Source organism: Chamaea fasciata, unplaced genomic scaffold (assembly GCF_029207755.1).
Source record: "Chamaea fasciata isolate MVZ Bird 193981 ecotype frontalis unplaced genomic scaffold, bChaFas1.0.hap1 SCAF_17, whole genome shotgun sequence".
NCBI classification, from domain to species: Eukaryota; Metazoa; Chordata; class Aves; order Passeriformes; family Sylviidae; genus Chamaea; species Chamaea fasciata.
This window is the reverse complement of record NW_027094102.1, coordinates 12454370-12686054: the sequence shown is the minus strand read 5'-3', so window position 1 is coordinate 12686054 and position 231685 is coordinate 12454370. Positions and strand designations below refer to the sequence as shown.

At 50.8% G+C, this 231685-nt stretch overlaps 2 protein-coding genes across 2 annotated transcripts; one reads left to right on the top strand and one right to left on the bottom strand.

Annotated features, from left to right (window-relative positions):
• Positions 1-21786: 21786 nt before the first annotated feature.
• Positions 21787-35041, top strand: SNTA1 (syntrophin alpha 1). The gene is made up of 8 exons (XM_066199022.1): positions 21787-22129; positions 24409-24594; positions 31596-31794; positions 31880-32087; positions 32156-32286; positions 33444-33640; positions 33724-33911; positions 34182-35041. Exons 1-8 carry the CDS (start codon positions 21865-21867, stop codon positions 34272-34274), a joined length of 1467 nt encoding a protein of 488 aa, XP_066055119.1. The 5' UTR covers positions 21787-21864; the 3' UTR covers positions 34275-35041.
• A 29355-nt stretch (positions 35042-64396) lies between these two features.
• TOX2 (TOX high mobility group box family member 2) lies at positions 64397-214950 on the bottom strand. The gene is made up of 9 exons (XM_066198853.1): positions 214776-214950; positions 153770-153835; positions 127750-127995; positions 89792-90031; positions 85314-85541; positions 75542-75622; positions 73359-73766; positions 71953-72083; positions 64397-65632 (listed from the first exon to the last, which is right to left on the bottom strand). The coding sequence occupies exons 1-9, from the start codon at positions 214875-214877 to the stop codon at positions 65596-65598; spliced, it is 1539 nt and encodes a 512-aa protein (XP_066054950.1). The 5' UTR covers positions 214878-214950; the 3' UTR covers positions 64397-65595.
• Positions 214951-231685: the final 16735 nt, after the last annotated feature.

Genomic DNA, 231685 nt, shown 5'->3' with positions numbered 1-231685 from the left:
TGTCCCAGGATGGAGCAGATCCAAATTTGCACTAAAAGGGCAAGACCATCCATCCAGTCCCATTGTCTTGGTTTTAACTTTGTGGCTTTGCCTCCTCCCCGGCCCCTGTCTGTCAGAGCCCTCATCCCCCACACCGCTCTTATCTCCTGCCTCGCTGCCTGCAGCCTGGCTCTGGCCTGTGTTTGCCACCACTTCATTTCTGTGTCATCTACAGTCTCGCTGGAGCCAACTTGACACCGGTGGAGCAGAAAGGGCCATTGTGTGGGGTGCTGATAAGGGCTTTGTTTTTATTTAGCTGGTTCCTGAAGCCTGTGAAGCTCCTCAGAGAGTGGCAGACTGGGCTCCATCAGAGCCCACCGTGATGGGAGCAGCTTCCCAGGACACCTGAATGTGCCAGTCACAGCCTGGCATCTCCCTGAGGCTCACCCAGGCTGGAGCCCTCTTTGTGCTGAGGGCACAGGAGATGGAGCTGCTGTGGTGACAGCGTGGGGCTGTTGCTGCCCTCCAGAGCACCACAACCTTGAGAGACGAGCCCTGGCGTGAAGTGTCACTCCTCAGATTGAGGAGAGGGTGGTGAAGGCTGGGAGAGCAAAGCAGAGCACTGGGATGTGCTGGGGAAAGCTTTGAAGGAGCAGCAAATGTATTTTCATCTTCCTTTCTCTTCCAGAGCTTTGATGGTGGCCAAGGTGAAGCCATGGTGGGCACAGGGTCTGCATTGCTGCTTGGTTTCTAAAGATGGAACAGCTGCTTTGGAAATCCCAAAGAGGAGAGGACTGTCTAAGTAACACCTCTGGAATACCAGGAAAAGGTGCACATGAAGCTTGGTCTGGCAGGCTTCAATGCTGATGAAGGGTGTAGCTGTTCATGACAGCAGTTTTGGGGACATTTTCATAGATTTATGTGACCTCCCCACAGAGGCAGCATCATGTTTGAAATGTGGCCATCCTGCTGCTCTCCAGTCTTCTAGGGAGAGGAAGTGGTGTGAGCAGGGAATGGGATCTCTGTGCTCTCTCTCAGATGTGAGATGAGTGGTGTCAGGGTCCTGGGTGAGATGTGGGCATGGTCTTGTAGGGAGGATGAGCTCCAGACCCTGATGTTCTGTGAGCAAGGGGAGCATGTCACGTGGAGATACCCTCTGCCACAGCCTGCCCCACAGGGAGCTCTCCTTCCCCACCTCCACCCCCCCAGATTCTAAACCACGCAGTGAGCCCAGCTTGTCTCGTGCTCCGTGGGACAACAACCATCAAATGAAGGTGTCAGATGCAATTTTTCCTCTGCTGGTACACTGATAGAGCAGGGTTTATTTGCTCCAAGAGAAAAAACCCACCCAGCCTTTATGAGTCTGGATTTCTGTGCTGCGTCCAACCGAGCAACACCTGTTCACTCAGCTGATGCTGCTGTATGTCCTTGAAATAGGCTGGTGGATGAGAGAGGAGGCTCTACAGGCATGTGGACTTCATTTGGAACCCTTTTCTTTTTTATCACTTGAACACATCATGTATTTGGGACAAGAAAAAGGTTTCTCAGCCCAGTGCAGTGTGTGGGGACACACATGCTGGAGAGGTAGATATATATGTCTCAGTATTTATATACATCTATCACACCCGAGTGAGCAGCCACAGTTTTGCAAACAGCATCTTTAGGACTACAATTACACAGCCACTACACAGGGTCTGTATCTATGGCCAGTAAACCACCAAAATATTCATACTTGCCCTCCAAAAGTCAAGAGATGCTCCCAGCATCTTTAGAACATTTAATTGGATCTCAGGCAGTCGGGTCGCAGACACTTTTTCCGTGGTGAATTCTCTATCAGGTGCACAATGGTGCTTGCTGTGTGAGCAGGTACTTGGCCTCTGCCCTGGTTATTTGCTGTCATCCCACAGCTCAGCTCGTGCCATGCTGAGTGAGCTGTGCTCTGAAGATGTTTTTATTCAGTTCTGTTTGCTGTCCTGTCACATCCTTACCCTGACCTGAGCACTGATGTGAAGCTCCATTCTGGCTTTGGGCCCCGTCCTGAAGGAACCGTGCTCCTTCAGCTCATGCAAAAGTTCTACCAAAGGGAACAGGATGGACAGGAGGCACATGGAGCTGTTGGAGCGAGTCCAGAGGAGACAGCCAAGGTGATCAGAGGGATGGAGCAGCTCTGCTGTGAGGAAAGGCTGAGAGAATTGGAATTGTTCAGCCTGGAGAAGAGATGCTTCAGAGTGAGCTAATTGTGTCCTTTCAGTAGCTGAAGGGGGCCTGCAAGAAAGATGAAGAGAGATTGTTTACAAGGGCTTGGAGGAACAGGACAATGAGGCATGGCTTCAAACGGAAAGAATGAAAGAGAATAGGTTTAGATTGGGATATTGGGGAAAATTTCTGCCCCGTAAGAGTGGGGAGGCCCTGGCACAGGGTGCCCAGAGAAGCTGTGGCTGCCCCTGGATCCCTGGAAGTGTCCCTGGCCAGGTTGGACAGGGCTTGGAGCAGCCTGGGAAAGGTGTCCCTGCCCATGATGAGGACGAGATGATCTTTAGGGTCCCTCAAACCCAAACCTTCTTTGATTCCGTCATTCTGTGAGACTTCATAGCCTGGAGTCCCCCTCTGAATAAAACCAACATGATAGAGCTGGCTGCAGGCTGTTGAGCTAGAGGGAGGGAAGGTCTCAGCAGAGGACTGTGGCCCTGGGTAGGACAAGTGCTCTCAGGCAAAGGTGTATGGCCAGCCTTGCTCCCCACAGCCTTGTCCTGCCTCTTCCTCACCCCTTTTCTGCCTCCTCCCAGTTCCCACACCAGCTCAGTCCTTCCATTTCCTCTACAGTAAGGGCAGATCTGGTGGCAAAGATTAATGGCTTTGATCAAAGAACAGTAAACGCAAAAGCAAGAGGGAACGTTGTTTGGAAATCTCTCCTCTCACAGGTATTTGCAGCTCTAAAAATGCTGAATGAAAGACATTACTGTCATAGAAATGAGTGGGAAATGAGATAAAGGATTTCTCTCACAGGGCAGGCCAGAGTACCCTGCCTGCTTCCTTCACTGGGAACTGATTTTCCGAACAAGGGAAATAGAAAGTTTAGTACAGGCATCGTTAACAAGGGTGAGAACTGAGTGAAAGGAGAGTGAGGCAGATGGTGCCAGGAGAGAGGTCTGGAGGTCAGTGGAGTTTCCCAAGGTCAGTCCTGGTGTCCAGTCAGTGTTTCTCCTGGCACAGGGTGAGTGGTCAGCATTGCCTGGAGAGGCAGGCAGTGTGTCCAGGGAGAGGGGATGGGATCTCATCGAGCAAAAACTTCTGGAGGAGGGGGTGGGTGGGATGAGACCTGTTCAGCAGGTGGGAGGCAGAGTGCTCAGCGGCTGTCAGCCCAAACAAGCAATAATTCTGTGATAAAATCTTGGGACATTATTTATCAGGTCCCTTTCTTCAAACACAAATGTTTGAGCATGAGGGTGTCCAGCCCAGCTTAGAAGCTGTAATCCTGTCCCTGAAACCATCTCGGATCTTCCTCGTTTGTATATTCAAGCTGATGGTGCTTGCTGCAGCCATAAAGAGGCTGATACTGTTTTGAATATCTTATTTGTTTTCCAGAGGCCATCTGGCTGCATTTCTTCATTGTATGAGAAAGCAGTGGCACTGTCAGTGCTGCATTACCCAAAAAATGCCCTGTGCTGAGAGAGTGAGTGACTGGAGAGGCAGAAAAGAGACGTGTGAGCACTCAGCAGTCGGAGCTGCGCATCAGGGCTGTGAGATCACTTTATGAGATCTCTCACAACTCACTGAGAGGAACAAACTCACTGTTCAGGACCCCAGGAGCCAGCGAGCAGCTCCTGTGCCATGTCATCAACTCCTGTGCCTTGTCACCAGCTCCTCTGCGATGTCATCAGCTCGTCCACATCACTGGCTGGCCAGGCACCCCCCAGCTTGTGCAGCTCAGGGTTTCAGCTCTGGGGGTCCCACCCAGTGCATGCAAACTGGGATGGCTGCTGGGATCCACAGATCTGCTTCCTAGGGAGCTCAGTGCCGGGCAGGATCAGGCCAAGGTGATCAGACTACAGCGCCTGGCAAGGGCTGAGGAGAGCCCAGCCCTCACACTGGTTTGGACTCGTCAGAGGATGATTCCCTCCTTGCCTTGCATTTGGCATCTGGGGGCAGAAGCACCACCCAGCCTTGGGGACACAAACCCACAGTGTGTTTTGGTGTCATTCAGGAACCTGTAGCCACAAAACTCAAACTTGTAATTTTGCAGCCTCAACCCAGCCCCTTGTCACGCTCAGAGCAGCCCGAGCCGAGCCCTGCCTGGCCGTGCAGGCTGCCTGCCATCTGGCACAAGCAGGGCCAAGGAGAGTTAAATAAATGTTAAATACACACTAATGCCATGTGACACCAGCAAAAGGCAGTGAGTTCAAGCTCCAAGAGTCTGCTTATGTAAACAGCATCCTGAAATTAATATTTACCTTTTAAAACAAACAGATATTTGGGGTGTTTCACAGCCTTTCTGCCTAGCAGATGCCAAGAACAACAGCTTGGTACTGCGGGGAATTGGCTTGACAGCTCAGGGGACAGAAAACTCCCCACCAGTCTCCAGACTGCGAGGTCAGAGCCAGTCCCTCTCTTTTCAAGCAGATAAATTCGCACAAGTGCCAGATTAATCTTTGCTCAGGGGCTGCGACCTCTAATGAGGAGCGGGAGCCACCCCAACGTCGCAGCCGGGGAGCGGGATTGGGGCGGCAGATGGGCTGGGGAGGAAGGATTTGGGGATGCTCGGAGCGGTCCCTTGTCCAGAGGGGCCCTGGAGAGGCAGAAGGGCTGTCCCGTGGTGGCTCCTTGTGTGGCAGTATCGCCACCAGCCTGGCTGCTGTGCTCCCCTTCCAGCCAGGCTGGCACCTGTGGGGTAAATCCTATCATTTCCCTACGGAGTGATCGTTTTGCAAATCACAACCACCTCCCCTGTCAGAGCATAGCCAGGCTTGGGGGTGTTGCTCACACACCCTGGCTTCTGCTGCCCCTCCATGAAGACATCGTGGCTGTCCCCATCCTCATGCGAGCACTCAGCACTTTTTGGGGTTTGCCATGTTATTTTAAAAAAAATTTTTTATCATTTTCCAGTAACGGGATGTGAGCGGGCACAGACACAAAGCAAAAGTCAGCTGCCACCGTGGAGGTGTTTGGCAGTAAACAGTGAATGAGCAGAGGCTGGGGTAGGAGCCTGATTTTGGGTTTAGCGGGATATTTTTTGCAGCTGTCTGAAGCAGAAGGAATTTTTGGTGCGTTTTGCAGCTCACGACTTCTACCATCACCCCCTGTTGGATTTGATTTCAGCCCTCTGTTCCCAACACACCTTCATCCCTGGCACTGTGCTTCCATCCTCACCCTCCCAGCTTGGGATGACTCTTCCCTCTTGGCTGTGGTGCTGATCCCCTCACCATCCTGGCTCTGGGTGCACTTTTCCCAGAGGATTTTGGGGTGGTGTGGCTGTGCAGCGTCCATGCCCACCGCCACCATGAGCCTGTCCTGGTGCTCAGCTGGCTCCTGCTTTGGATTTTCAACTCCCTCCAGCAGATTCTTGGTGGTTTTTCAACCTCCCACTGAAGGGGAGAAAGGAGACATGGGATGCTGATAGGCCAGGGATGCACCAGGGCTGGGGGCAGAGCTGGGAATCCTGAATCCATCCCTCCAGGAGCACACAGATCCCACAGACATTGCACCCTGCGTGGGGTGACAAAGTGACAGCGCTTTTGGGGGCCATTACCTGCCAGGAAGGGCAAAGCAAACCCATTGACAGTGTGTGGCGGCAGTGCGTGGGTGGGAGCCGGGCCGGGCGGGAGGATGTGGGCAGGTTCTCTTACCCCCGTAAAACAAAAACCAACGACACCAGCCTGGCTGCGATGGGGCCCCGCCACGGGCACGGGGGTGATGGGCACCGATCAAACAGGTGACGCCCCAAAAGTGACGGCAAGGCAAGCTGAGCTCACTAAACCACATGAGGCACAGGATGCTCGGGTGCCAGGAGAGGGCTGCACCCACCCTGGGGCGTGCAGCGTTTCCAGAGTGGCTGTGCCGGAAAAACGGAAAAACAAATGTGTTTGTGTACAAAACCGAGTGTGTTTGTGTACAGAAACGAGGGTGTTTGTGTACGGGTTCGTCTTGAATACCTCTTTCTTTTAAAATCTAATCCTCTTTGCATTGAAACTGCTGACAGTGCTTGTCAGGGCTTGCAGGCACGGTGATTTAAAAGGTGATAGCGAGCGGTAAGAAATCCATCTGCCCCGCCGAAGTCACACTGCGGCTCAGTGCTGGGGAGAGGGGCTGGGGATGCCACCACGACGCTGTGACAGCCGCCACCCCGGCAGGAAGGGCCCTGGGCAGTTCCCCGACTTCCCTTGCTACAATTAGTTCAGTTTGCTGATGAGGTCAGCCAAAGCTGAGCTGGAGAAAGAGGGGGAGATTTTCTACTGAGTGACAGCTTCAGGCTAGAGCTGGGAGGATGTGATCGGGTCGCTGGCAGGTCTGTGGGGACATGGCGACAGGACACCATGGGTGGGTCTGGGGAATGCCATCAGCCCTCCTGCTTCCCAGGCCCAGCTCCAGAGGGGGTGTGCAAAACACTCTTGTGTCTGCACCACACCTCAGCACCCCTTTACAAGTAAATTAAAACTTAATTATCACGTTTGGTGCATGGTAATGGGGTGCCAATTTTCCCTAAGTAGTCGCTGATATATATACGACAGACCTGTAATCTCTGCTATTAAAATGAATGGGTAAATTGCATATTACAATGAAAGCCTAAAAATCAAGGCTGCAAATAGGCAGATTCAAATAATCCTCTCTGAACTGAAAAAAAAGAAATACTGGAGTTTTGAGGAAGAGCCATGCCCCATATAAACAGGGATGTTTTCAGAACTGGCAGGGAGCAGGACTCCGTATTTCTTCAGGGAATTAACCACGGACCTTGGTTAGGGGTGATGGATTAGAGGAAGGTTTTCTGCCTGCTGATTTCCACCATGGACTTCAGTCACTTTGCCCTGCCCGTGTCTAGCTTCACCAAGGGTTTTCTGTGAGGATTTGTGCACCCTGGGGTTTCCAGGGAATATTTTTATATTAGAGAAGAATAGTATAAAAGAAATCTTTATATATAAGAATATAAAACATTTAAATATGAATATATAATTTATGTAGAATATATATATATATATATATATATATATATATATATATATATATATATATATATATATATATATATATATATATATATATATATATATATATATGAGAGAGATTTAATTTCTTATCCTAACCAAACCAGAGAGCAGCAATTCTGTCACAGGCAGCGAGGGCTGAAAATGAGGGAGCTGAGGGAGGGGTTTTGCTGAGGGTGGTGAGTTGGACATGATCCCCCCCAGGCCATTCCCTTGCATTTCCAGCACCTCTGCCCACCCTCCCCTGTGCCCCAGACACAGGAGGGCACGGGGCAGCTGCAGTCCTGGCTGGGGGCTCCCAGACCAGCAGCAGTAGCCGCAGTCTGTCTGTGCAGCCAGAAGGAGCAGTGGGAGCGTTTCCAGGCTGTGGAGATGCCCTGCAGAGGGGCATGGCAGCTCATGGATGCTCTGCCCGGCGCTTGGCACGTCCCATGGCCACAGCTCCAGGCCTGGCCTCCTTCCCACGGAGATGGCTTTCCTAGAAAGCTCTGCCTGCTGCCGGCTGGCCGCGCCCTGGCCCCCTCACCAGAGAGGCCATCAGCCTGCAGGAGAGCAGGAAGGAGGCCCAGCAGTGCCTTCCTCCCTGCCCAGGACTGGAATGACCCCATCCATCCCTGCCCAGGGGCTGATGATCCCGAAATAAGGCCTGCTGGAGCTCCCAGCTGTGTTTGGGTTTGAGTGTGAAAGGACACGCGGGTGTGCCCGTCCTGCCCTGCAACATCACCTGGCACTGCCAAAGGGCTTCAGGTGATGAGGGAATATGCACCACTCAGTTTGGTTACCACTTCTTTTTTAATAGCTTTTAGGGAAAAAAATTAATCCAGGATCACTAAAGAATTAACAGTAGTAATAGCTGAGTCTGGAAGGCAGCCTTCTCTCCCAGCCTTCTCCTGCCCTGAGTCCTCTGGGCTGGGGCTTGATCACCGCAGCCATGTGGCACAGGGTGGCTTCAGCTGGAGCAAGGGAACATTCCAGCTGGGCAATGCCCTGTGCTAATTTGGATGGAAGTTCATTTTGGAAAAGAGGAGTGAACAAGTGTGTGCCATTTTCGTTCCAAGCTCAGGCTTCGCTTTATGTGCTAAACCGTGGAGTTGGAGATCAGCAAAAACTGAAATAATGAATTTCACTGTTACTGACTTAAAAAAAAAAATCCATTAACTGGCAAATTCTGAAATGCCATGATTTTTCCGGCTGTTCAGCACAAAAACCAATCTGGAAGTGTCAGTATCCGAGCCCCCAGCAGCCCTGTGACCCTGCCTGGCTCCAGAGGCTCCAGTGGATCCTGGACGGGTCCCTGTTTGCTTTGGCTTCCTCAGGGAGGCCCCTTGGCTGCACCCCACATCTTTTGCAGAAGGACATCAGCCTTGCTGCCATCTCCCAGTGGCATCTGTGGCTCTCCCCATAACACCAGGAGGGTGAGGGGGTTTTTTTGGGAAGTTCTCCTGGCTGGACCACCCTTCCAGATCAGCAATACCTGCCCCGGGATTGCGCCTTTCCTGGCCGGAGCCGGACCCAAGGGCAGAGCAGGGTGCCCTGGGAGCAGCCAGCTCCACCCGGGAGTGGTGGGGAGCACAAAGCCCATATCAGCAATGATTTCCTGACAAACAGTGCGGCTCATTGTCTGTTCTCATTTATAAACTGCTCCACACCAGCCATCTGATATCCATTATTACAATTACAAACAACCCACAGTAACTCTCCAGCTGGTCAGCTCCATCCTAACAGCACTGCAGCCATTCAAGGATGCCATATGGTACCAGAGTTTCCAAAGCAGCATTGTCAATCAGCCTTATTAATTTCTGAGTTCATTTCTTTTCCTTTTAGGGATATATTTTTTCCTTTCTTTCTATATAAGACAGAGACACTTCTCTGGCCTCAATTTGGAATATGCAGCTTGACAGAATAATTGAAACATCTACATCTCTGAGGCAGCTGGCAGGGAAAGGAAGAGCCTGAACTCTGTGAGCAGCCCCCCGAGTACTGGTGCTCATGCAAGACCTCCAAGTGTCTCTTCCCATCTATACCCCAGTGCGTGCCACAAGAATATTAAAAACCCATTAGATCCGGAGTGCCGGACATGGCTGGCTCTTTACTGCAGATGGAGGGTTGCTAATGGCCATTTCCCTTCGATCTCTGAGTCTCCTTTGAGCTATATTTATTTTTTCCCCAACATTTTGGAGCCTAGGGGTGGTGTCATTGGAGTTGGTTGGAGATGCTGAGATGCTGCCGGCTCTGCTCGTGCCCGTCCTGTGGTGAGCAGGAGCTTGGGAGAATCCCAAGGTGCTTCCCAACTGGATGGACTCTTCCTTTGGGATTTCTGGGTGATTTCTGGTGATTTTGTGCCACTTCCATGTGGCACCGCTGTATGGTGTATCTGTGGATGGTACTGAGGGAAACGGCTGTGCTGGATATGCCATTCCCAGCCCTGCAAACACATCCAGGCACTGCACCACAGCCACTGGCTGCAGGGACTGCTGGGCCCTAATTTTTGCTTGGCTTTTGTATTTTTAGGCAAAATCAGCAATCACCCAGAGGTGGTTTCTTTCCTCGCTCGAGGTAGCAGGATTTTGTGGCTCTACAATGCTCGGCTTCAGCTATAGCTCAGCACCTGAGCTCCGGCAGGGTTTTTTTTCCCTGAGGGTGGGATAGAGGTGATGGGGAGTGGAGGTGGAGACCTTTCAGGATGAGCCTTGGGCACCCTGAAAGTGTCCCTGTGAAAATGTCTCCACACACTTCCATGTTTTTCTCTCCCCAGCTGACTGTGGTGTTCACAGCTGGAGCAAAAGCTCCCTGTCGGGATGTGGGTGCCTCCAGCAGCCCCCCAAACATGCTGGGCTGTGGGTGCCCACACCTGGGGGCCTGGCAGAGCTGCTCAGCACAGGATTTCACTGCTGGCCGTGATACATCACCAGGGAAGAGGAATCAGGCTGAGAAGAGAGAGGAACATCCAGTGGCTCCTTGCGCCGTGGCGGGTGAGAGCAGCAGGTTTTGGGGCCATGCATTATGCAGATCATATGAGATTATGTAAAACCTCTTTGTTCATCCTCCTTGTCAAGGGCAAAGAGCTCTGTGGGGCCAGGACAGTTTGGGGGGGAAATCTGCAGCCGCACAGACGGTGACACCAGGGCTCCAGCCACCAGAGGAGGATGACCCCTGACTCTGTCCCTACAGGCATTTCCTCATTGCTTTTAGCTCTGGGGAGCCCAGCAAGGATCCAGCAGCAGGCCAAAGCTTAGCCCAGCTCTGCCAGGGGCTTTGTTCCTTCCCAGAGCTATGGACAGTGCCCACCTGCAGAGGGAAGTGCTGGGAATTTGTCAGGCCTCTGGAGCAGCGTCCCTTCAAAGGCAGCTGTCACTGTGCAGTGTCACCACTGCAGCGCCTTCACCCACGGGAAGGGCAGGCGATGATGCTCCTGCCTGTGTTTGTCCTTGCTGTGGGTTGGGAGCCCCTTTGACACAGCTATTCTTTACTGCCATCATTTTTGTCTGGTGCAGTGCACACACTTTGAAGGGTACACCGAACAGAGTGGATTGTTTGATTTATCTGTGATACACTTGTGAACAACATTTTTTGTTGCTGTTTCCCACTTGTTTGGCTCTCAGCACAGAGTCCCTGTTCCCACCTGGGTCTCTTCAGTCATGGTTTGGTGCCCAGCTCGCAGTCCCATGGGGACACTGCCAGGCATGAGATTCTGTCCCAGAGGGCAGGGGAAGTTGTGTCTCCATGGATATATTCCCATCCCCAGCTGTGCCCTGATCTCACCTGACGTGGCTGGTGGTGGTGCTGTGATGGGGCAGAAGCCTGAGGCCCTGCTGGTGCCTGTGGTACCCACATGGGCTGGCTTTATGTTGACTTTCCATCTGGTTTTTCCCTACCCTCTGGCTCTCTCCAGTGTGCAGGGGAAGGTTTTACAGCCCTGTTTACATGGACACTCAGTCAAAGTTCACTCTGCTGCCACTTCTCTGCTGCCCGGAGTTTGGCTCTGTCATTTCCCTGCATTTTTACCAGGACTGTCCATCCCAGACTTTGATCCCAGCTGCCCTCCCTGGCCAGGTGTCTGGGCCTCTCCAGGAGAGCTGGAAGGCTGGGGTTGGTTTTGATTCCCAGCAGTGATGGGCAGGACTCCTGTCCCCAGTCCCACCATCCAGCACTGTCCCCCCGAGCTTCTCTTCCTCTCTCAGCATCTTCCCACAGGACACACAGACCTCCTTTTCCTTTGAGCTTCTGAATTTGTGACATTTTGCTTGATTTTCCCCCTCTTTCCCCTCTGGCTCTCAGTGAACCACCCATGCCTTCTGCAGAAGGCTCCTCACTTGCTCTGCATCTCTCCTGCCATGGCCACGGGGATGTTGGAGCCTCCTGGCACAGCCCCTGCCCTGCCCCTCCTGCTGAAGTGGCACAGATGATTCTGTCCCTTGCGATGTGACAGTGCGTGAGCCAGGCACTTACAGAGCCTGGCCTTGGGCAGCTCTATTGTTTCCCCAGATTCTCTGTGACACTTGTCCAGAGGAGTCCTCGTGCCTGTGACACTTCCCACGGGATGGTATGCATTGGGAGAGCCTCTGGGATCTCCTGTGTGTCCCTCCAGCCACTGCTGTGGGGCCATGTGGTGCCCTGGGACTGTCCCACAGCAGAGAGCCATGACCCAGGGTTGGTTTTCCCTTTTCCCCATCCCTGATGCAATCCTGCAGTTATCCCTTTGCTCCTTGAAATGTGTCCAGTTGCTGAACCCCTTCTCTTTCCTGACTGCCCAGCACTGAGGCTCTGGGATCCACACTTGCTTTTGCTTGGAGGTTTTTCGGGATGCTTTTCCCCCACATTTTTTCTTTTCTGTGGGATTTTGCTGTTTTCTCAGCCTTCTCCAGTTATGATTTCACATACCTCCAGGAGCTGACTCACTGCTGACACCATTTTTTCTGAGGATTCAAGGGAAAGTCAAGCCAACGTGACTTTCTGGTCTCATTCCTTGGTTCCTTCTTCTGCTCTAGCCCTCCCTGACAGGCATGGTTCCCTGAGTGCCAGTGTTTCCTTGGGAACACCTCACCATAGCACCGAGCACACCTTGGTTCATGCACCACGTGGCCATGGTGCTCTGGGGCAGTCCTGGCATCTCCTGTATCCATCTTTCTGAAGTGCTTGGAGCACAGGCTGGGCAGGGGAAGCTCCACACTATCACCCCTCCTGACTGTGATTGCAATTTATGCTCAGATCAACAGAGGAGAGAGTATTTCCTTTTTTTTTTTTTTCCCCCAAGCTCTTGAGGGTGTTAGAGAAAAAAGTCTGCTCTGCCAGCTGCTCTGCCTGGAGCTTCCTGCACCAGGGATGGGGAGACAAGTGGGCAAGGGCATGATGCCAAGGTCAGCGTTTGCTCCAGTGTCTGCCCCACACCAGCTTTCCAAGAAACTCTGCAGCAGGAAAGAAAAAAACAGAAACAAAACCCACAACCTAATTTTTTCATTTGCAGCTGGAGCGAGGCCAGATTTTGCAGCAGAACATTTTTTGGTGAAAATGGAGCTGTTGTCTTCTGGCCAGCACTTGTTGAATGGCCCCTGCCCGGACACCAGTAGGGAATGGCAGGGCCAGGGCCAGGACATTGAGCTGAGGATCAGCTGCCACTGCCTGCTGGGTTTTGGGGCTGAGCCTGGACCCCAGAGGGTCTCCTGTGAGGTGCCACCAGAAGGGACCAGCCGCTCCTGCTGCGGGCTGCGATCACAACTCCGCTTTGAAAACTCTCCAGTGCTTTGTTCTCCCCCTGATACAATCCATTTGGAGCAAATGCAGTCTCGGAGCATCTTGCCAAGCCCGCAAGCTTTGGGGAGGGAGGCTGCTGTGAAGCATTAGCGGCAGATAAGGCCTCCTCGGGGATGGCTGCCTGGGGAGGGAGGGAGGGAGGTGGGGGAGTCTCGCCTTGTCCTGGCCAGGGGACTTCGCTGATGGGGCAGCCAGGGAATTCCAGCCTCTGCCTCAGCTCCTTCACCAGATTCATACTGTCACTCTCCTGTTCCTTGACCTGTTGTGCTCCAGGGCCTGACCCTGCTGCTCCTCACATCCCATCCCTGATGCTCCTCTGCTTGCCAGGCACCCCCGGGTGCTGCAGCATCCCCCACTTCCCATGGGAGCTCAGTGCTGGAGCGAACAAGGGGCAGAGAGATGTGGTTCAGTGGCAGGGGTTGGGATGGAGCCCCTGTGCTGGTCCTGAGCCGCAGGGCTGGGCTCACCCCACCTGCAGTCACAGGTGTGCGGGAATTTTTTAATTCCCTGGAGGCAAATTCCTCGTCCTGCCTTGTCCTGCCCGATCCGTGCAGACCAGACGGAGGAGGTCGGAGGTGCAGGAAGGGATGCCCGGGATACCCTCAGGCAGGGTCAGAAGTGCAGCCAGGGATCCCCGGGTCCCGCTAGAGGTGCCAGGGGTGGGTGAGGGATGTGCTGAGTCCCTGTGGGAAGCAGTCTGTCCCCAGCCTGGGGACCTGGGGCGCTCGGTGACAGTTGAGGGGGTGGGAGCGGGGCAGGGCGAGGTTAATGCCGTTATCAGCCAGGGCAGGGGTCTCCAACAGACGAGGCCTCGCCGGCCAGATGGGGACACTCGTCTGCCGCTCGCCGGGGCCACAAAGGAGGGTCCCCTGACAGCAGCTGGTCCCAAGGAAGAGGTTAAGGTGACACGTGTCAGGGCAGAGCCCGAGGGGGGCAGACGCGGCCCAGGCCTTTGTGGGGGTCACCTCCCATCTGACGGCGAGCAGGTGGGGTGAGAGCCGCGGGACCCGGGGCCGGAGGGGCGGCGGGACGGCTCCGTCATGGCCCTGCCGGGCCGGGGCATCGCCTGCCACAGCCATTCGCCGTCTGCCTTTGTGCCTTTGCAGATAATGAACCTTTTCCCCCCCTTCTTTTCTCCCGGAAAGAATGTCAATGGCCCCGTGGCAGGAGATGCTGATGGGGGTTAGTGAGTGCCCTGGCCTGGAGATGAGGGACAGGACAGGGGATAACGACCAGTCAATGTCTTGAGGGCCGGGGCAGGGGCTGGCCGGGCATCCTCACAGTCTGACAGACCCCGGGATGGGTGTCCATCCTGCCGCCCAGTCTCGTACTGGATTGGACAGACCACAGGCAACTTCATCCCTGTGGGCACTGCTGGCCCCAGGACCTCTCTGCAGGCCAGGATCCAGCCAGGGGTCAGGGCTCAGCCCCTCACCCAGCTCAGCCCCCCCGGCCCCTCGGCTCCCCCTCACTGCGGGGCTAATTTCAATTATCTTCTCCAGGCCATATGAATTCTATTAATATCAAAGTAATGAGGTAGTTACTGCGATTTGGAGGAACGGCTGGGGAATTGCTCGGGATAAGGTTTCGCCAGCCAAGAGGGTAAATTAAAACCTCCCTTTGGAGAGGAGCAAAGGGCTGGAGCAGAGGTGAGCGGGGGCCAGCCTGGGCCGGGGGGGATGGTCACGGGTGTCCTTCCCCTGGGGGGCCACTGCTGCCATCCCACTCATGCTGGGGGGCTTTGTTGGAGATGCCATGAGCTGGATGGGGAGCTCACAGCAGGGATGATTGCCCACCATTCTCTTTCTGCAGCCCCTCCAGCCCCTGCAAAAGCCCCCGAAGGATTGCGGCTGGGGCGTCCACCCTGGAATACAGAGGGATGGATCCCCCTGCGCAGCCTTCCTGGAGCCTTGGGGGTTCAAGCTGCTGCCCTGGTGTTTGGTTTAGGGTGCCCCTCAAAGCAGCACTGAAACGGGAGTGTGTGTCCCGTGGGCAGCAGCACCCCAGGGCTTGGGACAGTGCTGGGCTCCCTCGAGGCACACGGGGTCCAGCAGCCCGGGAGAGGATGGGAAGTGATCACAGACCCTTCCTGGTACCCAAATCCAATGAACTGGGGCTTTTCCATGACCAGCACCCTTCCCTGACTATCAAAAAGACCTGGTAAAGCTCCCAGCACTGCTCCCCTGGGCAGCCCTGAGCTCACTTGAGAGACCTGAGAAGACCATGAGGAAAGGGAAATAGCAGGGAGGGAGGGGGAAATAGCAGGAACCATACATATATATACATATGTATATATGTGTGTGTGTGTACATCCTCCTATAAAACAAGTTCCAGCTACTTGTCAGGTTGGAAAAAGAGCTTTTTATGGGGCAGTGGATGGGCTCCTCCTGCATCCCCCCTGGCTGCAGGGTGCTTGGGGACGCAAGCAGAGCCTGATCCCAGCTGCAGCGGGGACCCAGCCAGGAGCTGGGGACACGGGGAGTGCACGAGGCTGAGCCGGGGGAGCATGAATATTTTAAGGGTAAAAATAGCTCTTGTTGTGCAGCAGGGGTGTCACACACGCCTGCCAAGCTGGGAAGGAGCAGGAGGGGCCTCCCAAGTCCTTAGCAGAGGAATAGGGTGAGGAAGGGGAGGGTGGGTTTGGAGGAGGGTGGGGTTTGTGCCCTGGGCGCTGAGCAGAAAGTCAGGGCACGTGGGAGGATCCTGTTGGACACCGCCCCCCCGAAACCGGCGCTGGGGTCAGCTCAGCGCCCAGAATAACCGAGCAGTGAGGAGAGGTGAGGATTCCTCCCAAGTGCCCTCTTAGCCCAGATAAAGAGGGAGTATTTTTCCAATGGCGGTGGTGAGACACACGACAGGGTTTCCCGGAGAAGATGTGGATGCTCCAGAGCTGGGACATTAAGGCCAGGTTGGATGGGGCTTCCAGCAGCCTGGTTTAGCAGAGGTGTCCCCAGGGAGGTTGGATTTAGATGGTTTTTAAGGTCCCTTCCAACACAAACCACTCTGTGACTCTCATAACCAGCAGGCTGAGTGGGCAGCGTGTCCCCTGCCCGCCGTGTGGCACCACGCCATGCGTGGTGACATGAGCCAGAGGGTCATCCCGTCCCCTTCGTCGGGCTGGTGCCACCAGTCCTGCAGCAGCCGCGGATGCTGCAATTCCTGAGCTGAGCCTGAGGGTTCTCAGCTGGTGGCAAAGCCCCCCCGGCTCCCCGCAAGGCTTCGTCCCTCGGCAGGCAGCGCCCAGGACGGTGGGCTGGGGGCAGAGGGTGCCCCAGCACCCAGGGTGGGGGTCCCCGGCCGCCCCCAGCCCGCGGCAGCGCCGGTGGCTGCAGAGCGGCTCTTTGCTGGCATCTGCTGACAGCGGGAGATCCTGCAGCTCTTCCCAGGGAGCGACACCGAAACTCGGCCCGGCGGTGGCCCTCGGCCCGCTCCTGGGATGGGAGCAGGTCCCTGGCAGCGTGGCTCTGTCAGCCAGGCTCCTGCCAGGAGCGCCCCGCTGGGATGTGGCTCTTGCAGGGAGGGTGAAGCCCCACAGAAGGGTGCACCTAACTCAAACCCCTGTTGCTGAAGGTGGCTTTCCAGCTAGAAGTGGGAAAACATCCCTCAAGCTTCAAACACAGCCTTTTCCTGGGATACAAGGCTCTTCCATCCCTCCTGTGCCTCTGTTATGAGCTTAGCACAGGAAGCTCTTCCTGCGATGTCCCCTGAATCAGGGAATGAAATCACATCCATCAAGGTCTCCTTGTGCTCCAGATAACCTCTTGGAGTCATAAATCACAGAATGGTTTGGGTTGGAAGGGACCTTAAAATTCACCCAGTTCCAACCCCTCTGCCATGAGCAGGGACACCTTCCACCAGACCAGATTGTTCCAAGCCCCATCCAAGCTGGCCTTGGACACTTCTGGGGATGGGTTGTCCACAGCCTTGGTGGTGTCACATTGACAGGCCATCAGAGAGAAGTGACATTTATCAAAGCTCTACCTGTAGAGTTACAAAAACCCCAGGAGAGCTGCAGAATCCAGAATCATGGGCAGTGTATCCCACCAACTCTGCAGTCCAGGAGATGCTTATTCCCAGTGCCAGGCAGGAAGGAAACAGCATTTTCATTTGCCAGCTGCTAATTAACTAAAAAATGGCCCAGTCGAACTGCAAACATGACTGCCTTTTTTTACAATCTGCAGGTCATGTGCTGATTTTATTATCAATTTATGTCCATTGATTGACACCCCTGCCACTGATACCACTTGGTCTTAGAGCATCAGAGAGCCAAAGCTGTAGGAGGTAGTGACTGGGCTTTAATGTGTGACAACTTTTGCCTTTCCAAAATTATTTTAGCTTCTGGGTGCTGCTTTTTCCAATCCAGTCACTTGTTCCTTGATTAAATGATCCTGCCCTGATAACACATGAACTGCCATGCAGTGGCGTAAGCATTTTCCCACTGTGATAGCCCAGCTGACTGTGGTTATCTTACAGGGATCTGTAAGGAAGACCCTGTATGGGATAGAAGAAACTTTGTAGGGACTAATTATGTCCCAAAGCAGATAGAAACACTCAAAAGGATTTGGAGATCCCAGTGATTCCAAAGTCAGATACGTTTTTTTTTTTTTTTCTGTGTTTCCTGCATAATGAAGGATGAATCCATCTGTTAAGTACATATTGCACATCTAAATCTGTTAATATCAAGACTAAAATCTACCTAGATAATAAAAGCTATTTCCCCTCCATCCCTTGCAGGGTTTCACGAGTCTCAGTCCTGCAGGGCAGGGTTGGTGTCATCCTCTTCCATGAATACCCAGGAACACTGAGCAGAGCAGCCCTTCCCTGGTGCTGAGGGCTAGGGATTGTCAGGGCATCCAGAGGCCTGAGATGCTGCCTGGATCCCCACAGTTTGGGAATGTTGTCCCAGGGACTGAACTTAAGCTCTTCAAGTCTTTTCTTCAGAAGGGATTAATTCAATTAACACAAGTAACAAAACAGCTCACAGCACTCTATAAATAGACTGGTGGGCTCTGACACAACTGGCTATGCCAAGGAATGGGACTAATAATAGTTGCTTAACAACAGGGTTCAGGGGGCTGGAGAGAATAGGCAGACAAAATGCCGGGGTGGCTTAAACCTGCCATGAAAATCAGCTGGGGAAGTGTGGAATCCCAGAATCCCAGAATGGTCTGGGTTGGAAGGAACCTTAAAGCTCAGCTCATCCCACCCCCTGCCATGGGCAGAGACACCTTCCACTGTCCCAGGCTGCGCCAAGCCCCATCCAACCTGGCCTTGGACACTTCCAGGGATCCAGGGGCAGCCACAGCTTCTCTGGGCACCCTGTGCCGGGGCCTCAGCACTCTGCAGTGTCCCAACAGCCACGGAGGAAGCTCTGCTGAAGGGGATGGTTCAGAGCGGGGGGCACAGAGCCCATCACTGCCACACTGCCAGGTCCTGCTTCTGGGGACCGTTTGGAGGATGATGGAGCCAAGAGATGCTTTTTCCAGCTAAAAAGCAGCAATTTCCCTCAGGGCCGAGGTCAGGGCCCTGGCAGCACCCCCAGTCCTGCACCTCAGCCTCCTGCACTCCCCAGCCCCTTTCCCCTCCCACTGCTCCTGCTGCCAGGAGAAATTCCCAGCTGGGCTTTTGTCACCGACGCACGCGTGTTTCTGCGGGAAGTTTCTATTTCTGTGAATAGCAATTTTTCAAGCAGCTCCTCCCCCGCCTGCTCGCTTTCACAGGAGCCCTGACGAACGCCGCTGGCATGCCTGGAAGCTGCGGCTCACTCCTGCGTGCCAGCCCCGGCCGGAGCCTCCGCCCGCCCAGCCCAGCGCCGGTCCTGCAGCTCCGCGGCACGGGAGTTACGCTCACGGCACCTTGTGAGGGTCAAATCGAGCTGGGACCACTCCGTGTGCTGGCCTCCCGGTGCTCACCGTGCGCCCTGGGACAGAAAAGGCTAAAAAGAAGGGGGGAAGCCTGGGGGGAGCTAAGCCTGCAGGAAAACCCCAGAACAGCACCAACTCTGCTTGGGGGACACTGAGACCTCCGAGAACATCCTGCCATGTCCCAATTTCTCAGGCCACAGCTCTTGCCAGCCCCAGCTGTGCAGAGGAGTCAGCAAATGATTTCTGTCTTTGATTAAACCTGGAGCCAAGCCCCCAGTACTTCACCAGTCTGTCAGTCCTATTTGTCCCCTCCTGATGGACCCCCTGCTCAGGGTGAGGCTCGCAGTTGGGGGCCAGGGTCTTAAGGGCACTTTGGAATCCTTGTTTCCATAAGTGGACACCACCTGCAGTACTTGCCTGAGGTCTCTATCCCACATTAGTTGTTACAGGAATATTAATTGCTGAAACAGGGGGTCCCACAGCTAGGCAGCAGTGGTGGCTGTGGGACGTGCTCTCTGCTTGGGGTCACTGAGCATCGGCCTCACTGCGCTCACAGGGTGAGGCAGTTTCCCCGAGGGATGTGAAGTCGGAGTGCTGTGACCTGGATCCAAGGACCATGGTGCTTTCTCCATCCCAGCAGCAGGACAGGGAAAGGCACTGGAACCATCTGGATGGCTTCCATGCATCCAGGCCATGCTTATCAGCATCCATGCCTCGGGGCACAGAGCTGAGGAATGAGAGGGAACAACCCAAACGGTGCCATTCTGCTGCACTGAGAGCAGTGTTTAGTGATCCCACTGCTGGCTCAGATGGGAATGGGCCCTTAGAGGCTGGAATTATCAAAAGCAGCTCTTGGGAATGAATAAAAGCTGGACAAATTGCTGATTGCAGCTGCCTGGCTGGAAAATAGAGTGAGTGCTCCCAGGGCACGTGGCACAGGGGGAATGAGCTCTGTGTCCACTTGAGGACCAAATCCCCCTTGCTGTTCCCAAACCAAGAGGCACTGGCAGCCAGAGCGGGGCTGGGCAGGGAATGGGATGAGAGGGGGATATCCTTGGGGTGGTGTAGAAGTGCTTGCCACAGTGAGCAGCACTGCACTGCAAATGCAAAGTGTCACTTAAACCCGACATTTTAGCAAAAAGAAAATCAGGAACATGTAAAGCGTCTGTTTCGTAAAGAAATAACCTCCAGGGTTTCCTCTGCTGCAACCTCAAGAAATTCCACAGCTGCTACTGCGTGGGAGGGAGCCCGGGGAGCATTTTTCTCCCCTGCGTGAGGCTGATGCTCAGGGCTGGCTGCAGCCCCTGGCTGGGAAGGGCTGTGCTGAGCAGCACATGCTGCAGCCCACCCTGCCTCAGGTGCCCAGAGCCACTTTCCATCCCCTTCCCAGCCAACCATAAATGTTACAGAATTCTTACAAATCCTTGTGCCTTCCAGAGGGGCTGAGACCTCAGTAGTCCTGTCCAAGAGCCTCCCGGAGCTGCTTGAAGCACTCGGCAAGGGGCAGAGGGGATGTGCCAAGAGTGATTTGCTACTCCTGGAGGTATTTTCTACTGCTAATTAATGCAGTAAAAATGGGTGTCTGCCAAGGAAGCAAAACCATTCCCATTTTCAAGATCCAGGGCAAGTCAGGAAAAAGCAATGCAGACTCTTCTGAAGGTCTGCAGACACCATCTCCCCCTGCCCGGCTCCTGTTGAACACCCATTGGTGTTCCTGTCCTGGCTGTGACTGCTGGGATGAGCCAGAGCTCAGTGCCCAGCTCCCACTGCTCCTCCTGTGACAGTCCAGCACAGGGACATCCAGAATGTCCAAGACCAGGCCTGGGACAAGCAGCAGAGTACTGGAGGCCTGGGTACCTCCTCATGCCGGTCCCAGGATGGAGTGGGAGCACTGGGAAGCAGCAGGTCCTCCTGGTGCCCTGTGTCAGGGCAGGGCAAGGAGCACTGGGGAGCTGTGTGCCTGCTATTGCCCCATCCTAGGATGGAGAGGGGAGAACCGGGCTCTTCCAGAGTCCCATCCCAGGATGGAGCGGTGGGGCCCTGGTGTCCCGGCCTCTCCCCATGTTCCATCCAGGCCAGAGCTGTGTCTCTCCTGTTGCCCCATCCCAGGCTGGAATGGCGAGAGCGAAGGACCGCTGGGCCCTCCAGGTGCCTGTGCTAGGATACACTGGGGAGCCGTGTCCCATCCCAGGATGGACAGGAGAGCTGTGTCTCTCGTGGGCAGGCATGGGGAGCACTGGAGAGCACCGTGTCCCTCTGGTGCCCCCCTATCCGGGCTGGAGAAGGGAGTACCGGGGAGCATCGTGTCCTCCCGGTGCCTGTCCTAGGATGGAGTGGGGAGCACCAGGGACTCGTTTTTCCCTGTGCCGCATTCCATGATGGGGAGCACCGGGGAGCCGTGTCCCTTCCAGGTGTCTCATCCAGGGTTGATGCTTGCGTCCCGGTGCCCCGTTCTGGGAGGGAATGGGCTGGGGCCGGGGTCCCGGTCCGGCGGGGCGGGGCGGTGCGTGGCGGGACAGGCCGCGGGGCGGTGCGGGGCGCTGAGAGGCGATACGGGGTGGTGCGCGGAGAAGCTGTGCCGGGTGTGCGACAGGCGGTGCGGGGCGGCGAGGGGCGGTGTGGGACAGGCGGTGCGGGGCGGTGAGGGGCGGTGTGGGACAGGCGGTGAGGGGCAGCGAGGGGCGGTGTGGGACAGGCGGTGAGGGGCAGCGAGGGGTGGCGCGGTGTGTGACAGGCGGTGTGGGACAGGCGGTGTGGGACAGGCGGTGAGGGGCGGTGAGGGACAGGCGGTGCGGGGCGGTGCGGAGCGGTGTGGGACGAGCGGCGCGGTGAGGGGCGGCGAGGGGCGGCGCGGTGTGGGACAGGCGGTGCGGGGCGGCGAGGGGCGGCGCGGTGTGGGACAGGCGGTGCGGGGCGGCGAGGGGCGGTGTGGGACAGGCGGTGCGGGGCGGCGAGGGGCGGCGCGGTGTGGGACAGGCGGTGCGGGGCGGCGAGGGGCGGCGCGGTGTGGGACAGGCGGTGCGCGGGGCGCTGAGGGGCGGCGCGGAGCCGTGTGGGACGCGGAGCGCGCGAAGATGGCGGCGGGCAGGCGCGCCCCGCGCACCGGGCTGCTGGAGCTGCGCGGCCCCGGCGGGCAGTGGCTCCGCGTCCTGCTCACCCTGGCCGAGGACGTGCTGGGGGTCAGCCCGGCAGACGGCCCCGGTCCCGGCCCCGAGGCGCCGGCGGCGCAGCTGAACGGCGGCGAGCCGGGCTCCGCCGCGCCCGAGGCGCTCGCCAACATCAGGCGCACCGTGCGCGTCGTCAAGCAGGACGTGGGGGGGCTCGGCATCAGCATCAAAGGTGAGGCCGGGTCCGGGGGTCCCGGGGCGGCGGCGGGAGAGGGGCACCGGCCCCGGGACCTGTTGCTGCTGCTGTCCCGCGGCTCGCTTGGAGCGAACCCCGCGGCTCGCGGGGCTGGGGTCGGGGTCCTCACATCCCCCAGCCCCAGCTCGGGACGGGGAGGGGGACACGTGGCAGTGACGGGAGCCGGACCATTCCCAGCCTACGGAAAGAACGATGATTTGGCGCGCGGAGTGACCGGGCAGTGCCTGCCCGCCGTGCCCCGGCCGGGGTGAGGGACCCCAGGGTTTGTGAGCCGGAGCGGGCTGCATGTCCCCCGCACCCACGGGTAGAGTGCTGTCTCACGGGCCGAGTGGGGTGCAGGAGGGCACCCCGTTACACGAAAATTGACCTTTGGCAGCCAAAGGGAGGGCTGGGCCGGCGTGTCTTTGTCCCACTGTGTTCCTGAGCTGGGAAATGCCCCTTTAAAACTGTCAGCGAAACGAAGGGAGCGATGTAAAGCCCCTGGAGATCTGCCGGCGCTGGGTGGGGTGTTAAACCAGCGCGCTCGGGCTTGGTGATGTGTGCTCGCGGGAAGCCTCCGTGTTTAATGTCTGTTTTCCCTCCCAAGTTGTCCCGCTCCTCGGTGACTCGCTGAACCTCAGGCTGGAAACTTCTTAGGGCAGGGGTGGTGTTCCTGCCTTTCTGCCTGCCTTTTGATTTTCACGCGGCTCCGAGTGTGTTGGAATCTGTGAAAGCAGGATGTAAAGGGCAGCGGGGAGACAGGGACAGGGCTGTCACGGAGCGTGGCTGTGAAAGGCAGCGGGCTCGGCAGCCCTGGGGGCAGTGACAGGGCAGCTCTCGCCTCCTGACGTGGCTTCTCCTCTCAGCTCAGAGGGGACACAGCCGCAGCCTCCGGCTCCCTCTGGAAGTGGGGAGGTTTTGCAATGTGGATATGTGGGTGCTGGAACTGGATCGACGCTGCTGGCCGTGTCTGCAGGGTGCCCCAGCCTGCCAGCCCTTTTTTTGGGAAGCACAAACCCCCTTTCGTAACCACCCCTTGGCTGCCAAGTAATTGCTTGCCCTGTGGCTCTCCCAGGAAAGGAGAAACTTCCCTTGGTTCAGTTAAAACTTAATTTTTGCAGTGACGTCTGTGGAAAAGAAGAAGTTGCCATCAAAACTGGGCAGTGGAAGCTGTTGTGGAGGGTGGGGCAGCCTTGGTAGGGCAGGACATCACTCCTCACCGGGCCGCTGGCATGTCACTGTTCATGCGCCAGCCGTGTTTCACGGAGGGACGCTGGGTGCCACCCGGGGCGTGAATATCCTGCCACGGGATGTGGCTTGGGGCTGGCAGGACAGCGGGGAACCGAGTGAGAGCCGGGCTGGCAGAAGTTTTGAGCCCTGGCAGGGCTCTCGGCGCTGGCAGCCGGGCCAGGAGCCGCTGCCGCAAGGCCAGAGCAGCCCCCGCCGGGGCCTCTGACAGCTGATAACCGGAGCCCTCGCAGGGCTTGGCAGGCGGCTGAGCGAGGAAATGCCTGTGGCACTGGCTGGGAGCAGTGACAGCGGGCTGGGCTCAGCATCTCCCTCTGGGATGAGGATCATCTCCGGAGACTCCTTGGGACAGGCTGTCCCAGGGCACATCGGGCACTGCTGATCCCTGGCTGCCACGGGCAGTGGCTGCTGCATCCCTGCGCCCTGGCACGGAGGCAGCTCGGATCTCCCTGCGGGTTCAAAAGTCGATGTGCAAATTGATCTCCTGAAGCTGCCGGGAGTTTGAATAACATTCTTTTAGTCGGAACAGTGAGGAGCAGCCGGTAAATAGGGCTGCTGTGTGGACAGGAACACACAGCCAGATTGGTTCACCTCTGCCTGGCTCTTTGGCCTCTCCAAAAACATTCAGCTGTCTTATCTGTTGAGATCATAAAGTCCTTGGAGCCAGGATAGTTGCTCAGCACACATGATTAATAATGCAAATAAAGATACACTTTCCTGCCAAAACCGATGGGGAGATGGCCAGGTTACATGTTCGCTCTGTGAATAATCTGTGACCAGTCTGAGTGGTTTTGGAGCAATCAGTCCATCAGCTGTAAAGCCTCATGGTACTTTGCCTGCAGTGGTTGGTACAGGTGTCCTGTGGGTATCTGGGGGAGTGGGCAATGGGCTGACCTGGCACAGTGCACTGAGAGCCAGCAGAAAGGCTCAGCCTTGCTGGGACCATCTGGTACCAGAGCATCCCCCTCCTGCCCACCCCTCCGGGCATTCCTACAGCTACAACCGCTCCCTGTCTCTTGTGTTTGAAGGTGGCCGAGAGAATAAAATGCCCATCTTGATCTCCAAGATCTTTAAGGGGCTGGCAGCGGACCAGACCGAGGCGCTGTACGTGGGGGACGCCATCCTCGCCGTCAACGGCACCGACCTGTCCGAGGCCACGCATGATGAGGCCGTGCAGGCCTTGAAGAAGACGGGCAAGGAAGTGATCTTGGAAGGTAGGAGACAAGGATGTGATGGGGGCAGAAGGGTCCTCCTCTACTGGGATGACACAGTGGGGGATGTATCATCTGCAGCTGCATTTGCATACTCTTTCAAATGGAAAACAACATATGCAGAGTAATTTGTCTGCTCATCCGGAGAGCTGGAGGTAACTGCTGGGATCTCCCTGTCTCCTTCCGGAGAGGGAGGGATGTGTGTGCCAGTGCTCCATGCCCAGAGGCACTGTCTCCCTGCTGTGGGACCTCAGACAGGCAGCAGTGGGAGGTGTGGGAAAAGTTTCTGGGATATGGGATTCTTTCACTGCACAGCATCACCCCCACGTCTGTAGTTCCTGGGGCAAGAGAAAATATTTTCTGCTTTTCTCGTGGTTTTAATTTAAACCCACATTCTTGGCTGCTGTAGGTTTATGCCAGTGGAGAGGGGGTGCACTCCTGCTGAGCACCTTGGGGTTTGCTGGGCGGGTTTTGGGCTGGTGGAGGGTGAGGCAGGGCCTGCTCAGGAACTACTCATCCAGGGGATGCTGCCTGCCTAGGGGATCCCTGGAAACTGAGGCTACAAACCTCCCAGGGATGCAGCCTTCACCACCCTGGAGCAGGCTGTTCCCTGGGAACAAGCTTCCCCTTGGTACCAGGCAGATGGTCCCTGGTGTCTCCCAGCCCTGAGGGGAGCCCTTCTTGGGGACTGTGTGAGGGTTGATGGGATGGGGCCGTGGGAGTCCTGAGGGAGAGACCCCATTCTTCTCTGGTTACCCTTCACATCACATGTGTCCAGGTTGTCCATGTTTGCTCACCCTCTGCCAGCTTGGCCAGGCTCGGATGAGCATCACAGATCTGTCCCTCAGGAAAGGAGCCGCCTTCCCCTCCCCTCACTTCCAACCAGTCTCTGGGGTCACCTGGTTTAACAGGGTGGGTGTTGGCACCAGAGACCCTTCCCAGATCCCAAAGGGAGGTTTGATTTGGGGACAGTGTTCAGGGCTGTCCCTGGACAAAGCAGTTCTGTGTGCTGTGCTGCCAGCCACCACTGTGGCTCCGGCTTTCCTGTGCCTTCCCCAGATTGTCTCAGCTCCAGATTTTCATTTTTAGCTTCGCTCAGCCCTTTCTGCTGTGGGTTCCTCCTCTCCTGGGAGCCTCAGGACCACGGTTCAGCCAGAGGAATGTGCTGCTCTGCACAGCTGCTGGGAGTAGATAGGGTTGGTGGTGGGGTGGTTTTGTTGTTTTTTTCTGACCAAAGAGAAATACAAGAGCTTCTTTCTTTGTGAGTCTGCAAAATTCCTGCCTGGAGCCTCTGCTCTCGGACCACCCTCCCTCCGTTATTTTCTGTTCATCCTTTGGCGTGGGTTTCCTTTCTGCCAGAGCTCCTGCCAGAGGTGGAGAGGAGCTGCCCTTTCTGGAGAGAGCAATTTCTCTCCCTGGACCCTTCCTTCTGCATCCCCTGGGATCCAGGTCCCCTTCCTGGGAGGCAGCTGCAGGCAGGGCCTTTGCTGTAGCTTGCTGAGCTCAGGTATGACCTACTGGGCTTCTTAATTAATTAAAACTCCCAGCAAGTACCCTTAGGAGGTGACTGGGGCTTGCTGGCTCCCACTACAGCAGTCTGGAGCTCTGGGATGAGTTTGCATCTGATGTTCCTGGGATCCAGCCAGAACAGGGAAGGAATCTCTGTTTCTCATCTGATCACTGATGTCACTGATAAATGTGGTACATCTCCATCCTCTCCCTGTTTTTGGGTTTGCTGGCACAGTCCAGCTCTGCCATGGGGGTAGTGGGGCTGGCCCTGTGCCATGGTCAGGCTGTCACTGCCCTGTGGAGGTGGTGGCCTGCCTTGTACCTGCCACCCCTGTGGCTCTCCAGGAGCTGCCTGGCCAAACACCCTGCCCCAGGGAGAGGTGGCAGGGGCTGGCCTTAAAGTGCCTGAAGGGTGTTAAACAGGGAAGATCCCTGTTGCCTTCTGCTTGGAGAAGGCAGAGCTTGAAAAAGAGCACCTTAACATTGTTTAAACACTTTCTGGTCTCTTCATGGTGCCAGGTGTGGCTCCAGCTTTCCTTATGGTGCTCTGAGTGCCAAACCAGAGTATTTGGGACAGCCAGTGTCTGTTCACTCCTTGCTGCTCCTGGCTGCAGTCATTCCTGGGATTCAGAGTTTTTAGAGTGGTTTGCAGGTGGCATTTCAGCAGGTTACAAAACTGGGAGAGCTGGCACCTCCTCACAGGGCAGTGAGCTGGGCTGAGCCTCCCCAGAGTGGCAGAGCTGGGAGTGATATGTTTTAATGTGAATATCAGCAGTAGCTCCACGTGCCAGATTTCACCCTGGGCTGCTCAGCTTGGCTTCAGGCTCCTGGGTGTCATTGCTGCCCAGGCGTGAGGACATGCAGATACCTCTCCATGTGTCCTGCCAAGATTTTTTTTGGATGTGCCAAACTACTCTCTTGGTATTTGCAGGAGGACTTGGACTGTATTTATATTACATTGTTATTTCGGGGAAAGTTGCTCTCCCTTGCCTTATTTTCCCCTTGTTTTTTTTTTTCCTTATTTTCATTGCTTGGAATCCAGAGACTCTCTGTGGCAGGGGGAAGGCTGATAAACATCCTTCCAGCTGCTCTGGGAAGGGTTTTCCTGGTGAGGCCCCTGTGCTGTATTGTCATGGGGGAGAATGGGGAGCAGTGGGGAGGAGGAGTTGGGGTAGCTGTGGGCATCTCACATCCGTGACTTATTTGCCATAGGGATGCTCCTGGGGCTGTCGCTGCTCTTTAGGATTTGCTTGGCCAAGTAATTGCTTGGAAGTTTGAAATTCAGAAAAATGGGTGCTGGGAGAGAGTGGGGCTGGGGATTCTCTGGAGTGCTGCTTGCCATAACCGTGGGAAGGAAGGCTTTGGATCTGCCCCGGGGATGATGCTGAGAAGAGATGGGGCACATCTGCCACCTCCACACCTCGCTGCTCTGAAGCTTTGCTTTCCCTAGGGAGTTTCCTGGGTTTGTTTCTCCTCCCTGGAAACAGAGGGTTGTCCCATGATCTGCCTGCTGACAGTGCAGCACAGGGGAATGTTTAGCAGAGAGCTGGGGCATGGAATGTGGCACTGAGTGCTGGGGCAGGATCCTGGGGCAGGAGGGACAGCAGTGGTGCCTCACCCTGCAGCATCCCATGGCAATTTCCTCCTGGGGTAGAAGGACTTGGGCTGAGGCCGCTGGGACGGGAGCTGCTGTCGTGTTCATGCCTGGAGCCGGGGCAGGGCGTGGGTGGGGTGCTGGGGACTGTGGTGACCCTTTGGAAGCACATCAGAGCATCGGGTTGGAGCTGGCAGGTCCTTTCAGGGTGTCTCTTTGGGATGTGTGTTTGCTTAGCCCCCAGTTTAACATGCCAATTTTGCGTCATTAATCCTGAGGCAGGGAGGGACCAGCTGGAGGTGGGATTAGCATTTCTGTAGGGCCAGCACTTGATCTCCAGAAACTCTCTGGAAGATTTCCTGATGTGGTGGCCTTGCTGAGCTGTGTAGATGCTGCTGGGAAGATTTTGGCAGGAGAAACAGCAGCACCATCCTACTCCTGACCAGAAATGGAGTCTGGAACCTCTTCTTTGAATGCACACTGTGATCTGCAGGCTGAAGCAGAGTGTGCTGGTGACCCAAGCAGTGGGAGAGTGTTCTTGAACCTGCTCTGGGTGTCCATGTCTGTTTTCCTGCCTGGAGGAAGCATTGTGGCTCCTCAGTGCAGCTCTGCAGGTCAGGCTTGGCTCTGAGCAGTGCTGAGCCGTGGGGATGTGTGGGGCAGGTTGTGCTGACTCAGGATCCAGGGTGCCAGGAGTGGTTGTTTTGTGATTGTCCTTGTGAGGGATGGGCTGATGGAGAGGGAGAATTTCTACTCAAGAAGTAAAACCAAGGAATTTTGATGGTTCTGTCCCTTTCTGGCATGCTGGGGAGAAAAAAAAAAACAAACCAGTTGCAACAGAGAGGCAGATGCAGGGCCTTTGGTTAAACATGTCCCTGGTGCAGCTCACTCCAGGGTTCAGGACACATGGGATGCTCCAGTGACTGGGAGCCCCTGTGCCTCCACCTGGGCCCTGGAGAGGCACTGTCCAGGGATGGGTGGCCACACACCCTGAGACTTTTGCTGTTCCACAGTTAGTGCAAAGCCCTGAGCAGTTAAAGGTCCTATTTGTCCCCTGTCCTCTGTTCTGGCGAGGATCAATGGGACAGGCTCTTTCCCTGGAGAGCCCACGAGCCTTTGGAGGCCCTGTGGATCAGCCCAGCAGCCACCGAGGGCTGTGTGCCTGCTGTAGGTGGCTTTGAGCCAACCGCAGCCAGGCAGTGTTGCTGCTGCCCAGTGGTTTTGGGAGGGTGCAGGCTGCCAGGGAGCAGGCAGGAGCCCCCCACTGCAAGGTGCTAATTAGAAAGAAAAGTTAGAGAATTACAATTACCACTAGCAGAGGTGATGCATGGTATGGTCTGAGTTGTCTGCTTTAATGTAATGGAGGTAAGTATTTAATCCATTCAATACCAACTGCAGTGAAGGGACTGGCAGAAGTGTAAGTTAGCCCGCTGTGAATCCAGTGCTGGGGTGACTGGAGGGGACAGCAGCTCCCATGGCATGGTGACCTGGCCTTGGCCGGGGAGCGCCGCAGCCTCCAGCACCTCCCAGCCCCCCGTGCTGGCTCAGGAGCCCCTGTGCTTCACAACCAGCCTGAAACGCTCCTTAAAGCCACGTACCGGAGACACACAGCCAGCCTGTTGCCTCATCCTCCGTGCCCTGTCCCGGACTGGGCACTGCTCCTGTCCTCCGCGGCTCCCTCGGGACGTGACCCCGCCACCGCCCAGCTAATGCCGGTGACGTCCCCCGCGTGCCCGGGGAGCCAGGGGCTGGCGCAGGGACACCGCTCGGGTTTCAGCGGCTCAATGGCATCTTTCTGAACTCCAATTAGTTCCCAGGCACCGGGATAATGGCAGGTCCCCGCTGCCAAGATTAATGGCTCGGATGCCTGCGGGAACGTGGCTATTTTTGTAACGGGAGGCGCAGGGCACGAGGCTGGTGGCCCCCCGCCGCCGCCTTGGCCCCGGGGCCGCCGCGGGTGACCCGGCCCACGTGGCACAGCAGCGCGGCCATTTATAGCCGTGTCCCGCAGAGCACCGCGGGGCTCTGGCTCCCCGCAGCTCCTGCCGGGCTGTCAGGATTTAGGGTTTTAGGGAGCTCACTGGGATAGCATTGAAAGGGGAGAGCACAGTTTAGTCTGAGTTGGAAGGGGCCCAACAGGATCATCCAGTCCCAGCCCCGGCCTTGCACAGACACCCCAACAGTCCCACTCTGTGCATCCCTGAGAGTGTCCAAACATTCCTGGAGCTCTGGCAGCCTCGGGGCTGTCACCTCGGGGGAAGATGGAAGATGGGTGGTGGTGGTGGCCAGGTGAAGTTTGGGAGTGGGTGGCTGTGTGCAGACTCCTTCCTGGTGGGAAAAGGGCTCCTTTTTGGCAGCACATCAGGCTGCTGGGGCTTGGCTGCAGCGATGGAGCTGGGCCCATCCAGCCACCTACAAGTGTTGGCTGCAAAGCCAAGCTCGTGTCCCCCATCCTGCCGCTCACTCTACTGGCTTGGACCTGGAGTGGAACCAGCCAGGATGGCTGGGGACATGGCTGCAGGCATGTGTGTGTCCTGTGGTGTTTTCCTAAGGGCCTCCAAAGGGAAACCCTTCCCTGGAGTCAGTAGCTGGTCCCTCACTGCCCCAGGGGAGGACCAGGACTGGCATCCCGCCTGGTCAGCTGGAGTTTTTCAGCCAGCATTGCCAAACTCATTTTCAGGATGTGGCTGTTGGGCCCCATCAATTTGTGGTGCCTTTCATCTCCTCCTTCCCCCAAACCTCTGGAGCCGGCTGCCATCCCAGCGTGGCTCTGAGGCCTCTGGCTCTGGAGCCAGGCCGCTGGGGACTGATTTCTTGTCCCTGGTTTGAGGCTCACAGGGTAGGGCTGTGCAAGAGGAGAGCACGCTCTCCAAGGCTTTTCCTGGGGCCAAGCCAGGGTATTTGAGAGCTGTTCCTCAGCTGGCAGCAGGACTGGCTGTACCAGCACAGTTTGGACTGTGTAATTTTGGCCTGGGACTCTTTCCCATTCCCCACCCCTGGCTGTGTGTGCTGCCCCAGGGAACTGCTCAGGCCTGGCTCTGTGAACTGATCTGGATTAAAGGGAAGGAAAAAGGGGGGAAAGGCCGTTTTAATCTCTCTTGCAGAGCTCCCAGGCTGGGATGGTGGGGCTGAGGTCCTGGGAGGGTTCAAGGTGTCATGTGAGGGTGGGGAGGCCCTGGCACAGGGTGCCCAGAGAAGCTGTGGCTGCCCCTGGATCTCTGGAAGTGTCCAAGGCCAGGTTGAATGTGCCTTGGAGCAGCCTGGGACAGTGGAAGGTGTCCCTGCCCATGGCAGGGGGTGGATTGAGATGGGCTTTAAGTTCCCTTCCAACCCAGACCGTTCTGTGATTCTGTGATAAGCAAAGTTCTTCCATTCCTAAGGCAATTGCTCTTATCACTGAGGCCACAGCCTCCCATAATTGTCCCTACCAGCAGGACCCTTTCCCATTCCTGGGGTTAGTGTACAAACCCTCAGTTCTCCCAATATCCACGCAGTGCTCCATCCCCCTGCACCATGCAGGAAACCCCACTGACATCTGCACAGATCTTCCCCTTATCCTCTACAAGCTCTGGCATGAATGTGCCAGCATGAAGGTCCCTTTAATGCTGCTTGAAGTCCCCAAAAAACGGAATGAGGGGATTGGATTGGGATGATCTTTAAGGTCCCTTCCAACCCAAACCATTGTGTGATTCTGTCACTCCCTGTGTGACCTCACCCAGCAGTGCCACCCCTGCACCCACAGGGGCAGGGGACCCACAGCACAGCAGCCACAGGTGGCAGCTCTGGGGAGCTAATGGAGGGGTCACCAGGTGATGCAGGGAGGGTGCAGGGGTTTCAGCAGGGTAGGATGAGGCTGCCCTGGCCTGTGCCATGCTCTCAGCGGGTGCTGCCTCTCTTCCAGTAAAGTACATGAAGGAGATCTCGCCCTACTTCAAGAACTCCTCGGCGGGGGCGACGGTCAGCTGGGACCCGTCTCCTGCTGCCCAGCAGAAGCGATCATCCCCGCTGCTGCCCCCTCGGGAGCTCCGGGAGAGCCGGAGTGTCCCTCTGAAGATGTGCTACGTGTCCCGCAAGTGCCTCCCCACCGACCCGGAGCACAGGTCAGCGCGTGGCGCCGGCGATGTCACCGCGGCGCCCCGGGGAGGCGGGGGCGGGCAGGGACTCACGGGGGCCGTGTCCCTGCAGGTACCTGGAGGTGTGCTCGGCAGACGGGCGCGTTGCCCTCTTCCTGCGGGCGAAGGACGAGGCCACGGCGCAGTCGTGGCTCGGCGCCATCCAGGCCAACGCGGCCGCGCTGCTGCCGCGGGTGAAGGAGGAGCTGCGGGCACAGCTGGCGGGGGCTGGCACGGTGGCCGGACGGGACGTCAAGCACGTGGGCTGGCTGACCGAGCAGGTAGCCCCCGGTCCCCCGCCACCCCGTGCCGCCGTGCTGCCCGTGGCCCTGACCCAGTCCCTTTGCAGCTCCCTAGCGCCGGCACCAGGAACCTCCTGGCCGTGCTCACGGAGAAGGAACTGCTGCTGTACGGGAGCCTGCCACAGAGCCGGGACGCCCTGGGCAAGCCCACACACAGCTACCCCCTCATCGCCACCAGGTAGGGGCCGCCAGCTCAGTGCCTTCCTGCCCCGCTCGAGGAGAGGATGGTGGCGGTGCCTGGGGGCAGTGGTAGGGTCTGGGAGTCAGGGCAGGAGCCAGGGATGGTGTCAAGGGCTGGGGGTCAGGACAGAACTCCAGGGTGGTGGTGGTGGCAGAGGCGTTTGAGGTGATGGTAGAGTTCAGGAGTGGTGGCAGAGCAGTGGGGATGGTGACAGTGTCCAAGCGTTAGCGGTAGAGTCTCAGGCACAGTGCGGGGGCTTAGGGCGCGGTGACAGTGTCCAGGGGTGGTGTCAGGGCAACGGGCACAGCGGCGCTGAGTCGCGGGGGTGCGGCGGGGGTTTCGGGCGGGTGTCGAGGGAGGGATTCAGGGCGGGGTTCGGGGCACGGCTGCGGCGGGGTTTTGGGGTGGGGGCGGGGTCTCGGGGCGGGGTTCGGGGGCGGGGGCGGCTCCAGCGCGGGCGCTGCGGGGCCTCATCCGCGGGGCTGCAGCGCCCCCTGGCGGCCCCGCCGCGCGGCCGCCGCGGAGCGCAGCGGGGCGAGGCGCTGGGGCCGTGCGGGCTGCGGGGCCGTGCTGGGGCCGTGCCGGGGCCGTGCTGGGGCCGTGCCGGGGCCGTGCCGGGGCCGTGCGGGGCTGTGCGGGGTACAGGATGCGGGGCTGTGCTGGGGCCGTGCCGGGGCCGTGCGGGGCTGTGCGGGGTACAGGATGCGGGGCTGTGCTGGGGCCGTGCCGGGGCCGTGCGGGGCTGTGCGGGGTACAGGATGCGGGGCCGTGCTGGGGCCGTGCCGGGGCCGTCCGGGATGCGGGGTAGTGCTGGGGGAATGCGGGATGGTGCTGGGGCTCTGCGGACTGCGGGGCAATGCTGGGGCTGTGCCGGGGCCGTGCGGGGCTGTGCTGGGGATGTGTGGGGTACGGGATGCGGGGCTGTGCTGGGGCTGTGCGGGATGTGAAGCGAGGTTTGGGCTGTGTGAGGAGCGTTGATGAGGTGCGGTGCTGGGATGTTGTGGTGTGTGGTGCCGGGGCCGTGCAGGGCTGCGGTGCTGGGGCGGTGCTGGGATGTTGCGGTGCCGGGGTGCGGCACTTGGGCGGTGCAGCACTGGGGTGCGGCGCTGCCGGGACCGTGCGGGGCGCGGTGCTGAGCGCCGGCCGTGCCGCAGGCTGGTGCACTCGGGGCCGGCCAAGGGCTCGGCGCTGTACGAGGCCGAGCGCTCCTTCGCGCTGCGCGCCGGCGGCCGCCTGGGTGTGCAGACCCATCTCTTCAGCCTGGAGAGCCCCCGAGAGCTCGCCCTGTGGACGCGCCTGCTGGTAGACGGCACTCACGGCGCCGCCGAGCTGGCCCAGGAGGTCTCGGCAGGTCAGCGGGGGCCAGGGGGGGCCGGGGGGAGCTGGGGGGGCAGCGGAACCCCCGGCTCATCCATGTCCCATCCCCATCCTCAGCCTGCACGTGGAAGGGGCAGGACTGCACCCTGACCGTCCACATCGACAAGGGCTTCACCATCTCCACCAGTGAGCCCGGGCTCAGCAGGACCATCCTGCTCCAGCAGCCCTTCGAGAAGCTGCAGATGTCCTCGGATGATGGCACCAAGATGCTCTACCTGGATTTTGGTGGGCCGGAGGGAGAGATTGTGAGTTGGCTTCACCTTCAGCAGCCCCACCCACACTCCTGGGGGCAGAGGGGGGCCAGAGCACCCACCCTGCTTACAGCACCTATCCTGCCTGGCATGGGGGTGACACATGGCCCTGTCTGCCTGCCCCAGCCAGGGTGCACAGCCCTTTCCAGGGCCCCAGTAAAGCTGTGGTGGGTTTGGGGAGCTCTGGGTGGTCCCTGGCTGGAAGCTGGTTGCTGCAGGAACAACCCTCCCCATTGCAAACATCCTTCCTTTCCTTTTTTGCAGCAATTGGACCTTCACTCCTGCCCCAAGACCATCGTCTTCATCATTCACTCCTTCCTGTCGGCCAAGGTGACCCGGCTGGGGCTGCTGGCGTGACAAGGGAGCTCAGCACTGGCCGGAGCAGCCCAAGCCCCCGGCCCATCTATGCACCTCCCTCCTGGCCAAACCAGCCCTGAGCCATCCCAAGGAGACTGCAGCCCCCATGGGATCATGTCACCCCACCAAGGAAAAGCACCATCAGCCAGGAAAAACACCTCTGGGGCGTTTGGGGGCAGCAGTGGGGTGAAACCCCTCTTGGATGGCAGCACCAGGTCTTCTCTGGTGCCTTCTTCCTCTCCTTCCTCGGCGGCTGGAGAAGCCTGTTGGGAGCCCACGAGTGGACACGTGCCCATCACCCCAGTGCCTTGAGAGATGATATTTTCTGTACAAAGAACCCGTTTGTATCCATGTTTTATATTTACATTGCCCACTTCCAAACGCTGATGTGGCAGCTTTCCACACCTGGGTTGGACCCCTCGGAGAGTCCCCAGGCCCTGCAGCATGAGGACCTGTGTCTGTTTTCCAGACAGGCAGCCCACGGGTTGGAGGCCAAACCAGCTCTAAAGGGCTTAAGGGACAGGAACTGCAAGATCAGCTATATTTGCCAAATGTTTCCATATTGTATGGAATGATAGGAACCACTTTTCTCTGTTGGAGTTGGATGGTTCGCTTGGTTTTGTGCACTCTGGGGTCACTTTATTTCTCATTTTGGGGGGAGGGTTGTCAGGTGGCTGCTGCGGAATGACTTCTTTTATGAACCAAAAGATTCTGCATGAAAACGCCTTTTTGGGGGGGTTAAATAAACTTTGCATTGAAGATCACAATGAGCAGGAGCCAAGATCTCTCTCCTGGTTTCACTTGGAGAAGTCAAAAATCAGTTTGTGGGTGGTGCCTGGGCTGAGCCTTGGGGTGTTTTCCATCAGGGGAAGGAAGGGATTTGCCTGGAGGCTGCTGTGAGCTGGTGGTGCTGGGGACACTGCAAGGGCTTCAGGTGGGGACAGAAAGTCTTTAAGGTGCCCAACACTCTGCTGGGGATGGCAGAGAGGGAGAAGCTGATGCCAGCACCAGGTTTGGTGATATTAGATGGGTTTGGATTCCCTGCACTTCAGGATGCTCAGAGGAGGGTGGGCGTCATTTCCAAACTCAAGAAAGTTGTGTTTTGTTTTTTATATTTTTCCAGTAAAAGCAACGGCCTGGCTGAGCAGCAGCAGAGGCTTGGAAAGCTGTTGGGACAACAGGAGAGGGCTCTGTTTGTATCACTGCAGTGCCAAGTTCTGGGTTAATCTCCTTTTGGACTGGCTCTGTCCATGGGGACACCTGGAGTTTCCTAGGAAAGCCATTAGCCAGGGACTAAAACACTCAGGCCACAGGCAGAGGAAAAACAACTGATTAGCAGCAAAATAATGCCAGAGAAGCTGTGGCTATCCCTGGAAGCATCCAAGGTCAGGTTGGATGGAGCTTGGAGCAGCCTGGGATAGTGGAAGGTGTCCCTGCCCGTGGTGGGATGAGCTGGGCTTTAAGGTGCCTTTCCAACCCAGACCTCTGATTCTGTGAATTTTAATGATGTCAGGCATCCTGCTGCCCTGTGAAGGGGGGAGCCTTGAGGGAGGTTTTGGGGTGACACACGTGCTTTTGCCATGTGCTGAACTGGTCCCCAGGACAGGGACCCTGATACTGTGGCAGCCTTTGGGGTGCAGGGGGACAAGTTGCAAAAAGAGGAAGGAGTTCAATAGAAATTGAGAGCAACAAGGGCAGTGAGGTGTGTGTGGTGTGGGCAGGGAGGAACCGTAGAATCACAGGTTTGGGTTGGAAGGGACCTTACAGCTCATCTCATTCCATGGGCAGGGGCACCTTCCACTGTCCCAGGCTGCTCCCAGCCACATCCAACCTGGCCTTGGACACTTCCAAGGATCCAGGGGCACCTGCAGCTTCTCTGGGCACCCTGTGCCAGGGCCCACCACCCTCCCAGGGGAGCAGCAGCACAGTAAGGGTTTATTAGGTGTAAGAAATAGTTCCCATGTGGTACATCAGCACTCAACTGCACAGGTCCTGGCAGGACACGGTGGTGGAGAGGAAGGGGATGTCCCGTTCTTCCCAGCACAGCCCCATGGCTGGCAGCAGGAATCTTCTATGATGAACAAGCCTTTACTTTTTATTGCACATAACTGTCAGATTTCCAGGAGACCTCACAAAATGGATTTGCAAAAGAAAAAAAAAGAGATCCCCTCCGCCCCCATTCTTAACTGTTAAATCAATACAACAAGTAATTTAGAAACAGGTGGTGTATTTTTCTATGATCAAAAGCATGTCAGCACAAGGAAACACATTATTACTGCAATTTACCTTCCTCTTCTTGCCCTGCAGCCATTACTCTTTGGGGTTCATTGCAATAGAAGAGGGAATCACTCCCAATCCAGAGCAGATTTCCTATTAATCTTCTGGACCACAAACTGCTTTGACTTTCCCAGTGCTGCTGCTCCATGCCTGAGCTGGGGAGGAAATAGCTCAGCTTGGAGTTGGATATTTATTTTCTTGCCTTTCTTTGCATTTGGTGATGGAATATGGAGTTTTTCCCCTTCTACATTTTATGGTGGTTTCTCAGCCTCTTCACCCTTCTGGCACCATCCATCACTTAACAGGATCCTTTCCTCAGGGATGCTCCTGCAAAGGGGCCTGTGAATAAGACAATTCCCTCCTATAATGAGGGTCTGGAGCACCAGGAGGGGCTGAGGGAGCTGGGGGGGCTCAGCCTGGAGAAAAACGAGGCTCAGGTAGCTGGAGATCTCTCCCTAAGCCCAGCAGGAATTTGGATTTTTGGGAAGGTGTCTGGGGAGGTGCTGTGAGCACCCTGGGGACCCTGGCTATTTTCCAGGCTGGTGCAATAAAATTGAGGCCAGTGCTCATCACAGACCCCAGACTCTTCGGGGGAAAACATTGCAATTATTCCCTAACGCTCCTAGTTTTCCTAACATTTCCAATGCTCATTGATGTAAATGTCCAGAAACATTCAGACATCTGGAATCACTGAATTTCTCTGCCCAGGGGAGATTTTGGGGTTGGCAGCAGGGACTGTATCCCAGTGCAGGATGGCAACTGTGTGGAGTGATGAACATTCCTGCTTGGGACCCCCACCCTGTTCCCCGGAGAGGAGTAGAAGCTCCTAAGGGTAGAAGCTTCTGCCAGGCAGATAGACTAGTATTTATAAAATAAATATTATGAACTCTGCTTACAGAGCTGGAATGATGGGAACGGGCTCAGGTGAAAGCAGATTTCCTCAGGTCGGTCACTTTGGGGCAGCTGGAGTTTTGTTTGGTCACCACAGCTGGAACAGCTCAGGGCAAGGGGAATTCAAAGGTGTGTGAGTGGTGGGGAATGGGAAGGGAGGAGGGAAAATATCCCTGTTCTGCTCTACACATGGAGCTCTTGGGATGCTGGTTGCCAGAGCAGGGCCGGAATGGGGAATGGAAGTGGAGGCACAGAGGCTTTGGCATCAAAGGCCAAGCCATGCATGGGGAGAGGTGTGTGATCAGTGGGGGTGACAGCAGCCCAGTTCTGGTGCAGTCCCTTCCCCTTTGGGACAAAATCCAGCCAGGCCAGGGTGAGGTGAGCTCTGTTTCTTCCACAGGGAAACCCTGCGCTGTCGGCATCCCCGGCAGCAGCGTCACCAGCAGGAATTCTCCCCAGAAATGGCTTTCCCAGGTTGTAAGACCTGAAAACCAGCCCTGACTGAAGGAGCTGGAGAGGGAAGAGAGAGATGCAGCGGGAAGAGTGATTAGGTTGTCCCCAGGTGTTTGCTCAGCCCCGGCAGAACACAGTTTCCCTCCCGACACCGCTTGTACTTCCATTAGTCAGCTCTGACCTTTCCGTGCCGTAATCAAACAAGACAACCCAACACTTAAATCTGAGTGTTTAGTGCTGACATTTACAATTGGTTCTCGAGCTGGGGAGACCAAATGAAAATTTCCTGGCAGACAGCTTGCTGCAGGGCAAGGGAATCAAATCATTCCTCTGCTGGCATGCTGGCCCCCTTTGGCTGCCCAGTGCAGCAGGCGGTGTTTGGGCTAGGACAGTGTCCTTGGAAGGTCAATATTCACCTGGAGTTTGTGTGATCCCACCCACATCGCCCCATCAGGGCACGAGGAAACTGGATTTGGCATCTGATGGATGTAAACAGCAGAGTTCTTCCCCAGGAGGGAGCCCTGGGGGAGTGGGGAAGCTGTGTTAAATGTTAGGGATCTGAGGCGGTAATGAGGGTGTTTTCTCTCATTCAGTCTTGGCTGAATCCTTGCCTGGAAAGTGAGCACATGGTGCATCCCTCAGTGCATCCTGTGGAACATCCCTGGCTCCACAAGCGCCCCATGGTGGCAGTTTGGCTGTGCCATCCTCCTGCACATACCTGGACAGTGATGGGCTTTTCCAGACCTTTCTCCAGGGGAACCAAGCCCAGTGATTGCCTGGTGAGGATAAAACCTGTGGGACATCGGGGTGTTCTGGGAGCCAAAACACCCCTGGGAGCCCCCAGGTCCTGCATCCATCCCCCTTGTCCTCATGCAGTGCCTTCTGCCATGGGATAGCTTCCCACTTCATGAAGTTAAATCCATTAAGGAAGTGTTTGGACAAGGTTTCCTCACATTGCTGCTCATGATGGTCAGTGCTCCTCCTGCCTCCTCCAAACAGAGCAGTCAGGCTGCAAACCTGGAGAGCACAGCTCCCTTTCCCCTGCCTGGGGTCAGCCTCATCCCAGAGATAGCCTTAAGCAGTCCAAAATGCTCTGAATCTTTTCTTCCTTTGCCAATACAATACTTGAATAAATTATTACATGTGGTTTAATTACAGAACTTGAGCTATCCAAACCACTCTTGCTTCATTTTCCCAGTGTTGCTCCATGTGCTGCTTTCCTGGAGAACCAAAGGGACATCCCATCAGGATTTGACATGAGAACTGGGATGACCATTTGTGTCTACAACTACAGATTCTGGGGGTTGTCCTGTGCAGGGCCAGGAGTTGGACTCGATGATCCTTGTGGGTCCCTTCCAACTCACCAGATTCCATGATTCTATGAAAAGCAACATTTTCTTTTTTAAAGGTTTATTTCTCACCTTTATCAATTTGCACCTAAAAACTGCACTTTAAATGTGATCAGTTCTCAAATGTGTGTTGGTGCTTGAGGCACCCAAACACCCCATCCTGCTCCATGGGTGCTGCTGGAAGCCAGGAATGGGAGGCAGGACCTGATAATTTATCATTCCCCTTGTGTCCACTGGGTTGCTGCTTTTTCCCATGTTCCCGCTCTTCTCTTTCCTTCTGGAAAACGCTTGTTCCTCCTTTTCTGCCTCCCCAGTGCTGGGTGTGGTGCTGGGTGCTGGGTCCCTTCCAGGTGGCTCATGTGACATCTCCATGGGAACAGGACATGATGTGGAATCTCATGGATGGCAGGAGAAATGAGTCATGGATAACCGGCTTCTCCCATTGGAATTAAAGGTAAAGCAAGCTGGGGGAAAATGTTTGAACATTCTCAGGGAGACTCTCCTCCCAAATAACAGGGCAGCTGCTGGGGGAAGCTTTCAGCTGTGTCCTTGGGTGGGAATCTCCTTGCTGGGGGGACACAGAGCAGGTTGGTGTGCCCAGGTGGGACCTCAGTCCCTTTGAGCAGCACTGGTACGTCCCTTTGCCTCTCCCTGCCTCTGTTCCTGGCAGAGCTGGCCTCTCCACAAGGCTCAGGTGGGAATATAAACCCCATTTACCTCATTTCCCACCCCCAGGTGAGGACATTCCCATTTCCTCCTGGGCTGAGCTCTATTTCCTTCCTTGCTATCACACTCTCCTGGAGCTTCACCTCCCCTTCCAGGGCCCTCCTGTGTGCTCCAGCTAAATCCTCTCAGTACCTCACTTCCCTCTGCTTCCTTTTAAGGCTTCAGTAAGAAACTTTTTTGCCTTAATGTAGGCAAATCTTCGAGTTTCTGGACTATTTGCTCTCTCTGCAGTTTCTGTGTAATGTTAGTCTGCTTTCACTCATTTCTACTATTTCTAGTTAAAAATAAAATTACAATAAAAGCCAAAGGTACAGAGGGAGGGAAATAAATGGGTCTCATGCAGCATCCCTGGTCCTGGAAACAGGGAAAAGAACCCACACGTGACACCTGGATCATCCTCCTCACCAGGAAACAAGGAGGCAGTGGTTTGGAGGCCGGTACTAAAAACATTGGGGAAAAATTCAGCAGAAATCCAGATGTTTTCACCCCAGCTCTGCTGTTCATCTTCTTTGGGAGCAGGGATGGGTTGGCTTTGTGCCTCAGCTTCCCTTTCTGTATTATGGGCACATCCCTGCTCCCTCCCAGTGTGTGGTGACAGCAGAAGAAGACCACAATCCTGCACCATGAAATATCCCTAGGAATGAAAACCTTTGGGAAAATTCCTGTAATGTTCTTGTCCATGTATGATCTCTTTCCAAAGGTAAATGTGGTGGCACTTGTCTGTAAGGAAATGCTGGAGTAAAAACCTGAATTGTTCTATCATCTATCTATCTATCTATCTATCTATCTATCTATCTATCTATCTATCATCATCTATCTATCCATTTGTACCTCAATTTAATACATCCATTTAATTTCCCTCCGTGTGTTCTCAAACAGATGAGGTTTCAAGAGGCTCAATTGACACCCAGAAGATAAAAGTTTGTTTTACAGCAATGGGATGAAAAGCACAGAAAATTTGACTTGGTTTTATAGCACTCATTCAGGAGTCCAGAAATGGGATTTAATGTTTGATGTGGTGAGATACAGATGAGACCTATTCAGAGTTCCTGTGTTTTTGTTAGATTATATATTATCAGTGCTGCATGGGAGATTTTTTTCCTCCCCAAAATAATTCCTTCTGAAAGCAGAAGGTTGTTTCTGAAGGCTTTGCTGTACTGGTGACACATCCATGTGCAATATAAATGACCTGTTGTTTCAGCAGATGATAATGGGAATAAATATCAAATTAAAATAAAATAAAATCAAACCATGTAGATCAGGAAAAATTGCGGAATTTCCAATACCCAGAAAGCTCCTGCTCCAGCAAAGGGCATGTAGCCATGGCAACACAAGCCCTCACTGTCACGATAATAAAAAAATATATTATTCTAGGAGAGCTCTTAAAAGGGAAATATACATTTCAGTGAGGTGGGTGATTAAATATTGCGCAGCAAAGTGAAGAGCGCGGCAGAGGAGAAAGTGACACCGTCAGTTCTGCCACCTGCCACAGGTAGGGATGGGGACACAGCCCTGGCAGGAGGATGGGGAGGCAGCCCATGGGCACATCCAGGAGCTGGGCTTTGCTGACCCTCGTGGGTCCTTCCAGCCCGGGATGTTCTGTGATCCAGGACTGCCTCCACCTCCTCCACACTCCTGAGCCCTGCTGTGCTCCTGGAGAGATGCACATCCCCTGGAAAAGGCTGGAGATGGAGGGGCTGTGCTGGTGCTGGTGCTGGTGCAGGGCAGGGTGGGCTGCAGGGGAGCCCCGGGGCCCTGCTGGGGTCTGGTGGCAGCAGCCAAAGCTCCAGTGTCAGTGGGGACATCCCCACAGCATCACATCCCCCTGGATTGCAGGGATACATGGAGTCCTGTGAGCTGCAGCAGCCTTTGGCAAAGAGAAAATAATGGAGAACAAGCATGTTGGCTGAACTTTTCCTGGGTTTGAATTTTGCAAACGGGCTAAAAAACAGTTCTGGCAAGTCAGCATTTCCCCAGTGGTGAAAAAGAGATGTGTTTGCAGAAAACTTGGGAAACAGGGAGAGAAGAAAAAAGCTGTATTTTTCCCTACAAGACACCCAGGGGTTTGTACACAGCGAGAGGCCAGGGGTGAACTCCTTGGAGGAAACGTCCAGGTGTCTGAACCTACCTGGGGTGGGAGGCAGGGCTGGGATACCCTGGGAAAACCACCTTGCTCCAGGGGGGGAGCACCTGGCTGGACCTCCATGTCCCCATGGCCATGCCCTGGCATCCCCAGACAAGGGGCAGCCTGTCCTGGTGGCTGCAGGAGTGTCCCTGGAGGAGCAGGTCTGGAGCCCAGAGCAGGGAGGGATGTCCTGGCAGCCACAGGAGCCTGTGAGTGCTGGGGCTGTTTCATGGCTGTCTCTGGGTTCTGGGATCAGTCTGGGGTATCTCGTGGTGACAGCACTGAGGTGTGGGGTAGAAAACACCCTCCTGGGGTACTCCAGCCTGAATCCTCCCTGTGGGTGCTCTCTGCCTTGTGGAGGGGGGAACCTGAGCTAGGAATGGAGAGAAAGGGAAAAAATTGACCCCAAAACACAGGCTGCATCCTCCCTGCTGTGACCTCTCTGCTGCTGGGATGCCTTAAAGGGTCCCGTGGTGGGATTCTTGGAGTTATTTTGTGCTGGACTTCCATAATTCTGTGGGTCCCTTCCACCTGAGGATATTCAGTGATTCTATGAATCTGTGAACTGCTCTTTCCCCCTCCTCCTGCTGCTGCACACCGCCTGTGGTGACCCTGCCATGCTCACACCCAGCCAAGGCAGACTGCCAGCACCACCCCAGGAAATCTCTCCTGGAAAATATTTCTGGATTCACCTGAGTGCTGAGGGAAGGGAGATGGCGTCCCTGGATGCTGCCTCTGTGCCCTGCACTCCAGGGGAGAGCACAGTCCTGGGGTTGAAACAATCTGCTGCCCAGAGAAAACCCTCCGTGGACATCCTTGCAGCAGGGAGAAGTCATCCCATGGATATCTTGGAGGTAATACCCTGGATTTCTTGATTCCTGGATTTCCGGAGAGCCAGAGATGTCACAGGACTTGGGCACTGCAGCTTGGCTCCACTCTCCCACAGCACATCCCCATGCCAGGGATGCAATCCCAGCTCAGGGCAGTGAGAATGGAGGGGATGGTAATTCCCAGAACCTTCATGTTTAGAGGGAAGCAAGAGAAGCCCAAATTGCCTGCAGAGCACCTGGCAGTGCCACTGCAGCCAGCAGCGTGACCAGCATCCCCTGTGCTGCTGTGGCTTTGCTCATATTCCCACCAAAACACCGGGATCAAGGAGCTGAGAAATCCCAGCTGGGCTATAAACTGGGCTCGAGCCGCCACCTCCAGATCCTGCAGCCAAGGGGGAATTTCCTCTGGACAGGATTTCCAGTCTCCTCAGGCTCCCCTTTTCCCTTGTGGAGGGGCACTGATATCCGTGTCATTATAGCCTAAAGCAGGAATTGAGCTTCTTGGCTCCAGGGTGGTGTTAATGCCCAGCGGAGCCCCGCAGAGTTATAAATATATAAATACATAAATAGCTCCCTTCTCCATTAGAGAGGAAACCCAAAATTGCATCCAAAGCCACCAACAATGGGCCAGAGTGCATCTCTCCAGCCGAAATGATCCCAGGGCTCTGGAAGTTTCAGAAACATCTGTTTCAGGCATCCCAAAATATCAATTTCCCCCCTTCCATGAGATCTATCGACACAGAGTGCAAAATAAGCACAGGTTACAAAAATATTCCTGCAGCTTGGCCAGAGCAGAAAGGTGGGGTCTGGCTGCTGGAGGCTGGAGCAGAGGGGGAATGTCGGGGCTGGCTCTGTCCCCCTGTCACCCTCAGTGAAGGGACACCCTCAGCAGAGCCCGCAGCTCTGCCTGCTGCTCTCCTTTAGGTGCTGTCAAAAAACGGGCGCGGGAGATGGGATAAAGAGGGAGAGCAGGGATCGGAGACCCTCCGAGCATCTCCTTCCCCCCCGGGGGTCACCAGTGCTCCGGCGTGGCACCTGCCGACGGCCAGGGGGAGTTTTTTGGCTCCGCACGGGGGATTTTGGGTCGAGTTCCCGGCTTTGCGGGCGCAGCCGCTGTGCCCCGGGCGCTGCAGGGGGAGCTCGCGGCGTGCGGCAGCTCCATCCATCCCTCCCTCCATCCCTCCCTCCATCCCTCCATCCCTCCCTCCCTCCCTCCATCCCTCCCTCCCTCCCTCCATCCCTCCCTCCATCCCTCCATCCGTCCATCCCTCCTCTTCCCGCCGGGATCCCGCCTCCTGCTCCCGGGAAATCGTCTCCGCTCAGCCCGAGTCTCGTATCCTGCAACTAACTGAGGAGGAATTGGGGGTGCTGACATCCCGCTGCCGATGATCCCGCTGCTGCCCGGGACAGCCGCTGGTGCCTGGGAAAGCCTGCAGGAGAGAAGGCTCCGGGGAGAGCTCCGAGCCCCTGCCAGGGCCTAAAGGGGCTCCAGGAGAGCTGCAGAGGGACTGGGGACAAGGGCTGGAGGGACAGGACACAGGGAATGGCTTCCCACTGCCAGAGGGCAGGGATGGGTGGGAGATTGGGCAGGAATTGTTCCCTGGGAGGGTGGGGAGGCCCTGGCACAGGGTGCCCAGAGAAGCTGTGGCTGCCCCTGGATCCCTGGAAGTGTTCAAGGCCAGGCTGGACAGGGTTTGGAGCAGCCTGGGACAGTGGAAGGTGTCCCTGCCATGGCAGGGGGTGGAATGGGATGATCTTTAAGGTCTCTTCCAGCCCAAACCGTTCTGGGATGATTCTGTGATAGATGCAGAGCTTCATCCTGGCTGGGGCACTGCTAAATCCTGAAATGAGCCAGAACGAGCTGTAGTGTTTAGGCTCAAGGTGCTCAGGCATCATCTGAGCTGATCTCTCTGGTTTCCTGGGTTCTTGTGCTATTTCCAGAAGGAGCATTTGACCCTCTGAGTTTTTGCTGACACAAAACACCCCAGACCCTGCACTACCCTTTATGGGAGGAGCTTTCCTCCTTGCTCTGGTAAAAATAAAACAACCCAAAAACCAAAAAACAACCCCCAAACCCCCAAACAAACAAACACACACTAAAAAACCCCCACTCTCTTTTTCCTCCTTGCTCCGGTAAAAACTCCCCGGGAGATGGGCAGAGGGTGGAGGGGGCAGCAGAGACCCTGGTGACCCCAAGACTCCCTTTGGGAGAAAACCTGGGTGTCAGGAGACTGCTGGGAATCTCACCATTTTTAACAAGGAGGGAGAATTTTCTCCTCTGGTTTCCTTTCCTTCCAGCCAGGGAAGGTTGAGCATTAACTCTGTGCAGGGGGAAGGTGCCAGGGTGCTGCAGGTGGGTCGGAGTCAGTGGGACACCCAGGAACCCCCAGCTCTTTGCACACAGCTGAGACCTGTGGCTATCCCACCCTCCCATGCCCAATTCAGCTCAAGGAAAATTCAGCTCAAGGACCACTCAGCTCAAGATCTCCCTGGGATGTTTTAATTCCTCTTAGCCTTTACCTTATTCAAGGTAACCTTATTTTCCTGCTCCTAATTCCAAGGCTTGCTCTGGCTCAGGACCAAAGCACCAGCCCCTGGGATAACCACAGACTCCTCTTGGCATCAGTGCAGGTATCTTGGATACAAACCCCACGAAAACTGGCTGAACAAGGAGGTTAAATCAACATGTGCAGACTTATTTATGTATCTTCCACTGCTTGCTCTGGGGAACAAGCAGAAAGAAATTAAGGAATTAGGAGTGACTTATCCACCAGGAAGGCTCTTTAGTCTTTTATCTGTATTCCTCATAGGTGCTGTTTTCATATTAATATGAAGACTGTATGTACATAGGAACTTAAAGCACATAGGAGATAGAAAGGGCATTGGATAAATTGGAGATAATTTAGCTTTTATATGTACACAAATATAGATACACACATCATTACCATTTGATTTATGCGGGTGTGTTTACACATACAGATCTTATATTTACATATTTATAGAAATGCTGAATGTATTGGGTCCTGTCAGAGACAGCTTTCAGATAAAAGAAACCCAGGGAGGGAAATGGATGTAAAAAAGGAGCAAACAAATAGAAAATAATGAGAAATCAATAGCCTCACCTTTCTCTTCTGTTACTAAAAGTAAATTACACTGCTGAACAAATACACTTTTTACCCCACAGGCTACTGTGGAAGGTGGTCACCAACAGCCTCCCCTCTTCATCAGCTTGATGGGTTTCTAATTTTCAAATTAAAAAAAAAAAATCAGAACTTTCCTCGGAAACCAAGCCACGGGTACCACTTTGCCCCAAAATCCACTTTTCCACCTCATTATCCCCCTTGGAGCTGTGGTTTGATGCCTTGGAGGCAGAGCCCAGTGCACGAGCCCTTGGCATGGCGGGGCTGTGATGGGAACTGGAGAGGGGATATTGTGGGATTGTGACTGGAATCAGAGCAGCTTTCACCAAATCTTGCTTCCCAGTAGAATCAGACGGTTTTGCCCAGGAAAGCACACCCAGATCAGACAGCACACACTGCTCCTCCCCTCAGCGTGCTCATGGAAGAGGCTGGAGAATTGGAAAGAGGAATTTTTAGCCCTGAAGTGGAATTTCACACCTTTTCTGAGATGATATTTTGGGGTTTTCTTTCCCCCCTTCCCTTTTTCCTGCTAACGGTTCTTGGTGTTTCTAGACTGAGTCAAACACGAGCTTTGAACCCTGAATTGTCTCCTGAAGGGCAGGGTCTGGCCTGGACCCTCACCCCGAGGATATGGCAAAATAAATGTGAAATCACTTAGTCTGTGCGGGTGAAACTCTCCCGAGTGGTGTGCAGACACTGCCTTTTTGGAGTGGCTTCTCTTCTCCAGACGAGACAATGCGAGATGGTGTTTGGAGACAAAAATATCGTAAGAAGAGCAAAACCCAGGCCTTGTTGGGGCTGCTTGTGCCCTCTCTGCAGCAGATGGTGCCTCTCAGCTCCCTTTGAATTGCTCTCAGTGCATTACTTGGTTTTCAATTTCATTCCCTTTCCTAGGAGCAAGCTCAGCTTTATGTTTCCCTTTTAAGCTGATTGAAATAAAGTATTTGAACAAATGTCATGGGCACTTAGAAATCTCTCCTCTGTTTACTCTCCTTTGCTTTCATTCTGTCCACCCTCTGCAGCACTGGCTCTTAAAGCCTTGAGTGCTGTCTATGGAAATGATTGTATCTTGCAGGCAGAACACTGGACAAATTCATTAATTTTTTTGTACACTGGTAATGTGCCTTTCTGAAGTCTCTGTTCGTGTTTTCCTGGTGGTTGAATAGCTGAGCTTTACGAGCCATCAGCAAAGAGATGGTGGCTCCTTGAGAGCCATTAGGTCCATGCCTCCGGGAGTGTGGTCTTCATCCAACAAACACTCAGAGTCAGTGTGGAAAACAGGCCCCAAAAAGGAAGTTTTGTGTTCTTCCCAACTCCCTTCAAACATCCATCATTGCTTGTATAACTCTTGGAGTTCCAGATGGGCAAACCCTGGGGTGATTTCCACTTCAGGGTGGTGTTTCTGCTGTTCCAGCTCCCCTGGAGGCTGCACGGTGTCTGGACAGCCCCATCCTTGAAGCTGGAGCTGGAGCACCTTCTGTCAAAGCCATGCTGTCACCGTAACCACCCAGATCACCCTTCCTTCCTTCCTTCCTTCCTTCCTTCCTTCCTTCCTTCCTTCCTTCCTTCCTTCCTTCCTTCCTTCCTTCCTTCCTTCCTTCCTTCCTTCCTTCCTTCCTTCCTTCCTTCCTTCCTTCCTTCCTTCCTTCCTTCCTTCCTTCCTTCCTTCCTTCCTTCCTTCCTTCCTTCCTTCCTTCCTTCCTTCCTTCCTTCCTTCCTTCCTTCCTTCCTTCCTTCCTTCCTTCCTTCCTTCCTTCCTCCCTCCCTCCCTCCCTCCCTCCCTCCCTCCCTCCCTCCCTCCCTCCCTCCCTCCCTCCCTCCCTCCCTCCCTCCCTCCCTCCCTCCCTCCCAGGAGGTGCCTGGTCCTGGGGCACAGAGCACTTACAGAGCTTTGCACTGTGCCATGGAGTTGGCACCCATGGAGAAAGTGTCATCGTGTTTCTCCAAGCAGAAGAGTCCCTCAGCCCTTGGTTGAAAGCTTTGGTTGATTCTCCAGGGCAATGGGAGCAGTTCCAGGCATTGTCCTCCTCCAAGAGGCCTGTCAGAGCTCTGAGGTCACTCATAAGCCCTGTCTAACATGGCCTTGGACACTTCCTTGGATCCAGGGGCAGCCACAGCTTCTCTGGGCACCCTGTGCCAGGGCCTCCCCACCCTCTGAGTAAAGAATTTCTTCCTCACATCCGAGCTAAACCCACTCTCTGCCAGTGTGAAGCCATTCCCTCTTGTCCTGTCACTCCAGGCCCTTGTCAAGAGTCTCTCTCCTCTTTCTTGCAGGCTCCCCTCAGGCACAGGAAGGCCACGATTAGGTTACCCCAAAACCTTCTCTTTTCTAGGCTGAACAACTTCAATTCCCTCAGCCTCTCTTCCCAGCAATCCCTCTGATCAACTTTGTGGCCTCCTCTGGACCTGCTCCAACTCTTCCATGTCCTTCTCACATCAGGACCCCAGAGCTGGAGGCAGCTCTGCAGGTGGGGTCTCACCAGAGTGAATCCCATCCCTGGAGGTGATCAGGGGTAGGATTAGCACTTCCTCTGGGGGTGATATCCTCAAGCCCCTCCATAGCTCTGTTCCTGGACTCTGCAAACCCCCCTGGTTCCCCCCAGGAGTCGCCCACTCCGTGTTTCCAGGGCTCTGAGCACAGATGTGTTTATTTAACTGATTTTCATAGGTTCCTTCCAGTGATGCAGAGAGAGCTGTGTACATTAAATGAAGGCAGTGTAAAAAAAATCAATTTAACTCCCATCTGAGCTGCACAGAGTAGGGAATAAATTGGAAATTATTTTTAAAATGACAATTTGGATTGTTCCCACTGCCAGCTGGACCAGTTCCTTCTGCTGTGTGAACTGCAGCCCTGGATGGAAGTGCTGGAGGCTCAAGCAGCTTCTGAGAACACAAAGACCAGCAAAACCAGTTGGAAAGTGCACCCAGGAGTGCTGGTTTGAGGCAGGAAGGAGGAGCACTGGCTGCCCAAGCCCTTGGCCTGCAGGACGTAGCTACACATCAAATCTTCAACTTTGCCTTTGGAGTCCTTGGGATGGGCCCAGGAGGGGAGGTTGTGTTCAGCTGATGCCACTTTCCAGTCCCTGGTCTGTTTTGTTTGCTGCTTTAACATGAACTTTCTTGCTTTCAAAAGCTCTTGAACGTGCTTTTTTATTTCTCCCTCTTCTGCTGAAAAGTTCAATGAGAACACCACTCTTTCTTTTGAAAGAAACGGTTCATTTTAACAAAAGGTTTAGAATTCTTTTCTTTGCAATTTCTCGCAAAACGCCACGTGTGATTATTTGTAAGGGAAACAGGAGAGTGGCCAAAAGAGATGCAGGGCTCAGACTTGGAGGACCTGGATGTCACACCTGGTCAGCACCTCTGCTCTTGGGCTGCCAGGGGTGTCAAGGAAGTGTCCCTGTCACTGTGGGGTCCCCTGGAGCAGCTGTGCACCAAGGACATGTCAAAAGGAAGGAGTGGGTGAAGGGTTCTTCTTATGGAAATTTGGGACTGAATAAGAGAACCTGCGCAGTGTCCAAGGGCCAAAGGAGGTGAAAAGGTCAAGACAGAACATGGGGAAAGGGGACAGCAGCAGCTGGCATTGAGGGAGGTGATCCTGTGCTGTGGAGTAGGATAGAGGTCCAGCAGGACAATGGGGCAGGGAGGGCAGATGGTGGCTGTGGATGTGCACCCTGGAGCCCATCCTGCCCACTGCAGCCCCACTGCAGCCCCACTGCAGCCCCACTGCATCCTGCAGTCATGCTGCCACCCAGGTGGGAAAAGCTCTCCAAGATCATCCAGCCCAAGCACTGACTCAGCAGGACTGCACTAACCCATGTGCCCATGGGTGGGGAACACCTCCAGGGATGGGGACTCCACCACTGCCCTGGGCAGCTGCTCCAGTGCCTGACCACCCTTTCCAGGAAGAAATTTTCCCAACATCCACCCTGAGCCTCCCCTGGCCCAGCCTGAGGCCGTTCCCTCTCCTCCTGTCCCTGTTCCCTGGGAGCAGAGCCCGACCCCCCGGCTGTCCCCTCCTGTCAGGGAGCTGTGCAGAGCCCCAAGGTCCCCCCTGAGCTCCTTTTCTCCAGGCTGAGCCCCTTTCCCAGCTCCCTCAGCTCCCCCTGGTGCTTTTATCCCTTCCCTGGTCACACTCCAACCCCTCAATTTCCTTCCTGTAGCCAAGGGAGGCCCTACTGCATCCATGTCAGCCCCGGTGGCTTGGGCACATCCCTGGGCCCAGTTTCTCACTGCTCAATGACCCGGCAGGCCCTGAACCAGCAGCTTTAGGCAGAGCTTGGTACCCTGGAGTTGATGAACTCCTCATTTCACCCACTGTGTGAATGACTGGAAAAGCCTCAATTTGCAGTCACACATCTTGAGATCTGGGTGCTTGGTTTTGCTTTCTGAGCACGCAGCGTTTCCATTTTCAGTCTTCTCTTTAAAATCAAAGGCTTTTTTTTTGCCTCACATAAATAAGTGGCCACTGGCCAGAGGAATGGAAAAAGAGAGTGCCAAGTCCTGTAAGGCAGAGGGAGCAGCAGCCCGTGTGCAGGGGTGGCTTCAGCCTTTGCAGCTGGGCTGGGGCAGGTCCAGCTCAGCCCTTTCTCCTTGCAGGGCTCAGCTCTGCAGCCTCTGGGAACCTTTTTGCCCCCAGCTGCTGATTTTGGGGTACCAGCTGCTCCTGGGGCTCCTTCCCCAGCTGTGCCAGGATCCCCGTGCCAGGGGGGCTGCAGTGTGATGGGGGTGACAGGGGGACTTCCCTGCGGTGCTGCCAGAGTCTGGACTTTCCTCCAGACCTGGGATGCCCTTAGGACAGGAGACGTTTTAGTGCAGAACGTTTCAGCCCCAAGCTGAGGGTTAACTCTCTGCTGGTTGGGAGGGGGGAGGGTTAAGCTTTCAAAACCAAAACTTTTTTTTTTTTTTATTTTATTTTTGCAAGCAAAAAATTCACACTCTCCACCCAAACCAACATTAAAGACCAGGGTATATTTGAGCCTGTCAGCTCTGCTTTGCTCTCTGTTGTTAAAAAACCCCACTGCTCCCCGCCTGAAAAAATGTCAGAGGGAAATTGAAAAATAACATTTCCCCCTTTTCCCGCTGCCACACCTGCTTGCCTTCGACAGCAGCTGGCATTGCTCCAGCGTTTGGGCGATGCCTGAGCCAGTGGGTGCTGCTGGAGCTGGCCGCCGGGGTTGGGTGGGATCCTGGGTGCCGCATCTCCCCAGGGACCCCAGCGCTGTGAGTTCTCCCTCTTTAAACGGAGGGGAGAAGGAAAAGGAAGGGAAGAGTGCAGTTCAGGCGCTATAAAGGTTGAAACACTCGGGTAAGAGCCACAAGTGCCCCGAAAGCACTGGAATCTCATCCCCGGGACACCGAGAGCAGCAGCACAGAGGTGCGCTGGCAGCTGCAGGGGCTTCACCTACCCAGCAGCTGAAAAGCCTGGAAAGTTCAAAGCCGAGTCACCCGCACCTTTTATCACCTCGTTATCAGCTGTGCTACAGGTACTGCCACCTCCCCGCTGCCCGCAGGGCCAGCAGCTCCAGGTTTGCTTGGTTCTGTCACCTGGCTGAGAAATCAGGGACACACAACACACCTGGACGTGCCCATGGATAGAGGTGGGGAGAGGCACAGGCAACCTGAGCACCCAAACCCTGCTGGGTTCAGCCCACCCCCCTGGCCTCTCCTATCACTTCACAGCCAGGACAGCCCAGAATCATGGAATGTCTGGGTTGGAAGGGACCCTAAAGCTCAGCTCGTTCCAACCCTCACTTCCACCTCCCACTGTCCCAGGGCGCTCCAAACCCCGTCCAGCCTGGCCTTGGACACTTCCAGGGATCCAGGGGCACTTCCAGGGGCAGCCACAGCTTCTCTGGGCAAACAACATTCAGGCTGGAGACCCTCTGAAGCATTTTGCTGGTCCTTGTGGCCCGTGTGTCCCCCAGCAGCGTTCCCTTCCCTGTGGGCACCAGCACCAGGCCCAGCCAAAGCTCCTCCTCACGTCCTGGGGCTGAGCTCAGCCAAGCAGGGCCAAGGAAGGGCTTTGCCGGCCCGGGGACACAAAATCACCCCGACAGCAGGGAAAGAGAAGGTGTCTTGGCAATTACCTCAGCACTGAGCCTGCAAGTCTGCTGGTTTTGTTCGTGCTCATCTGAAAGCCTTTGACACATTCGAGCTGCATGTTTCTTTTATGAATATGCAAATCAAAGCAGTGAAATTACAGATAATGATATGTAGTCAAAACTTTTCTGAAGTTAATGCATATTCCTTATTTTGCAGATTTCTATCACATTTGTATTTGCAAAATAGATGAGATAACGCCGCTCAAGAGAACAGCTTTCCTGTCACCCAGGCAGCGATACACCTTTCAGATCCCACTCTGGATTGCTGCCAGCTCCTTCCCAGTGCCAGGGGCCCTCAGCAGCACCCCGGGGTGCTGAGGCAGAGCTGAGCTGCCCCCTGGTTCCAAGGGCTGTGTGTTGGCCCCAGGCACTGCAGGTATCCCCTGGCTCTGCTCTGGTGCTGTGATCCTGCTGTAAGGCTGGGGAAAAAACCCAGAAAACCATATTGAGTTCAGCTTTCCCACGCAGAGGGGCACAGGGAATGCCTGCATGGCATGCCTGGCACTTTGGAGATCAGCCACAGTGCCCTGTGCAGTCCAGAAGGGTTTCCATGGAAAGAAAACTTACTCATTTGCTCATTTGTTGCTGTCTTGCGACAAGCCCAACTTTAGATACGACAGTAACATAATGCCAGTGCCATAAAATACTTTTTAAATGAGGGTTTCTTTCCACAAAGCACTTCAGTACTTTTCCAAAGTGAAGTTTTCAAAATAACGCTGGTCTGGTGTGGTTTCTTGTTGTACACAAAAGACACAGCCCCAAATATTTGGCTTTTTTCTTGTTGTGGTTTAACCCCAGCTGGTAGCTCAGCACCACACAGCTGCTCGCTTATTCCCCCACGCCTGTGGGATGGAGAGGGGAACCAGAAAAATAAAACACCCAGGGGTCGAGATGAAAAGAGTTTAATAATTGAAATACAGTAAAATAGTAATATAACAGCAACAAAAACAATGAAAAGGGAAATAACAAACACAGAGACAAGAATAAACCCTAAGAAAGGCAAGTGATGCCCACTGCAGTCACTCACCACACACTGCCCAATGCCCAGCCCATTCCCCAGCAGTGACTGCCCCTCCTGGCCAGGCCCTCCCCAGTTCCTGTACTGGCCATGCTGGTGTGTGGTATGGAATATCCTTCTGGGATCAGCTGTCCTGGCCATGCTCCCTCCTGGTCTCTCCTGCTGGCTGGCAGAGCACGAGACACTGCAAAGTCCTTGATTTAGGGTAAGCTCTCCTTAGCAACAACTAAAACATCAGCATGTTATCAGCATTATTCTCCTACTGAGCCCAAAACACAGCACTGACCAGATACTGAGAAGAAAATTAACTCCATCCCAGCTGGAAACAGGACAGCTCTGCTTTAGCAGGAATGTCAGAGCTCCTCTGTGTATGGGAAATACAGGGCTTGGGCAGACTGCTCCTGGTTCAGACCCTTTTGTTCCTGTGAGAGGCAGTGCTCACGTCTGTCTGCTCCTCAGCATCTTTCACTCCTTCTGGAGTGCCCAGTGCAGGGCAGACACATTTCCCCGGGGCCTGTGTGGGCTGCCTGAGCCAGGTCCATCCCTCGGTCCTCAATTATTCCATGGCAATCCCACGGGGGCTGACCTGCAGGGCCTGAGCCGCTGTCAGCCCCTTGCCCAGGCTCTCTGCACACTGCTGGGCCTCCTGTAGACCTTGGGCTGTGGGCTGGGGGCTGCCTGCACCTCATCCTGCCCCCAGCTCTTTAATTAGAGCCACAGAGCCATCCTCGGTTTCATCCTGCCTGCTGCATTCCCAGTTCATCCCAGCATCAGAGTGCCGGGCTTGCCATGAGGACACCCATCATCACCCGTGGCTGAGGATGCTCAGGAGAGCACCTCTGCCCCTCCCAGCTCAGCCCTGGTGGGAACCTGACCCTTTTTCTGCTCTGTTCTGCCCCGAATTAATGTCACCACCTTTAAGAGCGTGTGTGGGTGAGCAGCTCGGAGCACACCATGCAGCCCGGCCGGGGCTGTGCAGCCTCCCGCCCTCCCTTCCCCCTCCTCCTCCTCCCTCTTTCTTCTTGCAAACACCTACATCCTTCCTGTATTGTCTCAAACCGCAAGATAATGAACTGAGCGGCAGAGCTGGCAGTGCAAAGGTCTGCGGGGGGAGGTGGACGCTGCGCCTCGGGCACTGCAAATATCAGCGGAAACCTCCGTCCTGCCCTGGCAGGGCCGGGGGGGGGCCGCTCACCCCCCAGGGCAGCGCTGGCCTGAGCCCCGACCCTGCCCAGCCCTCCTCGGTCGTCGTGCCCCTCGCTGCGGGAGCCGTGCTGCGGGGCTCCTCTGCCTCTGGGAGCTCCTCGCTGCGTTCTCACCCCGGCACTTATTTTAGCAAAGAGCTTTTTTCCCAAGTTTCTGAGTCTTGTCTCTTCCCCAGCTGTTGTTGGGCCACCTCTGATCCAGCTGTGGAATGGTTTGGGATGGAAGGAACAGTAAAGCTCAGCTCATTCTTCCCCCTGCCGTGGGCACCTTGCACCAGACCAGGTTGTTCCGAGACCCATCCAACCTGGCCTTGGACACCTTCATGGATGGGACATTTGCAGTTTTCACATGTGTCCTGCCAAAGCATTTTGTCTCTGTGTTCCTCTGCTCCCTCCCCATCCTGCGTGGAAGGAAGAACATTAACAGGAGCCTCACAACCTCCTCAGGGTTTTCACAGAGACAAGGCCAAACAAAAGAGCTAAATGCCTGTCCCAGGCCTTGCCCTGGCACTGTTGCAGCTGTTTTGCACAGACGTGGTTCAGCACAGCTGCTCGTGCTCTGCTCTCCCTGCCCCAAACACACTGTGGCCTGGACAGCCACCAGACAGGGATGGTCACTCCTGTGCTTGGAGCAGCCTGGGACAGTGGAAGGTGTCCCTGCCCATGGCAGGGGTGGAATGAGCTGAGCTTTAAGGTCACCTCCAACCCAGACCCTTGTGTGACTCTGTGACACGGCTCTATAAATGCGCAACAAACCCTGCTGTGGTCACACCAGGTGCTCTGAGGTGTCCCCACACGCACTGCTGGGGCTGGGGAATGTACCTCTGCCCCACCATGGCACTGCTGGGGCTGGGGAATGTACCTCTGCCCCACCACGGCACTGCTGGGGCTGGGGAATGTACCTCTGCCCCACCATGGCACTGCTGGAGCTGGGGAATGTACCTCTGCCCCACCATGGCACTGCTGGGGCTGGGGAATGTACCTCTGCCCCACCATGAGCGAGGAAGAGACGTGGGGATAAAACACCTGGTGGCCATGTGGGCTGTGTTACCCAAAGCTCCTGTGACAGTGCTGTCCCACACGACCCCCAGCCCTGTCCTGCTGAGCCTGCTATGCATTCTGTGTCATGCTGGCAGGGGATGATACTCACTGCTGCTCCAAACCCCAGAGCAGATTTCATTCCTAAAACATCATAATTAGGAAGAATGGTGAAAAGCTGCAGGAACAGAAGGCTCTCGTGGCTCTCCAGGAACTGCCAGCTGAGCTTTGTGTGGCTCAGCTTCGAGGAAAACTTTCACTCATGTTGGTTTTTCACAGCCAAACTCTTCCCTTGCACCTGGCGAAGTCAAGCCAGTTCCCAGACAGGCAGCTCTTAATGGGATTTGGTTCTTGGAGGTCATCCCAGGGCAAACACTTAAGTCCTGATAGGACAAGGCAGGGCTCCCAAGGAGCTCGGAGTGCCCCTGGAGCTCCTGCAGCTGATGCAGGGCCAGGGCCTTGGGCTGTGCCTCCAGGAGCACTGCTGGGTGATGCTGTTTGGGACAGCCTGGCTGTGGGCCTGGCTGGATCCTGCAGTCCACTCCCCATGCACCCCACCAGCAGTGCTGAACATGGATGTGGGAATGCCTCTGCTGCCCTCAGCCTGGATTAGGGGGCTGCTGTCCATGAATGCCTTTTTAACCCTGATGTGGGACCATCACCACACCAGCCCCCTCCTGGGGACACAGAATTCAGGAGGAGCTGCCAGGCCAGCCGCCAGTTTAACAAGACAAACTCCTTCTGTTCCCCAAACAAACTGGTTCTCCTCGAGTGTTGTGCAGAAATGCCAAGGGCAGCTGCAGAACTCAGCTGTGGGCATCGAGGCCAAACAGCATCCCATGCCATGCCCTGCCCTGTGTGCTGGGATGAGCTACTGCTGGGCAGTGCTCAGCTCCAGGACCCACAGCTGCCATGAAACCAAGCCCAGACACCCTCAAACACCAGTGTGCTTTGGTGGGTTGAGTGTGGGTGTGTGACCAGGTGAATAAACCTGCCTGGTGGTTTAAAAAACAGAGTTAAAAAGCACCTTATTATGCTACAACATAAAGCTGGCTTGATCTAAGCCCTCCAAAAGCATTAAGGATCAGCTGCTCCTTCTGGGGCACTTTGATAAAACCCTCACTTGCTTTTATTGATGGTCCTACAAAGGCAGAGAGAGCTGGAGTTGCTCAGCATGGAGTAGAGAAGACTCTGCGGACACCATGGTGCAGACTGAAGAGGGACAGCAGCTCTTTACACCAGCAGTGACAGGACAAGGGAGAACAGTTTTAAACTAGAGGAGGGGAGATTTAGGTTAGGAATTAGGAGGAAATTCTTTACTCAGGGGATGTTCACTGGTACTGATGCTCTGGCAAGGCTGACCTGAAACAGAGACTGGACAGAGCCAGAGAATAAAGTAGATATTTATTGAAAGGCCTTTAGGGTACACCTTGGGAAGGACAGAGACTGACCAGGGCTACACCCAAGGTGGACCCAAAATGGTCACAAAAGGGACAAATGGACACGAGGTCTCACACTTTTATAAGTTTTGGTCCATTTGCATATTGGGGTTTAATTGTCCAATTCCAGCTCCAGGCTGTGAGGTCCCATCCTTCTTGTTCCTCCCTTCAGCCACCCTTGTTTGTGCTGTTGGGGCTGAAAGTTGTCCTTGGTCTTCAGCAGGAAAAGGATTTGTTTTGTCTGTGTAGAGCTGAGTGACACTGAATGTGAGCTCAGAACTGCACCCCTGGGCAGCACAGAACCTGAAAATATGAAAGGTAAAACTTAAGGCATCAGTACAGGATGGCTGCCCCTGGATCCCTGGCAGTGTCCAAGGCCAGGCTGGACAGGGCTTGGAGCAGCCTGGGATAGTGGAAGGTGTCCCTGCCCATGGCAGGGGGTGGAATGAGCTGAGCTTTAAGGACCCACCCAAACCCAAACCTTTCTCTGTGTTAAGCCCTTCAGGAACACATCTTTCTGCTCTGACACCCAGCAGAATCTGGCTATTTCCACCTCCAAAAGGAAGCACTCCACAGTTCACTCCAATGCAGCAAAGTGTCCCCAAGGAGAACACTGAAGCCTGGAAGAAATGACCCATTTTGTGCTCACTGCACCCTCACAGAGCTGGACTGATTATTTGCATGGCTGCCCTACCTGGAACATCCCGCAAAGCCCCGATCTCCGGGGTGCTGATGTCTCTGCAAATCCAGAGACCCTCCAAAGGGTTTTGGTCACTCCCCATGGAAGCTCAGTATTCCCCTGCCTTCCTGCCAGGGCTCTGTGTGTCAGAGGAGCTGAAGAAAAGGATGCCGTGGAGGTGCGTTATTATCTTTTCATGGGAAATTCCTAGATGAAAGAAAGAAATTTAAAGTTTATGTCTCATTCTGTATTCCTTTCATTTTGGGTTTTGAGAACGAAGAAATTATTCATGTCTCCAGTTCCTGCCTTCGCTCTCTCTCGTTTCTCTCTTTCTCTTCCTCTGTGCCAAAAAACGAGAATACAAAGGGATGGATGGCAAATGTTTATAGGGAACAGGAGATGTACTCTCTCCAGGTTTTTGAGTTTTTTCAGCTCTATAGCTCTAAATAATGCCTGAAACTGTGTAAAAGTGGCAACTTGAAAGGGAAAAAGTGAGGTGTTGAGACATTTCAGTGCAGAGGAAAGAAAAGAAATCAATTTTTGGGCATTTCTTGCTTTAATGCATTCAGTGTTATGAAGGGGTCAAAGAAAAAAAACACCAACATGAAAACATGAAACTTTTGACTGAGAGTTTGAATTGCTGGGGGTGGGGTGTGTCAAGAAAACAAATTTTTCTAATCTGTTAAATGGGAATCGTGCATTTGTTTTGCAACGTGACTTTTGATTGCTTTTCAATTATTCAAAATAAGATCTTTAGCTGCTTTTTTCCTCCGGATATTTGGAGCCCAAACCTGGTGTAGATTTTGTGAATGTTTTCAGTGGAATTACTGAGTACTGAGAAAGGCCCTGAGTGCCCATGGTGTTTTGGCAGAAATACCCTCAAAAATTTAGGTTTGTTTTTTTTTTTTGGTTTGTATTTTGTTTTGTTTTGGTTTGGTTTTTTTGTGGCTGGCTTTTATTTGCTTCTGATTTCCAGGGAGGGGGACGGTCCCTGTGGGCACTGCTGCAGCTCCAGGAGGGAAGCTGGGACTTGCTCACCTGGGTGACAACAGCGAGGGGAACAATCCTTGGGCTCATTTTGCTCATTGTTGGGGCAATTAGTGTGACCTGCTTAATTAATCCATCCCCACTGGGCAGGCTGGCTCTCCCTAGAGATGGCAGCCACGCCGTGGTCCTTCACAGGGCTCAGCGAGAGAGGTGACACCAGGAGCTCCCAGGAAAAGAGATTTGAGGGTGGAAAATGCCTTCAAATCCATCCTGCCCCACCTTTTTCCTTGGATAATTTTAGAAGCTGGAAGAGGCTCCCCATGGGCCATTTCCAGAGTGTTGGTAGGAAAACTGGGGGAGACCCTGTGGCCTTTTTCCCTCTGTATCCCACATTCCCTGAGGTGAGTGGGAGACAGGATGAGCTCCCTAAAGGGGAGGGCTACTCAAAAGACCAGCCACAATTAAAGCACTCAAATAAAGCTCTAATTATAAAAACTCCCCTGCATAACTACAGCAATATTTTGTGTAAATTGCTTGAGAAAAAATTTAGTATAAACTGTGCTCCAAGCCAATAAATCTCCTTGCAGTGTAGTGCTTCTGGAGATGGTATCTTGTGTTCTGACAGTCTGTGCACTCCAGAAAGAGAAAAAAAATAAGAGGTTCAATATGTTCTGAAATGCCTTTATCCTGTTTCTCTGCTTACTTCCCCCAAGCCGGTCTGTCTCCTGGAGAAATCCCAAATCCTTGGGACTTCTTCCAGGCCTCCTTTTGACTGTGGGAGTTACAAGCTCCTGTTCAGGAGACAGAAATGACGGCGTGCTCCATGTGCCCAAGGGGATGGAGAGAGGCAGTCTGACTCTGACATCCATCCCCCAGATTCCTGCTGCATGCAGCCCAGAGGGATGTCGGATGGAATTGGCTGCAGTTGAGGTGGGTGTGAAAGCCCAGGTGGCTCTCTCCAGCCAGCCTGCCTTGCTCCCATCAGATGCAGGGTGTATCCAAATGGTCCTGCTGCTCCCCATGGGGCTGAAGTGCAGGATTAAATCAGGGGTGGAGGGATTAAATCAGGGGTGCAGGGAGCCACATGCCCCAGATGTACCCACTGTGAGCTGTGAGCAGCCGGGGGGGGATAAGGACGGAATCCAGAACGGAGGTGCTGGTTTTGCATGGCAATTTCTCAGACACCAACAGGATTTTCAGCTTGTTTTTTGCTAACAGGTGGCATTTTTAATTTCCCCCTTTGTCAGGAGCAACGGGAAGGGTTGAGGAGCTGAAGGAGCCTGGCTGTGGAACAGCTTCTCAGCTGAAGGGTGTCCCAGTGGCAACGTGGACAGGGATGGGACAAGGGGGTGTAGAGAAACTCCAGAAGACGCTCTAGGACAGATGGATCCACATTTTCCATCTGCCTTCCCTCCACAGACGGCAGCTCTGAGGGAGATGGATGGCTGAGGGCATGGCTCTCAGCTTTGCACAAGACACTGACCTTTGGTCTCCATCCCATCTAAAATAAGTGTCATTTTATAGTCACAGCTACCTCCCGTGACCAAAAATTCATCTGGGAAGCAATGAAATGTGCATTAATTACATATTGAAGAGCAGTAGAAATGTTACTCTCTCCCACAGACTCGTAGTGCAAGAGGTTTCATTCATCATAAAATTTTAACGGGATCACAGGCTGAAGAATTGCATTTTGCCTCCGTGGCTGAGTGCCGGCAATGACTCCAGGCAGTTTCAGGTCCCCACCTGGCTGGCCTTCAAAGCCATGAGGAGGGACAGAGCTGCAGCATCTCCTGGTCCTTTCTGCTGTCTCTGGGTGAGGCTTCCTGTGTGTTCCCACGTTTTGCTGCCTTGGAGCCACGGTGGGAGCACAACCACAGGGAGAAGAGCAAAGCAGGGTGTGGGCAGGAGCCGTGGAGGTGCAGGGAGGGAGAGGCTGAGCACTGCTGGAGGCACTCAGCTGCACAAACCGCTGGAACGAGCCCACCAGTATCGTCTGCAAAAACTCCACCTCCTAAGCCCTGCTTTATTTGACCTCTGTCCCCACAATAATAATGGCAGAGCAACAGAGAGTCCTCTAATGTGCTTGCAGTGTAATAAAGTAACCCCACTAGGAATAATATCTCCAGCAATTACCGTGCCAGGTATTATGCTGATTTATCAAATTGCAGTTGAAAGTCAAGAGGAGTTGAGGAGACAGTGATAAAACATCTGATCTCAACTCTGACTCTAAATTACCCTTCTGGCCAGCTCAGTATTTCATCCAGAGGAATTGTTATTCCTCTCTTCTTCTTCAAAAATCATCATTCAAACTGGGAATTTTTCACTCCTTGTGTTTTGGAGGAAGCACTTTGCCTGCACTCTGTGATGAGCTGCCAAGGGCACGCTGAGTTTTTGGGACTCGGACTCACAAACCTCCCGCTGCAGGGAGAAGCACGTGGAGGGAAAGCAAACTGACTGTGCTCCATCCCTGCCGGACACAGGCTCTTTTTTGGGCTCTTCAGTCTGCAGAAAGATGGCAAAGGTGCCTCATGTCATGTTTGCTTAGTGGGCAGAGCCTTTCCACCGCCTGGGGACAGCAGTGGGCAGAGGGCCGGAGAAGCACAGCAGGTGCTGCTGAGGAGGTTCCCATCCCAACCCTTGTTCCAAGCAGCCAGGAGCCCACCTGGAATACTGGGTACAGCTCTGCTGGCTGCAACATAAAGAGGATGTGAAACTGTTGGAGCAAGTCCAGAGGAGGCCATGGAATTGCTGTGGGCACTGGAGCACCTCCCCTGTGGAGAAAGGCTGGGAGAGCTGGGACTCTTCAACCTGGAGAAGTTGTGAGGAAACTTCCCAGCACCTTCCCAGTGTGTGAAGGGGATGCAGGGAAGTGGGAGAGTGATTCTTCCTCAAGAACTGCAGTGACAGGACAAGGGGGAATGGGATCAAACTGAAAGAGGGGGAATTTAGAGTTTATGTTAGGAAGAAGTTGTTCCCTGTGACAGTGCTGGAGCCCTGGCACTGAGGTGCCCAGAGAAGCTGTGGCTGCCCCTGGATCCCTGGCAGTGTCCGAGGCCTGGAGCAGCCTGGGACAGTGGAAGGTGTCCCTGCCCATGGCAGGGGGTGGAATGAGGTGAGTCCCTTCCAACCCAAACCATTCAGTGATTCTCAGATGCCATGCTGGCATCTGTGAGCTGGGCACATGGGTGGCAGTGTGGCTGTTGTGGTGGCCCCCACCTTGGTGCAGCACTGGAGTGTCTGGGAAGCGGAGTTGGAGCAGCCAGTGCTGGATCTGACATCCAACCTCTGCCTGGCACTGCCCAGCCTGAGGGTCCTGGGGCTGTGTGTGGGGTCTGTGCCCAGAGCCAGCTCCCAGGGATACAGCTCAATTCCTTCACCGTGGACTCACTCTGTGTCCGGGCTCCAGGACCTGTGGGAGCAGGGACACTTGGGAGCAGGGACACTCGGGAACAGGGACCTTTGGGAACAGGGACACTTGGGAGCAGGGACACTTGCCAAGGTTCAAGTCTGCCCTCGGTGGGGACCAGGACCTCACCAAGGCTGGCACAAGGCCCCTGCTCTCAGCACGTTGTTGTTGTCAGGGACCTGGGATCTGTTAAATGAAGTAGTTTCCTTTGATCCTCCTTGCATGAAGCCCTCAGCATTGCTTGTCAGGGCTGTTTTCCCTTCCATTCCATCATCCCAGCAATGATAACACAGATGGAACAGAACCACGTGTCCTCCCAGTGCTGCCATGGGCACAGCTCAGGGCGATGCCACTGGAGGATCCACAGGTGGGGGGCAGACTCTTTCCACACACCCTGGCTGTGAGGGAGGCTGTGTCCTGTGGGCCAGTGGGATGTTGGTGGATATTCCCCATTTCTGTGGGAGGCAGGTGTGGCTGTCCAGAGGCACCCACAGCTGGGGCTGTGCTCCAAGGGTTAACACACCGAGATGCCGCTGCTGAGGTTTGTTAAACTCCTTATTACATCCCGCAGCACTGCTAATTATGTGTTCATAATTCAAAGTCAATTAGCCAGGGCTCTCCCTGCTCCTGCCTCTTCACATCCCTCTCCTTCATTATCCCAAAGTCTGGGAATGCCTGGTTGGTCCTGTCCCCCTGCCCTGCAAACCCTGACCCCAAAGCTGTTCCAGAGCTGGTGCTCTTTGACTAAAACTGGGAGCTCCACAGCTCATCCTGCCCTGGAACACCACCTCTGCCTTTGCCACTGCTGGGGCAGGTGGAGAGGAGGTGAAGGAGAGCCAATATCCTTCTTCAAATATGGAAAAAATACCGCAACAAGGAGAGCAATAAATTCTTCCCCTATGTTCAAAAGCAAGGGATTTGCTTTGTAGGGAGAGAGATTTAGTTTATCTGCCTGGAATTTAAAGGTTTTTGAAGGGAGGTTAGGCACACAGGCAGGGTTTAGGGAGAGCTGACCCTGCCCTGAGGCTTCTTGAGACCCGGCTACTGAATTTTCCACTACTGTTAATAACAGACCAAGGGGTGAGAGCAGGGGGAAGCTCCCGCAGCCACACCATCCCTGCCTGGCCCAGGGCCCCAGGTCCCGACCCACCAGCCTGGGCTGAACCCCTTTGTTGAACTGGATGCATCCTTTCAGCACTTGAAGAGGCTGATAAAGATGTGGAACAGCTAATTGCGAAGGCACATCAGTGACAGGACAAGTGGGAATGGATTTAAACTGAAAGAGAAGAAATTTAAGTTGGATATTGGGAAGGATGTTTTCCTTGTGAGGGTGGGCAGGCCCTGGCACAGGGTGCCCAGAGCAGCTGTTGGCTGCCCCTGGATCCCTGAAGTGTCCAAGGTCAGGTTGGACAGGGTTTGGAGCACCCTGGGATAGTAGGAGGTGTCCCTGCCCATGGCAGGGGGTGGAATGGGATGGCATTTAAGGTCCCCTCAACCCAAACCATTCTGTGACTCTGTGAGCCAGCCCTGATGGTGGATGGGAGGCTCAGCTCCCAATTGCTTCCCTGAAGCAATTCCAGGTCCATGACAATTAGCCAACAGCTGGAATACCATTTAAGCACAGCTGCCACCATGCAAATTTAGAGATTAGTAGGGATTAAAGTGGTTTGGAAAGCCTCACAATTTCTCATTAATGCTTCGGACTCTCTAATAGCCAACTGCCCTCCATTCCCCAGATGGCTCCACGTGCCCAAGGCTGGAGATGGGTCCCTGTGCCCTCCGTGGTGCCCCAGAGCAGCCACCGGCCCTTTGAGAGCAGCACAGGCAGCCCTGCAGGAACATGGGGAGGTGGCCAGAAAGTTGTTAAAGATGTGGTTATTGCTTTGGGCAAGGTCACCTTCCAGTGGCTCCCTGCACTGCTGTCCCACAAACCTTCTCAGCAGAGGCCTCCAAAGGGCTCCAAACTGTCACAGTGACCCAAAGGTGACAGAGCTGGGGCTGCCCGCTGGGCTGCAGGGGGATGGACATCTTGGGTGGCACCTTCCTTCAGGGAACACAAACCACAGGCCCCTGATGGCACCAAAACCCCCAGTGATGATCCCTTCCAGCCCTTCTTCCAGGGCTGGAAAACCTCCTCCCTGCAATTTCAGAGCCTCAAGGCCACTTACCTGCCACACATACCAAGAATTAACATTTCAGAAACTCTCCCTGGAGGAAATCCTATCTCCTCACCGTGATAACTCCAGGGAAGTTTTCATAATGTTCCATTTCCTCCCCTTATTTAAATAATTGCATATTTGTTATGAAATGAATTACTTTGATATTGCAGAGTGAGGACAGGGTGGGGCAGGTGAGAATGTGATGGGAGAGGAGAGAGGGTTGGAAAGCTGAGGAGGACACGGCAGAGGCCACTTCCAGGGTGTCCCCCAGAAAAAAGGAGAGACTGCTTCAGCTCTACTTTTCAAACATTTTATTATAAAGAAAGGTAAGATAAGCATTGTGAACCGAATGTGCCAGGTGCTGCCAAAGCAGCGCCCTCAAACAAAATAAAAAATAAAAAAAAAACCCCAAAAATGCACCTTATGAGAAACTGTAATTATGCTCTCTAATTTTTCATAAATAGACAAAAATCATTGTCAGCAATTTTTAAATAGATGGACATATGGCCGGAAAAAAATAATAATGCCATACAACATGGATATAAATTGTCCATTTCTTGCTGTACAAATAATAGAAACAAGTTTGGCAGGCTTTTTTTTGTTGTTTTTTATACACATCTCCCTTCTATGTATAACTAAAAAATGTGCTACAATTAATATAAAATGCTTTTACTATAAAGTAAACTACTAATTTCTTTCACAAAAAAATCTTAAAGATGTCTTTAGCACAGCTCTAAAACACTTAGTAAACTACTTACAACTATCCAACAAATTATAGTTTCATGATCTCTTTCACATTTGTCCTCTCGTAGTTTGCCTTCTGCTCTCTCCCCCACCTACCTAGCAATAGTTTTTATTTATTTTTGTTTTTTTGTTTTTTTTTTTTTCACCAGACGGTCCAAGGCCTTTGCATGTACAATATTCACACAAACTTCACATTTTGTTGCACAAAGTTTAGTGCTGTTAGCAAGTCAAAAGAGTGCATCCTCCTACTGAGCTGGCCTAATGCTGCAGGACACCAGACCTGGGTTTATGCTGCATCTAAAAGCAGTTTACTAGGAAAATAGTCTGTAGCTAAGCTGATGGCAAGCAGAAAAACGGTGTCCTTAGTTTAACTTCATTAATTTTTTTTGTTGGTTTTGCGCTTATTTTATTATTTTTATTTGAATTTTCTCTCTTTATGTTTTTTTTTTGTTCTTTGCGATTTACGAGGTGGGGTGTTTTTTTTGTTTGTTTGTTTGGGTTTTTTTTTTGGGTGGGGCTTCCACGGAAACTAGACTTTTTATTTTATTTTATTATTTTTTTTTTTTTTAGAGTTCAAAACAGAAAGGATAAAAAAGAAACAACTGCTCTTAGAGCCTGGAAACGAAGGCAGCGCCGAGGCGCGGTGGCCACCGTCCCGCCCGTCAGACCTGCTCGTGCCTCCCCGCGGGCTGCAGGATTGACCCTCTCAAGTGTCCTTCGAATGAGCCTCGTCCCAAAGGGGTGCTGAGCCTTAGGTGAGGTAGAGTGCCTTGTCCCTTGGCAGCATGCTGTAGGAGAAAGCAGAGACACGGCGTCAGGCAGCAGGGAAGAGGCTGGGGAGGAGCTGGCACGCGGTTCGCGGCTTTTAGGGTGGTGCCGTTTTGGGTTTTTACCTTTTTTTCTTTTATATTGATGCCTTGAGTTTTACCTTTCGTATTTTCCAGATCCTGCACTGCATTAGTGCGTAACTCTGAACTCCATACAGGCTGGAATACCATTTAGGTTCTCTTCACATTTTGGTCAGACAAAACAATCCTTCCAGGCCTGAGAACCTGGACATCCTCTGCCTTAAGCCCCGAAAAGTATACTCAAAAGTGAATCAGGGAGGAGCAAACTGGGGGAATGTGACTTCATTACCTGAAGCTGTAACTGGACAATTAACCCCTGATATGCAATTATACCAAACTTATATCTGTCTGAGAAACTCGTGACCATTGTCCATCTTGGGCGTAGCCTCTGCCAGGCTGTTGCACTGCCCAAGGTGTGTCTATTAAAGGCTTTGAATAAATACCCACTTTATTCTTTTAACTCTGTCTGGCCTTTGTTCTAGGTAGCCACTCCAAGGCATCAATATGTGTTCTGTATTCTTTACACATATATTTGTAACCTACTGTATTAGTGGCTGGTTTTTCCCAGTAGTTTTCCATGCCCTTTCCCTGGGCAGAAAGACAAAACACATTCCAAAGCCCCTGCCCCATCTTGGCTCTCCCTGGCAACCAAGGTGGAAAAACAGCTCTTCAGACACACTTTCATCAACAAAGTACCAGTCCCATGTGAGGGGGGTAAGACTTAGAAGGGGATTGACCTGGGGTGGGGGGAATTGCATCACCACCTGTGCTGCTAATTGGTGCTTTTTGTCAATCATGCTAATTTACCAAACTTATAAACTGCCTGCATCCCCGTGGGGGGTGAGCTTTTGTGGACATTTTTCCATAACTGCCCTTGAAGGCCTCCAATAAAGACCAGCTTTCATATTACCTCCCATACTCATATTATCTCAAAAGTGAGTGTTGTTTCATTTCTGGGTTGAAAAAGGCATCAAGGGCATGAAACACAGGGTGGGCTGCACACAGAGGGACCACAGCAGGATCATTTAGGTTGGAAAAGCCCTCTAAGATCAGGTCAAACCCTTCTCCCAGCAATGCCAAAGCATGTCCCCAAGTGTCACATCCTCGTGGCTTTCAAAGCCTCCCAGGGGTGGTGTCTCCACTACTGCCCAGGGCAGCTCTTCCAATGCTTGGCCACTCTTTCCCTGCAGAATTTTTTTCCAAATATCCAATCTAAACCTCCTCTGGTGCAACCTGAGGCTGTTTCATCTTGTCCTGTCCCTTGCCACCAGGGAGAACAGCCCACCCCCACCTGGCTACACCCTCTTTCAGGGGGTAGCCCTGACCTAACCCTAGCCCTAGGGGGTAACCCTACCTCTAACCCTAAATTTCAGGCTGTAGTTGTAGAGAGTGAGGAGGTCCCCCTAAGAGTAAGAGTTGGGTGCAATTTTATTTCTTCCTGAATTTCATCTGTAAGGGCTTCAACATCAGTTTCTTCCTCTGGCTTGGTGGGGCTGCAGGGCAGGGCCAGCTCTGGGTGTCCCTGCAGGTCCCACCAGCAGGATGTTGGAATGCTCTGCCTGCGGTCAGCCCCACCATCCCCTGCTTCACCTCACCTCAGGCTGAGCCATGGAGGTTCAGAGAGTGAATTTTGGATCAAAAGTGCTCCTTCTGACACTACATCAGGAGAGCCCAAAGAGGGAACCCAGACACTTTTATTTCGGGAGTAGGGAGAGAAGTGGCTGAAGTCCCTCTCCCCTGGCTGTTGATCTGTGAAGGTTTTGCTCTGAGATCCAGGACTTTCAGTGGGGTTTATCACCTGCACACACATGATGGAAACATCACCAGCTCCATAAAGACATTTCGGCCTTAAAAAGTGGTGAAGAACGTTAAAAGCCTTGGGAGGTTCTGGTGTGGGTGTGTTTGTGAGTGGAATAAGAGGGAAGGGGCAGAGAGCAAGGCAGGGCTGTTGTTGATAGAGCTGTCTTCTGACAGAGCCAAGAGCCCACCCTCTGCTAATCTCCACATTTTATAATCTGCATTTAAAATGCAGAGTCTTCCCTCCTGCACTCAGAAAAGATTTAATGCCACTGAGCAGCAGCGAGGTATTCCAGTCCTAAAACTTCATTAATTTTACACAACGTGCTACAGAACATTTCCCAGTTCATTACGAAGTATTACCATAAATAATTGAATCCAAACTAAGTGCAGTTGTGATGGGTTATCTTTGCCTTTTTATAGTGTTTGCTCATTTAGCTCCTGATTTGGAAAATTCCCCGCTTTGGAGAGGATCACTACACTGTTGGAAGGAATTAGGGAGGTTATAAATGTCTGGATCTAGTGGCTGCACATGTTTTTTTGTGCCTGGACAAGGTTTAATGGACACTGTCTCATCTTTTAGCCTAAAGGAGAGTGGGAAGAGGGGGGAAAAATTGCTGAAGGATGACAGCCAAAAAGAACCTAATCCATGCCTTGCAAATGAGAGGAAGGACACAGAAAGATGAACCCAGTTCAGTGTTATCCCAAAAATACCTCAGTGCGAGGGGACAAAGGTAAATCATAGAATGTTTTAGGATGGAAAGAACACAAGCCCTGAAGAAGGTGTGAAGAGAGTTGTGATCAGAAAACAAGGTAGAAAAAACAAGGGGGGTGCTTTGGGGAGTTAAAATTGAATTAGGGATTAAGAAAGATTTGCATGTGACTGTAAAGCAGGCTGCACCTCCAGTGGAGGTGAGGCAGCTCCCCTGGAGAAAGTCACTGTGAAACAGAGGAATTCAGTGCCTGGCAAAGAGCAAGTGCCAGAATCAGGCTGTCAGGTGACGGAGACAGGGGACTAGGAAAGGAGTTTGTGATGTGGTGGCAAAAAAGCACTCAAATTGTGTGCTGCAGTCGCTTGTGGGAAGCGACAGTCAAACACCAAGCAGGAGCTGAGAAATGCTCCCCGTGTCTTTGCTCAGAATCTAGGACAGCTTGGGCTTCAGCCCAGAAAGAGCCAGGAAAATTGGATGGAAGTCAGTAAGCAAAAAGTCATTAAGAACAGGGAGAGCAGGAGGTAAGAAACATTTAAAACTCTCTCCAGCATGGCTGAGTTGTGAATTAAGGAGTGTCTGCTTGCAGGATCCCAGAATTTGCAGGGCATGAGGGAAGAAGTGTCATTTGATGGCATTTTAACTAGCAAGGATAGGCTGGGAACCAAAAATCCCTACAGCAGTTCCCTTATTAGATAGAGAAGGACAGAGAGAAAGACAACCTTGTCAGTTTTTCAGCAGTTATCTGGATGACAAACACAAAAGAAAACGAGGCTTGGGAGGTTTCACCCCAGCTAACCCAGTGCCAACAGATGTTGGAAACTAAAGAAACATCAAGGTTAGACATGAAATAAAATTCATAACCCAACAGGGCAGTCTGTGTGCTGGGGAGGCTGGGACAATCCTCTCTTCCAGGAATCTGGGACTCTACAGCTGAGTCACCTCCCATCAAGGAATAATCCCTTCTCTTTCCAGCCTCATTTTGCTCCTCACAGTGCTGCTTTAATTGCAATTAAGCTGAATGCACTTCTGAGGTTGAAATGGGCCATTACAGGGTCCAGAGACTTCCCAAATAAACCTAGAGCAGCACTGAGGAGCCAGACTCGTGGAGACATCCCTTCATCACCGCTGTGCCCAAGATGTGTTGAGGGCTGGACCCACCCAGCTAATGACAAGGTGCTCTGGAGGAACCCAGTGACAACTTTGGATGCCACTTGGAAATCCATACAAAGTGCATTGCAGAAAGGAGAAGAGTCAGGAGGATCATGGAATCCTGGAGTGTTTGGGTGGGAATGGGCCTTCAAGCTCATCCTGTACCCCGTGGGCACTTTCCAGGCTGCTCCAAGCCCTGTCCAACCTGGCCTGGGACACTTTCAGGGATCCAGGGGCAGCCACAGCTTCTCTGGGCACCTTGTGTCAGGGCCTCCCCACCCTCACAAGGAACAATTCCTTCCCAATATCCCCCTCTGCCAGTGGGAATCCATTCCCCCTTGTCCCACCATTCCTTGCCCTGGATGAGGAGATCCAGATCATCTCCTTTCTTGGCTTGTGAGCAACCTTGAGGCACAGGGAGCTGCAGCCCTACAGATGTCTGGGAACGCTCCAGGTGATGCAGAGGGGACACTGAGGCTGCAGATCGCAGTGCAGCAGAAGCAGGAGGTGAGGGCACTGCTGGCACACCAGGCTTTACAATAAATGAGAACAATCCAGCTTTTGGCTGCCAGCAGGTCCTGTGCCTGTAGTCACAGGAGATGGCTCCTTCCTGTCCTTCCTCAGCAGACACTGATATTTTTCAGTGCACTAAGCACTTTCTGCAGGACTGATCTCTATCCATCTGAGTTCCTTGCTACAATCTACTCTAATAATTATCTGGAGGTCTCTGCATAATCTGTCTGGGTTTAGAATGACTTTTTTTTTCTCCAGGAAGCTGTGATAAACCCATGAAATTTGATATTTCTGCTGTGACAAAGGCATGAAATGCATGAGCTTTGATCATGAATTGCATGGGCCCTCTGCTTACAGTGTGGCACTCCAGCAAGATGTCACAGAGCTTGTTTTAGCAACACAGAACTCAGCCCCCACTGCTATGGGAACATTTCACCTGTTTCTGGAGTGTCCTGGGATTTCTGCATGGGACCCAGGCAGTGGGATTTGCAGAGGGAATCAAATGCTTTCCCAGCTGATCCCTTAAGAAGTGATGCTTATTTCTAGAGGAGCTCATTCCTGGGATCTGCCCAACCCCTCTGGAAATTGGGATCCATGTGCCACAACCCCCCAGGCACCTGTAACATTTTGCCCACCACATGTGAAGTGACTTTTACAACCAGGTCCTGATCATGTTCCTTCTTTCAGGCTGTCTGCAGAGACTTCAGGAAGGAGCATGCAAAGGTCAGACCTATCCATGTCCCTGAGCCCCCTCGGGCAGGCAGACAGCAGGGATATTCTAATGGATCAGGCAGTTATTTATTTCCCTGGAAGAAATAAATGTCTGCACAGCCTGTGCCCAGCCCAGCAGTTGTAAGTGCTCTGCTGGCACAGACAGGAGCCGTGCTCTGAAAAGCCTGGGAGCTGGTTATTGTTTCTGGTGAAAGCACCATGTTCCAGCACTTGAAGGAAATCAATACTCCGACCATATCCAGCCTCCTCCCCAACCTGGTCCCACAGAGAACCCTGGGAATGTTCTACAGAGCACCGCAGATTCTCCAGACTATCAGAGCTGAGCCAAGAGCAGTGGGTGAGGCAGAGGTTGGAAATGGCTCCAACACACTCCCTGCTCCCCAGCTTTAAGTCTACCCTGATATTGCTCATTTTTGGGGGATTCAAGCAGCATTAAAGGGACCTTCATGCTGGCACATTCATGCCAGAGCTTGTAGAGGGTAAGGGGAAGATCTGTGCAGATGTCAGTGGGGTTTCCTGCATGGTGCAGGGGGATGGAGCACTGCGTGGATATTGGGAGAACTGAGGGTTTGTACACTAACCCCAGGAATGGGAAAGGGTCCTGCTGGTAGGGACAATTATGGGAGGCTGTGGCCTCAGTGATAAGAGCAATTGCCTTAGGAATGGAAGAACTTTGCTTATCACAGAATCACAGAACGGTCTGGGTTGGAAGGGAACTTAAAGCCCATCTCAATCCACCCCCTGCCATGGGCAGGGACACCTTCCACTGTCCCAGGCTGCTCCAAGGCACATCCAACCTGGCCTTGGACACTTCCAGAGATCCAGGGGTAGCCACAGCTGCTCTGGGCACCCTATGGCAGGACCTGCCCACCCTCACAGGGAAGAATTTCGTCCTCACATCTAATCTACATGTCTTCTCTTTCAGTTTAAAGCCACTCCCCCCTTGTCCTATCACTACCTGCCTTTACAATTAGTTGTTCTCCAACTTTTTAATAAGACTCTTTAAGTACTGGAAGGCCACACTGAGGCCTGGCCTTATGGACATGGCTGCTTTCAAACTTCCAGGAACTCTGCTGGGGGGCTGCTCTAGAAAGAAATGTGTCTAACCCTTCCATGGAATGAAAATTAATAAAAAAAAAGAAAAGAAAAAAGAAATCTTTTCCTGTCCAATGAAGAATTTATCCATGACTTTTAAGCTCCCTGCTTCCATAGCATCACTTCAGTGAGCCTGCAGAGATGAGGGAGCCTTGAGCTCCCCTGAGCACAACTGGCTGTACATTTTAGGGCAGGCACTGAGCAGCTGGTCACTGTCCCAGCCCAGATGTGCACTGGCAGTGAGCTGTTCTGTCTACTGGCCTGCAGTGGTTGACCCCACACTCCCTGCTGGGGTAGTCGTTGTCCCACTCAGTGCTTCCTGCAGGGTTTGATGCGCCGGGCGAACGGGGTCCAACACTGTTCTGAAACTCAGACGACATATGGGAGAAGTCCTGTGGGGTGGAGAGGAAAAGGAGGGTTACAGGAGCACGCAGAGCAGGAGAACTGCAGATTTAATAATAGTGCATAATCACATTTACAGGCTTTGTCCACAAAAGCTGTCAGTTCAGAGCACTGGAGGAGCCCCAGGGACTGAGGGGACTCCAAGCCCAGACCATGGTGTCAATGCAGCATTTGACATCCCTTTTCCCCGCTCCTTTTGTCAGGACCTGCCTCCTCGGGGGTGGGAATGGCTGTGGGGGGCACGGAACCACAAAAGCCTTTGGGGTTTTTGCAGTCTGGCCACCAAAGTCAGGGTCCAGTGCAGCTCAACTCATGTGCAGGGCTGAGTTCCCCATCCCAGGGTTCAGGAACAAGGGACAGCCACACAAGCAACACTGTCCCCCCGGGCTGCCACCACTGGCAATTCAGCAGTGTGTCCCCCCGAGCCTCCTTCTCTCCAGGCTGAGCCCCTTCCCCAGCTCCCTCAGGAATTCTGCAGCCTCTTCTCCAGCTCCTTTAGGAATTCTCCAGCCTGTTTCCCAGCTCCCTCGGGAACTCCACAGCCCCTTTCCCATCTCCCTCAGGAATTCCCCAGCCCCTTTCCCATCTCCTTTAGGAATTCCACAGCCCCTTCCCCAGCTCCCCCAGGAATTCCCCAGCCCTTCCCCAGCTCCCTTAGGAATTCTGCAGCCTCTTCTCCAGCTCCTTTAGGAATTCTCCAGCCCCTTTCCCAGCTCCCTCGGGAATTCCACAGCCCCTTCCCCAGCTCCCTCAGGAATTCTGCAGCCTCTTCTCCAGCTCCTTTAGGAATTCTCCAGCCCCATCCCCAGCTCCCACAGGAATTCTCCAGCCCCTTTCCCAGCTCCCTCAGGAATTCTCCAGCCCCTTTCCCATCTCCTTTAGGAATTCCACAGCCCCTTCCCCAGCTCTCTCAGGAATTCTGCAGCCTCTTCTCCAACTCCTTTAGGAATTCTCCAGCCCCTTTCCCAGCTCCCTCAGGAATTCCCCAGCCCCTTCCCCAGCTCCTTTAGGAATTCTGCAGCCTCTTCTCCAGCTCCTTTAGGAATTCTCCAGCCTCTTTCCCAGCTCCCTCGGGAACTCCACAGCCCCTTTCCCAGCTCCCCCAGGAATTCCCCAGCCCCTTCCCCATCTCCCCCAGGAATTCCCCAGCCCCTCCCCAGCTCCCCCAGGAATTCCCCAGCCCCCTCAGCCGCCCGTGGGCCTCCATCCCCTCCTGCGGGCAGCCTCCCCGGGCCAGCCCCAGCGGCCCAAGGCGCGGCACTGACCTGCTGTCCGGGCGGCGAGGCGCTGATGGCGGGCTGTACCTGTAGTGCCATGGGCGGGGACAGGAGCGGCTGCTGCGGGACCTGCTGCATGCCGAGGGGCTGGGGCAGGAGCGAGCTCTGCGGGTGGTGCAAGGACAGCTGCTGGTGGAGCGGGGGGCTGATCTGGAAGGAGGGCGGCGGCGAGGCACTGATGCTGGGCAGCAGGGGCTTGGCGGGCAGGGTCCGGGACAGCCCGGCGTGCGGGTGGCCGCGGTAGCTCTGCAGCTCCGACGGCGACAGGAAGGAGCCCAGGCCGGGGTAGGGAGAGGAGGCCTGAGGGGGCATGGGGTACATGGGCTGCTTGGGGGGGATCATCTTGGAAGGGGGGTTGCTCTGGGTGCTCTTCGTCTCGCCCTGGTCGGCAGAGCTCTGCGGGGAAACAGAGCGGGAGGTGGTGAGGAAGGAAAAGAGGAAACGTCGATGTGCATCCCGAGATATCCGTCTGTGCGGCTGGGCTCCCCATGGATGCTGCACCTCTCCCAGGTGAAGTCCCAGCCCCGCGGCAGCTGGGCGGCCACAGGCTGGGTGCGGCATCCATGTCTGGAAAACTAAAGCCCAGTAACTCAGCCGTGCCTTTGGCAGAGCCTGGAGCATCCGGGGGAGCGAACCAGTGCAGAGGCAAAGTGCCCAGCAGCAGCTCACTGCTTTGGGTGGGTGACAAACCCTCCTGCTTCCAACAGAGAACAAATGGGTCCGCAAACCCTCTGCTTTCCCCACCCTGTGCATTCCTGCAGCCCCGGTGGGTCTTCAATGCACGGGACAATCGTGGCATCATTGTGGCAGGGAGGAGAGAAGGACGGGGGAAATCTCCTGGGTTGGACAGTGATGGTTTTGTCCTCTGAGGGGTCCTGTAAAGATACTCCTGATCCTTTCTCACCCGGGAGCCAGGACCACGCTGTGGTGTGGTCAAAACAGTTGCTTTGCTCACAAGTTTTGTAGAAGAGCAATTGGAAAAAACCAAAGCCATAGAGCACGTGCCTCCATGACTTCCATGCCTTCCACGGCTCCTGCCCCACACTGCCGAGAGGCACGTTCTCAAGACAAGACCCTCAGAGGCTTCCAGAGGAACCAACAAGACTTTTAAATCCTCAACAAGTCCTTCCCATTCCCTTTTTCTGTCCTTGCTGCTGTTCTGTTGAGAAGTTGGCAGCTACCTGTCTGCACAGGGGCTCTGAGCCTTTCCAGCTCACCATCACCACACGGATCCTACAGAAGAGGGGTGATTTGGGAGATCACATTATTTCCAAGGCAGCTGAATGTGATGATCAGGCTCTGAGGATGTGGTGTAGTACCAAGGAGAAGCTTTGAAGGGCAGCTACCCAAGGGCAGCATTATCCCTGAGCCAGGAGGATTTTGAGCTCCACAGGAGCCACCCCAAATTCCCAGGCAGGGAATGGCTGTGTCCCCTCTCTGGAGGTGTGGAGGAGGGCAAGCTGCGAGATCCCTTGGGAGGGACATCCAAATCTAGGACACTGGGCCCATCATTGCTCCCCAGTGTGGTCTTGCAGCACTGGGAGTCCCTGTCTGAGCTTGAAATGCCCTGAAATTTCCCTGTTAGGCACTGGAATGGGCTCTCTGCGTTTGGCCTGGCTGCAGTGTGGTAAGCACCCATGTGCTCACATCTCATCAACCCACAGTTATGGGTCTTACTCCATAAAACTCCCTAAAACTCCCTAAAAATCTGGTCTAGGCTGAGCATGCACAGGAGAAGCAACACCTGGGCTCCTGAGCAGGTGAGACAGCCCAAGTGCAGCAGGATGCTTGTATCAGTGAGCCCAGTACTGGGTGTCACCTTCCCCTGGTGTCACCTTGTCTTCCTGACCCCTTTGCTGCACTCACATCCCGAAAGCTGGCAAGGAGCAGTGGGGACAGGCAGCAGGGACCCCTTCACCCCACACAGGGACACTGATGAAACCTCCCCTGCTGCTGAGCCCATCCCAAGTGGGGCCTCACTGCAGGGTGCTAAGGGCAGATGACAGCCCAGCTCCTGCCCTAACCGTGCCGCAGAGCCCCTCTTTCAGCCCCTTGGGAAGGTGCTAATGCTGGTTTCAGTTCTGATATCACAATCACACAGCATTTCTGATAAGTTTGCTCCTCCCTGGAGGCTCCTGTGAGTTGTAACCCGTCCGTGAGTGTGGCTGTACCTTGGAGACGAGGCTGGCCCGGTACGCGGCCAGGGCTTTCAGGTACTCCTTCTTGGCAGCTTCTGTTTTCCTCTTGTAAGCCTGGAAGGACCAAGGGATGGAGAATCATTAATAAAGGGAACAGGGGGGGCTGCTGGGCTTGGCTGCACCCCACCTGCTCAGTGGGAACTCCCTTCAGTGGGGCTGTGTGCATGGAAAACTCAGTTCTGCTGCAGAGGAATTTGTGCCAAACCAAGAAAATGAAGCCCCTGGACTGGACCATGCTGGGATTTTTGGAGATATCTCTGGTCAGTGTGGTCTGTGTGTTTAGACAGGTCTCTATAAGAGACACAGTCTGATTTTAGAGGGTGAACACAGTGAAGTCCCTTCCCAACAGGAGGCAGAGTAAAGAGCAATCCAGGCTCTTGGAAGAGCAAGACAAAAGCCAAAATCCTCAAATGACAGGACTGTCTTTAAAATCCCTTCCAACTCAAGCCATTCTATCATTCCGTGATGATGACCAGCTTAAAAAACATGTGAGACAGTCAGAATCCCTAAACTATCCATTTGTTTTCTTGAATTTCCTGATATTAATTCTTTAGAGCTCAAAACTCCAGCTCTTCCCTGCAGTCTGGACAACTGGGAACTGCTTTCTCATCTTAAAAAAGCTGAGATTTTTTGCCTCATCCTATGACTTGGTGAGCTGGAGCTTGCAGGGAAGCAGCAAGTACCAGGAGAGTTTGCTTCCACTGAGGAAAAAAAAAAAAGTGGAGCTTTGCAAGGTGAATTATGGTTTATTTTTCCATCTTTCCTCATAATGAGAGGTGCCTCTTGATCATGTCAGTGCTGGTCCCCTTCCTGCCTGGATCCTGGTCCTCCACATGGAGGTAAAGACCTTCAATAAATAATGGTGTGATCCAACCTGTCCCCAGCAGTGGGAACCCTGCAGGGTCACACACATCAAACTGAGTAAGGGAGAGGAGTATTTTAAAATGGAATAAAAATCTCAGGATAAAGGCAGAAACTCCCAGGAAAAATACCCACCAACCCTCTTCTCCACTGGAAACCCAAAGCCTTCCTCAAGTGATGCATTGAAAGTTGATTTCAATTAGAACAGATTTGCATGTATTTAATTCAGCTTTAAAACTGAAAAGCAGAAGCCTTGTGGGTGCATTCTCTGTCCAGGATGATTTAGGTTAGATATTGGGAAAAATTTCTTCATGGAAAGGGTTGCCCAACCCTGGAACAGGTTGGCCAGGGAAGTGGTGGAGTCGTCATTCCTGGAGGTGTTTAAAAGACCCATGGATGTGGCACTGGGGATGTGGTGGCCATGGCAGTGCTGGGCTGACAGTTGGATAGGATGATCCTAAAGCTCTTTTCCATCCAAAACAATCCCATAGTTCCATGTAGCTCATTCCCCCTGCAAATTTCCATGGCCATGGCAGACTCCGTCCCAACCCTGACCTCTGAAGGGAGAGTAACCTTCCAGCAGTTGAACTGAATGTGGGTTTAAAATCAGTACAGATAAATCCTATTAAAAATGGATTGAAAGCCCTATTTTCATTGCTAAATCGCAGCAAGTCCTGTAATGAAACGTTTTGACTCGACACACTGGAGGTCTCAGATGGCAATTTTCTGAAATGGAGAATTTCCCTACGTTTGTCTTTGGCTTTATGGTATTCAGGAAATATTACATTTGCTCCATTCAGAACAAAATTACTTTTCAAAATGTCAGCCTGAAGAAGAGTTTGCCTGTGAAAAGTAACTATTTCTTCAAACAGTATCAGTTCCCTTAATAAAAGCTATTACCTTTCTCTACAATCTCCACATCTTTTATTATAGAATTGAAGAGTGGTTTGGGTTAGAAGGGACCTTAAAGCCCATCCAGTTCCATCCCCCTGCCATGGACAGGGACACCTTCCACTGGAGCAGGTTTGTGCCCATCACAGCTCCACAGAATTTATTGTGTTCAGCAGCAGAGCTGGTGGACGCTCCTAAATGTGGTACCTGATGCCCTCACAGCAATGAAATAGGGATTCCTGTATCTCAGGCCAGTGTTAAGAGTGGCCACAGCTGGATGCTGGTCTGTGGAGAACATATTTAATTATTTTTTTCTCTATAACAGCAAAATACAAGAGTGATTCTACCTTTTTTTATTTTTTTTTTGTCCTGGGATGGTGGGAAAACAAAGTATTCAGAGCTATGCAGAGACAAATTTAATTATTAGCAAGACTTGCCTGGAGAAAAACCTGCAATTTCTGGACAGTGAGAGGACAGGTAAATGAGACTTCCTAAACCTAAATGCAAATAAATAAATAACCAATAAAGTCTGTGCCCATCTTCATCCCCATCACTGGCTTTTCCTGCTAAACCATTTTTTACTGCCACTCTTCATCTGTTCTTGTGTCTTTTAGAGCACGTGGATCTCCCTCGTGCTGGGATGTGCTGCAGGGTGGGCTGTGGTGCAGCAGGGCTGGGAAGGGGCAGCCAGTGGCTCATTTGCTGCAGGGAGGGGGGATTGCCCCAGGCAGGAGCCCCTGTGCCCCTGGGCCAGCCCTGCCTCAAGCCTGGCCACCAGCAGGGCTGCAAGAAGGGTGATGGGGTGAGCTCAGGGATTGTGCTTTCCGGTGTTCCTCTGGTGAACTGGAAGTTCTGGAAGATTCCCAGTGGATTATCTGGGTTTTAATGATAGAATCCCAGAATGGTTTCGGTTGCAGGGATCATTTTGATCCATCCGTGCCATGGGCAGGGACACCTTCCACTGTCCCAGGCAGCTCCAATCCCATCCAACCTGGCCTTGGACACATCCAGGGGCAGCCACAGCTTCTCTGGGTGACCTGTGCCACCGCCCTTATTGTAAAGAACCATCCTAAGGCTCTCCTGTTGGGAATTTTGCAGTCCTGCCCTGGACCCACACAGGTCTCCATCAAGGACACTGAGCTGCCTGTCCCCAGGGAATCACCACGCTGACGTGGGATCTGAACAAAGCTCCCGACAAATCCTCTGTGTAAAGGCAGCTCTAGTGCAGCATTTATAACCTTTAAAATTTTAATTTAAACATTGACAAAACCACATTACTTTCTAATTAAATCCCACTTTCTCCCAGGGATTTTAATTTTGAAGTAATTTATCAGATTTAAGGATCCTCAAAACATTTTTGCATGTTTTTCTTCCTAACCTGCCATGCCCACTGATTTATTTTCTTTATTCATTAGCAGGAGGATTCATTAGTCATTGAGTGGGTGGGTGGGGTGGTGGTGGGGGGGAGGAAGTAAAAATGGTTAGTGATTATGAAAACAAAAAAATCAGAGCTGTAAGAAGCATATGTTGGGATCGTAATCCTGACACCTCTGTGTCTCAGCGAAGCAGCCAGTAATTGTACTGTAATGAAATGTTCTTGTTTGATAACAAGTTAATTAGAGAAGACAATTATTGCAAACCCCGCTGGCGCCCACGAGCGGCTCCGTGTGGCGCCGGCACTGAGTGACAGCCGGAGCTGTTCTCCCTCACCTCGGCATCCCAGCCCTCCTGCTCCAGCAGCAACGCTGCTCCCCAGGCCTGGGGAACGAGGGGAAGAGCTCCAACTCTCCCCCCAAAAAATCAAGGGGTGCACTGACCCCAAGTGGGAAGGTCTCTGCTGCAATCCCAGGTGGAGTTTGGGGTGTTTGGCTTCAAAAAAGAGGTAGAACATCAGGAGAGGAGAGATAGGAAGTTCAGGGAAGGTCTCCAGGAGGAAAGCTGTGAAGGAAGACGAAGAGGAGCCACCACGATGTAGCAAAGGAGGCACGGAGTGATCCTCTGCATGTAGGAAAAGAGGCGAAATAGGCTTAAATTGCACCAAGGGAAATGTTGGGTAGGCACTGGGAAGCCTTGAGAGCAGTAAGGATAATTAAGCACGGGAAGATATTGCCTGGGGAGATGTGTAATCTCCACCACTGAGGGTTTAAGAACAGATTAGGAACACATCCATCAGGAATGGCTTAAGTAGAGATGATCCTGACTTCAGGCATCAGTGCGGTCTGGTTGACCTCTTAAGTCCCTCCTTGCCCTTCTTTCTATGATTCCATGACTGTTTTTTTTTTTACTTCTTCCAAATGTGTAAATTTGGTTTTTATTCTGCTTGTTAATCTGCAGGGTTTTTCTTGTAACCATTATACACTTCCCTACAAGATGTGTCTTGAGATCCTCATAACTTATGGCTTATTCATAAGATGACTCAAAGCATGTCCTCCCAGCCACATTCACCCTTCTCTCCACACATCCTTACCACAGCCTCTGGGAAGGCAAATAGGAAACATGGACACATTATCCTTATTCCTTCCCAGCTCTTCCTTTCCTCCCTGCATCCTCCTCTATCCCCTTCTTGGGCAAGACTTATTCTGCCCCTCCCACCATTAAAACCAACTAACCCAAGCTGCACTTCCAGAATCAAACCTGTGGTCTGGATTGCAAGTCTTGAGGTCAACATCCCTGAGGGTACCTACAGGGAAGACCCTGGCTGTGGGAACTCTTTGCACGGTTTCAGGAGAGTTCCTGCTCTATCCTGGTGGAGACACGGTGCTGTGAAGCAATTCCTTTGGAACATGAATGGAAGAGCCTGTAATGAAGCAGGAATTGCCATTGGTTAAAGCATCCTGAGAGATTCCTGCTCTCCACTGCCTCGACTTCATGGGGTAGAAGTCATCCCTCCCTCCATGTGAGGGCACAAGAGTATTCCCAGGACAATCCAGTGAAGATTCCAAAGAGAAACACGAGGCTGACAAATCCAAACCCTAACCTCCAATGGAACCACACACCATTCACCTTCCAAACCTCTGATCTTGCTCTCCAAGAAGAAAAGTAGCACTCGTGGAGCTGCTGTCAATAGCAGATTTGACTCTTCATATTCTCCCCATCATTACCCTGCCCTCCACCAGACCTTCCCTGAAGCCTTGTTTGGGATTGGTGCTTTGATCCCTCTCTGTGCTTGGCTTTCCTCAATGCCCAGAAGATGCTGAAACCTCCTTCCAGGCCAGGGCAAACTGCCTGGACCCTTCCAGCCCCTCTCTGCCAGGGCTTTGGGGCTGCAGGAGGAAAGTGCATCCTGTTGTGGCTCCGGCACTGACAGCTCGGTACACAGCTGGAACTGGGCGGTTTGTAACGTGGCTCTTCCCATGGGGTCTCTCCCCTCTGGTGACTTTCCAGCTGCCCACGGCACCTCTGTCCCACTGCAGACACCTGCAGTGTCCTGTCAGCAGCTGATGGATCAGGTTCAGTGAGGAGATGGAGCTGATTAAATGGGTGATCTATTACTTTCTGCTGAGCAGGCAATTCTTCTGCTGGGTAATTTACCCCTGGAGTGTGACTTTATCCCTGGAGCTGTGTTGTTCTCCAGGCTGTGCATTTGTGTGGGAAAATCCCATTTGTATTTGGTCATGGAGTCACCCAGCATTCCTGAACTGGCCCTGGTGGAGCATGAGCAAGGACTCATCTCTGCTACCTTCGTGTCTCCAGGCTCAAAAACTCCACTGAAAATGCTGGGTTTGCCCAATCTCTGCTCATTTCAGATGGGAAGCGCTAGGTTAGCCTGGGGATCACCCAGCAGATTGCTCGGGAGCTCCTTGATTCCTCTGCTCTCAGTTCCTGGGGTCTATGGAAACACCTGCCCAGGGCTTTGGCTTTGTGGCTGGATTTGCTGACAAAAAGAAGCTGGTTCCAGAGACTCCTGCAATGGCCCCCTTGGCACTGATCTCTGTGGTCTCCATCATTGCTTGGCTCCAATCCAACCTCCTTTTCACCAAAACACTGCAGGGAACAGGGAGGTGCTCGGAGAGGGAAGAACAGAAATTGCCAGAGGAGAGTGAATCCCACCAGCGACTTCTCTGGAGAATCTCCAGGCTTATCACCCCCAGGAAATCCCCCTGAGGGAGGACAGTCAGTAGCGCTGGTGTCACCTGCTCTGGAGCAGATCTGGCCCATGGTGGCCCTGTAGAAACAGAGCTGTGGGTGGCACAGACTGGGACCGGGCTGTCTGTGCCGGGGCAAAATCCTCGCAGGGAATTAGCAGAGCTTGCTCCAATCTAGCATTCAAATTCTTCTAATTTCTATCAAATCAGGCAGCCCTTTTAAACCTTGCTGGGGAGCGCTGCTTGAGATCTGCTAATGGAAAAAACTCCCACCGAGGCACGGGATTCTGGAGCTGGGACCTGGAGCCGCGGGCGGATTCCTGTGACAGGTACCCCATTGGATGCTAATGGCTGAATTAGCATTTCACTCTGCAGCAAAGTCGAAGCTATCTCTACAGGAACAGCTGCTAAACTATTTGCAAAGTTCAAAGAGGATGTATTAATATTTTTTTTTTCTTTCCCCGAGTCACATTCTTCAGATTCCCGTGTAAGCTCCTTAGGAAGGGCCACGCCAGCTGTTGAAGAATGAAGATTACAACGTCCTGCTAACGCAGCGCTGGGGATATTTAAGGTATTGTTATTTATTCCTATTCTACAGCCACACTGGAAGGGGTTAAAATGGGGAAGAAAATGGTGCTTTGCTGAACAGGTGTCCTTGAGCAGCACCCAAGGACACAGAGATTGCTAATCCTGTATTCCACAGCATGATCAAATCACCAGGCAACAGATATAAATAAAAAAAGGCAGGAAATAAGGAAATTTAGATACAAGTGTGTCAGAGGGAAAATGAAGATTCATTGTGAAGGGGCTGGGAAGAGAAGAAGAAGGAACAAAATGACAAAGCCACAAATGATAAACCAGTAAGAACAAAAGAAAGGGGGGAGAAAAAAGCCTCTCTGTGAAATGCATGTCTGTGACAGCAGCAGCCAAATCAAAGATGCTGCTAGATTATACGGTTTCTTGCATAATATGCATTCTGGTTCCCTCTCTGTGTTTGTCTTTCAGCTGGTGCACAGGGAAAAAAAAAATATCTGAAATGGGACGTGAGCAACCTTTATTTTCCTTGTTTCATCAGGAGGAGAAAGCAAATTTGCTTTGTGGGAGCAGCAGCACCTGCTCAATGGCAAATAAATAGCTCCAGCTTTGATATTACAGTGCATATAATCATTAGCAGCACAAATGGCAGAGGATTAACCCTCTGCCTGCTGGCCAGGGCTACCTGGCAAAGGGCTGGCACGTCACTGCTGCCAGCAGAAATGCTCCAGGACGTGTCTGTGCAGAGGGGCTGGGGCTCTGCAAGGGGCACAGGATTACCCTTCCCAGCCCCAGGCACTGCCTGGCATGGCTACAAGCCACCAGCACTGGGCTTCCCTCAGCCCTTTGGCACTGGCAGGGGGTCACCCCTCCTCTGTGCACCCCTGTGTGCAGGATGGGGCTGGGGGGATGGATGGACACGGGGCAGGCACAGCAGGGACGTGTGAGGGGCTGCTCACATGTGGGGGAATCATGAAATGCCCTGGGAATATGGGCCAGCTTCCCTGGAACCCCCTCCCTGGCTGCTCCTGCCTGCTGCTTTCCCACAAGGTGGGAACCAAAACACCCCAAGGACTGGGCCCAATGGAAGGCACAGGACAAGGTTTGTAAACCTTCTCTGAACAGGAATTCCAGGGATGTAAAGAACTGCTCAGTAACGTGGTGGGGCTGGGGGCTGCACCTCTGGGGATCCAAGTGTGGGATCAGCTCCACAGCAGATCCTACAGCCTCAAATCCACCTTCTCTCAGTTCAGGAAGAGGGCAAGTGTTGTCTAGCTAAAACTTTGGTCATAATTGAGCCAAAATACCCAGATTTGGCTCTTGCTTGCCTGCTGTGCCACCTGTGTGTTGTCTTTTCCCCAAGTTTCCTCTGCACTGCTTTCTGCAGTGAGGATGTGGAGCCACTGCTGGTCACAAGGCTAAGAGCAGTGTCCCTGATGAAACACTTCCCTTCTCCAGCTTTTCCACCCCTTCCCAGAGCACAGTCCTGCCAGCTGATGGGCTGACCCACAGCCTGGTGCAGCCACGTGGCAGGCTGGACTCCTGGGTTGCAGCAGGATTTTGGCCAGCGATGCCTGGCTGTGCTGCTCGGACACCAGCCCCTCTCCATGCCAGGAGAGCACCTGGAATACCTGCTTGCCATCACAGGGAACGTGTGCACCATATCCTGCAGCCCTGGGCAGGAAACACCTACAGGACAGCCCAGGCACTTGTTTTCACATATTAAAGGCATTTTAAAATTTCCTTTTCCTTTTCCCCCTTTCCATTGCATTTCCTCATGAATCTAAAAAAAAGCTTCGCCAGGGATGTTGGCAGAGGAAAGCAAACAGGGGCTAAATAAACTCTCCCCCAGCCAGACACTTCCAGAGTGAACGTGCCACATCACACAAACCAGCCACAGGGTCCCAGAGCCAAAGAGAAATTGTGTTCCTCCAGCCAGAGTCCCGGGCAGGGAGGGAACTGTTGTGGGAGAGAAGTATCTAGCTGGAGACAAAGCCAGGAAGTTAATATTTAAGCATTCAGACAAGGAACAAATGACTTAATTAAATCAATTACAGAGGGAGAAATGGAGCCACTTAGAAAGCGTGTGTAAAGAGACGGCGAGGCTGCTGCGAGCTCATGAAAGAGAAGGAGGAGGGAGAGTTAGCAGGGAAGATAAACGGGCCGGTTTAATCCCTGCTGTTAATTAAGAGCTGAGCGTTTGCACCGCGCTGAGTCAGGGTCGCAGCGGCGCTTCCACTGTGAGCCACGCTCAGTGCCCGAACTGTGGCAATTACTGTAACCGGGTGGAGTAAAGGAGGGGCAGACTGAGGTGCTGGGGGGATGCCAGCAGGAGGAAGACGTGACATAAAGCTTTTCCACACTCCTGAAGCAACAGCACAAACCCAGCCCCCCTCCTGCATCTTCCCAGGGCTGGGGTCACCCTTCCTGACCTTCCTCAGATGAGGAATTTCTGGCTGCATAGTCCTACAGTGATCCACCCAAAGAGGAGAAAAGAGAGCAGCAAAACGGCTTTTACCCCTGAAGATCCTCTGCTCTTACTCCTGACTTAGTGTGGGGTGGAAATTGAGGTTATTTCCCAGCATAACTTCCAGTTAAATGGCTTTTTCCCTCCCTGCTGCTCTCTCCCCAGGTGAAGCTGCTTCCAGTGCTGGCCACGGACACCCAGCTGGAGCTGTGGCCAGGCTCCAGGAGAATTGCTCCCAGCTAAAGCCTGTTTGGGTCCAGGACACATCACACACCGTGCCAGATCTCACTCTGCCTGATAAAAAGCCATCCTTGCTCCGGGAAGCGTTTCCTGGGGTTCTCTCAATAGGCAACAAGCAATTACAGGCTTTTGTAACTGACTCAGCAGCAACCAAAGAGGGGCAGCAGGACCTGGGATTCTCCGTGTGGAGCAGACGGAAAGTGGCTGACAGCTTTGGGGCAGCGAGGTTTCCTCTGTGAGGCCACTTCAGACATCTCCTTCTGAGGCTTTTAAAGCCTGAACGCTGGATTTGAAGGCAGCAGTGCCGGGAGTTAATAGTGTTTAGCCGGTTGGCTGTCGCTCCTTGTAAGTAAATAAGCAAATACAAACCCATCTCCCATCTCGAGCTGTAAAACCCCACGTCAGGGAAAGGCCACTGATGGCAGTGCAGAGTAGGAGCTTATCAAGAATAATTAGTTGTCATAAAAATTTTGCTCTTGCCCACGCAACAACAGCAATTTTGCACAGTGGGCACTTCAGCCCTGCTCCTAAAAACAGCCTCTGCTCCTGCACTTCAGCCTGTGGAAGCCCCTGGCCATGCCCTGAACATGCCCGGGGAGATGCCCTGCACCGTGCAGATACACATTTCAACAGCTGAAAGACAACAATAAATAACCCAGTAACTCACTTGCTTTTGTTCTTCTCCCAGACTGTCCCACATTGAGGCCACGATTTTGGACACGTCCCCGAAGGTGGCGTTGGGGTTCTGCCCTTTGATGGCTGCTTGTGTGTCTCTGAAAAACAGGGCGTAGGCTGACACCGGCTTCTGGGGCTCGTTGGGGTCCTTCTTTTTCTTCTTCTTTTGGCTCTTGGGCTTTTTGCCCAGGTCTGTTGAGGGTCTTTTCTCTCCAGTAGCCTGCAAAACCAAGAGATGAAGCTTAGCAGTCAGCTGGGAGTGGTGTGATACACCCCTGCTACAGCTACTGAGCCAAGGAGATGAGACAGGGAGTGGGAAGTGGAGATGTCCCAGTGTGGAGAGGGGGCAGCAGCCCTGGGGGTCTCTGTGCCCCCCTGGAACCTCTTGGCTCATTGCACAAACTGCTGGTGGATGCCTGAGCTTGCTTTGGGCCTCCTCTCAGACCAGCTCATGGGTTCATCCCTTTGTCCCTGCTCCAAATCTGGGGCTTTCCAGTCCTCAGTCAGTCTCCTTCCCCACCCTCCTCCCCAGCTCACTTGCTCTTTGATCCTCTTCTGGAGCCTCTCCAAATGCCTTGCTTCCCAGCTAGAACTCTTTAGCAGTCCATGAATGTTCCAAACTTGGCTTCCACATGGTTTCTGATTTCCATCCCAGTAAGCCCCCTCTGCAGGCTGCTCCTGACTTCCCTCACCTCCCCATTCCAGGAGGGTTGTGAGCACTGACCAAACAACATCGGCATCACACTAAACATCACACCAGGGCCATCCAAAACTTGCTCCATGCTGCTAACATATATGTAGCCCTGTCCAGAAAAATATCCAGGAACTGAACTGTTTTCTTCACACAGATTAAATGCTTTTCCCGTGCTGTTCACTCTTCCAACTGATCTGGGTGCAGCTGGATGACCAGGAATGGCTGTGTCCACACCCAGTGCCCAGTGGGTGTTGGAACTCAGGGGAGCAGGACACAGGGAACAGGAGCTGGCCTTTGTGGCTGCTCAGCACGAGATGCTGCCACTGGGCTGGGAAGGGAAACAGCAAGGCTGGAAACAGGGATGTTCCACTGAAGGCAGCATGGAAAGAAGATCCTGTATCAGTCTCCCTTGGGATGCCCCGTGCAGTGTGTTAGGAAAAGGTTCTTGCCCAGAGGTGCTGGCACTGCCCAGGCTCCCCAGGGAACGGTCCCGGCCCCGAGGCTGCCAGAGCTCCAGGAGCCTTTGGACAGCGCTGCCAGGGATGCCCAGGGTGGGGTTGTTGGGGTGTCTGTGCAGGGACAGGAGCTGGGCTGGGTGATCCTGTGGGTCCAACTCATGATACTCCATGATTCTATGAATACAGGGGACTGCAGAAGCCTCCATGGGAGGATGTGTAAAGGAAAAGACCCCTGGAGAACACCTGGATACCCATCAAAGCTTTCAACGCATTATCTGTGAAAGCTCACACTACAGGGAAGCACCATTACCCTTATTTTATAGTGAAGGAAAACCTAAATACAGCAGATGGCAGACAATGAAAGCACTGGCTGGATTTCTGCATCCTTGAGGGCAAACAGCACACCAGCCCTCCACCTGCAGGCCCTGAGCTCAAGGCACTACCAGCAGCTGCACAGGTTGTTGAATTACTTGGAGAGACACAGCTCTAAACACCAACATCTTGTGACAAGTGTGCCTCCAGCTGAGCTGGGGACAAACAGCCTCCTCTCCTGATGGATTTGTCAATTTGAGCATGTTCTTGGCAGTGCCAGGATTTAAGAGGCTTCCCTTCAGCTGGCACAGGCCAGGCACGGGGAGGAAAAGGGCAGCAGCGTTCCTGTTCTCCGCTCTGCAGCTCTTGACTGGTCATTAATTTCAGTATCAGCGCAGTGACATTTGTCAAACAGACAGTGACCATTAGTGAATGAGCAGAGAGACCGCAAAAATTGCATTTAATTTAAAATTGCCCAATTGGGCTTGAATGGGAGGCCTGGAGGTGAAAGGCCAGCTTATTAGGAGGGAAAAAAAATGCATGACAGGCCTTCAGCCCATTAGTAAGTGAGATGGTATTTTAACTAACTGTGATCCCATTTGATTCAGTGGAGTGCCGTGGGCAACCTGCTCCCACACGGCCGCTGACCAAGCCAAGGAGCTGGAACAGCAGCAGCACATCCTCAGCTGGATTTACAGCCCAGGCAGCACCAAAGAGCACGTGGGATTTAAGGAAAACAGCAGCAGGGAGCAGAGCACATCAGGATTTGGTATTCATGGGGTTTTCCAGGTGTGATGCATGTGGGATGAGACAACAGCTCAGGCTTGGACCTCAGAAGAGTCCTGACCAACCTTGAACCACATTCAAAGCTAAAGTCAACCCCCAGTGAGCCAGTGCCTCTCTGCCCCAGAGCATCTGCACTCCCAAGGGTCATCCCAGTGGTCAAAGGGACCAGGGGGGCTCGGGCAGGGGGAGAAAGAGCATGGCCACTTGCCCATGGTGGCCACTGGCAGTGGAGCTGCCCTGGAGAGGCAGCAGAAGGTCTGTTTGGTGGGGGATGTGGACTGTGGCAATGATGTGATCCCAGAAACTTGGTGCCTTCTTAGTTGTTGAACCCAGGAAGAGCTGAAACCTCATGGACACTGTGATTTTAATAACTATGGGGAGTGACCACTAATCCAGCTGGAATTTGGGCTGTACCCACCTGTCCCTTCCATTCATGTGCACCCACTCCCCAAGCTCTGAAGCAGGTAAATACACCTGTGAGGCTCAGAGTTGCCTCCCTGGCTCAGAGGACCTGAAGGACCTGCTGGCATCAGACTCATTTCTTTAACCTGTGACCTTCTCGCTCACGAGATTAATTCCTGCTCTTGTTGTTTTGATGACTTGCTGCAGAAAAGCCTTTAATAGTCACACGAAAAAGTGAGTGATGGGTGAAGGCAGCAGCTGTGCAGACAGAGAAAACAAACAGAAACCTGCAGGGCACAACATGGGTCTGTTGCTCTCCTCACACTCAGCATGTCCTCCTCCACCAAACACATCACTCCCACCTGTTTGGGGGGTTTACAGGGCAGGAGAATGAGAGGGATTGCCTTAAGGATTAGGAAAAATTCTAATCTCTGCAAGGTGTCCTCATCTGGACATCTCCAAACTCCTCCTACCCCATGGGAACCCACTGGCTCAAGAAAATGGAAGATCCAACCCCAAAGCTGTGTCCCCCTCAGGGACTCCTGGGTGGCTGACAGGAAAGCTGGGTGATGCTGGTGGGGGCAGAGAGACAGAACCTGCTGTGTCACTAAACTGAAACTCATTTTCTCCTGACATGAAAGATTTCAGCTCCCAGGACACTGCCTGGAGCTTTGTAACACAGGCTTTGGGAGATAGCATTGTGGGATCCAGCAGCACTACCCTCCCACAGTGTCCCCTGGACATGGAATCACAGAGTTTGAAAAATTCCATTTTTTTAACCTCATGTATCCGTTCTTTTTACAATTCATCCACTGAAGTTGTGTTTCCACCCACATGAGCACTCTGCTTTGAAATTCCCCAATCTGAAGTGAAATTTGCCAATGTCTGAAAACCTTCAGGATTGATGGGAATACATTTTCCTGGATTTCCATGAAGAGGGAAAGGTTTTTGCTCAGTCCTAGCATTTTCCTAGTTTTCCAGCCCGTGCACTGTTTGCTGCTCTGGTTTCACATCCAAATCCTGTCACAAGAGTCCATTTGGGTGGGACAAGGTTACAATACCAGAGTCTTGGGTCAGCACCTTCCAGGAGAAGGTTTTCCATGGAAGGCTTTAATCAAATTCCCCAGGGAGTCCAGCAACTCACCTGCAGGCACAAAGGCACTGTGATTGCTGCACTTTGCCCTCGGTACATAACAGCCACAGATTCCTGGAACATGGCATGTGTGGTTTGGCTTTGCTGGTGCATTTGGAGAGAGATGGACAGCAACCACATGTGCCCAAACCTCCAGGAATTCCTTGGGTTTGTTGGTGCCACACTCAGCAGCAGTTGTGTTGGCAGTAGAGACCATTTGGCACACTGCTGACTGCTTAAAACATCACCTTGCTGAACTAAAAGGCAGAAGACCCCTTCAATTCCTGTTTGTTCTCCTTAGCAAGCCGTGTCTGATGAGCTCAGTTAAATCCCACCATGAGTTCTTTTCCTTCCCTGTTTCAGTCTCCTCTACCCACCACCAGAAATCTAATTTAGCTCCAAGCATTTGCAGACTCTTAGCCCTGAAGCTGCTTTACTCATCATAATCATCATCCAGGAAATCCCGTAGCCTGACGGACCTGGTTAAACGTGGAGGCAGAAGAACAGTTCTGGCAGTGTGAGTGCCAGCCTGCTGTGCTGGACCTCACCCTAGGCTGGGAACAGTGCCCTCATCCTTGGGAAAGTCTCCCACTATAAATGTAAAAATAACACCGGAAGCCTGTGGTTCTATTTAGCCCAATCTATCCCTCCCTGGAAAGTGTCGAACGCGGCGCGGCCGCACGTACCTTGTAATGCGACTCGGTCTCCTCTTCCTGAGTGGAGCTGGAGGGAGATGGGGTGGCAGACTTGCTTCCCGGGGGTGAGGGGGAGCCGTGGGTGACCCCACTCCTGATGCCCATCTGGGAGATGAGCTGGGACTGGCTGAGGGCGCCCATGGGACCCCCCAGCATGCCGGGCCGGTTGAGCAGCGGCACTTGGCGGTTGGACTCGTAGGACGCGGCGTCCGAGTGCACCATCTCCTGGATCTGAGTGAGGAGGAGATCACTTGTCACTGCCGAATTCACCCATTCATTTATTTGTTTGTTTGTTTGCCATACTGCCAAATGGCCTTAAGACTGATTTATTGTTTAAATTGTTCTACACAGCTGGGAAGGTCTTCCTTGAGCTCACTTCTGAACAAGGCCAGAGCTGAGCACTGTGCACACATTGCTGTGCCCACGAGCCCGACAGAGAGGTGCTGAATCAGCTTCGTGTGTGGGGCTGTGTGCCCAGGAGGTGCCCCTGACTGCCTCAGGGGCTGCTGGTGGCTGGCACCTCTCAGGGGGCTGAAAAAAAGGTCCATAAACAAGCAATTTATGGCGAAATCACCAGAAAGGAGGCTCCTCCAAACCCCATCCAGCCTGGCCTTGGACACTTGCAGGGATCCAGGGGCAGCCACAGCTTCTCTGGGCACCCTGTGCCAGGGCCTCACCACCCTCATAGGGAACAATTTCTTCCCAATATCCCATCTAAACCTACCCTCCTATAGTTTAAACCATTCCCCCTTGTCCTGTCCCTCCAGGTTCTTCTCCCAAGTCCCTCTCCAGCTCTCCTTGGAGTTCCTTTAGGCACTGGAAGGGGCTCTAATGTTTTCCCAGAGCCTTCTCTTCTCCAGATGAGCACCCCCAGCTCTCCCAGCCTGGCTCCAGAGCAGAGAGGCTCGAACTTTTGGAGCATCTTCATGGCCTCCTCTGGGCTCATTCCAACAGGTCCAGCCCCTCTACACCACGAAGCAAACAAGAGATGAGATGAGATGAGATGAGATGAGATGAGATGAGATGAGATGAGATGAGATGAGATGAGGACAAACCCTGCTGTTTCCCGCATCAAGACCCCATTTCCAGTTTGAATAATTTTCCCCAAAATTCCATTTTCCCTCAGGATCCCTCCTTGCTCATCTAGCAGAGCTTGGCTCCAGCCATCCAGTGGGAAGGAGGCAAACCTTATCTGAAACATCTGCCAGGCTTCTTGCCTTTTAAATTAATCTGATTAACACTAGCACGAGTTTAAAGACCGGAGCTCCTGATCAGCCCACTGAGGTGCAATCTCTCGCTATCAGTTTTGCCAACTCCATCAGCAGCGCACACAGAAGGAAACCCAGGGAAGACCTGTGAGGGCTCCATAGGCTTCAGAGGACATAAATCCAAACACAGACCCGGATTTGCAGGTCAGGAATCAAGAGCTTTACACCACACCTGATGGAATGTTCTGTTCTCCTTTGGACTCCCCAGCAGCAGGGAGGCAGTGTCAGGGGAACAGCTGTCCCTGGATCTGCCCTTGTCCTGTATTAATTGTGAAATGAAGGGATTTAACTCACAGGAATTAAATATATTCCTGCATTTCAACAGCACGAGTCCGACTGAGGCTGACTTAGGGGCCACACTGAATTGCTGCCCTTGGCTTTGGTGGTGTCAGGGAGGCAGCAGGGCTGGCTTTGCTTTGGGGCAAAGGGGCACGGAGCTTAGCTGTGCTTTGGTTAGGGGCACAGAGATTAACTATGGCACGTTTTGTGTGCCCTTAAAACCTTATGATGTGCCCTTGGAACCTTATTATGTGTCTTACTGCAGAGCTCTGGCCTGTCCTGGTCATAAATTCACCGAGGGTGATGCAGCCATGGGGATGGACACCAGCCTTGGGCAGCACAGGAGGCACCAGACAGGCAATTTTCACATTTAAACTGAATTTGCAAAGGTCATGGAGATGGCCTGGGTGAGACAGGCAGTGACAGGGACCATGCAAGGTGGGGACACAGCACCCATCTGCTGAGCAGCCAGTCATTCCCAAACTCCAGACAAAAAATGTACATTTGTCTTGGGTTTTGTCAGTTTAATCCAGACCTTTCATGTTGGAGAAGATCTGCCAGCTTCTAAGGAAAAGAATAATTTATTGTCCTTATTTTAAATTTAAATGAAGGGAAAGTTTAGAAGACAGGTGTTGGAGAAATGGGGAAGGCTGTGAGATGTGGCTTAAAAAATTCTAAAATTTAAAATAGCTTGCTCACGTTTCAGCCATGGCAGTCTCCTGAGGAAATGCTTTATTAAGAAAAAAATTTTGAAACTTTTATTATGTGGCCAATGGACCACAACGGCTCCGTTTATCCATTAAATATGTAATCACACACTTTTTCTTTACAGTGCATGTTATTTATGCATCAGAGCAGAACAAGTCCAGGAGTGCAATTATGGATAGGGGCCACATGCTGTAAATGCCTCTGAAAATTTGTAGAAAAAAACAGGAACCTGAAGCTGGCTCAGAGAACCCTTCCAGAAGCCCCAGGCTCATACAACCCCATCACAGAACCCTGTTAAGTAGCAGAGACACAGCATTTTTTTCCTGGGACATTCTTCTCCAAGGATATCTTAGCCCAGATGCCTCCTCGAAATTTCTTTACATCATTAAAATGACCCCATAAGAAGGATGGGGACAGACTTTTAATCAGGGCCTGTGGTGATAGGACAAGGGAGAATGGTTTTAAACTAAAAGAGGGTTGATTTAGGTTAGATATAAGGTAGAAGTTTTTTACAATGGAGGTGGTAAAACACTGGCACAGGGTGCCCAGAGAAGCTGTGGCTGCCCCTGGATCCCTGGAAGTGTCCAAGGCCAGGTTGGACAGGGCTTGGAGCAGCCTGGGACAGTGGAAGGTGTCCCTGTCCCTGGCAGGGGGTGGAATGGGATGGCCTTTAAAGGTCCCTCCCAACACAAAGCATTCTACAATTGTATGATAAAAAAGTGGTTTTAGTTGAATATTGTTGGTTCCTCTCTCCCTTTCCCACATCTCCGTCTCTTCTCCCCCAGTCCAGGAGGTTCTGCAGGACATGCACAGCTCCTCACATGCGCCCTGCTGACCAGTCTGCACGGGCAGGAACTGTCCCCACCGTTTGGCACTCACGGCATTTCTTTCCACCTCCCTTTTTCTTTTTTTTTTTAATGCAATTTTGGAAGCAACAGCCTAGTCTGCCACCTCCCTGTCACACCTGGTGATGGCTCCTGGTGTCCCCAGGAGTGGTGGAAAATCCACTTCAGTTTTCCAGCTGTAAAATATTTGGAGTGAAAATGAAGGTGAGTTGTTGATGTGCAGCACTGGAGCTTCTTAAATAGGATTAAAGGTGAGGATGGATCTCATTCAAGCCAGGAAAGGGTTATTCTTGCTTCCCACTGCAGGATCCTGCTGACACTGAGCTATTTCAGGGGCACCCGAAGCAGGTGATACCCCCCAAAAAAGACCCACGGGAAGAGAGACCCAGGAGCAGGATTTTGAGATGATTCCCTGCAGCAAATGGGAAGTAATTCCTAGGAAGATTCCTAATTAGGCAAGTAAATGATGAATGAAAATGTGATCACGGCAAACCAAAGTGAAAGGAGATAATGAATGCAACGTTCCCTGTGTGAAAGAAAACAACCCGGTCCTGTGGGATGCAGTCCCAGCCCTGGCTCAGTGGGGCTGTCCCGAGCCTTTCCCTGCCCCAAAGCACTCAGCAGACCCACAGAACCCGAAGGAAACACACATGGAATTAAATAACCACCCTCCAAATGTGATCAGCCCCTTCCCCAGGAGCAGAGCCAGGTCAGATCCCCTCTCCATCCCGGGAATTCAGCACAACAAGCTCACCACGAGGTGCTGCAAAAGGCTCAGGATGGGTTTGCAGCCTGTGCTGAAAAGATGTTTTGCATCTCAGAGGAAACCCAGAGTGCAATGTGATGTAGTCATAGCTAAAGTAATTAAGTGCATCTTACTTAGCAGATTCCCAAAGGCTGTGCTAACTCAAAGACAGCTTCTTTTTTTTTCCACAATATTTCAATTCTTTTAATGAATATGTATATCAGGCCCATAAACGCTCCAGCTAATCCAGAGGAAGAGAGAAAAACAGGCTGAAAAATAGCACATGGTCCACATTCCCTCTTTCTGGGGAGAAGGGGAATTCAGTGAGCGACAAATGCCATGAGGAACAGCCTGGTCGAGGACTGGGGAGCTCTCCTAACACAGATAATGTTTCAAACGTGTTGAGCCCAGCTTCAACTGAACTGTTCCCCAAAATTCCAGTGTGAAAAGCAGCTCTTTCCGGCAGTATGGGGTGGAGCACCAGCCAGCAGAGCTGGGGCTCAGGTCCCAGGATCTGGCAGGGATGGCTGTGTCATGGAATGGCCTCCTGCTAAATCCTAACCCCCAACTGCAGCCTTGAGGCAGGTCCCACCCCTAAAACCACCTTCTGCCTTTGCTTTCCATGGGATTTTTCTCCTCCTCCTCCTCCTCTCACCTTCCTTGGTCTCGGCCACACCCTGAACAAACCCCGTGCTCTGGTGGCAGAGGTACAAACTCAGAGTTCTGTGTTATTCCCCCGTGGTGTGCTCTGCCCCTGGAGCAGCGATGCCATGGCAGATGGATCCATGCCAAACCACTGCTGCTGAGGAGAAATTTGGCTGGAGTTTGCCACACAACACTGCCTGACCCCGCTGCACTGCATCCCCCTGAGCTGAAGTGGGATGTGCAAAAGACAGTGGCCAAGATGAGCAGGAGTTGGGCACTTGGGGCAACCCCCTGAGGGGCATCACTCCCTGTGCCAGGCAGACCAGCACCTGGGCACCACCAGGCTTCCAGGGGGAGAAGAACCTTGGGGTGCTGCTGGATGCGAGGCTGGGAATGTGCACTGGCAGCCCAGAACCCAACCATGTCCTGAGCTCATCCCCCAGTGTGGGCAGCAGGACAGGGGGGATTCTGCCTCTCTGCCCTGCTCAGGTGAGACCCCCAGGAGGTGCAGAGCTGCCCCAGCCTGGAGGTTCCCAACATCAGAAGGACATGGAGCTGCTGGAGAGAGTCCAGAAGCCATGAAGATGCTCCAAAGGCTGCAGTTGAGACAGGCTGGGAAAGCTGGGGGTGTTCACCTGGAGAAGAGAAGGGTCCAGGGAGACCTGAGAGCCCCTTCCAGGGCCTGAAGGAGCTTACAAAAAGATGGGACAGGCTGACATTTCGACAGCTGCGGTGTTGGCTTGTCCTGTTGTGACAGGACAAAGGGTGATGGTTTTAAACCGAAAGAGAGTTGGTTTAGAGTACGTATAGGGAAGAAGGTTTTTATGGTGAGGGTGTTCAACACTGGCACAGGGCACCCAGAGAAGCTGAGGCTGCCCCATCCCTGGAAGTGTCCCAGGCCAGGTTGGACGGGGCTTGGAGAAACCACAGCAGGAGGCTGGAATGAGATGTCTTTAAGGTCCTTTCCAACCCAGCCCATTCCATGAAGGCTCCCACCCTTCCCAGGGTCAGTTAACACAGGTGGGCTGGGCTGAGCTGAGCTGTCAGAGCCTTCCTCACCCAGGGTCTTCCTCTCCAGGCAAGGCAAGCAGCTACTCCAGGGGCAGCCACCAGGCTCATCCATAGCACAGCTTCCCTCTCCTTGGGTTTGTTCCCAAGAACAAGCCATTATAATCACAATCAACCAGGGAGAGGAATTATCTGCTGAACAGCTTTGAAGCAAAGTTTTCCCAGCAGGCTTTTTCTGTATTGAAGTTTCAATGTAAACGCATCACCATAGCTGAAATACTTAAAGATGATTTACTTAAAAAAGAGAGAGTGCAGGAGAGAGAGGAGCTGATAAGAAAATATATCCCCAATTACCACCCCTCCTCTTCCCGATTTGTAACTGCTCCTAATAAACTTTCATGGTCTATGTAAAATGCTTTAGTGCAGTGACAAATTTCTGCTGGAATTTGAGATGTCTTGTTCAGAGTAATAGCTATCTCACACAGGTGCCCAGCTGCTATTGTAAAATCAGTAAGCATTTAATTGAAACAAATGACTATAATAATAGTACATTATCCCTGCAGGCTCATAGCCATAACAGTTTTAATTATTGAGTTAAGAGTCAAACTAATTTATCCTTTAAAGTAACAGCCACATCTTTGGTTCCACCGATCATCCTATTACGAACACGAGGGGAACAGTTGGAAGGGATTTAAAAAGGAAGTAATTTATTTTGGTCGAGGTGGTGGTGGGGGGGCATTTATCACATGGCAGAAGGTTTCTCTGTGCACTGGCATTCCCAGCTGTGGTTTCACTTCCCTCCTGGATGTGTCCAGTTCCCAGAGGGACCAAGCACCCCTCTGCCAGCTCCTGGGGATCTGTACCCCCACCAGGATGCCATGGGGGGGCTTTGCTGGCCCAGCTGCAGCAGCAGCACAGGAGCCCATGGGAACTGCTGGTGCCAGCTCTGGGGGTTTGGGCACACAGAAATTCTTTTGATCTATTTTGAAATGACAGTTTGTCTTCATCAAACACAGTGGAAAAAAAAAAAAAAAAAGGTTTTACGGACTCAAGTTTGCAAACACGACCTGAAGGAGCATCTCAAACTTATAGCCAGGCAGCAAAGACAGAGAATCCACATCCATGGTTTTAAAAAAGCATTTCTGAGACACAGACAGGCCCTGGGGCAGGTTTGAAGGCCCAGCTTTCCCCAGCCCTCGGTTTCATGAGCCTTCCTGCTCTCCCTGTGGTGGCTGTGACACGGGGAATCTAAAGCACCCCTGTGAGCCCAGGGGGCACCACACGGGGAGGGGATGGAGAGAGGGGGGCTGCAAGGAGCTGGGGAACCCCTCCCTGTCAGGTGGGCTCAGAAGCTGCCCAGCGGGGTGGATTCACTTGTGGCATTACCCTGTGGTTGATTTCTGGAGCAAGCCCAGAATGCAGCCTCCATGGCCAGCCTGTGCTGCCAGACCTGGAGCTCACAGCCCATCCCTGGAGCTCACAGCCCATCCCTGGAGCTCACAGCCCGTCCCTGGAGCTCACAGCCCATTCCTGGAGCTCACAGCCCTGAAGCTCACAGCCCATCCCTGGAGCTCACAGCCCATTCCTGGAGCTCACAGCCCAGGAGCTCACAGTCCTGAAGCTCACAGCCCATCCCTGGAGCTCACAGCCCAGCCCTGAAGCTCACAGCCCAGGAGCTCACAGTCCTGAAGCTCACAGCCCATCCCTGGAGCTCACAGCCCAGCCCTGAAGCTCACAGCCCAGGAGCTCACAGTCCTGAAGCTCACAGCCCATCCCTGGAGCTCACAGCCCAGCCCAGGAGCTCACAGTCCTGAAGCTCACAGCCCATTCCTGAAGCTCACAGCCCAGCCCTGAAGCTCACAGCCCATTCCTGAAGCTCACAGCCCAGCCCTGGAGCTCACAGCCCTGGAGCTCACAGCCCAGCCCTGGAGCTCACAGCCCAGCCCTGGAGCTCACAGCCCATCCCTGGAGCTCACAGCCCAGCCCTGGAGCTCACAGCCCAGCCCTGAAGCTCACAGCCCAGCCCTGGAGCTCACAGCCCAGCCCTGAAGCTCACAGCCCATCCCTGGAGCTCACAGCCCAGCCCTGGAGCTCACAGCCCAGCCCTGAAGCTCACAGCCCAGCCCTGGAGCTCACAGCCCAGCCCTGAAGCTCACAGCCCATCCCTGGAGCTCACAGCCCAGCCCTGGAGCTCACAGCCCAGCCCTGAAGCTCACAGCCCAGCCCTGGAGCTCACAGCCCAGCCTGAAGCTCACAGCCCATCCCTGGAGCTCACAGCCCAGCCCTGGAGCTCACAGCCCAGGAGCTCACAGTCCTGAAGCTCACAGCCCATCCCTGGAGCTCACAGCCCAGCCCTGAAGCTCACAGCCCATCCCTGGAGCTCACAGCCCATCCCTGGAGCTCACAGCCCAGCCCTGAAGCTCACAGCCCATCCCTGGAGCTCACAGCCCAGGAGCTCACAGCCCAGCCCTGGAGCTCACAGCCCAGCCCTGGAGCTCACAGCCCAGCCTGGCCAGTCTGGAGGGCTCTCACAGTTTTTCCTCCCCCAGAGCACTAGCAGAGCACCATCAACCCCTTCCTGCTCTGGCCAAAGACACAGAGCTCTGCACTCTCTCCATGTTCCCCACCCTGCTCATTGCTCTGGATGCTTTTTGGACATCTCCCCCAGCAGCACCCACCCAAAGCCTCTCACGCCCCTTTTCCAGATCCACCCTCTATAAGGAGAGGAGTCCTCACCTTGAAAGATCTTTTTTGCTCCTGCAAGGGCAGCAGTACTGTTTTCCCAAACACATATTCTTTATTGGGGATCAGTTTACCAGACCATGCCAAAAGCTCTGCATCTCAGCCTTCCTCCCTGCTCACTGCATCATCATCTGCCAGCTCCACTGGCAATTATTTAATGCTTCCTTTGGCAGAAACATAAAACCCCTCCAGGCAGACAGAGTGACAATGCAGCCCACCAAACCTGTGCAACACCGGGTTTGCATTGTTCAACTTCCTCAGTAGATTTTGTGCTTCCAAGTCAAATGTCTTGCAGATGTCTAAGTGTGTTTTGTTAACACTGTTACCTCTATCACCCAAACCTGTAATCTCATCAAAAAAGATATCAAGTTAGTTTGACAAGATTTGTTTTCCATCAGCCCGTGTTGATTGGCATTAATTATATTACCTTCCCTTAATTCTTTATTAATTGAGGCCTGGATCTGCCACTCCATTATTTTGCTGAGGATTGATGACAGACTGACAGGTCTGTAATTACCAGGGCTGTTCTGTTTCCCTTTTTAAATATTTGCACATTAGCTCTTTTCTAGTCCCCCAGAGCTTCCCCAATATTCCAGGAATTATTAAATAGCAGCATTAGCAGAGCTCCTCAGTCAGTTATCTGAAGCCATCTTCAGACAAGCTCAGCCTGATGGCTTAGAGGGAACCTGAGCAGACAATTATGAGAAAAGAAACTTCTGGTTTAAGTGCTTTAAATAAAACCCTGATCTTTCCAAGGAATGTTGGCAATTTCAAATGCAATGCTCTCAAACATGAAGCTTCACCTGAAAGCCACACAGTGTCCCCACACAAGGCTCCCAGGGCTTCTCCCAGCTGTGTTTATGTGGGAATGGACTGAGAGCAGCTCTGAGGAGGACTTGGGTGGACGAGAAGCTGAACATGACCGGTCCATGTGCACTGGCAGCCCAGAAACTCAGCTGTATCCTGGGCTCATCCCACAGGGAGGGCAGCAGGAGAGGGGGGATCCTGTCCCTCTGTCCCCTGGTCAGACCCCAAAGTAGGAAGGATGTGGAGCCTGGAGTGATCCAGGAGGACACAAAGATGCTCCAAGGGCTGGAGCTCCTCTGCTCTGAGCTAGGCTGGGAATGCTGGGGGTGTTCACCTGGAGAGGAGAAGGATCCAGGGAGAGCTCAGAACCCCTTCCAGGGCCTAAAGTGGCTCCAGGAGAGCTGGAGAGGGACTGGGGACAAGGGATGGAGGGACAGGACACAGGGAATGGCTTCCCACTGCCAGAGGGCAGGGATGGGTGGGACATTGGGAAGGAATTCCTGGCTGGGAGGGTGGGGAGGCCCTGGCACAGGTTGCCCAGAGAAGCTGTGACTGCCCCTGGATCCCTGGGAGTGTCCAAGGCCAGGCTGGATGAGGCTTGGAGCAGCCTGGGGCAGTGCAAGGTGTCCCTGCCCATGGCAGGGAGGTTGAAATCAGACAGTCTACAAGGTCCCTTCCAGCCCAAACCATTCTCTGGCTGTAGACGACTCCGTCTCCTCATCTCGGGGGACTTTTTCATCCACATCTGTTACCATGTAAATTGCTCCTTGTCTTTTCCAGCCTTGATCACCTCTGTAGGTTTTTTTCCCCGCAAGGAGAAATTCCCAGCAGCAGCAGCAGCAGCAGCAGCAGCAGCAGCAGCAGCAGCAGGAGCCCCAGGCCTTGGCAGCAGGACAGGGAATGACTGAGGGCTGTGTTGGGGAGCACCTGCCTGCCACACTGAGCTGGGTGTGTGACCTTGTGCTATGATATTCTGCTGTTACAGGGGTGGGAACCCTCCAAACACAATTAACACTTCATCAGAGGGTAAAGAACCGTAACTTCTGGGTGAGAATGACGGTGTTCAACAGGATAGAGGCTCAGCTTGGCAAACAGGGAATATTTCTCATTAATATCGTCCCCGGGGCTGGGAGGCACAGCCAGAAGGAACCAGCTCAGCATGGCATGAACTGAATGTTGTTATTTTCCTGTGATTCAGCCCCCAGTGTGGTCATCTGCCAACAAGAGCATTACCGTGGACTGGCACAGCAGAGGGTCCCAAATCCCACCACAGGGGAGTGCAGGAGTTGTGCTCCAGTGTGTGCTTCCCTCTCTCTTGTGCTGGCGGGGTGATTACACAGATTGCAAGAGGTTATGGTTTTCAGGCACCTTGAGGTGTCAGTGACACAGCTCCAGACCTGCAACCCTGGCTGGGATGCTCCTTTTTAAGGGGAAGACTGAAGTATTGTGAGGGCCTGGCCCGTCCTGAGCCCCAAATCCCATCAGCTGTGATGGGGGAGAAACCAAACAGCTGAGATGGGAACCTGGCCTGCAGAGAGATGGAATCCCTGAGGCTGAAAAAGCCCTCTGCGAGCACTGAGTGCAACCCTTAACCCAGCCCTGCCGGGCCCAGCACTAAACAATGTCCCCAAGGGTCACATCTACGTGTTCTTTGAGCACTTCCAGGCATGGTGACTCCACCATTGCAGCCTGTTCCTGCGCTTGGCCACCCTTTCAGTGAAGAACGTTTCCTAAATATCCAACCTGAACTTTTCCTGGGGAAGTTTGAAGCTGTTTCCCACAGCTGAGCCCCTGCATTCCAGCAACCCCACCTCAGCTGCACTGTGGAGACCCCAAGGCTGAACTTCCAGGGACACCTCCCACCACAGCTGGGTGCTCAGAGCCTGGGGCAGCCTGGTGTGTTGCTTCCAAAATTGCATTAAAAAAAAAAAAATAGGGAGGTGGAGAGAAATGCCGTGAGTGCCAAACGGTGGGGACAGTTCCTGCCCGTGCAGACTGGTCAGCAGGGCGCATGTGAGGAGCTGTGCATGTCCTGCAGAACCTCCTGGACTGGGGGAGGTCCAGGAGGAGATGTGGGAAAGGGAGAGAGGAACCAACAATATTCAACTAAAACCACTTTTTTATCAGAATTGGAGAATGCTTTGTGTTGGGAGGGACCTTTGAAGGCCATCCAGTGCCACCCCCTGCCAGGGACAGGGACACCTTCCACTGTCCCAGGCTGCTCCAAGCCCCATCCAACCTGGCCTTGGACACTGACTTTTCCCCAGGTGTTTTCCTCTTCACCACTGAGTCTTAGGAAGAAATACCTGGAGGGAAGGAACTGCTGTGACTATTTTCATGGGGACTGGGAGAGGGATAGCACGTGTCCCTTGTCAAACTCACTCTCCAGGGTCAGGGATGAGCCCAACAGCCCAGCAAAATGCCAAATTCTGCTTCTAGTGGAAAAACCCCTGGTCTGCTGGAAGGTGCCCCTGCCCATGGCACAGGGCTGGGAGTGGATAGTTTTTAAGGCCCCTAAAAAGCCCAGCCGTTCCAGGATTCAGTGATGTGTCTGGAGGAGCAGGGGTGCCCCTGGCCCTGGCAGAGCAGCTGGGCTGTGCATGTGCTCCATCGGTGCTCCCGCAGTTCTCAGCTGGAGAACTGTCTGTAAATAACATCTTCAATAAACTCCTTTTTTTTTTTTTTTTTAAGTACATTATTTTATGGATAAAGAACAAGGCTGATAATTCAGTGAACATGTTTGCAAATAATCTATCCCATTAATTTCCAGCCTGTTTTCTGAATGCATTATTTAGCGATTTTGCAAAACCTGTTTGTAGAGGAAGGGAATTGATGCTCATCCAGGCATAACACCATCACACCATCACCAAAAGCTGGGGCCAGAATTCCCTGGAATGGGCACTGGGAGGTAATTAAACAGCAGCAGACCCTGACCCCGCTCTTTAATAGCCCTTGGGGGGTATAAAACTTAATAAAATTGTCACAGCCCCTACCTGTGTATTGGAAAGACAGGGAGAACCAGTTATGGGAGGGAATAGAAGCAAAAGGGGAAGAGGATAAAACCTTCATGGGTGAAGGTGAGGGACTGAGGGGGCCAAAGTGGTGCTGGGAGCTGAGAAGGGTCTGCAGCAGCCCTGGAGCCCATCCAGAACAGCTTCCTTAATCTGGATTTCTGTCTCCACGCTCGAGGTGGATGGAGGAGCAGACAAACTGTCTCATGGAGCATTTTTGTTGCATTATTTGAGTGTAATGGTGAGCAGAGCCATCCCAAACAAGGGGAAAATGCCTTTCAGTATCAGACCTGTTTATCCGTCAGATTTTTAAAATTTTTGTCTTTACCTTTAATCCCAAAGACACTGGTAAAACATGGAGTCAGAGGTCAGTGTTAAAACCTACAATAAGCACCCCTATAAACAGAACTTGCTGCTTCCCAAGGCTGGGGTGAGACACCACATGTGGTATGGGGCTCGAGGGGGCCCCTGGCCACATGTCTGAGGTGCCCTTTTGCTCATGAATGGGAATTCAGGATCCTGCTAAGCTGTGCCCTCCATGGGACCATCACCTGCCCAGCAAAGCCATCCCACAGGTCAAGGACAGGATCTGGGGCACAAAAAAATTCCTGAGAAGCAGAGATCTGGAGTCATGTAAATAATCTTAGGCATTAAAAAACAAAAGGGAAAGCAGGAAAACACTCGAGACAGAAAGTTTATCCCATCTCCAGCTCTACAGAGATTCCTTGGGGAGTTTGCTTTTCCTGGTGGGTTACCACATCCTTGATGTTATGAGCTGTTTAACATCCTGTGTTACAGCTCAGCCTCCTTTATACAAGACTTTGAACTGCTGGGATGGACAAAAGTTCTGCTGCAGGTGGGTTGGAGGCAAATAATTTAATTTAATTTAGTTTGATTTTTTTGGAAGCAGCATGGGCAGGTCCGGAGTGTGCTCTGCTGTGTCCCTGCCAAGGCAGGATCACACCGAACCCTTGCCCACCCTGCTCCCCAGGGAGAGCACCCTGGGACCCCCCTGGGCACCACTTGGTGATAACCATGGAACTGTGCCCAGCCTGGCAGGACAGCCAGAAGCTTCAGTATGGCTGGAGAAGGTGCTGGATTGTGTAAATCCAGGCGTTTGGCTTCTCAGGGGGATAAAAACTGACGTTGGCAAGAGCACCTCCAGCTCCTGTGGGACCCATCTCACCCATGGCTGTGCAAACACTTCCCCATCCCAACGCTGGCCCCCTCATCTCCCCCAGCGTTTATTGCCCTCTCCCTGTGCTTGTGCAGCTGATTGAAGCCTTTCTGCACTCCCAGCTTCCCTTTGCTTTATGTCTCTCCTGGCTCTTTTCACACATTTTAGATATTGCATTCACATAAAGCAATAGACTCACAGGTAATGAGAGACCTCCACGTTTTATTGCATGGAGCATTAAAAAAAAGGAGAAGGAGAAGAAGGCAAAAAGAAGCAATTTTAGAACACAACAGGAAACTGGGAAGACTAGATAGAAAACTCATCCCAGTGGGATTAAACTCTGTGAATGAATTTTAATAGGGTTTTTTTTTTTTTGATTGCAAAGTCTAACAGCCCACTTTTCAAGTGCCGTAAGAAACGCTCCAGCATTAGAAAGAGTTGGGTCCCCAGTGCTGATCCTACATCTGCACACAAACCACAGCTCCTCTGCACATCTGCAGTGAGCTGCCCCCTTTCTGCCCCCACTCAGTTTCCCTCTGCAGCCAGATATTGCCGGGATTATTGTGTTAGTTTGTAATAAGTGTTTCATAAGAGTCTCCTATAACCAGGAATGCAAGCATGCAGGGAAGGAGGATGGCTCTGTGGCTGAATAAGTGTTGGGAAACTAGGATTTTCAAAGCCCAGCTCTGCTGGAGCAATTTGAGACACGACTGAACCTCCAGCACAGTTCTCCAGCAGCACAGTGATGCTCCTGCCCTGCAGAGGGGAACCTCTGAGAACTGCAGGATGTGCCATGACCTTGCTGCATCACACAAACTGTTAGCAGGAGGCACAGTCGGTCATCTTCCTGCCCTAATTATAGCAAATTCTGGACACTCTTAAAATAGGTGTGAAAAGCCCAAATGACTCTGTATGTACAAAATTAATTGCAGGAGGAAACAGGGAATGGAAACTCGAGAGCCAGCTCCAGCCATCAGAGCCAGGTGCGGTAACTTCTGTTCTGACTCCTGACAATGGCAAACCCATCTCATTTCTTAGCCGGCCAATACAACTGCAGCTGCTCTTCCAAGTTACAGACAGGCCAAAATCTACATAAATGTAGAATTGAAGCCATACAGATAGAGGAAGTGATCACTTAGGTTCCAGCAGCAACATTAACCTGAGCTGCTGCTCTGCCTGTGCTGTGCAATGCAGTTTGTTAGATGAAATGTCGTGTATTAAGGGAGACCAGGGGAAGAATATTCAGTCCAGCAGCATCTCTGTCCTCTTGGGTTTCCTCATGATGGATAACAAACACCTCAGAGTTTCATTTATTTCCTTCTAACACCCAGATAGACACTCAGTTCCTGGAGGTGAGATACGCCATATTAAATGAGGTTTTGGTCTGCCCAGGACTGGGTTGCCACAATAACAAGTGTTCCTACTGCCAGTCCTCATTTAATCCTGGTAACAGCAGGGATTCAGGCCATGACAAACACTTCCTTCCCTCCCAAAACATATAACCCCAAGTGGTAAACCAAGAGTAAAGCATAACCCCATTAAAGGCTTGATTTTTTCCCCTGGGATTACATGCCGGCACTGGGGAGCCTGATCAATTGAGCCTTGAGGTTTAATCAATACGTGCCAACAACAACATGACTGCATTCCAGCAATGCTCTCCATTCATCACCTTGAGTAACTGCAGTCACCCAGCAGACAGAGGCACTAAAGCAGCAATTAAAGCCTTTGGGGAGGTCTGAACGCAGCCGGTGGCTCCGGGGGCAGCCCTGGGTGTTCCAGCTCCCGAAGGAGCTTCCACCTCCAGCTCAGGCACACCCCCTTCAGTGCCAGGTTGTCGATTAGATGGATATGGCAGGACTCAAATGCAGCAGAAGACATTTCAATTAAAAAAGTGATCGTTATTTTGTCTTGCACGTTGTGTCACCAAAACATTTTGGATGGCGCGCCACGCTCGGCGCCGCATTTGCATTTCCATCTGATCAGACACGGAGGACACGTGCCAGGCTCGTGTTTACATTCCAGATAAAGTCACATATCCCAGCAATCTCATTAACCTGCTGCCCTGGAATAAAACAAAACCACCTGGAAAGGCAGCGCTTTCCTCCCTGACGTGCACAAGACACCTTCGGAGCTTCCCAGACAGGCTTTGAGCATGGGCGGCTGCACGGAGGTGTGAGGATTTATGTTCCTTGGAATACTTCCCAGGTTTTTTCTGCCCAGAGAGTTTCAGCACAAGTGTTGAGGTTCTGCAAGAGCTACAACTGTGTCTGTACATATGGACAGGCTTTGGGGACAAACCAGCAAGCTGAAGGGGGAGCAGGTTGAGGGGAAAGCACAAAAAATATTCACACTTTCTGAGGGCTGAGCATCAGCTGATGAGAAGCTCAGGCCTCTCTGCTGTTGAGGACATTGCTGTCCCCTTGTTACCCCAGGTCAAAGCCACGTTGTCAGTGCAGCCCCCAGCCCCTCACAGGCACAGGGATGGTGCCCTCCTTGCCCTGAACATGGACAAATAGCAAATACTCTGCTGCCCTGTCCCTATGGGCAAAAGGGCCAATCCCCCCCAGAAAAAGCCCTTTATAAACTTGCCAAACAGAGACAAACCCATCCCTGTTTGGCTCTGAAGAATGCAGCAATCTCAGCTCCAACTCTGGGGTTTACACTTGTTATCTACACACATCCTCCTTTCCGAAACAAAACCCTAAAGCTGCTTACAGGAGACAACTGCCAAAAACTTTTATCACTGTCACAGACTTGTTTGCCAGGAACAGGCAATATTGCCCAAGTAGCCACGAGTGGATCAAAGACGATGAGCAGCAGCACATAGATCTGGGAGAAGCTCCAGCAGGACTCTGGGATCCAGCTTGTGGGAAGGGATTTGATCTCATTGGTCTCAGCTTCCCCAGCTGGAAGTGGAAAAAAGGAATTGCTCCAATCCCGAGACGGGCAGGTACAAATGCTGTGTCATGATGGATGAGATTGGCAAAAATTAAGCAATTCCATACTTGCAATTCTCTCTTCTTGAGATGCAGAAGATGAAGAAGAGCCAAATATATTATCTGGGAAGAAAGGGTTACTTTTCAATCGAAAATTAATGCACTGAATTCTGAATTAACATGTGGGATAATTAAAACCATCTTTCCAATGAATTTATTATAGGATATACAAAGCTAATTATAAATTCTCTGTTGCTTAATCCCTTGCAGTTTGCTAATGCAGCGTTGAAATCTCTTTGGCCACACTTGTTTAAATTATTCATTAGACACAGCAACAGTTGTGAACTGTAATTTAAATTGGCATCTCATGAATATTCAATCAATACAATAAACACTGGAATGTTTTACTGCGCACTGCTCGATAGTTTGTGCTGGAGCTTGTGTTGACACATTTTTATTAACTCTTTATAAAGGTGTTACCTATTTATGTCACTGATTACAATGAGAATAAAAAGTCCCACTCATAAATATTTGTGTCGTTTTCTTAAGAGAGACAATGTAATTAGGCAAAGCTTCAAAAGTCATAATTAATATTGGGTGGCTCTCCCTTCTCTCCTGGTTGCCTGGAACACGTGGACTGGCAGGATTTCAAAGCCTGGCACATGTGGCCACGTCACAGCTTTGGCACCACAGCTTTCCCAACTGCCCAGCCCAAATTTGGGTGACACCTGTGGGGTGACCCTGAGTCTCAGCTGACCCAGCAGCTGTGCTGTGCCCTGCTCCCTCTGCACAGGAGATGGAAACACAGAGATAAGTGGAGATAAAGTGAATATTTGCTCTCTGGTCTCCAGCCTTTGGCCCGTCAAAATTAGGAAATAAAATGCAGCCACCATAAAATCCCTACGTGTGGCAGCCTGATGGCTCTGCAGCACCTTATAGGCTTTTAATGGGGCATTTTTAGCAGCAGCCCTAAAGAGTCATTCTCAGGAGGCAGTACAATTCTGTGTGGGTTTCTATTTTAAGCCTGAACGTTTTCATTTCAAAGCGAGATCCCGCTCTGACCAGAGACTGTAAGAATGACACCGTGGGACTCGGCGGCTGTGGCTTCTCAGCAGCACTCATAACACACAAGGTTAGTTTAGAAATTAAAATATTCCCCCCACCACCAACGAGGGGAATGTTCCCTCCTTGCAAAGAGGGTTGGTGACAGGAGGCTGAAGGAATTGAAGGTTCAGGCTCTCCCAGGGCTGCCGGGTGTTCCCAGCAGTGTGGTGAGCCCCGGGAAAAGCCGCAGACTCAAACGTTCCCTCCCGTGCACTGACTTCCACCCTGTCCGATCCGAGCTGCCAGGTGGGAAACAACAGCAGCCATCGCCTTATTTCCAGAAAAACCAGGAATTCTTTCTGGAGCGAGCACCGGCCAGGACTTTCTCACGGACACACCAAACCCTGCTGGCCGGCTCAGGGGATAATACCGCTGTCCCTGCGTGCTGTGGGGTAATCTCATTAGCACGTGGATGAACCAAAGACCAAAGGCCAAGCAGTTTATCCCAGCAGGAGATTCGGCTGGTGGCTGCTGTGCCCAGGAGCTGCCCGGCGGCTCCCGTGTCCCGAGGTGAGCTCAGGGAGAGGCGGCCGAGGGTCCCCGGCAGCTCCCGGCTCCCTCCGGGGACATCCCTGCCAGGGACTTGCATCCCCGACCCCTCCTGCATGCCAGGAGTGATTTTCCTCTGCCAGGAGGGTTGGAAAAGATAATGAATATTCACAGAGTGTTTAAACGCTAATTACCGATGGCTCAGCTGTGCGAACGACTTCAAAAAGGCCGAAGTTTATTGAAACAATGTTTTCACCAAGTTGTTACTGCCCCGACACATTTTTGTGGCTTGGGATCATTTGAAGGATTTTAGACCCGGTTTCAAGGAAAGTGAGGCGCACACGTGTTTCTCTTTCCAGCTCTGTATTTGGATGTTCCTAACCCTGACCCCGAAATGTATTCATGGTACCTCCTGCAGGCACCTACAATTGTTTTACACACAGTTTTACTTCCACCAGTGGAGACAGTGGATTGCTGCTGACCACCCACGGCCCCACTGGCAGTACTCACCCTGCCAAACTTCGCACTCCACCACTGGTATTACTAAAAGATTTCAGGCATTAAGGTAATTTTGTATCCGCTCCTTTTTCCGTGTTGTGCCTCCGCAGGACTCAACGTTTCTGCGCAGCATTTGCTTGCTGCAATCTGAATGTGACTCCTCGTGGGGAAGATTATTCCCTCCTCTATTCCCCTGTGTGCACGGCAGGAACCACCGTCTCCTCTGTGATCTTTGCATTCCATTTTTCCACCCCCTCGTAGGACAAAAGGCTGTTTTGGCATCTCTTAATTACGGCTTTGTGGCTGGCACATCATCTGTTCACCTCAACCTTTATTCCCAGTGACAGAAAGCATCCGACTGTTCCGCTCCTCTGCTGTGATCCCTCTTGTTCCAGATCACCCGCCTGTGAGTCAGCTCAGGGCTCCGCACCCGCTGTACTTCCTCATAAATTAGTAAGTGATATCTTGGCTTCAGTTGCAAGGGTCTTTCAAGACTAATCTCTGCATTTTTGTTGGTGTTTCTTCCAGCTGTTTCTCATGCACCACAGCTGGCATCTCCTTTCAGCCTCGCCGTGGAACACAGACAATCCTGACACTTTGCACAGCTAATGCTTTTCTTTTTTTTGATCCATGAATAATTTTCTCTGCCACAGCAGCAGCTCTCCCAGAATACCAAAAGCCACACACTCTGCTGTAACCATATCAATCCAGCTCTGACGTGAGTCAGAGAGCTGCAGCGTTCCCGGTGATGTCAATGCATGATTCAGACATGTTTTCCTTTATGCTCCCAGATCCAGGGCTCGTTCTGCTTCCCTGAGAAAGGGGGAGCTGCCTGAGCTCCTACAGGCTCTGCCATCATTCACCCAGCCTTGCAGTCTGCACTCACATACACTGGGAAAAGTCAAGAAAAGCTTGGAGCCCTGAGGGTTGGGAGTGGGTAGACCCTTGTATCCAGCACGCTAAATGGGTTGGGTCAATGCTGTGTTCCCTTTGGATCTCCTCATCTTGTGGCCCAAGTGAGACTGACAGCTTTAAGAGCTGCCTCCACCCCAGAAGCAGAATCTGAAGAGGCAGGACAGGCAGTCCATTGAAAGTAAAATCTGTCCCGTTTTAAATGTAGGAGAAAGTGGGAAGGAAACTCCTGATCCATGGAAGGATCTTTCGTTCTTGAAATTTTAGTGACTATGAGCGTCAAGGTTTCCCTTTAAAATCCTCCCTCAGCTGGATGGGATTGATGCACAGCTCCAGACACACCTGGAGCTCACAGCTCACCCAGCCAGGGCTGGGCTGCAGCACCATGGTACAGACGAGGCTCTTGGCTGTCCCAACCCTTCAGAAACATGAGGTGAGGACAGGAAACCTCCCCTGCTGCTCAACTGCAGGGTTGTGTCCTGCTGCTTTACCTTTGCAGTCGATGCTGCAGGGGATGGTGCACCAAGGAATGTCCCCTCGTGTGACACCAGCAGGAATGCTGCCAATGTTTTTCAAATATATTGATGGCAAAAGGCAGAGTAGAAATAACGTCAGTGGATTCCAGGATGGGGATGATGGTATCCCGTCACAAACAGGGACATGGCAGAGGTGTTAATGCATTCTTTGTCTTCAGCACAGATGGTGGACCAAGGGGGTCTCAGTACCTGGAGCTGGAGGATCAGGACTGTGAGAATGATCAGCTCCCAGTTGATCTGGAATTGTGCGGCGTGGTCTGCTCCAACTTGATCTAAAAATCCATGGGACCTGCTGAAATTCGTGGGAGAATCCTCAAATTGCTGCTGATGTCATCACAAAACCTCTCTCAATGATTTTTGAGCAGCCTTGGGAATCCAGAGAGGTGCCAGCTGACTGGAAGCTGGCAAACGTTGTCCTGATTTTCCATGATTCCATGAAGTTCCTTTCTTGTGTACCAGGTGAAGAGGTTGCAAATCACAGCTATCCTCTGTCCCTTCAGCCCCTGAATCCCTGCAGAAACATTTGCTGAATCCCAGGGAAGGTATTTCCGACAGTTCAACGAATCACACTCCAGGAGAGCTTCTTACTGTGAAAGAACCCTGGGGGACTCATTCAGGCCCACCCTGGGTATCACTCCACAAAGCTGGCTTATTAATGTGGTGTTTTACACCTTTGGAATATTTCTAACAAAGTACCCTGGCTCAGTACTTAGTATTTTTATAGTCTGCAGTAAACACTGACACTGCCCTGCACTTGGGAATCTTATTCTGGACTTTGGCTAAAAGCCCTGTTTTTTTCAGTGAGAATTTTTTTTTCCTAAGGGCTCTGTAAGCTGCTGTCTCTTAGAGACTTTTAATAACTCAAAAAGGGCCCTGCCTGTACTCAGTGCCTCTAGCCCAATTTCCATCACGCCAGGGGATTTCTCCTTCTTTCCTTGTTTTGGCACTGAAGAAGTCACCTCAATGTACAGTGACCACGTGGCCTCAGTTTCCCCATGGTGAAGAAACAGCCTCAAGCTCCAGGGGAGGTACAGGTTGGACAGTAGGAAGAATTTCTTCACTGAAAGGGATGTCAAGCATCAGAACAAGCTGTCCAGGGAAATGTTGGAATCACTATCCCTGGAAGCGTTCAAAAACCACAGAGATGAGGTGCTTTGGGACATGGGTGAGTGGTGGGCATGGCAATGTCAGGTTAATGATTGGACTTGATGATCTTAGAGGTCTTTTCCAACCTAAAGGATTCTATGATTATATATGAAACACTTGCATTCCCATTCAGTAATAAACACAGGGAAGAAGTGAACTAGGAAAAGATTTCTTCAAGGGAAGAGTAAGTCCAGCCCTCCCTGAGCAAATGCTGTGTCCTGTAACTTTGACTCCCAGCTTTGACCAGACTGACATGCCTGTGTGAGGGAGAAGTAAGATCCTAAGGTCTGGTTGCAGTATGTATTGATTTTAATGATCCACGATTTTAAATTACTGTAGATGATGGACTACAAAGAAGCCATCTTACTACAGCCATAATTGCAGTTATTTCTCTAATTTGTCCCCGGTGAACCTTCAATGTGAGCTATAACTGAGGGCCAGTTATTATTATTCATGGTGTACACGGCATCAGAGTGCGCCAAGTGATCAATTGGGTGCTAAAAATGTTACTGGTTGTTTCCTCACACCTATTTACAGTGATCATGTGGCAACAACAACACAAGCACCGCAGGAGTGTAAATACAATGGAACACGATTTAAAATCACTGCAAGAGCCCCACTCCCAAACTGCAGGAACCTGCAGGCAGATCCACTTCCACCCATGCATCCTCCAAGCAGAGTTGGATAAGTGAGTTCAACATCACCCAGGGAACACAACAGCAAAAAATCTGGTTGACCACTCAGGGGCAACAGTAAAAATCAACATGAAATTCACGGGCACCAGCACTTCCAGAGCAGGGCAGAACAACTCGGTGAATGGCTCAAATAAATCAGCATGGCTGAGTTGCTGCTGACTGTACTGAAGTCATTGTACTGTATATGACTTTTCTACTTCAGTGAGAAAGCAAAGCAAAAGGGAATGAAGCAAACTGTCACTCAGGAGAATTCCAGCTCCTGTCAACCATTATGGATCAGGAAATCCAAATTGTCAAAAGGGGCCTGAATTTAGTCCTGAGTTTTTGAGGCGTAAGATGCAAAGCATAAAATCAAAAGGCACGATTGGCACAGAGCAAAGTTCTCCTGTGCAGACCAGAAATCGGTGCACAACAGCCACGTGTACAGACAGGCACACACAAACCAGCCCTTGTGTGTGCAAGGAGCTCAGGAACACAGCTCTGTGTGTTCCTAGCAGATTCCATCAAATTCCTTGGAAATCCACATCAGGGAGGCTCTATCAGGTTGCATTTCATCAATGCTCTGCGGTTGTGAGAAGCCAGAGAAAAACCAAGTTTGAAAGAATTCCCACTTGCTGGACTTGCTGGCAGAATTCCCCACGGGAGCCCTTCCACAGGCAGCTGAATGTTCCAGACCTTGACTGTAAAACGAGGAGCCACGGGGTGAGCAGGGGAAATGTTCACCTCCTGCTGCTGAGCCACACACACATCCAGGGAATGTTCCTGCTCCTTCACTTGGCATCAATGCAGTCTCCTCAGCACGGCAGAATCCTCCGTGTTGAACTTGGGCTTCCAGCCCTCCAGGAACTGCATTTCTGCCTTGCAAACCAGCAGGGCCATGGCAGAGCTCCACATGCTCCATTAGAACAGGAGGGCTTTCAAAGTCAGCCCCAGGTGGGACAGAGATGTCTAATCCACCCTGTGATGTTCTTGGAATGGGTTGTAGGGATTTCTGGCACTACCAGGACTACACCAATTCAGTATTTGCTTTGGTGGAAGGCTTTAACCCCCCCCCCCCCCCTTTTTTTTTTTTTCTGTCTTGGTCTCTGCTGTTTGGGTTTAATTCTTAGGACAACTCTCAGATTCTCTGTAGATGCTGTAGAGGGTCTTCTGGCCTCCATGAGGGGGTTGAAATTCTGGTAGAACAGGCAGATGATGAAGAAATGAACCCTCAGAGGAGGACAAAGCTGAGCAAGAAGTGCTGGGTCCTTTTAGTGAGCTGATGGGATGGAGGCAATAGGAGGACCCCAAGTACGGATCTTTCTATCCTTCAGCCTGAAGTGTGGAGGCCTTAAAATGAACTTTCTTTTTCACTTACAGATCTAAGACATCCCAGGAGAGCTCTGGAGTAACTTCTCGAGCCATGAAGACAGTTCTGTCCCCCACAAATATTTTCTCAATGCCCACAGAAGCTCTGATCTCCACAATGTGGTGTATTTCCAGACCTTTCACCTCCCACATCCCACACAAAGGCCTGATTGTACCCTCAGCTCTGTTAGAGGAAAAACAACCCCAAATGTTGTCTTATGGGGAAGTTAAAAGGGGAATGAGGCTGTGGTAGCCACAAATCCTATCACAGAATATCCTGAGCTGCCAGGAATCACAAGGATCACTGAACCCCAACTCCTGGAACTGCACAGGACAACCCCAAGAATCCCACCTCGTGCCACCACGAGACATGAACTTAAAAAGGAAGAGATTTCTAAAAAGAGAGAATCAGCCAACACTACCAACCAAGCCGACCTCAGCTGGCTGTGGAGGCTGAGCAGTGCTGGGTGAGGGGCAGGAACCTTCCACCTCATTGAGGTGCCAAGACGTGGAAATCAAAGCAAAAGCTCAACTTCAGTTATTGATCCCAGCTCTGGGTTGTGTGGGGGACAGCTGGGCAGGGACTGTGTCCCAGCTATCCCATATCCAGAACTGGATGTTCTTGGTTCAGCTCAACAGGAACATGAAAGTTGACAGAATTGGTTGTGCAAGGGAAGGATTCTCCTGCAGGTAAACGTGCCTCCTCCTCCCCCAGGTTAATGCCAACCAGATGGCCAACTGTCTGTAGACTGCTGCTAAAAAACACAGGCTGAAATCATCCGAGAGTCTCTAGGACAGACACAGAGAACTGATTCAGAACTGGAAACGTGCCACAAAAAAGCCCAACCTGCGTGAAGCTTGGAGCTGTGTGCAGGATTGTCTCCAGCACTGGGCAGAAACCTTTTGTGGTGGAACAGGTGGGTTGGCAGTGGCAGATGGATGTGTTGCACCAAGAGCACAAAACCTGTGCTAACAACTGGAGCTGGGCTCTTCCAGAGGCCAGGCCTGCAGGTGCACAGGGGAAGTGCACCTTCAAAGAGGTGGTTTGGGAAAGCCGCTCTGTCCCAAGGGCTTGGCAGCAGTAAGAATTGGAAAAAGGGTCTGGGACAGACCTTCTCTCTATGTTAGACAAGGGGATGTTCATGAGATGTATTAATAATGTTTTGAGTAATACTGAGTTATTAACACTATGAAGTTTAATTTGGGAATGTGCCCAAATCTCCACCTCTACCCTGTCAAGGGAAAGATGATCCAGGGTTTGGAAATGACACATTTCTGTGTAACAGTGGAGTCAGAGTTGATTCAGTCTCTGTTTTTTAACAATATTCTGTGGTAAAACAAGTGTAAAAGTGGCAAAAACATGTAAAGTGCTCCCAGGAGCCCAAAGCAGAGATGGTCCCATTCCACCACACCTTCCCTGGAATGTGACACAATACAGGTGAGATGGGATGTGCTGCTCCCAACTTCAGATCAATTCCAGCCAGAAATCAGCTCTGGGTTTACTACGTCACAGCTACCTTCACCTCTCCACCAACACACATTTGAACATCTGCTACAGCAACTCCCCATGTTTTTGGTAGATCCATAAGCATTTTAAAAACATCTTTTTGGCATTTTCATTTTCACCCTCACTCTCAGCAAGCTGCAGAGTTTATCCTCGTCTGTGTGGACAAAACTATTCCCTTTTCTTGCTCTGAAATTCCAAATCTCAATTCCCATGAGATTTCCTGACGTAGCTGCTCTCTCTTGTGTATTCCGTGCACTTTCACACTTTCAATTATTTCAATTATTTCAATTATTTTATTTGTCTCCCTCTTAAACTGAGCATCTGCCATCGCAGAGGATCTTTCCATACCCATAATAATTTCTGTTTCTCTTCTTTGAGCCTCTTTTTTTCCTCCCTCTTTCCTGAGACAGGGTGACCAACACAGCACAGAGTGTGCAACTCTCCAAACCAACCCCCTCCATGAGTTTCTCCTGTCCTCTAACCCCTTATCCCTGCACAAGGTTCTTTGAGGTGCTTTCTGGCAGTCAATCGAGAGCACTGCAAGCTTTATGAACTGTGAATATTTTTCTCCTCAACATGCATTAATTACACATTTATCAACGCTGAACAAACCACCTTTGCAATCTTGCAGTCCATTTCCCTCCTATGCTTACATCTCTGAATTTCCTTCCTCCTGTCCCAAATATGTCCAATTTCTTTGTGTCACCCTCCAGTTTTATCCCTCACTGCCTACACTCAGCATCATTAATACAAAAGCATAAACAGCAGAGCATCCAGGGTAGGGACCAAACCTTGAGAGACCCCCACAAATCATGAGGTGCAGGAGTCTTTAATTGTTGCTTTTTTTAGTGTTTGCAAATAACATCAGGAATGGATGAGATTGGCAAAAACCACTTTTCCTCTACAGAAAATGTCCTGGTTCAGGGCAGCCATTCCCTGACACTTCACTAATCCCTTTTTCTGTGGCAACACCTCAAACTGCCCTGATTTCATCCACCTGTGCCTCAGGAGGAGCGCAAGGAGAAGGAATGTTCCTCTTCCAGTTGCCACTTCCATCAGCTCCACTCGCCCTGCTGCCCATTCCCACAGATATCCCAGACAGGTATCCATGGGGGGAACCGTGTCCAACACAGCCCTGGTGGGACAGCACTGCCCATGTTGGCCACTACAAACCCACTTTTGGCCTTCCTAACTCCAAATCCATACCCAGGCTTCGGACAAAAAGACATGGGGGCCAGCCCTGGGGGAAGGGAGCAGATACCACTCCTGGTGTCCCACAGCTGCCTGCTGCAGGTCCCAGGACAGCTGGATCCCTGATGAGGAGGAATGCCCCCCGCAGCAGGGCTAAGTGAGGAACACAATTCCTGCGGACGGTGAGGGATTGCAGCCATACCCGGCTCCCTCCTCACCCTGCCCTCAGCAGGGACCAAACAATTTCCACGGTGTAAACCAAAGGTTCCTAATGGGATTCTGCAGAGCGGAGAGACAAATGGAACAGCCAGGCAGAGCATTAAGGAATGCTTTCCAGCCAGCAGAGCCCGAGTGGAACGCTCGGACGTATAACATTACCAACTGGCTCGCTGCCATGCATCAGACGCAGAAGCATTTTTCTCTTTCTGTGACAAGCTGCATCTGTAGCAATCATTATAATTTCTCTTGACATTGCATCCCACACCTCTTCACAGAGGCAGGACTCAAGTAGCACTCTTCATTTAAATGGTAACTTTGATTTCTCGGGGCTACAGGGATGTGAAGTGGTTCAGCCTGTACCACTCAGAAGCAAGGGCTGCCGGAGCTTTTCCCAGGGTGTGCTTCTCACATTCTGAGCTTTCAGTCTTCTGGGGTGGGCTCCGAAATTGGCAGCTGGACCTTCCCAGATTCACACCCAAAATGCAGGTAGAGATTGGGAGTGTTTGTTGAAGGAAGGGAAATCTGCCTCAGGATTGCTGTTTGTGTTCTCCCTTGCTCTGCACCATCACTCACACTCACAGCAAACCCCACCGAGGGCACCGGCAGGGGAAAACTCCTCTGAAAGGGCTGGGATTACCATTTCTATTTACCAGCTGAGGAAATCTTACCTACCAATTAGGGACCATTCCTCCTGTCACTCCGGCGCTCAGCCGAGTGGCTGATGTGGCTCTTTGATCTCCTCATTGCATAACAAAGCCTGTTACAGCCCATTATTTTTATTGTAAGCACTTTCTGTTATTTGCCTCTAAAAACGGCTCCCATTGAAATGATACAAAGAGACTCACTCAACGCGCACACACCTACAGCAGTGAACAGTCATCATAACTTCTACAGCTGAAACAAAAGCCGTGGAAATTTCCATCCTTTTGTGCTCTCCTGCCCTGGGCGGGACGGGAATGGAAGCAACACCAGCCACTGCAAGGCCATTTGGGGCTGAAACTTCTGGAAAAGCAGTGGAAAGCAAAGCACGTGCGTGACTGGGAAAGAACCTCAAAGTTCCACAGCCCCTCCTTGTCCGGGCAGTGAGCGATTGCTGGAGCAGGTTAATGCACCCTGGTAACACGCAAAGGGGAGGCCAGTGACAGCTACGAGATAAATATGATTGATCTAAGGGATAAGGGCAATTAAAGATGGGCTGCAACATTGATCAAAATGCACAAGATGGATGGCAAAGAGTTGCCAGACACGCTACTTTGGTTTTTCTTGTATCAGAGGTGATCCTGGCTAAAAAATGGCAAAAATTTGTTCTATTTACAACTGCCTGATGCACTTCAAAGAAGACTTTATGTCACATTATGACGTGGGGTGTGAATGCACATGGGAACATGAATACTTGATGGTGTGGCAGAGGTTATGATGCAAATTAAAATCCTTCACTTGTCTTTTGGAGGCTCTTCGCATTGGCACAGGCTCACAGCCACCACATCTCGTTATTCCCATGGAAACGAGAAAAGAGGGGAGAAGCATGGGGCAGAAGGGACAGCAAACAAGGTGGGCAGAGGGTGCAACCTCCAGGAGGATGCAGGGAGCTCCATCTCCTTGGCAAAACCACGTTCCTTACATTAGGCCCCTGCTGCCAGTTCAGAGGTGGCAATGAAAGCTCAGCTTTGTTGGCACAGCCAGGGAGCAGGAATGGGATGCAGGAGAAGGTGCAAGGACACGTGCCTTGGGGATTATTCCTGCCTGGAAATGCCTCTGTTTTCCTGTGTGTGAGCCAAACCAAAACAAGTCCTGGGATGACCTGTGCCATTGGGTCACGTGTACAAAATAAGGAACAAAGGCAGCATTTCAGGGAGGGTGAAGCAGCTTCTGGTTAATCAGCAGAGAGAGGGCTGAGTACATTCAGCAAGAGGCAAAGGAATCACAGAATGGTTTGGGTTGGAAAGGACCTTAAAGCTCATCTAGTTCCACTCTCCTGCCATGAGCACTTTCCACTAGACCAGGCTTCTCCAAGCCCTGTCCAACACTGCAGGGAAGGAGGCAGATCCTGCCAGCAGCCCTCACACGAACCTTGTGCAGCTCTGGCACACACACAGAGCCCTGGCTGCTCCTGAAACCCGTGTCCTGGTAAGCAGAGACACCCTGGAAACACATCATTGTTCTCTTTACCTACTGTTCCCAAAGGGACTGGGATCCCTGAGGTTCAAACACACCTAAAACTGGTGCATCAAAGACAACCAATCTGTAGGCAGAGATGATCTGGCATCATTTTTCTCATGCTGCAACTAAAGGCAAGACATTTCCCAATGCCCCAGATTAGTCAGCATGAACAAGGGTAATCCCAACACTTTCTGACCATTATATATCTATTCAATTTTTTAAATCTTTCCTCATGCTACTTTTGACATAATTTCCTGTGTTTTTACAAATTATGATAGGGATGGAAGAAGATGGTCCCACAGTACACCAGAGCCCAAGCAGCTGGGGAAAAGCCCATCCAGGCACGAGCCCCAGCTCCTGGGGCTGAGCTGACAAATCCTCCACCAGGAAATGGGGAATTGCCCATGCTGGGACACTCTTTCCCCAAAGCCATATCCCAGACTCCAGGGAAACTCCCTTCCAAACCTCTAGTTCATTTTGCAAAGCATGTTTCATGTTCTCATTTGCAGGGTTTTTTGATGGGAGCAAAATGGATTTTTAACCTCACCTAGGAAAATTGCTGAAGTGGGATTTTTTGCTAAGAAGGAGAAAAAAATCTCAGCCCAAAGGTGGACACGGCCTAAACCTAAAGGGTTAAAACTGGGCTAAGAAGAGGCATCCACCAGCATGTCTGTGCACTAGAGACAAACACATCTGAGATCAGAATCAGGTCTTAAAAAAGATCCATCCCATTCCTTGAACATATTTACTGGAGTTATTTGATATTGTTCTGAAAACCTCCTTCATGCTGCATTCATCTCATCTGCTCCCGTAATTCAGAGATTTTATTTTCCACTATATTTTTAATTTATATCATGTTTTATTTATACCACTGTCTCTTACGAAACCCCGAATTTCAAAACTGACACAGGCATTACGCACACAAAGCAGACTTCTTATTATCAACACGGCAGAGGAGACGAAAAAAACGACAGGAATAAATCTCAGGGTTTTATGCCGGCGAGACGTTCTGCACAGTAAGTGACATTTCTCAGCAATACAAATTGTACATTAGAAGATAATTTCCAGAACACGATCCCAGCTCTGGAGCTTGGCACCGTCTCACAGAGCGGTGCCTGGGTCGGGCTCTAGCTCGGGCTGTGTTTGGCACCGCGGCTGCGTCGGGCCTTGCGAGGAGACTTTGGAGTGATTAAGTTTAGTGCACACACGAGAGGCAGTTCTCTGGCGCGCTGTCAGCACGGCGTAATTGATATTTTAATTACACCGCCGATACACGCGCGCTGCATCCTCCTCCTCCTCCTCCTCCCCGGGCTTACGCAAACCGCGCTCATCAGAGCTCCGCACGAGTTCGCTTAAGCGCGGGCTTAAGTGCGGTCGGGGCTGTCTGAAAGTGCTGTGAAAGCAAAGCAAATTGTGTCAGCAGCGCTTAAAGGCAGCTGAGACAAGAGGGACTGTCTCACTCGGGCTGTCCCCGAGGATTGCGTGGCTGAGGAGGAGACTTTCCCTGCTGGGACTGTCCCTGCTGGCTTATCAGCGACAGAGAGTGACCAGCTCAAGGAGAGGAAAGGAAGGTTTGGGCGGATGGATTTTCATGGAAGAGTTAAAAGGGGGAATGCAAACAGTGAAGAAGAGATGCTGGTTCATTGAGAGCAGCAGGTAGACCTTGGGATGGGACCTGCTGGCTTCTGGGCAAGTGATGAATATGGGGAGATGAGAAGCCAGTTCGCAGCCTGAAACCCAAAGAGGCACAGGCAGCAGGGACAATTCTGCAGCCAGACTTACACACACACACGTGTTAGTTCACTGGGCAGGGCCCTTCCTGCAGGAACGAGATGATGCTGTGGGTCAGAGCACATCTGAAGGCTCTCCTGCATCCCCTTGCTCTGGGACAGACTCCTGGAATGGTTTGAGTTGGAAGGGATCTCCTGCTGAGGAGGAATTCTCCTGCAGGGAGGTGTCTATGAGGGGTTTGCAGGAAAAAAGGCATCTTCCCATGGGAGATTCCCACCCTGGCAGGTGACAGTCACCCTCTGCCTGTTCAAGTGACACCTTGTCTTCTTTCCTTTCCCTTGTTCAGGGAGAAATTCTTTCATTACCAAGCAAAGCCCACATCTGCTTTGCTTCTCAGCTGTCACAACAGTTCCCTTGTGTGAAAAGTGCATCATGACACCCTAGTTACTCATATCTCAGGAACAGGATACCCACCTAAACACCAACCTCACAACCCTCCAGGCTGCTCAGGTTCACTGCTCTCATGCACAGCCCAGCCCTCACAAGCTCTGCTGTTCTCTGGGCACCCACAGGGTCAGATCCTGAGAGTGACCCACATCACTCCACTTCTCTCACAGCAGTGCTTGGCAGGGGACCATGCAGAAGATGCCTCAGCCATGTGAAAAGAGGGGCTGCTGCTCCACAGGGAGCTTCTGCTGGTGTCCAGCATGACTGGGAAATTCAGGGAGGACCTCTCCCACAGAACAGCACCTGTATTCATAGAACTGCAGAATTGTTTGGGTTGGAATGGACCTTTAAAGGTCATCTAGTCCATGGGCAGGGACACCTTCCACTGTCCCAGGCTGCTCCAAGCCCCAGTGTCCAACCTGGCCTTGGACACTTCCAAGGATCCAGGGGCAGCCACAGCTTCTCTGGGCACCCTGTGCCAGGGCCTCCCCACCCTCACTGTAAAAAACTTCTTCCTTATATCTAATTTAAACCAACTCTCCGTTTGAAACCTTTCCTTCTTGTCCTATTGCTACAAGCCTTGACAAAAAGTCTGTCCCCATCTTTATTATAGGCCGCTGTAGGCCCTGGAAGGGGCTCTGAGGTCTTGCTGGATCCTTCTCTTCTCCAGATGAACACCTCCAGCTCTCCCAACCTGGCTGGAGAGCAGAGGGGTTCCAACCCCTTGGAGCATCTCTGATACCTCCTCTAGATCTCTCCAGCAGCTCCATGTCCTGCCAGAGCTGGGCCCAGGGCTGGGGCAGCTCTGCAGGTGGGGTCTCACCTGAGCACAGGGGCACAGGGGCAGAATCCCCTGTCCTGGTCCATGCTGGGGGATGAACCCAGGGCATCTCTGGGAACACACACCTGTCCAGCTCTCACCCACCAGCACTCCCAAGTCCTTCTCCCAGGGCTGTTTTTGGTCTGTTCATCCCCAGCCTTGGCATTCCCCGAGGGATCCATGCCCATCCTGCTCACAGGTAGCAGCACTGCACTGGCACCCGCAGCACCAGCAGCGGCTCCTGCTCTCCCTGAGCACAGACAGCACAGCCACGACACCTAAAACGTCAGAAAACACCTCTCCACACAAACCCCTCCCTCTGAGAAAGCAAGTTTTGAACACACACAAGAACAATTTACTCTTTGGTCAGGGATCTTGTCTCCCAGGTTCTGACCTGGAGCGAAATTTTATGACCAAGCCCTGCAGCTCTGGGGGGAGGCGTGAAGGGAAGGGGCTTCCCAGTGAAAATGCCAACAGATACTTAAAGCCAGCAGCGTGTGTGGGTGTTGCTAAATTAAGCTCGCAAGTAGGTGGGGCAAAAGCCTTAAACGAGTTTGTGAAGGTAAAATAATGTTCATTAAAAATAGAAAAACAACTGAAAAAATATCCTTTGTATTCAACTTCACACTCGTACATCATAATGTTCCAGTAAAAGCCCATTTTCCCTTGAGATAATAAAAGAATTGAATTTTTCCTTATCGGTCATCTATTTTTCTAGCTAAAGCTATTACTCCCTCTCTGTGGTTGCCAGGCAACAAGAAATATTAATAGCAGCTTTTATTAGCTTAGCTTTAGCAGTGGAGTACCAGAATGAGAAAATGGAAAACATAAATGTGTTACATAAATCTTTCAACCTTTCAGGGTTTGTGTTAGTCTCTGTTTTCATAATGATTTATTGAAGTGATGGTTCATTTATGAGAAAAAGGAGTGTGAAATAAGAAAACGGAACATTACCCTGAAGGACTGTTTGAAAATAAATAATTATAGAAGGTGAAGAAAAGCTGTTTAAAACCATTTTTCTGAGTTTTATAAAATTTAAAAAGACATATTTCTTTCATTTATTGCCTCTGAGAAAAACACTAGCAGGGAATTGCAAACAGGGCCCTGCTTAATACAAAGAACCCTTCATGTAGGGTTGTGTTATTACTATTTTCCACCTCATGTTTGGGAGTTTAGTTTTTAAATACTGAGCCATTAATAAGCAGAAAGCCGAATTAGTCAAAACCTTAAAGCTCACAACACAAAATTGCCAGTGAGAACTCATCCAGGACTGAAACAAGGGGAACTCAGGGAACTTTTTGCTGCTGGTGACCCAAGCAATGCTCTTGTCGGTTTATTTATAAAGGCTCTTCTGAAGAGCATGGGCTTGCTTTGAAGGGCAATGCTGCTTGTACACTGCACTGGGATATGGATTATTCTAAATAACTCATTTTAACAGGCAGTGATTCGAAATTATTGAAATATCGATGCATTGGAAGTATTTGCCCACAGCATGTAAACTGCTCAGCCTGCTGGGATCATGGATTTCCAGCGGCCTGGAGGAAAGACTGGCACAGCTCACTTGGCTTTTGTGACAAGGTTTAATTGACATAACGAGTTTTGTACAACGAGGGTGGCAAAACCTGCCACGAGCAGCTGTGGCTGCCCCAGCCCTGGAAGTGTCCCAGGCCAGGCTGGATGGGGTTTGGAGCAATCTGGGCTCTGGCCTCGCAATCCTCCTGCAGGACAACCTCACTCAAGGCCTGGGGAGCACCGAGCTTGTCCTTGGAGCCCCACAGCACCCCAGGAATGCACATCCCAGCTCTGGGAAAGGGCTGCTTGTCCTTTCCATTTCTCACATGGCTCACAGACAGCTGGGCTGCTGCTGCTGCTTTGTTTTACTGCTCTCCTCTGTTCCACACCAAGGCCCTGTTGTGTTGGGAAGCAGCTACTCAAAGTCAGCTGAAATCTTCTGGAATTTCATGCTGGCACTCACCTTTCTTCTACAATTCACCCCTATTTACCATTTTGCTCTCTCACCTCTACCTAAACAGGTTCCACAGCTCACTGGAAATGTGACATTTTACACCATGGATGTTCTTTTTGCCTCGGAGGGTTCAGAATATTTTTCAAATAACTCCGTTCCACTCAACAAACTGAAACGAAACCTTTCAGGCTGTGGCTGAAGCCTTCCTGCCCTTTCACAGCTTGCTGTGAGCATGAAAAAGTCACCCCAGTGGTCTGAAGGAAATGGCAGTGCCTTTAGAGGAGTCACAAAGACTTCTCATCGTGAGAAGCAATGGGAAGATGCAGGCACAGGGAGAGGTGTCAGTCTCTCCAACCAGCTCTGCACACCTACAAAGTTGCTGTTGGCTCACAAGAGCAGCCACATGCCCCAAAGGATGCTTCCCACATGCAGAAATGCTGTGCCCCATTCCCCTGCAGGGCAGGAGGAAGCAGGGTGGCTGCTTTTTTGGATTGTGTAGATGCATCCTGTGACCAGGCTCAGGGGAGCACAGGTTTGAGGTCCTGGAGCAGTGCTGGAGGACTCCGGGCAGTGCTGTCCCCCCAGTCAGGGGCTCCTGGCTCCCCCCAGCCCAGCACTACCCCACCTGGCAAACAGAGGCACCCCCAGCCCTCTTGGCTGCTATCCAATATTTATGGAAATCTGTTTGTGCTGCGTTGGAGATTCCTGGGCTCTGACCTTGATCGCCCTTTGTTTCTGTCAAAAATGTCCTGCCAAATCCACTCTGAAATCTCATTTATTCCCAGCAGCTCCTTAACCCAGCGGGCACCCACCTCCCCAGTGATCCACAGCACAACTCTGCCCCCTCCCCTGCTTTCCCCACATCCCCAGATCCCAGCCCCAGTGAGATCCCAGCCCAGCAGGGCTCCCTGTGCATCCCTGCAAGGCTCAGCTGCTGCTGCGATGTTCACAGTGAGCAGTTATTCCCTTCCCAAGGAAAACATGGTTTTTTCCTCTTTGATTACTTTTCCCTAATTACTTCCATTTCTCAGTGACAGTCACATCCCTCCTATTTTCTTTCCCTCCTGCCATTCCTCCTCTTTCCCTTCGCTTCCCTTCTTTTTTTCCCATAGGAAAAGGGAGATCACTGGAAAAGAAAAATCCACTGCAGTAAGAATTTTCTGTTTGTTTCTTGTCATCAACACAAAAAATAACAGACCTTCCCCATACGAGGCAGCTCTGCCTCTTTCCCAGCCCTCCCACACCCCTTCCAGCAGTACTTCACACATCACAACATCCTGTGCCAACCCTTTGCCTACCCTTGTCCAGCCATCCCTGCTCCCCTGCTCTGCAGCTCCCTGCACCCCGTTCAGGGATTGAAAACTCCCTTAGCTTCTAAAAAACTCATGGGTAGGGGGAAAAAAGAGGGAATTAGATGACAGAAAGAGCAGTGAAGAGCCATGACATGGAAAGGTGGAGCTGGTCCAGATGCAAGTGTGGGAGCGATGCTCTGGATGGGGCTGCCGAAGGGCTGAGGAAACAGAAGGGATGCTGGATTTGGGGTTTCCCCATCAGGGCACAGCTGCTTTGCCCAAACGAGGGTCTCCATCCAACAGCCCTGGGGTGAGCTGGAGCCAGGAGCAGGGGCTGGCACACAGCAAATCCACTTCACTCCCCTGCTCCTGTCCTGCCATGGGAATTTCTGTGCTGATTCAACTGCCTCTGAGTTGGTCACCTGCACAATGAGATGTCCATTGAGAGGCACTGGGAGGTTTAATGCAGTCTGAGGGTAATGCCAGGACATCCCAGGACAAGAGACACACACAGGGGACAGCAACCTGCATCTGGATTTTCTTTATTCCCTTCTGAGCTCTCAGGAAGAAATACCAGAGTCCTATGGCTCTCAGTGAGTCCTGGCTCATCTTATCAGCAATTAGAGATTTGTTCATTTTTTTTTTCTTTTTGACTTAAAAAAAAATTCCTAAGGCTCAAGTTACATTTTTAGAGCAAAAGTCTGACCAATGTCTAAACATTTTACCATGAATTGCTTGTTGTTTCTCATTGTATTCAAACACACAGACATGGCAACCAAGGCAGGAAATAGCTGTGCATGCAAAAACCTGTGTGAGCTACAGCAAAGAGCAGCAGGGAGCAGAGAGGCTCCAGCTCCAGCATTTGCATGAGCAACCCTGCTCCTGGAACAAACCCAAAACCTCTGCACGCTGAGCCACCTCCTCAGAGCCCTGAGGCTCACTCCCAGACTGGCCTCCCATCACTACCTGGGTGAAACAACCCCTCTCTTTCTTGGAAGTGTTGGCAAACAAGCCCCAGAATGGTTTGGGTTGGAAGGGACCTTAAAAATCATCTATTTCCAACCCCCTGCCATGGGCAGGGACACCTTCCACTATCCCAGGGTACTCCAAGTCCTGTCCAGCTTGGCCTTGGACATTTCCAGGGATCCAGGGACAGCCACAGCTTCTCTGGGCACCCTGTGCCAGGGCCTGCCCACCCTCACAGGGAACAATCTCCCACCCATCCCTGCTCTCTGGCAGTGGGAAGCCATTCCCTCTGCCCTGTCCCTCCATCCCTTGTCCCCAGTCCCTCTCCAGCTCTCCTGGAGCCCCTTTAGGCCCTGGAAGGTGCTATTAGGGATTAACCAGATGAGTTTAAAATGTGCTTTCTCTCCAGGATTCTTCTGTGCCCCCATGTGCGTGTGCTGCTCCCGTCAGCACTCCCAGGAGCTGTGTGTGTGCTCTGGAACCAACGCTGCCATCGGGGGCTGGTGCTGCAGGAAAGGGACACTGGATTCCCCACCCAAAGGGACAGAAGGTGTGACTCGTCAGTGGAAATAAGGCTGTCATGGGAGGGTAAGGCAGGATTTTATTCTGGCCTAAAACGGCAGCACAGCTCCCTCCCTGATCCCTTTGCTGCCAGGACCTCTGAAGATGTATCACAACTCTGAGGGTTTTTCCAAAACCGAACAGTTTCAGTTCACTCTCAGATGGGAAATTCAGGGTTCACTGGACTTTTTTATTTTCGTGGTAAGGGGCAAACAAATCTTAATCTCTCTATTCTACGTTTACAGCCCACTAAGTCCCCTTCTTATCTTCTCTGGCTGGGCCCTGATTTATCGTCATCACGCTGCATTTGTAAAACAGTACCATAAAGTAAGAAAGAGAACATTTCCCAAGGACTACTCCAAAATAAATTATTTCAGACACAGAGAAGCTGCTTAATAAATCCCCTTTTTCTTTTTTTCTTTAGGTATTTTAGAAAGTGATTTATAAGTGCAATATCACCTCTCAAAAATGAGACAATCAACACGGGATAAAATTATTGTGTTATGAAAATAGGGGTCAGCCGAAGGGGCTGTGCTTTAAATTAAACCAGGGAAAAATATTTCATCTGAAATTGACTCTTTCTGTCTCAGAAATGAATGTTTTAATCACCTAAGAACCTAAAAGGTAACACAGAGCCCTAAGTAATATTTAATTCCATAGAAATATGCCTCTGTTCAATATTGATGGGCAGAACATGATATTTCTCTTAAACACACTAACAATGAAACTCAGAGACTCATCAGGACTTCAGAAAGCCTTGGGATTTTCCTAGACTAAGAGATAATATCCCATTTAAATATTTAAAGATCACTACCTTTCAGACCCTTATCTGTTGAAGCGATCAACACCGAGCGTTCCCTAGCCGGGCACGGCCAGGCTCCCAGCCATGCTCTTTAAGTGAAATTAACTCTGTTTGATATCAGTGCCATTCAAAATCAATGATCTTACCGAGAAACAATGTTGAAAACCAACCACGGGGCTAAAGCTGCTAAGGAGGAAAATGGTCTTAAACAGCAGAAGTATTAATTCAATATCACTGCCAAAATCGAGTCACAACCTTTCCTCGGTGCTGCTGATGCAGAAGCATCATAAGCTGTAATTAGCCCTGGAGTTTCTTCCCAGAGCTTCACTTTACTTCATTATCCCTGCCTTGTTTATCCCTGCACGAGTCATTCGAAACTTTGCAAGGTATCCCCTTGCCAGGAGCGAGCCGGGAGAAACTGGAGTTAGTGAGTGCAGGGAGGGATCCTGTTCCCCCTGAAATCAATCGCGGAGCTTTCCCTGCTGGGAGCGTCCTGCTGCTCCTCCTGCCGGTGCCACCGCGCCCACCCTGGCGTGGGACAGGGGTGACAGGGGGGAAGAGAAAGGACACAGAGGCTTTGGCTGGTCACCTCGCTACTGGACTGGGGCACTGGCACTTCTCTTGGCTCGGGGGCTGATGCCGTTTGGGTTTTGCCTTTTCTCTTTTACATGTTCTCTGTATTGACACATCTGTTTGAAGCTCTGTGGCCTACTGTGTTAGTGACTAATTTTCCCAGTGATTTTCCATGGCCTTTCCCTAGGCAAAAAGACAAAACAAATTGCAGAGCTCCAAGCTCTGGGGGGTACAAGGCCCCAGTGCTCTCTTGGTTCTTCTTGGGAACCAAGGTTGAGAACAACCCTTGGAGATCCATTTCATGGCCAAAGTACAGCCAGGGCCAAGAGAGAGCTCCAGAGAAGGGGCTTGGCCTGGGGGGAAATTGCCTCACCACTTGTCCTCCTAATTGGTGCTCTTTATCAATTATGCTAATTTCCTAAAACCTATAAAGATGTACTCACCCCTGTGGGCTGAGTGGGCTTTTGTGGACATCCTCCCATGACTGCCTCTGAAGGCCTTCAAACAAAGATCCTATTTTATACCACCTTACTAAAATTTTATATCCTTACTAAAATTATGTCAAACTTCATTTCCAGGCTGGGAAAAAGGCAACAGGAGGATGTTCCATACAGGGGAAAAAGCCCTCTGCCCTGATCCTGAGTGGTTAATGAGGCTCAGGAGGACACCAAACTAAGCATGAATCTGTCACCATGAACACTCTCTGCCAACACACCCGAGATCATCCCAACCAACACCCTCCCCTGCTCGACCACCTCCTCCCTGGAAACACAGAGTGGTTTGGATGAAAGGCAGAGAGAGGGGAAAGGCACTGACCGTGGGGAGCTGGCTGGAGAGGAGGTGCCCGTCCTGACTCAACATGTTGGAGACCATGATGGCTGGCAGGTCCATGTTCTGGTAGGGATATGCTGGGATCAGGCTGTTGGGAGGGAGGCTGTGGCACAGGGAGTGGTATCCAGCTTCGTGGTCCACCAGGTGCAGCAGGGACGGGTCGGGGAGGTTGGGAGGTGTGATGGGAGGGATCTCGTAGTCCTCGTTGTTCTCATTCTGACTGTTGTACGTCTGAAACACCAAAGAGACATTGTGCAACGTGTCACTGCCCTGCTGCTTTCAGCAGAGAAAAGAAAGATTATTATTTCTCTAAGAAAGACAGATTCCAGTGGAAACAGGTTTGTTGTGATAAAAAAGGCACCCCCAGTCCTGCACACCAGGTTGTGACGAGGTCGGAGCCAGGGTGTGAGTGCGGCAGCACTGCAGCATCCATCAGGAACACACCATGGAGCCAGCCCCTTGCTCCCTTCTCTCTCACTGCCTCCCTGCTCGTCTCTGAGTCCTCAAAGCCTCAGCACAAACTTCCACACCTGGACCACAGCCATGGAAGGGCTCGGCTGCTTCCTGACCAGCTGCTGCCTTTCCTAGGTCAAAGTCTCTCTCTGGGCACCTGGCTCAGCTCTCAACCCACAGCTGGTATTTTTAAGAGCTTTTGTGAGAATTAGAGCTGTAGAAATAACAATTACTTGGGATCAAAATGCACAGAATTGTGGGACAGTTTGGCTTACAAGGGATGTTAAAGCCCATCCAGTCCCATCCCCTGCCATGGGCAGGGACACCTTCCACTGTCCCAGGGTGCTCCAAGCCCCATCCAGCCTGGCCTTGGACACTTCCAGGGATCCAGGGGCAGCCACAGCTGCTCTGGGCACCCTGTGCCAGGGCCTCCCCACCCTCACAGTAAAGCATTTTCCCCTAATATCTCATCTAACCTTGCCCTCTGTCAGGTTAAAGCCTGTCGTCCCTTCTCTCGTCCTAACTCCCTCAGAGCCCTCAACAAGTCAAGCAAAGAAGGTACAACCAGGGAGGGGGATTTGGAAACACAGTCATCACTTTTTGAAAACCCTTTAAAGAAAGCCTGCATGACTTCACCACACATGGAGATTTGTCCTCCCTTATATCCCCTCCCAAATTTCATCTGGAAAAGCAATCCCTCACCTCCCTACTAACACTCCCTCGAGGTGACACAAACATGCAGAGATACTGGAACTCTGTCTGCTCCCCACGTTTTCTCATGGCTTGTTTACTTCTAAGCATTCCCATTTATATAAAAATATGCTATTGCACCTGTGCAATCATTTTCACTTCAGACAAAACCATTTTTTTCTTCATAACGTGTGAATCTATCCAAAGTTATTAATTACCACCGCAGAATATAATGAGTCTCTGGCAGACGAGGCTTACTCTAAACATCTACTGTTCCACGTATTATTGTAGCATATGAAATTCTGATTAGCTATAGTATTACACACATGCTAAAGCGAAATTTCCCAGATCACCTAGTTTCATGGTTGGATTTGGACTTAATACTTGATTTAAGAGCAAAACCCCAGATGTTAAAAAAACCAGTTAAGCACTGTAGGCTTTAATAATCCATTGTCCCAGAGCTCACCCCCGGATCTGTGCTCTTCATCACCACAGACAGCGGGGAGAAAGTCCTTAATAAAATAAAATGAAGCCTGTGTTTAACGGGAGCACAGAAACCAGTGGGAGAGGCAGCAGGGAGCAAGGAGGGATCTGTGGATTGGTGAAAGGGCACTGCCAGGGAGAACCATGGCTCTGTGGGGTGTCAGAGCAGGGGGTCACTCCTGCTTCACTCCACAGCTGGGGCTGGGATACGCTCATCCTTGCTGAGCCCACACTTCTCACCTTCCCCCTGCACTGCAGAAAGGAGCAAAAAGAGCAGAAGGACAGGATGTCATCCAGGGTGACCTGGACAAGCTGCAGAAGTGTGGCCACAGGAACTTAACAAGGTTCAACAAGTTCAAGGAGCTGCTCCTGTGCCAGGGTCATCCAGGGAGAAGTAGAGACCAGGAGAGGTAAACTCTGAGAACAGCCTGGTGAGAGAATGACTTGGGAGTTCTGGTGGAGGAAAGGTTGGGCAGGACCCAGCCCTGGCAGCCCAGAAACCCTAACCTTAACCCTCACCCCACAGCGTGGGCAGCAGGGCAGCCTCTGAGGGGGGACCCTGCCTCTCCTCCCCTCTCAGCACACCCGGGGCTGCCTGCAGCTCTGGGGCCACGATGGGAGAAAGACATGGAGCTGTTGGAGCTCCAGAGGAGGCCACAAAGATGCTCCAAGGGCTGCAGCCCCCCTGCTCTGGAGCCAGGCTGGGACAGCTGGGTTTTTTTCAGCCTGGAGAAGGCTCCAGGGAGAGCTTAGAGCCCCTTCCAGTGCCTAAAGGGCTCCAGGAGCTGCAGAGACAGGAAAAGGGGCAATGGCTCCCCACTGCCAGAGGGCAGGGATGGATGGGATATTGGAAGGAAATCTTTCCCTGTGAGGGTGGGGAGGCCCTGGCACAGGGTGTCCAGAGAAGCTGTGGCTGCCCCTGGATCCCTGGGAGTGTCCAAGGCCAGGCTGGACGGGGCTTGGAGCAGCCTGGGACAGTGCCCATGGCAGGGAATTGGAATGAGATGAGCCTTGAGGTCCCTTCCAGCCCAACCCATTTGATGATTCTGTGATTCACGAGCAGGTTCTGCATATCTGACCCAAACCTTTATGTTTGCCTGAGATTCCCACTGGCTGTAGGGAAACAGGAGCACGACAGAAACACAAGAGAGAGCCTGGGCCATGACAGCTCTGCACCCATGGCTACTGTCCAGGGGAAATTCAAGCCCAGCTCCTTTTCCAGTCAGCTTCTGTGTGTCATTGTTGTGACACAGGGAAGACAGTGGGCTGAGGGGATGTACTCAAGGCAGACAGAGATCCCATTTAATACGTCTCGTAGCTAGGTTTCCATTTGGGCTATAGTCCTCGAGGTACACTGATTCTTTCCCAGTTATTTAAGAGGATTTTTCTCCATGCTTTACAGAAAGGGATTTAAATAAATCATGGCACAGAAAACTTGTTCCTCCAACTGGTTTATTTTGGTATCAGGTATATAAGCAAGTGGCTTTGCTGTACTTAACTAAATTATGTAAAACCCACTCAAAGTTTCCTAAAGCTCTCTTCAAAACTACGAGTCCCCTGTGCTGCTGCAGAGCAGCTCACCCAAGGGCTTTGAGGTGGTTTTGTACAGAGTTCCAAACCCCCAGCACCCTGCTCACCCCCAGGCACGTTTCTGCCTCTGTTCTATTCAACCCAGGGGAAAAAAAAAAGAAAAAGAAAAAAAGAAAAAAAAGAAAAGAGAGAAAAGGAAAAAAAAAAGAGAAAAGAAAAAAAAAAAAAGGACCTGTTTAAATCACAAAGCTTTCCGAATAGCTACAGCGTTTTGCAGACGTATCAAAATTACAATCAAAGCTGTACACAATCAAAATCAGATTAGACAATATCCAATCAACATAATCAGAGTCGGCGCCTGCCAGCTCTCACACCCTGTCGCTACCGAGCTCCCCAAAGCAAGCTGCCCTCACTCTGCTGTGCTTGAAAGAGATGGCCAGGGAGATAAGGAAGGGACACGAGGCACACAGACACTCAGGAGGCTGGGAAAAGGGGTGATCTATTGTCACACACAGTGCACGCTGAAGTGCCCACAGTGACACCTCTGTCCCCACAAGGAGTGGTGGCCTGCGGTGGGCACAGAGCTGTCCCCTCAACCCCTCTGCAGCAGCACCCAAGGCTCCTCTCCACCACCATGTGGGCTCTGTGGCAGATTATATTTCCTATTCTTATGTTAATTTGAATTAAATCAAACAGCCAATTATACGTTCTAAGGATACATTACAAATTAGATTAGCGGGCTGGTCTGAAGCCATTCATCCCACCAGGGCTCCGAGTGCAGAGCAGCTCGTGCTGCTGAGTGCCTGCCCATTTGCTGTGCACCAAAAAAGATCGAGGATTTTCCACTGTCAAACAGATGACAGTTGTTGTGATTGCACATTATTCCTCTTCAGATTAAAACACTGAAATCAGCTGAAACAACCAGCCTCTCCTTGCAAACCCTCTCGTGGCTGGTGCTGCTGGGCAGATGCCGGGCGCTGCTCGGAGCAGGGAACCCTGCAGTGGGGTGGAGACACAGGGTGGAGCCAGCTCCTGGCAGAGAGGGGCCAGTGTGCCTCCTCTGAGTGCCCCCCTTGCCCTCAGCCCACCAGGTATCCCTGTGCACCAGCTATCGGGGCTGTGTAGGATCTAACCGCCCTCAGCACAGCTCCAGGGTTATCACAGAATCATAAAATAGTCTGGGAAGAGGCCTGAAGGATCATCTCATTCCAAATCCCCCTGCCATGGGCAGGGACACCTTCCACTGTCCCAGGCTGCTCTAAGCCCTGTCCAACCTGGCCTTGGACACTTCCAGGGAACCAGGGGCAGCCACAGCTGCTCTGTGCCAGGGCCTCAGCACCTCATAAACCTGGTTCTGCCCCATGCTTGCAGAGGATGGCATCACAGCAGGTACAACCAGGCTCCAACAGCAGCAAAACTGTATTTTAAAACAAGTTTTCCATCTTGAAATCCAAGTCTGAGCAGGGCTCCCTGCACCATCTCCATCCCACAGCAGATTCAGGGTCAGAAGACAGAGGAGGGGAGGGGAGGGGATGAGGGGGGATTGTAATGGGGAGAAAGGCTCTGGTTCCTGGCAAGGTGACACCCAGGCCACGTCCAGGACCAAGAGGAGTCAGAACAGGTAACTGGCTGCCCCCTCCCAGCTCACAGCATGGGGCTGGGGACACGTTATTGAGAATCATTTGAGAGGAAAGGCAGAATTCCTGAACCCCCTGCAAGAGCAGGGGCTGGCCTGCACAGCCAGGCGCTGCTGCTGAGCTGCCAAAAGCACCTGCAGGTCTTGGACACACCCCAGTGTGGTCTCCTGCCAACGGTGCTCCCCACCTCAGGGACAACGTGCCACGATCTCCCAGGGTTGCTGCATTCCCTGATGCTTTTCAGGAGAGGGAGACAGAGGTGGGCAGGAGGCGTCCCAGGTGCCCAGGACCTGCAGGAGAAGGCTCTCAGGTGGAGGCAGCTTTGGGGACGTGTCTGTGGATGGCAGGTGGCCCCTCTGCTGCAATCACAGAGCGCATCTGTGGCTTGTGGCCTGGTGGGCACAGTGGTCCTGCTCACCCTCTGCCGTGGGCTCAAACCCACCCTTGATGTTGCTGCTGCTTCACCTTTGGCTCCTGTGCTGCACCTCCTCCTGTTTTGTAAACAAAGCCAAGCCCTGGCAAGCTCCCGGCAGCCATCCCATAACTGAACCTCCCTGAGCCTGGGGGAGCATTCCCAGCACTGCAGCAAAGAGGAGGACAGGCAGAGGGACACGCAGATGTCTGAATGTCATGCAGCTCTTAGGGACCAGCTGCCACTCAGCCAAAGCCGTGGCCAAGCCATGTTCCAAAAGACACTACAGATCCTCCTGCAGTGACTCAGCAGTGAGTGAAAAGTGCTGAGCATGTCTATAAATGATGCCTTTAGCTTCCTCCCGACTGTCCCCTCCTGGAAGGAGAGGAAAGCACTCTCCTCCTTTACAAAGCACTCCCCAGCCAGGCAGCACCATCTCTGCACTGCATGTTGGCATTAATCACAGAGGACATGGCTTGACCAAGGACCTGGGAAACCATTCCCCTCCTTGGCAGCACGGCAGGTGTCCAGTGACCCCAATTCTCCACTGAGTCATGCTCTGTGTGATTATCCGTGAGGATCCAGGAGCTGCAGCCAAGCATTGATTCAGAGAAATGTTCTCCACAGCGAGAAGGATAAAGATTTGCAGTATTATTGCAGGTAAATATTTGCCCTGTCAAAAAGCATTCAACAGTAAATGCGAGCCTGAGAGAGAACATTTGTTCTTGGGAAGGTACAAGGAAATAGGGCGGCTGGTGCAATCCATCCAGATGTCACAAAGCACCATGGACTCTCTGCCATCCCTCATCTAACTGGGTTTTTCCTGAAGCTAATGCAAAAGCTCAGTGACCCTCCTGACACTTCAGAGATGAGATGGATCTAAAGAGACCCAAACCAGCCTGGCAAGTCTGCAAAGTGAGGAAAACATTGGTATTTGTGAGGCTGAGAGGTGCTGCAGCTTGGGCTCCTGGTGTGCACAAGGAGCACGTGGAGGTTACGGGGTGCCCACACCAGCCCACGAGCAGTGATGGCAACGCCCTCAACCCAATCCCAGCAGGACTCTAATCCCAGGGCTGAAGGCAGCATCCCAGAGAGAGCACTCTCCCGCCAGCAGCACACAGGGAAGGAGCTGCAGACAAGCAGCCAGCTGGTTTTGGGGGTATCTCGATTTTTCCAGAGCTGGATGATGTGTCAGGTGGAGTCAGGACACAGAGAAAACACGGATGGATGTGCCATACAGACACATTCCCTATTCCCCACACACAGCTCAAAGATTTGCCATGTGCCACTGGTCACAGCAGCTGCAGGGAACACCAGGTTGGGAGAACAGCTTGAGCCACAGAAAGAGTCCAAACATAAAGAAAAAGGTAAAATTGAAGTTTCCAGCAGACCAGCTGCACATATTTCCTCTAAAGCCTTTGACCTCCTGTCCCACTGCACCCATTACTCACACAGGCATGATTCTGTTTGCAGGAAGGGGATTTTGACATGTTTCTTCAGCACAGGAACCAGAGGGGTGTTCTGCTCATGGCACTGAAGCCACGGGGACAGAAATGTCAGCTGCGGTGGCAGGAGGAAGTGGAAGTCACTTGGGACATTGCAAACTCCAGAGAAATGCTCTGGGGCCAGCGAGGGAAATGGATGGGTGCTTGCTGTGGGGTGGCCAGGGGAGTTGCCCCTTCCATCATCCCTTCTCCAGGCAGGGGTGGCAGGGGGCTCCTGCTCACACCTGTGATTCCCAAAGGCCCATGCCAAGAAGTGAAGCAGCGCTGATTTTCTGTGTCAGCAGCTCTGGGCCTCAGGAATGGAAATTGATTTGCCTCATCCTCGCACACGGAGATCTGCGTGAATACCAGGGTCAATGAATTATGTGGGGAGAGGTGGATAAATACTGGAAAGAAGTATTTATTAACAGTCAGTCACATACAATCTACAAATTGTCTTTGAAGTGTTCCCAGCCCCTGCTACATTAATTTTCACATGCTCAGGTTTTTTTTTTTTTTTTTTTTTTTTTTTTTTTTTTTTTTTTTTTTTTTTTTACTGGGGGAATGCTGTTGAAAAGGGAAAAATGAGTTCTTGCATGAACAGAAATGTGCCCTGGAAGTGTCTGCATAATATTCAGCAACAGGCTGGGGGCACAGCAGGGCAGCAGAGAACCTGTGGGAAAGTGGGCTTTTCCTCTCTCTCTGTGTGCTCCTCTTCCACACCCAGAGTAGAGGGGTTTAAAATCACAGAATCACTGAGTGGTTTGGGTTGGAAAGGATCTTAGTGATCATCTTTTTCCAAACCCCCTGACACAGGCAGGGACACCTTCCACTGCCCCAGGCTGCTCCAAGCCCCGTCCAACCTGGCCTTGGACACTTCCAGGGATCCAGGGGCAGCCACAGCTTCTCTGGGCACCCTGTGCCAGGGCCTGCCCACCCTCCCAGGGAACAATTCCCTGCCGATATCCCACCCATCCCTGCCCTCTGGCAGTGGGAAGCCATTCCCTGTGTCCTGTCCCTCCATCCCTTGTCCCCAGTCCCTCTGCAGCTCTCCTGGAGCCCCTTTCGGCCCTGCCAGGGGCTCTGAGCTCTCCCTGGAGCCTTCTCCTCTCCAGGTGAGCACCCCCAGCTCTCCCAGCCTGTCCCCAGAGCAAAGATTGTTCTCTTCAAAAACCCCAAGTAAGAGCTGGTTGTCCCAAAGATCAATCCTACATCCCCCATCCCCTGTTTCTCTCCATTTCTCCCACTCTGTGGGCACTGCTCTACACTGCAACTGCAGCACAAACCCAATCCCAGCTCTTCTGGATGGCTTCACCTCTGAATCAGTGGGATGTTTATACCTTTAAATTTTACATGAGTTGACCTTCTCCCATCTCCTGTGGATCGCATGCAGACCTGGAGCCACAGCTCTTCCCAAAGCCTGGATGGTTCCAACCAAATCTGACAGCTCAGAAATGTTTCTTTTCTATACATTTTACAAAAAAATGTGTGTGTTTCATAAAGTCATTTGTCCACAGAGGGTCCTAAACATCCTTGCTTGTCCTAATAACCTTGGGTGTCCTTGGGAAGTTGCCACAGTGGCAAAGGGAAGGTTGTGATGTGGTGCTCAGCAGGATGGGGCTGTGGAGGGAACAATATCCACAGGGAACAGAAAATCTCAGTTCACATTAAAAAAAAAAGAAAAAAAAAGGGAGGCTTCCATCCAAATCTGCATTTGGGGGGGGGGGTTATTTTACATACTAAGGCCAGAAACAACATACATTCTCAGGACGCTCTGGCCTCAACCTGTCTGCTGTGTGGGTGGGAAATGAAAAATAAGGTACCAATTATTCATAACTATCTGAAGGATGGAAAATCCCTGAGATTCAGCCTGGCCATTCTGCTGCATCCCCTCTCCTGGCACCAAGAGCTCACAGTCAGGTTTGATATTGGTCAAGCTGCTCTTGACCTGCATCACCACTTCACCAAAAAAAGCTGAAAATAACAGAGTTCTATGAACAATTTTTAGCAAAAGAAATCAGGCTTATTGTAGGCTTTTAAAAAGGCTCCCAACTCTCTCTCTCCCTCTATTTTTTTTAATCAGTATCTTATCCAGAACTGGAATTCTGTCAAGAATAGTGGATAGCAGAGAACTATAACTTCTTATTATGTGTATAGTGATTTTATGAATTCAGTGGGGAATGAAATGCAATTTTGTCAGACTTGTCTGTGTTCATAATGACCAAGTCAAATTAATCATCGTGGATAATACTCCTGTGTCAACCATTCAAGAGATTTTTTAATAGAATTTTTCTGATTCATGTCTTGCAGTACATCAGATCTGTAGTAATGCAGGCACTTCTAAAAATCAGTGCAATTATGGCTTCTTGTTGGCCTGTCATTTTCCTGGAATAAAAATGTCTCTGCAGAAGTCATATACTGTACATAAACCAAAATGGAAAACAAAAATATAGTTACAATTAGGCTTGATTTTTTTCTAAGGATTTAATATCTTTTTGAGGCCATTATTTATAGGCAGAACATAAAGCTCCAGAGCACGACGTGAAGATGGACGGGTTTATCACAACACAGACCAATTTTATCCTGGTTGTCATTCCTCCTTTGATTGCCCTGTGAGTTAGTGGCTTTTGCAGGCATGGAAATGACTATCCCGTAGAACAAACAGGGGATAGGTAATGGGTTTGCAGTCAAATTATTGTGTTTATTAAAAATGTATCCAGGAAAGCCCACTCAGATCCCAAAGGGCTCTTGTTCAGGAAAATCTCTGGTTCAAGCAAAGGTTACGGTTTCCATAAAGGCAGATACAGATGGAAGGGGCAGCAGTGCAGCAGGCAGGGGTGCAGGAAGGATTAGGAGGGCTGTGTTTATTCTCCTGAGGAAAAAGAGACAGACAGACCCCTAATTCCCTGGTGACACAGGCAAAAATGAGTTTTAGAAGTAGATACCCCCAGGAATAAAGAGGAAGGAAAATGGAATCAGACATCTCAGCCTTTCTTGCTCTCATGGCGAGGCAGCTGCTGCCTCAAAGGACAAGGCAGGGCCCTGCCAGAGCCCCACAGGTCCCAGAGGGAGCTCCAGGTGAGCCTGCTGGGACAGCTGTCCCTCCAGAGCCACCTCCTCATGCCACCAGGTGCCACCTCTGTATGGCAACACACTGTCCCTGCCACAAAGAGCTGCAGCTCCCGGATCCGCAGGTGGTGGAATCACGGAGTGGGTGGGGTTGGGAGAGACCTTCAAGCTCACCCAGTTCCCTCCCTGCCACAGGCAGGCACGCTTCCCACCATCCCAGGTAGCTCCAAGCTTTATCCAGATAGGATATTAAGGCTCAGTTCCTGCTGACAGCGTTTTCAGAAGAATCCAATATTGGTTTCCACAAACATCAGCCATAACCAGGGCTCTGAAAACCCTCTGTCGTACCTGCACACGCAGGGCTGGGGTTGGGGGGCACGTCTGATGCACAGTTGCTCTGAATGGCCCAGACTAGCAGCTCCCCTCACCTATTTTTTCCTTACCTACCCACGCTGATGAGGGAACTGTTTCCTTTCACTGCCTGTTTTTGTGGCTGTTCTTCCCCAGTCGCTCAGAGCAAACGTGGCAGCGCTCCAGGCAGAGCCAGGAGATGTGCAAGCTCTGCACCACGCTGGCAAAGAGCAGCCTCTGTCATCTGCCTCACAATCAGCCTCCTTAAAATTGTTTATAATGATTTTTTGCCTGGTTTTAAAATGTATTAAAGGTACTTTATATCCAGTGAGACAGCAGCCAATGGGATCTAAAATTAGACTGACTAGGCCAGACAAATATAAACCCATTTCTTTTCTTTCCTAGGATCTCGCCTCCAAGTGAGTACAAGGAATATCATATTCTACGGAAGAACATCACACGTTTCAGGGAATTATTTGAGTACAGGTTTTACATAATTGGCTTTTTTGTCTCATGGCATACTGAACTTGCATAATGAGCTCAGTGCACTCACAGCAATCCATTGTTGGGCTGGATGGATTTGTTGGAGGGTGTTGAGCCCAGGGTGTGTTACACAATGGTCTGTAATGCACTGTAAGCGGGTCAGGAGATAAGGCAGCCCAAAACCAGGGGCAGGCAAGGAAGAATTAGCAAAAAGCACTCTAAGAAATTAATTCAGCCTGGCTTCAGCTGAGCCAGAAGGACCCAGAGCAGGAAGCAAACAACTCTGTACCATGCTTGCTCCCTCTCAGATTTTGTCTTAGAGTATTTCCCTTGTGCTCAAAACTGAGGGAGTGGAGTTAAGGTATTAAACAAATCCTTTGTGCCACACTTCACATAGATGATTTTTTTGCACCACATTTTTCAGAGTTTCCTCTCAAAACACAAGTCCTACTCATGGCACGTGGCATTCACAGACATCCTCTGCTCTGGGGTGTTGTGGTCTGCAGCAAGGTCCCTCAACAAAGCCACAATGGCAACACAACCCATCTGAAACTCAGACTTTTCCCCCCCAAATATGCCCTGTTTGGCTTTTTATCTCTCATCAGCAGAGACATTTTCCAAAGAAGCCCTGCCTGGCCCTCACCACCCAGAGCAGTGGTGTGGGCCAGGCACCAGAGACACCACCAAGAGCATATCCCCAGTGCTGAGGATCCCATGCTGGAGCTAAAGGGACAATGACAATGTTTTCCTTAATGCCCCCCCACTACCCCTTGCTTTGCTCCATCTTCCCACACAGAACCAAAGTCCTTAATCCCAGACTCTGCCTTCAGTGTGGGAACTCCACAGCACTCGGGATGCTGGTCCTGCTCATGGTCCCAGACCTCTAAAGGCAGAGCAAAGAGCAGAAAGAGCTCTTGGTACCCTTCCCTTCAAAGTGTGGGTATCAGCCAGATGAAATCATCACCAGCTAGGCCAGACCCAGGACTTTTGCTAAATTCCTTGTTATTTCCTGTTGCCAACACCTTTGAAGCATCATCACAAACCTACTCGGATCTGAGCCCTCACCCTTCCCAAGCCAGGCTTGGGACCCCAAAGCAAGCTGACAAGAAAACTGCAGGTACTAAAAAATCAGAAAGTAATAAAGCCCAGCAGAAGCAGTGCCCCCGCTCCCCATCACCCAGATTTGATGTGTGTGATTAGCACGAGGAAGGCAGGGATGTGGGGATGGCTTGCATAATGTGGTGCAATCTAGCACCTCCCCCAGGGTGCCCAGCTGCTGCAGAAGCAATTTCACAGCTCATCATCCATTATGAGATTAAAATAATTTTTTTTTTCATCCCGTGAAGTATTAATAAATTGTGCAGGCAGACCAGAGTTAGTGCCATTTACACAAATGGTACTGAATCACCCACCTAGTTATTTCTTAATGGATTGAGTATCTGTGTTCCTCCTTAGCCTGTAATTTAAAAACCTAAATGCACAAACCTGTTTATTTGTCTCATCAGGCCCCGAGCCAGCACTTACTGAGCCTGGGGACAGTGGGACAAAAGCAGAGCTGCTGCCTCCCCTGGACCTGCCCCAGCACTTTACAAGGGAAACAATACCAAAACATCCACATCCATCGATGGGAAAAGGGAAATGCAGCACCAAAAAAGCCCCAGCCCACGCTGAAATCCCTCCCTCCTGGGGGCAAAACTCACTGAGGCATTGCTGATGTAAGGCAGGGTCCTTGGTACATGAGTGAAGATGTAAAGCCGTAGTCAGAGCACCACTAATGGCTCTTTGAACATGCCTGCTTTATTATGGTATCAGACGAAGAAGGCATGTTTAATGTTTAAACTTCCAACAACAAATGCCTTCAGCAAATATGTTTTATGTATTTATTCAGTGCTTCTTAAGCGCCTGTCGCCTCAGCAGTTGAGGTGCTGCTTACCTTTTTTTTTTATATTTATTTTATTAAAATTAAGAATGCACTATAGCTTTGTAAAATGCCACCTTCTTCCCTCCCTTCTCTACTCTTTACCCCCAAGAGCAGCTTGAAATTCTTCACCCATCCCTCCACTGCCAAACATTTCAGGCTGCCAGGAAGTTGCTCAAATGGGGAAAGGAAATTAACTGAAATCACCAGGGTGATAAATCAGCTTCCCATGTTATCCCAAAGACCCTCAGCCCCCGAATCTGGCACTGGCACGGGGCAGATGTGCCAAAGCCAAACTGCTCTGCCAAAGCAAACCCTGAGGTGGCACAGAGAGAGCATTGACCCAAATCCAGGGTCAGTGAGGGGGTTTGGTTGGCCAGGGGAGGTCTGTGACATGGGTTTGGGATGGGTTTGGGATGGGTTTGGGATGGGTTTGGGATGGCTCACTCTGAGCAGATCCCAAATATGCACAACTCAGCAACGTGCCACAGAATCACAGAATCACTGAGGTTCGACAAGATATCCAAGATCATCAAGCCCAACCTGTGACTGACCACACCCCCTGAACCCAGTCCTCCCAGTCCTCCCAGTCCCTGCGATGTCAAGGTAAGAGAAGCTGTGTCTGCCCCTGCATCTCTGGCAGTGTCCCAGGCCAGGCTGGACAGGGCTTGGGGCAGCCTGGGACAGTGGAAGGTGTCCCTGCCCATGGCAGGGGGTTGAACCATGTGAATTCAAGGTCCCTTCCCACCCAAAGCATCCCATGATAATCACACAGGATCTCTCTCCACCTCCTTTGCATTTACTGAGAGCCACAATTATGACTCTTCCTTCACAACTACAGCTCCAAGAATTTTGTTCTTTTCCTCCCTTTTCCAAAGCAGAAGCTGTCATGTCACAGGAGCACAAAGGTGCTGGGGCTGTTAGGGAAAGCAGGAAGCACCAAGAGACTCGTGACAGAACTGAGAACTGGAACGTGGTGCATGGCCAAGTATCCAAATCCCCACTGTAGGCGTGAAAATCTCAGCCTTAAGCCTCCAAGATGTGAATTTTGGGAAACAAACAGATTTTATCTTTAACAATTTTAACAACTTTTTTCTTTAATAAAACCAGGCTGATATATGGTATCTAAAAAAAGGCAGGAACACACACATGGCTGGGAGAGGCTCATCTATGTCCTAAATCAGACACTCATCAAATTCCTTCTAAAGCATTAAGCAACCTGGACAAAATGAGCAGTGAGAGTAGGAACCATCCTTTTGGGAGGAAGGCAAAAAGGAAAACACCTCAATAATAAGCAAAATAGCAATGTTTCCCTAAAGCAAGGACAACTGTCCATCCAGGAGGACAGCCAGGGCATCAATCTGCTGCTCACAGCCAGGAGTCTGTATCGGGGACCAACTCCAGAGCTGGCACTGGCAGATCTAGAGGCTGTGAACAACATTTGTGGGCACAGGAAATGGTTTTGCAGAGGAAAAGAAGGTGCAAGAGGGCTCACATCCACACCAGCCCAACCCTCATCACACAACCAGAAGGCCCAACCCAAGGCATGAGGCCAGAAGAGAAACCCAGCCCCGGCCCTCCAGAGGCCAAACCGCCTGAAACTCTCCATTCATTGAGCAGCTGGAGAGGTGTTCCTGTTATTTTCACTGCTTTGGAAACACCAGGCAGAATCTGAACTGTTCCAAAAGACTGGGCAGAAGAGGAAGAGTCAAAATGAGTGGGAGAGATGCTGATGGAGAGGAGGCTCTGAGCACAGCAGGGATGCACATAACAAAGCCAAAACATCAAGCCCATGGTAAGAATTCACATTTTCCTGGTGTAGTCAAAGGCTGCAGCTGCTATCTGTCAAATCCAAGCCCACACAAGGCCTAGATATTTCCATAAACCTGGGATGACTCAGAGCCAAGTGCTTCTATTGCCAATTCTAGTACCAAACCAGGCACCTAGAGTGCCATTTGGTGTTACCAAAAAGCATCAGCCCAGTCTGACCCCAAATACAACTAAACAGGACACATCCTTTTGAGAGAGATTGCTAGTTGAGTTTGTCTGCAAGCTAAGCTGCATCAGCTTTCACCACTTCTCCTCCCATCCCTGTTCTTGGTATCAGATAACAGGAATCTCTTTCCAGACTGAAACAGAGTGAGAAAGAAGTCAAAAATCAAGGACTGCACGGCCAAAAGGAGAGGACAGCAGGTGTCTCTAACAGGGATACTGCAGCACTCCTCGATGCAGAAGTCTGGAAATCAGGGCAGGCAGAATTCCACTTCATGTTCCACTCGTCGTGTTTCAAAAATTAAACACCGTCACATGAGCTGCTCCGAGCACTCCAGAGTTCCCTGCACTTTACAGAGCATCTTTCCTTTTTCATTTTTGAATTGTTTTTGGATCACCAGCATCTCTGGCTGAGCATGGTAAGATCCTTCCTAAAGCTGCATTCAGGTAACTTGCTCTCAACACCAGTGTGGGTTCCCAGGCTTGCAGCACCCTGGCTTGTACCCCAAAAAACGTGACCTGCTGCTCCCTGCTGCCCCATCTGCTTGCAGAAGTGATGGGCATCATCCTCCAGCTGGATCCAGCCTGGAAACAAACACCTTTTGGACATTTGCTTCCCAAATGCATTAGGAATTCATGAAGCCTGGGAAAAAAAGCTCCACAGGAGAAAAGCAGCTCCCATGGGGAGCCTGAGCCCTCAGTGCCATGTAGGTGTGTGGTTTTGTTTAGAAGTCATCTGGAATTCTTAAAATAAATTTGCTAAATTGTCTTCCAGAGACTGATGTCTTTTCTTTTCTTTTTTTTTTTTCCCCTCCTTAATAAACTTTCAGGGGTATCTTTATTGTTATGTCTAATTTTAGCGAAAATGAACATTTCCTGAGATTCAATTCCTCTCATAATTGTTGGAAGGAAACTAAACTGTCTGCTGTAAACATTCACTGTATTGTGTGAAAAGTATCTTTATTACAGCCCACTGAGAATACTGATAAAATTCCCAATCCTAGCCTTTCCTCACTTTTTTTTTTAGAGCTCACTCTTTTCTCTTACATACCCATTAGTGTCAGTTCAAACATTCTGCGGGCGAGATACGAGAACTTAAAATATATTATTTAACAATCAAGGGTGGAATAAAGACTTGTGAGTGGTAAGATCTTTTCTGCTTTCCCTTTTGGTGCTTTCTATTATAGAAAATGAGGATGGCTATTTCATTTGTCTGCGTTCGTGCTCAGAGTTGATGTAAAAAATCTCATTAGTTTAGTCTGACATATATTCAATACAGTCTATGTACAAATTTTTTTCATTCTATTTTACAGCTACAAAATGATACTAAATTTCATCAGATTGGAATGAAAACTGTGGTCTTGGAACATTTCCCTTTAAGGGTCTTATATTTATTCAGAATTCATGAATCATTTTCCAGTAATACAACTATAATTATTCTTAAAGTGTTATGTTTGAAGGTTTAATATGAAATACTTGCAAAAAGCTCTTTTTCACTTTGATAGTTTGTAATCTTCATGGTAATCAGATCAGTTAGCTCCTTCCCACGGCAGCCAGGAAAATACAATTTAATATGAATCTCGTACTCTTCACTCATGTTTTAATTAAAGTAATAAAAGCCAAGTCATATTTTGCCCTTTACGGTGTACACAGATGTATAGACCTGAGCTAGACACCATCAGAGCCTCACTTTCGATGGCAGCTGATGGATTTGCTACTTTGAGATAAGTTTAATTCAGGCTGGCTCGGAGGCTGCTGATCATGGAAGTGGTGTCAGTGATGGGTGAGACCCAGCACAGTCCTTGGCAGAGCTGCCAAACAGGTGATGGAACATGGACCAAACGTGGAGCTCGTGGAGCTGCTGTGACAGCCATCCTTCAGCTGGGTCCGTGTCACAGCTCACCTCCCTGGGAACACCTCCCAGCTGCCCCTGAGTTTTGGTTCACACCAGCGTGGCCTGGTGTGTCACCTCAGAGGGAGAGATCTAAGCCTTCCCCAAAGGAGCAGGACCACAAGGGAGTGGTGGCATTGTCCCCCCAGCCAGCTCAGGTCCCCCCTCTGCCCAGCCTCACGAGCCAGGGGAGGTCAGAGTGAGCACCTGGCTCTGAGCAGAGGGAGCTGGGTGGCTGCACTTGGGGTACACAGCCCTCCTCATCCTCAGTGCCTGCAGAGCTCTGGCATTATGGAATCACTCAGGCTGGAAAAGCCCTCCAATATCAAGTCCAACCTGTGATCTATTGTCACCTTGTCACCCAGTCCAGAGCACTGAGTGCCATGGCCAGGTGTTCCTTGGACACCTCCAGGGATGGGGACCCCAAACCTCCCTGTGCAGCCCACTCCAATGTCTGACAACTCTTTCAGTGAAGAAATTCTTCCTGATATCCAATCTAAATCTCCCCTGCACAGTATGAAGCCATTTCCTCTTGTTCTATTGATATTTGCCAGGGAGCAGAGCCCGACCCCCCCGCTGTCCCCTCCTGTCGGGGACTTGTGCAGAGCCACAAGGTCCCCCCTGAGCTCCTTTTCTCCAGGCTCAGCCCCTTTCCCAGCTCCCTCAGCCCCTCCTGGTGCTCAGCCCCTTCCCAGCTCTGTTCCCATCTCTGGACACTCCAGCCCCTCAATGCCTTTCTCAGGAGGGGCCCAGAACTGGGCACAGCACTCGAGGTGTCCCAGCAGTGCCAGCACAGGGGACAGTCACTGCCCTAATCCTGCTGGCCACTCTGCTTTGGATACAGACGCTCTGCTGGTGGTCGTGCCCTTGTGGGGCTGGAGTGGAGCCCAACCTGCACGTGCCCAGGGCTGACACAGGGAGAAGGGCTCATTCTGTCATCAGCCAAGGCAACAGAGGGGCTTTCCTTTCTGCCCAGGCCTTCATCCAAATGCTCAAGTGGAAAATAACATTTTCCTGCTGGAAGTAAGTGGCTCCTCAGTTAATCACTGTGTTGTGATGGCAGATCCAAACACCAGCTTGGGATGGGTCTATGATGAGGAGGGAAGAGGTAATCAATCAGCTGGGAAAGGAAATCCCAAGAGCAACGGGCTGGGTATTTTCTTCCACTTCTGCAGCCCACAGAGCTGCATTTCCACAAATAAACAGAGTTTTCCAGAGCCACTCCCCAGAGGTCCATCAGAGAAGAAATCCACCCTCTGCAGGAGCCAAGCCCAACCCCCCCAGCAGGACACAGGAGGAAATCCTTGCTCCCCACAGCTCCCCAGGAGCGATGGGGCTGCATTGTCAGAGCCCAGCATCAACCCCTGGCATGCACAGATGTGGCTCCTGTCACCCTGTGTCACAGCAGGAGTTTGGGGGACACGTGCCCAGGAATTAGCTCCGACAAGGAGCTGGACGATCCGAGGGCACAAACAGCTGGTGGATAAAAGCAGCTCTGGGATTGCCTTTGGCTGAAGGGACTCAAGACCAGCCCAGGAGCAGCAGGAGCTGACCAGAGGGGCCCTGGTCAGGGTTTAAAGCACACGTAAGCACCATACCAACTCCTGAGCTGCTCTAGGTTGTCCCCCATGCAGGTCTCCACCTTGCCCTGGGCCATGCTGACCATCAACACGTGAAATTCAGTCACCACAACAGTTTCAGTGTTTCCCATCCATACCAGGCGCTCTGTGCCACCTGGCAGGTGTCCTCAGCTGTTTGAGATGCTATTTCTTTTCCCCTTTTTTCCCCAGAGTGAGTGCAATAGAAGCAGAGACCATCCATTTTGGTCTAGGAATGGCTCAATTGCATTCGTTTTTCACTGTGGGGTGCTTGGTGGCTGTTTTCAAACACCCCATTGCTAAAAACTTAGGAATCCCTTGAGACTCAGGGTTGAAGGTGATGTTCACTCTGCTTGTAATACAACGGGATTTATTATTACTATTTTATTTAAACACTATAGCTGGCCTTGCACCAGCAGTAAAACCTTCTTTTGCTATGACTAAGCTACAGGAATCACTTCCTGACTGCACCTTTCAAAAATTTCACTGTCACACAGGAGTTCATGCAAAATTCACAAGCCTGGATCATCAGCTGTAGTTGTGCTCAACTCCCAAACCCCTCCTGGAAGGGTTTCCATTAGCTGCTGATTATAATAAATGACATGTAACACTCTATTGTTCATTCTAAAATAGTACATGAGATTCCTCCTGAATCGTCTGCTGAGAAAGGCATTTAGTATCTATCAATGTCTCCACTCTATTTTTTCTTCTCCAGCACAACACATGAAATTATACAGCATTACTCAAAGAACAGCAGGGAAAGAGCAAAATCTGTATCTTAGCATGGGGGCCTGCCGTGCACACTCCCAAACTCTGTGTAATCCTCTTTCAACTCGGAGTCTATACAAACCTCTCTCTTCTCTTCCCTTCACTAGGGGTCTTTTATCCACACATATCTGTATGTTCTTGCAGTATTTGCAATGATTCCTTGTAAAGGGATTGAGGAGTCATCAGTTATTTACTTTCAGCTATGCTCTGCTCCTGATGGGGCCAATTCCAGACGTCAAAAATACAGATTACTTGCAGATGGGAAGAGACCAAGATTCTGCACAGGCACAAGAGAGTAAAGTCCAACGAGCACAAGACTGCTGGAGATTCAGGAGCACCAGAGCCCTCCATGCCCCCCTTAAAAAAGGAAGCCATATTCCCCCTTTTTTAAACTCCTCACTTATATGTGAGTGACCAACCTCTGGCATCATTTGTTCCTGTGATCAAGAGATCAAGCCCAAAAGCAACAGAATATGGAGCCTCCAAACCCCATCTCCTCAGTTATTGACTCAGAGGGTGGTGAAACACTGGCACAGCCTGCCCAGAGAAGCTGTGGATGTCCCATCCCTGGGAACATCCAACGTCAACTTGGACAGCAACCTGATCTCATTGGAGACGTCCCTGCTCCTTGCAGAGGGTTTGAATTAGATGGCTTTTAAGGGTGCCTTCCATCCCAATCAATTCTGTGATTCTATGGAAGTTAAAATAGCTTCTTCATGTGCAAAGGATTAATTAGAAACACCAAAGTTCATTAGGGGACTTGGGTGGAAATTGCACAAAGAATAACCTCACCACAGGCTCTAATGTTCTGTGCAGACATTTCTGTAAGACTCAAGAGAAGGATCTCCTGAAGGAATTGCTCAGCCATGTGTATGATCTCCTGGGTTCCTCCTGCCTTTCTTCTGGAGCAATCCCGGGTTCGAGGCAGTGGTGACCATGAGCATCCCGCTGTGCCTTATGGGGCAAAGTGCTGGAAACTCCTCCAGATTCACACATCTGGTAGGTCAGAGACCAACTGCCATAAGAACATCCCCCACCTGAGCAATTGCAGGTTGTTGCTTCAGTGTCAGTGGGAGAGCAGCCCCACCACTGATGGGTTGAAAATCAAAGCTGGTTCCATTTCACAGCTCCTGCTCTGGAGGGAGGAGCAAGGATGAGGGCAGGGTGCCCACACCTTCATTAGCAGCACCCAATCACCCTCACTCTGCCCAGGGCTCCACGGCCACTTCGGTCACTGTGTTGTGGCCCCGTGGTCCCCAGCAGGGATGGGGAGCCCCTGCACTCACGTGGGTCTGCCCCAGCCCCAGGTTTGTTTTATCAAGTGTTGACATTTTGCTGTGATTCAGTCAAGACTGGTGGGAGCAACACGTCTGCCAGTATTATGACAAGGTTTGAAGGCATATTTTATAGCAGAGGCTGCCAAGACGAGCTCTGTCTCGTCTGGAGCGTTAGCAGAACGTGAGGAAGGTATCCATAGCTTCCCACACATCATTAATTTCTAATTATCCTATCTTTGCTTTCTGCATTATCACTTATTTACCAAACACAGCCTTATTGGACCTCCAAGTTCCTTATAACCAGCAAAGCCATTGTTATGTTAAAACCAATGTTCTAAATGTTATTTATTATTTGATAAACCTTGTGTAACCCTGAATGAGGACATTAAACGGCAAGAACACTACTTCAAAATCCCATTTTAAATAAGTCACCAAGACAGCTGTGCCTTTATAAAACACATTAGAGTGGCACTCAGAGCACATATGGCTCAGGGATATATACAAATTATACAATTTCTGTCATTCGATCAAATAAGAGGGACGTTTTGACCCCAGAAATGAGTCAAATGTAAGTTGTAATTCCAGCCCCAGTGGAGGCCCCGGTGGTAATGGATCCTGACGGCTGATCAAAGAGCCCTGACCATTTGACCCACCAGATCAGTGACTCACTGTATCTATTATGGCTAATACAGACCCCAGCGTGGAGATATATGGAGGCAGGGAGATAAAGGGCAATAGATACAGTAGATAAATGTTGATTTATACACGTGCAGGCACGGGGACACCCGCAGATGGATCCCACGTGTGCCTAACCCCACACTCGGCTCATACCGGAGCATGGCTGAAGATGCTGTGGCTGTGTGTGCACGTGACAAACACCTTCTCTCCTAACTGCATCTCCCTCGGGGTGTCAGCAAAACCCCTGTGCCCAGCAGGGCTCCCCGATTCACACACAGCCAGGGAAAATCCACCTTCTGTTTTACACACATCCATTGCCCCACAGAAACACAGGATTTGCTTTCTTGGCAGAGTAAGTGCAAACAGCCCATCCACAAGTTACCCAGTCTCACCCTAATGACCAGAGCCCAAATTAAAGTCCCTTGTGCTGCTCTACACATCAGGTGAGACACTTGACATCATCTGCAGCAGGTGTCTCACGAGGCTCGGGTGAAATCCTGCCCTTTTCAGTCACAGAATTCCAGAATGGATGGGTGGGAAGGGATGTTAAAGCCCATCCCATTCCACCCCTGCCATGGGCAGGGACACCTTCCACCATCCCAGGGTGCTTCAAGCCCCATCCAACCTGGCCTTGGACATTTCCAGGGATCCAGGGGCAGCCACAGCTTCTCCAGGCATGCTGCTTTTTCAGGTGTAGAATCCGGGAATGGTTTGGGTTGGATCTTAAAGACCATCCAGTTCCACACCCCTGCCATGGGCAGGGACACCTTCCACCACCCCAGGCTGCTCAGGGCTGCTGTGCAAACCTGGCAGCCAAGACCTGACATTTTGGACACACAGATGGGCAGCATGAGCCTGTCAGCACGAGCAGCACACAGGAACAGCATTAGGAGGAGAAAATGATGAGCAAAGAGCTGTGTCAATTTAACTCTCCTATTTTCAACTGAACTCTCAAATATTCAACACTTCATAGCAGTGGGTCTTGTCTTTGCCCTCACTTCCAAAAGCAAAGAGCTGCTTATACAGTGCCCTTGGCCTGAACAAACCACAGTGGTGCTGAACAGCCTTTCCACGAGGAGTCACACAAATCAACTTGTTGGGACAGAAACGGGCTGGTTGCTCAGCTGGAATAAGCCATGCACTGATATCTCCTGGGATTAGGCAGAGCACTGGATCCAAACTGTCCAGTGATACATAATCAGCTCTTTCCTCCTTCAAGCTGCGTGTTGCCCTGCCAGCAGCCAGAGATATTCATGGAGGAAGGGGAAATGCAGCAAAAACCTTCCCTAAGGCTTTCCAGAATGTCCCTGCACTGACCAGCTGCACAGTCACATCCCTGCTCCCAAAACCTAAGGGACAGTGATCCCCAAAGCCATGCCAGGGCCTGGCAGTCCCCACAACCTCATCGCAGCACCCCCAGCTCCCTGGCAAGGCAACTCCTGCATTTCTTCACCTAGCACAAGGGATGATGATACCTTCTCACATGGGATTCCCAGGCACAGTAAATCCATGTTTTTAAAGCACCCGTGGACTTTTTCTGCAAGTGCAAAAGTCTCAATGCCAAATAAACCCAACCTCATTCCTGTCCTGTAATTTCCCAACCTTTCCCTTTCCTGGTGTTACTCTCCTTATCACAAAGATATTAATAAATATCTTTTTCCACAGATTTTGCAGGTGTTTTTATTTCTTTTCCCAGCACTGTTGCATTTTTATTAATCTTGCAGAGCACTTCATATCTGTGTATTCCTTGGGATTTTTCACATTACTTAATTCTTTGCCTTTGTTTGGGGAGGGGGTGGGAAAGACAAAAGGAAAATTGCCAGGGGTGAGGAAAGATGCTCTGCTGACTCCACGAGACACAAGAGATACCTCACTCATCTCGGGGGTCAGATGTCCACAATGGTTTGATCAGATGTCAGCTTGCATTTATACCCTGGCCGCTGCTGGAGGTTGAATTACATTTCACATTTGACTCACTTCTGGGGTCAAATGTCCCTCCTATTTGATGGAACAAGAGGAATTATTTTCCCCAAGCAGGTTGTGCTGGCGTGAGCTGTCAGTGCTCTCATTATGTTTTAGGCTCCTTTATTTCTGCATTTTGTCCTCAGCTGAGTCCAACCCCTCTGGGATGACAAGAGCTGCAGCCATGGCACAAAAGCCATCCCAATAAGGAGGATGAGGGGAAGGAAGAGGGCACCTGGCTTCCATATGTTTTGAATGGTGTTTTGTGGGGGTTTTATACAGGTTTTGTTGTGGGGTTTTGTTTCTTCTTCCTGTCAAGTTGGCAGCTTGGCAGGGAATAATGAAGGAGAGGCAGGAGGACCCTGGTCCTGGCTTTACCACGCTCTAGCCATGAGAAACTGCAGAAACCCAAAGTTTGGTTTGGAAGGGACCTTAAACCTCATATTATCCCACCTCCTGACACAGGCAGGGACACCTTCCACTAGCCCAGGGTACTCCGAGCCCCGTCCAACCTGGCCTTGGACACTTCCAGGGATCCAGGGGCAGCCACAGCTTCTCTGGGCACCCTGTGCCAGGGCCTCCCCACCCTCCCAGCCAGGAATTCCTTCCCAATATCCCATCTATCCCTGCTCTCTGGCAGTGGGAACCCATTCCTTGTGTCCCGTCCCTCCATCCCTTGTCCCAAGTCCCTCTCCAGGTCTTGGAGCCCCTTTAGGCCCTGGAAGGGGCTCTGAGCTCTCCCTGGATCCTTCTCCCCTGGGCTGAGCAGAACTTCCTTAGGATCAAAAACCAGACAAGGGGCTGAGACAAAGCTGCTGTCAGGGAGCTGCAGGATCATGATGGAGAAAAAGCCCAACCCACCAGGCTCATCTATCGCGGTGTGGTGGTTCCAGTCCCAAAGTCTGTAAAATTTCCCCTTGTCCTGAAGTGACCCAGGGGCTGTTGGATGTCCCACGTGGGTTGTAAAGGTATCTGGTAGTTCAGCAGCCTCTGAGGTGAGATTGTGAACCCCCCTCCTGCTGTTTAATGTACTCCTTCGGGTTACAACAGGTTTAGCAAACAATAAAAAACCATCTGGAACCCCCATTTAAAGAACAGTTGTGTCATTACTGCTGAAGTCATGGCTGGGGCTGTAAAACCAGCAAACAAGTGCTGATGTGCAGGTAAACAAAGGGAGGTGATGCACAAAGGAGGGTGAGGAGGAAGCTGCTCCTCATGCTCCTTGGCCAAAGCTCATGCTGGGTGTGAACCCACATCCCTGCAGGGCATGGACTGGGATCCTCACCTTCCCTCCCAGTTCCACTCCTGCCACCCCAGAGGAGGTCATGGGGGGTCACTGCAGCCTCCCACAGAGCCCCAGGTGTCCCTCTGCAGCCTTGTAGCCCCAGCTGCTCTCTGACTGTCCCACACCAGCACAGGGAGGGAGCTGGGCATGCAAAACAAGGCAAACTTCCCCATTTATTACTTCCCCCATATATAGTGCTTTTGCTGGTGGAGAAAGAGCAGCACAGCCTCCGTGCATGAAGCCACCCCTGCAGTGGGGGGTTCCTGCCCTCCTCTTCCAAGAAAAGACCCTTCCTCCCTCTCCATCCTTAACTGCTGCTCCAAAATGGGAAATAAAGGTCAGCAAGTAAACAGAGAGCAAATGAAGAGTAAACTCCTGTTGCCCAGGTTACAGGGATCTAAGCTGGTTTGGCTGATCCTTCTCCAGGATCAAACTTGGGACATGAATCCTCTACTATGTGGTAATCCCTGCTTTCCTTTGGGAACCAACCCTCCTCCTTGAGGTGCAGGAAACCATTCCCAGCCCCACAGCACAAGGGCAATGGGATGAGATAGGTGCTAAGCAGGAAACTCAAATGGTTCATGCTGGCCATGACTGCCCAAATCCAGCCAGGTCCTGCAGGCACATCATGGCCAGGGCCTGTGGCTAGTCCCCGTGCCAGCACTGCCAGCCCTTGCCAATGAAATCCTTGTCCCCTGGGAGTTTTTAAAGGCAAAGTCTCCACACCAATGCCCTGTGATCATCCCCAACACGTGGCTGTGCAGAGCCTGGGGGGACAGGGCTGACCCCTGATGGGGCACTTAGGGACACCCCATCCTTTCCCGTATCTCCTCACCCTCTGACAATTCCTGGCTCTAACGACCAACCCCCCACCGTTGTTGGCTGAACACATATTTGTTTCTGCCGAATCTCTCAGTAGCACAAAGTTTGCTGTTCCCTCCCCACCCTGGAATTCCTCCTCACGCAAGAACAGCCTCTCCCCACACCACAGTGGTGACTGCTCCCCGTGCCAGCTGCCAGAGCCAGAGCAGGAGCAACTCTCCTGAGCAAGGAGCCAGTGCACTGCCCTGCCCCAAGGAGGCAAACCACAGGGTTTTCATGGGATTTCATCCCATTCCCAGTGTAATATGGATGGGGTTTAACCCCTGCTGCTGGTGGAGCACTGTGCACGACTCACAAGCCTTGCAATCCACAGTGATGTCCCAAACCCCAGGGGCACTCTGTGGGGCTGTGCTCAACTAAACAGCCCAACACAACCAAAAATGGGAGGCTGGGATGTGCCAGCTGCCACCTTCCCTCCTGAGGCTGTGTATGATGAGATGCTTCATGCTGAGGGTGCAGCACCCCCAGCCATGCCAGGCCACGCCACCCCTGAGGGTGACCAGGTCTCATCCCCAGGTCAGGGGGACAGAAAAGCATGTGCTGAAGTCCTCCTGTCCCAGCAGGACCAAAATATGGGCTTACCTTTATAGAACCACAGAACTGGGTTGGAAGATCACCTTAAAGATCACGTTCCAACCCATATAAAGGTTTAGGGCCCCACTCCATGTTTTTTCCATGTGTATCCAAGCCCAGAGAAGGCTCAGGCACCTGCAAGACATGCACACTTCTATTCTGGTCCCCCACACGTGGGTTTCTAGCTCCAAAACAGGAACCTTTTGATTCCTTTTTCTCCGCTGTTAATCTATTTAGCTACAGGAAATTCTCCACATGAGGGAAGGAGACACCTGACCAGCACACAATACTTGGAAACTTCACTGCGTCCAGAAACACCAAATGCACCTTCATTTTGAGTGAGGGATGCTGAGGCAAAGCTTTTCAGCAAAGCTTTTGAGGAGAGCCAGGCTCCAGTGACAGGCAGCAGCACCAGGATGGAACTGCATCCCAATCCCTCCACCAAGTGCACCCCTGCTCCTCGGCAGCAGCAGGGCTCTGACCTCCTCCATGGACACTCCTGATGTCCCAGGAGGGCAGATTCACAGAGAGCTCCGAGAATTTGTGCTTTGGTCCCCTAAAAGTCTCACCCCAGCAAAACAACACTTACCTGGTTGGCCGATAGAAACTCCTGGGCGTTGTCGTTCATCCCCATGTACATGTTCTCCCCATCAAACTAGAAAGGCAAAAGAAAGAGTTAATAAAATGCCATCTGCACACCACGCTTCTGTGCATCCCAAATGCCTTCCTGGCTCTTCACTTCAGGAGCCAGAATTCCCAGAGAAAAGCCCTGAGCTGCTGTTTGAACACTTTGGAGCGTGTATGAGCACACCTTCATCCTGGTTATTGCAATGGGATGCGCTAACCTAGCATGGATATGGGATTTTTTCCAGTGAAATAAGGAATGAACCACTCCAAATAAATTAGTCAAATGTGTGAACCCACAGATGCACCCTGCAGCAAAGATCACTCAAAAGAAGCTGTTGCTAAAATTCCATCAATGAGATAGACCATCAATCTGATGTAGAAAGCCAACTTCCATCAATGCAAATGTCCAGACTTGGGCAGGTCCCATTCCATCCTCTTACAGACCTCTACAGAACCCTCAACACCAAAGCAAAGCTCCTGCAGCAATGCAGAACCACTCTGGAACATTCAGGAGGGGTCTCTGTGATGCCTTAGGAAGGCTGACCTGAAAGAGAGACTGGACAGAGCTAGAGAATAAAGGAGGCATTTATTGAAAGGCCTCCAGGATCCACCTTGGGCAAGACAAGAGCCTGGCCAGGGCTACACCCAAGGTGGACCCAAAATGGTCACAGAAATGGCTGACCGGTCATGAGGTCACACACTTTTATAAGTTTTGGTCCATTTGCATATTGGGGTTTAATTGTCCAATTCCAGCTCCAGGTTGTGAGGTCCCATCCTTCTTGTTCCTCCCTCCAGCCCACCCTTGTTTGTGCTGTTGGGCCTGAAAGTTGCTTTTGGTCTTCAGCAGGAAAAGGATTTGTTTTGTGTCCCTGCTCTGTGCAGAGCTGAGTGACACTGAGTGTGAGCTCAGAACTGCATCCGTGGGCAGCACAGAATCTGAAATACATGAAAGCTGAAACTCAAGGCATCATTTGTGCAAAGCCTGACACATCCATCCCCTCATCTTCTGTCCTCCTGCCTGCTGTGCCAGGACTCTGCTCCACAGCTGGACCATCCTCCTGTGTCCCAACAGCTCCAGCACAACCCAATTCCCAGCTGCCAATCCACTTATCAGGCCACAAAACCCCCATGGAGAGCTACAACTCCTCTCACTAATTAGCTACAACGGGAGCTTTTCACTCTCTCTGATTCCAACAGAAGGGAAGAAGCCCTCCAGGATTGTCTCCGGCTCGAAGTACGGCTGGGGCAGGCCTCAAGGCTGAGTTCACAAATTAATTATGGCAATAAAAAAGGGCTGTGCCATAAAACACTCCCCAGAGGAGGATGGAGGTACCAGCTGTGAGTGACACCTTGCACTTAACAAGGGGAAGAGCCAACCCTGCTGCCCTCACCAGCAGGATGATGAATTGGAGATCGTTCACCCCTCGCCTGTTCTCTCGCTCTCCGATATGAAGCTGATTCCAGTTATGCCTTAACAGAAATTGGCCACATTAAGAGCAATAAAAGCGAAATCTAAATAAAACCAGGTGAAGGTTTTCAGCCTAGACAATTAATTACACTTCCATTTCTCAGAGAGCTGCAGGATTAGCTATTAAAGTCAGCAGAGTTAGTGAAGCCAAGTGGGGGTAACAGGGCTCTGCTTGGCCTCAGACCCACTCTAATTGCCAAACTGTCCTCTGGCACAGCAAAGCAATTAAAAGCTGCAGAATTGGAGCAGGTATGGTGGCACTCATTAAGCCATACCAGCATCAGCTGCAGCAGGGTGCCAGAGGATTCCTGTGCAGCTGCCTGAGCCTGTGAGATCCATCAGTGAGGCAGGAGCTGTGGGATGCAATGAGCACCGGGACAAACAACTTCCCCAGAAGGCAGCTGGGTGCCGTCCACTTTAACCTGAATTTTCCTCCTGCTGTCAGATGATCCCTGGCACAGCCAGCTCCTGGCAGCACAGTTCCAGCTGGAGCTTCCAGGAACCCAGACCCAAGCAGCTGTACAGCCTGAATTCCCTCTGACAACCCCAGCAGACACACCTGGACTGGCAGCAGAGGTGCCAGGGGTTGGTGGAGAATCACAGAACCTCTAAGGTTGGAAAAGACCTCTAGGACCACTGAGTCCAACATTCTCCCAGTACTGCCAAGGCCACCAGTAAATGATGTCCCCAAGTGCCACATCACCTCTCATTAACCCCTCCAGGGATGGTGACTTCACCACTGCCCTGGGCCACCTGTTCCAGTACCTGACCACCATTCCAGTGAAGAAATTTTCCCTAATATCCAATCTAAACCTGCCCTGGTGCACATGAGGCTGATTCCTCTCATTCTACCCCTTGTTACCCACGAGAAGACACCGACCCACACCTGGCACCACCTTTTTCTCCAGGAAAAAAAAAATTACCTGGAAAGTTACATTCAGGAAACCAAAAGTATCCTCCAGTGGGTAGGCCCAGAGCAGGACAAACCTTCCCCTTTCTCCACATCCTTCTGTTTGTCAGAATGTATTTTTTATGGCTTTCTAATGTTCCCCTACCTCCATTCCACAATTCCTTCTGCCCTTGATGCCTTCATAACAACTGTAATGAATCCTGCATTCAGAATTACTGTTTCTCTGATTGCCAGGCTGAGCAGCGAGCCTGAAAATCAAGACTCAAAATGCAATGGAAACTTTGGAATTTCCCCACTGCTGATTGGATTTTTTCTGCTCTCCTCCAGGCTATGAAGGTGCAAACAAATTTATTAGAAATTCTCCCATCAGGATATTTTTTCAATTAGATGTTTGCCAGTTATGCAGCAGCCAGGTAGAGCAGATAAGCAATGTTCTCTCCCTATTCTCATTATTGTTTTGCTACAGAATGCACTTCAAAACAATCAACCCCATCATTCCGGGTAGATTTATGGTAGCAACAGAAATTTTAATATTTCCCTTTGGTTAGAAATGCCTCCTCCCCTTTTTTCTTCACTCTAGCTCCTGTTCTAGACCTGGATACAGCCATTCATCACTCTCCTTACCCCAAAATTACTCTCCTTACCAACCTGCACTGAATGATGTGGCAGGGATCATTTTCAAGTCCTAATTCAAAAGGAACATCCTCTTGTGCGGTTGTCTTAATCACCCTTTTGCTCAGTTGCAATTACTTAATTTTATTATTCTTTGGTTAATAGGAGCAGCCTATTAAGCAAATCAGTGGCTGATTCTCTCCTGCCTGAAATGAGCACAAAGCCAGGGAGGGAAGGGAAAAGAAAAGAGGGAAAGAAAATGGAAGGGGAAGAAAAAGAGAAAGGGTGAGGGAGAAGGGACAGTGCCCCAAATTCCACCAATTCTGTCAATAAAGTCAAATGAACACCACCAAACTTGGTCTGCAGGTGACAAGAACTCCAAGGCCAGGCAAGATTCCATCTCCTGCAACTGATGGATGAGGACAGGGATGATGCCAACCCCATCCAGAGAGGGGGTGCCAAGGACATCAGGGTGATGGAGACCAAGCCACAACTGCACCCCTCCATGGGACAGCCTAGTGAGTATTTTGGGCCCAAGCAAAAGATATAAGTGTGAGAAAACACCCTCTGAAATTCAGGTTTGCATGGAGAATTTTATTAAAAATATAATTCTTTTACTACAGCTCTTCCAGGGGAGCTGCAGCTGGCACTGCTCTATCAGCCCAGAAACGGAGCTCAATTCAGATGTTGTTGTACAAAGCACTTTTTAAATTTTACTGCTTTTCTATACTCACTTTGGTTTGTTATTTTTTGCTCCACAGCATTATTTTGAAACCTGTAAACGTGCCCAGAGGTCACACGGGTCTCATGTTAGCCAGATGAATATGAGAAAGAAAAACAAATGCAGGCAGCAGGCTGGGACAGACCCCAAAGTGCAGCAGCTGCGGGATCTCCAGCTCTGTGCAAACAGGGAGAACAAATGTTTGCTAACTGGGAAGGGCCCAGTGGAAAGAAACACAACCTCCTGCCAAGATTCCAAGAAGGTGTTACTTTTTCCTGGATGGCACTGCCAGCTTGTACAATTTTATTATGAATCTCGTCACATCCTTTTTATTTTGTGAGGGCCACAGACTGAGATGGAAACTTCAGCTCTGTAAGAAATTGTGGAATCACAGATTGGTTTGGGTTGGAAGGGCCCTTAAAGATCATCCAGTTCAACTTCCCCGACACGGGCAGGGACACCTTCCACTGGACCAGAGTGTGTGGGCAAAATTCATACGAGTAATACCTTCTGTGATACCTGCCAGATCTCAAAAGCCTTCCAAACTTTTTATTTCATTTTATTTTATGTGTGGTGAGTTTGGGGGTTTTTTAGTATGGGTTTTAGTTTTTGTTTTTGGTGGGGTTTTTTTGTTTGTTTGGTTAGTTGGTTGCTTCATTTTTTGTTTTTTGGTTTTTTGGTAGGAGTCTTACCTAAATTTTGACACTCATTTTTTGGCAATACTAGACCAGGGCACCTTAACTGCAAGTCGGCTGAGGTTCTAGAGCTTGAAAATGTGGCTTGTTAATACAAATCCAGCAGTAAGTAAGAGCCATCAGCACCAAGGAGCTACGAAATCACCAGGTAAGAACAAACTGGATGCCTCCAGTAGTTCCTACTGCTCAGAGCTATAAACACTTGCCTCTGGTCTGCCTCCTTGTACCAGGACACAGGAGATAGGCAGTGGATTGCCTCATGACCACCTCATTCCCACACTGGCTGCACTGGGGATGCCACATTTCCCGAGATATTCTTGGAATGCATCTGGGTTTGTTTCCCAGCAAGCTACACCTCAGCTACCACCAGCACCAAGAAAGAGTGACCCGAAGTAATGCCAGGCAAGCAATGCCTTTAGGTTTTTAGTGAGTAAAAGTTAGGACTCAAAACCTTGTGTCACACAGTTAATGTGCATTTAATGCTCCTCATTAAAAAAAAAAAAAAAAATAATTAAAAAAAAAATTGCAGCCCATGTATTGCTGGGCTTCACTCAGCTGCTTCAAAGGGCGCCATTCTCACCATGGGAAAACATAACTCTTCTTTAGAAAGTGTTCCAGGAGTAGTTTTGTCCACAATTAATTTTTATCAGCATTATCTTTGTGGCACATTCTGCTGTAACTGCACTTTGGCCATGGTGTTTCCAACCTCTGCGTCCCCACGATGCTGCTCCTGCACACCAGGCTCAGCCCTTTGAGGGATCCACACCCAAGGATGCTGGTGCTGGCAAAGATCCTCTCTGTACACATCCCTGGGATGTGAAATCCTCACCTCAGCCCTGCCCCTGCCAGCGCTGCTGCTGCCTGAGCTGCCTCTGCAAATTCCTGCAGGAGTAATTTAGCATCCCACCTCTTCAGGGAATACACGGCCGAGGTTAGCTTAATCTCTTTAACTGCAGGTCCCCCATTAAGGTCTTTACACAACCTCTGGCCCGCAGTGATCCACTTAGCATTATTTATTTGTGTGCTGAAATGCTTGGGTAGCCCCTGGGCTGATCCTGCCGGGGAGGGTCAGGAGTTCAGCAGGAGATTTACAGCTCCCCCCCAGGAGTGCCCTGCCGGGGAGGCTCCGCACGTCCAGCCGTGTCGTGTGTTTGGGGACAAACGGCATTAACAGGGAGCACGACCCCACAGCAGGTGTCAGAGGCAGAACACAAACGCAGCAGCCACGGGAGCCACCGCGGCTTTGAGGGGCTGGGTTTTCTACGAGCAGTGAATATCCTCACACATTATCCCAGGGGAAATTCAGCTCGACATAGCTGAAGTCTCGAGGCTTAAAGCCTTGCATTAAAAAGTGGCTTGTTTGGTGGATTTGTTTGTTTTAAGAACAGTTTACAAGCAGGATAAAAAAACCTGGTAGGAGTTTTCTCTCAAATACATCAGGAGGAGGAATCCTGCAGAGCTGGTGGGGCCAAGGTGTGCGGGAGGCTGTCAAGAAACTACAGCCAGGTGGGAAGGAAAGGAATGACCTGCACCAGCCTGGACACTGATGGGGTGAGTATTCAGAAATTCCTAAACCAGAGCATCTCCCTTGGAAAAATCCACCTGAGAAGCTCTCACACTGGGATGGCCAACAGGAAAACATAAAACCAACCAAGGAAATCCTAGGGAACCCCCATGGCCAAGTGACATTCACCCACCTGCTCTAAAACAAGGTGAGGGAACTCTGGGACCCTCATGGCAAAGACCTGGAGGGGCTGGAGAGTGTCCAGGGAAGGGAACAGAGCTGGGAAGGGGCTGGAGCCCCAGGAGAGGCTGAGGGAGCTGGGAAAGGGACTGAGCCTGGAGAGCAGGAGCTCAGGGGGGACCTTGTGGCTCTGCACAACTCCCTGACAGGAGGGGACAGCCGGGGGGTCGGGCTCTGCTCCCAGGGAACAGGGACAGGAGGAGAGGGAACGGCCTCAGGCTGGGCCAGGGGAGGTTTAGATTGGAGATCGGGCAAAGTTTCCTCATTGAAAGGCTTGTCCAGCTGTGGCACAGCTGCACAGGGCAGTGGTGTCTGCCCTGACACCATCCCTGCAGAGATTTAAAAGACATGTGGATGTGACACTTGGGGACATGGGTTAAAGGTGGCCTTGGCGGTGCTGGGTCAGTGATTGGGCCCAACAATCCCAAAGGTCTTTTCCAGCCTCACCGATCCAGTGATTTTAAATGTCTGGCTTTCTGTCTCTGCCCCAAAACACACAGGAGTGGGAAGGGGAAGGTTCCAAACCAGCAGGTCCGACTCCCTCAGCGTGAACCCATCACACTCCCAAACACCCCACGAAGGCCCAGAGGGAGCCAAGACGAGGCACCTTGTGCCTCACAGCCCACTGAGAGCTTGCTGAAGGGTCAGCAAGCCCCTGGGAAAGGTGAACTGATCTCTCTGGCTGAGCTTCTTGTAAGGTTCCTCAAAAACCAGCTCTAAACCCCAGAACTCAACACATCATGGGACCCAGGGGAAGGTTCTGCTCGCAGCAAGACACTCAGTAGGTTTTAGCAAGCAGAAGATCATGGTCCATGATCCATCTGCACTAAAATCCATCCAGTTCATCATATAACTGATCTGGAAGGGTTCAGTTTATTAATGAGACAGAAATTATTCAGGCCAGCTGAAACTAAAAGCGACTTTGAATAGCTTTGCATTAGGACTCTCGCTGCACTAAGTGGCACTGAGGAAATGGAAGATTAAATTTAACGTCAATAAATGCAAAGTAATGCACTGAAGAAAAGCAATCCCAGCGACAGACACGACAATGGGCCTTAAAATAGATGTTGCTGTCCAGGAGAGAAACTTTTCTGGAGAGTTCACTTCCAAGTTTTTCTCAGTCCTCAGCAGCTGCCAAAACCACCATTCAGGTTTTAGAAACAATCAGGAAAAGTGAAAAGAATGAAAGACCAAGTATTATTTTGCCATCTGGACTGCTGGAAGGAGAGAGGGCAACTGCAAAGGAGGGTCCAAGGTGTGGAATGCAGATGAGGAAAAAAGGGTGATGAAGGGACAGAAGGGTGTTAGATGGACTCAACAAAGATGTATGTGAAAAAATGAAATGAGAGAGGGGTTCTAACAGCCTAAAGCCAAGGAGACAGACATTGAGATTATTAGCAAATGAAATTACACCGTTCCAGAGAAGTTCTTCATACGGGACCCGAAAACAAAACCGCTTGCTGCAGGATGCTGTGGCTTAGAGGGATCCAGAACAGCAATAGGGCAAATGAGAGATGAGTAATAAACCCTGACCTGTGGGCTCCTGGGAGCTCTGTGGGCTGATATAACCTCATTTTTAGTCATGTGGGTGATCAGATATCATTGTGGGACCTCCATCCCTGGAGATACTCCGAGCTCAGCTGGACCAGGCACTGCACAACCCCATGTGGGTGGCCCAGCTTTGCCCGGGGGGCTCAGGACACACAGATGTCACTCACTTCTGGCAATATTTGGTGTTTGGGGGCTTCTGTGACATGTGATCACGTGATACTCACACAGACCTCCACCCCAAAAGCCTCTCCAGCATCCCCTTTTATTCTCCTGAAATGCCACCACTATCTGAGTGACAGCATTCATTTATCTAAGAGACTGGCTGGCTTTCTGTCAACACTGCACACAAAATTATTGTTATTACATTATTTGGGGGGGGGGATGAGGCCTTAAACTCATTTACCTGGATCTTTCAGAGCCTGCAAAGGAGTTCAAGCTCTTCACATACACACACAAAAAACCCGTCCACTGAAAGCTACAGGGAGCAGCAGAATTTAGTCTTAAGACTGACATGGAAATAGATTAATTTTTTTTTCCCATTTCATATTCTAATTACAATTCTTCTCCCCCTACTATTTTCTGTTCTCATTACAGTCTTAAAATTGCTCTGCAAATTCTGTACCTTATTCTGCTCTTCCTACCATCTTTGTCATGGAAATGAGAAACAGAATGTATAAGCATGAAAATATTGCAGAGATCAAAATTCTGCTTAACCCTTTCTCGTGCGACTCCAAGAAGAAGCGAAAGCAGCACAGAGCAGCTCATCCTCCATCCATCCATCCATCCATCCATCCATCCATCCATCCATCCATCCATCCATCCTCCTCTTGTCCTCCCAGCTGCTGCACTGAGGAGAAGGATGCTCAGAGAAAGGGTGATTAATTTAAAGGCCAAAGTCACTCACGGTTACACCTCGCGGTGCATGGAGGAGGGGTTGGGGTTTCAGCTGAGCAGGTTTTGCTCCTGAGGGCAGATGTTGATCTAATACATTTTGACTGTGTTCAGATGATTGTGTTTAGTTTTAGCCTGGTGTAATAATGCTGCTGGGGAGAGCTGCTGCTGGTGCACTGAGCTGTCCTGCTGCACTGAGTGCTCAGCACATCTCCAGCCTTTTCCGTGGCACGGAGAGCTCACCAGAGCTGCAGCCAAAAACCAAATCCTGTCTGATTTCTCTCCGAGTCTGGGCATGGATACAGAAATCAGGCTGCTGGGAGGGTGAGCAGCACCCACTGCTCCCACCCAGGACCTCCCCAGCCCATTGCTGACCAGCACAATGCTGTTTTATTTTGCAGCGCTGCTGCTGCAAGGCTCAGGCATGTACATCACTTCCTTCTCGAAACCAAACAACAAGCACATCCAGAGCTGTTTATCACAGGTGCTCGAGGAGTTTATCTGCAAAAAAATACAAATACCAGGCTCTTGCTGAGCTGGTCTTTCACCCATCAGCAGCTGAGTGAGCAGGAGAGCTGAGGGAACCTGGTGAGGGGAGGGAGGAGGGTACAGGGATGCAGCACCATGCTGGCACTGGCCTGGTGTGTGTTAAATAAATACAATAAGTGCTAATGAGCAATAACTGCACTGCCTGCTCCTCCAGCAACACTTGTAATTCACAGCAAGCTGAGAGAGGCAGAAAACATGCAAAGATTCTGAAAGAAGCCACGGAGACTCTGTGCTAGAGCAGTGCCAGCGTCAGAGGCACAGAGAAACATTGTTTTCTGCAAGATAAAACCTCGGGGCTGAGATAAAAATACAGCTGATACGTGTGTGCCTGGGAAGCAGCTACCAGCCCGGCTCTGCTCTGGGAGGCTTTTATGGAGATGCTGATTTCCACAGCAGCCAGAGGAACCACTGGAGAGGGGCTCCACATGGCTCTGGAATAGCCACGGAGGCAAGGGAGCAGCTGGGAATGAAGAAACCTTAAGCAGGGGAGATTCCCCACCCTGTAATTGGTCCCCTCTGCCCACGGAGTGTGCAGCGCAGGCAGTGATGCTCAGCCACACACCTGAGGTGAATTCCTGGATGGAATCAAAGCAGTTCCTTGGGGCAGCTGCCAGCACCAGCAGTGGCTGGGTGACGCTGGGTTTGATGTACACGGAGCAGGAATGGGTTTGGAAATCTCTTCATTTGCCTTTTCTCCACTGCACAGCGAGTAAATAACGAAGTGAGGAACAAGAGAGAGGAAGGGATGCCTCAAAGCTGGGCACTTTTTGAAGAGCATGTATTTTGCTTCCAATCCCAATGCCTTGCTGGCAGCTGCACAGGTCAGCAGCCTGGATCCCAAGTACCTCCTAACTCACTCCAAAAATTCCTAAAATCACATGTACTATTCTAATTGATACTCACAAAGAAAAACAGTAGCTTTAATTCACCCCACAGCCCCTGCTCTTTCAGCACAGATTAAATATTACAAGGAAATTCTTTACTCAGAGGGTGGGCAGGCCCTGGCACAGGGTGCCCAGAGAAGCTGTGGCTGCCCCTGGATCCCTGGAAGTGTCCCAGGCCAGGCTGGACAGGGCTTGGAGCAACCTGGGACAGTGGAAGGTGTCCCTGCCCGTGGCAGGGAATGGAATGAGATGAGCTTTAAGGTCCTTTCCGACCCAAACCTCTTTTCAAGCAAGAATACATTTCTGCCCCTCCCCACCCCAGAATTCAAGACCTTGTATATTTTCTTCCCTTGCGAAGTATAAGAGAAACAAATAATTGATTTTTCAACACCATGGGGAACATTATGCAAAACTAGCTATTTGGGAGGAAAATAAAAAACCAGAGATCTTCCATGCCAGTCATTTAGAAAATAGTTTCCAACACATAGATATTTGGCACCAGCAAAAACCTGCTTTCTGTGGTTCTGCACTCCACTTTGTATGCAAATATCTTGCAGTGGTACTTAGAATGATTTGAAAAAAAGAAAAAAAGGGCTGACAAAGTGCAATCTAGTTCACAATGTTTGGACATGTTCCTGACTCAAAAAGAAAAAAAAAAAAAACCAAACCAAAAAACGAATGAAAAGGGAGGTCTTTAAAGACTAAATCAGACCCAACCCTAAACCAAGGATGATAGGAAGGCAGATTCTGAAATTGCAAGGTCAGGCTGGACAGAGCAAGCTGCTCCAGAGGAACCATGTGGTTCCATGTCCTTGAGAAGGGCAAAACCCTGGGAAGCAGTGGATGGAATGGTGTGGCCAGCAGGAGCAGGGCAGCGATCCTTCCCCTGTGCTCAGCACTGGCTGGGCAGCACCTCGAGTGCTGTGTCCAGTTCTGGGCCCCCCAATTTAGGAAGGACATGGAGGGGCTGGAGCGTGTCCAGAGAAGGGCAGCAAGGCTGGTGAGGCGTCTGGAACATAAGTCCTGTGAGGAGGGGCTGAGGGAGCTGAGGGTGTTTGTCCTAGAGGAAAGGAGGCTCAGAGGTGACCTTATCACTCTACAACACCCTGACTGGAGGGTGCAGCCAGGTGGGGATCGGGCTCTTCTCCTAGGAAAAGAGGACACAGCCTTAAGCTGCGCCAGAGGAAGTTTAGGCTGGACAACAAGAAAAAATTCTTCTCTGAAAGAGTGACTGGGCACTGGAATGGGCTGCCCAGGGAGGTGGTGGAGTCACCATCCCTGGATATGTTTAAAAAAATGCCTGGATGTGGCACTCAGTGCCATGGTTTTGATGCCTTTTTGGTATTACCTAAAAACAGAGTCCAGACAAAATTAAAAGAATAAAAAGCAGTTATATTTACTGAAGGGCCTTCAGGTATGTCTAGGGCAGAAAAAGCCTCCCAGGGGCTACACGCAAAATGGATCACAGGTCTCAGTTTTCACACACTTTTATAAGTTTGGTCCCTTTGGATATTGGGGGCTAATCTTCCAGTTACAGCTTCAGGTAATGAAGTCATTTACCCCAGGTTTGTTCCCCCAACTCAGTTTTGTTTACATCCCTCAGGGCCTGAGGCAGTGAGGTGTCCCTGATTCCCAGGCCTGGAGAGGAATTGTTGTGTCTGACCAAAATGGGGAAGCAGCAGCTCACACTGTGTGTGGAGTTTAGAGTTACACACTAAAGAACTGCAGGATTACAAAAAAAATGGGGAAAATAAAAGCTAAAATCCTAAGGCAACAGTTGATGAGGAGGTGTTGGGTCATAGGTTGGACTTGATGATCTCAAAGGTCTTTTCCAGCCTGGTTCATTCTGCGATCCTGTGATTCTCTGCAGCGGGTCAGGAGCAGGGCTGGGGAGGTGCAGACCTGTGGGATGCACAGGCTCCCATCACTGCTGGCAAGGCTGAGGCTGGAGCTGCACCACCCAAGCTGCAGACACAGCAGCAGGGCTGGAACTTCACACTCTGCAGAGCCGAGGCAGGCCCAGGCAGGGTTTTACAGAGGCTGGGCTCAGCAGCTTTCCCACGGGCCGTACCAGCACATCGGAAAGGTGCCTCCCCAGGCAGCACCACCACATCCTTGTGGCCCTGTTTCATGAAGTGCTGAGTTAGGCTGGTCACACAAAGCTGCTGAGCTGTGTTTCCAGGGCGCTGTGCACGTCACAGCCCCATCACCCTGCTGCCCTGGCCTTGGTTCACTCAGTCCACCTGGTGCACCCAAAGCTTCATTCCAAACCTCTACTATTAAATACAAAAAAAACCCCAACCATCTCCCCCAAGCACTTCTAATTTCAGCCTCTTTTCCTTTTTTTTTGCTACCTCTCTGTTCACTTTATTAAACTTTCCATCAGATTTTACTGCCCTCTAACTTTTTCATTAGGGCCAAAGGTATTCTGTGCTTACTGCAACCAAGCTGGCCTCAGGTTTACTTGTTCAGTATCTCCCTTAGTGCTGAAAATTGTCAACATCTTAGAAAGACAGTTAAAAACTCATTAAAATTAATGAAATTAATCCGAAAAAAGCACCTCTGATTATTAGTATTATGCCCCTGCCTCCCTGTAAATAATTGAATAAAGATATTATTATGACTATTACTATTATTATTACTATTATTAACCCTAACAAGAAGTTTAAAGCATGCTGATGAGAAAGAGAAAAGAGCAGCTTTGCCTGACTAATTAATGACTTAAATAAAAATAAACAAAGGGAGTCTTCCTGATTTTAGCAAAGTCCTGCCTTTTTCTAAACAGTTAAAAGCAAGACTGACAGCTTTATAGATAGGGAAATGGGCAGATAAGATAAACATGCACAATACAAACTTGTCCAAAGCTTTTACAGTCTTTCTCTGCACCACTTCCAGCTCATTAAATTACAGTATTACTATAGATTTGCAGCAAAATTATCTTTTATCTCGTCTTCTTTTAAAGCTATTTGGCGTTTGCTGGTATTTTCTATTATAAATCTAATTGCAGATTCCAAACAGACAAGGGCTCATTAAGCCTTAATTATGCACATGTTGTTTTCAATAAACATTTTCATTTGGACTGCTGTGAGCTGTAATTGTTCCGAAGGCACTGCAGCCTCCCATTACCCACTTCCCTGGGATGGCAAAAGCTACTTTCAAGTAGGTCAGGGCTGGACTGGAAAATCTGTTTGGAACCTGTGGAGTTTGGGTTGTGCTGCCCCGGTGGGAATGTTGGCAGGGAGTTTTGGGATGCCCACAGGGATGGCTCCCACCTGCACCCAGCCCTGTTGTGGGGTTAACCACAGATTCATGGAATGGTTTGGCCTGGGAGGCCTTTAAAGATCTTTTATTTCCAACACCCCCAGCTTGGGCAGGTGGAGGGGAGCAGGGAGGAGCCCTGGGCATGGGATGGGGAATGGGATTGGTGCTCACTCTTCACAGGGATTAAAGCCACAGGGGATGATGTGCCAATGACGCCTTAAGCTTTAGCTTTCATATTTTCAGATTCTGTGCTGCCCAGGGCTGCAGTTCTGAGCTCACATTCAGTGTCACTCAGCTCTGCACAGAGCAGGGAGACAAAACAAATCCTTTTCCTGCTGAAGACCAAGAGCAACTTTCAGCCCAACAGCACAAACAAGGGTGGCTGAAGGGAGGAACAAGAAGGATGGGACCTCACAACCTGGAGCTGGAATTGGACAATTAAACCCCAATATGCAAATGGACCAAAACTTATAAAAATGTAAGACCTCGTGACCCATCAGCTATTTTTGTAACCATTTTGGGTCCACTTTGGGTGCAGCCCTGGTCAGTCTCTGTCCTGTCCAAGGTGTATCCTAAAGGCCTTTCAATAAATATCTGCTTTATTCTCTAGCTCTGTTTCAGGTCAGCCTTCCCAAGGCATAACCAACAGCTTACCATTGGCTACAGTTGGCCAGCAAGACTTCTGCTTGGGAGTTCCTGCTGGGAACAGGCTGCCCAGGGCAAAGCTGGAGCACCATGGTTGGAAGTGTTAAAAACACAAGAGGTGGCATGGCCCAGAATGGCTTAGTGGTGGTACTCAGTGGAAAGTTGGATTTGATAATCTTGGAGGTCTTTTCCAACCTTAAAGATTCCATGATTTGAGCACCTCTGAGGATGCTGCCAGCTCAGCCCAGGATCTGCCAACAGCTGGGCTCCAGCCCAAGCCCAGGTCCTCTCACAGCATGGCCACAAGCACCACAGGGTAAAAACGTTCCAGCCCACCCCAAACCAAATGAGGGTGGTGGGGAGCCCTCTGCACTTCTTGTTGAAGCCCTGGTTCTGTTATGTTCTGTTTGCACTCTGAAATAAGTAACCCACAAGAAGAGCTGAGCTTTTATTAGCAGCTCAGTCTTCCTCCTAACAGCACGAAAGCTGCCTTTGCTCACACTCATGAGTTACCAGAGCAGGAAGGAGCTTCAGGATGACAACTTTGAGGTCCTGGATCCTTCCAGCCTCACCCACCCCTGTGGCTCCCAGGCTGCAGTGCCCAGGGCAGCAGAGTGTGGCTCTGCCCCACCCCAACACTCCAGTGAGGAGCCACCACACCCAAACCTCACCAGCCTCCCCCGAACCTCTTCAGGGGAGAAAAAGCTCCTAATAAATAATTTCCCATCTTATGAAGGGTTGGGGCTCCAAAGGCAGGCTGGAGGTGCTGGTTGCTGCTGGACCCAGGAGTTTGAAAGGTTTTGGCACCACTGGAAAGAGCACAATGTGAATACAGTGTTGCAACTTCTGCCCTAAATTCCTGCCAGCCAGGTATTCAACATTCTATGTCAGGACAGCAAGGGTTGTCAGAAAAGGCCTTGCTTCTTTAAGAAATTAGTATCCCCCTTCTCCAGGTTTCCTTCTCTCTTCTCAGTGTAGGACATGATGAATCCTGTCCTGAAGACTCACGTTGCACTTTCAGAAGGAAAATGTGTCAGAGTAAGCATGAAAACTTATGGCCTTGCCTTTGAAAAAGAGAAGTTTTCAAGCAATAATTTGACCCAGAAAGGTTTTCTAGGTCATTTTGACTTGGCATGTATATGCCTGACCCACTAAATCTACCACAATAAAATTACAGAGTTCGTTCCAGCCTGTCGGTGTCAAATCATTCATAAATGCAGATGCACTGTTTACCCAACTGCTATTCATGTATTCACAGGGAAGGTCTTGCCAGGCTCCTTCTGGGGGGAAGGATTTGCCCTGTTCAGCATTAGCTCACGCTGACAAAGGGAAAATGTAAAAGCTGCCCTGACAAGCTGAGCTCCCATCTTCCTCCCACAGCCCTCACCCTCGGATCACACAGGACTTATGGCTGTGCCACCCTTCCAGGGCTGGTGACACTCCCCAAACTGACCTGCTGTGGGTCTGCCATGGGCAGGGAACACCAAGGCCTGGCTGTTGTCACCTGTGTGGGTGCAGGCACTAATCAGCACAGTCACACTAATGAAGAAGCATTAATCCGTGCAGTACCCTGCTTGAGAAACCACAAAGGTGACACTGGAGCTGCCACCAGAATGGCCCCGAGGAGCCCAACATGGGCTTTACAAGGGAAGAATCTCATGTTCAGCCTGCCAGGACACACAGAGGAGCTGTGCTCAGTGCTGCTGGCTGCCAGTCACAATTACCAACGCCAAAGGGTTTTCTTAAATCCACTTTCTTAAATCCACTCTAATATTTATGAATTCTTATATATAATCCAAGCAATGCCTGTTAAAGGAACAATTGTGAGGGGTATTATGGAATATTGCTGTCCATGACTGTGTGGGCTGGGCTGTCAGAGCAGTCACCTGCATGGGCTTCATCCCCTCTCCAGAGGAGAAAACATCACCTGACGAGCCAAAGGGACTCCAGGGCCGGGTCCCTGCAAACAGCCTTCCCTCCCATGGGGCACTTCAAACCAGCACATGTGAGGGATGCTGTGGATGGACTTGCTGGCTCTGGTTTTCATCCACATAAGCAGTTTTATCCTTGGATCCTGGACCCGAGCACACCTGCAGCCAACACCTCCAAACAGGGGCTGCAAGGCCAGGTTGAAAGCCTAAGCAGATGGATACCCAGCCCCCTCCCAGGATGTCCACCCTATTTGTGCCAGCAGGGTAAAGCACCAGGGACTGCCCCATAACTGCTGTGTCCATGGACTGCCCCCTGCCCCATAACTGCTGTGTCCATGGACTGCCCCTATCCCATAACTGCTGTGTCCATGGACTGCCCCTATCCCATAACTGCTGTGTCCATGGACTGCCCCCTGCCCCATAACTGCTGTGTCCATGGACTGCCCCATAACTGCTGTGTCCATGGACTGCCCCCTGCCCCATAACTGCTGTGTCCATGGACTGTCCCCTGCCCTATAACTGCTGTGTCCATGGACTGCCCCCTGCCCCATAACTGCTGTGTCCATGGACTGTCCCTGCCCCATAACTGCTGTGTCCATGGACTGCCCCCTGCCCCATAACTGCTGTGTCCATGGACTGTCCCTGCCCCATAACTGCTGTGTCCATGGACTGCCCCTATCCCATAACTGCTGTGTCCATGGACTGCCCCCTGCCCCATAACTGCTGTGTCCATGGACTGCCCCCATCCCATAACTGCTGTGTCCATGGACTGCCCCCATCCCATAACTGCTGTGTCCATGGACTGCCCCCTGCCCTATAACTGCTGTGTCCATGGACTGTCCCTGCCCTATAACTGCTGTGTCCATGGACTGCCCCCATCCCATAACTGCTGTGTCCATGGACTGTCCCCTGCCCTATAACTGCTGTGTCCATGGCACTGTCCCACTGTCCCATAACTGATCCCCATGTTTCCAGAGAAAAGGACTCTCTGCTGAGATTTTCAGCATGCCTAAGTCAGACACATAAAAAAATCTCATTTAATGGGATAGCTAATTATAAGTACCTCACACTTTCTCCACAACCATTTAGTGGAGGAAAGTGATTTCCACCAGTACTCTGCATCCTGATTTGGGAAGTCACACAAGATTTCAGGCCCTCCAGTGAATATCTTCCATTTTGTATTTCAGCTGCACCTCTGTAAAGATACCTTTTTTCCTCACTTCCAAAATTTCCCTAACTGTTAACAGAAAGAATCCTCCTTGTTCTGCGAGCGAGCAGCAGGAATTAGACCAGTGCTGCATGTTACGTGGTAAAACAGCCCCAGACTCCGCTTTGGTTGAGCTCTTTTACATCAATGAACGTTTTCTTTATTCGAATTTGTATTATAGAGATTTAAGCATCCTGGAGAGATGAAAACACTTAATTTGTTACTGCCTGAGCCTAATCTTTTGTTTCCCTCTGTTGCCCTGTAACCTGTCCCTCTGTGATCCTCTAATGCTCCTCGTGCAACATCTTCCCCACCTGCTAATTACAGGCTCCATTGTGCCAGATAATTCAGCCCCAGCGAGGCTGCAGGGTGGTTCTGCATCTCCAAACCGTGTTTCGCTGCTGCCTTCAAAACCAGAGGAATTAATCACCTTCTCCAGTTGGTAAGTGGGACCAGACACTTGTGTGCTCATTGGAAAGGAAAACAACTCTGGTTCCTTTCAGCAAAACATAATGAATCTCCCAGAGAGCAGGAAGCTCGTAGTTTATATTTCTTGGAAAAGAGTGTATTAACATATTAAGTCTAAAAATATATCTATAAATCTTTGCAAGTCAGAGCGGAAACAAGAGGCAACGTGGCTGGCTCTGAAGGAGCTGCAAGTGCTGACACAGATGAGCCCCCAGCAAACACTTTCTGTGCAAATCACATTTACCTTTGCTGCCTGCCAGGGCTGCAGTTTAAGCCTGCTAGAGATACTTACTGCAGGCAGCCCAGAGACCATCATTTTGGTACATGACATCCATCCATCCATCCATCCATCCATCCATCCATCCATGCATCCATCACCTGAAAATCCCCCAACCCAGCACGACACCTGAGGGCATTTAATTATTCTCCTCTGAATTCAGGAATTAGGCTCCTGGGGGGTTTCTGCTCTCCCACCACTGCTGAGCCACGGTCCCATCAGCCAGTGAAAAGTTTGGCAGCAATCACATCCCTCTGCCCTTTTCTGAGGGTTCCCAGACAGGCTTTGTGATGATGTTGGGGGATATGGATTAGACCACCCACCCCAAACATTAGGAAAAGCATTTTATCACCAGCCTAAACTCCAGCTTATGTCGTGGCAAGAGCATCTTTAGCTTTGCCTCTCCAGCACAACAGTCCCAAAGGAGTCTATAAAATGCGACAGGCACAAAATCACCAGTGAAAGCAGCTGCTCTGAAAAAGAGCTCAGGGCTGGCAAATGCCACATCTGGCCCTAAGAGAGACTTGGAAAGCAAACCTGAAAACAGGGACAAGTGTGGCAGGGTGAGGGAGACTGGTGACAACAAAGCAGAGCCAGAGGAGCTGTAAGAGATCACGAGGGTCCCAAAGAACATCCTGGGGCCCACCCTCAGCGATGAGGCTTTTGAGAGAGCCAGTGTGTTGATGCTTTCCAAGGTTTCTTCTCAGAGCTCTCTATAAAGAAAATGTAAAGCTTTGAACCCACCTCCATTCGAGTTTCAGCCCATGGCAATAAAGGTGCATTTTCCACTGTTGTGGATGCTCTCAACTGAAATTTCAGTTCAATACAGCTGCTCTGTGAGGAGTTGACTTAAGCCTAAATTATTACCAGGCTGATCTCAACTGTGTGAAGAGTTCCCATACCAAGCTGAGCTTTGGTTTAACCAAACTGGGCTTTAGATGTGGGTGGCACTGAACACAGACCTGAGGCTGCTAAAGGCCTTGACAAAACTGAGCCTGGGACTTGTATTTTGAGTGGAAATAATTAACAACACACCAGCAGAAGTATTTAACCAGGTCTCCTGTTGCTCAATATCTTTATTAATGACCCGAAAACTAGGCTGCAGACTGAAACAAAGTTTGCAGATGAAAAGAACATTATTTAGGTTAATTACAAATGAAGAAGTCTTGGGAATTTCTGAGCCACCTAACCAAGCAGAAGGGAACATCAGAGCAGGAGAAACCCTGTGCTGACAAATCCAAAAGAGTCCATGCAGGAAGGAAGGGTCTGAAATCCTTCTGGACTTTAACAGGGGGTAAATTCACTGAGCAGTAAGTGGTAAGACCAACCACACCACGTCAGCTGCCCCATGCAAACCTCCACTGAAAGCACGGCAATATCAAAATGATAGAGTGCAAAAATAACAGGTGAGAAGAGAACACAGAAAATCCTGTAACGTTGTTATCCAAACTGTCAGCACACACTTGCTCCAGGTGCTGAATTCAGTTTCACTCCCTCCTTCTCAGCAGAGAGAGAGATGAGAAAACAAGGGAAGAAAGATGGGAAACCAAAGCCCTGGGGCGAGAGAGGACATTTGAAACACGGAGGTGTTTCATGGGAGAAAAAAGGAGAAGGCCTTGTTTTCTCAAAAGAGGAGGTGCAGAGACATATGACAACATATAAAATCAGTATTTTTGGCAAATCATTGCACGCAGGGATACAAGTCCCCAGCACAGAGGCTATTCCTGGGAGAGGGTCGCATCAGGAGCTGGTGGGATTCCCAGTGCCCCGGGAAAAACTGCTCTAATCTCGCCCCAAATGGGCTCATTTAGAAACGATCACGGTCCCCACATGTGAAATCCAGATAACTGTGTTTATCTCCAGCGCAGCCATGAATCACTTCGTGATGCTCCTGCAAGGAGCAAAGCCCGTGAGTTCACTGAAAGGAGGATCCCCCGTCCTGCCACTCCAGCCTCCTATCTCCAGTTTTGTAATGCAGATGCAGCTCCCACTGGGGGCTGGGTCAGAGCCAGAATTCATAGTGAAACAAATCAGGGCTCTGTACACTGAAAGCAGAATTTCAGGCTAAAAATATGCTCACATATCTTGAAGCACAGGGTAATACTTATAGGAAAACAAAAAGGGCCAAATTCACCTCTGGCTTTAGATTTCTATGAGCAGTTTCGCTCCGCCCACCTCAACAACCAAAAAAACCCCACAATGTTTTCAAGACAGTTTCATTTCAGAGCACTAAAATCACATTCTGAGCCAAGAGGCGTGAGAAACTCAAAAGCACCATAAAACCATCCCTGCCTCTGGTTGTTTTGGGGGTCTTTGTTTCCACGGTGGTTTCCTGAGCTTCAAGGAGACAAAGCTCTTTCTTCCCACCGAGTGATGGTGAACCTCACATGGGGGAGCAAAGCCTAACTAGGAGGGAGAGGACGAGATTCAGGTGCCCAGCAGGGACACACGAAATCCCACCACGAGATCCAAGCTCCTGGTGCCCAGCACCATCTGCTTCCCCCACCCCAGCTCTGGTGACAGAAAATGGAGCAGCACAGGGTGATATCACAGAACCCCAGAACGGCTTGGTTGAAAGGGACCTTAAAGTTCCTGTGTTCCCACCCCCTGCCATGGGCAGTGACACCTCCCACTGTCCCAGGGTGCTCCAAGCCCTGTCCAGCCTGGCCAATGGTCCTTGGAGACCAAGGAGCTGCTGGGCCAAGGTAATTTGTGCTTGCACCAACAATGCTCATGCAGGTTCACTCAGCAGGCCAGGGTGAGGAGCAAGGGCTGGGTCATGGCAAAGACAGAGAATGCAAAACAAAAATGCAGGGTTTAAATGGTTTGGCCAATTTTCCTTACCCTCCTTCCCATGAAGACAGGCTGAGAGTTGGGGTTTTCCAGGCTGAAAACAAGAGAAGGCTCTCAGGAGAGCTCAGAGCCCCTTCCAGGGCCTAAAGGGGCTCCAGAAGAGCTGGAGACGGACTAGGCACAAGGGATGGAGGGACAGGACACAGGGAATGGCTTCCCACTGCCAGAGGGCAGGGATGGGTGGGAGATTGGGAGGGAATTGTTCCCTGTGAGGGTGGGGAGGCCCTGGCACAGGGTGCCGGGAGAAGCTGTGGCTGCCCCTGGATCCCTGGAAGTGTCCAAGGCCAGGCTGGACAGGGCTTGGAGCAGCCTGGGACAGTGGAAGGTGTCCCTGCCCCTGGCAGGGGATTAAAACAAGATCTTTAATGTATCTTCTAACCCAAACCATGCCAGGACTCCTCCAAACAGGACAGCTCTTCCAGCATCACCCAAACACCTCACACCAAACAAACCCATCCCAGTGGATGGGCTGGCTCTTCCCACACGTGATTCCAGGAAAAACGAGGGGCAGGAGGAGACGAGCAGAGCAACCCAGTCCCACAGAGCCCAGGCTGCTGGTAGTCGCTGATTGCAGGCTGTGCAGGCAAACCCATTCCTGCACCCTGCAGTTGCAACAGGCTCCTGTGAGCTCCGTGTCCAACCTTCCATCAAGCAGCAACCTGAGTATTTTTAACAGACTCTTCTGTTTGAAGCTTAAATTTGTAAAACCCACCAAAAACAACGGCAACCACAAAAAAAAAAAAAACAAAACAAAGCACCGACACCCCAAGGAAGCAGCCTGGAGCTCAGAGACTGCTCAGCTCCACAGCAGGTGAAAGCAAAGCCCATGTTTCCAAAAAAACCCAAACCAGCCTCCTGTCATTCAAATGGTATTTGAAAGTGAATGAGCTGCCAACCAATCAACTCCCCATCAGGATTCAAAGAACAGTATATCCAAACCTCAGGGCTGTGGCCAAGTATGTGTTTGCAATGCAGGAACACTACAGCAGCAGCAGCAGAAGCCGTTTGCAAGAGTAAATGAGGTTATTTTGGCAGCAGAGCGGATGTAGCAAACAAGCCACTTTAACTGAATATGGTAAACAGAGATGGAGTGATTATAGGAAGAATGAATGTAATCGGGTTCCGAGTTGCTCTGAATTGCCTCGACTGACCACAACATCTGATAAAACCAATGGAAAAAGTTCTGGTTTCCTCTTGCATATAATTGATTATCTTACTGAGATCTACTGGTTTACACACACACACACACTCACAGCCCTCTGAAATTCAGTTACTTGGTGGTGCTGCCAGAAATAACCCAGAGCAGGAGCAGTTACATGGTATTTATTTTTGTCTGGGGTTACAAACTCCAGAAGTGAGAAAGGAGGCAAAGCCCTCTCCCAAAATAAGCACCTGGGAGGTTTGCCTTGAGGAGCTGAGGTGTAACTGCTCTGATCCACACTCAGCCAACACTGCTCCTTGCTTGCTTCTGAGACAGGGAGGTGGGGAACATGCTGAGTGCCATTAACCAGATCTACCTCAGGGCTAGATTTCTTCTTAAAAAAAGAAATGCTGGCTTTGATTTATTAAAAAAAGATAGAAAAGTGTCTTTGGAATTTCCCCAGTGCCATGAGCGGGCAAATAAAGATGATGGAACAGCCCTGTGCCCTGAGAGGGATGTGGGATACAGCCAGGGTGAGCAAGCTGTGATTCGGGATGGAGAGGGGACAGGAGCAATGGGCCATCCTCTGTCCTGGCTATTAGGCTCCTTTCACACAGCTGCCTCGGGCCAGAGGAGTTTTGCAAAGACCAGGTTGGATTTTTGCAGCATCCCATGGCTGCTACCACCTCCTGCCCCAGACACACTCACATCTCTTCGCCTTGGCTTCTGCCAGAAGTCATTCAAGAACAAAAAACAAACAAAAACAAGCAAAAGAAAACCCAAGAGGACCTGCAGTTTCTTCTTGCTGTGGTGACAGTGAATCCTGAAGCAGAAATGTGCCAAAAAGTCGGGCAGGGGGTGGCTGGGGCTCGGCAGGGTGCCGGGAAGCACGGCGAGCTCGCCTGCCGACAGCGGGAAGGAGCCAAATATCCACAAACAAGTTTCCTGTCTGAAATTAATTTACTTACTGAAACAGCACTCAGCAAAACCTGTGATTAATATTTTCCTCCCCAGGCTCCTAACATGACAAAACAATAATTAATGGAATACGAAACTGAACCTGAGTTACAGTAAGTGTAAAAATATTATTGTTTCTTTTATCTTCGCTTCTCTTTATCCCTCCCAGTGGTGGGAGACACCGAGCCCTGTGCTCTGCTTTCCAGGACAATGCTCTGCACTGGCAGGGACATGGGGCTGATTTTTTGGCACCTGTCCCTGGTTACCTGGCACTCAGCTGGACAGAGGAAACCCAGCTGGGAGCTCAGGAGGAGGGTGTAGGGAAAGGTGTAGGGGAAGCAGCATGGTGGGGAGCGAGCCCATCCCTTTTGGTCATGTCCATCCTTGTGGGATATGATTAAATGCAATGAAACAACCAGGAGGCAGCTGGAGGATTCAATCCTGAATGCCCTGTGCTGTGTTATTTTGCCCAATGATTTCAACACCCACCTTCCTTTAATCTATTCCCAGCTGTGGCACGGCACTCCCTGGCCCTGCTCGAGTCTCAGGCTGCCTCCATCCCAAAAGCACTCCTGGGCAAGCAGCCTGTGGTTTTTAAGGGATCACTCACAGCTGGAATAAACCAGCAGAAGAGGGTTTAAATAACAGCTTTAGTAGCACAAATTCCTCTCTGGAAAGCTGAGTGGGGACATGCTGGGAGAGGGTGCCAGGCCCAGGAGAGGGGGGCAAGGTGCCCACAGCAACTCCTGCCACGGTGGATGGCAAGGTTGGGATGATTTGTCCAAAACCCATCCTTTGGCCTTCTCAAGGCAGGGACACCTTCCATTAAATCTGGTTGCTCCAAGTTCAATCCAACCTGGCCTTGAACACTTCCGGGGATCCAGGGGCAGCTACAGCTTCTCTGGGCATCCTGTGCCAGGGCCTCACCACACTCTGCATAAAGAACTTCCTTATATCTAATCTAAATCTTCTTTTAAATCTAAAAATCTCAATATATTATCTAAATACAAGGTCACCTTGAATCCTGTTTACAGAGCAATTATTTAAATAAAGCAATTGTTAAAGTCCTCTGGTGGACTTTTATCAAATTTTGATTTTTGTCTGCATCTCTAAAGCACAAATTGATTGTGTTTCTGTGATTAGAGTACAGCTGTGAGGTTGAGCTAAAATACTGTGGAAATTATACTGTACACACATGCAAATTCACATACACAGACTTGACATTATATACTTACATATTTCTATGCACACATAGAGATAACACAAGAGCCCCACACATGTATTTATATGAACATTGAGCCTGGGAGCTCAGTTTACTCTCTTGGTGCTGTACCAGCCTGGCAGGCACAGGGCTGGGAAACCTGGAGCTGTGGGGCCAGGTGGGAGCTGCTCTGCACCCCATTTCCCCCCACTCCCCACAGCCACAGGCACCCAACTGTAAAACCACAAAGCCCAGCTCGAAGGCAGCAGAGCAGAGCCCCTGGCGTGGGAGTCAGCTCCAAACCCAGGGAAAGGGGAACTATTAGGGAAAATTGACTACATTTGTAAGAGTCTTGCAACTCCTCTTTTTTTTTTTACCCTTGTAGAGGTTTGGGACAAGCCCAGCCCAGGGTGAGTCACACAAATAAAGCACCTGCTGCTGCAGGCTGTGCTCTGTGGGGGCTGTGCCAGGCAGGGGACGTGTCACCGTGACGCCTTGTACCTCCACTAATGACTCTGAGATCAATGGCACGGAAGATGAAGAAGAAAGTGATTTAATTTTCAGATCAACGGGTTACACAAGTACACAAAGCATTTCCTGTCAAAGAAACGTGCTACCTTGATTCCTTCCATCCTTCAGCTGAGGGAGCAGCAGAATGCTGTTGCATTGCCCATTTTTCATTCCTGCACTCTTCCTGAGACCCTGGGATGTGGAAGACCCCACTAGACTTTCATTTTATGTAGAAAAGACACAAAACTGATGGGATATTTCCCTTTTTAGTAGGGCACTTTGGTTGCCCTGATAAATAATTGCCCAGGTTTGCAAAACACTCGGAACACAAAGCAAGAGGAAGACTAAAGTCTTTAAGAAAAACAAACCCCAAAGCAACTAAATCTTGGCACGTGGGTCACAGGGACTGTAAGGAGCAAACCTAAAGGTAAGATGGATATAGAAAAAAAGTGGAACTAGGGCAAGTGGAGAGCCCAGGAGAAGAGCTGGGTGATGAGCTGGAGAGAGGGCTTCACTCCCTGCCCCTCACAGGACCTGCTCTAACTCACCTGCAGGATAGGGAACAGCCAGGTGAGGAACACATTTTCCCACCACTTTGAGTTCATTATCTGAGAGCTTTCTGGAAGCCTCATCCAGGAACTGATTCAGTTGAAAAAGTCAGGTTCAGCACCCAAGCCTTCCAGTCAGCACCGACTTCTACTCAGCATTGGGCTGGGAGATTTTTTGAGCTTGGTAATTAAAACCCACTTAAAAGAGTTTCCTCCATCCTCAAGAGCCTCGTGATTTACTGTAGCTCCTACTTGAACTCATACATGTCTTGTATTTCCAGACATTAGGTAATGAGGTTTTTGTGGTCCACAGAGCTTTCTCACCAATCCTCTTGAGTTTGCAGCCAGCAGCAATGACTACACACACAAACACTGAGAGAAAAGTCCTCAGGATTTGCCATTAGATACTCCAGAAACTGTCAGATCACACACAGACCTTACCCCAGTCTATCTTAACAGCTAAGGTCAGAGTGATCCAGGCACAACAGGTTGATGTCCTGGTGGAGCCCAGCTGTGTGAACTGTGTTGGCCTCGCTTCTCACTGACCCCTAAATCTGACAGAGATGTGGCAGACCCCACCAAGCCCCAGGATGTGATGGGCTACCCAAAGTGCCTGTTGAGGGTCACAAGGAGCTGGGAAGTAGCATTTCACAGGATTCCTCTCCAGCAACACAGCTGTGCCTGACAGGACCATTGTTTCAGTGTGGACTCACAAGGAAGAACAGAAACTCATCTATTCCACTCCCACCTACAGCTGCTTCTTCTCAGAGAGCATCTAATTCTTGAAAAAAGCACGTAAAACTCAAACCTTTCTTCAAGTCTAGCAGGTGACAAAAGAGGAGACCACAGACACAAAAAAGCAGGGTGACACTTGCAAGTATCTGTTGATGCCAAAGGCTGGAATCCAGCTTGACCAACGTTTCATGAACACTTGGTGAACACTTGGTTCCCACAGATTCCTTCACAAACCCCTGGGAACTGGAATCTGACAGAGGGAGATAACTGGGCTGTTTTGGTCATGCCAAAATGGCACTGAACTTCCTGCATCTGAACCCATGGCACTGGAATCCAACAGGGAACAGGCCACACCATCCCACACACAGCTTGAGCTCCTTCAGTTTTCCACTGGGAATAGGAAGGATCTAGGTTTTGAAAGTATTAAAAATTTAAGCTTTGCTCAGGTCAGGAAGCACAAGCAGAGCTCAAATACATAGGGAGGAGCTTGGAATTAAAGGAGCTTCCAAAAGTCTGGTGTCAACAAACTCAAACCTCCATGGACAAAGAGGAGTTAATTTACAGAATTATCATAGAATAGCTGGGCTGGAAAGGACCCTAAATATAATCTCATTCCAACCATGCCATGGACAGAGACACCTTCCACTAGACCAAGTTGTTCCAAGCCCTGTCCAACCTGGCCTTGGACACTTCCAAGGATGGAGCCAACGCCCTTGAGGAGCCACCAGGCCCATGGTGCCTCAGCTGGCACTGACAGCTCTCTGCTGCTCCCTTTCAGCTGGGTAAAGCAGCGTCACTCTTTGTTTTCCCTACCTGTTTATTGAAACAAAGCCTTTCCCCATCTCTCTGCTGGAGCAATACCCAAGCCACGGCTGTTCGGTGACAATGGGACCGTGGTGTCTGTGCCACCCCAGCTGTGATGCTCTAACCAGTATGGCCCATGGCAGGTGATAAATCAGGTGCCCTTTAACTCCCCAGCTGAGCTCTGCACACACCACACCACTGGAAGCACAAGCTACAACCAATATTTTTACTGACAGGTGATAAATCACATGCCCTTTAACTTGTGCGCACCAGTTGCAAATTTAGTTAATTAGAAATTCATGCTGACTTCTTCCCATGTATTATTTCCTGCCTGATTTACATGGGCTGTTGCTGTTGTTGTTGTTGGAATGCTTGCTAGGATTAAGGCTCTTGGAAGCCAGGGGAGCACAGATCTTTGCTGCAGAGCACCACGACCTCTAGTGCTGTGCAGCCTGGAGAAATTATTGGCAGCAGGAAGAGGAGCAGCAATGAAGAGGGGCCAAAATATTTTATGGGCAGCTGATGGGTCCCTGCCAGCACCATCGACAGGTATGGCTTGCACATGAAAACCCTGGGCTGCCCACTGGGAGCCTCCCCTGAAAACACAAAAAAAGAGCAGAAAAGTCTTCCTCCAGCCTGTAGAATTCTGCATTTTCACACATTGTGCTGCAAATAGATACAAAAGGCTCTTTTTTAACTGCCTCTGGAGGTTTCTGTCACCCCTGGGCAGCCTCTTGGAGCAGCACTGTGACACCCAGCAAGTCCCAGTGCTCTCCCATGGGATCAGGGAAGGGTTTCTGGGCAGTGCCCACTATGCTGGGAGCTGGTGAGGGAGACAGCCACCCACTCCAGCCACGCTGCCTTCCACCAGAATTTGTTATTCTCCTCATTTTGGCAAATTAAACCGACTCTTTTTTCCAACTATTTTGTTCGTATTTTTCTACGGACACTCTCATGCTACTGATTGTATTTTCAGCTCTGCTACAAAAGGGCATTTGTTAAAATATTCCATGACTGCAGAAGACTCATAACAGATTCAGAAACCCAGTGATAATCATAATAATTTTTTAGCACTTGTCTGCCAGACAGAATTATCAGCAAAAGCAGGGCCCTGTTATCTGCAGGAGCGGTATATGATACGTTCATTTCTTTTTTCTCCCCCCCTCTATAAACTTCAATTATTAATGATGGAAATTTTTCCTTGCCTATTCTTCCCTTGGTGGGAAAAACAGCCATTACTGACATTTGCCGATTTAAATCTAATCCTCCTCATCTGCATATAGACGAGGCTCTGTTTGACTCTGCCTATTGATCCAGCCAGGAAAAGGGACTCTATAACTTAATCTGATGTCAAAGGCTGATGTGTCCTGTAGGAAATCGGTGCTGTAGATCTCCCTGCTATAAATATGTCACCAGAATTAACTGGAAGCACTAATAGGTCACTCAATGAGCTCCACGGTGCACACAGGGCACACTGAGGCTGCTGTCTGGCAGCTTGTGATTGATGACACCAAAAATTAGCCAGAGCAGAGGGTTGTCAGCCAGCCCAAGGGACAAGGGACTAGCTGGCATGCTTTGTTCTCCTGCATGTGCTGGGCCCCAACCCAGCCCTGTCACTTCTGAAACATTTAACACACTTTACATGAAAAGAAAAAAAAAATCCTATTATAACGATAAAACAATAGAAAATAAGCAGGATCTCTTCCAACTCTTCCTTCCTGCAGTTTGTCCCACTGCAGCACTGCCTTTGGTGAGCAGATAGAGCCGAGGGAGAAATTCTGGTGTCCTATTGCAGGCAAAGAACCCCATGGAGGATGGCAGGGATGGCATCACGACCTGGAAATGCAGCTCCGCATGCTCTGGGGATCAAAGTGATCCCAGCTTGCTCACTCTGGGCTGGTTTCAGCACACCAGGCTCCAGCCAAAACACCCTAAACCAGGAAAAATCCTTTCCTGTTTAGCTGTGTCTCTTCTTCACTCACAGTTTATCATGCAGTTGTGGAAAGGTTTGGGTTGGAAGAGACCTTAAAGATCACCTCGTTCCACCCCTGCCATGGGCAGGGACATCTTCCACTATCCCAGGTTGCTCCAAGCTCCACTGGCCTGTCCCACATGAAAACCACCACGCCAGGGATGGACAAGGATGGACATGAGCCCCTCAGCATTGGGACTAATGACAGGGAAAATTAAACAGGAGTCAACTTCTGGGTGATAGCTCAGGTGGTCTTGCTCTCACTGGCACCCTGAAAAGCAGCAGTCTTTGTCCCAAAATTGCTCATGTTTCTCATGGGGATGCAGGGCAAGACCACTGGGCTCACGCACAGAGCTGCCAACTTCCTTCACACATGAATGGGCCTCACACATGAATAAAGCCCTGGAACAGCATCTGACCCAGCCCTGGTCAACTGCCACCCCCATGCACGAGGAGCAGCCTGGAATGTTCTCCCATCCAGCTACAGCTTTGTTCTCTGGCCAAGAGGCAGCTTGGACCAAATGGCCCTCATTTTCCTGTACTGAGGAGCTGAGACAGTGCCACGTGGTGTCACCAAAGATGCAGGAGGAGAGGCTGTTCTCCAAAGGCACACACCATCCCACATGTCCTGGTGGAGTCACAAGCCTGATCCATCTCCACTTGTATTCACAAAACCCAAAGCCAAACAGAAAACCTCCGAGAGTCCACAGGCTGCCATGTCCAAAGCCAGCGTGATGCTTCCAGCAGCCCTGGGTGAGAAGGGCTCTTGTCAGGGTTGTTTTTATGGCTATAAATTATTTATGCTGGATGCCTGCAAAATGGTGATGCTGAATAAGTCACTCCTCCAGCCAGCTGAGGGCAAAGTTGTCTTCAGAGGGGACCTTACAGGACTTCTCCAGGTCATGAGCTGAGCCTCCTGATGTAAAGTAAACAAACCAAAGACAGATTCAAGAGATATCAGAGGACAACACTTGTTCAGATTTAAAACCTGACCTAAAACAGTCAGCTGGAACAGTGAACATATCAAAACAGAATCCAGACTTGTATTTACTGTAATCTCACCCATTTTCATTGAATCACAGGATGGTTTGGGTTGGAAGGGACCTCAAAGCTCATCTGGTTCCACCCTCCTGCCATGGGCAGGGACACCTTCCACTAGACCAGGTTGCTCCAAGCCCTGTTCAAGCTGGCTTTGAACAATTCCAGGGATGGAGCAGCCACAGCTGCTCTGGGCAACCTGTGCCAGGGCCAACATCTAATCTAAATCTCTCCTCTTTTAGTTTAAAACCACTCCCCAGCTCTCCTCTGGCAATCCATCATCCCTAATATGAGGGGCGGGGATTATCCTGGCGCTGTAGTTAATGTGGGAGCCAGGTGTTCCCTAATCCCCGACCACAGAGAATATTATAATTGTTAGCACTGTAACGAGCACAGGTGCTTTTACCAGGCGGAGAACATTAACAGGCTCACCTCAAGCAGGGGAGCAGGCAGCGTTTCCAAACAGCAACTGGATTCACCCTCATTATTTACCTGAACAGATGTTCGCTGTGATACTTTCCGGATCCTGGGGCTGGGTATTTGTCAGCATTAATGGGATTTCCAGGAGCTAGTTTGCTTTAGGAGCTTGTTCCCTCATTCCAATTGTAAGCGTCACTGTTTTGTGGTGTGTGTTGCCTCTTTCGCTCACGATTATCTTCCCAGGTTTTCACTTTTCCCTGGGTCACTGAGTGCAGATCCATTCTAATTACTGTCATTTTAGCTTTTGTGCTGCACGCTGTCACACCAGGACCTGGGCTGCATAAATAATGCATGTGCTCTTTGTAGGCTTTGCTAACCGAGACAGAGCCCTGCTCGTCCTGCCACGAGCTCACCTGAGGCCCAGCCCAGGGAGGATCCAGCACTGGGCTCCCCCTCACATGGCTTTTAGCATCATTTCATTCATCTCTGCTCACACAGCGATGCCCTCCTTCCACTGCCACTCCTGGGGTGGATGCTGATGTGCCTGCCCGAGGGGATGTCGTTATCCTAACGGGGCTGGCAGGGCAGCGATCGCTCCAAGGGTTTGTTAAATTAACAGGATCATGGCAAACGCCTCATGCCCGATGGAAAGGCTTAAATCAACAGTGAAACGCTGCCCAGCTGGGGGGTGCTGCCCTCTGAGTCCCACGCTGCCACAAACAGGAGGATCAAAGCTAGTTGTCTTTAAACCCCCAGACCCTCTGTCTTTGGGGAGCCACTGCCCTTCCCTGCCAGATCTCACACTGCTCTTGCCATCGGAAGAGGCAGGTGGCACAGGATGTGACAGAAGGGCAGGATAACAATCTGCAAGTGGTGACTTCAAGTGGTTGGGGTGTGTGGTGGCCAGAACAATGAGGGTGCTGCACCCTGGGCCCTCTCACAGGGTGCATCCTTCCCACTGAGAGAGAGAGAACATAAGAATGTGACTGCACACTGACGATGTGGTTCTGCACCACGGGCTGCAGGGGCACAGAGCTCGTGCCAGGGCTCTCACCAGAACGTCCCAGCAGGGTACAGGGAACCACAGTGTGTCCCAGGGACAGGGCAAGGGCTGGCACAGGTAGCTTTGAGCGAGGAGGATGAGTTGGTTTTGGGTGAGGGGACCAGAGTTGTGTCAGCCTGACACAGATCTCTGCGGCTGTGAGGAAGGTGGGACTCACCACAAGGCAGGATGGTCAAATATTGGGTGACCATGACACAATTTAATGGCCTTATTCCTCCTAAATATCTTTCACTTTCTGTTTTCTGTAATAAATAGTATTTCCATTAATAGAAGTTCATGGGGCCAGCACATGCAGCCACTGCTCCCAGGGGTGGCAGGATGCCCCAAGTGGGACCTGCCACAGCTGTCAGGGCTGACCCCACACCTGAGCTGGCCAGGGGAAATAGCCACGACCCAGCTCGGGACACATGGCAGCAACGCCTCTGACCAAACCAGGCAGGGCTGCAGAGCCCTCAAAGTTTAAAAATTACATTATTGAGTCAATTGCCAATTGACTTATTAATGAGACAACTATTTTTTCCACTCTCCTTTGCAGGAAGGGACTTTGCTCTCCCCTCTCCTGGTGCAGCCCAGGACAGCTGACAGCATGCAGAGCAAGGCTGAGGCTGCTTGTTCAAGCTGGCTCCGAGGTGCTTGGTGCAAACCCTCGAAGGAGCAAGCATTCGTTTGCTCAGCTGTGCACAGGCCCCACGAAAACCAATAAATAACCACGGCAAACTGCCTGCAAACATCCAGCAGGCTGCAAGGCACACTGAGCTGCTCCTCAAACAATACCTCCAGGGCGTCGCATTCAGTGGAACACAAAGGCATCGACACCCAGCCTGTGAACAGCCAGGAGGGCCAGAGGCACAGGAATCTCACCCAGGATCCAGGCTTGGCCAGTCCTGCTGGCACAGGGAGCCAGGGTAGCTCAGCACATCCTTCAGCTGACATCTGCCACCGCGCTGACGCACAAGGACTCTGCCTTGCATCACGAGAGTGGCTGCAAACCTCTAAGAACAAGCTATTTTCAGAGGCCTCATAATTCACACAAATCTTATCTAAAAGGCTTTGTCTTCATATCTTTATGAGAAATGTTCTCCTGCTTATCTGATAAGACGTAGCTGGGTTTCTTTGTAAGGAGACGCCAATGACAGTGGGGGCTGGCATTTCTTTGGGTGAGGGCAGAGTCAGCACAACACACTGCACACAGCCCAGGGCTGAGCTGGCCTCGGGGACAGGGCAGGATAGAGAGGTCCCCACGCTGTGGGGACAGGCCCACCTTCAGAGCTGAGCTCCCTGGCCCTGCTCACCCCCACCAAGCCAACCACCAGCTCCTCCCTGAGCCCATTTCAATGCCAGCCACAAATTATGATCAACACTGAGCACGTCCCCCGCAGAACAATGCAGAAACCACAACCAAGTGCTAGAAATATTCAACTGTGAGCCTGTGTTCCATCAGTTGCTAGCAATACAGTTTTAAAATGAATGAGAAGAGGTTTAGATTACATATAAGGAAGAAATTCTTTACTCAGAGAGTGAGGAGGCCCTGGCACAGGGTGCCCGGGGAAAGCTGTGGCTGCCCCTGGATCCCTGGAAGTGTTCAAAGCCAGGTGGGATAGGGCTTGGAGAACCCTGGGACAGTGGAAGGTGTCCCTGCCCAGGACAGCGGGGTGGAACCAAATGTTCTTCAAGGTTCTTTCCAGCCCAAGTCATTCTGTGATTCTCTGATTACCAGATTCAAAGGTTTAGACAGGACTTAGGCATTTTTAATCCAAGGTTTATTAAGCTGGTAGTTGGGTATAGTGACTTTGAGACTGTGCAAGGAAGACAAGAACTAAAAACCAGCTGGAATTTCACTCCCCAAAAGCTGCTAATCCCCTTTCTCAACAAGGTCTAGGTTTGCAAGCAGGTAAACATTTGTTGCATTTCCTTTGCTTCCAGTAAAGAGCATCACCTTGCTATCATCATTTAATAGCAGAATATTGAAGGGAGCAAGTGTCTCCCATTTCCCAACCAGATCTTTCTCCCTGCCCCAGCATTTACTCTCCATACCCACATGCCAACTTAGCCAAGCAGTCCCATCAGTCTAGTTTCAGAGAATCCTGCACTGTAGGATCTGCTGCCGCTGGTCAGGCCAATGAGTTCAACCCCTTTTCTTTGAAAGAACCCTTGTTTTGGGAAAGCTTAAAAAAGCCCAAACTCCCCATATCAGAAGATGTCTGGATAACGACAAACCCACATATTGCCTAGAACTGCAAAGGGCTGGAACAATCTGGGGATCAGCTCTGACAAGCCCTCGCTGGGTTTTAGCAATCCCTGGGCAGCACAGCCCATGAGTGACAAGGAACAGGAATAGCGTGTCCAAAGGAACATAGAAATGAAGAAAAAAAACCCTATGAAGCAGAAGTGTTCACTGTAACAACTGAAACCAAACCCCATACTCGTGGATCAGTTACTGGTTGTCCCCTTGAGCTGAGCACAGGTCTGCCTCTCCTTAGTACTAAGAGTGAGTGAACATTTATTTAACTCTTAGCAGACGTTTAGTTGTGGCAGGTATGTGGTGATTTAACCCCAGAGAACAACTCAGCAGCAGGAAGCTGCCACCCGTGGGATGGGGAGGAGGATCAGAAAGAAGTAAAACCCATGGGTTGAGATAAGAACAGTTTAATAATTGAAATGAAGGAAAATTTAATGGCAATAATAATAATAATTGTAATGAACAGGAGAGAGAGAGAAAGGAATGAATCCCAAGAATGACAACAAGTGATGCCCAACATAGTCCTTTGTCACCTGCTGAACCACCTTCCCAGTGCAACTGGTCCCTCCTGGCCAACTTCCTCCCAGTTTCTATACTGGGCATGATGGCCCGTGGCCTGGAATATCCCCCTGGCCAGTGTGGGTCACTTGTCCTGGCCATTCTGCCTGCTGCTCACTGGCAGAGACTGGGAAACTGCAAAGCCCTTAATTTAGGTAAGCACTGCTTAGCAACAACTACAACATCAGTGTGTTATCAGCATTACGGGCACACCAAACCCAAAACACAGCACTGTTTTGTGCTACTAAGAAGAAAATTAACTCTATCCCAGGCAAAACCAGGACACAGAGGAAGGAGTGGACCTTGAGCACACCCACAGGAGGGCAACGAGGCTGGTGAGGGGCTTGGAGCACAAGCCCTGTGAGGAACGACTGAGGGAGCTGGGGTTGTTCAGCCTGGAGAAAAGGAGACTCAGGGGTGACCTTATCACTCTCTACAACTCCCTGAAAGGTGGCTGTGCAAAGGTGGGGTTGGTCTCTTTCTCCAGGCAGCGCTGACAGAACGAGAGGACACAGTCTCAGGCTGCGCCAAGCGAAATATAGGCTGGATGTTAGGAAAAAGATTTTACTGAAAGAGTGATGAAGTACTGGAATTGTCTGCCCTGGGAGGTGGTGGAGTCACCATTCCTGGATGTGTTTAAAGACTGGATGTGGCACTTGGTGCCATGGTTTAGTTGAGGTGTTAGGGCTGGATTGGACTCGATGATCTTGGGGGTCTCTTCCAACCTCGTGATTCTGTGATTCTGTGGTTCTGTGATTCTGCCCATGTGGAGGTCTTGACTCCCACTGGCACTCGGGAATCCCAGTGCAGCTGACTGGGCACTGCAGCCTTCAGCCCTCACCCTGCAGCTCATGTTGCTGCCATCAGTCAGAGCTAACAGCAAATCCACCTGCACTGCTGCAGAAAGGCTTTTAGAGTCATTTAATGTCCTGCCTGGAGGTCACATCCAGACCTGGCACGTGCACGTGGATTTGGGGCACACTCGCTTGTGCCCGGTATGAACACAGCTGCGAATGGCAGAAGCTGGGAGCAGCAGAGTTACAAACTGGCCAGAAAAAAAATTTCAGCCTTTCTTCATGAAGGGAAAATAGAAAAAAAAAATATAGAAAAGAAACCCAGCAGAAATGGTTCATCAGATAGTTATAGGTATCTAGAAACAGAAACCACAGCCACTTCAAGCTTGTGCACAGTGAAATTCTGGGGCACTCACCTCCTGTTTTTGTTTCAATTAAGACAAAAGCAGGGTTTATTTTCAGATCTGCATTAAAAATAAAACACCAAAGGCCAAGCTGCTGAGCCCTGCACTGGGTGGGCAGGGAACAGCCACCCAGTGAGCTTGACTGATCTCACTGGAGGCCACCCTGCTGTCTGCAACTTTTCCACAGCTCCTCAAGACCCCATCCAATCTTGCATTTGGCACAGCAAGGTCCCATCTCCACTGCCAGAGGAAACTTTCCACCTTCACACCTGTCTTGTCTGGTTTTCTTCCCTTCATTCCTGATTTCACCATGTTCACACTGATGTTGCTCAATACTCCACAAAACAGGTCCAGAGGCATCAGGGTTTGTTGTTTCTAGGGAAGGGAGAGGGATCATCCAACATATTTATTACTTACAGAAGGACACAGAAATGGGATGGAGCAAGGTCCTACCTGCCCAACCTGCCACGTGCAATGTAGAGGAGAAACTCTCTGCTTGCAGGTTCCAGGTTGGTTATTAAATACTCAGCATCCCTGTCCAATACAAAAGCACTTTGCACACGCTGTGCTCCACCTTTAGTTACAGCTGGGGAAGCCTCAGCCTGCTGGGGCAGAAAATCAGAACTGGCAGGAAGAGCAGGCAGGAAGAAAAGGCAGAAGAGGGTTGAGCAAGAGCACAAAAGCAGCAATATATTGAGTCTAAAAGGAAATTAATGCAGCTTCTGGTCCCAGCCCCATGCGTCTCCCTTCACAGGAGCGGGTCCTACAGGGCTGCAAAGCAGCTCATTCCCCCAGCCCAGCTGCAAACAGGTGATGCTGCAACACAGGCACCTGTGCCAGCCCCTGTGCCACAGGCAGGCCCCCAGGCTGGGGCTCAGCCTGTGCCCACCACGTGCCATGGGCTGCCATCACACTGCAGTCTCCTCCTGGAAGGATCCAGGCAGGCCAGGAGCTGCTCTGCTCTTCGGAGCCCATTGGTTTTTAGGCCATCTTTTAATTTTTTTTTTTTTTTACAGTTTGATGACATCAGCAGAGACAAGAAGAGCTGGAACACACTGCATTTTGGGGCATTTGAAGACCATGTGGTGACCTCAGCTGCTGGGATATCCAGTGCAGTGGCACAGGTTGGCACATGCTGCTGAACACCCCAAATCATCACAGACACCTGGCTGCATCTGCCACCCTGCCCATCTGTCCATGGGCAACCAGACCCGTCAGAAACCAGCCTGAACTTCTGGCAAAGGCAAGCACTTAACAGAGTTATCCTGAGCTGCACCAAAACCCAGTTATATTCAAATTCCCCAAGCTCAGACTCTCCATCTTGACCTTGGTTGATTTTTAAATCGCCATGTGACCCTTTCCGTACCTCCCACCTGAAAAATAACGAGAGGCAGGGCCGGCCAGAGCAGAGAGCTTTCCTTCCTCCTCCCCATCAATATTTTATCACAGCAAACACCTGCCACGAAAACAAGCCCTAGGAGAAACAGGAGGTTCGTGGAACTGCCTCAACAGCGGCACAGACACCACAGGAAACAAAACAACCTGTGCACAGAGAAGAGCAGAGCCCACAGAGCAAATATTTGTGTGCTCCAGGGATGGGACAAATTCTGCTTTTGCGTGCAGGGGGGTGTGACTGCTCTGTCCCCACCAGTTTCAGCTATAGCTTCTGCAAAGGGCCACGCAGGCAAGGCAAATCCTTGTCCAGATATGCTCAGGTTTGGGGGTTTCACTGTGGTCAAAGGCAGGAAAGGGATTCCCTGCATGGAGTCACCAGTTCACGGGTTTGGCAGCAGGAATGTCCCTGTGAAAGCACTGGCGTTGACAGCCAGATGGTGTTGGGGACAAGGGACATCAAAGAATAAGAAACAAGGGGAATTCTTCAAGTTTTCCTAAGGAGGATTCAGACTCAGCTTGCAAGAGCTGATCAGGCCCCCCGGCCCAGGTACAAAGCAATCATCACCCTTCCTTTTTGTTTTAACCTTCGGAGAACAGAGCCAAGACCAAAATACACCCACTGCTCCCAGCTTCTGCAGAATCAGGAGCCGCATGGGGAACATCCTGACTCCTGAGTTTCATCCATGAGACAAGCACTGCTCGACGCCAGTGCTCCCGGGGTGACACCTCCAGGGAAGCACCATTTGTTTATTACACAGCACGCAGGGATGGCAGCAATTGCAGGTTATTATTTCTATTGGAGATGTGATTTCAGGCTGTGAGAAAATTTTAGGCTCCACAAGCCTGAAATAACTCCCTAGGCCAAATTTAAAGCTGGTAACAGGCAGAACTATCATAGTCACTTGTCATTTTATTTAAGGCCTGCACGACCCCCTGACCTACACAGGCTCTGGAGCTGCCAGCCCAGGAACTGAAAGCAGAGCTGTCAGAGAGGCCAGGCCCCTTCTCACAGGATTGGTTTTGTCTCAGTATGGATTTTAAGGCACTTCTCACAGCCACAGCTCCCCTGAGGGGGACACCAAGATGCTCCAAGAGCTGGAGCCAGGCTGGGAGACCTGGGGTGCTCACCTGAAAAAGGCTCTGGGGAGACCTCAGAACCCCTTCCAGTGCTTAAAGGGGCTCCAAGAGAGCTAGAGAGAGATTTTGGACAAGGGATGGAGGGACAGCAGAGAGGAAATGGCTTCCCCCTGCCAGAGGGTCAATTTAGATATTAGAAAAGTTTTTTACAATGAGGGTAGTAAAACACTGGTTCCCTAGAGAGAACAAAGATGCGCCAAGTGTTCAAGGCCAGATTGGATGGAGCTCAAAGCAGCTTGATCTGGTGGAGGATGCCCATGGCAGCGGTTGGACTAGGTGACCTTTAAAGGCCCCTTCCAGGGCCAAGCACTGTGTGATTCTTTGGGGAAATGCACATCCCTGCCCGTCGCTGGGGCGGGATCCTGCACAGTGCCTCACTTAGTGGCAATAATCCCTGCGGTCTCTGTGCCTTTCCCATGCCAGCTATCCACCTTGATGGCTCCCCCAGACCAGCAGCATATCTGGTGTATGCTGGAAAAAAAACCCCAAAACTTTAACAAAGTTATACTGAAGGATGTGACAAACAGATCGAGTTCTGTAGATTCATTACACACTTAGCAGTGCTGGTAGGAGGCTGAAACACCACAGCATGTTTTGGGCAGAAACCTGTCCTTTCCTGGAAGCTGGAATTTTGCATCTGCCAGGACACAGCCTTGTCACTGGAGCCATTTCTGCTCAGTCCTGAGGAGGCTGCAGGCAAGGACTGACACACCGGGACACCCATGGCTCACATGGGAGGCTCTTCTTGGGCCCATCATGGAGATAAGAAACGTCCCTCTTGGTTTACAGTGTTTATTTCAGCTTCTCTATCAAAATAAAACCGAACATGAAGCTGTGGTCATCAACTGCAGCAAGTTCACCTGCAGTAGGAATTGTCCCCATGTCTGTGACACCCACCCACCCCTGGCTGCTTGCAAGGACAGACCCTTCTCCCTGAGCTCTCTCTCCTGTGCAGTGTGGGGACAAGGCTAAATATTACTGCACAGGAAATATTGAGAAATCCAGTCTCTTTAGTGAAGTGATCCTTCCTAAGCACGAAAACCACACGCCCATGATTGATGGAGTGGCTCCCCTTTCACACAGCCAGCTCGTGCAGACAATCCCAAAAGCCAGAAGCAGAGTGAGCACGTACAGCTGCCCGCAGAGACAAGGGTTAACAATCTTATCTGGGGTCACCAGAAGAAATTCCAAGTAAAACCCACAGCACGCAGATTTCCTGCTTTCTAACCCAGTGCCCTATTTATACCTCTCTTTCTTCACAATGCCAGTGACAGCTTTTTCCTCACTCACAGGCATGTTTCCTGCTTTCTGAATTGTGACTTTCATTTGTAGCTCATTTCCATAACCTCCGAAATAGAGTTTCAGTGGAAGTGTTAAATGTACTGATAAATTCTTCATGAATCTTAAAGTTATTGGCAGAGAGAATGGGGGCAATTTACCCTGTACCAGTCAATTGAAAATTATATATTTCAAAACCCTCTAATGGAAGGCAGCAAGGTTTAACTCTGACTGATGAAGTAACGCCTTCCTGAGGACGAGGCCAATAACAGAGCCCATTTCCAAAATGCAAAGTCCCCAGTGTGATGGCAAACAGGCTCATCAGTGCACAGTGACCTTCACAGTCCTCAGTTTTTATGGCAGAGCACAGGGACAAGCTCTGTGATCACGTGCAGGGCAGCGCCCAAACAGCCCTGGGTGTTCCCTTCCCCATCCCCTGGGGCTCATCCTGCCGCGGGGGCAGCAGGGACAGCCAGGGCATTCTGCCCCTTTGCTGCTCCCACAGGAGGCTCCACCTCGAGGGCTGCACCCACCAGGAAAGGCCCCAGGGTCAGAAGGACCTGGAGGTGCTGGAATGAGTTCAGAGGGGGCCATTGAGATGCTCCAGGGGCTGGAGCCCCTCTGCTCTGAGCCAGCCTGGGAGAGCTGGGGGTGCTCACCTGGAGAAGAGATGGATCCAGGGAGAACTCAGAGCCCCTACCAGGGCCTCAAGGGGCTCCAGGAGAGCTGGAGAGGGACTGGAGACAAGGGATGGAGAGATAGGACACAGGGAATGGCTTCCCACTGCCAGAGGGCAGGGATGGATGGGACATTGGGAAGGAATTCCTGGCTGGGAGGGTGGGGAGGCCCTGGCACAGGGTGCCCAGAGAAGCTGTGGCTGCCCCTGGATCCCTGGAAGTGCCCAAGGCCAGGTTGGACAGGCAGGGTCACCTTCCACAACCTGGGCTAGTGGAAGGTGTCCCTGCCTATGGTTGGGGTGGAATGAGGTGAGCCTTAAGGTCCTTTTCAACCCAAACCATTCTGTGACTCTGTATTTCCATCTGATCAGGCTGCACTTTGATTAACAAAGCATCTTCTGTGTGCTCTTTGCCAGGAGCATGGCATGGTCCAGCTGCTGTCACTCCTCTGGTTTCTCTATTTTAAAAAGTATGAGAGAAAAAGGGGAAAAAAAAAAAAGAGGAAGAGAGAAAAAACAGTCTCATCTGATCCTTATCCCTGCCAAAGCAGGAGCATCTTCAAAACCACTGGTTGAACAAGTTGCACTAAATAATTAGGACACATGGGGGGACTAAAAGTAAAGAAAGACTAAAACACAGATTTGCTGCAATGTTTCCACTTCACTGGAGTCAGAAACAAGACACAAGGTGCCTATTCTGTACAACCAGATGTGGCTGTGACTGAACAAAACAGTACGGACAGGAGGCAAGCACAGAAAGAAAACCCACAAAAGTCATCGTGACTTATGTGAGAATCTGAAGGTCAGACATGAAGAGAGCAAAGCCAGGGGTGGAGCTGCCTTGCAGGACTGCTGGGGATGCTGTGGGGTATGAGGGCTCAGCCTGAGCAGTGGGGAAGGTGAGGGGGTCAGATCCACTAGCAGGAAAAGCCTCCAGCTGGGAAACCCCCCCAGACTGCAGCCCACCTTCCCTGGAGGGTTTGCAAGAGGGAGAAACCAGGGACTGAGGTGTCTGAAATGAGACCAAGTGCCAGAGCAGCCTTTAGGAGCAGCCCAGGGCAGGCTGACAGACACGAGGGGACTGTGCCACCCCCTCCATCACACTGGATGCACTCACTCGGAATCACCCCAGGGCAGCACAGCCCCCACAACAAAAGCCACAAGCACAAGGTGCCTGTGATCAGAAGAGGTGCCACGTGTGACACGTCCCCTGACACAGCAAGCCCAGAGCAAGGGGCACAGACACGGCTGCAAGGTCCCCACCCTTCCTAGAAAGCCTTCAGAGGTGCCAAACCCGAGCACACTCATCACAGCCAGGTGTCACTGCGTTAAAATAGCGTTAATTCCAAAATGGAGCTAAAAACATGGATATTAAACAGAGGAACGAGGGAACAGGACTGGACAGGCCAACAGGCACCTGATCCCAGCAGAGCTGCTCCCAGCTCCTGCTCTCCCTCAGAAACACACACAGATCCCTGGCCCATATAAAATATTTGTGCATCCTACATAATTTAGAATCCTATTAAATAACTTGACTCCCCTATTTTTCATAGCAGCAAATTCCATGAATTTTGCATGGAATAAAAATTTAGCAATCATAGCAGTTGCTAATTTCTGTGCTGTGCTCAGAGCAGCCTTTCACTTACCCATAATGATTTTTAAACATTATCCTGCTGTTTCCTTTTTTCTATGCCTGGCATTGAAGAGCTCTGCGAACTATTTGAATTGCGCTGCTCTGAAAAAAAAAAAAATCCTGTAGGGGAGGAAAAATTAAATTCAATCATCACTCTACCCTCTGTGAACTGTGAAAGTCTTGGGAACATGAAAAGGTGCTTTCGAAAGGATGTTAAGCATTCAAAAGATTAGACAGCAATGTGCAATTAAATGTGTTCCACAACCCTTTGTCAGAGTATCCAAAACCTCACTTCTGCATGAACTTCAAATCCTCCCACTGGGAGCTTGTTCAAGTGGTTTACTTTAAACCTGTACTTTAGATATTCCATACCTTTCACTTTTATAATTCTTCAGCATATGCTAACACTGGCAGAGTTAATAGTAACTGACTAATTTTAAACCCTGTGATTACTGGAGCTGATTTATATAGTAGCTTCACTTCACAATACTGCGAATCAGGCACGCGGTAATTGCCAAGTTCAATTTTAGCTCTGTCACACTGAAGCATTAGTTTTTATGCCTCAGCTGTTGCCTCCTCCATGCTATAGAGGTAAGTTGATAATGCAGTAGGTTTTGCTGTTAAATATCATAATATTGTGATACCCCGTGTCAGATTCTTGCAAGCTTTGTGAGCTATGCATCTCCTATTAACTAAATACTTTTATTAAGGGAACGGTTTGAAAAGGTTCCTATTCTAATTTAGCTCAGAACACTGAATACTGGAAAGAGGGGCGACTGCAACGATTTAATTCACCACCAAAATTGACTTGGTGGAGAGAAGCACTCATCATCATCATCATCATCATCATCATCATCGTCAAGGAGCTGTGATAGGAAATGTGAGGGGATTAAACTAAAGCCAGTGAACACAAACTTTCCAGCTGAGGCTCCTTACCCTGACCCAGGCCACAACCTCCTGGCACATGTAGGAGCAGAGCCAGGAGCTGTTTCACTCCTCAAAACCAGGAGCTTTAGGGCTGCAGGTCCATGTCCAACAGTAAGGGGCCTCTTGACCAAAGGATGGGCATCCCAGGGAGACCTTCCTCCCCATCACTTTGGGTGCTGCTGGCAGGGCTCAGGGAGCCTGGTGGCACCAGCAGGGAGGAAAAGATGGAGATGGGAACACCAGAGAAACTTTGCTAAGAAGACATGGGACTCCCCAGCTCAGGGATGAGCTGCACGTGCAAGAGGAATGAGGCTGTGCTGCTGCCTCACAGCTGAACCAACACACAGAGCTGGACATTACCAGGAATCTCTTAATAGCACTTAAACCCACCCATCTCTTTGGCTTCATGCTAGATTTTCTTTGAGTTCTTTTTTCCTTTATTTTGTTGGTTTGTTTTTTTTTTCATTAATAAAGTCTGCTCATATCAAATTTAACAAATGTGGGTAGACTGGAACAACTTTCCTTCCCATTCACACATTCCTTGGTGCTCAGGATCAATGAAGGTGGGAACACGAGCTGGAGCCCCAAAGTACCAGAGAAGGCCCTTAAGGACAAGACCCAGGGCTGGGGATGGGTCTGGGCACAGGAGTGGGGTCTCTGCTCTGGTCCACGGCTGATCTTTGCAATCCTTTGTATGGAAAGAGCACAAATACAACAGAGAAGTCTCAGTGCCCAGCCTGGAGCTTGCTCCTGTTGGACAATCTGCACTGATCTCAACCCCTTCCTCCCCTCCACGGCTCCCTCATCCCCAGGCAGAAGCAGAGACACCAATCCAAGCCAACACCCTTGGGGGCTCCAGAGACCCTCCTCTGATGCCACCCCTCAGCAGTCACTTGGCCACTCACTGGGGAAATTCCCTCTGTCAGCACCACCCTCCCCTCATAACCCAGGGTTTTATGGGCACAGGACAGCAGTGCAATCCATGATAGTCACTAACGACACGGATCTTAGTCCAGCTCTGCAGTTCATTGCTTAGGAACTCAGCAAAACCCATGGGGACAGAGGTGACCAGTCCAGTGGCCACCTCTCCCATTAATCCTCTCACCACTGGAGCGAGGCAAGAGCCTGGAAATAGGTGAGTTCCTCTTTTACTATGTCTTCCCAGAGTTTTCCAAAAGGAAAAGAACCAGACAACACTCTAAACAGGGAGCACCCTGGCAACCTGGAGAGCTGGAACTCCATTCCATCGTGGCTCAGAGCAGTGTCCAGGGCTCCCACAGCACAGGCAGCATCCTGATCCCTGCAGCCCTTTGTGTGAGAAGGAGGGACACCTTACACACAGAGAAAGGGGAAGGAAAAATGTGGGAATTTTGCCAAGTGTGTGGTCACTGGGAGGAAGGAATAGGATTGATGAATTTTTCAGCTTTGATGATTTTGGTAAAACCAAAGCCACGTGCCTCAGAATGCTCCAGGAACCCACTGCACAAATTAATCAACCACAGTGCCCAGGGATTCAGAGGTGGAATTGACTCTTTAGGGTCTGAAGTCACATATTTTGCAATCCACCAGGGATATCTGACCAGTCCCATTTGCTCCTCCCAAGGTCAGTGCTGCTGGCAGGCAGCAGCTTGGTGCAAACCACTGGTGGCTGCATCAGCCCCTGTGCAGCGCAGCTGGAGGATGCTGATGGCCTCGATGTTCTCAGAGGTCTTCTGGAGCTAGAGCTGAGCTTAAACCACACTTTCTCACCTGCATCACCCCTGTTCTTACGATTATCTAATGACTGCCCAGAGTGCAAACTCCCCAGCAAAGCAGAGGGAGAGGCCACAGCCCAGCTGCAATCTCAGCAAGCCCATGGCTGGGATTTCCCTGGCAGCAGGACAGGGAGGAGCAGAAACTGGTAAAGCAGAACTCACAGTGCTGAGATTCTCCTGAAAAACAACCCTAGAAAGAAATTCCCTGGTAGCAGTATGATTTCCCTCTCCCTTACACACCCACATATCCACACTCTTTGTCCACCTTAGCCATATTTTTTAGGAACCATCCTTTCCTACGTGCCCAGCAGGACATTTTTCAGCTGCGGCCTCAAAACTCTGCTGGGCCACATGACACTGCAGTAGTACTCAACACACCAGGTCCTGAGTTTAAACAGAGCTTTGTACCCACAGGAGCCACAACGGAAGCCAGCAGAGCTCATCGATATCCTCTGCTCATGCAGAGCTGGGAGATTCCACAGCCACCAGTGCACATCTGCCTGCACAGCAGTTGGGGAGGTTTGCATCCTCTGGGCACATCCTTGCCAGAATAAATGGTTTGGGTTGGAAGGGACCTTAAAGCCCATCCAGTTTCACTCCTCTACCATGGGCAGGGACCTCCCACTGTCCCAGGCTGCTCCAAGCCCCAACCTGGCCTTGAACACATCCAGGGATGGGGCAGCCACTGCTTCTCTGGGCACCCTGTGCCAGTGTTTTACCACTGTCATTATAAAAAAAATACCCCAAACCCCAACAAACAAAGCAAAACAATCAAACAAACAACACAAAAACAAACAAAAAACAAAACACCAAAAAACCAAACACAGCCCCCCCAAAAGACCACCCCAAAAAAACAAAACCAAAAAACCTCTTTCCTGATATCCAGTTTAAACTGACCCTCTTTTAGTTTAAAACCATCACCCCTTGTCCTGAAGCAACAGGCCCTGCCTGAAAAGTTTGTCCCTATCTTTATTGGCCCCCTTTAAGAACTGAATGTGGAAGAGCTGGAGCTTGCACAGCATTTTATCACCCAAATTCATGGCTTGACACTAGCTACGAGCTCTGTTTTGCTTTGGAACGGAAAGGGGGCATTGCCACAACCAACACTGGGATGTTGCATCCTGAGGGAAGCTGTGGGACAAAGCTGCAGAGTCCAGAGCTGCCCCAGCAGCACATCCCACCCGGCCCTGCACAGAAAACACCTCCTGCTCACAGTGGGGAGCTAATCCCTCCAGCAGGATATCAGAGTCATCCCCACCCACATTTTATAATTTGTAGATAACAAACTAAATGCAACATTAAGCTTAAAATAAAAGCATTGACACCTTTGCACAGAGAGATCTTGGCTTCTCTTTTTAATGCGTTTAGCTGCTTTTTATGAAAACGTCCTCGTTATTTTATGTGAAAGGAAAAGAGGCAAGCAGGTGGTCCTGGTGTGTCATGTGGCCCCCAGCAGGTTGTTATGTGACTAAACTGAACGTTTAGATCTGAGCAGCTGCTTGCAGTGGGCATGGGGAGAGCAGAGCCCCCAGAGGCTGTTCCCCTAATTCCTGTGTCACACACAATCATCCCAGAATGGTTCGGGTTGGAAGAAACTTAAAACTCCGCTCATCCCACCTCCTGCCATGGGCAGGGACACCTTCCACCATCCCAGGGTGATCCAATCCCTGTCCAACCGGGCCTGGGACACTTCCAGGGATCCAGGGGCAGACACATCATTGGATACTGCTAGAAAACCAAACTGTGCTCAGTTTTCAGCAGCCCCAGCTCACACCTCGTGTGCCCCTGCAGCTCTGGGAGCAGCCTCTGGACACGGGTGCAGAGGAGCCTCTGGTGCTCGTGCAAGGCACCTCACACAGCCCAGAGCTGCTAGTGCAATTCCTGACACACCCAGCACTGCAGTGAGAACTTCCCTACTGCTTCCCTTTCTCCCATCACAGCTAGGAAAAAAGAAAACCAAGAAATCCCCCCAAACTGCAAGGATCTGTTGGTGTTCAGATGAGAAAATAAAAGATATTTCACCCAAGTCGGTTCACTCATGTGCTGACACACGGAGAAGCTTTATTTAAAGCACTGAAAAGCCCCTTGGCCCCCTCCTCACGCTGCCCCTGCCCCCCAGTTTCTGATGTAAGTGTGAAATCAGTTTGTTGGGGTGAGATGCTGCATCACTGAGGTGAGTGAAGGGAGGAGGGAAGACGAGGAGCAGGAAGAATTACATCAAGAACTGGCCCCCAGAGACCTGTGTGATGCACATCCCCACATCACACTGGCAGCTCCCAGCATCCAGCCCCACTGGGGTTTATTTGCTCCAGAGCAGGAATTCATTTTGCACTCAACTAATGTAAGCCCAAAGTGCTTTCAAACAATACTCCTCTAATAGAGACATTACAAAAGCCATTATTTTCCTGTTTAGAGTCAAACTAAGCAAATACAAAGGGAACTTTATTTTAAACAGACTACTATCATCACAAACAACGGATACCAAATATTCTTTTCTAATACACAAGGAATTTAACTTTCATTTTTGCTCTTCTTGAAGGAGTCAAGAATACCAGCTTGGCAAACACCAGCTTGTGCAGCAACACGATAAAGAAACTGGAAAACACTTCCCTCCAAATCCTCTTCCTTAATGAGAGTTAAGAAAGGTCTGTTTAATAATACATTTAATTTCAAGCTTTCTTTCCTCCTACTTTCTAGAAACTCATACATTCCAATGACACACTAAAAAAAAAATCTTGCTTTCAAAATTATTTTCAAATTGTTCCCAGTTATGTTCTTGAAAGTATTCCCAGTTGTCTGTGACATTATCAGGCTTCCTACCCACCCCAGCAACATCCTTAAGGACTGGGAGGGGGCTGTGTTTGCTGCTATCGCTGCATAAATCCAAAGCAGCTCAGAGGAAGCAGATTTGCTCCACAGGGAACAAGGCTGATCCTGGTATCCTCCACGCCACAGCTCTGCTTGCTCAGCCCATCTCTGACTTCAGCCCTGTTTTACAGAGCCTGCAGCTCCAGGTCACACCCAGCATCAGCCACCTGGCACCCTTACCTGCATCCAGGTGATTTCTAAATGGCAGTTTTGCTAAGCAGCACAGAGATACCTGCAAAGCTGCTGTCCCAAAGTTACCACTCTTTCCATGCAGGGAAACTCAGAGCGGAGGTGGGCACAGGGGGACGAAATGCTGAGGTGACCAAACCATGCCCTCTAGAACGAGCAGTCTCAGGGGAAGACTCCAGACAGGGCAGCAGGTGGGAGCTCTTCACCCAAACCACCCAAGTGGCTTTGCAAAGAGCTTTTTCCCCTCTGCCTTGCCATGGATGCCACAGGCAGTGCAGAGCTCTGGCAGCAAAGCCCTGTCTTGGTTTATAGAGCTCTTCCAGGCTGGAGGCTCCACCAGTGCCCTCCTGCCCTCCCAGAAGATCTTCTTGTGCCTCAAGAACTTCATCTGACCACGGGCAAAACAGAGCAGTGAAGATTATTCCTCCCCCCACCAGGACAGTCACTCATTGCTGATGCTGAGCCTAGTTCCAGGTATATTCTTGGAGCTGGAATCCTCTCCTGCAGCCCCAGCACGTGCTGCTGATGCCAGCCCCAGCACTGCTCCTCAGTCCAAATGGCAACACTGCAGGTTTCAGTGCTGAGGACAATCTTCTGGATGCTGGGACATCCTCTGGAGTCCCACCATCCCTGTTCCCATGCTGTAGGATGCATGAAGGACCAGAGGCTGCCAGAACATCCTCTTTACCTGCAGTGCCGCCACAGAACCCAAACAGTGCCAGAACAGCAAGGCAGCTTTGGCTGGATGTAGCCCCTGAGCCCCAGTCCACAGCTGAGTCCGTTCCATGTCATCCCCAGTTTGAGAAATGGCACTTTTTGGTGGGAACTCGAGTGCCACATGGAAACAGCGTCCTCCAGAGGCAGGCTGGTTGTTGCAGAGCATCTCACAGCTGTGCTGCACTACAGCAGGAGCATCGGGCCAGACTCCCCCAGCCAAGGAACCAGCCTGGGCATCCTCTAATTCTGTGGCCGTGAGGATTAACTGGACACTGCAATCGTTGTAGATGCACAGCAACCTTAAGCCTTCATCAGCCTTACAAAGGCTAATACATTATCCTTTCTGCTCCAAAAACAAGCTCTGCCTTCATTTACACCTTCACCGGCTCAAAGGAGGTTTCAGAGGTAAAACCTGGACAAATTTTATCAATGAGTTCAAATCTTGAGCTAAATCAGAAGGAGGAATGGATTTACCCTAATCCCCTCCAAACATTCATCAACATCACCTGCCAGCTCAGCAGGATTTAATCTTTTTAATCTCTCAAAAGCAGTGGAGTGGATGGGGAAGAGCTTGGGCACACAGCAATGGTGGCGATCTCTCTCTCTCTCTCTCTTTTATTTTTTTTTAAAGAATCCTTGGCTGCCAAATCACCTGAAGCAGCACTTGAAAATTCATTAGGGTTTTGCTAATATCACTGTCCAGGTAAATAACTGATTTGGAGAGAACACTGCCTGGCTGAGCAGAGGGGGCGGAAGCCTTGGACGGAACACGGTGTCTCCATGAAGATGCTCCAGGAGCTCCAATTCCATCAGCAAGCACAGGGACTGCTCCGGCAGGCTCTGCCCTGTCCGAGGGCAGGGATGGGGTGGGGGATGCACCAAGTGGCGGCAGAACTCTCCCACGGCATCCACCAAGCCTGCTGCAAACCCGTGTGCCGGCGGTGCAGCTCCGCTCCGCAGGTACCGCGCCCTACAGACGGCTCCAATCCCGGCCCCGGGCGCCTCCCAGGGAGCTTCCCTGCCTCCCGCTGGAGCTGCCAGCGACAGCGGCGATGCTGGCTCAGATGGCCGGGGTTGTCGTGGCCAGTGCCACCGCAGCCCGTGTCTCAGCAGCCCACGGGACCCCTGGCACGGCGCGGGGCTGATGGCAGCGGAGCCGGCGCGGGGGCGAATCCGCTCCAGCGCCTTTGGGAGCCCCCGGATCGCAGCGTTAGCGTGTGATTCGAGGTTTACATAACACCGCCGAGCGCTTTTGGCAGAGACAATTGGTATTAGCAAGGAAAAGGAAGCATCAGGAGCAGCCGGCAGAGCAAAGAGACACCTCTCGCAGCAGCCCCCGGGCTAGGGAGAAAATAAATAACAAATGCAACAGAAGCAACACTTGGACAGCAGAGAGGGAGAGGGGAAGCCTCTGCAGAGGGAAACCGAGCATGAATAGAGGCTGAGAAGAGCTGGGAATTAAACTTCCCGTTGTCACCTCCTCCCCAGCCCCGTGGGACGGAGCTTTGCACTTCACCGAGGCGCTCCAGTCACGCCTGCCACACTCAGCCGTGACCAGGGAAAGCTGAGCCTCACGGGGCTCCAGGGCTGTGAGCGATGAGCAGCTCTCACTAACCGGGGCTCAGAGGAGCCCAGGCAGTGTCCCTAGGCATGGAGCTCACTGGCCAGCCTGCCCTGCAGAGCTGGCTCCATCACAGCACCCTGCAGCGCACCCCGCTCCAAAACCTTCAGCCACACAAACTTCTTCATTTTTAACTCAACTCGGCCTGGTGTTGCCTGTTTCACTCTGGGAGGTTATGTTTATCGCAGAATATTCCGTGCTGGAAGTGACCCATAAGGATCATCAAAGTCCAGCTCCTGGCCTGGCATGGGACAGCCCCAAGAATCCCAAAGCAAATCCAGAAAAAGCCCCAAAGATGGCCGGATCACCTCGCTGCCCTCATTAGTGGTTCCACAATGGCCAAAGGGATGAGGCCTTGAGTTTCAGGTGGCCCAGCTGTCCTGCTGTGTGTCCCACACTGCCACCAGACAATGAGAGAATCCTAAAAGTGGAAAAACACCTCCAAGATCATCGAGTCCAACCATCAACTCAGCGCTGCCAAGGCCATCATTAAATCGTGCCCCCAAGCAGCACACCTCTGTGTTTTTGGGAGCACATGCCCACACCCAGAGGGCAGCACAGCAACCACCAGCCCAATCTCACAGCTTCTGAGGACATCTGGTCCCTCGGCACCGTGGCCTGGTGTCCCAGTGATGGGAAGAGCCCCAGCAGCTCTGCAGGAGCCTGGGGGTCGTGCTGGATCTGTGCTGAGCAGGGAAGCAGCCTGTTCTCCAGACCTTTTTGTGCCAAGCAGAGCATCCCTTCCCAGCTGGCACTGTCCCCATGCTCATGGCACGATGACAGTGACACCAGCCCCGGATCCAGCACCAGGCTCTTCCTGCCTCTGAGCCATCCAAGATTTCCAGCTCTGGCGGCAAATGAGAAGCCCCAGTTGAGCTTCAGAACATCCTAAGACAACTCCTCAAAACAAGAGGATGTTAAAATCTACATTTCCCAGAGAATGCAAGCAGTGCTTCCCTGAAAATGGGAACTATCTGTGGCTTCACGTGCAGCTTCTGGAGGGCAGCTCTGGATAGCAGGACTTAAAATCAAACTTAATCAGGAAAGTTTTTCCATGATAAACTTGGATTTGCCTGTGCTACAAGGATCCTGGTTTAGAATCCAATTTGGGTTGGAAGGGACTTAAAGATCATCTCCCTGCCATGCACAGCACAGGAAGGTGAAGGAGTGGGACAAGAGGATGATCATTTTGTGCAGGGCTGCCCTTGATTCCAGCTCTTCACTAATTTCCTCTCCGTCTTGCACATTGTGACCTTTCCAGGAAGAAACTAAATTTTAAAGAGATATAATAAATAAATGAATAACAGCAATGCATGCAGGGAAAGGATGCCAGAGCCAGCTCGGGAGCCTGCAATCCAGATCCCTGCTCCCAGGACATATCCTAAATCTCAGTCAATACCACATGTTTTCCAAGGAACGAGGCGTTTCACATTTTATTAATTCTCACTAAAGCCCTTTTTATTGCAAACTTTCTATTTAGCATTTGATTGCAGCCACCACCACAGAGTCTCTCACTGTATTAGAGCAGAAAATCTATTGATATTTTTCTTTCCTGCCATCTCAATCCCAGAAGGTGCTATTGAAATTAGTTCAAATACACTTCCAGAGGTCTCTTCCAGCCTGAGCTACTTTATGATTTTTAACGTGTATTTGTTTCTTTGGTGCTCTCACACAAATTTGGTACCTCACTTCCACAGGTGACTGAAGCTCCATGTTGTTATTCCCATCAGGATTTGGCCTCTCCTGAAAAGAAGGCTAAATATGCCAAACAACTCACTTAAAGACCTGCAAGTACATGAAGCTAAAAAGACCATTTCAATATTTTTCACCACTTCAAAGCCCAACTCTTAAATGGTAAACCCAACTTAATAGAGTGTTCAAAACCCCAGCATTCTGGTCTGATTTAAATCAAATGGTTAAATACACCACATGTTTGGCACAGCCAGAACTATCTGCTTTGCAAACAGATGGCCACCCACTATTAATTTGCCACCTTGACATAGAAATGCAGGTTGTCAATTAATTAAAAAACAAATGCCGGCAGTCTTCAGTTCACACTGTGACCTGCAGCCTTTTCTCTTAAGTGAAGAGAAAAAAAAATTAAAAAAAATATATAAAGCTACCACCTACTAATGCAAACTCTCGGCACGTAATAAATGCTGGTCTCAGCTTGAACAGATTTATCAAGTTTAAACCACGGTGTCACCAACATCCGTCTGGGCTAGAGGAGCCCAGACCATAATTCCAGTGTCAGTCCCTAAATATCCCTGGATTGAAGGCTGACCTCACTGTCTGGCTGCAGGGCTGGACCCACGGCACTCACTGGAAGGTTTTTCTTCAAGAGCTGTTTGATCTTCAATCAACAACGCTTATCAGTGCTAAAGTCTGCCAGCCATTCCCCAAAAGTTTGATATTTTTAACAGCACATTCTTCTTCTCCTTTGAATGCTATTTAGAGACAAGATAATGCACCAGGGGAAAAGTTGCCTCCCTGGGCTGAGCGTGAACAAACAGAGCAGGATCTGATGGGGGAGGAATATTTTCCATTGCTACAAGCCCCAGTTTCTGTTCTTTATGTCCCATCCCCCCCCCCCCCCCATTCTGCTTTTTCTTCTTCATATGATAATCTAAGGGGTTTTTGGGCCATTGCATAAGCTGAAACAAACCAAGATAATTCAGTTAGAATTCACTAAGGTTTTCATGTATTTCATTTTCATGCTGACAAAGTTCCTCTTCTTTTTGTTGAGGACTCCAGGGTACACTGCCCCTCTTCCGACAGTAGGGACTACAGATCTAATTCCCTAAAAATACACCATTCTTCCACTGCAGGCACAATGTTCTGAGATGGCTTGATGTATAAAACCCCTCTGTTCAAAGAAGCACCCAAGAAAACTAAGAAACAGTGAAAGGATCTGTTATTTAATGACAAAAAAGAAATAAAAATGTTAGGGTTTAGTAACTGTAAGTGATTCAACAAAGTCATGGAATGGTTTGGCTTGGATCTTGTCCCACTCCCTGCCGTGGGCAGGGACACCTTCCACTAGTCCAGGCTGCTCCAAGCCCTGTCTAACCTGGCCTTGGACACTTCCAGGGATCCAGGGACAGCCACAACTTCTCTGGGCACCCTGTGCCAGGGCAGAAGGATTCCTTCCAGTCTCCCATCCATCCCTGCCCTCTGGGAGCGTGACACCATTCCCTGTGTCCTGTCCCTCCATCCCTTGTCCCCAGTCCCTCTGCAGCTCTCCTGGAGCCCCTTCAGGCCCTGCCAGGGGCTCTGAGCTCTCCCTGGAGCTTCTCCTCTCCAGGTGAACAGCCCCAGCTCTCCCAGCCTGGCTGAGCTGAGCCCTTGGAAGACCTCCATGGCCTTCTCTGGACTTGCAGCAGCTCCATGTCCCTCTGATGTTGGGGGCCTTCAGCAGCCCACCCTGTGCCCCCCCACAGCACCACAGAGCTCCCTGGGGGCATCTTCCCCCGTGCACAAAGGAGACGTGATGGTGGGCTGGAATCAAAGAGCTCATCCTTGACCAAGGGCTTGGCTCTCAGGGGAGGAAGGAGCTCAGCCTGCCCTGCTGGAACAGGACTGAGCTCCACCAGCTCCCCACACGTGCCAGCACCACATGAGGCCAAGTTCTCTATCACAATCCCCTCTCCTTCCCAGCATCATCCTTCACATAAAACTTGCATTTGAGGGTTTTTAAAAGGTTTGACAACTCCTAAAGAGCCGACAAAGCCCCACCACCTTCCCAGGGAGATGTTCAGGGAGAAATGGCTGGGTGAACCTGGCTGGAAAGCTGAAACTTCCTTCACAGGTATAAATGTGGACATCCACATTTTTGGAAGAGAGAAACCTTTCAGATATCCCAGGCTCTGCTTGCACTTCTGCACAGCCCTGGATCTCCTGCAATGGATACTCAGTGCTCAGGGTGGCTCAAATTATTCCTAATATAACCCCCACGTGTCTAGGGGGCCCTGAACTGAGCTGGTGCTTCTGGAGAGGGAGACCTAGGCCAGTTCCTGGAGAGGATAACAGGCAGAGCCATGACACAGCTCTTATCTCCCAGCCTTGGCCACTGGCAAGAACTGAGATGGAGAGGAAGATGATGTTTTTTCTAAAGTGGAGAGGAAAAAGCGCCGTGCACATGCAGACATCAGGGAAGAAAGGGGATGGGGCCTCCCCAATGAGCCCAGATGGGGATGGAAACTCTGACTCACCGGTAGGTTTTGTGGGAAGAGAAACCTGCTAATGTGATCCAGCTGATCCCATAAAAAACATGCTCCTTGCCCCTGGGGAGTGGAACAGGATCCATGGGGTGGGGGGGAAAATACAGCCCGGGTGACAGTGAGGATGGTGGCACGTGCCAGGGCTCATCCTCCACCTCCCCTGAGCCCCACAGTGCCAGGGCTGTCCCAACCCTTCTCCTCCAGGCTGAGGGTTATTCAGCCTGGAGGAGAAGTGGAGAAGAATTATGGTGCTCATTGGGAGCAGAGCTGAAACAGGTTCTGCCACCTGCCCCACAGGTCCTGATACTGTCACCCCCTTTCCTGGCACCTGCTAAGTCACGAGATCCTTAGAGACCCAGGGAAAAAGGCAGCATGAGAGCCAGGGGCTGAGCCCTCAAACCAACAGAAATAAATTAAACCTTCCACATTTTAAACACTGGCAAAATTCAACCTCCTGTGTCCAGGTCCAGCCCAGAATGAGAGGTCAAGAAGCTGCCTCGGACCAAGGCTGGGCTGGTTTCTGCAGATCAGGTTCCTCTGCAGCCACGTGCAGCCACCAACACCAACCAGCGCTCCAATAACCTCTCCACAAGAACAATCCCTGGCTCAGGCCCCCGTGCAACACTTCCCTCCCAGTTCCCTTCAGCACGGAGCTGAGCTGCAATCTCACAGTCGTCAGGAAGAGATTTAATTATATCTGCAGAGGTCAAGCAATCCATGCAAAAGATGGGGGCGGCGGGGAAAGCTTCTGTGGCACAAGGCAAGGATTCTGCCTGCAGCACCGCGGCAGCCAGGGCCGTTTCTCAGGGAAGAAATGGCATCCATCAGAACAAAACCTCCAGAGGGAAACAATAGGAAAAGGTGGGGGGGAAGGCAGACAATTAAGATATTTAAAACTGGTCATACAGCTGCGAAATCAGGTGATTTAATGCTGTTTTCTATCATTTGTAATTTTTTTTCTGTTCTTTAAAGAGTGGTGTGATCAGTGCTTGTTCCAGTAAGTTTTGTTGGGAGATTTCTTCCTGCTGAAGCCGAGCTTTGTATCCCCAAGCAGACACTATAATTACATATATTATGTATAATATATCATATATTACACGTAATATAATTTATATCATATATTAGATAAGAGCTGATTTATGTACACCACGGAATATAATATATGCCATCTATAATTTATGTGTAATATTATAGAACATATATTATGCATTATTTAATTATATTAAAATGAGTGTAAAATCACAAAGGTGGAACATTAGAGCTCAAACCTCCAATTAGGAATTAATAGTTTGAAAGCTCTAATCACACTAACACTTCAGCCTGACTTGAGGAATACTGAATAAGATCTCAAGAGGAGGCAGAGGTGCTGCTACATGACAGTTCAGACAGAAGCCTCGCACTCGCCGGATGGAAAATTGTCAGGAAAAACACATTAGCAACACAATAACTTATTTTTAATGTGGAGCTGTTAGGAAAACACAATTATATGCTTCATTTATACTGCAAGATATAACCCAACGTATGGTAAAAGCATTTAGAGCTCGTTTTGTAAAAAAAAAAACAACAGAGGAGTACAAAGGTAATAGGGGAAAATTGCACCTCGAGGGGAAAACGCTCCCCCCTCCCAGTGGGGCCAGTCTGTGGTGGTGGAGCATCCTCAGCTCCTGCTCCTTGTATCCAGCAGGAAAGAGATGCAAAGTGAAGGCAGCATGAAAATAGAGATTTTTCTGCAAATATTGCAGAGATATCACAGTGGTAACAACGACCCCCAGGAAAGGAGCTGGCAGCGCCCATCCTTACAAGAAGGAGAAGATGGAAGATCTCTGCAAGGTTCCAGGTGCTTTCCCCCTGCCCTGGCACGAGGATCAGCCGTGCACCCTCCAAGTTACAGGATGCTCTGGTCTGTACAAGAAAATACAGTTTATTAACAATGTTTTCTCTGTTGTGGATGCACAAACTGATCCTGGTGCCTGCTGCAGGCTCGGGGGTCCAGGGCCGAGCTGTTCATGGATTTACCCTGCAGCTATGGTGGTGTAACACCCACAGGCTTTGGAACACTGATCCAGGGGACAATCATTGATTCGAAGAATCATAAATAAATCAGAGAAACTTGTACAGTTTTGATTCTGAATTTTTTGTCTCTTGATGTGTCCTCTGCTACAAGGACTCCCACGGATCAGGCCCTTGACAAGGTTATTCAGAAGCAGCCCAAACAAACATGTGGTTACACACAAGTCAGGCCGGTCTTCAAAACATCTCCCACTGTTCCCAAAACAACCAGATTAAAGCCTCCCCTCCGTGCATGCAGAGGGAACAACATTTTCTATGAATGGATGGACATTCATTATTTAGCTCCCAAGCCCTGACTTAAAGCCCAAGGCAAAAAATGGAGCTTCAAACACTTTCTGCTGTGCAACCCATCAAAGACCACTCTGGAGAACGCAGGGTTGTCCCACTGAGTAGCTCAACCACTTTTCAGAGGAAGCCCTTGCCCATATTCAGGGCCTAAAAGACAAAAAAAAAAAAAAAAAAGTAAAAAAAAATCTACATTTGCAAATCAACAGGAGCTGCCTGCCAAATGAGAATGAAATGGGCCCCAAATAAAAAATCTGCTGGACTTTGTTCTCCATCCAAAATCCTCCATCTCCAAAGAAAGATTTATGCTACTTCAAAACAGAGTTGGCTTCGGAAGTAGGAAGGGAAATAATGTATTTTATCTTCCAGAATGGCAAAGCAGTGCTGGAACAAGGAAAAAGGGAGCATGTTTACCACTGCAATGTACAATTTATTGTAAAAGTCAAAACAGAACATTTCACAGAAATGCATTTGCTACATCGACTCGGGCTCGTAGCAGCTCAGGTCATGTTTCTGAAGGGTTCTTAAAAGAAGAAGAGAGCATTGGTTGCAGATTAATACCCATCACATGACTAATAGATCTTAATAGTGTATTGGCAAAACAGTTTTTGTCAATATATCAGCCTAAAAGGAAAGAGAGAAGCTGTGGAGAGGCAAAGCTGCACGATCCTACAAGGAAAATTGGGAAAAGGTTTGATGGTGCTGATGAATCTTACAGAAATCCTGCAGGGTTAATAACAGGACCCCCAGCACAGGAGTTCCCAAGGACCACGGGCACTCCCAGGGTCTCACAGCAGTGTGGATTTGGTATTCCCAGGCTGGGTCCTCCTCCTCATCAATCCCCATCAGTTCCACTGGCTGGAAATCGGGCATTGTGCTAAACCCAGTCTGACCATCGTAACACCAGAAGCGAGCTGGAAGAATTTATATTTAAATTTATTTCTGCAGGAAGAATAGAGATGATAATTCACTCCCCCAAAGATGCCCCTGGGAGCAGGATCACTCCTTGTGCATCACAGCATCCCTGCACACCCTGCATGAAAGAGCACAGGGTATCGTGCTCTGGCAGGATTCCTGTCACTGGCCTCCCTTGCCAAGGCAATTTTGCTTGGGCAGAGAAAGAAAAACTCCCTCCTGAGCTTCATGGACCCACATACACAATTTAGGATCTAGGAAAAACCCTTCCATGCTACTGCATTAGCCAGCACACCAGATCCTGTCACTAAAGCTCTGCGAAGAGCAGAGCCTCGTGTTACTAAAATGCACATTTTTTACCGTATCGTGGTTTACTTCTTGTGAAATACAGCTGCAGAATCTCCCTCAAGCTCAAGAGGGAAAAATCCCCACATTTTCTCAAAGCAATTGGAGGGGTGGGAAAATGCCCCACCAGGGCGCACTCCCCTAAGTGCTGCAGGAACATACTGCTCTCACTCAACACCGGCACCACACACAAGCAGCTCAAAACCCTCTAAAAGCTTTCCTGGCAAGTGAGCAGGAAGGGGTCTGCAGCAGGTACCAACGCTGCAGAAAAATGGCCAGAAGGAACAGAAAAAAGGATTTAGACCCAAATTTAAACAAGGAATCCAAACCAGAGGTGAGTGTTTCCTTTAGCAGTGCTCAGGTGGCCGATGACAGGGATGGGTGTCACAGTTTGGATGAGGGCTCCTCACACTTTCAGCTGAACCTCCCCAAGTCCCTTGTGGCCACTGTGCAGACACCAGAGGTGTTCCTGCTGTCCCAGGGATGGAGCAGGTCCTGGATCCAGCCCACAGGATGGAGGGGCCAGCACTACAGAGTGGGAAATGCTCGCTGCAGCTTGTCTTCTCAGATGGCTCCCTATCATCCCCCACACCTTGGGCTGAGCACTCTGCAGCCCTAAAAGTCCTGCCAAGGAGCATCAGGCGGGGAGCAGCAGCTTCCTGGGCACCAAGAAGTTGGGGGCTGGCTCCTCTTCCCAGCTGCCATAGCAGGCTGCTCCATGCAGGATCACCAGTGACAGGGACTGGTTTACACAGGGAGCCCTTTTCCTCGGCTTTGATATATCCTGATTCATCAGAACTCCTCACCAAACACAGCAGCAGCAGGGAGAGCTCCTTCGCACCCTGCCTGATGGGGCAGGAAGACTCTTGTTATCCACTTGTGAATGTCCAGCTCCTCACCACCTTCTCCATCCCTCCCAGTGGCCAGCCCTTCCAGGGAAAACAAGGATGCTGTGGGAGTAGTCAAAGAAAAGGTGCAAAATTCCCCCGTTCCGGGGAGGCCTGGGCTGAACACACGCTCCCATTTCATTATCCCTCTAAACATCCCTCGTCCTTTCAGAAACAGGAATGCTGATGTGCTATAGGCCCCTGCGTAGCTGCAAAGAGGAATTGTGGCTGACTGCAGCGAGCAGGCAAGACCGGAGACCTCCCGGTAACAATATCATGTCCAGTAAGTGCACAAAACAATTTCATTAACATTTCAGGCTGCTCTGGGCTAAGGCAGCTCACGGCGATGGCAGAGCTCTGCCGTGCTCCCAGGGAGTTATTTATGCACAGTGACACTGCACAGCCCAGCTTTGTTGCCTCCCCCTAAAGAAAGAAAGAAAGAAATGATGGGGAAAAAAACAAAAATAAAAAAAAAAAAATCCTGAACAAAACAAGCCTATTAAATCAAAGGGCTCCACAGAGCGTCTCCATAAACTCAGCAAAGCAGGAGGACAGCAAAGAGCCTGTAAGTGCTCCTGGCCCTGATCCTTCCCAGAGATGGATTTTATCCGGGATATCTGCATGCCACAGTGGGAGAATTGTGATTTTTCCAGTCCACCCCACCCTCCTCTGTAGCTTTTATAAGTGAGAATGCTTTGAGGCAGACACTGTCTCAGCCCAGCCCTGGGCTGAGCCACCAGCACTGCACAGGAGCAATGGGGTTGGGATTGGTGTGAGGTTCTGGAGTTTCCCAGAGTATCCCAAGTGGCTCCAGGAAGCAGGAGAACTCTTGTTCCGTGGCAGGCACAAGAGAACAGCACGCTGCTGGTGATTCTCGGCTGGATCCACCCCGCACCTGCCGGAGTTATGCGAAGGAAAAGCAGCAGGAGACACCTCCTCCCGCTCCACTCCGGGCCACGGTTTGATGCTGAAGTTACAGCCGTGATACCTGCAGTCTGTCAGGGAAACAGAGTCAGCCCATTCCATCCCTGGCTTCATTCCAGCGGCCTCATGCCACAGACAAACGTGCGCGGCTGTGCATAAGCAAATGTCATTTGATAACTCAGAAAAGAAGAGAAGGGGTGGGGGGAAGCGCCCTGAATATCGGCAAAGGGTAAGTCACTTCCTTTCTTCTGCCTCTGCCTTAAGATCCTCGGTAGCAGTGACAACAGCAGCATCTGGTGGCAGTGGTCAGCACCTGGGGTGCTCCTCTCCGGTGTCCCATCCACCCCGGCCAGCGCCAGCGCCCATCGCACTGGCTCGCCCGCCGGGGCTGAGCCCGCTGCACCCCCAGAAGAGTCGATTTCCCGCAGCCTCCCGGCCGCAGCGGCAGCGAGGACCCGCGGATCAATTGCGACCGCCTAATCCGGGACTAATCTCAGGGATTCAGGCCACGGATGAGCTGACGACGAGGGGCCCCGCGCCCCAAGGCTCGGGCGGGCGCTGCCGGGGGACACGGGACCACGCAGCCCCGAGACACTGCGAGCCCCAGCTCCCGCACAAAACACTGCGAGGCAAAGTAGATGGTGTTGGCATCCAACAACTTCTTGGTAAAAGCGAGTTCCGAAAGCCAGCAGGATTTGGGGGCAGCCGCAGTTGCCAGTGGCTCACGCTCACATGATCCCAGATTTCTGCTTTCACACACCACGGGCTGATGTTTCAGCAGGACAAATGTTCTGCTCCCAGGTGATCCGGCTCTCGTTAGTGTTTTAAGACTGTGTTTAGTGTTTTAAGAGCAACGGCAATGATAATGAAACACTTTGAAGCCAGCGGTACGCAGATACAAGTGAAAACAACGAAAGTTGTTTCCTTTCGGTACAATCCGGCATCTCAAAATAAACGAGAACTGTTAGGCTTGCTACGACTTAATAAAAAGAGATAAATAACCCAATGACAGAGAAACAGTAAAATACATCTCTTGATACACAAAAATTAATTTGCCGTGTCTGGGAAGCCACACACATTTCCCTCTGCTTGTGTTTTAAGAGTTTGATCCCAAAGTATCACAACAGTGAGGTGAACCGAGAGTATCCTGAGCTGCTGTACCGACGCAGTAGAGCACTTTCTCCTTTTATTAACTTTTTTCAACGCAATTACCCGAATTTGGCCCGGAAGGCAGCAAGGATTACGTCTGGGATGATCCCCCTCGCTCCAAAGGGATCTGGATCCCAAGGCTTTGTAGCTGAAACATCAGCGCTGTTTACCCACAGCGAGCAAGGCGACACTCGCAGAGAACTCCTTATCCCTGAAGTAGCATCTATCCCCTTCGCTTCGCCTTCGCTAGGATGAGGGAAATTTCCTACGGCACCTCCGCGCTCTCAAATATCCGCGGCGCATCCCTCTCCCGTTACAAGTGCAGGGTGCTTCGCCTCGCAGCTGCAGCGAGCGGGGAAAATGTGGGTGAGGGAGGTCTCGCCGCCGTGCTGGGGCTCTGGGGGCACACGGACACCCCCAGGCCGGAGCTGGGTGTCCCCTCCGCGGGAGCGCGGCAGGCAGGTGGGGGACGGAGCCGAGGGATGGGGACAGGCCGGACCCCGCTCGGGAGGAGCCGAGAGCCGGCCCGGCGGCTCCGCAGCTCGCGAAGAAGGTGCAGAACAACAACACGGCGAAGAACAACAGGGAAAAAAGTGCCCGACAACAACCGCAACAACAACTCCCCACACACACCGCGCGTCGCCCCGGGCCGAGCGCTCCCGGAGCGGAGGAGGTTAAGCCAAGCCGGCACGGACACACGGACACACGGACACGGCGCTCCGCTCCCGGCCCGCCCCGCCGAGCAGCGCCCGGGCTCGGGCTCCCCCCGCCCGCTGCGGGCGGCCCGACGGCTCCCCCCGCTCCGCTTCCAGACCACTTTCAAAATTCCCTCCCGCAGCAGCCGGCGCCGCCGGCACTTTCCTTCCCCGCGCCCGCGGAGCGGCGGCGGGACGCGCCGAGCCCGGGCACCCCCCGCGCCCCCGGTACCTTGTTGCAGTGATAATAATCCAGCGGCCCGAGGCAAGTGGGGTCCGCGCCGGGCAGCGAGCCCACGGCGGGGGGGGCGGAGGGGTAGAACCGAACGTCCATGCCGGGGCTGCGGGCGGCGGCAGGCGGGGGCTCCAGCGGGCATGGACCCGGCTGCGGCGGCGGCGGTGCCTCTGGCGCGGGGAGAGGGCGGGGAGAGGGCGGGCGGCGGCGCAGGGGGGGCGGGCGGCGGCCCCCGGCCCGCCCCGCTCCGCACCGCCCCGCGCCGGGGCCGCTATTGTTCGCGGCGGGGCCGGGCGGCTCCTCCCGCGGCCGCCGCCGCCGGGGGCTCGGGCACCGCGGGCAGAGCCGCTGGAGCAGCCCGCCGCGCTCCCCGGCCCCCGTCCCCGGCCGCCCCGGCGAGGGGAAGGCGGCAACAGCCTCCCCACCGCTTCCCGCTGGGGACCCCGTGACATCTTCCGTGCCCCACAGCCCGCACCGTGCCCCGTGTGCCCTCTCCCGACGCGGGACGGTGCCCAGCAGCTTCATTTCCCTCTGGTGCCCACCCGCTGAGGAAGGACGCTCTCCAGCGCGCTGATCAACCCTCTGTAGGACCACTGTAGGATCCCCAAATAGGTCCCCCGTTTAGAACCCCTACCGGGTTCTAACCCTTCTTATTTCTGGAAGGCCTGTCCTTCCCCAGGCGCTCCCCCAGCATGAGGAGAACAGCCAGGCTCAGCCGCTGCACCTGGCGTTTGGCTTCCTGCTCCCCAGGGCACGGAGACCCCCATTCTCCCCCCACCTCGCCTTCCCACACACCCCAGTCTTTATAGATCCCGCTGCTGGAAGGCAGCTCCATCCATGACCACCCTCCCGGCCATCCGGCTCCCACGAGCCGGGACTTCCAGGGCACAGCAGCACGGAAAACCCAAATGTGTCCGTGGGGAGGGAGGATGCTCGGAGTGAACAGGCTGGGCGTGCAGAGTTCCCCCTGCCTGCCCTGCTGCCGCAGGCTCTGCGCTCTCCTTTTCTAGCGGCTCCCAACAGATCCCTCTGGAAAAGCAGCCCACTGGGAGAGGATATTATATACAGAGCGGTTTTGCAGCACGTTATCCCATCCCCAGATCGAGGGAAACACTTGAAAGTTGCAACAACCGGTCCAAACGCTGGCAAAGAGCTGGGACAGGGCTGGTAGAGTCAGTTTGCTGGCAAATCTCCAAGAGAAATTGCCTTTTTTTTTCTTCCCCCTTTTTTTAATTTTTTTTTTTTCCTTAGAGAAAACCCTCCCGACTGACTCCAAAGGCTTATTTCCAACATGCACCCTTCAGGACCCACTGGAGCTGGACAACTGAGCTAAATAAATGCTGAGTTCTTCCTCCAGCGTCTTTCATTGCAAGAGTGGGGCCAATTCCTGCCAAATTCAGGGCGGGGGGAGGCGGGCTGGGTTTTCGAGGGAATGCCAGCTCCAAGAATCAAGTGATTATGTAAAAATCGTAGCTCTCATTTAAATTAAAAACAAGCTTTCAGCCCTCGTGGTGGTGGAAAAAATTGATTTAAGGATAAAAATTGTCTTGGGCACAAAAACCTACTTCACATTTATTATTATTTTTCAAACTGTGTGATTTTTCTGGAGAGCCAGCATCGATCCTTCTGCATTTAGCAGCGAAGCAGGTTGGCTTCAGTTCTCCGCCAGGGAAGCTGCTCCGAGGGCTCCCAGTCAAAGGCATAATAGAGATGTCTAATATTTTGCATTAAAACTTTGAATATCAGAGCTCCACTGATCTGTGCCCTCCCTGATTTACAAACCCCCTGAAAGGACTGGTTTTCCTGTCTCCCTGTTTCAACAAATACTGAACTGACATGTCAGATTATTAGAGCTTCATTGTTTTTGTAAAACCTTCTCAAGCAGAGTGAGTGGTATATTACGAAGTATAAATAATTAAAACTAAACGAGAGATGTCAAAATAATGGAACAAAGTGTATTTTATGATGCATTATTCTGGCTTGTTTATCCACAAAATTCAGTAATTAGTAAGGAGCCTCTGAGTCATTAGCAAGGTTTGACTGTATTATTATCTTTATTAATTATCATAATTATTATATTTCTTATATTGTGGAGTCATTGCTAACGGCTTTGCAGTTAAGGCAGAATTGACTTTCCCACTAAAAGCAGGATTTAATTTTGTTGTTTCCTACAAAAATGAGCACATTTCGTCACCAAACATGCAGCATCTCCCCAGCAGATACAACCCGATTTATTTGCAGTGCCTGAGTCACCCCATTGCTCCCTTTCAGACCCTCTCAAAGCTCATTTTTTCCACAGTGAAGCCCCATTTTCTCGGATTTACACCACTCAGCCCTGTCAAACTTTGCACGTTCATCTGCCTCTGTTAGACCTTGAGCAGACACTGATCTGAGGCACCAGTATCACAAAGCTTTATTGCTATTAATAGCCAGAATGCTTTTATATATATATATATATATATATATATATGTATACATATGTATATGTTTTTATTTATATATATGCCAAGGGAAGCCGGCAGAGGGGATGATCCTCATCAGAGCAATGTTCTCACAGCTCACCTCGTGTCTCCAGTGCTTCTCCTCCTCAGAGTGTCAGAAGAAGACAACCTAGAGGAGCTGAACCTCCCCCCTGGCCAGGGCCTGGGCAGCCACGGGTGCCTCCAGTCTCCATCCATGCTTCTCTGCCCATGCATCAGCAGCTCCTGCCCCTTCCCAGCCTCACCATGTGTCCAGGGAGCCTCCAACTTGTGCCTGCTGCTGAATCCTCCTTCAGCCTGCTTCTCCCCGTGTTTCAGTGTGTTTTGTCCCTGTGGCACTTTGCTGTCGAGCAAATGTGGGTCTGCCAGGGGACGCAGATTTGTGTGAACTCCTGCTCTCCTCCAGCACTTCTCCATATAGGATCAACTGTGCACCATGGAGGTGGTCCCAGGGCTGCAGCACATCTGCTCTGGAGCCAGGCTGGGAGAGCTGGAGGAGAGAAGGCTCCAGGGAGACTTTAAAGCTCACTCCAGTGCTGAAGGGAGCCTGTAAGAAAGGTTGGGACAGCCTTGTTATCAGGGTTTGCTGTGATACCCGAAGTCAAGACTGGGTTTTGCCCAGTTGTCCACAGGAGTGGTCTGGGGCGGCTGAAGGGAACCAGCAATACCACTGGAGCTGCAGGAGCCCCATCAGGGCTGAGCCAGACAGCCAAGCAGACTACAAACACCAGGACCTTTTCCTTCCTTGTCCCAGCTGAGTCCCCCAAACCCCAGAATGTTTGCAGTTACTTTGGCCGGGCAGCTGAAAGAGGAGCTCCCAACATGACAACTCACATTTCATGCCTAACGTTAGCCTGCAACAGAAACAGCAGAGTGTGATTATCTCAGCAATCCCATTTAAGCCACACGGACTCCTCACAAAGAAGGGAAAACTCTACAGTGAGTATTTCTAAATATTAGGCTAAACCTGAACAATCATCATTTCAAAGGCACCTTTCAGAAGCAGGAAAAAAACCTCCAAATCTATCAGTTTCATTATTTGTATCAGTGTAGTCCTCCTCCTCTCAACAAACCATCTAAAAAGCCTGCTGAAACCATTTTTAAAATAATTTAGCACAGTGCAGTTTATTACTTTAAAATACTGATATGATTTTCCCCACTGTATTATGCAGCTATATTTTGACATTTTAGTCTTATCCCCAGTTTTTGTCTGAGATTGATTTAATTCAGAGCTACACTCCTCATTCCCACTTGGAAGTAGAGGGATCTCTAAATATTCAGTAGTTTCAGTGGTCATAAAAAATGCTGAACAAATGGATAAAGCCAATTGCCAATAAACACAATGCAAATGTGTACATTTAAATGCAGTGAAATTGGATTAATTAAATCCACATTGCATCTGGATTTACATGTAATACAAAACAAAATTAAACGCAGCTCAAGAGCTTCCTGTGACTTTAAAATGGGGCTGATTGAAAACATCTTCGTTTACCTGTGCGGGCTCTGGGTCAGGAACTGTGCTGGTAAATAGAAACATTCACAATCCAGATAAGCTAGACCTGACCCACAAATCAAGGTTATGAATTTGGCATTTCGTGTCGTTTAAAATCTAATGTAAAATTGCATCCCTCTGCTAACAAAACAGATGGTATTAGGCCTTCTTTTTGGCATTGGCTTTTGGTACCTGTCCAAAAAATCTTCTTGACATCCTTTAAATGCAGCTATTTAACCACCTGTCACTTTGCTTTAGATGCCCATTGAATTTCTGACAGGAAAAACATTATTTTGTCTACACGTTATTTCGTGACACAAGAAACGTAGCACATATACAGCAAAGTTTACACATTGTGTGAAAATCTCTTTGAAAAAAACGAAGAGAGTTGTTGCATGCTACTAAGGCAATTACTCCATAATTAATGTCATTGATAGGATAAAACATTCCAGAAACCCAAATAAAACAAAACAAAACAAGCTCAAACATGACGGGGAAGTATTAAGGACACTCACAATGTCAACTGACAATTTTCTTCTGCCCGAGTGAAAACATCTCACCTTTGGTCAAACACCAACCTGGCTGATGCATATAAGCAAATAATTCCCCCCCCCCCCCCCCCCCCCCCAAAAATCTTCATTAGCAGGACTATACTAAGGACAAAAGGTCTGTAAAATATATCAGCAAGTTTCTTCTCATATTCAAGATGATCCAAGTGCTTGGATACCTTGATGCACCAAACCTTGGAACCACTTATCATAGAATCATGGAATAGTTTGGGTTGGAAAAGACCTTTGAGAGCATCTCACCCCCTGACATGGACAGGGATACCTTCCATCATCCCAGGTTGTCCAAGCCCCAGCCTGGCCTTGGACACTCCCAGGGATGGGGCAACCACAGATTCTTTGGGCAACCTTCCTCCTGACCTTCAGGATCTTCTCAAAGGTCACATGTATTTGCTTCTGCTCCTCAGAGGTTTCAACACAAGAGACAAGGGAGAACTTTGTCCTTAACCTCACCTCCTTAAACCCATACCCAGAGCCACTCCTGATTTTTCAAAGCATCAAAACCTTCGAGATGTGTAGAAAATGAATTTACTTGCCAGCAGCAGCCTTGGGAGACAGCTGCAGGTGGCTTCCTTGAGAACCCCGACCTCGGGCTCTGTGCTCACATGTGTCCTGAGTTTGCATTTGACTTTGGCCATTATTTGCCTGTTTGGCTGCCTGGGATCCTCATCTCCCAGGGAAGTGAAACAGCTTCCCTCCTTTCTCGTCCTGCTCCGTAGGAAAGACTCTGAATGGTTTGTGTCTGTTTAAACCTGACCTGGCCTGGGATGGTCCTGAGAAGTTGGGGCAGCAAGAAAGGGGTGGCTGCAGAGGAGAGAGGAGCTTGTGCTCTGGGGAGGAGGGAGGACCCAGGATTGTTTGGAGATGAAGGCTGGACCCATCTGGGGGAATTTTGGGACAGCATTGCCCCAGTTCTCTCCTTGGCACTCTGAGCACTGGCACACCATGCTGCTGTTCAGAATTCTGCCAGGAAAACATAAACTTTCCACAGGCAAATTGTAAGCCAAGAATGGGAATGGGTGCCCAGGGGCAGAAATGCATCTTACACAGAGTTTGCAAGGTGTGCCCCAAAGCCAAACAGAAGGATTGCAGGAACAGAGAGGTGAGTGAGCACTGTCACCCTTTGGGGAAGATGCCATGGGATAGCCCAGGAGTTCGGGTCAAGAGCAGCAATCCAGCCCAGATCCAGTCCCTTCAGCAAGGCAGACATGCCAAGGTCCACATGCCCTCCTTGATCACCTATTTGCCCCATGGAGGTGTTTTTACTTTGTGAAAAATCAGTAAATTCACATTTATGTTCACACCTGGCTTCCCATTTTCTGCCCATGTGGAGGGGGCGGGAGCTGCAATCCGCCCCAGATCCATCCTCAGCCAGGCAAACTTGGAGCCACTCCATTTCCCAATTGTGGGACACATAGTGAATGAGGTTTCTGTTAACTAAGTGCTACAAAAAACATTCGAAATAATTTGTCAGGGTCTTGTGCCACTTGTATAATAGAGGAAATTAATCCCAGGTGCCTCCCCGGCCACTGGCAAAAGAATTACACCAGAGATGAATTTAGCTTCATATCTTTAATTTTACTGTGCAGTCGCCGAGAAGAAGTATTGCTTTTGATTTCAAGGATGTCACATACTGTGACCAAGTTTAACAGTTTCTTCAGTTTTTTCCTCCTGGAGTAAAGGAGTCATTTCTTATAACCACGCTCTGAGTGAGTGTCTCAGGCTCGCGCTCGGAAAGTGAAGCAATTGAATCATCTCGTTGGTTCATTTTGAGGGGTGAAGCTCCCCTCCTCTACCCAGAAAATTAATCTTTCTCAGAGCAGCTCCCAGACTCCTCAATGCAGAAGAGAGTGGCTTTTGTTTTATAAATGATCTCCTGAGGTTGCAACAGTTGGGTTTTCTCTAAACTTACTCAATATTTCCACAGTGCAAGAGAGCTCCCATGCTCACCCTCAGCCCAGGGAGAAGATTGGTGGCTGATCTTCAAAATTAATCCTTTTTTTCTTTTTTTTAAGCTAGTTCCCCATGGCTCGGCTTTGCCAAGGTGACAAGAAAAAATACCTATTGTGAGATTTGCCAATTGATCTAGGATTAAATGTCAAAATGCATTTTAGCTCAGTTTCATCGCTGTGGTTTTTTCTTGTTTCCAAGTCTCCGCTGTTGCTTTCACCCAACAAATCATCACTGGGCATTTTGGGGCAGGGTGGGAATTTCCCAGGGTAACCTCTGAGCTGAAGTACAGCAAATGTACTACACTTTAAAAATGGTTTTGCATGTATTCCCACACATGAAGACAAGCTGCACCCCTGCTCGGCAACCCAGAACACACCGCCTCAAGGATCAAGGCTAAAATTACATCCTAGCTTCCACTTGCTGTATATATATATATATATTATACAGTCCTAGTGACGGAAAGTTACCTTTTTAAAAACAAAAATGTTAATGAACCTGGAGATTATCAGAGGTTTTCAGCTCTTTCAGCCTGACCTGGGATGACTTCTCCTTCCTCAGATGGTTTGTCATCATCCTTGCAGGGCTAATGGAGTGAGGGAGAGGAGAGGCTCGACACAGGTCTGACATTAGGCGTTTGTAATGGCATTGCTAAAGCATTTCAGGGGCTGAAGTTTTGAACATGAAAAGGAACTCTGACTCCCCGGGCTTTTGGCAGCCTTCCTCCAGGGTTTCAGCTGCCCATGGAAATGCTGGTCGGTGTTATTAGCTGAGCCGGACAAATAATGGATTTTCATTTCAATGGCAGAACTAAAGACTCCGGCATTGCCAGGGAGGGTGCGGGGAATCATCACGGGTTAACCCCAAAACGTCCCCTGTCTGACACACAACTTCCAGCTCAGTGTCAGGTTACTTCCTGCTCTCTCTCATGAGATAATTACATTGCTGAGGAGACAGAGACCTTTTTTCCAAGTGGAAGCTGAAAATGTGAAATGAGATATTTTGAATATTTTCAATTTTTTTTGCCCCACCCCTCTTTCTCTACAGAAAGAAGTTGCAAAATGAATACAAATCACAAGCTGGCTAACCTCGGCAAGTTCAGATTTCACTAAAGAAGTGCCTCCTCCCATCAGTGTTGCAGGATGAGCTTTGTCTGCTTCAGGCCCAGCTGAAGAGACCTCAGTCCCCAGCTCTGGGCACCTGGTGAAATACAGCCCACACAACCCTTTCAGTGTCTACTCCTGTTTTTCTTCCCCTACTCACTGTTGCTGCCCTTACTGCCCTCTTCTCTCTCTTGCCTTTTACTTCTCCCTCCTCTCCTTGGTCTTCCAGGCTGCAGTTGCACCTTGGCCAGCTTCTCTATGTTATTATACAAGACCTCCCCCCCAAACAGAAGCAGCAAACAAAGTTTCTTTCTGAGTTTCCTAAATTCTACATGTTTCTTAGGAAACTTGTACAATGCTTGTACAGCTTCCTCCAAGATGGATTTTTGTTTTGACTCTTAATAAACTGCATCCCAGATTCTGCCTTTTAATCACTATTTTCCTCCACATGGTTAAAAAAGGCAAGGAGCCCATCCCTGAGCAAGGCAAAGAGCCTGGAATCAGCTGGGCGGTGCAGGCTGAGCCCCTGAGAGCCTCCTTTGGATCAAACAAATATACAACTTTCAGAAAGCCAAACCTCACCACTCAGCAGCTCTTGTTCTGGCAACTTCAGCTTCCAGAAGAGTTTGCTCTGGCAGCATGGGCTTTGTTTCTGGGAGAAGTTAGGCTATGGATGATGAAAATCAGAGTTTTAGAGGGAAATTAAGTTTAATGTCAATGAGCAATGGATCCCATTCAGCAGCACGTGTGTTTCACACACAGAAACACCCAAACTCCATCCGTACTGAGCTCTGAAACATCCAACATTCCCTGTCCCAGAACTGCTGGAGGACTTCCCACATGAAGGCTTCATTCCCAAAAGCCAGCTGTGTCCTGCTGTGAGCAGCAGGCTCAGGGAGCTGGTTCTCCCTTTCTACTCCACTGTCAGGACACCCTGCCTGTAACACTGCATCCGGAAGGACGTGGGGCTGCTGGAGTGGGTCGGGGAGGGTCACAGGAGAACCACAAAGGTGCTCCAAGGGCTCTGGAGCCAGGCTGGGAGAGCTGGAGGTGTTCACCCAGAGAAGAGAAGGATCCACAGAGACCTCAGAGCCCCTTCCTGGGCCTAAAGGGGCTCCAGGAGAGCTGGAGAGGGACTTTGGGCAGGGCCTGGAGTGACAGGACAAAGGGGAAAGGCTTCCCACTAATAAAGTTTAAGGTTAGATGAAAGATTGGAAAGAATTCCTTCCCTGTGAGGTTGGTGGGGCCTGGCACAGGGTGCCCAGAGAAGCTGTGGCTGCCCCTGGATCCCTGGAAGTGTCCAAGGCCAGGTTGGACAGGACTTGGAGCACCCTGGGATAGTGGAAGGTGTCCCTGCCCATGGCTGAAATTGAATCATCTTCAGTGTCTCTTTCAACACAAACCGCTCTCTGATTCCCATCCTGATACTCCCAGGGTAATTTCAGGGGTTTCCACATGACAGCGACACAGCTGCCACTCACCCTGTCACCAGGCAGGGCATCAAGGCTCCAGGGGGACGTGTCTCTCATTCTCTGCAACAAAATGCCAGCAAAACAAAACACTGGCCATGATCTGAGGAAAGGGATTCTCTACAAAATAAATTTTAATCAGGGGGGTTTTTTTTGTTTGTTTGTTTTTTTGTTTGGTTTTTTTTTTAGTGGATTAAATCCAGTTGAAGAGAAAGGGACAAAAATGCAGAACTCATTTTCCTGTGGGTGCTTATTCAGCCCTGGCTGAGGGGCTGTGGGCTGGCTGAGCCCCCTGTCTGGCTGGGCTGTGTCCTGGGCCGTGGCAGCCCCAGCACCGTGATGCAGAGCAGAGCCCACATCTCCGGAAATTCATGTTTTCCCCTGAAAGGGGAGAGTCTCGAGATTTCAAGCAAACCTTTGCCAGCTGACTGTGCAACTAAAGAAAACACTGATGTAATTCAACGAACAATGAGGAACCCAAACTTAGCACAATGATCGTTCTGGCTTTGTTTTCGGTTTCAGCAGCTCTGCACAACATTGATTACATTCACAGGGGCCACGTTTGCAGAAAGCAAGGTCTGCAAGGCAGGGCATTCTCCACTTGTGGGAAGAACACAGCCCTGCTCCACCTGAATGCAGGCATGAGCAGACTTCAGCAAGGTGAACCCCACCTGCATGAATGAAATCATGTTTGGGGGTGTGAGCTCTGCTTATTCCCCCTGACTGAGCAAACTGGCTGAGTGGAAGGTGTCCCTGCCCGTGGCAGAGGGTTGAAGGAGATGGTCTTTAATGGCCTTTCCAACCCAAACCATCCTGGGATTTCATGATTCTTCACAAATGCAGCTCCAACAATGGTGAACCCCAAAGATGTTCCAGCAGTACCCTCAGCACACAGGTTCTCACATTCCTCAGAGGGAGAGAGCCCTGGGCAGGAGAAAATGCATCCCTGGGGCATTTTCAGGAATAAAACACTTTGTTTCAGCACCGCTGACCATGACTGCAGACCCTGGCCAGTAAATCCAGGCTAAACATGAGTGAATGAAGAAACTCAGTCTGAATTTAGGAAAACACGTTTGGGTTTTTTGCTTTGCAAAGAAATGTTTTTCTCTGTCAGCTTTTAAATAGGGGCTAAAACTGATAACATATCTTTAAATAACAATGGAATCTCTGCATGAGTTTCTTTTCCCTGCCTGCTAAAACAGGGCTCCCAGTCTGGCCAGCTATGAATTGTGCTATTTCAGGTGCTTGTATCAATATTAAAGACATGGCATAAGAGGATGTGAGAATGATGGAAAAAAACACCCCTATTTTTTTAAAAAAATATTTAATTCCAGAGATTATTTACCCCTCAAATAATCTTTCCCTGCCTGTCTGCTGAATGCAAGTTTGAGATCACTGGGAGAGGAAAACACACTCACACTGTGGGCTCTGAGCCAGAGTCATGGACTAGAAGCAGGTTGTCTTGTGGAGATAAATAATTTGTCTGGAGATGGGAAACAAAGACAGGGAAAAAAAGGGTGGCATCACCTGAGCAAGAGGTGTCCAGTGGAATCCAACAGGAATGTGGGCTGGGGTCTGTGCCGGCATCACCAGTCCGGAAAGGAGATCAATTAACACAAAAAAAAAGTTTGCACACAGGTCAAAGTATCCAGGTGTTTCCCTAGACCAGCTTTGCTGCTGGAGGAGAAGTGCTGTGGGACAGCCACCCAAATAACCCAGCAAGATGCAGCAGCAGAGGGAATTCAGAGACAAGAAATGCCACACACTGCAAATGGGAGCACAACAACTCCAGCCCTGAGACAGGCTGTGGCTGCTTGTGCCACAAAGATCTCAGTTCTCCAAAACCCTCATCAGCTCAGCAATCAGGGATGGTCAGAAATGTAACATGAATGCCAGAGTTCGTGGGATGAGACACTGAACAGAAAAAGTCATTTTGCCAGTGCATAAATTCCTGCTGCACCATCTTTGTAAATATTGCAGGCAGCCCTAATGTTCCCTTTCAGAAAGGATACTGGAGAACCAGAAAATTCATAGAGACAGGTTTAAAGCATCAGAGTTGTGAGCTGCTTCCATAGGAGCAGCTCCTGAATAGGATAGGTAGGTACACAAGAATTTTTGCTTGGAGATGAGACTATTGAGGGAGTTCTGACACAGGCTCCTAAAATCATGAGCAGCATGGAGAAAGATGCTCAGGAACAATTATTTTGTTAACTCTTGTAATGGAAAAAAACAGTAGGCATCAGCAGCATTAAATTATCCAAATGTAAGTAGTTGTCCACCCCATAGGAAATTAAATCATGACACTCAGTGCCACGCTGGGGGAGCAAATGTGCAGGTGGGTTTGGAAGGGACAAGTTCTTGAGAGCAACTAGTTGGACCTGAATACATGACATCAGGAAGTCTCTATATCCAGATTTTCCTAAATCTAAGACAACACCCTTGTGAGATGTCATTTAATACAAACTCTGTTTCTTTTCCACTTTCCTGAAGCAGTCATTGTTGGAGGTGGGATATTAGGCTATTTGGATAGCTAGAAATCATTCATTTAATGTTTTCTTTAAAATAATGAAACCAACAGGGAGAATTTTGCTGATATGGTCCCTGACCTCAGAAAGTGAACACAAGGTGATCAACTTCAGCAAGCTCTGGCTTCAATATGACAAGAAAACATACTGAGTGATGAATGTGGGAAAGTACTATAAAAACTACAAATTTTACTGTTATTAATGAATTCTGCAATGGCTCATTAATAACTGAGAACTATTTGCATCAGAGCTGATCCAAAAACATATAAAAATATTTATGCTCTGGGTTGGTTCACCAAGCAAGAAGATCATGAAGCAGCATTGCAGCCACACAGATCAGGCCAAACCCCCAGAACAGGGTTTTCCCTACACAAATCACTCCTGCAAACACTGGCCCAAAGGTCTCTCCTGGGCAGCAGCTGGGATATCCTGGGCCAGCTGGGAGCAGGGTTTGTGTGGCTTTGCAGTCCTGCCTTCACACCTCGCACGCTGTTGGGTGGCCCTGGGGTCAGAGCCTTGGCCGGGGACAGAGATGTCACCAAGGTTCAGGTTCTGCTCCAAACTGAGCCTGCCCTCTCTAAACCAGCACATTTCACAGTCACAGAATGGTTTGGGTTGGATGCTCAAAGCTCATTCCAACCCCCTGCCACAGACACCTTCCACCCGTCCAGGGCGCTCAAAGCCTCATCGCTTGGCCTTGAGTTGGTACTTTTGTTTTACTCTATCAATCATATCTTAATTAAAAAAACAGCAAACAAGGTCATTCCCCTTATTTATTGAGTGACAAGTGACAGATTTGTATTGAAGCAGGCACTGCTCAAGGTGTAAGTTCTTTGTTCAGGGCAGATCAGCACTGTTCTGTGCTAATCCCAAGTGATCTGCCTTTGGAGGAAAGGGCTTAGAAAGCTCAGGCAAGGCAAGACCTCAGAAAGTTAAACCATTCAGGAACCTACAGGTAATTTCCTGACTGTGAGCGTTCACTATCAGAAAAAAAAATTAATAAAAATAATGACATCTAAATTATAGCTCTGCTATTAAGAGCACAGTTTGGTGTTGCTTCCAGTCTTTGAGGCACAGAACAAATGGGGAGAGAAGCAGAAGCTGCGTGAATCCCTCTGGTTTTACATTTGCAGAGCTGTGGATCTGAGGCGAGACTTAAGCTGGGCATGTGGAGAGATGCAGAAATCTTTAGATTTGCATATACAATATTGAGATCATGAGAATGTCACATTTAAATGCAAAACTCACGTGTCTCATGAATAAATCATGAATGGTGGCAAGACTGATTTCTTCTCTTTTTTTTTTTTCCCTCCCTCCAATTGTCACCCCCCTCCCACTGATCTGCAAAGCAGACAATTCCTCCTTCCCTTCCCAAGGAAACACAGAGAGAGATGAGACTCAATAAGAAGCTGAAAGCTCTACCAAAACAAAAAACATGTGCCTGTGTTTCTTGTTTATACTTGGCTAGGAAGTAAAGAGGCATCATTTCCTCTCTCTCTCTCTCTCTCTCTCTCTCTCTCTTTTTTTCCCCCCTTCCTCTTTCTCAAGAGATACCTCAATGCCATGGCAACAGCCTTCAACCCTTCTCTTGTATGACACAAGCAGATTTGGAAAAGGTTAGCTGTGTGTTGTAATCAAACCCAGGCAGGTCAATCATGTAAAGAGATGACTTCCCATGCGCCGTGGAATAATGAATGAATAGATCACATAGGTCTTCCTTCCTTCCCCTCCTTCTCTTCCTCACCATGTGAAGTGCCAGCAGATTAGCATTTTGTCTCTGGCGAATAAAATTGAAGTGAACAATTCCCAAAGGTTACTAGAAAACACGGAGCGTGGCGGAAACGGAGGTGAACTGATGGTTATAAGCCCTAAACCCAAAAGTCACCCAAGTGGACCAGCCCCTCCTGGTGTCATTAAAGGGTAGAGAGGATTTATGTACAAAACGCAACAAATAAGACCCATCAGTGCTGTGAAATATAACCCCCCTCAAACTAAACGGGGCTTGCTGCCTGTGTATCATTTTCAGTCTTGAGATATCACCCCCAATTTCACGCTTTGAAAGCAACAATTCAGATCTCATTAACATCAGGCTGGGCCTGGGTTTGGAGCTCTGAATGACACTTCTTAAAAATCAGACATTTAGGATTCATCTAAATGTGAGAAATGTATTGATTCTGACAAAATTTGCTTGAGAAAAGGTTTCTCTGATCAGCAGTGAAAATTTGGATCAAAGAGAGGAACACACAGCATGAGTTTTGTTGGGCGAGGACAGTCACTGGATTATGGGACAAGGGGGCTCTTGAGGTACGGTTCCACCCATGTCTCCTGTGCAAGCACCTCCACATAGGAAATAAGCCTCCAGTGACTCTGTGACTTCACACCTCATTTTCCACCCCAGCAGCTGAAAGTCCTGACATTCCACCCTCCTTGATTTACCTCTCCTGAATATGAAGTTCCATGGGAAAAGCTGCAGCCACAGGTCCTACACCAGCAACCCCACAATCCTTCATGCATCTGCTCTGTCCATCACATGGGTCCAAGTTCCTGGTCAGACACCTGACCTAAGGTGTTCCATACTTTATTAGGGAAGATATGATTTTTCTGGGGTCTGAGGGTTTGTCTGTGCCTACCTCAGCTTTGCTAAACCCCAAAATGTTGGAGTTGATAAAGACCTTTGTGCTGCTTTGAAAGCAAACTGCGGGGGGGAATAATGAACCCACACAAATACCTTGAGAGAGATTTCAGGTCAGTGTTACAATTTAATAGAAAGATTACAACAGATGCAGCAATACAGAAAAACTGGCTTGAGCCCACAAATTCAGAGTACAACCCTGTTGGTGGGGGTGATGATCACAGTCCTATCAAATGGTGAAAGGATGGTTGGAGTTGAAAGCAGTGATTCTGTGGAAGGTCTGCTCCTCCTCGGGATCCTTCCAGTGCAATGTGGTGATGCCCATCATAGTTTGTAGCTGGACATCCCTTGATGGAAATTCTTTAGTGGTTGTAGCCATAGACAAGTGGCCGCAAGCCTTTCAGAGATCAAGAAGAATTTGGAAAATGCCCTCAGGCACTTAGTGGGAATCTTGGGGTTTTCCTGTGCAGGGCCAGGGGTTGGACTCATTGATCCTCGTGTGTCAATTCCAGCTCAGGATATTCCATGGTTTTGCGTGGGCAGGATCCGTGGGACTATCAGTGGCAGGCTGTGTTTTGGCATGGTCCTGCTGCAATCCAAACAGGCCCAGGGAGAACTCCAGCTGCTGCAGAGGTTCTGTGGCTGTTGAAGAAGGAACAATAGCCCAGAGGCACTGGGTCAGTCTCTGGCTCTTTGAAAGCTCTAATTCCACATTAGTGTCCATTAGGGAATGGAGAGACAGGGTGAAGGAAAGTGGAACCCCCGGACCATCACTCCCTCCTTGGGTTAACACTTCCCTGATGATGTTAAGGATGCAGCAAACTCAATATTTGATATTAATCCATGTATCCTACCCTGTAGGCCCAGCTCATGGCTGGTGTGTGTACACACTGTCAGGGATGCTTTGCTTCATCCCCAAAATTAAGTAAAGCAGTCAGAGCATAAACAGAGCAGACCTTCCACCCTCTGGTTCTATCAGAACACACACATTTAACTAAATCTGTGTTATGAACCTACATTTTCCTATGATTTTTCTTTGGCACTCCCCAGCTGGTGATGCTATTGACTTTTGTGAAACTATTCCAGGCCATACCAATCAAAAAAAAAAACCAAACAAACAAACCCAAACAACAAACAAACAAAACAGCAACAAAACCAAAACCAAAACCAAAACCAAAACCAAACCAAACCAAACCAAACCAAACCAAAACAAAAACAAAACAAAACAACCAAAAAAAACCCAAATCCCAAAACTATGCTGGGCCCATTCATTCCAATAGACAAGACAATTTCCTCTGAACCCTCGGGCAGACCTTTTTGGATACCTGGAAGCACCCCCAGCCTTTACTCCAATGCAAACTGCACTAAAAGACCATGGAATTTGCAAAGACAAGTGCTCAAGGCCACTCCTGCATCCTTTTTCCATCTCTTTTTGTCAGTGTGTCTGAAAAAAACCCCAAGTGCCAGTTTTTAAGACAGGGAATCTTTAAGTACCTTAAAAATAGTCTTAGAACAAACCCAGCTACCAATTAAACCTAAGTTCACCTACAGCTTTCTCACCCACTGGAAGTTTCCTAGACCTACTTTTGATTGAATTTTTAATTACAAAGCTGGGTTTGATCTCTGGATGTTCACTACTATAGAAAGACAATGCTTAGAAGTGGAAACTTAGAATGAAGCAGGAGGGTTAGAAAAGTATGAGCTCTTATTTCAGGAGAAGGCCTTTTAGCTAATATGCTTTGTTCAATATGCAGTAGGAAAGGATCTATAAAAATGGCAATATTAACCAATCCTTGAAATTGAAATCCATGAATTTATTTTGAAACAGCTTATCTTTCAGCACTGGATCCGAGTTCCGTGTCAGAAAAAAATTTTATCATTTCCCCTCAGCAAAGGATAAGAATGGAGAGAGTAAGAGGGATTAGGATGAAACCATTGCAGGCTTGATAATGGCAGAGAGGTTTTTAAAGATTGACTTTGAAGTGAAAAATTAAGAATACCTTTAGAAAAAATATTCTTTCTTATTCAGAAACAGAGTATTTCTAAGAGGCATCAAATGTAAACAACAGAAATAGCTGCATGCCTGAGTGTCATCTATCCCCAGGAACCTGAAAGCTGACTTCATTTTTCTTTATTTGCATCCTGAAACTAATGGAGGCAAAGTGGGATTGCTTCCTACTGAGGAAACCTAGGCACCAAATGACTTGTGCTTGTGCTCCTGTCCCATCCCGTTCCTGTCCCATCTCCAGCAGCCAGTGGCATCTCCTCCTGAGCATCCTTTTCAAAGAGATTATTATGGGAAATAATTGACAGTTGATTTTAGCCCAACTGCCACAGCGTGACCCAAGTATCAGCCCAAGCCAGGCCACAGGAGGAAGAGTTTTCCACCACTGAGCAAAGCTCCAAAGCTGCCTGGTACCAGGTGGGCACTGAAGTCACTTCTGTTACCCTGGTATGGCCAGAGGCCATTTGGACATGAACCAAACTAGAGGGTTTGGCTGGACACAAGGACAACCTCAGCTGTAGAATTTCTCTGACTGGACACCCCAACCACATGGATTTTGTTTTTATTCTCTAACTAGATGCCCCAAATTCCTTAATCAGGAGAACTTTTGCTGCTCTTGAATTACCTGCAAACAGTACTAATTGTTCAGTAGTAGCCTGATGTGTGGCTGCTGGTAACAGCAGAG

What these genes read in the sequence shown, in the direction of transcription:
- SNTA1 (XM_066199022.1), top strand. Translation starts at nt 21,865, where the DNA reads ATGGCGGCGGGCAGGCGCGCCCCGCGCACCGGGCTGCTGGAGCTGCGC. An exon ending in TACCCCCTCATCGCCACCAG is followed by an intron (nt 32,287 to 33,443) that starts GTAGGGGCCGCC and finishes GCCGTGCCGCAG; the next exon opens with GCTGGTGCACTCGGGGCCGG. An exon ending in GGCCCAGGAGGTCTCGGCAG is followed by an intron (nt 33,641 to 33,723) that starts GTCAGCGGGGGC and finishes CCCCATCCTCAG; the next exon opens with CCTGCACGTGGAAGGGGCAG.
- TOX2 (XM_066198853.1), bottom strand. Translation starts at nt 214,877, where the DNA reads ATGGACGTTCGGTTCTACCCCTCCGCCCCCCCCGCCGTGGGCTCGCTG. An exon ending in AGTTTCTATCGGCCAACCAG is followed by an intron (nt 127,996 to 153,769) that starts GTAAGTGTTGTT and finishes TTGGTGTTTCAG; the next exon opens with ACGTACAACAGTCAGAATGA. An exon ending in CCTCGCCGCCCGGACAGCAG is followed by an intron (nt 72,084 to 73,358) that starts GTCAGTGCCGCG and finishes TCCACCCCACAG; the next exon opens with GACTTCTCCCATATGTCGTC.